The sequence below is a fragment of the Schistocerca cancellata genome, chromosome 7 (assembly GCF_023864275.1).
Source record: "Schistocerca cancellata isolate TAMUIC-IGC-003103 chromosome 7, iqSchCanc2.1, whole genome shotgun sequence".
Lineage (NCBI taxonomy): Eukaryota > Metazoa > Arthropoda > Insecta > Orthoptera > Acrididae > Schistocerca > Schistocerca cancellata.
The window spans coordinates 330712142-330947398 of NC_064632.1; the positions used below are offsets into that span (position 1 = coordinate 330712142).

A 235257-nucleotide genomic window follows, 5' to 3' on the forward strand; every position below is an offset into this window, starting at 1 on the left:
TTTTTGTAAATACTTTTACATTTGGTGACCATGAAGTTTCTGCCCGCATCTCGTGGTCGTGCGGTAGCGTTCTCGCTTCCCACGCCCGGGTTCCCGGGTTCGATTCCCGGCGGGGTCAGGGATTTTCTCTGCCTCGTGATGGCTGGTTGTTGTGTGCTGTCCTTAGGTTAGTTAGGTTTAAGTAGTTCTAAGTTCTAGGGGACTGATGACCATAGCTGATAAGTCCCATAGTGCTCAGAGCCATTTGAACCATGAATTTTCTGGATCAGTTTTGTGTTAATTATTACAGGTAGCTTGTCATCTGCAATAATCTGTAATAATTAACACCGAGACAGGAGCGTCCTCTACACTAAAGCCGTCGGCACACGGACCGTGCTGTTGAACGTTAACGCTGAGCGTGCAAAGTTCAACGTGCTGCTGAACACTCAGGAAAGATGCGACTTGTGCATACGGTACGTGGGGCCCAACGTGGTATACGCGATCGCAACGCACTCCAGCGGCAGTTGAGGGATGTTTCTAGTTCGTAAATCACACTGTTTACTCAACGGGCGGGCGTAAAATTCCCACGTTAGCTCTATTAAAACGCACATTTCCTCCATCGTCCACGAAAAGGGAAATACCATGTCCAATCAATAAGGACACAGGCTTATAAGAGTTCCGTTACAAACAGTGCGGTACAAATTTGGAATACTTCTCCGCATAAGATAAACATTGTTTAATCATTCCCACATTTTAGTAAAACCTCACGGTCAGTCTTACTTGATCATTGTTCCTACCCAGTAGCAGAATCTTTGCGACATGTGAATTACGAAGCGTAAAAGAAAAAGGAGCAAAATATCTTTATACAAGTAGGGCAGCTGTCCTGTAGATTAAGCCTATCAACAAAGTCACCCCTCAAAGAAAGGTGAACTTATATTTACATAACATCAAATATTATAGTATATATTTATGTTAAAGTAATAATAAAGTATCAGAACCTAATAAAAACGCGAATGTTAGGAGAAATGTGACAAGCCGCGAACCACCAACCCGAGAGACATTCCACTGGAGACCAGCGACGCTACTCATTACGCTAAACGAACAACACAGCACTATTATCTAATCATATTATTTTACCCCTTGCTGAAAACCTTTATCGTAGATATGTTACTAATTGACATTTAATTATAACAAATTGACCAAGAACAATGCGTTTTGTGTGGATCTTCAGTGTTTCGCTGCCTTCAAATAGCGTACTCTCATAACACGAAGTACAGTAATTCTTTTGCCACGAATATGATGGTTCTCATTATTTTATTGGAACGAATCACACAGTTAACAACGGGTTTTCCTTTGATTCTCAATTTGCTGGTGCTCAGAAACGGCATATATTCATATAGGCTTGAAATGAACGCCAATATGGCGCCTCGCAACTCTGTACTGAAGGGAGACGACGTGCGTGTGACGTAGGTGGCGTTGTGCCATCTCATTGGTCCACGCTCAGAGGCACGCTCAGAATATCTGACATGCCAGGTATTGCTCTGCACGTTCGGAAAGACTCCCAAACGTGCTATTCCACGCTATGACGTCAGAAACTCGGCACGCTCAACATTCAACGTTCGGATGCACGGTCCGTGTGCCGACAGCTTAAGAGAATATAAGCGCCGCGCAGCCCAGCCGCGGCCCGAGTTGAAGTCGAGCCGACCAACGAGCGCTACAGCAGTGACTTGCAAACTGTATTGATTCACTTGTATTACGAACTGTATATACTGAAGAGCTTGCTTATGTTCGTCTGTCGCCTCTTGCTTGCCACACGTCTATATCTCACAAAGTTAAGTATTGTAATCATTTCCTTTTGTAATAAACTCCATTAACACGATTTGCTTGAATTGTTGTGTAGCAACTCGAGAAAGCAGCTTTCCTAGGCACACTATATTAGACGAGTGGACAGAAGACAACAATAAATCTGTTCATTTTGTCTACGAATTTTCGAGCCGATTCCGCAGTTTGCTGTGGACCGTCAGGTTGACGCTCTATTTCAAATTTCTTTGTCTTTGTCTTTGTTCTGTAGCGTTGTTTGAAGTTATGCAACCATTCACTGCTTCCCTTGAAATCTCTGTATTCTATGTCGCGAGCAATTTGATGTGAATAGCCTTCATACTATCAATAACGTAGTAGGTCACTAAAATGCACGTTCTGTAAAATGAATCGAGCATGCTTGAAACGCGCTGCCACCAATTTTTGTAACAAGTGCGCCTTGTCTTCCTTGAATATCCCTAGTTTTACTTAAGCACTGCATTATCATATCACTGCGGACTCCCGATCGTAATGGTTTTTTTGTTGTTTTTTTTTTTTTTTTTTTTGTTTACTAGACTTCGGATGATCTTCCATGTACATAATTTTGTTTAGTACCCGCTCCTTGGATAACGATTGTCCTTTACTACCTTTCCCTGGAGACATGATTTGTGGCTCCCTGTCCGTAAAATCAGTAAACGCTTAGAATCCCTCTATTTATTCACGCAGTGACCATTATGGCACCGAAATGAAAGATGATAGAGAAAAGGCCAAAATATTTAATTCGGTCTTCCGAAATTATTTCACCACGGAAGATGGTAACACGGTCCACCCTTTAACCCACAGTATGAACGTTGAAATGACAATATATTGAGATTACTGACGTGGAATAGTAAAGTTGTTAAGATCGCTTATTAGAGGAACGGTATGAGAAGTAGATGAAATACCTATAAGATTCTAGAAAGATTATGAGAAAGAATTTGTTCCCCTTCTAGCAGCAGTGTATCAGAGTTCGGTGGATCAACGAGGGGTACATAGCAACTGCAAAAAAGCGAAGATCATTACCGTTTCCAAGAAGAGTCGTACGAGAGAAGCACATAATTATAGGCCCATATCGTTGAGGTTAATAGGTTGTACAATTATGTAATACGTTTTATGCTCAGAAACTGACTTTTGGGAGAACGAAAATCTTCTCTGTAAAAATCAGCATACATACCGCGAACAGAAACATTGCGAAACTCAACTCGATCTCGATCAGATCCACAGCGCCGTAATTCAGGTTGACACCAAGTTCCTTGATTTATGGAATGCTCTGAGCACATCGTCCCGCAGTCTCGTTTAGTGAAAAAAAATGAGGTTACACAGTATCGGGTCAGAATTGCGATTGGATTCAATACTTCGTTGCAGACAGAATTCAACATGTCGCTCTTAAAGGAACACAATCGTCAGACGTGAAGGTAATTTCCGGATTAACATAAGGATATGTAATAGGACCGTTACTGTTTACAATGTATGTAAATGACGTAGTAGAAAGTGTCGGAAGCTCTTTAAGGCTGTTCGCAGAAGATGTGGTCGTCTGTAAGAAAGTAGCAACGCCAGAAGACAGTTTCATTTTGCAGTTTGACTTGCAGATGATTGATGAAAGATGCAGGGTGTGGCACATGACGCAGAACGTAAATAAATGTAAGATATTGTGCATACATAGGAAAAGAAATCCACTATTGGACAACCACACTATTGACCAAAAATTGTTGGAAATACTGTCCACCGTAAAATATCCAGGAGCGAATATCCAGAGCGACTTTTACCATTCAGAGCGACATTAAGTGGAACTCCGTTAAGTGGAATGGCCACAATAAACAAATAGTTGGGAAAGAAGACGCCAGACAGATTCATAGGAAGAATATTATCGAAATGTAACTCATCCACGGAGGACATCGCTTACAGCGCTCTTGTTCGGCCGATTCTTGAGCATTGCTCATCAATCTGGGATCCTTACCAGGTAGCACTGATAGAAGAGGTAGAGAAGATCCAACGAAGAGCGGCGCCTTTCGTCAGCGGTTCGTTTATTCGGAGCGAGAGAGTTACGCAGGTGCTAACAAATTCTAGTGGCAGAGAGCCGTTGTGCATCACGGAGAGTTTGACTGCTGAAATTTCGAGTAAGCGCTTTCCTGAAAGAGTCGAACAACACATTACTTTCTCCCATACAAATCTCACGAAATGACCACTCCGAGAAAATACGAAAAACTTGAGCTAATACATAGGCTTATAGATAATCACTTTTCCCATACACCATTCTCGAATGAAACAGTGAAGAGGCGATCAGTTAGCGGTACCTGAAGTCCAGAATGAGATTTTCACTCTGCAGCGGAGTGTGCGCTGATATGAAACTTCCTGGCAGATTAAAACTGTGTGCCCGACCGAGACTCGAACTCGGGACCTTTGCCTTTCGCGGGCAAGTGCTCTACCAACTGAGCTACCGAAGCACGACTCACGTCCGGTACTCACAGCTTTACTTCTGCCAGTACCTCGTCTCCTACCTTCCAAACTTTACAGAAGCTCTCCTGCGAACCTTGCAGAACTAGCACTCCTGAAAGAAAGGATATTGCGGAGACATGGCTTAGCCACAGCCTGGGGGATGTTTCCAGAATGAGATTTTCACTCTGCAGCGGAGTGTGCGCTGATATGAAACTTCCTGGCAGATTAAAACTGTGTGCCCGACCGAGACACGAACTCGGGACCTTTGCCTTTCGCGGGCAAGTGCTCTACCAACTGAGCTACCGAAGCACGACTCACGTCCGGTACTCACAGCTTTACTTCTGCCAGTACCTCGTCTCCTACCTTCCAAACTTTACAGAAGCTCTCCTGCGAACCTTGCAGAACTAGCACTCCTGAAAGAAAGGATATTGCGGAGACATGGCTTAGCCACAGCCTGGGGGATGTTTCCAGAATGAGATTTTCACTCTGCAGCGGAGTGTGCGCTGATATGAAACTTCCTGGCAGATTAAAACTGTGTGCCTGAAGTACCTTCCGTCACACACCGTGAGGTGGCTTTCGGAGGATGATGCAGACGTAGATGGATAAACGCAAGACTAGAAAAGTAGAGGGGTTAATACGGAAAAGAGACACTAAAAGTAGTAGATGAGTTTAGCCATTTGGGCAGCAAATTAACTGACGATGGTCGAAGTAAGGATACAAAATGTAGGCAGGTAATAGCAAGAAAAGTGTTTCTGGAAAAGAGAAATTTGCTAACATTGAATGAAACTGTAAGTGACAGGAATTATTTTCTTATATGCCAGAAACAAAAACAGTCTTAGAAGTTTTTGGACGGACGTTGTATGTGGAATACAGTTAAATCTTAGGTTCTGCCCTTTCAGATTTTTGCGGCACAGCTTACTCTGGTCGTTTTCAAAACTGTGGTTTTAAAATAATAACACGACACCGTTTCCTGAACAGCTATTAGATAACATTCAAGTTGTAATTATAAGAGCGGAAGTTCTGAACGCTAACCAAATACTTTTTCCAGTTCATTCCGGAGTTGGAACAACAAGTACGTGTCGTATGAAGAAACAAGGACTGCACTCAAGACTACTTGTCTCTTCATACGCTGACCAGACACGGGTTGTACCATACACTTACAAATAGTTACACCGCCGACATTGTGCAGTAGGGAAGAATACAAATTAACAAGATATTTTGGCGCAAGTAACTACAGCCTTTGTAGCAGATTATTGTCTTTCAGAAAATTTGTTTCGATTGTGGACCCCGTTGTGACTAAAATATTGGAAAATTGCACGTAATCGTTTTAAAATGCAGTACAGCCATATGAGACAGACCAGAAGTGAAGAATAAGGGAGAAACAATGCAGTAGATAGTACACAGTTTCTGTGCAAGTGTTTGAGAGAGGGTGTTTTGACGTTCTAATGAGGTTACGTATATGAAAATGATATTTCAGTTATAAACTAAAACTAATATACGAAGGATTCCAAAAGAACAGTACTTATAGATGTGGTTGACTAGCATCCGGAGATACTCAGTTTTGACACCACTGTCTGATTAACTGTAATTACTAAAGGCTAATGTAAACGATCAGACTTGTCAAAATCGTTGTTTCCTGTCTACAGGTTTGTTAAACAAGCGCGCAAATGTACCAACAAATTTTGTCAAGTTAAATCTCATTTTTTAACCAGCTATAATACTGTCGCGAGTATTTTTAAACTCGTGGGAAAAGTAACCACTGCGCATTCCTTGCACTGAATTTTATGCTGTATACAGGGTGATCAAAAAGTCAGTATAAATTTGAAAACTGAATAAATGACGGAATAATGTAGATAGAGAGGTACAAATTGACATACATGCTTGGAATGACATGGGGTTTTATTAGAATCAAACCAATACAAAAGTTCAAAAAATATCCGACAGATGGCGCTTCATCTGATCAGAATACCAATAATTAGCATAACAAAGTAAGACAATGCAAAGATGATGTTGTTTACAGGAAATGCTCAATATGTCCACCATCATTCCTCAACAATAGTTGTAGTCGAGGAATAATGTTGTGAACAGCACTGTAAAGCATGTCCGGAGTTATGGTGAGGCAGTAGCGTCGGATGTTCTCTTTCAGCATCCCTAGAGATGTCGGTCGATCACGATACACTTACGACTTCAGGTAACCCCAAAGCCAATAATCGCACGGACTGCGGTCTGGGGACCTGGGAGGCCAAGCATGACGAAAGTGGCAGCTGAGCACACGATCATCACCAAACGACGAGCGCAAAAGATCTTTCACCCGTCTTGCAATATGGGGTGCAGCGCCATCCTGCATAAACATCGTACGTTCCAGCAGGCGTTTATCAGCCAGGCTCGGGATGATACGATTCTGTAACACATCGGCGTACCTCTCACCCGTCACGGTAGCAGTTACCTGCTGTCCAGCGCCATCTGTCGGACATTTTGTGAACTTTGTTTTTTTTGTTCTAATAAAACCCCATATCATTCCAAGCATATGTGTCTATTTTTACCTCTTTATCTACATTATTCCGTGGTTTACTAAGTTTTCAAATTTATACTGACTTTTTGATCACCCGGTATAAAGAAGAAAATGAAAACAAGTCGCTGTTCCAGGAAATGGTTCAAATTGAGAGATAGGTATATCCATGAAAACCTAATGAAAGGTCATTCAAATACCAGCTTGGTAACTTATACATTGTTCGTTAAAGAATAGGAGAGCTTCGATATTTCTTTGTCATAACACTCCCGCTTATATATTGTACGTAGAATACTGATTTCTTCCCGTCCTTCTGGGTAACATGTGGCTGTGAAAGGCGCAACATCTCTACAGTTTGGGAATTGCCAATACTCTTTTGTTTCTATACATATGTTGTTTTGATCGTAGTTTCCACAACTCACGATACCGTAAGATTTTCTTGTTAAATATGCGCAGGGAAACATAAACTCAAACAGCATCCGACGTCTTGTCGAATCGGCAATCAAAATTTCCTGCAAACACGTCAGACATACTCTATATTTGACAAACACGTCAAGCAAAGCCACACACAGCCAAATACTATGACAAGCTAGTGAAGTTTGACAAATTGTTTGATAGAGCACAGGAACCTTAAGACAAACATTACCTCTCGATCTGTGTCCTTTTCCCGTGTGCTTGTCGGAACGTAACGTCACTGTCTGACACTCTTAAACGCCAATCGACTTGTCTTCTGCTCGCTGTAGTCTCTGTAACATTTTTTTCCGTGGGAAAACGAGACTCTGCTACATGTATCAGTGCTCACTCTACAGACGGCATACATTAAACACAGATGAGGGACAGCAACGATGAGGACGCAACGGTACGAAATCCTTCTCTAGAAATACTAACAATGAGGCATTGAGTTGCATGTCCGACCGCTAATTCTCGTTCGGCGACCTGTCATCTTCTTTGACTGGTGCACTTCAGGCACCGCTTTGCGTAACGTGTGCCTGAAAATGACGCCAGGCAAGAAATCGATATATTCTGAGTAATGAAACACTCTGCTTTGTCAATTTTTCTCGAAGCTTTTTCTGGATTCTTTTCAACTTTATTGTATAATACACATACCTAAGCATTGGACTTCCTATTCTGGCAGCCAGTTTCTGCAGCCTTATGATTTCATTCTCGGTATGACACAAAGGGAAATTAACGAGATTATTGTAATACGAGTCATATAGGTTAACTACCACCTTTTGAGATTGCAATAATGTCTAAGAACAAATGTGATTCACTTTATTCTAAAGCATCTTCAGTGCTCACTGTAACGACATAGTTTTTTACAATTTAGCTTTGCTAGGATCGTGAACAAATCTCATCCTTTAACTTACTACTACAAACAATATTAATTATTTTCGTTACTCACGATTTCTTGTTTCCTACGCCATTCTTCACGTTCTTTAACACATTTGTGGTAGGTTTTAGCACACAGTAATTTCACTAGCACAATATATTATGTTCTGAAGAGCTAGGGTCATCTCGTCATCTTGTGCACTTTCTTTTGATGAATATAATGCGTTAGCCGTTTGTTTAATTTTGGTGGTAGCGAGTGGGCCTGCTATTGCTTTGTGTGTGTGTGTACTTGCGTGTTGTTATTTATTTACTATTTTTTGTTTTATATCTTATTATTTTAATGTATGTGTGTGTGTGTGTGTGTGTGTGTGTGTGTGTGTGTGTGTGTGAGTGTTTGTGTGTCGAGTTTGTAAGGGGTACTAATGTAAAAACTTCTATGGTACAGTTGAGTATGAACAAGGGTGCGGATATTGGCTAGTCTATGTGGCACTATTCTGTTGTGTGTAGTTGGGCTGTTCTTCATCTATTATATGTTCTATTAGTTTGAATAATGTTTGATTGCTGATGTTCCTTTACTTTGCCTTTTCGATTTGGAGTTCTCTTGTAAGGGTTAGGAGCTGTTTCTTATTATTGCATCCAACTAGCTTCATGTCTGTTCCTGTTGTGGTAGGGTTGTGGTTTTCTTATTGGAGATGGTCTGAAAATGTTAAATGGCTGATACTATATTTCCATACCTTATTTCAAAAGTTCTGCTGGTCTGCCCTATGTATAGATTATCAATAATGTTATACTGGAGTTGGTAAATGTCAAATTCTTTGATATATGTCTGTGTCATCTTCATTCTTTAGACATATCTGCATTAATTTATTGCTTTGATGTGCAGAATGCAGAATGATTGTAGATTATCTTTTGTGATGGATATGTCTAAGAAGTTTATTTTGCTTGATCATTCCTTCTCTGAAGTGAACTTAGTTTTTGTGTTGTCGATCAAGAAGAGGATGTCATGTGTCTCCACCAGTACAGTATATTGTACTTTTCTGCTACTATTTTCTGGAATACTCTTTCTTCTGTTTTGTTAATGAAGATATTTGCTAACTTCCTGATATGGGGGATCAAAATGGTTCAAATGGCTCTGAGCACTATGGGACTCAGCATCTTAGGTCATAAGTCCCCTAGAACTTAGAACTACTTAAACCTAACTAACCTAAGGACATCACACACATCCATGCCCGATGCAGGATTCGAACCTGCGACCGTAGCAGTCCTGCGGTTATGGGGGATCGCACTGGTAATCCTTCTCCTTGAAGGTAGAATACTTTATCTAATTTAAAAAAAGTTTTGCTCAGTAATGAGGAGTAGGAGCGTGCTTATCTCTGTCATGAGTTCCTATGGTAATTCATTATAAGTATCTAGATCTTGTTACATTACCATGATTGTTTATATGACGGGGGTTAAGGAGTACATGTTTTCTACACCACATTTAATCAACATAGCTGTATCAGGAACATATAAACTGTTTATGTGGCTTATTAGTTCTCGTGTGTTTCTCATTTTTCTATCATTTTGTGTTTTATTTAGCAGTGTGAGTATGGAGGAGGAGGAGATTGGTGTTTAACGTCCCGTCGACAACGAGGTCATTAGAGACGGAGCGCAAGCTCGGGTGAGGGAAGGATGGGGAAGGAAATCGGCCGTGCCCTTTCAAAGGAACCATCCCGGCATTTGCCTGAAGCGATTTAGGGAAATCACGGAAAACCTAAATGGGGATGGCCGGAGACGGGATTGAACCGTCGTCCTCCCGAATGCGAGTCCAGTGTGCTAACCACTGCGCCACCACGCTCGGTGTGTGAGTATGTTGGTGAGAGTGTATGCATGTGAGTTCGTGTAATTTACTACTGGTCTCATGGGAGTATTTCCTTTATGAAACTTTGGTTGTCTTCAGAGTTTTGGAGTATTAAGTTTCATACATTTTCATACAAACTTTTTGTCTGTCATTAAGTGTGCATGCTATAGTTTTAAGTACATTTTTCAATTTTGTGTGGAACCTGTTTGTTGGGGCTGACTTTAGTTTTGTGATTTTATTCTGTGATGTAAGCTCTTATGTCTCGTTATTGTACTCTTATTCATCTATAAGAACCACAGTGTTACCTTTGTCCACCTTAATTATGTTTATATTGTCACTCTGTAGTTTTTCTCTACAAGTTTTCAGATTTTTAGCTTCTGTAATTCTCTCTCTCGTTTCATTGTGTTTGTGTCCTGAATCTATGATGTTTTTAATTCCTTTGCTTATTAATTCTTCTGTTAGGCCATTTTTCATGGAACCTGTGTTTTTGAGACAGTATGTTCTCAGAGTATGATTAAATTTTCTAGGTAATGTTCATTTACTTTTGTGTTTACATTGTTTTTAAGCTTTTCATTGGTAGCTGTGTTCCTTCATCTCTAAGTTTGGTATCTGTGGGGTTTATGAGATGTGGGTAAAGCTGATGAGTGTGTCTCTGCCAGTTTAGGATGTTTAACTGTATCTGTTTGTCCATAAGTGTCTTTAATTTCTTATTGTATCTTTGCTGTAACTGTTCTGTGGCATTACAAATGTGTTCTTCAAGTTTGCCTAGTATAGCAGAGAAGCGTGATGTTGTTTATAGTGTGCTTCATATAATTTACTTTCCATTTTGCACTTTTGTGTGTAATGTTCTAATTTCACTTCTGAGCCAGCAATATTGATCTTATGACTTTTCTTTCTGGGCTGTTTGTGAATTGTTTCTGATCGTTACATTACATTAGTCAGATAATAGGTTATTAAATTTATAGTGCTTCTTAAAACTGATGTCGTGAATCGCCTGAAGAAGCTCGTGGTGGATACTCTGGTACTTCACATGTAGGCCTCAGAGGAAATGCTTGATTGGGCGTCTTAAAAGTCACACACTATTGTTAGGGAAGCAATAATTTATAAAAATAGAAGTTAGGAAATTAGTTCCCATTACACACGACACACCCTCTTACACACAGCTTATATTAAAATATAAAATAATTTGTTTATTTTAAACAGAAAGTAAAAGAACCAAAAATCAATCAATAAAAATGTAGGGACACACACACCCACACTAGTTCGAAAATATACTCCCAATATTCACACACGCAAAGCAATACCAGACACTCTTGCTACCTCCAGAATTAAACAAAATACGAACGTATTCTGCACATAAAAACAAAATGGAGAGATGTCAGCGAGTCTTCACAAAATAAAAACGTGAATATACTTGGTGTTATTGAAAGTGTTGTATGTTAAAGACAACCACATTTGTGCAGAAGAACGTGAAAATGGCGTCAGAAAATACGGTAAGTTTTTGGAATCTGTGGTAAGTTCCTATGGGACCATACTGCTGAGGTCATGGGTCCCTAAGCATATAAACTATTTGATCTAACTTAAACTAACTTACGCTAAGCACAACACACACACCCATGCCCCCCGAGGAAGGTTCGAACATCCAAAGGAGAGGGGGGGGGGGGGGGGGAGGAGCTGCGCGAACCATGGCAAGGTACCCCAGACTGTGCATGGCTACCCAGCGGGGCTAAAAGTACAGTGAGTAACGATATTAAACGAGTTTGGTCTTAACTAGACTTTATTAGAGTCGCAAAATACCATATTTAACCTACATAACTTGTATAACAGCGGTGAACAGAGTTCGAAAAACATAGAAGACAGCAGATATTGTTGTGATATTGACAGCAAGGCTGTTCACCTTTTGCGTGGTAGGAAACTTGTCTTATTATTTAAATATACGCTCTCAAGAAGAATCTCAGTTAGACAGACAGAAATCGTTGCTTTAGAGTCTCGTACGTTGCAGAAGATTTGCTTTGCTCTAGTGCAGTGCATTTCGATAAGTGGAAGCCTTTTCAGTGTCCACTGTCATCGTGAAATCTTTGGTTTGTTTTCACAGTTTTTTTAGCAAAATATTCTCGAAATGAATTCTTTGCAAACAAAAATAACTATTATTTCAAATATTTATTTGCTTAAAAATATAATAAAAAATTAATTTAAAATTTCTTAAAGTTATTTAAATCTCAAAGAGATGTCGTACTCTTAGTTATTTTCGCAGATTAACGTAATATTAGGTTTTAGCAGTGGAAGTTGAATTCTGACTATTGATTCTGCTACCAAGTCTGTTGTGGTACTAATTTTTTGTCGACACATACACTGGGAACCACTTTTCACATGCACCTGTAGTTCCCTCTGCATCTGGTCTATTGCGGCCAGGTGATAAATGCAGCCTTACTCGCTGTCCGTGTCACATACGTACCGACTATTCAAATTAGTTGGCGAAAGCGAGAGTTTTGTGGCAGTGTTAATTTTTTAAGGCACTTTCTTCAGTGTTGCAAAAAAAAAGAGATGTAAATTTCGCTGAACTCTCGAGTAATCCCCACGGAATTTACCGTTTCAGTAACTCTGCCCTATTGCAACAAGAACCATAATTCTACTATAGTTAAAATTCTTCCAAAGGGCACTTCATGTTCTGATAAAATTCGAAAGTACTCGGGGTAAGGACTGATTTTTCTGGAAGGGAAAAGAAGAGAAATATTTTATTAGCATGCACCACGTGAAATGAGGGATTAGCATCGACACTTCAGATGCAGTAATTCGGTATCACATTTAATACAATAAAACGTTTTAGTCTCGAGCGACAGAATTGTTACAGAAAATGAAAATAAGTAATTTGAAAAATACTCCCAGTAGCATGTCTCGGTGTTTGCTGAGATGAACGGGAAGACAAGTGACCTCTATCTGTTTTATTTCTTTGTTTTCTTTTTCAGTTCAACCCCCCCCCCCCCTCCCATTTAAACTTGTCGATTGAACTGCTTGTTTCTTCCTTATCCCCTCGACATTTCTTCATAGATGCACGCTTTTGTTTCTTGTCATGTTCTAACTGGGCTGATACTGCCAAGTTTGTTTTTTTTTCTTTTTTTTTCAGTCATTGGGATAACGCCAGATCCTCTCACCCGCAGTTTCATTTCTTTTCTCCTCCCGTCCATGACATTTCCCTTTTGTCAGGCAGTTTGGTTCAGTTGGGCAAAGGTGGATGGAACCGTACCGACGATCAGCATTTGGTGAAAACAAGTGAAATTTGTACCAGGATAGACAGCTTAGATGTCTCCTCCATACGAATCCAGTAATTTAATCATAGGACCATCTCTCGTGTGATGAACAATGAGTAACGCCGCAAAGTCGGTTGTACTGATGTGTCACTCGTATGCATGAGTGACTTACTGTTATAAAACTGTGTTTATACTCGTACATACAAAGAGAGAGAGAGAGAGAGAGAGAGAGAGAGAGAGAGAGAGAGTGAGGAGGGGGGGGGGGGAGACGTTGCTTATCGTTCTTAAGCGCGCGGAGTGCTGAGAAGTAGCTAGCAACAGGATGCGTGGTGGGGGCTGCAGATTGGCGGGCCGCTGTGGTACAGGACAGGAAACGTAGGGGTCAGAACGCGCATGCGCTCTCGTGCTTAAGCCTGTTCGCCTCTGGAAACCAACGACTCGCCAACGGCGGGCCGGTGTACATCACTACTTCGAGTGCAGAAACTTTGCTTAACATCGGCCTCACAGGTACGGTATTTAGCGAAAATATTTCGCTTGAGCTTTGCACTATCGTAATTTAGCAGGTGCGGAGGATTAGAGACTTCGTTACGAATGCATTGCCGATTGTTATGCGAGTAAAACCAATAACCCGACGCAACTACAACATTCCACAGGTTAAATATTTTTATTTATTTATTTTTTTCAGAAGGAACATCTTCCTTCTTGTTAAAAAAAACTTGATTGTTGTCTCAATTCAGGAAATAACGAGTTGGGGGAGACATCAAATGCCACAGGAGTACCTTATTTGAAGAAATTTAATTTGAACAGTTTCTCTGAAATAGCCGTCCTTGTCCATCTAACCTAGTACATCGTCTCTTATCAATATGACAGCACCAGGACTTCAGTTTCTAATCTCTACGTCTACATCTACACAATTACTCTGCAAACCGCTGTAAAGTGCTTGGCAGAGTGCTTAGCATCATAATTCCACATGTTGGAGTTTCTTCTTGATCTAATAGCGTATGAAGTGCGGGAATAATGACTGGTTAAATGTTTCTGTGTGTAGTACTTTCTTTTTATTTACTTTCATCGTCCATGGTCAGCGCGATACAGTGTCAATCCTAAGGACCCGGCTTCGATTCCCGGCTGGGTCGAAGATTTTCTCCGTTCAGAGACTGGGTGCTGTGTTGTCCTAATCATCACCATTTCATCCCCATCGGTCGCCGAAGTGACGTCAAATGGAAAGACTTGCACCCGGCGAACGGTCTACCCGACGGAGGCCCTAGTCACACGACATTTACATTTATTTTATTTATTTTCAACGTGCCCGTTACAGATTTGTTATGCTATATGCACGTATTATGTATGCGTTTGTGTGTGTGTATCGAGAGAGGGGAAGGGGTGTAGTGTAGTGTAATGTTTTTCTTGTATGATGATGATGGTGGTGATGAAAGAAAGGAGAATGTGAAATCAGGTGCCAGCACATAGCCTACTTCTCGCAAATAGCGCCAAGCTTAACGTCCCCATGGGTCAGACGGAAATTTTTTTCCACCACCAGTATCTCTGTGCGTAGAGTAATTAGTCTAATTCTGTCTTCGTGCTCCGTACGGGAGCGTTAAGTATTGAGCTGAGAACTGAATGCCTCATAATTTTTAGGGTTCCGTACCTCAATCGGAAAAACGGAACCCTTTCGCCTGTCTGTCTGTCTATCTGTCCGACTGTTAAGAACGCTTTTGCTCGGGAACGGGCAGTCGTATTTAGTTGTAACGGATTGACTGTATTTTCCCAGTATCCTCACAACGAAGCGAAGGCTGCCACCTACCTTCTGTACAACTGAGCTTATGTTATCAGTCCATTTCATATCTTTAGAAATTGTTGCACCCAGGTATTAATATGAGATGACTAGTTCTAACTGAGAATCATTGATACTGCAGTCATTGCATAATACGCTTTTCCATTTCGTGAAATTCTTGATTTTACTTACGGTACGTTTAAATCAAGTGGCCAATCTTTGCATCCCTTCCAAATGTTGAAAAAAAGGTCTGAGTAAATATTTCTGCTTGATTTTTCAAATATTACTTCATCTTCCTACCTTCGTCACGGAGTTCAGTCCAGTACTGCAGCTTTCTTTGTTCCTCAAATTAAGGCCCATGTTTGATATTAGTAGACTTCTCTTGGTCAGGGATGCCCTTTTTACCAGTGCTTGTCTGCAGTAGGTTAATTTAATACTGTGAGAGTATAGAATAGGCCATATCTTTAAACGGTCGCCGGCCGTGGTGGCCGAGCGGTTCTAGGTGCTACAGTCTGAAACCGTGCGACCGCTACGGTCGCAGGTTCGAAACCTGCCTCGGGCATGGATGTGTGTGATGTCCTTAGGTTAGTTAGGTTTAAGTAGTTCTAAGTTCTAGGGGACTGATGACCTCAGAAGTTAAGTCCCATAGTGCTCAGAGCCATTTGAACCATTTTAAACGGTAATAGTAAAATACTAAAGTCTTCCTCATTAAAATCTTGCTGCGTGTGTCCTTCTTAATTTTTCCAATATTAACGTTTACTTTTTCTTCGTGGAGTTCTAAGATAAGCCGAATTCTATTATTATACACCGTTCTACGTATATTCATGGCATACATTTTTCTTCGTGACTTGCCTCCAGCAATCTTTCCAATGACTACTCCCTGTTCTGAAACACTATGAGGTGTTTCGTGTTGTCGGTAGCTTCACTGTTATAGTAAATCTGTTACAGAGCTCCTCAGTAATACATTGTGACGAAACGAAGATAAGTTCTGTCGAATACTCTGCATCTCTGATTTCGACTTTGACGGGAAGTGACTTTCTTTTCCTCCACACCGAGTGTCAGGGTGCAGCGGTTACCATCTTAAGGACGCGTTCAGCAGAACGGGACTCAAACTGTCCTCTGACCACCCAGATTTATCCGTGGTTTCCTTTTATCTATTAATATCAGTATGATACCTTTTGAAACAGACAGGGCCAGTTTCCACTTCACCCTTGCCGTGTACAACTTATGCATCGTTGTCCATGGGATGTTAAATCCTAACCTTCCTTCTTCCGTTTGTATTTGAAAGGAACTGTTCGGTATAATTATCTTTACCACGTGCCACCTTTCATAGAGCACAAAAGAAATAAGTTAGTTGTTACACGTGACTGCTGACTTCAGAGACTGTTTCGTAAGCTGGTGGAACGCTATCTTTTTGTGTCGCTTAATTCCACGAGGAATTCAAACAGTAGCGAAGCGTTAGTGTGCCTCACACGTGCGTTAACGAGGTCAAAGGCATGTCAAGTGTCTTCACAGCAGAAAATCGTTGAGCCAGGAGAAAGAATGTCAGAAAGTCTTGTTGATATGCGTAAAGCACTGTTCCTTGTTTATTTCTCTAATGATGATACAACTTTTTCATACAAGATATTAGTTTGTTCGCTAAAGTAAAATATATAGTGCCAGTAAACGACCTATACCTATACCAATTCCGAACACCCATTAAAATACCCTCATTGTAAGAAAAGTTAATTTTTCACATATCTCAATGTTTATGATATCTCCTGAACGATGGGTCATACAGTGATGTAAACTTGCAGGTACATTCAGTGGCATATGTGAGTACTTACTACAAAATATATTGTGGATAGAGTTAGTAGCAGAGAAGTAACATGTTAAAACACTGATGCTGACCTTTTACCGCATGAGCAGTGAAAATGTGGTTCGCTATAAACTTATTTCTTTTTAATATTTTGTTGGCGGCGGTGTTCACGAGAAAAGATTTCAAATTTTACATAAAGTTTGTGGAAAGTCACAAAGTGCTCTCTTGCACAAATGCTGGATGAATATAATGTGGGTAATTTGCATGCTGTGATATTGATAGTTTCTAATTTGCTTGACTTATTGTGTTAAATCTGTAAAGAAAGATTATACCTCTTCACGAATAGATTAGGACAGCATTTAACATTCTTAAACCCCGTCCATGTTTAAATGAAATACCCAGAATAACATTTTTGTTCTCCCTAGAAGTCGTTAGACAGGCAATCTGCAAATGAGATCGGGTGATTTTTGTAGACTTTTAGATATTCCCAACCGTCAGTGTTAAAAATGTACAGATACGAGGGAGTGCTGAAAACTAAGTCTCTGATTTTTTACGTTAAAACTCTTAAAATATTTTAAATAAACCAAACGTTATTAACATTCTGCGTATTTATTCTTCATGTCTACATGTTTCTTTCTCAACATAGTCAGACTAGTGACGAAAACGTATCTCCCTAGGAGAGACCAGTTTCTTGATTCCGGCCCTGTAGAATGTTTGACTTTGCTGACGGTGTTACAACCTCGCCTTTGATGACAACGCTTCGTAACTATCAAAGTTACGTCCTCCAAGGTATTCCTTAAGTTTTGGAAACAGATGAAAATGGAATGGGGCCAAGTCGGGAATGTATAGAGGACCATTGATGACAGTGAAACCAAGGCGTCGGACTTTTACAGCTGTAGTAGCGTTCATGTGTGGTATGTCACTGTCATGCTGCAGGGCCGGCCGTTGTGGCCGAGCGGTTCTAGGCGCTTCAGTCCGGAATTGCGCGACCGCTACGGTCGCAGGTTCGAATCCTGCTTCGGGCATGGACGTGTGTGATGTCCTTGGATTGGTTAGGTTTAAGTAGTTCTAAGTTCTAGGGGACTAATGACCTCGGATGCTAAGTCCCATAGTGCTCAGAGCCATTTGAACCATTCGAACCATCATGCCCAAGGAGAGAGAGCTCTGTATGTGGAATAAATCTTTGAATTCTAAACTAAGTTACAACACTCCCTTTCTCACGCACCGACATACACTATGTGACCAAAAGTATACGGATACCTGGCTGAAAACGACTTACAAGTTCGTGGCGCCCTCCATCGGTAATGCTGGAATTCAATGTGGTGTTGCCCCACCCTTAGTCTTGATGACAGCTTCCACTCTCGTAGGCATACGTTCAGTCAGGTGCTGGAAGGTTTCTTGGGAATGGCAGACCGTTCTTCACCGAGTGCTGCACTGAGGAGAGGTACCGATGTCGGTCGGAGAGGCCTGGCACGAAGTCGGCGTTCCAAAACATCCCAAAGGTGTTCTTTAGGATTCAGGTCAACTCTGTGCAGGTCAGTCCATTACGGGGATGTTATTGTTCTGTAACCACTCCGCCACAGGCTGTACATTATGAACAGGTGCTCGATCGTGTTGAAAGATGCAACCGCCACACCAGATTGCTCATCAACAGTGGGAAGCAAGAAGGTGCTTAAAACATCAATGTAGGCCTGTGCTGTGATAGTACCATGCAAAACAACAAGGGGAGTGAGGCCCCTCGACGAGAAACACGACCACACCATGACACCACCACCTCCGAATCGTACTGTTGGCACTACAGACACTGGCAGATGTTCACCGGGCATTCGCCATAGGCACACCCTGCCATCGGATCGCCACATTGTGTACCATGATTCGTCACTCCACACAATGTTTTTCCACTGTTCAATCGTCCAATGTTTAAGCTCCTTACACCAAGCGAAGCGACGTTTGGCATTTACCGGCGTGGTGTGGCTCATGGGCAGCCTCTCGACCATGAAATCCAAGTTTTCTCACCTCCCACCTAACTATCATAGTACTTGCAGTGGATCCTGATGCAATATGTAATTCCTGTGTGATAGTCTGGATAGACGTCTGCCTATTACACGTTACGACCAACTGTCGGCGGTCCCTGTCAATCAACAGACGAACTTGGCCTGTACGCTTTTGTGCTGTACGTTTCCCTTCACGTTTCCACTTCACTATCAAATCGGAAACAATGGACCTAGGTGATGTTTAGGAGTGTGGAAATCTCGCGTGCAGACGTATGACACAAGTGACACCCAATCACCTGACTACATTCGAAGTCTGTGAGTTCCGCGGAGCGCCCCATTCTGCTGTCTCACATCAGACTACTGAGGTCGGTGATATGGTGTATCTGGCAGTAGGTGGCAGCAAAATGCACCTAATATGAAACACGTATTTTTTTGGGGGTGTCCGGATACTTTTGATCACATAGTGTAGTTACGGTTGAAACGTCCCCTTAGAAAAATTAATGAATTACTGTGCTGGTAAACCCCTTATGTTATTTGATTTTCAAACAGCTGAGCAAAACTGAACGTACTCGGACATTTCTCTCTTTACTTATTCTGATCATCACTAAACTGACACCGGCAGCAGTGGCCGTGTGGTTCTAGCCGCTTCAGTCCGGAACCACGTGACTGCTACGGTCGCAGGTTCGAATCCTGCCTGTGTGATGTGCTTAGATTAGTTAGGTTTAAGTAGTTCTAAGGTCTAGGGGACTGATGACCTCAGATGTGAAGTCCCATAGTGCTCAGACCCATTTGAACCATTTTTTGAACTAAACTGACACACAATATTTTTAGCGCAATGCAATCAGACTTTCAATAATCCCTACAAAAGAATGGCACTGACTAACAATAAACTATTCCTTTCATGAATCACTTACCTCACAAAAATCTTCGTTACTCAAACTACTGCAATACAGCGAGCGCCTATACTGACAGCTAAATAAAAGATTCTAACTACTGAAGATACTAACTACTGATAGGTATAGTTAGCAAATGAAAGATTTTGATAGAGATCAAACAATGTATTTACCTTAATAACGTTCAAAAGTCATCAGATATATATCAGTTCATGATATCCAGTATTACAAATTTACTCTTCCTGGCGGACACACGTCCAGATCGTCCGCTCTTAAAATTCTGCCATCTCTCCCCCCACATCCACCACTGCTGGCGGTTCACCTCCAACTGCGCAACGCTACGCGCTGTTCACATCCAACTGCCCAACACTACAATAGCGAATATTCCAACAATGCCAACCAGCCACAGACTGCACACAGCACAGCCAGTGATTTTCATACAGAGCGCTACGTGGCATTACCAATATAAAAACCTAAACTGCCTACTTACACGGTACACATCGCTGTTCCGCACGCTACAATTCGGAGACCTCTAGCGGTAGAGGGCTGCAAATACACTCCTGGAAATGGAAAAAAGAACACATTGACACCGGTATGTCAGACCCACCATACTTGCTCCGGACACTGCGAGAGGGCTGTACAAGCAATGATCACACGCACGGCACAGCGGACACACCAGGAACCGCGGTGTTGGCCGTCGAATGGCGCTAGCTGCGCAGCATTTGTGCACCGCCGCCGTCAGTGTCAGCCAGTTTGCCGTGGCATACGGAGCTCCATCGCAGTCTTTAACACTGGTAGCATGCCGCGACAGCGTGGACGTGAACCGTATGTGCAGTTGACGGACTTTGAGCGAGGGCGTATAGTGGGCATGCGGGAGGCCGCGTGGACGTACCGCCGAATTGCTCAACACGTGGGGCGTGAGGTCTCCACAGTACATCGATGTTGTCGCCAGTGGTCGGCGGAAGGTGCACGTGCCCGTCGACCTGGGACCGGACCGCAGCGACGCACGGATGCCAAGACCGTAGGATCCTACGCAGTGCCGTAGGGGACCGCACCGCCACTTCCCAGCAAATTAGGGACACTGTTGCTCCTGGGGTATCGGCGAGGACCATTCGCAACCGTCTCCATGAAGCTGGGCTACGGTCCCGCACACCGTTAGGCCGTCTTCCGCTCACGCCCCAACATCGTGCAGCCCGCCTCCAGTGGTGTCGCGACAGGCGTGAATGGAGGGACGAATGGAGACGTGTCGTCTTCAGCAATGAGAGTCGCTTCTGCCTTGGTGCCAATGATGGTCGTATGCGTGTTTGGCGCCGTGCAGGTGAGCGCCACAATCAGGACTGCATACGACCGAGGCACACAGGGCCAACACCCGGCATCATGGTGTGGGGAGCGATCTCCTACACTGGCCGTACACCACTGGTGATCGTCGAGGGGACACTGAATAGTGCACGGTACATCCAAACCGTCATCGAACCCATCGTTCTACCATGCCTAGACCGGCAAGGGAACTTGCTGTTCCAACAGGACAATGCACGTCCGCATGTATCCCGTGCCACCCAACGTGCTCTAGAAGGTGTAAGTCAACTACCCTGGCCAGCAAGATCTCCGGATCTGTCCCCCATTGAGCATGTTTGGGACTGGATGAAGCGTCGTCTCACGCGGTCTGCACGTCCAGCACGAACGCTGGTCCAGCTGAGGCGCCAGGTGGAAATGGCATGGCAAGCCGTTCCACAGGACTACATCCAGCATCTCTACGATCGTCTCCATGGGAGAATAGCAGCCTGCATTGCTGCGAAAGGTGGATATACACTGTACTAGTGCCGACATTGTGCATGCTCTGTTGCCTGTGTCTATGTGCCTGTGGTTCTGTCAGTGTGATCATGTGATGTATCTGACCCCAGGAATGTGTCAATAAAGTTTCCCCTTCCTGGGACAATGAATTCACGGTGTTCTTATTTCAATTTCCAGGAGTGTATGTAGACACAAAGAGTAGAGAAGTAGAATGTTAATAACTTTTATTTTAAAAATATTAAAAGTATTGATATAAAAAAAAAATTAGGAGCCTTATTTTTCGTCACATCTTCGTAGTAGAGGATCGTAAGCTAAATACTTTAACATTAACAGCTCATACAGAAACTTGAATATTTAGTTTCTGGCCGGCCGCGGTGGTCTAGCGGTTCTGGCGCTGCAGTCCGGAACCACGGGACTGCTACGGTCGCAGGTTCAAATCCTGCCTCGGGCATGGGTGTGTGTGATGTCCTTAGGTTAGTTAGGTTTAAGTAGTTCTAAGTTCTAGGGGACTTATGACCTAAGATGTTGAGTCCCATAGTGCTCAGAGCCATTTGAACCATTTTTTTAGTTTCTGATTGGTATAAATAAGTTACACAGTCTTTGGTCTTAATGATAAGCGTACAGTATTGTTTCTTATTTGTTTCTCACATGAGATATTAGTCTCCTCCCTGAAATGAAATATGGAGTACCAGTAACCCTTCCACACCATAGGGCTACAACTAAGACCCTGAGCAACTGGTCATTGTCACGACTGTCATTTATCAGCGCACACGTTACAATATAATCCATTTGCAGAACTGAATTATGGTTTCAAAAACATTTGCTCGGCCTGGAATCTCACTGATTGCAGTAGAATTGTCTTAAGTGATGAGTCCTGTTTCGAACTGAGCCCGATGACAGCGAAGACGTCTCTGGAGACGCCCTGAACAGCGGTGGGATACTAAGCCGACTGTTGCCCGCCATACTGCCAAAGAACCAGGAATGGTGGCCTGGGGTACCGTTTCTTCTCATAGCAGAACCCCTTTGGTTGTCATCCTCGAGTAGTCATCCTCGACACCCTGTGCACCGTGATTTTTATTATTATTTTCGACCACAATGGCTATGTTTGTGAACCGTGACTGTGTGGGATAATTATTTGTTTCTAATTTCTGCCGATGTAATAAGTATTATATCGGCCAAACAGGTAGGAATTTCAGAACCCGATTCAAAGAACATTTAGAGTGCTACAGGCTTGATAAATGTAACAAATCAGCAGTAAAGACACAGGCCACCCTTTGAAAATCGAAGACAACCTCGGAATTTTACGCAAATTAGGAAAAAGTAAAAGAATGGATATCTTGGAAGAAATGGAAATTTTCGTGCATAATACAAAGCATGGAGGTAACATTCTTAACGAAATAACCGAATTCAAAAACTCAAAATTCTTCATCAGTCTTAAGCCAGTTCTAACTCAATAGATTCAAGATATGTCAGTGTAAATAATTGACTGCAAATCTGTCAGTACCAAGAATATCGATACAAAACCTCGATAATCGATACAGACTCACATGCTACTGTCCGCCATCTTGTGTTGTGTGCATTATGTCGAAGCAATTTGTGCAGTGAATTACGTTGGAAATCAGTGACAAAATACAATGTGCAATAGTGTAATTTCAATCAACAGCTCCGCCATTACACTAGTGATGCAAGTGAAGCAGCAAGATGATGAAATCGTAAGTAATCAACTGTCATATAAAAGCCTTTCACACTATTTTCGTAACACATAACTGATGCATATCTACCTGCATCCTATACAGGCTGTGATATCATACATAGTCAACTACAAGGAAGAAAACCAGCAGAAGACATCACTGATTTCGATTTCTAGCCATACACTGCCCCCACCCCCAAATGCCACACCAGCCGCTACAGTAACAAACAACAGACAAAGAGTTCTAGATTAATCTAGTTTAAGACTGTTTCTTTTTAAGTAACATTTCTTTGTATGTATGTATAAACGCCTGAAGATGAACAGAACATGTTCGAAACGCATTGTATTATGTTATATTAAACATAAAATAAAAAAATGTCTTGGAGCAGAAATTAGAAATCAATAACAGTCATTTTTACCTCTTTTATTTTTTAACTTTCTTTCTTTCTCCTTTTCTTTATCTCATTGTACCACATGCAATATACGTTCACAGTTATTTTCTGCATATATACCAGTCTCCGTCTTCCTCTTCAGCTTTTACCCTCTACAGATCCCTCTAGTACCATGGAAGTTATTCCATGATGTCTTAATACATGTCCTATAATCCTGTCTGTTATTCTGGTCAGTGTTTTCCATATACTGCTTTGCTCGACGATTCTATGGAGAACTTCCTCATTGCTTAACCTTATCAGTCCACGCAATTTTTAACATTATTCTGTAAAACCACATGTCAAATGCTTCTATTTCCTCTGTTTTGATTTTTCCCACACTCCATATAATATTATGCTCCAAACGTATATTCTCAGAAATTTCTTCCTCAAGTTAAGACCCATGTTTAATACGAGGGGACTTCTCCTGGTCAAGAATGACATTTTTGTCAGTGCTACTCTGTTTTTTATATACTCTTTGCAGAGATTTTTTAACTTCGTCATCACCAATTATGATGGTAAGTTTCTCACTGTTCTCATTTCTGCTACTTCTCATTCCTTTAGCCTTTCTTTGATATACTCTCAATTTATATTCTGTATACTCATTAGACTATTCATTCCATTCAACAGATCCTGTAATTCTTTTCCACTTTCCCTGAGGATAGCAATGTTATCAGCGAATCTTAGCACTGATATCTTTTCACTGTGAACCTTTCTTTTATTTCCGTCATTGCTTCTTCGACGTATAGTTTGAACAGCAGGGGTAAAAGACTAGACCCCTGTCTTACACACTTTTAAATCCGTGCACTTCGTTCTTGGTGTTCCACTCTTGTTCTTCCCTCTTGGCTCTTGCTCATATTGTGTATTACATCTTTCCCTATAGTTTGCCTCCTATTTTTCTCAGAATTTCGAACATCTTGCGCCATTTTACATTGTCAAACGCTTTTTCCAAGTTGATAAATCCTATGAATGTGTCTTGTTTTTCTTCAGCCTTGCTTCCATTATAACTGCAACGTCAGAATTGCCTCTCTTGTGCTTTTGCCTTTGCTAAAGCCAAATTGATCGTCATGTAACAGAGCCCCAATTTTCGTTTCCATTCTTCTGTACATTATTCTTGTCAGCAACTTTGGTTCGTGAGCCTTTAAAGCAGCGTATATACGTCAGTTTTTAAGCTAACTGGACGGTAATTCTCGCACTTCCCCCAATGATATTAGAAATGGCAATGGAATGTGTCTATCACTTTGCCTTATTTAATTTTAAGTCTTCCAGCGGTCTTTTAAATTATAACTCCATTACTGGATCCCATATCTACTTCGTACCGACTTCTGTTTGTTATTCTGTCGCATCATCAGACATGTCCCCCTCATAGAAGCACTCAATGCACTCTTTCCAATCCACTCTCTTCTCTGCATTTAACAGTGGAATTACCATTGCGCTCTCAATATTACCGCCATAGCTTTTAATTTCACCGAAGGTTGTTTCGAGTTTTCAATATGCTGAGTCAGTTCTTCCGGCAATCATATCTGTTTCGATTTCTTCTCATTTTTCATGTAGCCATTTCACCTTAGCTCCCCCACAATTGCTTTGTATTTCATTCTTAAGTGACTTGTATTTCTGCATACCTGAACAGCATAATGGAATGCACGGCACTATATCAACGATATTCTACGCCCCGTTTCGTTGCCCTTCAAAGCAAGCCATCCTGGGCTTACGTTTCAGTAAAATAACGCTCTTCTGCACACGTTGAGAATTTCCACTGCTTGTCTTGCTGCTAACCAAACCCTACCCTGGCCAGCAAGGGCGCCGTATCTCTCCCCAGTTGAGAATGTTAGGAACACTGTGGGCAGGGGTTCCCAACCAGGGATTTTTGAAGATCTAACTCGACAATTGGGCGAAATTTGGCACAGTATCCCTCAGGAGGACAACCAACAATTCTATTAGCCAATTCCAAGCCGAGTAACTTTTGTAAGAGTCAGAGGTGGATCAACATTTCATTGAATTGTTCAATTTGTAAAGCTCTTCTCATGAAAAAATCATCGAATTTTTCTGAGATTGTAAAAATTTGTTTGTCTGAACATGTATATCATATCTACAGATTTCCGTTTTACTCAGATAAATTCCTTAGTGGTGAGTCGTTATTTTTGTCTTAGAGCGAACAGAAAATTCCACATCATCAAAACAAAACTTACACACCTATGACCAATTCAAATTATAATCCTCTTTCTTCATTTGTGGATATTTTTGTGTATTTATGGATTTCAAACGATAGTTAAAACACGCTTTCACGGTGAACAGAGAAACTGTAAGAATATATTTTAGTATAACAGGGTTCACAGCCGCCACGAATTGTCTAAATGAAAACATTTTACCATGCCACCTGTCACTGAATGGTTTGAAACGTTTTTTTACTTTGCTTTTATTACTGCAAGTTTCGACTGTGAAACCGCAGTTGAACAGACCTGAGAAAAATTCGGAACTCTCATCAAATCACATAATAGTAAAAATGTAGGGGCTTGCCCGGACTTCTCACTTACGAGTAAATATCTGATATCGTGTGTATCTCGAATAGTAATTTACAGCATACACTAAGAAGTGTAAGAATGTTCTTACCATTGTTGAATTTGATGAGTGCTTTAACTTTAATTCATTTACGTTCAATTTCATGGGTTATTATGCTACACACTCGTTTGAAACTGCGCAGTAATAAAAGCAAAACAAACGATATTTGATTCTATCCAATGGTAGTCCCTTAAGATTTTTTCACGTTATCGTATGAAACAGATAAGTTAGGGATACACAGAAAATACAGTGGTTTCAGTAGCAGTGCTCAATACATGATACATAGTCTTGTCACTGGTCACACAGTGCAGGAAATGAGACATGGGTGAGGAAGCAGTCAGGCTGGTCCTAACGCCACGGGAGCTCTATATCTGCCAGTCAGTGTCATTGTGCCTCCATCATCCAATAGAGCGGCCGCAGTTCTCAAGGACGCTGCAAAGCAAGGCAGCGCGACACCGCGGCGGCAGCTGTCGAGCGCGGACGTTGACGCCTGCCACTGAGCGCGAGTGCAAAGCACGTGTAAACCTGTAAGATAATGTAGCCCCTGATGTCTTAGTTATTTTTTGACTCTTTCTCATTCTGTAAGAACAGAACATAACCAATGGTATCTGTTTTTTCGGACATCTTGCAGCTCTCAAAGAATGAAATTACAATGAAATCCAGACCATTAGCTGCTTACATTGATAAAAATCAATGGGGACAGTTGAAAATGTGTGCCCCGACCGGGACTCGAACCTAGGATCTCCTACTTAAATGGCAGACGCTCTACCCGACTGAGTTCTCGAGGACACAGAGAACATGTGCGAAAGAACAGATACCATCGTCATGTAGATAAGGCTTACCAGCCAATGATCTTCTTCAGTGCGGATGCACTCACGTTACTAAACTCTTACGGGAATCAGTAGATTGACTGCCACGAGTAACGTGTATAATGGGCAGGGGCACCACAAATGTAGTGTGGGGGCTACGGTCGCAGGTTCGAATCCTGCCTCGGGCATAAATGTGTGTGATGTCCTTAGGTTAGTTAGGTTTAAGTAGTTCTAAGTTCTAGGGGACTTATGACCTCAGATGTTAAGTCCCATAGTCCTCAGAGCCATTGTAGTGTGTGGACAGTAAGTTGGAAGTGTGGGTTTCACGGGAGGGGGGGGGGGGGCGGAGTTATGTGTTTTCCTCGATAGTGTTGTTCTGTCTGCCGGGTGAGTCGTAGCGCCTCTGCTCCGTCTTACTGCCTGTTTGTGTTCGTCTACTTGCAACGGCGTCGGCCGCTCCGCTATGGCTACCATGGTTTCCACGTGTATTCAACGAAAAAGCACTGAGAGCTTTACTTTCGATGAAACAATGCGACACGTGCAGCCCGGGTCTCTAGAAATCCGGTTTGTCGATACAATTCACTTGATCTTTGATCAGGTCCACACCACTTACGTTCATGCAGACGAGTAGCCTGCGTGTTTACGTGAAATTTATGGATCCCCTTCACGTTGAAAGATTATTGTCCTGACATGGTTCTCAAGTCCCGTTCAAGCATCGCAATAATTTCGTTAGTATGGTGTCACTCGCACGTGCTGAAATCGAATATACCAATGTTCGAGTGTTCAACCTCCCGCCGGAAGTTGATGACAACTTCCTAAAGGTCATATTGACTCCTTATGGTAACGTGAAAATGTCGTTCGTGAACGCTGATCCACACAGCGCAGATTACAGTGTTACAGTGGAATTCCTTTCATGGAAATGCACGTCATATGCAATATTCCATCACATTTACAATTGTGTGGTTACGTCGTCCGTGTCATTTGTACTGATCAAGGAAACGTGCTTCCTATGTAAAGAAATTGAACACGTTCGGTCTAATTGGCCGCAGAGGCCGTCATTACAGCTGCATCGCAAATTGATGGTTGCTGATCTTGTTCCTTCCAATCCCGCCATCGGACCCTCTTCTGCTTCGGATTATAATGAACAAACAGTCAGTTCTGATGATCGTGTCAATTTCCGCCCTTACCTCTGCGACAGGTTCAGAATCCTATTGGCTCCAGGATAGAACCTGTAACGGCGACAAACAAGCAACGTCGCACCCAGGACGGTCATGGTGAGGATTTGGCTGTGCCTTCTGCGCTAACGTCCTCCGCTTCGATTATGTCCCGTGCTCCTCATGATGCTACGATACCTCCAATCCGTGGTACAGCGAGTGGCGAGGAAGTTATCTCCAGCATCCCTCCTGCTCGCAAAGAGCCTCCTTCTGAGCTGCCTGTGTGTGGAGAGGGAGCGGAGTCCCCCCCCCCCCTCCTTCGTCTTCGTGTCCTCCGTTACTGAGATGACGCAATGTCCTCTTGCTCCTTAGTCTTCAGCCGCCGACGGTTTCCTACATTTTCCGACTATAGCAACTCCTGAGGAGTATAAAATCAGCGACCAAGTATCACCTGTCGCATTGGCAGTTCCACAGAATGCTTCCCCTCTGGTGACTGGAACTGCATTATGACCCTAGTTCTGAGGGGCAGGAAGCTGTGCATATGACCCCTCCCACACCTCCATCTGCAGAGGCCGCCATCCCACGTTGCAGACAGAAGCAGCGTGTGGTGGCACGCAAAAAATCTAAGAAAAAAGGCTGTGATGACGGGAGTTCTGGTTCCCCGATGTCTGCTTCCTCTATGGATTCAGCAGTGAGCTTTGATTCTCAGCTGTCTACCTAATTCAGATGTTCCGTACATCCCTGTATAGCTGTGATCAATGTCCCAAGCCTACACGTTCCTTTCCTTAAACGTTAATCGTGTGGAATCACAATTGCAATTGGCTTCACTGCGTCAGTTCATTTATGATTCATGTGCTGACATAGTCCTCTTACAGGAGGTGCTATTTAGGCATATCTCCTTACCTGGTTTTCGTGTGATCTATAATATAGCACAGAAATATTCTACAGGGACCGCCTTATTCTTTCACGAAGGCATTCCTATTGCTGAGGTGGAAATGTTGAATTCTGGCAGGGAAATATGTTATCAACTTTTTAATCTTGATTCTTTTATATGCTCCTTCTGGCACTGGTTGCACAGTGGATCGTTCGCGTTTTTATAAATAGGATATTGTTTATCTGTTGCATAAGAGTCCTCCGGGTATTCTGTTGGGTGGTGATTTTAACTGTGTATTGCGTCCTGCAGATCAATCTCCAAATTTTAATTTCTGTCGCGAATACAATGAATTGGTCTACTCCTTACACCTGTAAGACGTCAGTAGTAGGCTAGTGGGGTTACGAGCGCAATTTTGATATCAAATTGATATGCAAATTAATTAAACTGATCAATTCATCAGCCCTGCCCTGCCCACCCCCGCCGATCCTCGCCCACACAGGCCCACCCCCGCTCCTGACCACGCCCACCCCCACCCCCAGATGACATGTGTTTTTCTCGGCCTGCACGTGTGCCCCAGACCCTCCCCCTCCCCCTCCCCTCCCCAACCTCCTCCTCCCCACAACCTACCCTAATGGTGGAAATTTTGATTTTTGGCAGGAATTTCGAATTTTAATGGGAATTTCGAATTTTGGCGTGAATTTCTATGTCACAGGGCTGTGCTGACATCCAAACCCACCCAACTCCCCAGCCCCCCTTGGGAATTGATAGGAATTAAAATTGGCAATACCTTTTCTAGGACTCAAACCCCGGTCCTCCTGGGCAGAAGGCCCAACTATAAACCCCTAATACAATTAAACCACCTGAGGTGCTTGGAATTGATGGGAAATTAAAAATGGCTATGCCCTTTCTGGGGCTTGAACCCAGATTCTACTGGATTGAAAGCCCAAGTGCAGCCCCCTAACACATGGAAACTGTCCAGTTGCGGAAGACGAAGGTTAGCTTAGTGCACTTTATTTATTTTAGTTGGGAAACTGACGCAAATATCGATCCTAATTACATAATTAATCACAAAGACTGGGGCTAATAACACAACTGTATTAACTATATACATAGCGCTACACAAGGAAGGCATAAAGCGCAATACAGCTCAAAAACTGACGATACCACACAACTGGTGTTATCCTGCTGGGAAAAAAATTTCACAATGTCACTCGAAATTAGCGACAGACACACTCAAACACTACTCTACACCTACAAGCTGGCGGGAGAAAGGCAGGGGTGTAAGGTACTTACTATCTTTATTCTTTTTGGCAGGAACAATGTTCAACAGATGAGATAATGGTGTTGACTAAGAGGAGTTTAAAAAGTGCATTACCTGTAAGCATACATTATCTATCATTGTCTGAAGTCAGAGTTCGCTACAGATGCTTGCTCAAAAACTACTCACAGCCCAGGTAACAGATTCCAAAACACAATATCACAACTGATGGAAAAACCAGCACTCGTAATGAACAGGTCATAATGCAGCACATGCACTGGGGAAAATAGTCATGCTAAAAGACTACAGAGGCATCGGCAATTGAATATGCATTTCCCTCAATAAGCGTCGGCAAGCTGCCGAAAATCGAGGCCCTTTTCCCCCCCTCCCTCCACCCCTCCCTCCCTTCCAATATCCACCTACAGGGGGACACAGCCTTCTTCAATCAGCCAGCTGCTCCGCGGAGCATCTCGTAGTTCCTCTGCACCCTCGCTGCCGTCCCTTATGGTGCCATCCTCTGCGGTCATGGCCGCACTCGGCTTTCCACCATCTGGCCGCCACCTTGGAGTGACGTTGATACCCCAACACAATAAAGTGCAACTTGTTCGTCTAAAATACAGTGACAGAGCCCCTATGCACCACCCCTTACGCGGAGAGTGGCTATGTCCTGTAACTCTCACAGTAGACGTGGCCATCCACGGCCCATGCACAGTGTTACAGACATACAGAAAAGAGAGCAAACATGCTGCAACTGTAGAATATGCAGTTGGAGGTGACTGCTTGCATTGGAGTGCAGTGCCATCCTATGCCACCCGATCAGAAAAATAGCGTATTTGCGCTAGGTGTAGGCAGCTGTACTACATTTACAAGCAATTTTCTAACACGGAACGATAAGTGATGTCGTGATCACATGGATAGAAGTGCGTAAAATCGATAAAATAACGGAAAATACACGTAATGTGTATCAACAGGACATGTGGCCTGTAATTGAAGAAGTGTCATGATGATCTCTCCATTGGCAAAAGATTCCGGAATAGTCCCCAATTCGGATCTCCGGGAGGGGACTGCCAAGGGGGAGGTTACCATGAGAAAAAGATTCAATAATCTACGAAAGGATAACGTTCTACGAGTCGAAAGGCGTGGATGTCAGAAGCTTGAACGTGGTAGGGAAACTAGAAAATCTGAAAAGGAAAATGCAAAGGCTGAATCTGGATATAGTAGGGGTCAGTGAAGTGAAGTGGAAGGAAGACAAAGATTTCTGGTCAGATGAGTATCGGGTAATATCAACAGCAGCAGAAAATTGTATAACAGGTGTAGGATCGTTATGAATAGGAAGGTAGGGCAGAGGGTGAGTTAGTGTGAACATTCCAGTGACCGGGTTGTTCTAATCAGAATCGACAGCAGACCAACACCGACAACGATAGTTCAGGTATACATGCCGACGTCGCAAGCTGAAGATGAACAGATAGAGAAAGTGTATGAGGATATTGACAGGGTAATGCAGTATGTAAAGGGGGCCAAAATCTAATAGTCATGGGCGACTGGAATGCAGTTTTAGGGGAAGGAGTAGAAGAAAAGGTTACAGGAGAATATGGGCTTGGGACAAGGAATGAAAGAGGAGAAAGACTAACTGAGTTCTGTAACAAGTTTCTGCTAGTAATAACGAATACCCTGTTCAAGAATCACAAGAGGAGGAGGTATACTTGGAAAAGGCCGGGAGATACGGGAAGATTTCAATTAGATTACATCATGGTCAGACAGAGATTCCGAAATCAGATACTCTATTGTAAGGCGTACCCAGGAGCAGATATAGACTCAGATCACTATATAGAAGTGATGAAGAGTAGGCTGAAGTTCAAGACATTAGTCAGGAAGAATCAATACGCAAAGAAGTGGGATACGGAAGTACTAGGGAATGACGAGATACGTTTGAAGTTCTCTAACGCTATAGATACAGCAATAAGGAATAGCGCAGTAGGCAGTACTGTTGAAGAGGAATGGACATCTCTAAAAAGGGCCATCACGGAAGTTGGGAAGGAAAACATAGGTACAAAGAAGGTAGCTGCGAAGAAACCATGGGTAACAGAAGAAATACTTCAGTTGACTGATGAAAGGAGGAAGTACAAACATGTTCCGGGAAAATCAGGAATACAGAAATACAAGTCGCTGAGGAATGAAATAAATAGGAAGTGCAGGGAAGCTAAGACGAAATGGCTGCAGGAAAAATTTGAAGACATCGAAAAAGAGATGATTGTCGGAAGGACAGACTCAGCATACAGGAAAGTCAAAACAACCTTTGGTGACATTAAAAGCAACGGTGGTAACATTAAGAGTGCAACGGGAATTCCACTGTTAAATGCAGAGGAGAGAGCAGATAGGTGGAAAGAATACACTGAAAGCCTCTATGAGGGTGAAGATCTGTCTAATGTGATAGAAGAAGAAACAGGAGTCGATTTAGAAGAGACAGGGGATCCAGTATTAGAATCGGAATTTAAAAGAGCTTTGGAGGACTTACGGTCAAATAAGGCAGAAGGGATAGATAACATTCCATCAGAATTTCTAAAACCATTGGGGGAAGTGGCAACAAAACGACTATTCACGTTGGTGTGTAGAATATATGAGTCTGGCGATATACCATCTGACTTTCGGAAAAGCATCATCCACACAATTCCGAAGACGGCAAGAGCTGACAAGTGCGAGAATTATCGCACAATCAGCTTAACAGCTCGTGCATCGAAGCTGCTTACAAGAATAATATACAGAAGAATGGAAAAGGAAATTGAGAATGCGCTAGGTGACGATCAGTTTTTGCTTTAGGAAAAGTAAAGGGACGAGAGAGGCAATTCTGACGTTACGGCTAATAATGGAAGCAAGGCTAAAGAAAAATCAAGACACTTTCATAGGATTTATCGACCTGGTAAAAGCGTTCGACAATGTAAAATGGTGCAAGCTGTTCGAAATTCTGAAAAAAGTAGGGGTAAGCTATAGGGAGAGACGGGTCATACACAATATGTACAACAACCAAGGGGGAATAATAAGAGTGGACGATCAAGAACGAAGTGCTCGTATTACGAAGGGTGTAAGGCAAGGCTGTAGCCCTTCGCCCCTACTCTTCAATCTGTACATCGAGGAAGCAATGATGGAAATAAAAAAAAGGTACAGGAGTAGAATTAAAATACAAGGTGAAAGGATATCAATGATACGATTCGCTGATGACATTGCTATCCTGAGTGAAGGTGAAGAAGAATTAAATGATCTGCTGAACGGAATGAACAGTCTAATGAGTACACAGTATGATTTGAGAGTAAATCGGAGAAAGACGAAGGTAATGAGAAGTAGTAGAAATGAGAACAGCGAGAAACTTAAAATCAGGATTGAGGGTCACGAAGTCAATGAAGTTAAGGAATTCTGCTACCTAGGCAGTAAAATAACCAATGACGGACGGAGCAAGGAGGACATCAAAAGCAGACTCGCTATGGCAAAAAAGGCATTTCTAGCCAAGAGAAGTCTACTAATATCAAATACTGGCCTTAATTTGAGGAAGAAATTTCTGAGGATGTACGTCTGGAGTACAGCATTGTATGGTAGTGAAACATGGACTGTGGGAAAACCGGAACGGAAGAGAATCGAAGCATTTGAGATGTGGTGCTATAGAAGAATGTTGAAAATTAGGTGGACTGATAAGGTAAGGAATGAGGAGGTTCTACGCAGAATCTGAGAGGGAAGGAATATGTGGAAAACACTGATAAGGAGAAGGGACAGGATTATAGGACATCTGCTAAGACATGAGGGAATGACTTCCATGGTACTAGAGGGAGCTGTAGAGGCAAAAACTGTAGAGGAAGACAGATTGGAATACGTCAAGCAAATAATTGAGGACGTAGGTTGCAAGTGCTACTCTGAGATGAAGAGGTTAGCACAGGAAAGGAGTTTGTGGCTGGCCGCATCAAACAATTGAGGGAGTACTTACATGTCTTCTGACTGGTGCAAAACAGTTCTTGTACATGGGAACGAGTGTACGACAGTAAGAGGAATATGGGAAACGTTGAGATGAAAGCACCAGGAATCAGGGAAACAATCTTTTATTTTTCGTCGAGGGAGCAATCTACTATATGTCTATTGAGGTAATAGTGACACGCGCGAGTTGACTGCTGTCTTTGAAGCTTTCCTGGAATGAAGAGAACCATCTTCCTCTAAACTTACTTGCATATGCGTTAAAGTATGACACAGAGTGGATAGAGTGATAGATTGAGATGAAGCTGTAACGAGGTATGATTTAATGGTAGACTGATGATGCGTTCTAGAGAGAGAGGGACATGTTTCTGTAGGTCATTTGACCATTTTTTCCGTTGCTCTGTCGGGATGCATATGTTGTGTGACATAACCTGCATTCGACTCGCATACAATTGCATGTTCTGTGTGTGACGTAGAGCACTGTCTACTTGCGGTCATTATCTGCAAACCTCTCTGTCATCAGAGGATTCCTATCCTGTTTCGACACACTGCTCTAGACGAACGAAGATTTATGCGACGTATTCCATTCCCCTGCAGAATCTCGGGCGTAAAATCGAGTCTTCAGTTTCATAAATATGATGATTCTAAGTTAGTTACCGGTGTTTGTGAGGTATTACAATCCCCGTGTATACATCTGCTTGACAGATGTCCTGCTTATGGAGTTGGTGGCGGAATGGCGTGTAATTTCACATGTCAAACACCACTGCAATGCGTTTCTCCCTTTTTTTTGTAAGAGGCATTCCCCGTTACTAACGATCATTTTATATAGGACTGATGCGAGGCAGTGTACAAAGTATGTTAGAGAAGAAAAAGCAATGTATCAAACAGCGAAACAGGGACCCTCTCCTGCGACTGATAACATGTGGGGGAAGGTTGTCGTACTGTACAGGCGATGAAAATTTACACCGGTGTGTGCAAGGAATGTCAATCGCTGGCCACCTGCTCCAATGGATAAATATTTAATAGGATCACTCCATATTCTAGATGCCGGCACATAGATGGTATTCGTTTTCGATATATTGGAAGACAGAGATGCAGTAAAAATTTATCAGATGAAAGTAATGGAGCTTTTATAGTTCGTAGCTTTTCTCTGGTGGATGGCACAGAATGACGATGATAGAATGTTTGGGTGATAGACGTGAATGGATCCTGAGGGACGCGGATCTCCTTCGGTGTCGAGTCTTCCAAATTTTCACAATAAGAAACACCACCGTAAATGTTTGTACTGTGTTTTGTACTACATTGTGTTGCAGGAGCAGGCTTCATTTGGCGCTGACCCTACACATTGTAAATGGGTGGCAGAGCTATGAAAACATGTTCCCACTTCCCTCGAGTGGTCAAAACACGCTCCTATAGCATTAACTCAGCTTGCTCTGTTTCTACACAGGTTGCAGAATGTGGTAGATATTGCTCTCTCCGACTTCTGGGTAAAATTGCTGAAATTGATCTCGCTATCAACTGCAGTGTGTATTAAAGTACATCGCTCCATATCAATGGCGTCTTTCCCATCCCGACCATCCACTGGGTACACTGTTGATTACCACATTGACTGACACCACTCCGTTGAGATGGACGGAACCTTGGCGGAACACTGGATATCTGTTATTTGTCACTGTGGAACGTGGGATTAAATGTAGAGGTCATCACCTTAATACAGTTGTTTGGAAGCGTATCTCATTGGTACAGGCCGCGCGGAATTAGCCGAGCGGTCTAAGGCGCTGCAGTCGTGGACTGTGCGGCTGGTCCCGGCGGAGGTTCGAGTCCTCACTCGGGCATGGGTGTGTATGTTGTCCTTAGGACAATTTCGGTGCCGGCTGCGGTGGTCTAGCGGTTCTAGGCGCTCAGTCCGGAACCGCGCGACTGCTATGGTCGCAGGTTCGAATCCTGCCTCGGGCATGGATGTGTGTGATGTCCTTAGGTTAGGTTTAAGTAGTTCTAAGTTCTAGGGGACTGACGACCACAGATGTTAAGTCCCATAGTGCTCAGAGCCATTTGAACCATTTTGAACAATTTCGGTTAAGTAGCGTGTAAGCTTAGGGACTGATGACCTTAGCAGTTAAGTCCCATAAGATTTCACGCACATTTTTTCATTGGTACAGACAAGTCCTATTTCCATATGCTGCGATGCCCTCCACATGTTTTTATTTTTATTTTTCATCAGTAAGATAATAGTACCACTATTTATTTGTACTACTTCATGCATATTGTGAACAGCATCTTCTGGCGATAGTGAACACCATATCAGTAATCATGTATATGACTGCAAAATGAAGGAACAATGCTTTTCGAAACGGAGCACCGAGACATCTACTACCCTCTCGATGATTAGATGAGATTACATGTACGGGTCATCACTTTGGAGTAGCTTTTGGAAGCACTCTACAATACCGCAAACTCTTCCAGTTTCCACGTTCTTGTCAATGAGAAACATCGCCTTTGTGTTTTATTTTTACCAGCCTGTGTTGTGGTAGCTGTACAGATTAAACCATGTGATGTTCAGTGTTCTGTGAGAGCCAGAGGATCGAAACGTGTTAATGTCGTTTAGCAGCAGCTGACACGGATCTAAAAGTCATGGTAGAAAACACAAAGTGTATGGCTGTCTACACTTATTGGGTGAGTTACAACCGAAAAAAAAAAAAACAATGTATTAAACTGCTTATGAAGGAACAGTACAGGAACCCTCTCGTGTGATTGATGGTCTGTTGGATATGGTCATCCATCAGTACAGGTGATGAAACTTTACACCGGTCTGTGGAAGCGACTCCGATCACGAACAACCTGCTCCAATAAATCAATACCTGTATATGTAATAGCATCTCCACATATGTTTGGGTGATTGACACGAATGCACCCTGAGAGACACACATCTCCTTCGGAATGTAGTACCTGTATGTAGTTTTGAGATGTGTAAAAATGCAGTAGCAAACTCTTTGTCCTTACTCCATGCCACGTATGTTGTGTAATCTTCCTAATTTTCCCCACCATAACTGCTCTATCTCTTCTATTACCTCGTGTTGCGGGGGAAGCTTCGTTTGGCGCTGGCCTTACACACTGTACACGGTTGGCGGAGCTATGGCAGTATGTTCCCATTTCCACCGAGTGGTCAAATGCGCTCATGTCGCATTTACTCAGGTCAGCCCATTTCCCCACAGGATGCAGGACGTCAAAAATATAGAGCTCTCTGATTTCCGTACAGGTCAGGCTTAAATTAGGACGATCACGTAGATAAGGCTGTAGGCAGGGCAGGGCAGAGACTTAGGAGCAGTTACAAGATGTAGAGTGACTGTCTAAAAACAGCGCTGGAGTTCTTGGTCTATGGGATCCTTAGCAGATAGGTTCGAAAAAAGGTGACTCGTTTTGAGGTAAGAGAGTGGCAAAAATATTATTCACCAGTGACTATCATTAAAAGACGTCTCTACAGGATCCAAAGCAAATATGTGATTGAATGGATAGACTTGATTCCAAATTGCGGACAGCATTTCTGCCTAAAAGTGTAACACTATCAGACACCGTGTGTGCCTGTAGACGCAAGACCGCTTTTTATGCAGGATGATGGTAACACTGTTTTTAATAGCGCGGTCCTTACACGAAATGTATGTTGTGGGTTGTCGAATCTCTCTTTGGTCAGCTTCAGATGTCATTTCTCAATAGTGTTCCTTGAAAAGAACATCGTGTTCCCGCCATGGATCTCCAATTGTCCTACTTGGAAAGTGTAATCCGACTGCTGAAAGAAAATTACTCACCATACAAAGTGACTCCCATGATCAATTTAATTAATTAGCCTATCAAATTGATATAAAATATGTGCTGCTTGGCAGCAAAGCCGACCGGTGTGGCCGAGAGGTTCTAGAAGATTCAGTTTGGAACGGCGCTACCGCTACGGTCGCAGGTTCGCAACCTTCCTCGAGCATGAATGTGTGTGATGTCCTTAGGTTAGTTAGGTTTAAGTAGTTCTAAGTTATAGGGGACTGATGACCTCCGATGTTAAGTCCCATAGCGCTCAGAGCCATTTCTTTGACAGCAAAGGACGGGCAGCAGAGGTGCTCGGCACAGCAGCCGGCCGTTTCAGGAAGCCTGTGCCCCCCCCCCCCCCCCGCCGCCCCAATAGGTGAATGGAGGGAGGGAGGAGCAGAGGGGGACTGAAGAGGGCCTCAATTTTCGGCAGTTTGTGGACGCCTATCGAGGAGAACGCATGTTCAACTACCGGCCCCTCTGCAGTCTTTCATGACGACGATATTCCCCAGTGCATGTGCTGCATTATGAACCGTTCATAATGAGTGAGGGTTGTTTCACAACAATTTCGACGTGTAATTAAAACTGTGGCGTAATTTTTCCATCAGTTGGTATATAGTGTTTTGGAATCGGTTACCTAGGCTGTAGGTGGTTTTTGAGCAGGCGTCTGTAGCGAACTCTGACATCAAATAACGATAGATACTGTATGCTTACAGGTAATGCACTTTTTAAACTCCTCCCGGTCAAGACCAGCATGTTGTCTGTTGAACATTGTTACTGCCAAAAAGAATAAAGATAGTACCTTACACCCCTGCCTTTCTCCTGCCAGATTGTAGGTGTAGAGTTGTGTAAATAGGCCTGAAGTTTGTGATTAATTACTTAATTAGGACCAATCTTTGCGTCAGTTTCCCGACCAAAATAAATAAAGCACACTAACTTACTCTTCCTCTCCCGCATATGGTTTCCATATGTTATGGGGTACACTTGGGCTTTCCATCCAGTAGAATCAAGGTTCGAGTCCTGGAAATGGCACAGCCATTTTTAATTTCCTGTCAGTTCCAAGTGCCTCTGGTGGTTTTATCGTGTTAGGGGGGTACACTTGTGTCTTCCGCCCAGGAGTACCAGGGTTCGAGTCCCAGAAAGGGTACTGCCAATTTTAATTTCCTGTCAGTTCCCACCAAAATTCGAAATTCATTCTCTCACGAGAAATAATGTACGTATCGTATCGGAGCAAGCTGATATAGTGCGTGTCTTACACCAATAATATGTAGACATCTATCACATCGAAGAGTCCATCGCAATGCCTTACAAACCAATAGTCAGTATCTTCGATACGACAATTACACCTGGACGTAATGAAGTGATCTTAGCTGCATTTCAGCCTGAGGAAGTTTACAAACTTATTATGGGATCGCCTTCCAAAAATCTCTGAGTCTGGATGGACTTCCCAAGGAATTTTCCGTGCGCTTTTGGCCACTGTTTCAAATGAAGTGTTACAGGGTAGAGTAGTGCCGACCTCGTTCAAAGTGTGAAAAATTGTTTTAATCCTGATATGCTCTGGACCAGCTTCCCCTGATAGCTTTCGCCCAGTTACTATGTTAAACTTCGATTATAATACTGTGGCGAGGACAGTTACGTCTCTCGTTATCATCATTGATCGTTGTCCACTCAAAATGGCGACGCTCAACTGGAAGTCTGTTCCGGAAAAAGTTCATGGAACAATACTAGAACATGAAAGGCGTTCTCTTACTCTGCTCCAGAAAGTCCGAATACTGGATACATATGTTTTATGCAAAGCGTATTACGTAGCACAAGTTTATCCGCTTCCCTCGATGATGGCGAATAAACTACGGCAACAGTCTGGTCGTTTCTAATGGAAAAGACATATTCTTCGCTTACGGTATGAGGTGGTTACAAAGAATCGTTCTTTTGGGGGGTTGGGCATGGCGGACATACGAAGGAAGATGCACATGCTTCTTCTGCGACGTACTGTTTGGATGATAACTCAAGAAACTCACAAATACGTTTATTTCTCTGTGTCCGTCCTGCTAGTCTTGATCCCGCTATTGATGTTGGTCAGATAAATTATAACTTAAAACACATTCGTGACTTCCGTGTTGCGGTGAGCTATTTAGGGGCTGACATATTATGGAGACCCGTCCTCACCATGCAGTTCCTACCGAGTCGTTGGAAAGCAGTCCCTTTACCGAACCTTGTTTAAAGAGGACTGCCGCAAACAAACTGGGCGACAGTTTGGTGCAATATGAGTCTTCAGACAGTGCCGATGAGGGTAGCGTCCTCTTGGTATAAGGTAGTAAATAACTTGATTGCAACGAACGAGCGACTTTTCCGTATTTGGCTTAGCGACACGGATTTATGCAATCGCTGGCTGGCTGGCTGGCTCTGAGCACTATGGGACTTAATTTCTAAGGTCATCAGTCCCCTAGAACTTAGAACTACTTAAACCTAACTAACCTAAGGACATCACACACATCCATGCCCGAGGCAGGATTCGAACCTGCGACCGTAGCGGTCGCGCGGTTCCAGACTGTAGCGCCCTTAACCGCTCGGCCACCCCGGCCGGCTGCAATCGCTGTACGTCTACAGATACGATACGACATCTCTTCACTTGTGGAGGTCAAATGGCAAATTCGTCTCGGATTAGGACGCAATTGGCCTTACTTACTCGATCTTCTGTCAGCCCCCGGTAACTGAGTGGTCAGCGCGATAGAATGTCAGTCCTAAGAGCTCGGGTTCGATTCCCGGCTAGGTCGGAGATTTTCTCGCTCAGGGCCTGGGTGCTGTGTTGTCCTAATCACCATCACTTCATCCCTATCGACGCGCAAACCACCGAAGTGGCGTCAAATCGGAAGACTTGCACCCGGCGAACGGTTCAAATTGTGGCTCTGAGCACTATGGGACTTAACATATGAGGTCATCAGGCCCCTAGAAATTAGAACTACTCAAACCTAACTAACCTAAGGATATCACACACATCCATGCCCGAGGCAGGATTCGAACCTGCGACCGTAGCGGTTGCGTGGTTCAAGACTGAATCGCCTAGAACCGCTCGGCCACAGCGGCCGGCCGGCGAACCGTGTACCCCACGGGAGGCTCTAGTAACACGACATTTACATTTACTCGATCTTCTGAGACCTTGAATACTACGGACATCATATTGCGACCGGATTCTTCCTTCTTTCCACGGTCGAAAACCCATACGGTAGTTACTGGGACACTTCGTTCATTATGTTGTAGAAGGCCAAGGGGAAGATCACATGAACTTCACGCAGTAGGCCCCTATATGATCATGGCCAATTGGACATGCTTGCGAATGCATCGATATCGAGACCTCTTCGCCAACATGTTGAATCTTGTTTTTTTGTCGGCAAGGTTTTGGTTAATTTCAGTACTCTAATGATAGGTGTTTTCCATGTTATGTATGTTTCCCATCTTATTTGCTTCGGTTTGTTCTCTCCTAGTTTCCCTGCTCGATTTGTTTAGTGTTTTGACTCAATATCGCTTCAGTTCTATAGTAAAATGTGTATAGATGAAGGTCATACAGGGTGGTCCATTGTACGTGACAGGGCCAAATACCTCACGAAATAAGCGTCAAACGAAAAAACTACAAAGAACGAAACTTGTCTAGCTTGAAGGGGGAGACCAGCTGGCGCTATGGTTGGCCTGCTAGATGGCGCTGCCATAGATCAAACGGATATCAACTGCGTTTTTTTAAAAATAGGAACCCCCATTTTTTTTAAAAAATATTCGTGTAGTACGCAAAGAAATATGAATGTTTTAGTTGGACCACATTTTTCGCTTTGTGATAGATGGCCCTGTAATAGTCACAAACATATGGCTCACAATTTTAGACGAACAGTTAGTAACTGGTAGGTTTTTTAAATTAAAATACATAACGTATGTACGTTTGAACATTTTATTTCGGTTGTTCCAGTGTGATACATGTACCTTTGTGAACTTATCATTTCTGAGAACGCATGCTGTTACAGGGTGATTACCTGTAAATACCACATTAATGCAATAAATGCTCAAAATGATGTCCGTCAATCTCAATGCATTCCTCTCAACAGCGAGTAGTTCGCCTTCCGTAATGTTCGCACATGCATTGACAATGTGCTGATGCATGTTGTCAGGCTTTGTCGGTGGATCACGATAGCAAATATCCTTCAACTTTCCCCATAGGAAGAAATCCGGGGCCGTTAGATCCAGTGAAAATGTGGGCCATGGTATGGTCCACCTGCCATGATATATGCTATTCAATACCGCTTCAACCCCACGCGAACTATGTGCCGGACATCCACCATGTTGGAAGTACATCGCCATTCTGTCATGCAGTGAAACATCTAGTAGTAACATCGGTAGAACATTACGTATGAAATCAACACTCATTGCACCATTTAGATTGCCATCGATAAAATGGGGGCCAATTGTCCTTTCTCCCATAATGCCGCACCATACATTAACCCGCCAAGGTCGCTGATGTTCCATTTGTCGCAGCCATCACGGTTTTTCCGTTGCCCAATAGTGCATATTATGACAGTTTACATTACCGCTGTTGGTTTTTTTGTTATGGTTTTAGGGCGCAAAACTGCTACGGTCATTAGCGCCCGGTCTGTGACTTAGGAAAAGGTAAAAAAAAACGCGAAACTGGAAACCAGCAGCAATGGGAGCGAAACTCAAAAATTGGGGAAACTAAAAACAGAAGGAAAGCTTAAAAAACACTATAGAAGGGGGGTTGTTTGTCCCCAAAAAGAGTTTCAAATGACTGACGTCATCTCACTGGCACTAATGAACTCGAGAACGCGATCGGCTGAGCGCGTATCATCCGCTAAAATGGAAGTTACATCAGGCGACAGCTGTAGACGGGCGCGTAACGGAGTAAAATAGGGGCACTCAAGTAAAGGGTGTCTCACCGTCCACAGTTGAGAGCAGTGGGGACAGAGTGGGGGAGGATCGCCACTTAAAAGACGTCTATGGCTACAATGACAGTGCCCTATCCGGAGTCTAGTTAAAATTACCTCCTCCCGACGAAGAGTTCGGGAGGAAGAGGTCCAAGCACAGGGAAGAGCTTTCACGTCCAGCAACTTATTATTGGGAAGTGTCGACCAATGTGCGTGCCATAAAAGAGCAACACGACGACATAAAACACTCCGCAGATCGGTGAAGGGAATCATGCGAATAGCTGGCTGAAGAAGGGAGACTGCAGCCTTGGCCGCTATATCGGCCGCCTCATTTCCACAGATGCCAAAATGTCCTGGGATCCAGAGGAACGCCACAGAGACGCCCCCCAAGTGGAGCAAGTGGAGGCAGTCCTGAATCCGGTGGACCAGAGGGTGGACAGGGTAGAGAGCTTGGAGACTGAGGAGAGAGCTGAGAGAATCTGAACAGATAACATACTGTAACCGCTGATGGCGACGGATGTATTGGACAGCCTGGAGAACAGCGTCAAGCTCCGCAGTATAAACCGAAATCGATTGGGGGTGTCGTCAACAATATAGGCACTCCCAACACCAAACGATGTTTTTGAGCCATCAGTTTAAATAAATGTGGCGTCCTTCATTAGTGCGCATAGAGCAGCAAACGCCCGACGATAAACAAGAGAAGGAGTACCATCCTTGGGAAACTGACAAAGGTCACGGAGCAGGCAGGTCCGGGGACGGAGCCAAGGCGGTGCTGTACCCCAAGTTATCAAGAAAGTTTTAGGAAAGCGGAAGGAAAGAGAATGGAGCAGTTGACGGAAGCGGACTCCCGGTGGTAGTAGGGAGGAAGAGCGGCCTGCATTCCCTAAATCCAAGGAGGCGCCGAAGAAAATGTCATGGGCCGGATTATCAGGCATGGAAAACAGATGGCTAGCATAACGACTCAGAAGGACAGCTCGCCGATTGGACAGCGGAGCTTCAGCAGTCTCAGCATAAAGGCTTTCCACAGGGCTGGTGTAAAAAGCTCCAGACACTAAACGTAATCCACGGTGGTGGATAGAGTCGAGACGCCAAAGAATAGACGGCCGAGCAGAGGAGTAAACTATGCTTCCATAGTCCAATTTCGAGCGCACTAAAGTGCAATAGAGGTCTAGGGGTAGCCGGCACGGTAGCTCAGCGTGTTCGGTCAGAGGGTTAGCAGCGTTCTGTAACAAAATAACTGAGCTCACCGATCAACAACGAACTTAATGGATGTCTTACGACGTCCGCCACGAGCAGATGCAACGAACAAAAGCGAACTAAATGAGATTAAAAAAAAAAAGATTCATAATCAAAACGTCTTCGGTCCCGGGTTCGATCCCCACCACTGCCTAAATTTTGAAAAATAATCAGCATTGGCGGCCGAAGACTTCCGGCATAAGAAGTCAGCCTCATTCTGCCAACGGCCTTGTCAAAGAGGGCGGAGAAGCGGATCGAGGTTCAGGGCACTCTCTTGTTCTAGGGGTGGGAAACTGCCCCTAAAGGAGGAAGAATCAGCAATGATCAACGACATGAGGATGCAGAAGGCAATGGAAACCACTGCATTAAAGACACGTAACGTGTATCCACAGGACATGTGGCCTGTAATTGAAGAAGTGTCATGATGATCTCTCCATTGGCAAAAGATTCCGGAATAGTCCCCCATTCGGATCTCCGGGAGGGGACTGCCAAGGGGGAGGTTACCATGAGAAAAAGATTGAATAATGAACGAAAGGATAACGTTCTACGAGTCGGGGCGTGGAATGTCAGAAGCTTGAACGTGGTAGGGAAACTAGAAAATCTGAAAAGGGAAATGCAAAGGCTCAATCTAGATATAGTAGGGGTCAGTGGAGTGAAGTGGAAGGAAGACAAGGATTTCTGGTCAGATGAGTACCGGGCAATATCAACAGCAGCAGAAAATGGGATAACAGGTGTAGGATTCGTTATCAATAGGAAGGTAGGGCAGAGGGTGGGTTACTGTGAACAGTTCAGTGACCGGGTTGTTCTAATCAGAATCGACAGCAGACCAACACCGACAACGATAGTTCATGTATAAATGCCGACGTCGCAAGCTGAAGGTGAACAGATAGAGAAAGTGTATGAGGATATTGACAGGGTAATGCAGTATGTAAAGAGGGACGAAAATCTAATAGTCATGGGCGACTGGAATGCAGTTGTAGGGGAAGGAGTAGAAGAAAAGGTTACAGGGGAATATGGGCTTGGGACAAGGAATGAAAGAGGAGAAAGACTAATTGAGTTCTGTAACAAGTTTCAGCTAGTAATAGCGAATACCCTGCTCAAGAATCACAAGAGGAGGAGGTATACTTGGAAAAGGCCGGGAGATACGGGAAGATTTCAATTACACTCCTGGAAATTGAAATAAGATCACCCTGAATTCATTGTCCCAGGAAGGGGAAACTTTATTGATACATTCCTGGGGTCAGATACATCACATGATCACACTGACAGAACCACAGGCACATAGACACAGGCAACAGAGCATGCACAATGTCGGCACTAGTACAGTGTATATCCACCTTTCGCAGCAATGCAGGCTGCTATTCTCCCATGGAGACGATCGTAGAGATGCTGGATGTAGTCCTGTGGAACGGCTTGCCATGCCATTTCCACCTGGCGCCTCAGTTGGACCAGCGTTCGTGCTGGACGTGCAGACCGCGTGAGACGACGCTTCATCCAGTCCCAAACATGCTCAATGGGGGACACATCCGGAGATCTTGCTGGCCAGGGTAGTTGACTTACACCTTCTAGAGCACGTTGGGTGGCACGGGATACATGCGGACGTGCATTGTCCTGTTGGAACAGCAAGTTCCCTTGCCGGTCTAGGAATGGTAGAACGATGGGTTCGATGACGGTTTGGATGTACCGTGCACTATTCAGTGTCCCCTCGACGATCACCAGTGGTGTACGGCCAGTGTAGGAGATCGCTCCCCACACCATGATGCCGGGTGTTGGCCCTGTGTGCCTCGGTCGTATGCAGTCCTGATTGTGGCGCTCACCTGCACGGCGCCAAACACGCATACGACCATCATTGGCACCAAGGCAGAAGCGACTCTCATCGCTGAAGACGACACGTCTCCATTCGTCCCTCCATTCACGCCTGTCGCGACACCACTGGAGGCGGGCTGCACGATGTTGGGGCGTGAGCGGAAGACGGCCTAACGGTGTGCGGGACCGTAGCCCAGCTTCATCGAGACGGTTGCGAATGGTCCTCGCCGATACCCCAGGAGAAACAGTGTCCCTAATTTGCTGGGAAGTGGCGGTGCGGTCCTCTACGCCACTGCGTAGGATCCTACGGTCTTGGCGTGCATCCGTGCGTCGCTGCGGTCCGGTCCCAGGTCGACGGGCACGTGCACCTTCCGCCGACCACTGGTGACAACATCGATGTACTGTGGAGACCTCACGCCCCACGTGTTGAGCAATTCGGCGGTACGTCCACCCGGCCTCCCGCATGCCCACTATACGCCCTCGCCCAAAGTCCGTCAACTGCACATACGGTTCACGTCCACGCTGTCGCGGCATGCTACCAGTGTTAAAGACTGCGATGGAGCTCCGTATGCCACGGCAAACTGGCTGACACTGACGGCGGCGGTGCACAAATGCTGCGCAGCTAGCGCCATTCGACGGCCAACACCGCGGTACCTGGTGTGTCAGCTGTGCCGTGCGTGTGGTCATTGCTTGTACAGCCCTCTCGCAGTGTCCGGAGCAAGTATGGTGGGTCTGACACACCAGTGTCAATGTGTTCTTTTTTCCATTTCCAGGAGTGTAGATTACATCATGGTCAGACAGAGATTCCGAAATCAGATACCGGATTGTAAGGCGTACCCAGGAGCAGATATAGACTCAGATCAGAATGTAGTAGTGATGAAGAGTAGGCTGAAGTTCAAGACATTAGTCAGGAAGAATCAATACGCAAAGAAGTGGGATACGGAAGTACTAAGGAATGACGAGATGCGTTTGAAGTTCTCTAACGCTATAGATACAGCAATAAGGAATAGCGCAGTAGGCAGTACAGTTGAAGAGGAATGTACATCTCTAAAAAGGGCCATCACAGAAGTTGGGAAGGAAAACATAGGTACAAAGAAGGTAGCTGCGAAGAAATCATGGGTAACAGAAGAAATACTTCAGTTCATTAATGAAAGGAGGAAGTACAAACAATGTCCGGGAAAATCAGGAATACAGAAATACAAGTCACTGAGGAATTAAATAAATAGGAAGTGCAGGGAAGCTAAGACGAAATGGCTGCAGGAAAAATTTGAAGACATCGAAAAAGAGATGATTGTCGGAAGGACAGACTCAGCATACAGGAAAGTCAAAACAACCTTTGGTGACATTAAAAGCAACGGTGGTAACATTAAGAGTGCAACGGGAATTCCACTGTTAAATGCAGAGGAGAGAGCAGATAGGTGGAAAGAATACATTGAAAGCCTCTATGAGGGTGAAGATTTGTCTGATGTGATAGAAGAAGAAACAGGAGTCGATTTAGAAGAGATAGGGGACCCAGTATTAGAATCGGAATTTAAAAGAGCTTTGGAGGACTTACGGTCAAATAAGCCAGAAGGGATAGATAACATTCCATCAGAATTTCTAAAATCATTGGGGGAAGTGGCAACAAAACGACTATTCACTATCGTGTGTAGAATATATGAGTCTGGCGATATACCATCTGATTTTCGGAAAAGCATCATCCACACAATTCCGAAGACGGCAAGAGCTGACAAGTTCGAGAATTATCGCACAATCAGCTTAACAGCTCATGCATCGAAGCTGCTTACAAGAATAATATACAGAAAAATGGAAAAGAAAATTGAGAGTGCGCTAGGTGACGATCAGTTTGGCTTTAGGAAAAGTAAAGGGACGAGAGAGGCAATTCTGACGTTACGGCTAATAATGGAAGCAAGGCTAAAGAAAAATCAAGACACTTTCATAGGATTTATCGACCTGGTAAAAGCGTTCGACAATATAAAATGGTGCAAGCTGTTCGAGATTCTGAAAAAAGTAGGGGTAAGCTATAGCGAGAGACGGGTCATATACAATATGTACAACAACCAAGAGGGAATAATAAGAGTGGACGATCAAGAACGAAGTGCTCGTATTAAGAAGGGTGTAAGACAAGGCTGTAGCCTTTCGCCCCTACTCTTCAATCTGTACATCGAGGAAGCAATGATGGAAATAAAAGAAAGGTTCAGGAGTGGAATTAAAATACAAGGTGAAAGGATATCAATGATACGATTCGCTGATGACATTGCTATCCTGAGTGAAAGTGAAGAAGAATTAAATGATCTGCTGAACGGAATGAACAGTCTAATGAGTACACAGTATGGTTTGAGAGTAAATCGGAGAAAGACGAAGGTAATGAGAAGTAGTAGAAATAAGAACAGCGAGAAACTTAACATCAGGATTGATGGTCACGAATTCAATGAAGTTAAGAAATTCTGCTACCTAGGCAGTAGAATAACCAATGATGGACGGAGCAAGGAGGACATCAAAAGCAGACTCGCTCTGGCTCTGAACACTATGGGACTTAACATCTGAGGTCATCAGTCCCCTAGAACTTAGAACTACTTAAACCTAACTAATCTAAAGACGGCACACACATCCACGCCCGAGGCAGGATTCGAACCTGCGACCGTAGCGGTCGCACGGTTCCAGACTGAAGCGCCTAGAACCGCTCGGCCACTTCGGCCGGCTCCTTAATTTGAGGAAGAAATTTCTGAGGATGTACGTCTGGAGTACAGCATTGTATGGTAGTGAAACATGGACTGTGGGAAAACCGGAACAGAAGAGAATCGAAGCATTTGAGATGTGGTGCTACAGACGAATGTTGAAAATTAGGTGGACTGATAAGGTAAGGAATGAGGAGGTTCTACGCAGAATCGGAGAGGAAAGGAATATGTGGAAAACACTGATAAGGAGACGGGACAAGATGATAGGACATCTGCTAAGACATGAGGGAATGACTTCCATGGTACTAGAGGGAGCGGTAGAGGGCAAAAACTGTAGAGGAAGACAGAGATTGGAATACGTCAAGCAAATAATTGAGGACGTAGGTTGCAAGTGCTACTCTGAGATGAAGAGGTTAGCACAGGAAATGAATTCGTGGCGGGCCGCATCAAACCAGTCAGTAGACTGATGACCAAAAAAAAAAAGAGGCAGAGGTGGACCACTCGGTCCGCTCCCCAGGAGGTGCCATTCAGGACACGGAGGGTGTTGAGGGATTGCAGGAAGCGAGCCGAAAGATAGGAAACGTAGGAGGACCAGCACAGTTTTCTGTCAAACATAAGAGCCAAGAATTTAGCGACGTCTGCGAACGGAAGTTTGGCAGGTCCTAGATGTAAGAAAGGTGGAAGAAACTCCGTACGACGCCAAAAATTAACACAAACGTCTTACTAGGAGAAAATCGGAAGCCGGTTGCAATGCTTCAAGAGTGGAGGCGATCGAGACATCCTTGAAGACGTCGTTCAAGAAGGCTGGTCCGTTGAGAGCTGTAGTAGATAGCAAAATCGTCCACAAAGAGAGAGCCCGAGACATCAGGAAGGAGACAATCCATAATAGGCTTTATGGCAATGGCAAACAATACAACACTTAGCACGGAGCCCTGGGGTACCCCGTTTTCTTGGGTGTAAGTACGGGAGAGAGTAGTGTTCAACCGCACTTTAAATGTGCGCTCTGCCATAAATTCAGGAAGAAAAAGGGGCAGCAGACCTCGAAAGCCCCAAGAGAACAGTGTGCGGAGGATGCCCGTCCTCCAACAGGTATCGTATGCTCTCTCCAGATCAAAAAATACTGCTACTGTTTGGCATTTCCGGAGAAAATTGTTCATGATATAAGTGGAGAGAGCAACAAGATGGTCAACTGCAGAACGATGCTTTCGGAAACCGCATTGGGCAGGTGTTAAAAGACTGCGGGATTCAAGCCACCAGGCTAAACGGTAATTCACCATACGCTCAAAAACCTTACATACACTACTCGTGAGAGAAATGGGGCGATAGCAAGAGGGAAGATGTTTGTCTTTTCCAGGTTCCGGAACAGGAACGACGATAGCATCCCGCCAACGTCTGGGAAAAGTACTGTCGGTCCAAAGTCGATTATAAAGGCGAAGGAGGTAACGCAGACTATGGTATGATAAATGCAGTAACATTTGGATGTGGATACCATCCGGTCCTGGGGCGGAAGAGCGAGAAGAAGAGAGTGCATGTTGGAGTTCCCGCATGGAGAAAACAGTATTACAGCTTTCGCGATTTCGAGAGGAGAAAGCAAGAGGTTGCACTTCCACTGCACGTTTCTTCGGGAGAAACGCTGGCGGGTAATTTGAAGAGCTCGAAATCTCAGCAAAGTGTTGACCCAATGAGTTAGAAATTGCGATGGAGTCCACTAATTTATCATACGCGACAGTGGGCCCAGAGACCGGGGAGAAACTAGGCGCGCCAGATAACCGCCGAATCCGACGCCAAACTTCCGAGGAGGGAGTGAAGGTGTTAAATGAGCTAATAAAGAAGTCCCAGCTTGCCTTCTTGCTATCGCAGCACGGAACTGCTTATAACGGATACAGTTGGCCAAAGTAGGATGGTGTCTGAAAACGCGAAGAGCACGTCGCCGCTCATGTATTGCTTCACGGCATGCCTCGTTCCACCAAGGAACTGGGGGCGCCGGGGCAATTCGGAGGTGCGAGGTACTGAACGTTCCACAGCTGTAACAATAACTTCTGTAATATTAGTGACCTCATCGTCGACGCTAGGAAAGTGACGGTCATCGAATGTCGCTAGAGACGAAAAAAGTGTCCAATCGGCTTGGGCAAACTTCCAGCGTCTCGGGCGCATATATGGCAGTTGTGGCTGAAATCGAAGGACACATGGAAAGTGGCCACTCGAGTGTGTATCAGCAAGATCGAACCATTCGAAGGCCGAGCTAGCGGAACAGTACCGACCGAAAGGTCCAAATAAGAGAAATTTGTTGTGGAGGCAGACAAAAATGTAGGGTCCCCAGTGTTGAGGCAAACAAGATCCGCTTGGTGGAAGACGTCTGCCAATACTGAGCCGTGCGAACAAGGATGTGGAGATCCCCAAAGTGGGTGGTGAGCATTGAAGTCCCCACCTAGCAAACAGGGCGGCGGAAGCTGACCAAGAAGATGAAGGAGATCAGCTCGTGCCATTGGTGTGGACGATGGAATGTATACAGTACAAAAAGGTGTATCCAGAAAGGGAAAGACGGACAGTGACAGCTTGGAAGGAAGTGTGTAAGGGGATTGGGTGATAATGGAGAGTATCATGGAGAAGAATCATGAGTCCTCCATGTGCTGGAGTGCCTTCAACAGAGGGAAGATCAAATCGGACTGACTGAAAATGGGGGAAAACCAAGCGATTTTGGGGACGCAGCTTTGTTTCCTGAAGACAGAAGATGACCAGCGAGTAAGATCTTAAGAGGATCGACAATTCATCCCGATTGGCTCGAACGCCGCGGATATTCCAATCGATAATGGACATAGGGTGGACAGAAAATGGAAAAATGTGACCAAGGTTGCCCTCAACTCAGTGACTGCTCAGAGATTGCGACTGACATCGTGGAACGGCATTCAGCCGAAGGCAGAAGATCCTGATCCATAGGTTGTTCGGGAGCAGCTCCTACCACCAGCGATCGGCCGGTCGATCGGCCGCCAGCAGTGCGCCTCGGCGACACAGAAGACGGCCGAGGGCAGTTACCGCCAGATGGTGCTGTAGATGAGACACGCCGTGCCGGAGAAGGAGAGGAACTGGGTTTCTTATTAGCCTTCTTGGAAACAGGATGTTGAGAGGAAGGAGGAATCGATGGTTGTGAGGTCGGGATACATAAAAAATCTTCATGAGTAGGCTCTTTTTTAGGAAGTCCAGGTGTCTGATTTTGGGACTCGAGATTTAGCAGAACCTGATGAAGGGTGAGCCATAGAGTGATCAGGCGAGAGTGGGGAGGTTGAACAGGCGATCTTTGCGCTGGCCGATCTGACAACCGTGGCGCTAAAAGATCACAAGTCTGCGTGGCTGTGTCTCTTGTTGGCCAAGGAGAGGCAAGGACAGTGCTGCATTTACCTGTGTGAGGCACAATGGGCTTTCGACTGGCGAATAACTTTCGAGCAGCAAAGGTCGACACCTTTTCCTTCACTCTGATTTCCTGAATGAGCCGTTCGTCTTTAAAAAATGGGGCAATCTCTAGAGGAAGCAGCGTGGTCACCCATATGATTGATGCAACGAGAGGATGGAGGTGGACAAGCACCCTCATGGGCATCCTTGCCACACGTAAGGCATTTGGCCGGTTTGGAACAGGACTGGCTAGTATGATTGAATTGCTGACACCTATAGCAACATGTAGGGTTTGGGATGTAAGGGCGAACGGAAATTATCTCATAGCCCGCTTTTATGTTCGATGGGAGTTGAACTCTGTCAAATGTCAAGAGGACAGTACGGGTTGGAACGATGTTCGTGTCAACCCTTTTCATGACTCAATGAACAACCGTTACGCCCTGGTCAGACAGGTAGTTTTGAATTTCCTCGTCGGACAATCCGTCTAGGGAGCGTGTATAAACGAACCCACATGATGAATTTCAAGTGCGGTGCTCTTCCACTCGGACAGGGAAGGTGCGTAGCAGTGAAGTATGCAGCAATTTTTGTGCCTGGAGGACACTGACTGTTTCTAGCAACAAGGTGCCATTTTCTAATCGGGAACAAGACTTTACAGGACCTGCAATTGCGTCGACACCTTTGTAAATAATGAAAGGGGTGACCGTGGAGAAGTCTTGACCTTCGTCCGACCGAGAAACAACAAGGAACTGTGGCAACGATGGAAGAACTGTCTGTGGCTGAGACTCATTGAACTTACGCTTGTGAGCAGACATAGTAGATGATGAGGAAACCATTGTGGAAGTATCCTCCATGATTACCGGCGTCTCCTTCCTTGTGGGGGCCCTCTCTGAGGGCACTCTCGCCTTAGGTGATTGTTGACACCTCAGGTCACACCTCACGAGAAACGGACGGAGGGATCAATCGGCACTTTCGGAAGGTATCAGCTCAGGTAATCACCCCTGCCTGGGCCTGGCCGTTACCAGGGGGTACGTACGTGTCCTACCTGTCTACCCGCGGCGGGGAATTACGAGTTACCCAGTCACCGGCTACGCATGCGTGGGTCGGCCTTGAGACACGCACAGGGAGGAAAAAAGAGAAAAGGAGGAACAAAGAAAGGGAAAGGAAAGAAGAGAGGTCTCAAACGCCGCAGCGGAGAACAGGGTAAAGAGAAGAGGTAAGGAAAAGAGATGGACAAAGGAAGGACAAAGATTTGCCAGCATGAAAGCGAAGAAGAGAGACTGTGGTACAGTTTCGAGCGTCCGTCTCCGGACGTAGGCACTAAACATACTCCCAGAGGGGGAGAAAGGGAAGGAAACAGGCGGAGGTGAGGGGGGGGGACGAAGATGGGGGGTGGGGAAGGATGCGGAAAGGAAGGAGGACCGCATTAGCTCGGGGTCCCATGCTCACTACGCACGTATCCACAAGAGAGTTGTGGACCCCCTGGGGGGATCACTGTTGGTGAATGAAGCTTCGTCGCTAAATATAACGCGTGCAAAACATCTGTCTTCATCCTGTAATTTCATTTGTGCGCAGTGGCAGATCTGTACACGAGGTTCAAAGTCGTCGCCATGCAATTCCTTGTGCATAGAAATATGGTACGGGTGCAATCGATTTGATGTAGCAATCTCAACACCGACGTTTTTGAGATTCCCGATTCTTGCGCAATTTGTCTGCTACTGATGTGCGGATTAGCCGCGACAGCAGAGAAAACACCTACTTGGGCATCATCATTTGTTGCAAGTTGTGGTTGACGTTTCACATGTGGCTGAACAGTTCCTGTTTCAAAAATGGTTCAAATGGCTCTGAGCACTATGGGACTTAACTTCTGAGGTCATCAGTCCCATAGAACTTAGAACTACTTAAACCTAACTAACCTAAGGACATCACACACATCCATGCCCGAGGCAGGATTCGAATCTGCGACCGTACCGGTCGCGCGGTTCCAGGCTGTAGCGCATAGAACCGCTCGGCCATCCCAACTGGTCTTCCTGTTTCCTTAAATAACGTAACTATCTGGCGAACGGTCCGGTCACTTGGATGATGTCGGCCAGGATACCGAGCAGCATACATAGCACACGCCCAATGGGAATTTTGATCACAATAGCCATAGATCAACACGATATCGACCTTTTCCGCAGTTGGTAAACGGTCCATTTTAACACCGGTAATGTATCACGAAGCAAATACCGTCCGCACTGGCATATTGTTACGTGATACGACATACTTACACGTTTGTGACTATTACAGCACCATCTATCACAAAGCGGAAAAAGTGGTCCAACTAAAACATTCATATTTCTTTATGTACTACACGAATATGTAATAAAAAATGGCTGTTCTTATTTAAAAAAAACGCAGTTTATATCCGTCTGACCTATTGCAGCGCCATCTAGTGGGCCAACCATAGCGCCGTCTGGTTTCCCCTTCAAGCTAGGCGAGTTTCGTTCTTTGTAGTTTTTTCGTTTGATGCTTATTTCGTGAGATATTTGGCCTGGTCACTATCAATGGATCACCCTGTATATATATGAACGTATACAATCCTTGAAATCGTATTGAAATTTTTTTTAGTTTGCTATTTAGAATATGATTTGTTGTCTTTCTGCTTTTGGATTCTATATAATACAAAATAAATAAAAATTTAAAAACTAAACAAATATAAAAAACCTATGAAATTTGGTTTATTCATATCATGAGTGCTTGGTGGTGGTTTTTTGGCTATGTTATCGTTTTTTTTCCTTTCTCCTTTTATTATTGTTTTGTTATCATAATTAGTTTGTTCTCCCATTTGCAGCTTATATTACATGATTATCTGAGTATGCTCTACTGAACTTTCATGGTAGTACCAAGTCACTGTGATAACAATAAAAAAAAAAAAGAAATGACTCAGTCGGATAGACCGTCTGTCATGTAAGAATGAAATCCCGCGTTCGAGTCCCAGTCGGGGCACACATTTTCAGCTGTCCTCGTTGACATTTATCAACGCCTGTAAGCAGCTATTAGTCTGGACGTCATTGTAATTTCCGTATTCGAGAGATGCACGATCACCAGTGTCCGAAAGAACAGGTACCATCTTCATATACTAGTGCAAATAGTTTGAGGCTTAGCTTTCGAGTATTGCCTTGTCTTCAATTCTCCTTTTATTTAAGAATTATTGTAATACGGTTTAACGTGGAAATGTACAATGGGCTGGAAATTTCTCTCATCCAGTTCAGAAAATTGCGTTAATTCCATACAAATATAGTACTATCCATGGCACTAGGTCCCATATTTCTGGGACATTCCGTTTTTTGAAGAGGATTGATGTAGTTCAGTATATGAACCTGAATATACAGTCTAGAATAAACTAATCAAACTATAATAATAAATATATCGTTAATTGCAGTGTCTGAAATGGAATGCATGTGGATGACGTAAGTCAACAAAAACTCAGAAGCAGCAGAAACATTACGGGCAGACTACCCACAAATGGAATGTATACTCCCAGATAGCAAAGGTTTTAGTTTTCCTCTAATAATGTACAATTTGACTGACATAAATTACTTCAAATTAACTTTTTATGGCGGACGAAATTCTTACGTCTGTGACAGACAGCACGTCTGACAGAAAATGGGGGGACCTGTAGGTACCAAAAATACTGCCGAAACAGGTAGGGCAAAATTGTTTTCCTGGAAAAAACTAGATCAAACAGTAAGTGTGTGCACTTACGTGAACGAATTCCTTTACAAACTATTTACCTTACACTTAAGGCGTTCTGGATAACAATATCAGTTACATACAGTAATGAAAAGAATCACACAATAATTCAGCCAAGGGTGTCCTTTATCACCAACACCATATAGAGGATACACAGAAACATTCTGAAAAATTTCTAAGGGTGTCGCAGGGCAAATTGTCCTGAGAAATAACCGTTAAGAAAAAAATTCGATACCTTGAGCCATTTGGAGTTAACTGGTATTTAAGTTAGCCAATGAAGCTGTTGCACGGGTAAATATCGTTGACAATCTGTTGTAGAAATATAGAACTTTTTTTGCTCAAGAATGATGGCGTTTTTGGATAACGAAAAATCTCTTGTATAAAAATCAACATCGATTCCGTTGATTCCGTGACCCTTGACTTCAGGAAGGTATTAGACACTGCAACTTCCTTGCAGATAGAACTTAACACGTCGCTCTTAACGAACAAAATCAGGTTCATGAATGGTGCAGGCTCTGACAATTGACCCTAAACGTAAATAAATTAACATACTATGAATACATAGGAAAGAAATCCACTACTGCTCAGCTACACTACCGATGAGAGATTGCTGGAACAGTCTCGGAGCAACTATGCGTGGCAGCTTTAAGTGGAATGAGTAATAAAATAAATAGTGGGAAAAGCAGATGCTAAACTGATATTCATAGGAACAATCTTAAGGAAATGTTTCTATGCCAAGCTTATTGGACCGATACTTATTGTTAATTTATCTGGGTTCCTTACCAGATAGAATTGATAGAGGAGATAGAGAAGATCCAACGAAGAGCGGCGTGTTTCGTCACCTGATTTGTCAGTCAGAGATGCTCAAAAACCTCCAGTGGCAAACGTCTCAAAAGAGGCGTTGTTCATAACAGAGAGGTTTACCATACCATTACTTCCTCTGACATACCCACATCTCGCGAAATGACAAAGACGAGAAAATTCGAGAAATTCGAGCTTACACAGAGGCTTACCGACAATCATTCTTGCCACGCGCCATTCGCAAACGGAACAGAGAAAGGTGATGGGGGGGGGGGGGGGGGAGTGATACAGAAGTACTCTCCATCACATACCGTTAGGGGACATGCGGAGTATGATGTAGATATAGATGAATTCAAGCGACTGGCCAGAGACTGTGTCGCTAAATATGTGCTCCGTTTGATTTCCTAAAACTGAAGAAGAGAGCTATACAAAAATTGGACAATGGACGAGAGTGAGGATAGAACGCGAGCCAAAGGCAAAGCAGTCTCGTGCACTGCCATGTTCGTTATGAGAACAACTTCGAATCTGCGCGCACAACGGCCTAACTGGCTAACTTCAATGCCAATTAGCTCTGAAACGGCGCAACGTATGGAATTTTTTCTTAACAATTATTTCTCAACAAAATCTGCCTGCAACACCCTTACAAACTTTTCAGAGTGTTTCTGACCACTCTATACGCACACCTTGCAAAGGAGATAAGATATCACTGACGCCTGCAACTGCAAAAGTCGGCTGCTTAAAGGGATTTCCCAAATAACAGCACCATCCGACTTTGCCTTCATCCTCTCCTTCGTATCTGCAAATGATAAAAGAAGCTCCTTGCTGATTACTCTACAAGTCCTTGAGATAGCAGTAGCACTCGCGTCTTACGAGGACATCTCGCTGGCTTACCTTGCCGTAGCTAATGAATACTCGCGCTGTCTTCATAAATAATTCTATTCGCCAAGATTCTCACGTCATGTAATCGTATTTAGGCCAAAATTGCATATACAAAACGCTACAATCCTTTAGATCATGTATCTACGTTCACTATCTCTCTCATACATATCGGTGAAGTGCACATCGAACATTGATTTGTCCTCATCATCATCGTATTCATCGTCATTACCATTATCCTCGTCACCCACTACATATACGCTGCTGGATGAAAGCCTCCTCTAGATTTGTCCTTCTCCACACATACCGTTCTTCACACAGAATGATCAACTCTCGTCTGTTTTCTTTTCATGTCATCTTCCCACTTTCCATTAGGCCACGTTCTGGGTCTTTCCCTATGTCTAGGAATACAGACGACAACATCCTTGGTCCATGTACCATCCATCCTCCTAGCTATATGCACTATCCACCAACATTTGTTTTGTTTTTGTCACAGATAAACTATTGACCCTAAGCGCTATGACCACTACCAGCCGCGTAATTAAATGTCGCCTGGGGGCATTGTGGGCACGTGATGTGCTAAGCGAAGTATACACTGAGGTGATGAATGCCATGGGGCACCTCTTAATCTTGTGTCAGAGCTCCTTTTGCCTGGCGTAGTGCAGCAAACTTGACGTCGCATGGACTCAACAAGTCGTTGGAAGTCCCCTGCATAAATAATAAGCCATGCTGCCTCTATAGGCGTCTATAATTGCAAAATTATTGCCGGTGCATGTCCCAACACATAGTCAATGTGATTCATGTCGGGCGATCTGAATGGCCAAATCATTCACTCGAATTGTCCAGATTGTTCTTCCGATCAATTGCGAATAGCTGTGACCCGGTGGAACAGCGCACTTGAAATTTGGAAATGTTTGGTAAGGCCTTATGGGACCAAACTGCTGAGCTCATCGGTCCCTAAGCTTACACACTAATGAATCTAACTTGCACTAACTTACGCTAAAGACGACACACACACTCGTGCCCTAGGGAGGACTCGAACCTCCAACGGGGAGTAGCCACGCGAACCGTGACAAGACGCCCCCCTGACAGCGCGGCTACCCCGCGCGGCCCACAGCGCTTATCAGCCATAAAAATTCCATCGTCGTTTGGAAGCATGAAGTCAATGAATTAGCTGAATCTAACCATTCCCAGACAATGATCGTTTCCGTTGGAATAGAGGACCCAGTCCATTCCATGTATACACAGTCCACGCCATTATGGAGCCACCACCAACTTCCGCACTCCTTTGTTCATAACTTGGATCCACGCCTTCGTGAAGTCTGCGCCATACTCGAACCCTACCATCGTCACTTACTAACTGAAATCGGGACTCATCTGACCAGGCTACGGTTTACCAGTCATCTAGGGTCAAACCGGTAGGGTCACGAGCACAGAAAATGGTCTGCTGCCATAGACCATTAATCCCAAATTTCGCCGCACTGTCCTAACGGATACGTTCGTCATACGTCCCGCATTCGTTTCTGCGTTATATCACGCAGTGTTGCTTGTTTGTTAGCGTTGAAACTGTACGCAGACGCCGCTCCTCTCAGTCGTTAAGTGAAGGCCGTCAGCCACTGCATTGTCCGTGATCAGAGGTAATGCCAGAAATTTGGTATTCTTGGTACGCTCTGGACATTGTGGACCTCGGAATATTGAGTTCTCTAACGATTTCCGAAATGGAATGACCCTTGCGTCTAGCTCCAACTGCCATTCCGTGTTCAAAGTGTGTTAATTTCCGTCTTGCGGCTATGATCGCACCAGAATCCTTTTCACGTGAATCACCTGAGGACAAATGACAGCTCCGCCAATGCGCTGCCCTTTTATACCTTGTGTTTGCGATAGTACAGTCATCTGAATGTGTGCGTATCGCTATTCCATGACTTCTGTCACCTCAATGTGTGCTATGGAGGACATTCGTCTTGGCTTCCATTGGGCCTGTGGTAATCGAGAGCACCATGTCAGCTGTAGCCTGCGCGAGTATTATTGCAGACCAGTTGCATCCATTCATGCTTGATGTTCTCCCCGACTGCATTAGCATATTGCAGCAAGACAACTTTTCCGTCACAAGCTAAGGATCACGCTACAGTGGCTTGAGGAGCATGATAAGAACTCAATTTTATGCCTTGGTCACAAATTTCGCCTGATGTGAACCCTGTGGAAGACATCTCGGCGCTGCTGAGAGCCAGCTCTATACCCAAAATGTACGTCAGTCGCGTGGCCTCTGGTACCACACAGCTCCGGAAACCTACCAGGCACTGGAAAGTCGCTATTGCATTGCGTTTCAGTGGTGGACAAGCACGGCACTAAGCAGATGGTCATAATGTTTGGCCCATCAGCGCCTTGTACTCTAGTTTGTACCGTGATCCAGTTTTGTGTTTTCCCGACTGCCTCGGAAATTCCCAAATTCTCCATCTTTTCATAGCTAGGGGAGATTAGTTGTTGGGCAGTTTTTGCACTGAAAGATCGTGCTTTGGTTTCAGACTAATTTTGGTTTGTAATCTCTGTTTAGCTTTTCGATAGCTGACCAGGCCATTTTACTGTAGATCTTTTGTTAATTGTCCATCTCACCATTTCATGAACTAGCATAATACTTGATCAGAGCACAAACTGGAGAGGAAGACCTAATTACGGCTTTAACGGAAACAAATGGACGTCGGCAGGATACTTAGAAAGGCTAAGATGCGGTTGGTAGACCAAGGAAGATCTTTGGTGGATTAAAAAAAAAAAAAAAAAGGAAATATGAACGCGAATAGATGAAGACTGGCGTGCATGGAGAAGTGTTGAGAGGACTGCTGTTTAGCAGTGATTATCGGATGAGTGTAAGCCCGAAGACTAGTACGATGCATCTCCCCTTTCTAGTCTATTCTGTGTAAGTCTCCTCATCTCCGCGTACCTACTGCAAGCTATATCTACTCGAGCTCACTCACTGTACTGAAGCCGAGTCATATTCGCTGCCTCCCTCCTCCCCACACCGTCTCCCCTTCTCGTCAGCGTACTTCATAATTAAACTTATGATTCTTTGATGCATCCTCATGTGTCACAATCAACTGATTTCCTTTTATAGTCAAGTTTTGCCTTGACGCACTTTCCTCCTCTATTCGATAGTGAACCACTTAATTAAATGTGTGATCTTCCTCTCTAGCACCAAGCGTTTTGTAGCACCAAGAGCTCCTTCATTCTCCGAATTAATTCACTGACAGTATTTCTTGACATCAGCTGTTTTAGGTGCAGATCTGCTACCCAATAGTGACATCTGAAAATTCGTGTCGGACCTGGAATCGAACCCAGATTTCCTGTTTATCGCAAGTGGTCGCCTTAACCACTTCGGCTATCCGGGCGCGCTCCCCGACCCGTCCCCGAGGTCACTCTGTCTACATCCTGATATCGTAGTCCACTAAATTCGTCACCTAACGCCCGCAAAATTACTTCGATTCCCGCAACGGAGAGAATTAAACAACTAGGAGTCGAGACCAATGTTGATATCGTCGTGTGCCTGCCCAGATCTCTAAAAAAAATTCGGATCTCACTATTAGACCGTAGATCTGTACCTAATACAGCTGACGTCAAGGAATACTCAATCTGCGAATTATTTTCGAAAATATTTCGTGCATCTGTGTACCGTCAACAGTTCTTTCGGTTATTCACTTTCAAAAGAACCATCTAGGTATTTACCTGGAGCGATTTAGGGAAATCACGGAAAATTTGAATCTTGATGACTGAACTCGGATTTGAACAGTCGGCTCGAATGCAAGTCCAGTCTGCTAACCATTGTGGCACCTCGCTCCGTGATAGTACGGAAGGCGGTACTTGTTTAGTTGGTAATGTTCTCAACTTCCGGGGCGCGGTATATCATTTTTGGTCTCTTTTGAAGTATTTGTTTACTTTCTGAAAAGAAGTGTTGATGAATGAAGTCTCTCACAAACCGAACCAGCATTTTCGGAGATAACTGACTTTACTAAACTACTTCTTACAACACAAAAAATAATCTCAATAAAGATGAGGTCAGAATATTATTTAGTACAACTTACAGTGCAGCACGAAAGAGGTTAATAACTTTCATCTAATAATTTTTACCTCAAAGCCTTCCTCTTCTGATTCCTATGTATCAGACCAGTGAGCGAACTGGTTGACACCTCGTTTGACGGCGAGTAACCGATCAACTTACTACAATTCTTACGGAAAATATTGCGTAAGTTATTGAAGAATTATCGGTTCAATATTTCACAGCAACGCCTTAGTTTCATTTAAAGAAATAAGCAACGAGAGGACGCGACTGACCTTCGATCGTTCGCCGTGCAACAGTTCGTCACCAGCCTCTCATATTTGAAGCCTAAAATAAAACTCTGAAACCACAATGAATAATATCTGCTTGAGAAGGATCTCAATAGATGATAACTCACACGGCACTCTCGTATCACCCATGAACAGTAATTATTCAGCTGAATCAGCATACAGAGCGAACCCTATATGATGCGTACAAAAACATGAGAACAGAGAAACGGGAAGAAAGAAATCCAAAGGCAATAGTAGAACAGTTCTCCCAATTTTCTCCTGCTGTGTCACCAAATTGCATCATATTTCCTTTAGAAAGTGCATAAAGTGTAAACACTAACGTACACTTCATTAACTATTACACATTTTATCTTTTCTCCTCAAGGTGAAAATTTCAAAAAACATAGAATCAGAATACTGGTTCTTTCTTAGACTGTAAAAATTTCAATTACTTAAAAAGTAACATTAAATATTATATTAAGCGAGTTATTGAAACAGCTTTTTTTTTTTCAACTTCCTGACAGATTAAAACTGTGTGCCGGACCGAGACTCGAACTCGGGACCTTTGCCTTTTGCGGGCAAGTGCTCTACCAACTTTTTTTTTTTTTTTGTAGGGCCTTCCATCTCCCCTTCTAGCCCTTCCATTCGCTCTCCTTCATGCGCCTTCTTCGGCGAGCTTCAATGCCACTTTTTTTTGTTTTTTTTTTTTTAATGAGTTATGAAACTGAATTGCATCTTGAAGACAATGTTAGAAAATTGTAATCCGAATGGATTACCGTGAAAATAACTCTCTCTATAATACTTTTGACTGCATTAACGGAACGCAAAATATTCTTCCATTAGAATTGAAACAAAAATGAGAGAGAAGAAAAAGTTAAAATTAAGAGAGGAAATTAGACTTCTTCAGTGATGCACGTCTTATGCATTAGAACAGTTTTTCCCTACTATTCTTGTGCTGTGGCATGACTCCTGTTACTTTTTGGTAAAACTTACTTTCTCGGGGTTCTGTTGAGGCCTTCACGGCTACCGTACCGGCCCCGGGGCACACGAAGTCCCCACCGTACTTCACCCTCAACGGCCATCCCCTACTTTGGCAGTCTATCTTGTTCCGTCGATTTCATATTATTTAGGTATTAACCGATGCCTTGTTTCTGAAACAAAATTTGCATCATATTTCCGAACTTCTTTTTATGGTCTTTGTATCGGTATATTTTGAAGTACTCGTCTTTCATATATTCAAAATATTCTTGTAGATTGTCATTGCCTTTGTTCTTGACAACATAATTGACCAAATTTCCGAATAGCCACAAGATGACATTGTTTTTTTGTGGTGGAAAGGAAACTTCTTCTGGGAAGAGCATATCGTGTAGTGTGATTTCTCTCCAATCGGTCCGTTTGAGAAAAGCGACTTGCAATACAATGTCATTCCAAATATTCTTGTATCCATTACAGATGAAGCGGTGCTTTAAGGAGTCCAAATTGTGATATTTTTGGCACACATTGGTTGCATGTAGTCCTATTGAATACAGTTTTTCGTTGGTGCTAATTATGTTGTTGACAACTCTGTACCATGACGCTTGCACTTCCGTAGTCAGTGTTTTGTTATTTATATTAATCCATATTTTTCTCAGGTTTTGTTGGGATACTTCAGCTCCATTTTATTTTGGTTTTCGCGTGATTGTAACTTCACTAGTATATATTTACTTGTCCTTTTATTTTTGTCAGTTAAAATGCATGTCAAGTAGCTTAATTCTACAAAAAAATCCTTAATATGCTTTAGGTTGTAATTTATGTTGTGAACATCTACTGGCGGCTGCATGCTTCCGGGTTTAAGAAGGTCAAATAGAGCGGCAGTTATGCTGTTCGGCTGCGTCTCTATAAGTTTTAGCGTTCTTTTAATGAAAAGGGCAGTGTTTTTCCTCCGAAGGTCTGTCAGCCCTAGGCCTTCGTTTTCGGGTCTCGATGTAGTCGTTCCTACTGCTACTCTAAAAATATGGCCTTTCCAGACGTATCGACAGATTGTGCTCATTATAGATTTCACTATGTCTGGAGGTGTTGGTAAAATCTGAGAGACATATGCAGTTTTCGAAATAACTGCACAGTTTATTAGTTTAGTTCTTTGCTTGATATTTAAGTCTCTCGTTTCATGCAGTATTAAGCTGCCTCTGATTTTTCCTAACACCTGTTTCCAATTAGCAGCCGTTGTTCTTAATGGGCAACTGTAAAAAGTTATGCCCAAAGCAGTGTGACGGTCCACCTGTTTGCCTACGGTAGCTGCGCATTGTCCAGACCCTGTAAATTTATAAAGGAACTTTTCGTTTCATTTATACTCGCGCCAGTTACCCTGCTATAAAGCAATAACTTTTCCGTTAGCTGGCCACAGTCATAATCGCTCCTTACTAGAACTCCCACATCGTCAGCGTATGCATTTGTAACCGTCTTCAGCCCAGCTATTGTTATGCCTTCTAAGGTTGTCTTCAAAAGCCGTAAAAGGGGTTCAAGAGAAACCACATAAAACAACATGGACAGGGGATTTCCCTGAGGAACTCCACTAGATATCAATACTTCATTAGTATATTGTCATTGATCGAGATTTTGGTTCGTATGCCTCTGACGATGTTCATTAAAACCGCTAAGTTGCCTTCATTGAAACCCATGTGTTTCAAGGTTCGGAACAGATATCCATAGTTGACTCTGTCAAACACTTTAGCAAAATCAATGAAGGCCATGCTTCGATTCGCTGACGATGAGAAAATAGAAATAATGTCTCGATATTCACATACAGTCTTAAAAATGGTACGTCGAGGGAGACACGTCTGGTGGCACCCAATGACTTTTTCTAAAATCGGTCCCATTCGTTCTTTAATTACACGTGCAACTACCTTGTAATCTGAGTTCATTAGACTGATCGGCCTCATTTTAGTAAAATGGAAGTAGTACAGTTATACTTTCCTTGAAAGCAGCAGGAATTTCCACTCCCCTCAAGACGTCATTAACTACTTCCGTGAACTGGGAACCTATTAGGTGCCAAAATGTCCTATAAAACTCCACAGGCAGGCCGTCTGGGTCGGGAGACTTCCGTGAAGGTGAAGATTTGAGTGTATCAAAGGCCTCGTCATTCGTAATTTCTAACGTTAAACCTCTGTTCTCCTCCTCTGTAACAACTGCCTCTATTCCGGAGTTCTGTAAAAACTCTTGTATTGAGTTGTCGTCAGTAGCATTTCCAGTATATAATTGCTGAAAAAATCTATGTGCTTCATTTAAGATATCCCTTTGTTCTGTTAGGACTCTGTTATCTTCCGTTCTGAGGCTGGAAATAAAATTTCTTCTTCTGTTTTTTGTGTGTTGTATCAAGTGGTAGATGGAGGTGTTTTCTGCCTCCACCGTCGTTCTAGTGTGTGATTTGATTTGTAATCTCTCCAAATGTACCCTCTTTATATTTATCATTTTTGGCTTTAACGTTTTTAATATTGATAAAGACGTCTTGATACATTGGTTGGTCGTAAAGGTCTCTTAAGCAAGAGTAGAAAAACTTCATTGTGTGTCTTGACCACATTGCCCTTTCTTTGGCGTAACATATCAGGGCTGCTCTTATCTTTTTCTTAGCGGCCATAGTCCACCATTCAATAGTTGTTCTATATTTAGTTTTTTTTTTGTCATCAGTCTACTGACTGGTTTGATGCGGCCCGCCAGGAATTGCTTTCCTGTGCTAACCTCTTCATCTCATAGTAGCACTTGAAACCTACGTCCTCAATTATTTGCTTGACGTATTCCAATCTCTGTCCTCCTCTACAGTTTTTTCCCTCTACAGTTCCCTCTAGTACCATGGAAGTCATTCCCTCATGTCTTAGCAGATGTCCTATCATCCGGTCCCTTCTCCTTATCAGTGTTTTCCACATATTCCTTTCCTCTCCGATTCTGCCTAGAACCTCCTCATTCCTTACCTTATCAGTCCACCTAATTTTCAACATTCGTCTATAGCACCACATCTCAAATGCTTCGATTCTCTTCTGTTCCGGTTTTCCCACAGTCCATGTTTCACTACCGTACAATGCTGTACTCCAGACGTACATCCTCAGACATTTCTTCCTCAAATTAAGGCCGGTATTTGATATTAGTAGACTTCTCTTGGCCAGAAATGCCTTTTTTGCCACAGCGAGTCTGCTTTTGATGTCCTCCTTGCTCCGTCCGTCATTGGTTATTTTACTGCCTAGGTAGCAGAATTCCTTAACTTCATTGACTTCGTGACCATCAATCCTGATGTTAAGTTTCTCGCTGTTCTCATTTCTACTACTTCTCATTACCTTCGTCTTTCTCCGATTTACTCTCAAACCATATTGTGTACTCATTAGACTGTTCATTCCGTTCAGCAGATCATTTAATTCTTCTTCACTTTCACTCAGGATAGCAATGTCATCATCGAATCGTATCATTGATATCCTTTCTCCTTGTATTTTAATTCCACTCCTGAACCTTTCTTTTATTTCCATCATTGCTTCCTCGATGTACAGATTGAAGAGTAGGGGCGAAAGGCTACAGCCTTGTCTTACACCCTTCTTAATACGAGCACTTCGTTCTTGATCGTCCACTCTTATTATTCCTTCTTGTTCAAAATGTCCAAATGTGTGTGAAATCTTATGGGACTTAACTGCTAAGGTCAGCAGTCCCTAAGCTTACACACTACTTAACCTAAATTATCCTAAGGACTAACACACACACCCATGCCCGAGGGAGGACTCGAACCTCCGCCGGGATCAGCCGCACAGTCCATGACTGCAGCGCCCCAGACCGCTCGGCTAATCCCACGCGGCCATTCCTTCTTGGTTCTTGTACATATTGTATATGACCCGTCTCCGTCTCTCCCTATAGCTTACCCCTACTTTTTTCAGAATCTCGAACAGCTTGCACCATTTTATATTGTCGAACGCTTTTTTCCAGGCCGACAAATATTATGAAAGGTCTTGATTTTTCTTTAGCCTTGCTTCCATTATTAGCCGTAACGTCAGAATTGCCTCTCTCGTCCCTTTACTTTTCCTAAAGCCAAACTGATCGTTAACTAGCGCATTCTCAATTTTCTTTTCCATTCTTCTGTATATTATTCTTGTAAGCAGCTTCGATGCATGAGCTGTTAAGCTGATTGTGCGATAATTCTCGCACTTGTCAGCTCTTGCCGTCTTCGGAATTGTGTGGATGATGCTTTTCCGAAAGTCAAATGGTATATCGCCAGACTCATATATTCTACACACCAACGTGAATAGTCGTTTTGTTGCCACTTCCCCCAATGATTTTAGAAATTCTGATGGAATGTTCTATCCCATCTGCCTTATTTGACCTTAAGTTCTCCAAAGCTCTTTTAAATTCCGATTCTAATACTGGATCCCCTATCTCTTCTAAATCGACTCCTGTTTCTTCTTCTACCACATCAGACAAATCCTCACCCTCATAGAGGCTTTCATTGTATTCTTTCCACCTATCTGCTCTCTTCTCTGCATTTAACAGTGCAATTCCCGTTACACTCTTAATGTTACCACCGTTGCTTTTAATGTTACCAAAGGTTATTTTGACTTTCCTGTATTCTGAGTCTGTCCTTCCGACAATCATATCTTTTTCGATGTCTTCACATTTTTCCTGCAGCCATTTCGTCTTAGCTTCCCTGCACTTCCTATTTATTTCATTCCTCAGCGACTTGTATTTCTGTATTCCTGATTTTCCCGAAACATGTTTGTACTTCCTCCTTTCATCAATCAACTGAAGTATTTCTTCTGTTACCCATGGTTTCTTCGCAGCTACCTTCTTTGTACCTATGTTTTCCTTCCCAACTTCTGTGATGGCCCTTTTTAGAGATGTCCATTTCTCTTCAACTGTACTGCCTATTGCGCTGTTCCTTATTGCTGTATCTATAGCGTTAGAGAACTTCAAACGTATCTCGTCGTTCCTTAGTACTTCCGTATCCCACTTCTTTGCGTATTGATTCTTCCTGACTAATGTCTTGAACTTCAGCCTACTCTTCATCACTACTATATTGTGATCTGAGTCTATATCTGCTCCTGGGTACGCCAAACAATCCAGTATCTGATTTCGGAATCTCTGTCTGACCGTGATGTAATCTAATTGAATTCTTCCCGTATCTCACGGCCTTTTGCAAGTATACCTCCTCCTCTTGTGTTTCTTGAACAGGGTATTCGCTATTACTAGCTGAAACTCAATTAGTCTTTCTCCTCTTTCATTCCTTGTCCCAAGCCCATATTCTCCTGTAACCTTTTCTTCTACTCCTTCCCCTACAACTGCATTCCAGTCGCCCATGACTATTAGATTTTCGTCCCCCTTTACATACTGCATTACCCTTTCAATATCCTCATACACTTTCTCTATCTGTTCATCTTCAGCTTGCGACGTCGGCAAGTATACCTGAACTATCGTTGTCGGTGTTGGTCTGCTGTCGATTCTGATTAGAACAACCCGGTCACTGAACTGTTCACAGTAACACACACGCTGCCCTACCTTCCTATTCATAACGAACCCTACACCTGTTATACCATTTTCTGCTGCTGCTGATATTACCCGATACTCATCTGACCAGAAATCCTTGTCTTCCTTCCACTTCACTTCACTGACCCCTACTATATCTAGATTGAGCCTTTGCATTTCCCTTTTTCAGATTTTCTAGTTTCCCTGCCACTTTCAAGCTTCTGACATTCCATGTCCCGACTCGTAGAACGTTATCCTTTCGTAGATTATTCAATCTTTTTCTCGTGGTAACCTCCCCCTTGGCAATCCCCTCCCGGAGATCCGAATGGGGGACTATTCCGGAATCTTTTGCCAGTGGAGAGATCATCATGACACCTCTTCAAATACAGGCCACATGTCCTGAGGATACACGTTACGTGTCTTTAATGCAGTGGTTTCCATTGCCTTCTGTATCCTCATGTCGTTGATCATTGCTGATTCTTCCGCCTTTAGGGGCAATTTCCCACCCCTAGGACAAGAGAGTGCCCTGAACCTCTATCCTCTCCTCCGCCCTCTTTGACAAGGCCGTTGGCAGAACGAGGCTGACTTCTTATGCCGGAAGTCTTCGGCCGCCAATGCTGATTATTTATCAAAATTTAGGCAGTGGCGGGTATCGAACCCGGGACCGAAGACGTTTTGATTATGAATCAAAGACGCTACCCCTAGACCATGGGTACTTTCTATATTTACTACGCATCCTTAAAACAGACTGCCAAGTTTCTTGCATCTTTAAAGCTGTGATTTATCTTTCCTGCTTCAGTCCGAGAACCGAGGTATTAAATTTGCATGTACGCCGCCTGTCCGTTGCAGTTTGCCTTGAAAATGGCGGGGTGTTCTCCCGCCGAAATATCGGCGGTCGCTGAAAGTGTTACCTGGCTGAATTCCCGGAAGTTATTTGAAAGTTGTATACGCCAGGAGAAACTCAGGCCTCACATGCGTGGCATAGATTGAAAAGGGCTGGTTATGGACGACGTGATCCACCAACCAATCTGCGGGATCTACGCCGAATCGCCGTTGAGGAGTGGGACAATCTGGACCAACAGTACCTTGATGAGCTTGTGGATAGCATGCCACGACGAATTCAGGCTACTGGGTATTAGAGGTACCGGTGTGTAGAGTGTCTGGATCATTTCTGAAGGTCTCGCTGTATGGTGGTACGACATGTAATGTGTGGTTTCCATCAGCAATAAAAAGGGCGGAAATGATGATTATGTTGATCTCTATTCCAGTTTTCTGTACAGGTTCCGTAACTCCTGGAACTACATCTACATCTATATGGTTACTCTGAAATTCACACTTAAGTGCCTGGCAGAGGGTTCATCGAACCATTTTCATACTACCTCTTTACCATTCCACTCTCGAATGGGGCGTGGGAAAAAGGAAAACCTAAATCTTTCCGTTCGAGCTCTGATTTCTCTTATTTTATTATGATCATTCCTCCCTACGTAGATGCGCGTCAAAAAAACATTGTCCCATTCGGAAGAGAAAGTTGGTGATTGAAATTTCGTAAATAGATCTTGCCGCAAAGAAAACCGTCTTTGTTTCAGTGACTGCCACCCCAACTCGCGTATATCAGTGACACTCTCACCCCTATGGCGCGATAACATGAACGAGCTGCCCTTCTTTGCACTTACTTGATGTCTTCCGTCAATCCTACCTGGTTAGGATCCCATATCGCGCAGCAATATTCCAGCAGAGGACGGACAAGTGTAATGTAGACTCTCTCTTTCGTGGGTTTGTCGCATCTTCTAAGTGTTCTGCCAACAAAGCGCAGTCTTTGTTCCGCCTTCCCCACAACATTATCTATGTGGTCTTTCCAGAATTGACAGTCCTTAGATTTGTGCGATTTATCATATAACCAAAATTTATCGGATTTCCTTTAGTACCCATATGGATGACCTCGCACTTTTCTTTGTTTAGTGCTAATTGCCACTTTTCGCACCATACAGAAATTCTCTCTAGATCATTTTGTAATTGGAATTGATCGTCTGATGATTTTACTGGACGGTAAATTACAGCGTCATCTGCAAACAATGTAAGGGCGCTACTCATATTATCACCTAGATCATTTATGGAAATCAGGAACAGCAGAGGGCCTATGAATCTACCTTGCGGAACACCAGATATCACTTCTACTCGATGATTTATCGTCTATCACTTCGAAGTGTGACCTTTCTGAGAGGAAATCTCGAATCCAGTCACACAACTCAGACGATACTCCATATGTATGCAATCTGATTAATAGTCGCTTGTGAGGAACGGTATCAAAAAATTGTTCAAATGGCTCTGAGCACTATGGGACTTAACATCTGCGGTCATCAGTCCCCTAGAACTTAGAACTACTTAAACCTAACTAACCTAAGGACATCACACACATCCATGCCAGAGGCAGGATTCGAACCTGCTACCGTAGAGGTCGCGCGGTTCCAGACTGAAGCGCTTAGAACCGCTCGGCCACTCCGGCCGGCGAACGGTGTGAAAAACCTTCTGCAAATCTAGGAATATGGAATCGATCTGAGATCCCTTGTCGACAGCACTCATTACTTCTGGGAATAAAGAGCTAGCTGTGTTGCACAAGAACGATATTTTCTGAATCCGTGTTGCTTATGAATCAATAAGTCATTTTCTTCGAGGTGATTCGTAATGTTCGAGTACAGTATATGCTCCAAAATCCTACTGCAAATTGAGGTCAGTGATATGGGTCTGTAATTCAGTGGGTTACTCCTATTTCCTTTCTTGAATATTGGTGTGACTTGTGCTACTTACCAGCCTTTAGGAACATACCTTTCGTCAAGTGAACTGTTGTATATGATTGATAAGAAAGGCGCTATTGTGTCTGCATACTCTAAAAAAGTAACCTGATTGGTATACCATCTGGACCGGAAGACTTGCCTTTAAGTGATTTGTTTCGCAACACCTAAGGTATCTACTTTTATGTCACTCATACTAACAGCTGTTCTGGTTTCGAATACTGGAATATTTACTTCATCTTCTTTGGCGAAGGAATTACGAAAAACTGTATTTAGTAACTCCGCTTTAGTGGCACCATCATCAGTATCACTTTCATCGCTATCGCGCATTGACGGTATTGACTGTTTTTTGCCACTGGTGTACTTTACATACGACCAGAATCTCTTTGGTTTTTGTACTATATTTTGAGACAATGTTTCATTGTGGAAACTAAATTTCGAGCTTCCGTGAAACTTAGCTAGTCTTGGGGATTTTGTGTTGTTCTGAATTTTTCATGCGTTTTTTCGTTTCTTCTGCAACAGCGTTTTGACGTGTTTTGTGTACCATGGTGGATCAGTCTCGTCTCTTATTAACTTATCCGGTATGAAACTAACTATTGCTGTCGATACTGTATCTTTGAATTTGAGCCATTTCTGGTCTACACTTAACTGAGGTGATGCAGAACCTTTTTTGATGTGTGTATATGCTAGTTCCCTGTCGTAAGATTGAGGCTTAAAGAAATCTCGAGCGTAACTTTTTTTTTAAATATGTAATATGTTCTTCAAAAAGTCAAACATCAATACATAAGTAACGCCGGTGTGGTGTGAGGAACATTATGTGTTATACACTCCTGGAAATTGAAATAAGAACACCGTGAATTCATTGTCCCAGGAAGGGGAAACTTTATTGACACATTCCTGGGGTCAGATACATCACATGATCACACTGACAGAACCACAGGCACATAGACACAGGCAACAGAGCATGCACAATGTCGGCACTAGTACAGTGTATATCCACCTTTCGCAGCAATGCAGGCTGCTATTCTCCCATGGAGACGATCGTAGAGATGCTGGATGTAGTCCTGTGGAACGGCTTGCCATGCCATTTCCACCTGGCGCCTCAGTTGGACCAGCGTTCGTGCTGGACGTGCAGACCGCGTGAGACGACGCTTCATCCAGTCCCAAACATGCTCAATGGGGGACACATCCGGAGATCTTGCTGGCCAGGGTAGTTGACTTACACCTTCTAGAGCACGTTGGGTGGCACGGGATACATGCGGACGTGCATTGTCCTGTTGGAACAGCAAGTTCCCTTGCCGGTCTAGGAATGGTAGAACGATGGGTTCGATGACGGTTTGGATGTACCGTGCACTATTCAGTGTCCCCTCGACGATCACCAGTGGAGTACGGCCAGTGTAGGAGATCGCTCCCCACACCATGATGCCGGGTGTTGGCCCTGTGTGCCTCGGTCGTATGCAGTCCTGATTGTGGCGCTCACCTGCACGGCGCCAAACACGCATACGACCATCATTGGCACCAAGGCAGAAGCGACTCTCATCGCTGAAGACGACACGTCTCCATTCGTCCCTCCATTCACGCCTGTCGCGACACCACTGGAGGCGGGCTGCACGATGTTGGGGCGTGAGCGGAAGACGGCCTAACGGTGTGCGGGACCGTAGCCCAGCTTCATGGAGACGGTTGCGAATGGTCCTCGCCGATACCCCAGGAGAAACAGTGTCCCTAATTTGCTGGGAAGTGGCGGTGCGGTCCCCTACGGCACTGCGTAGGATCCTACGGTCTTGGCGTGCATCCGTGCGTCGCTGCGGTCCGGTCCCAGGTCGACGGGCACGTGCACCTTCCGCCGACCACTGGCGACATCATCGATGTACTGTGGAGACCTCACGCCCCACGTGTTGAGCAATTCGGCGGTACGTCCACCCGGCCTCCCGCATGCCCACTATACGCCCTCGCTCAAAGTCCGTCAACTGCACATACGGTTCACGTCCACGCTGTCGCGGCATGCTACCAGTGTTAAAGACTGCGATGGAGCTCCGTATGCCACGGCAAACTGGCTGACACTGACGGCGGCCATGCACAAATGCTGCGCAGCTAGCGCCATTCGACGGCCAACACCGCGGTTCCTGGTGTGTCCGCTGTGCCGTGCGTGTGATCATTGCTTGTACAGCCCTCTCGCAGTGTCCGGAGCAAGTATGGTGGGTCTGACACACCGGTGTCAATGCGTTCTGTTTTCCATTTCCAGGAGTGTATTTTAATGTATGACTTGAGCAACTCAACTCTTATATCACTGTACATCATTGACGATACGTTCTTCATGTAATTACCTTACCTTCTGATGAAGTCATTCTTAGAGGTGACGAAACCCGGTCAAGGTATATAGAAAACCTATGCAACCCGTTGGCAGATTTTTATATATTTTTCAAATTAGTGTATACGGTTGCTGCAAACGTCAGCCATGTTCAAAGTTGCACATGCGTAACGTTATTCCCAAGTCCTCCAGGCACCTCAGCCAGTGCGGCCCGTTTTCGACGCCAGCCCACGAATCAGAAGACGGAGCACAGCGGCCCAGGATGGACGCGGCGACGGGTTCGGCGCCGGTGCTGGGCGCGGCGGACTACGCGGTGTTCGGCGGCATGCTGCTGGTGAGCGCCGCCATCGGCGTCTACTACGGCTTCTTCGCCCGCTCCTCCGGCGCCGACGCCTACCTGGTGGGCGGCCGCTCCATGAGCACCGTCCCCGTGTCCCTGTCACTCATCGCCAGGTCAGTCCATTAGACGTCTCGTAGAAGCATTTCTGGTCGTGTATTTTGCCGCGCCACTTCAAAGTAAAGCCTCGAGCTTTCGACGATTACCTCCATCGTCTTCGTCAGAAGCAGTTGACTGTCAACACTGCTGCTGTGGCGGCCTTATGTAGCCCATAGACAGCTTCTCATTGGTTGGAAATTACGTAGTGCTCTCGTAGATGGTGTTGTAAGTAGGCTGTTTAGGTTTTTATATTGGTAACGTCACGTAGCGCTCTGTATGAAAATCACTGGCAGTGCTGTGTGCAGTCTGTGGCAGGTTGGCAATGTTGAAATATTCGCTATAGTAGTGTTGGGCATTTGGATGTGAACAGCGTGTAGCGTTGCGCAGTTGGAGGTGAGCCGCCAGCAGTGGTGGATGTGGGGAGAGAGATGGCGGAGTTTTGAGACCGGATGATCTGGACGTGTGTCCATCAGAGACAGTAAATTTGTAAGACTGGATGTCATGAACTGATATATATATTATGACTTTTGAACGCTATAGGCCGGCCGAAGTGGCGGCGCGGTTCTGGCGCTGCAGTCTGGAACCGCGAGACCGCTACGGTCGCAGGTTCGAATCCTGCCTCGGGCATGGATGTGTGTGATGTCCTTAGGTTAGTTAGGTTTAACTAGTTCTAAGTTCTAGGGGACTAATGACCTCAGCAGTTGAGTCCCATAGTGCTCAGAACCATTTGAACCATTTTTGAACACTATTAAGGTAAATACATTGTTTGTTCCCTATCAAAATCTTTCATTTGCTAACTATGCCTATCAGTAGTTAGTGCCTTCAATAGTTAGAATCTTTTATTTAGCTTATAGTATGTGCGTTCGCTGTATTGCAGTAGTTCGAGTAACGATTTGTGAGGTAAGTGATTCATGAAAGGTATAGGTCATTGTTAGTCAGGGCCATTCTTTTGTAGGGATTATTGAAAGTCAGATTGCGTTGCGTTAGAAATATTGTGTGTCAGTTTAGTGTTGATCAGCATAAGAAAAGAGCAAAATGTCTGAGTACATTCGGTTCTGCTCAGCTGTTTGAACATCAAATAACTTAAGGAGTTTACCAGCACAGTAATTCATTAATTTTCCAAAGGGGATGTTTCAGTGTCAACGTCTGCGGCGACAAGTAATAATGCAAATGTGTTTCACATGTCTGCAAGTCGTGTAATTGAGGCGGGACGTGGGGACCAGCCCAGTATTCACGTAATGGGATGTGGAAAACCACCTAAAAACAACATCCAGGCAGGCTGGCTGGCACACCAACCCTCGTCGCTAATCCGCTGGGCGGATTCGATCTGGGGCCGGCGCACCTACCCGAGTCCAGGAAGCAGCGCATTAGCGCTCTCAGCTACCCTGACAGGTCCTGGCAAGACGAGAATGTGGCAATATGAAAATGTGACGATTTTGTGCATGCGTTTTTATTGAGAACTGAAAGCCTACAATAAACAGGATACTTCAAGTGGTGAATAACGCCGACGACTTCGCCACTTTGAAAACAATCGGCGTCGTAGAAATTGCATTAAGTGAAATTTGAAGTTATACTGTTTGCTTGCTGTACATCGTTTCTAGAAGTCACATAATCAGTGCATACACGACTTCAAATTTCCTAACTGCCTTGATGATAATTTCGTAACAACACAATGCACGAAGTGATTCAGGCTATTCATTTCCTGGTGATTACATAAATGAGACAGCGTTTATACTTACAAAAATTTCTATTTGTCGTCTTTTTAACAAATAATTTGTAATGAAGTTGTAAGTTTTGGTGCACAAGCAGTCAGAGCATAGGATCGCGCCACTGGCGGTACGTCAGTTGGCAAAAAGGCGCCTACCAAATTATGGTAAAGGCCCAAAATTGTGACAGGTACTAGCAGATCCATATAGTCCCGTTGCTTGGTGTAGCCCTCCTAATGACGGGTATTTATACACTGAGAAAGTCATGCGATAGCAACACGCACATATCCTGACGTCAAAGTATTGCGTACACAAAATATGAAAGAACACTGTATTGACGGAGCTGTCATTTGTACTCAGGTGATTCATGTGAAAAGGTTTCCGACGTGATTAAGGGCGCACGACGGGAATTAACAGACTTTGAACGCGGAATGGTAGTTGGAGCTATACGCATGGGTCATAACGTTTCGGAAGTCGTTAGGGAATTCAATATTCCGATATCCATCGTGTCAAGAGTGTGTCGAAAATACGTACCAGGCATTTTCTTTCACCACGGACAACGCAGTGGCCAACGGGTTACACTTAATGACCGAGAGCAGCGGCGTTTGCGTAGTGTTTTCAGTACTAACGTAGAAGCAACACTGCGTGAAATAACCCCACAAATCAGTGTGAGACCAATGTATCCATTAGGACAGTGTGACGAAATTTGGCTTTAATGGGGCTGTGGCAGCAGACGAACTAGCCGAGTGCCATTGCTGACAGCACGACAATGCCTGCAGCGTCTCTCCTGGGCTCGTAACCAAATCGGCCGGACCATTTTTTTTTTTCTTGGTCATCAGTCTACTGACTGGTTTGATGCGGCCCGCCACGAATTCCTTTCCTGTGCTAACCTCTTCATCTCAGAGTAGCACTTGCAACCTACGTCCTCAATTATTTGCTTGACGTATTCCAATCTCTGTCTTCCTCTACAGTTTTTGCCCTCTACAGCTCCCTCTAGTATCATGGAAGTCATTCCCTCATGTCTTAGCAGATGTCCTATCATCCTGTCCCTTCTCCTTATCAGTGTTTTCCACATATTCCTTTCCTCTCCGATTCTGCGTAGAACCTCATTCCTTACCTTATCATTCCACCTAATTTTCAACATTCGTCTATAGCACCACATCTCAAATGCTTCGATTCTCTTCTGTTCCGGTTTTCCCACAGTCCATGTTTCACTACCATACAATGCTGTACTCCAGACGTACATCCTCAGAAATTTCTTCCTCAAATTAAGGCCGGTATTTGATATTAGTACACTTCTCTTGGCCAGAAGTGCCTTTTTTGCCATAGCGAGTATGCTTTGGATGTCCTCCTTGCTCCGTCAGTCACTGGTTATTTTACTGCCTTGGTAGCAGAATTCCTAAACTTCATTGACTTCATGACCATCAATCCTGATGTTAAGTTTCTCGCTGTTCTCATTTCTACTACTTCTCACTACCTTCGTCTTTCTCCGATTTACTCTCAAACCATACTGTGTACTCATTAGACTGTTCATTCCGTTCAGCAGATCATTTAATTGTTCTTCACTTTCACTCAGGATAGCAATGTCATCGGCGAATCGTATCATTGATATCCTTTCACCTTGTATTTTAATTCCACTCCTGAACCTTTCTTTTATTTCCATCATTGTTTTCTCGATGTACAGACTGAAGAGTAGGGGCGAAAGGCTACAGCCTTGTCTTACACCCTTCTTAATACGAACACTTCGTTCTTGATCGTCCACTCTTATTATTGCCTCTCGGTTGTTGTACATATTGTATATGACCCGTCTCTCCCTATAGCTTACCCCTACTTTTTTTCAGAATCTCGAACAGCTTGCACCATTTTATATTGTCGAACGCTTTTTCCAGGTCGACAAATCCTATGAAAGTGTCTCGATTTTTCTTTAGCCTTGCTTCCATTATTAGCCGTAACGTCAGAATTGCCTCTCTCGTCCCTTTACTTTTCCTAAAGCCAAACTGATCGTCACCTAGCGCATTCTCAATTTTCTTTTCCATTCTTCTGTATATTATTCTTGTAAGCAGCCTCGATGCATGAGCTGTTAAGCTGATTGTGCGATAATTCTCGCACTTGTCAGCTCTTGCCGTCTTCGGAATTGTGTGGATGATGCTTTTCCGAAAGTCAGATGGTATGTCGCCAGACTCATATATTCTACACACCAACGTGAATAGTCATTTTGTTGCCACTTCCCCTAATGATTTTAGAAATTCTGATGGAATGTTATCTATCCCTTCTGCCTTATTTGACCGTAAGTCCTCCAAAGCTCTTTTAAATTCCGGACCATAGACGGCTGGAAAACCGTGGCCTGATCAGGTGCGCCCGTACTTTAGTTCATAAAAGCTGATGGCAAGATCAGAGTGCGGCTCTAGCTCCACGAAGCCACGCTCCCAAGTTGTCAACAAAGTACTGTGTGAACTGGTGGCGGACTGGATCCTCCGGTCCAGCTGGGCCGATCATTGACTGCTTGGAGACCATTTGCAGCCGTTTATGGACCTCATCTTCTCAAACAACGATGGAATTATTATCGGTGACAATGCGCCACTTCACCAGGCCACTACTGTTGTTCGCGATTGGTCTGGACAATTCGAGCGAATGATTTAGCCATATGAATCCCATCGAACATTTATGGGACATTATAGAGAGAGACCAGTTCGTGAACAAAATTCTGCGCCGGCAACACTTTCGCAATTATGGACGCTTTTAGAGGCAGCTTCGCTCAGTATTTCTGCAAGGGTTCAAAAATGGTTCAAATGGCTCTGAGTACTACGAGACTCAACTGCTGTGGTCATCAGTCCCCTAGAACTTAGAACTAATTAAACCTAACTAACCTAAGGACATCACACACATCCATGCCCGAGGCAGGATTCGAACCTGCGACCGGAGCAGCAGTGCGGCTCCGGACTGGAGCGCCTAGAACCGCACGACCACCGCGGCCGGCTTTCTGCAAGAAACTTCCAACGATTTGTTGAGTCCATGCCAGATCGAGCTGCTGCACTACGCCTTGCAAAGCATAGGTCCGACACGATATTAGGAGGCATCCCATGACTCCTGTCACCTCAGTGTTTACAGGTGATGTGCTCATTTGTTATGGTGATGTACCGCTTCTAAGCATATATGCTATGGGAATTCCGTCGCTCGGAAGTAATAAAACGGGTCATCCAGTCCCAGAACAGACAAATCGCTGTGCTGCGCCGTTGGTATGGCGATGCTCGACCTGTTTCAGTTCGCGGTGCATAAACAGGTCAGTTTCCGTAACTGCCATGACGGTGTTTCTGCTCCAACCTGCGTAACACTTCTCACAACTGCTGAGGCAGAGCTGTTATTTTCACAGTAGTGCCAAAATAGTGGTGGATGCTCTGCAGGTGGCACACGGAGCCATAATTTCGTAGTCGCCTTTTTGCAACTGACGTACGACCAGCGGAGCGAAGCTATGCTCTGACTGCTTGTGCACCAAAAATTACAACTTCATTACAAATTATTTGTTAAAAAGACGGCAAATAGAAATTTTTGTAAGTATAAACGGTCTCTCATTTATATATTCACCAGGAAATGAACAGCCTAAATCAAAAAATGGTTCAAATGGCTCTGAGCACTATGTGACTTAATATCTGAGGTCATCAGTCCCCTAGAACTTAGAACTACGTAAACCTGACTAACCTAAGGACATCACAAACACCCATGCCCGAGGCATGATTCGAACCTGCGACTGCAGCGGTCGCACGGTTCCAGACTGTAGCGCCTAGAACCGCTCGGCCACTCCGGCCGGCAGCCTAAATCACTTCGTGCATTGTGTTGTTACGAAAGAAGGCTTGCTGAAATTTTCGTGTTGGCAGTTAGGAAATTTCAAGTCGTGTCGGCGTTGATTATGTGACTTGTAAAAACGATGTACACCAAGCGAACAGTATAACTTCAAATTTCACTTAATGCAATTTCTAAGATCACCACTTGAAGAGGGAGGTTATTAGTGTTTAACGTCCCGTCGACAACGAGGTCAATAGAGACGGAGCGTAAGCTCGGGTGAGGGAAGGATGGGGAAGGAAATCGGCCGTGCCCTTTCAAAGGAACCATCCCGGCATTTGCCTGAAGTGATTTAGGGAAATCACGGAAAACCTAAATCAGGATGGCCGGAGACGGGATTGAACCGTCGTCCTCCCGAATGCGAGTCCAGTGTGCTAACCACTGCGCCACCTCGCTCGGTCCCCACTTGAAGAACCCTGTTTATTGCAGGCTTTTAGTTCTGAATAAAAACGCCTGAAACTTAGACGGTACAGCGTCTTGCACAAAACCGTCATATTTTTAGATTGCCACATTCTCGTCTTGCCAGGAAGCGCTAGGGTAGCTGAGAGCGATAACGCGCTGTTTCCTGGACTCGGGTAGGCGCGCTGGCCCCGGATCGAATTCTCCCAGCGGATTAACGACGAGGGCTAGTGTGCTGGCCAGCCTCGATGTGGTTTTTAGGCGGTTTTCCACATCCCACTAGGTGAAGACCGGGCTGGTCCCCACGTCCTGCCTCAGTTACACGACTCACAGACATTTGAAACACATTCGCACTATTACATGATTTACACTAGACGCTTGGGTTCACTGTTTCCGTCCCAGGGGTTATGGGGTGGTGGCATTAAGGGCATCCATGCCAAATCGGTACTTACAAAGCAGAACCCGCAAGTCGTGATAAATGCTTGAAAAGAGATTCTCGTCTTACCAGGACAGTTTAGCTTTGCTCTGTTTTTCTTTGTAAGCACCTAATGCACTCGCCTCTGCTAAAAACACAGCTGTGATTTCTGAAAACTGCTGTATCGGCAGCGACGGATTATTTCTATAAACTTTTGAAGGCACTAAGCAAAATGTGCCGCTCACCTATTTTTAACCTTCAGCGCCTATGATTCACTGCAGAACTCTAAGAACTTCAGATGTTTTCACAGTGCACGCAAATGAAAATACCACAAGAGCACAACTCGCGGGACAGAGAAATCGACTGTCCGTTGAGGCTTGAAACAAGCACTACACGACTTAAACATTTAACATGCTGGCCGAGAAAATACCGAAGACTTCGAATGTCATATTGTGCCTGATTACATCATTCATACTAGAATCATTACCATTAAACCTGTTTATTTCTGCTTATAGGTGTTAAATAACTTTTTTTTTTGTTTATTGCGACTACGGCTTCGAACATTACTTTTTCAGGCAACTGAAAACATACAACAAATTAGTTCATGTGATAGTTCGCAAAAACAAGCGTTTATTGTGTGAGAAATGCAAAAAATTGCACGCCAGCACTACTTGTCTCAACCGCAAATACCCACAACTTCTTACATTCATATATCATAAGATATTCGAATAATCACCAGCGGCAGCATGGATATATGTATTTGAGACTGAAGTATAGCTTACACACAGATTTTGTATTTTATATGTAACAAACGCTAATTTTTGTGAACTGACATATGGGCTGATTTGTGGTATGCTCCCAGTTGCCTAAAGATGAGTATTAATATTCAAAATTGCAAATAAATGAGAAATAATTATGCAGATAAAAATAAATTTTTAATTCGACACGTTTTTAAATCGGACTAAAATGTATATAATATTTGCCCCTGGCCCTATAAAGATTCCAAACCCGAACAGATACTCCAGAGAAACAGACGCGCGAGTAGGTCACATCCTAACTTTATCTATTCCATGTGCACGTCTCACATTATAAATATTAGAAGTATTGTCAGATCTATAAAAAAAATTGCAAGCACAAATTTTCAGTGATATATTTATGGCTTTAGGAACCTGTATGGGGCTAAGAGAAATTTAGTTCATTCCAAAACATTTCATGTTAAAAAAATTATTTATAAATAGTTATTTTCTGCTTTTTAGTCTTATTTATGTCTAATTTCTCAAACGATTTCAAATATTTTAATGAGATTATATTTTTATTTCAATAATTATATACATGAACACTACCTTTTTACGTAGACTTGCGCCTGTGTCCGCGTATTCACATATATTGCTCGCATCTCCTCCTCCCCTTCTCTGCATTCATATCTTCTCTCCCCTCCCCCTGTCTGCTCAGCTGTCTCCATCCACTCACATACTACCTGGAACAAACTCCAGTTCTGTCTGAACAGCCCACTGATCCTGCAGAACAGCTAAGATGTCTGACATTAACGAACTTTCTCTCACCCCTAACCCCTCATAACAGATCGACAAGAAAGCAAGATAATATTCCATTGTCATCTACTTTTGAGCTGTGTTTAAAATTTCAAGTCTCTAGCTCATCAGGAAATTAGTTTAAAATCAACATTTGTGGATTGGAAATTTGCAGTATGTTCCTATCGGACCAAATTGCTGAAGCCATCGGTCTATAGGCTTACAGACTACTTAATCTAACTTACGCTAAGGACCACACATACCCATACCCGAGGGAGGACTCGTACCTCCGAGGGAGCAGCCGCGCGAACCGTGGCACGGCGTCCTAGACCGAGCGGCTCCCCAGCACAGCCTCTACTTTTATACCAAACGGACAAACAAGAGTCAATAGTTAATAAATTAGCCGGCCGGTGTGGCCGAACGGTTAGAGAGGCTTCAGTCTGGAATCGCGCGACGCTACGGTCGCTGGTTCGAATCCTGCCTCGGGCATGGATGTGTGTGATGTCCTTAGGTTAGTTAGGTTTAAGTAGTTCTAAGTTTTAGGGGACTGATGACCTCAGACGTTACGTCCCATAGTGCTCAGAGCCATTTGAACCATTTTGTTAATAAATTATTTGACGTCCATGAGCGGAAAAAAAACAAGTTTATTAATTACATGAAGGCTGTCGACCGATTCGCATCGAATCAACGAAAGAACTGATGCATAACTATGGCCTATCTCTAGTTGCATCACGGCATGTGGAATAGATGTACAATGCCTGACAACCAATGACTGTTCGTGCTGAGCAGGCGGCGTTTGTTTACATTAGGGTTAAACTTAAGATTAATATGTCCTCAGTATCAGGAACACAACTTGGAATAACATCATCAGCTTCAGAAGACTGACATATCTGCTGAAGATATACTAAGGGTTATCATTGTCCCCTGGCGCACTCGTTATGCAGATCTTCCTCCTTCCCCCGTATTCTTAGGTGGTGCTGTCTCTTTGAATTTCCTTTCCCCGGAACTCACTATATCGGAAAACATCTATCTTGTACACCTATAAATTCTTTTTACACCTGATACTGTCAGTATAGTTACTATTGGCTTTGTTATTGTTGTTACTATTAACGCTATTGGTGGCAGCATCTGCAGTAGTACAAGTGCAACCAGCATTAGCTTTATACGAACTACATGAATGCGTGATGTCTGTTCTTCCGGACATCTCAAAATAGCAAGCATAGAGGGCATGGACGGGGACTGTGGATAGTTGGCGCTATGTGGGAACGTGGGTCGGCCGAGACAGTCCGCGCAACTGCGATAAACACTGTGCCTCGATGAAGCAGTGGTTAACTCAGCTAACTATTAAACAGGAGACTAGGCACGAATCTCGATCCGGCACACAATTTTACTCCTCGTCGCTAATTCTGCATATAATCCCGATGCAGCTGATGTCAGCAGTCCCTTCCTTTCTCCCTATCCATCCTCAATTTACACAGCATTAACTTTATTAATACATCGACAGTGTTATTTTCTCTCTTTGCCACTTCAATCACTCAAATGACTTTAATTCTATTTGTCATATTAAACTTGCTATTTCTTCGTAAGTTTGATGTAAAACGGTACTGTATGTGTCAGTCCCTGTACGGTGGGTCGGGCTTTAATTTCTCGTTTCTTTTCGTCGTTGTCACTGTGCAGGCTGAAAATTAAAACTCACCTACCTCAGAACGGCGTCTGCTCAATGTCCCTTCACTCGGCAACGTAGATACTTACAAGTTGATGTAAAAGCCGCGTTGATAAAAACACCACCTAATATCTACAGTTACTGAGGCCACGCAACTCTAGTTATGAAAAAAAGTTCTGTATAAATACTGTCATCCAGTTTTATCGGGGAGTAAGAAAATGGATTGGCTTCTGAAAAATAATGTCCGGAATATCCACACCATAATGTTTATTTTGTCCCTGATAACCAAAGAAAAGGTACTATTCAGTCCACATTTAAACTATTGGCTATTTACTTCTAGTTCACGATTCATACAGTCATATGCACAGCAGTCAGAAATCTGTCCAAACCCGACCCAAAATTAAACAACGCTTTCACAGTCATTAATTTCACCACTAATATGAGTTATTACATTCGGTCCTTCTTGTCGATTTATGAAAACGAAACTACTCGCCAAAAATGCTCAGTAGTTGAATACTGAAACATTGCACGCAGATTCCACGGAGGCCAATATTTCACACGCGAATATCTGTCCAAGTTCAGTTTAGTCAAAACCTCTGAAATTTCGCCAAGCAGTCCTCAACAACAACTGCTATCGACTTAGCTCACCAATAACTCAAACACTCAGTAATTCTTCATCTTACAGATTATTTTTACTGGCACTAGTAACATGACTGTCCGCGTTCAAAGGTAGCGAGCGACATCCTTCTTTCAGCCTCTCTCCCGGTATAATTATCAGGTAACGAGTGGGAACCGTCTCAATTCTGATTGGCTGACCATACTGACTGCCAATCAGAATGCTCGCTCATGATCAAACTCACGCCAAAACTGGCCTGCACCAAGCCTTATACACAGACGGATTTGCGTCAGTCTGACATGCAAATATTATAATAATGTTTAATAAACGAAAACGAAAAGACAATAATGCTGGAAATATTTTTTAGATACAGATTTTACTCCAGCTGGCTTTATGGCTGCTCTGTTAAAATAGCAAACACACCTAGACATACATCATCAGCAAAGTGGGTAAATCCCCTAGGATCATTTTTCCACGACAGGCATGTGTAACTCTTGCACGTTACTTAAGAAGGAGGGACTGATGGCTCTAGTAGTCTGGTCCCTTCAATCCCACAAACCAACCAACCAACTTAAGACGGTACATAATGCAATATTGAAATTTGACGAATGTGCCACATGCACACTCTCATTTACTCACAGGCTCACATAACACATAATAAAATAAATATTGATTTTAATAGTTCCTTCTGAACTTCTTCTAGATTTCATACTTAGAAAATTTAAGGTATTTGAAATTTTTGAATTAAATTTCGGTTAAATAATTTTGTACTATGGTACTTCAGGTGAGTATTTCAATTGACTACCAGAAACAAGTCATAAATGTTTCCGGGTTAATTTCCTTTCTTAAGTGTAGTTTTTCTAACTTTAAATTTTTCCTTATCTCCGAAAATATGCCCAATAAAAAGCTGAGATTTTCACACAACCTTTCTATTAATAAAAAAATGCAGTATACAAATTTTGAAAGTGATTAAACAAAAGCTACTATCCCTTATTTAGAGTCTTATATCTGGTGAATGTACGCGTTAAGTAAGAGACACTGAATAGCTTTCCCATGGCAGGCAGTGACAGATGCACGTGTGTCTCCCGGGTAGGCCGCTAGATGTCAGCCCCCGAAGTTACATACAGCAAGCTATGCTAAAACAAACGTTCGCTCGGAACAACTTGCGACACTACAGCTGGTCTGATGTACGAAAGAACCATATGGCCCTTGTTAGATTAAATAAATTAAATAAATAAATAAAGTTGAATAGGAGTATGTGAGGTTTAGACTAACCTGATTCCCCTTGGTAGCTTCATCTCGGGCATCACGCTGCTGGGGATGGCCACGGAGTCCTACCTGTACGGCGTCCAGTACAGCTACATCTGCCTGGCGGTGCTACTCAGTGGAGTGGTGAGCGCCTTCGCCTTCCTGCCCGTCTTCCACGACCTGGGCATAACTTCCGCCTACGAGGTACGTCACAGGACACCGCAGCTTAAGTCATTTCATGACATTTTTTCTTTGTTCCCATCATTGGTGACACAGTGACACTACAGTTCAAGTCAGCCTCTCAACGTGTCGCGACACGAACGTTACCGCTCGTACGAAGCCAAATAACAAAGAAAGTTGGCCCAAATATTTAAAACAATCCAAGCGTAAGCTTCCGCAGTCGTTTCACAGTTAATAAAATTCTACTTGGCTTCTGACCGCATCGTCAATGTGTAAAATTCTCAGACGTTTCGGCCACTGTTGCAAATGGCCTTCCTCGGTGTGTTTTCGTTAACTGTTGAATGGGAAAATTTTTAGTTCTTACAGGGTGTTTCAAAAATGACCGATATATTTGAAACGGCAATAAAAACTAAACGAGCAGCGATAGAAATACACCGTTTGTTGCAATATGCTTGGGACAACAGTACATTTTCAGGCGGACAAACTTTCGAAATTACAGTAGTTACAATTTTCAACAACAGATGGCGCTGCAAGTGATGTGAAAGATATAGAAGACAACGCAGTCTGTGGGTGCGCCGTTCTGTACGTCGTCTTTCTGCTCTAAGCGTGTGCTGTTCACAACGTGCAAGTGTGCTGTGGACAACATGGTTTATTCCTTAGAACAGAGGATTTTTCTGCTTTAGAACAGATGATTTTTCTGGTGTTGGAATTCCACCGCCTAGAACACAGTGTTGTTGCAACAAGGCGAAGTTTTCAACGGAGGTTTAATGTAACCAAAGGACCGAAAAGCGATACAATAAAGGATCTGTTTGAAAAATTTCAACGGACTGGGAACGTGACGGATGAACGTGCTGGAAAGGTAGGGCGACCGCGTACGGCAACCACAGAGGGAAACGCGCAGCTAGTGCAGCAGGTGATCCAACAGCGGCCTCGGGTTTCCGTTCGCCGTGTTGCAGCTGCGGTCCAAATGACGCCAACGTCCACGTATCGTCTCATGCGCCAGAGTTTACACCTCTATCCACACAAAATTCAAACGCGGCAACCCCTCAGCGCCGCTACAATTGCTGCACGAGAGACATTCGCTAACGATATAATGCACAGGATTGATGACGGCGATATGCATGTGGGCAGCATTTGGTTTACTGACGAAGCTTATTTTTACCTGGACGGCTTCGTCAATAAACAGAACTGGCGCATATGGGGAACCGAAAAGCCCCATGTTGCAGTCCCATCGTCCCTGCATCCTCAAAAAGTACTGGTCTGGGCCGCCATTTCTTCCAAAGGAATCATTGGCCCATTTTTCAGATCCGAAACGATTACTGCATCTCGCTATCTGGACATTCTTCGTGAATTTGTGGTGGTACAAACTGCCTTAGACGACACTGCGAACACCTCGTGGTTTATGCAAGATGGTGCCCGGCCACATCGCACGGCCGACGTCTTTAATTTCCTGAATGAATATTTCGATGATCGTGTGATTGCTTTGGGCTATCCGAAACATACAGGAGGCGGCGTGGATTGGCCCCCCTATTCTCCAGACATGAACCCCTGTGACTTCTTTCTGTGGGGACACGTGAAAGACCAGGTGTACCGCCAGAATCCAGAAACAATTGAACAGCTGAAGCAGTACATCTCATCTGCATGTGAAGCCATTCCGCCAGACACGTTGTCAAAGGTTTCGGGTAATTTCATTCAGAGACTACTCCATATTATTGCTACGCATGGTGGATATGTGGAAAATATCGTACTATAGTTTCCCAGACCGCAGCGCCATCTGTTGTTGACAATTGTAACTACTGTAATTTTGAAAGTTTGTCTGCCTGAAAATGTAATGTTGTCCCAAGCATATTGCAACAAACGGTGTATTTCTATCGTTGCTCGTTTAGTTTGTATTGCCGTTTCAAATATACCGGTCATTTTTGAAACACCCTGTACATACTGGTGGAAGAGGCTGTTATCGTAATGTTATTTTGTTCATTGAAAGGCCACCTGTATAACTTGATGCGGATCCATGTTTGACGCTCCCTCAAGCCAGGATCTTCGTAAGTTCTGGAATGGGGATATGGTATCTTGGATCGTATAATAGTTTACATTTTGATTTTATTTGTGACGGTTCTGCTCTTTTAATTTGGAATCCTTCTCTGCGAGAGACTTTTTGGCAGTCCTAGGAATTGAGAGGATTTCCTGTTTTATGCACTATTTCAACTTAATATAACTTCTGTTATTCGAATTATATGGACTCACATTTTATATACATATAGGGGGTTTGTTCTTTTGAATTTTAGTATAACTTCGGTTTTAGTTTTTTTTTTTTTAATGCTCACTTTATTTACTACTAGCCAACAGCCTCGCCGAAATGGTAACACCGGTTCCCGTCAGATCACCGAAGTTAAGCGCTGTCGGGCTGGGCTAGCACTTGGATGGGTGACCATCCGGTCTGTCCAGTGCTGTGGGCAAGCGGGGTGCACTCAGCCCTTGTGAGGCAAAACTGAGGAACTACTTGACTGAGAAGTAGCGCTTCCGGTCACGAAAACTGACAACGGCCGGGAGAGCGGTGTGCTGACCACATGCCGCTCTGTATCCGCATCCAGTGACGCCTGTGGGCTGAGGTTGACACAGCTGCCGATCGGTAACGTTGGGCCTTCATGGCCTGTTCGGACGGAGTTTTGTTTACTTATAGCTTTGCAGATGTACCTGAAAATGGGACACAAGTCCCGAAACCGGCTTGTGCTTATCCTCTAGTAAATAAAAAGTTTTACAAGTGTAGCACATCTTGTCACTAATGATGACTATGAACAGTTTTGGATGTACCGTCAGGAGAAACATGTGACAAGCGGACATAAATATTACCACATGTAGCCAGTAGCTGGAAGCCCATGTGTCACAAAGTACAGTTTACATCAGGTTATACTTGCACTTGGTTTCTTGCCCCAATTAGCTTTGTATCTGTATTGCACTGAAAATAGTGCACAACGGTACAGATTTCGACGGTATTACTACCTGATTAGTTTACTGATGAATAGTAGGCCGATACACTCTTTGTGTAGGAGGTCACTGAATCCAATGGTAGAGCGGCACACAGACGCTACACTGAGGTGTTACCGCAACGGCGGTAGACATATCGCAGTAATTTTGCATCTCTGAAGAACATTGCATTACTCAGTGTTGTGTGTTTTGGTTATTGAATATTACAGGCTTCTTCACTATTGTGAAGTGGACAATTCCCTCGAGATCCCCGAAACAAATTCCCAGAATCGTAGTGGATCGTCATTTGACTTCTAAAGTTCCTCAATCCCTCGACACCGCAATCAGAATCTCAACGTCTTGTAAACCCTCACTTTCGCTCAGATCTAAGGAATGAGACTTTGCTGTTCCCGTTATTTAACGACATGGGTCGCGGACCGTTCAGATTGTGCCTCGCCTTGGAGAACAAACTGGCCTCTAGACGGTCATTATGTTCGACAATAATACTGTGCAATATTGTCTCCCTAGACTGATCAGTAATATTGTGCAATAACACTGTGGTTCGGAATGTTGGACGAGAAGATGCTGCTGCTGTGATATTTGTTCTACTTTATTGTAAGGGAAAAGAAAAGGTGGCTCAAAAATTGGGACAAGAAGCGTCAGAGATCAATAGTGAAAACGTAATGAGGGAACTAAGGTTGAATGAGAAAAAAATTATCATATCTTTTTTGTACTGATGGTCCAAACTTGGTACATAGCTGTAAATGGGTCCCCTCCATACATTGGCGTCAAAAAATAGTCACTTTGTCGACCTCCACGGGTTCTCTGCGGACCCCAAATCCCCATTACCAAACAACAAAATAATACAATCAGAGACGCAGTTCCATCAAGTCAGCGCTAATCTATTACGCTGCGAAACCTTCCTGCTAGCAGTTCTTTCGAAGACTTAAAATTTACAAATGCATATTCACCTTACAGTATTTGAGACATAGTTATGCAAACGTGTCATGCAATAATACGTGCATTAAAGAATTATGTTCAGTTAAGTAATGTATACACTAAGAAAAACATCTACATACACTTTTATTCATAATTTTGCATCAGTTAAATTTTTTTAAAAACAACTTCCTTCTTGGCCGTTCCTTATATTTTCGGAGCAACAAATCGTGCGATTCATGATACTTAACACTTCTGTTTTTGTACTCATGTACCCTAACAGCCCACAGTGCCGGCAATGACTTATATACCGGTATTTCGATGCACAAACCAACTTAAATACCTTGATCTGCGTAGTATGCAACAGATTGTCAAGAATATTACCAACACTGCCCACAGACGGCACAGTATTTCCAGACAGCACAATATATTTCCAAATATTTAATATTCTTAATATTATTGCGCAGCCTGCGAATCTTACTTCTAGACTGTCAATATTGTAGCGCATCCGGGAAATACAATGATTACATAAAGTCTGGGAACACTTTCAATTATTTATTGCACAAGAACCAAACATTGTACAGATATCGTACATATGTCATTTTGAAGAGAAACCCTGAAAGTTAATTTTCATTTATACCGCCACAGCGTAGTTTGGTAATTTGCCGATAGTCAGCGCTAGTCGCAAACATGGCGAATTCAAGTGCGGAGCGAGCTCTTTGTGTCTTGGATCACCCCGATCACCAGATGTCACTCCGTGTGACTTTTTTCTGTAGGGACACATTAAAGGTCTGGTGTATGTACCGCCTCTACCACGTGATGTAGCAGAGCTCCGGGAGAGAATACGGGAAGCAACTGCTACAGTCGACGATGCCACGCTGGGACGGATATGGCAACAATTCGATTACCGTATTGACGTCTGCCAGGTCACCCATGGTTCGTATATCGAATGTTTGAAAAAAAAAAAACTTTCAGAGTTTCTCTCCAAAATGCAATATGTACGACATCTGTACTATGTTTAATTCTTATGCAATAAATAATTGAAAGTGTTATCAGACTTAATGTACACCTTGTACTGTCGATATACACTCCTGGAAATTGAAATAAGAACACCGTGAATTCATTGTCCCAGGAAGGGGAAACTTTATTGACACATTCCTGGGGTCAGATACATCACATGATCACACTGACAGAACCACAGGCACATAGACACAGGCAACAGAGCATGCACAATGTCGGCACTAGTACAGTGTATATCTACCTTTCGCAGCAATGTAGGCTGCTATTCTCCCATGGAGACGATCGTAGAGATGCTGGATGTAGTCCTGTGGAACGGCTTGCCATGCCATTTCCACCTGGCGCCTCAGTTGGACCAGCGTTCGTGCTGGACGTGCAGACCGCGTGAGACGACGCTTCATCCAGTCCCAAACATGCTCAATGGGGGACACATCCGGAGATCTTGCTGGCCAGGGTAGTTGACTTACACCTTCTAGAGCACGTTGGGTGGCACGGGATACATGCGGACGTGCATTGTCCTGTTGGAACAGCAAGTTCCCTTGCCGGTCTAGAAATGGTAGAACGATGGGTTCGATGACGGTTTGGATGTACCGTGCACTATTCAGTGTCCCCTCGACGATCACCAGTGGTGTACGGCCAGTGTAGGAGATCGCTCCCCACACCATGATGCCGGGTGTTGGCCCTGTGTGCCTCGGTCGTATGCAGTCCTGATTGTGGCGCTCACCTGCACGGCGCCAAACACGCATACGACCATCATTGGCACCAAGGCAGAAGCGACTCTCATCGCTGAAGACGACACGTCTCCATTCGTCCCTCCATTCACGCCTGTCGCGACACCACTGGAGGCGGGCTGCACGATGTTGGGGCGTGAGCGGAAGACGGCCTAACGGTGTGCGGGACCGTAGCCCAGCTTCATGGAGACGGTTGCGAATGGTCCTCGCCGATACCCCAGGAGCAACAGTGTCCCTAATTTGCTGGGAAGTGGCGGTGCGGTCCCCTACGGCACTGCGTAGGATCCTACGGTCTTGGCGTGCATCCGTGCGTCGCTGCGGTCCGGTCCCAGGTCGACGGGCACGTGCACCTTCCGCCGACCACTGGCGACAACATCGATGTACTGTGGAGACCTCACGCCCCACGTGTTGAGCAATTCGGCGGTACGTCCACCCGGCCTCCCGCATGCCCACTATACGCCCTCGCTCGAAGTCCGTCAACTGCTCATACGGTTCACGTCCACGCTGTCGCGGCATGCTACCAGTGTTAAAGACTGCGATGGAGCTCCGTATGCCACGGCAAACTGGCTGACACTGACGGCGGCGGTGCACAAATGCTGCGCAGCTAGCGCCATTCGACGGCCAACACCGCGGTTCCTGGTGTGTCCGCTGTTCCGTGCGTGTGATCATTGCTTGTACAGCCCTCTCGCAGTGTCCGGAGCAAGTATGGTGGGTCTGACACACCGGTGTCAATGTGTTCTCTTTTCCATTTCCAGGAGTGTAATTGACTGTCTATGGGTCGATTTAGGTGGCAGTACAGTTACGCCGAAACACCTCGCTTGATTTTTTGAACATTACAAAGTGATAAAAGTGTAGAATTAAATTTTTTTAGGCCAAACAATGACGTATAGGAAAAGACTTTACAAGTTTATGGCGCATTTCGGACTTTGGTTTTGGAAAGTAGTACAGTGCATTCAGTTTTTCTGTGTGAACTACGCTGAAAAATTTAAACCTTCGTCGGTGTGCTTGACTTCGAATTTTCTACAGGCACATCGAATCGGGATTTTAAATAATTGTGACTGACACCGCATGCGTGCAACTCGCAACACCGAGCGAGGTGGCTCAGTGTGTAAACACTGGACTCGCATTCGGCAGGACGACGGTTCAATCCCGCGTCCGGCCATCCTGATTTAGGTTTTCTATGATTTCCCTGAATCACTCCTGGCCAATGCCGGGATGGTTCCTCTGAAAGGGCACGGCCGACTTCTTTCCCCATCCTTCCCTAATCCGATGAGACCGATGACCACGCTGTCTGGTCTCCTTCCCCAAACCAACCAACCAACCAACTCGCAACATTTCGCATGGATTCCGTTCCGTGCTATAAAAACCGCGTCTCAGTTCCAACAAAATTCGGATACTTACAATCGTTAGCGTTTCACAGCGAACAAACGTCTTAGAAACTTCAGAGATTTTCATTCTTCAACTGATAGGGTGTTAGGATTCTGACAACTGTGTATTGGATTGTTACGAATAAGAATTGGTATTTTGGTTCAAAATTGTTTTTTCGTCATGAATAGGATTTGTAATTACAACCCCACGTCAGTATCCACAGCCTGCTGAACAAAATTTAATAGAAGCGTGGATGTACTGGCAAGGCGTAGTGTTTTCTTATTTCTTTCTATTGCTTTGTTGCAAGTTAGACACAACACATGGCACGCTTGTGGGTAGCCGAAAGATAACTAAAATCGCCACCGTTAATACAGCAAGAAAAATATTAAACCTCACCCGTTGCACCCAACTTGATAATAATCTAAGGACTCCTTACTTATTTGATAAAATTTCTCTCTAATAAATCAATTAACTCAGTATTTCTCTAGCACATTTGTTTTTTTCTTCCTCAGTATTTGGAGATGCGGTTTGGCAAGAGTGTGAGACTGCTGGGCTCTTTCTTCTTTATGGTTGGTGTGGTGAGTACAGATTTCCTTTCTAGTAACATGTGCTGCATAATCTATAAGTACACAATGCAGAAAACTGATAAAATAGTCTTGTTTAAAAAGTATTATGCAAAAATAAAGCTGATTTACTATTATCGATACAAGATACACTGTCCACGATAACAACCTTCACAAGTTCGCTGTTACTATTTTGGAAAGCAATACTTTTCTGTGTATTTAGCTTTTTTTCGCCATCAGAACACTGATACTGTTCATATAGATTTTTAAATATTGCACATAAGCACCCTTGGTATCACTGAAAATGTGTAGACCGTAGACGATTTCATACCACAGGCACCTCATCCGTTCCTCTACACCTAAGTTGCTGTTTATCAAAATCGGTCAGTTAATGTTGCAAAGTGAGAGCGTGTGCTACATAGCTAACGTATCCATACAACGGGAGACTCTTCGGTGTTAAAACAGATGACCGCGGCAATGTGAGCAGCCTCAGTGTTCCTGGCGCGCACCATCGACCTGAATGATAGTTTCCCATTAACGTGTTTCGAGAACATTTCGGTGGAAAAATAAAATATGAAAATGTTACACAAATTTACAAACAAAACGTTTTGTGGGGGTCTATCACCATACAGTAAAGAACACACTAATCCAAACTGGTTTCTTTAGACAAACTCTTCTAAATGTCGTCCTACTTGACCACAGCAGATGGAGTACAGTGACGGATATGGACTGTCTCACATAAACACGAAGAGCAGTACTCCTGATTTTCTCAGTCTCGTTGGTAACAATTTGTCTACACACGAGCTTAGAAGAAACAGCTTAAATGCTGAAAACGCCATTACAGAATTACAAAAAAAAAAAATGGTTCAAATGGCTCTGAGCACTATGCGACTTAACTTCTGAGGTCATCAGTCGCCTAGAACTTAGAACTACTTAAACCTAACTAACCTAAGGACATCACACACATCCATGCCCGAGGCAGGATTCCAACCTGCGACCGCAGCGGTCCCTCGGTTCCAGACTGCAGCGCCTAGAACCGCACGGCCACTCAGGCCGGCACAGAATTACAAAGGGAGCTGAATAACTCAGCGACTAGAAAAACGGTATAACGTGAAATGTAGTTAATATAAATCATTTAATGAACAAAAAATTATAAATCGACTTAGATAGAAAAAATATTTCGGTAACTGCACGAGGGAACACGAAATCAAATACCAAGTAATGGCTTTATACCGCTTAATAAGCTTTTATTACGTAATTGTAGCTGCTCATTAAGAATGAGCCCATCATTTCGAGAAGTTTAAAAATTGCTAATTCTTCTAGAACATCTAATCTATGCCCTTTCTTCTCAGTGTGCAAAATGTTGATATCGTGATCAGCTTCTAGCATCACTCCACAAGCATGCTTCTTCTTGTACTTATATTATAGGCCAGTTTAAATGTTTTATTTCTGATGAAGGCACTCTTAGTAGCGGCCGAAACCTAGGTGAAAAAGACTTCATTTTTCCGACCGAGGGCTGTTATTGCTTTAATTTTATAGATGACGGTTCTAAAATAACGCAAATGAGGCTGCCGAGCTTAATGTCCCATCCGACACGCAGGTTATCCTTAACAATGGCACTTGACTACCCTGTGGAGGTATTTGATACTTAACGCAAGACATAAGTGCGAAATATGGTGATCAATAACAATCTAACACAACATCCTCCCGCCTGCTGTCAATTGCTGGTGACGAAAATGTATTCAGTATCAGGTCTCCAACTGGCTACCTTCAAATCTAGCATCACTCCACAAGCATGCTTCTTCTTCCGTGGCTCAGTAATGGGTGTCAGTGAAGAAAGCCGCCCGCGGTGGTCTAGCGGTTCTAGGCGCTCAGTCCGGAGCCGCGCGACTGCTACGGTTGCAGGTTCGAATCCTGCCTCGGGCATGGATGTGTGTGATGTCCTTAGGTTAGTTAGGTTTAAGTAGTTCTAAGTTCTATGGGACTGATGACCATAGATGTTAAGTCCCATAGTGCTCAGAGCCATTTGAACCATTTTTTTTTTTTTTTTTTTTTTTGAAGAAAGAGTATCTGCTTGCAGAAGAAGAACCAGTCTGGCGATCTATTGTCACAAGCCTTTAAAATAGATGGGGAAGACAGAAGAGAAGGATAGGAATTCTCAACACTTATTATGCGATATACTATCGTCTTGTTGACGGGTAACAAATCTGTTATCAAACGGCTTTACAACACCATGCAGAAAGAATTTAAAAACTTAATTGACGGTGAAAGAGCTAAGAATAACAATGATCCACAGACGGGATTAAGTGTTCTGTACATCGAGAAGCACTTCGTGCTACTTTTAGAGACATGGAGTACGTGATGAAATTGGTGGTACGAATAGCAAATTTTCCGAAGTTTCAGGCATTATTCCACTGTCAGCGCTGACACCACAGTTCTGCGGAACTGAAGAAAGTGCCGAACAAAAGGTGCCGCACCCCTGTGTTAAACGAAATGTTGCGGTGTACCGAGTACTTCAGAGAAAGTCCCCAGGCCGGCCTGTGTGGCCGAGCGGTTCTAGGCGCTTCACTCTGGAACCGTGCGACCGCTACGGTTGCAGGTTCGAATCTTGCCTCGGGCATGGATGTGTGTGATGTCCTTAGGTTAGTTAGGTTTAAGTAGTTCTAAGTTCTAGGGGACTGATGACCTCAGATGTTAAGTCCCATAGTGCTCAGAGCCATTTGAACCATTTAAAAAAAAAAAAAAAGTCCCTAGTAAAACAGAGACAGGCTGACAGGCGGAACATCGGCCTACACGTGGCCCGCAGGTCGCGCTTGCATGATGCCTGGCACGATATGGCCGACACTGCCTGTCCGGAATCGAACCGGGACGCCCCCTCCGCCTTGTGCATACAGCCCAGCCGCTGGACCGGTGAATATCCTTCACACCACAATCTATAAATCCATAAATACAATTCTACTGCTTGCCATCCGCCGTTTTTGTCTCCAGCTAGAAAGCTATTAAGTGTAATGTTGCAAGTTTCTATTACAGTCCTGAAATCTGGTTTCGCAGGACAGAGGGGATCACGTTATATTTGTGGAATGGGGCCAAAATCAGTTACTGTCAGTTGCACAAAACATACAAACTGTATTTTCCTAAAGCACACATGCCCTTAAAAGCATTCAGAAACACAAGGCCCGAAAACAAGTTATTAAAATTGCATTAAGGAATACATACGGCTGAAGGCCTTAGTTACAAAATTTTACATAAAAACTCGGCTAAGGGCCACACACTGGAGCTAGAAGAGCTGAAGGCTTAAGGCCTGGATATCAAGAATGTCAGATAGAGAAAAATATTTTCAATGTTTTAAAAAAGGTGAGTGTTCAAATTTTAATTTAAGACGGCTGAAGGCCTTATCTTAAACTATTTCATGTAAAGTTCGGCTGAAGGCCACATACTGAACATAAAACAACTCAAGGCTTAAGGCCTGGATAAAAATAAGGATTTCCAATGGGTAAAATCCCCTTTAAAAAAAATAGTTTAAGCAAGAATCTTCAAAGTTTTAATTTAAGATATCTGAAGGCCTTATGTTAACATTAAAACAAACTAAATTAATAGACGGCTGAAGGCCTCGCACAGTACCTGAGACTAAAAGAAAATCACAATCCAAAACAACAGACAGTGGTGCTCACAAGTGCTCCAAGGGTCGGCCTGAGAAGATAACTCTAATATAAGTTTAGGTGAGACGGGCAGCCAAGCGTAATACTAAATAATCGGATGGCAACCCGAAACAGCACCGCAACGGAAAAATAACAGCACGGCAACGGAAAAATCAGCGAGGACGAAGATACCAGCAGCACTATGTCTTGAAAATTGGCGTCTAAACACAGTCAAGACACAATAACCACTCAAAAATATGAACAACACCAAAGACTTTCGAACTACTCGCCGTGCCGGACAGCACAACACGGAGAGGAAAACACACTGCCGGAAAACTACGCTAACGACCAGGGCAGGTAACTGGAACGTTAACGACCACTAGGCAGAAGATACCGCTGGTGCATTTCACTAATAAGTATCAACCAATTCAACAGTTAAACACCATACAGGAAGATGGCTGCGAAATTTCGCCGACTACAACACACCATACGTTGCTGCATGTGGGAGCGGCCCAGAAAGCAACAACCGGCAATGAACGAAGAGATGTCACAGTAGTTGAGGTTTCATAACAGGTTAACTGATCACTCAATTTCAGTGTCCAGATTCGGTGGGCGACGAACTTTGTAGCTCTCGCAGCTAGCGCCTCACAAATCCGACCACGCCTGCACGCCGCCAACAGCCTCGGTCAGACCCCGCGCCTCCCAACCAACCGACTACAACACAAACAACATTCAAATAACTGCTCAGTCAAACCACACTAGCCACACACGGTTCCGCGAAAACACTTCCACAAACAACTCAAACAATACTAAAACCAGTCACTGTGGAACAACAAGGACGAATCCCAAGTCGACACACACAGACAACCCAGAAGCGGTCGGCGACCAAATACACGTCGTCCGGTGAGACGTCCGACCAACCAAGGTCGTTCACACTCAAATCATGTGTGTCGGCAACGATCGGGCGAGTCTTCGCTATCCGCACGTCACTGCCGCTCCGTCGAGACTCCCTTCGGACGGACCACGTCCCGGAGACACTGGCTCGGACCCAACCATGCAGAGGGAACACCGGCCCATTGGCCACCCGACATCTCCGCACGAGGAAGGAACCCACCAAAATCCCGCAAGATGATCAATTGAAGGGGCCCAGAAGCGATCGGAAGACCAAATACATGTCGCCCGATGAGACGACCAACCAACGGTCCACCCTACTCAAGTCTCCTTCCGTCGGAGAGTGCATATCTGTCCCCAGCGGTCGGGCAACTATTGGCTGTGCAGATCTTACTGGAGCTCCACCGAGACTGAACTCACAGCACACCACGACCCGGGAATACTCGCGGTCGCCCCAAAGATAGTACGACAGTGCTCTTATCGATAGCGCTGCTGCTGCCACTCATGGGTAGGCAGGCTAGCAACTTAGTGACGCCAGTAAATCGAATAAGAAACCGGACGGCCGTACCGCAAAGACAAGATGTGAAGCAATAAACGGCACGAACACGAGCCGCACATGGCTCAAATCCATTAACAACAAAGTTTCATCTTGGATTAGTTTATCCTTCTTTCCAGTTCCGAATACAAAATGTAGATTACACAAATTGTAAAATGTGGGCAATAAATAATTTCTTTTTTTTGTCATGTTAAGTGTGGCCCGTTGTAAAAAAGTACCAAATGATTGACCAGTGTAGTCGATCATCGCCGAGAGACATATCCGTATATTTTTGGAGTCTTCTAAACATGGATGATGAGGGTCCGATACTAGGCCTGCGTCGATCGCTAGTAATCAGTTTTTCTTTCCTGCAGCGTTTCACACTATGAGAAAACCACGCCAACGCTGTAGGGTTGTGATCGCAGGATTGAATCCTCTCAATAACTCACAATTACTTGTGAACAGAGACAACATTACGTGTTGCTATCTTTTCAAAAACTCTTTTGTATTTTTAGCTATATTTCACTCGCAATGATTTATAGTCTAAAACGTGCCGAACAGTAAGCTACATCCTGTCAGACTTTTTCAATACAAGATTTGTATTTCAAGTGCACATTCTTGACAAATAGCTTGATTTCACAATGACTGTTGAGAATTATGAAAAAGTCATTGGATTAATAAGAAGTTAAGATGATACACTATCGCAAGTACAAAAATCAGATTTTTTAAGAATATAATTTCTTAAGTATCAACTGAGAAGCGTAACGGAACTAAAAAACCACACAGAGTGAGAGGTAGGCTTCGATTTACACTCTACGGCGGGAAGGGCAGGTATGGGATGTACTGGTCTGGTCTTCGCCTAGGCGGCCAAGCTGCCGTCCGGAGCACACTTGGCCGTGACGGAGAAGAGGAGTGAAATACGCTTCTACGATTTTCACATTGTAAAAGCTGTTTACGTTACACAAGACTAAGCCACATCATTTTATGCTTACCTTGAAACTTTACTTTCTTTGTGAAAAAATAAAACGCCTGCTTTTCATTTCGCATGATTGTTTAGTTCTGAAACGTTCCTCAGTCGGTTTTAAAGAATGTGTATGTTTAAAGAAACAGATTTTTGTACACATGGTAGTGTAGCATTTTTGCTTCTTAATAAACCATTGACCTTTTCATAATTCCTAAGTCATTTTGGAATGTCGCTATTTCTCAAGCACGTGCACTCGATATACGAATATAATATGAGAAAGTCTGACTGTATGTAACTTACAGTTCGATACATTACTGGTAATGAAATACAGCTAAAAGTACAAAAGAGTGTTTGAAATGGTAGTAACACTGATACCTGTCTTCCTTCACGAGTAAATGAGAGTTATTGAGTGGCATCAAAGCCCCGATCGCAAGTCTGCGGGGTTTGTGAGAGTTTAACTGTAGTGTGAAACACTGCAGGATGAAAATATGAATTATTAACGATCATTGCCAATCTAGTATTGAACACTCACAAGATTTTAATCACCTATGTTCAGAAAACTAAAAATTTGTACGAATTTTTCTATCAGCGACGACCAGTTGTACTCTACAATCATCTGGTAAGGTTTTATAGTGAGCTGCACTCTATATTTTAAAAGACAAGCAACTAGTTACTGTCCATCCTACAATTATAGAATGTACATTCGAGATTTGAAACGTCGCCTTTTGGTTGTATGATTTCTTTAAGCAGTTTCCATTTCGATTTTTCATTTTTAACAGAAAGGAGGAAGGGAGAAATAGAGATAAGTTTGGTTGTTTTGGGGGAGGAGACCAGACAGCGAATTCATCGGTCTCATCGGATTAGAGACGGACGGGGAAGGAAGTCGACCGTGCCCTTTGAAAGGAACCATCCCTGCATTTACCTGGAGCGATTTAGGGAAATCACGGAAAACCTAAATCCTGAGTGGGCCCGCCAAGTTCCCTTAACTTCCGACAGATAGCGTAGCTGCAGGACAGTTTCAAAATGTCGTCTCTAGGTGATGTACGTTACAAGCAACGTACCGTCATAGAATTTCTCACTGCAGAGAATGAAACTGTGGGGAATATTCATAACCGCTTGTGCAAAATCTATGGAGAATCTGCTGTCGAAAGAATTACAGTTTGCCGGCGATTGTGCCCGAGTGGTTCTAGGCGCTTCAGTCTGGAACCTCGCTACCCCTACGGTCGCAGGTTCTAATCCTGCCTCGGGCTTGGATGTGTGTGATGTCCTTAGGTTAATTAGGTTTGTTGTAAGTTCTAGGAGACTGACGATCTCAGATGTTAAGTCCGATAGTGAACCATTTAGAAGTGCAATTAGTTGCTGAGCACGGAGGGTGAGGTCACCAGAAGGCGGATCAGTGAAGCGGGAGACCATCCGCGGCTGCCATCCTGACATGTTGCAGCGAGCTGACGTTATCATTCGCGAGGACAGACGCATTACAATTCGGCAGTTGGCCCTACATCTGTCAATCAGCAAAGGAAGTGTGGATGCAATTATCTGCACTCCTCGGTATTCAAAAGTGTGTGCAAGATGGGTGCTGCAGTGTCTAACGGTAGATCACAAATCGCACAGATTGTGACAGGTGACGAAACCAGGGTTCAGCATTTTGAGCTGGAAACAAAACGACAGTCGATGAAATGGTGCCATTCCCACTCCCCACAGAAGAAAAAATTCAAAGCAACTGCTTCCGCCAGTAAGGTCACCGTGTTCTGGGACTGCGAAGGTGTGATTATCATTGATGTGGTTCCGATAGGTGGTACCATTAATTCAGAAGGATATATCAACAGATTAACAAAACTCAAGACGCTTCCAGCGACTTCGGTGCCACAGCAACACAGGAGATGTTTCGCTGCAACACGGTAACACTTGGCCCCACACAAGTCTGAGGACTGCTGAGCACATTGCAAAACAGGGTTGGACAGTGTTACTGCACCCATCCTGCAGCCCTGACCTAATCCCCTAGGACTTTCAAGTGTTTGTGCAATTCGTGGAAGACATTTTGAGGACGATGTGGAGGTGATTCACACAATGAAGCTCTGGCTCCGCCACCAAGACAAGGATTGGTACCGACAGGGCATACACGCCCTTATTTCGCGCTGTAAGGAGGTAGGTGTTAGAATGGGATGGAGAATACATGGAAAATAGAGTGTGTGGATAAAACACCATTCTTGTGTTTGTGTTCTTCTCATTATGAAATGTAATGTAATGTATTGCGAATACATAGAAAGAAGGATCCTTTATTGTATGATTACATGATAGCAGAACAAACACTGGTAGCAGTCACTTCTGTAAAATATCTGGGAGTATGCGTGCGGAACGATTTGAAGTGGAATGATCATATAAAATTAATTGTTGGTAAGGCGGGTACCAGGTTGAGATTCATTGGGAGAGTCCTTAGAAAATGTAGTCCATCAACAAAGGAGGTGGCTTACAAAACACTCGTTCGACCTATACTTGAGTATTGCTCATCAGTGTGGGATCCGTACCAGATCGGGTTGACGGAAGAGATAGAGAAGATCCAAAGAAGAGCGGCGCGTTTCATGATAGGGTTATTTGGTAACCGTGATAGCGTTACGGAGATGTTTAACAAACTCGAGTGGCAGACTCTGCAAGAGAGGCGCTCTGCATCGCGGTGTAGCTTGCTCCCCAGGTTTCGAGAGGCTGCGTTTCTGGATGAGGTATCGAATATATTGCTTCCCCATACTTATACCTCCCGAGGAGATCACGAATGTAAAATTAGAGAGATTCGAGCGCGCACGGAGGCTTTCCGGCAGTCGTTCTTCCCGCGAACCATACGCGACTGGAACAGGAAAGGGAGGTAATGACAGTGGCACGTAAAGTGCCCTCCGCCACACACCGTTGGGTGGCTTGCGGAGTATAAATGTAGATGTAGATGTAGATTATGTTCAATAAAGAATTGTTGGAGAAAAAATGCGGTGATTACTTTCTGGGCAACCTTCGTATATCGAATAAGCAATTAAGGACACGGGTTGAAAGCGCTACTGTAAGATGAAAAGGGTGTCACAGGAGAGGAATTCGTGGCGAGCTGCATCAAAGCAGTCGGCCGGTGTGGCCGTGCGGTTCTAGGCGCTTCAGTCTGGAACCGCGTGACCGCTACGGTCGCAGGTTCGAATCCTGCCTCGGGCATTGATGTGTGTGATGTCCTTAGGTTAGTTAGGTTTAAGTAGTTTTAAGTTCTAGGGGACTGATGACCACAGATGTCAAGTCCCATAGTGCTCAGAGCCATTTGAACCAATTTTCATAAAAGCAGTCATGACACTGACACACACTCACGCACGTACGCACACACACATGCCCACACGTTCACAAATAAAGATGTTAATGCATTAGAAGCAACTCCGCCTGTGGGGACAGCCATCCCCCCCCCCCTCCCTCTTCCAGTCATCACAACGAGCCTCCTGAGGGCGCTGATGACCACGCTGTTGAGCACCCCACATCTAACATCATCATCATGAAACGTAAAACTACAGTCTCAACCATTATCCACGTCGTACACTCTTTATTCAGTCAAACGAAGGTACCAAAATTTTTATATCAGACTGCTCTAATGAAAATTCATTATTATTTCGGTTTGTTTTGTGTATTCTGTTTAGTGTAGTAAGAAAAGTTAGTTGACCTGTAATTACAATAACAATTGTCCTTACTATTAAACGTATCTCTGCTATCCATAGAACTGCGTTTAACGAACCTGCTTTGTCTTTCTGGTTCACCTCTATGAGGATCAGACTGTCTGAGTACGTTCTCGGAGGAGTGTTTTTGATACCTGGTATCACCAGAGATTCTTCTTTCCTGCTTAGACTGATACTTCTCCATCCTGTCTCGAAGGATCAACTGAAGGGATTTTATAATGGAGAAACAACCGCCCCAGTTTCGAAAGGTGGCGTTAGTATTTGAGCAAATAGGACGATGATCATGTATCCCTGTAGTAATCCGATCACATTCCAAAATATACACTACTTCATCAACACTTCTATCGTATGTAAGAAATAATTTGCACTAACATTACTCATATAATCACAAATTTTGATAAGCTAAAACAAGTTCTTTCTTTATTTCAGACGTCCTGGATTCCTATAGTCGTCTACGTTCCTGCGATAGCGTTTAACCAAGGTATGGAATAGCTCTATCTATTTATTTCAGAATGAATGTTCTGTGAAAGTAGATAGGGGAGGGATGACATGGATTTCAGTTGAAACGCACAGTTTCTGCTTACATACCATGTACGTAGCGCAAAATTTCGTAATTTCCTAAATTCGATCCCAAAATGTACATATAGACTTTTATAAATCTTTCATCATTTGCAATAGACTTCTGTCTTCTTCTGGCATATCCTTCGCCTCAGAAGACTCAGAGGAAACAGGACGTATAATAGCAACATAACGTGGATAGCTTGTACTTAAATGGTAGTTCCACATAGTTTCCAGTGTCCGTATGTTATATGAGTGCTGCGGTTGATCTTTCCATGGTTTCTGTCAAAATACCTTGTGAAAATGGTGAGATATGCGTCTAAATATTCCTGTTTTATCATAGCCTCATTCTCAAGAAGGACGCCAAATTTAGGTTGCTAACCAACTCAATGAATTCACAAGCAACATTAATACCTCATCCTAATGTCGCCATGTCAGACACGACCTAACGCGGAAAGATGCTTAAAACTAGGTTTAGGATTAGCGCATACAATCTGAGGTTCATTTAGAGTATTCTAAGAAAATATAAATAATTAGCGGAAGATGTGACAAATAAAACATTCGTTAGACCAGTTCATTAGTACTGATTGTTAATGTGGAGCCCTTGATACCTCGTATTATCCGAGAAGGGAAACAAGACCAAAAAAAAGCGGCGCATTTCATCGTGGGTTCGTTTAGAAAGCACAAGAGGGTTTCGAAGATAATCAACAAACTCAGTTCATAATCGCTGCAACACAAACGTAATTCACAGTGGAGTAGATTACTCTTCAAATTTCGAAAGCATACGTTCCAAAAAGAGCACGTCAACATATCGCTTCCTCATACGTCCATCACACGAAATTAACACAACGGAAAAGTGTGATAAATTAGAGCTCATACGGAGACCCACAGTCAGCTGTTCTTTCCAAACACGATGTTTGATGCAACGGAAAAGGAGAGAAATGTTAGTGGTAAGGTACCAGAATTGTCCTCTGCCAGACACTGTAAACGGGCCTTTGGAATACAGACGTAAGTAGTAAGCTGCATTGTTACCACATTTCCGATATCACCCATGGTGTCAAAATGCACAGTTGCCACATTACCCATTCCCCTCCCCTTCTAGAGGGATCAGTACCATTATTGGATTGTTAGGTAACAATGTCATTGTGAAAAGGAGAGTATCATCATCATCAGGGAATCGTAAGTAATTGTAGAAAACCAAGGACAAACAGCATAGTAATGGCTGTAACAAAGCCCAATACAAGATTATAAAAGAAAAACTTGGCGAATTTAAACAAATCTTCAGGGAAGAATGATGATGTACTTCTCGTAATACATGCTGGGTAAAGGGATGTGAAGACACCACCTGCAGGAGCGAGAGATCCAACCGAAACAAAATTGCCATACCCAGTACGTACCCAGTAAATTTACGACTCTTCTTTTGTCCTATGTGCAATGAACGTGTCAGATATGCTTGAAATGCATATAGAGGTTGGTGTCAATGAAAACTCTGGGACAGGAACTACAGACAGTATACAGTGATATATAGAAGATATGTTGAATTTGGCTGGAACATGGGGCAATTTGTTATAGTTCTGTTGTATCATAGAAATGTATGGAGAATTTCGTAACAAATTTTCGTAACATGATAATGTTTGGAGTGAGGAGAGTCATGTAGTCACAATGGTGCTATTACGTAAGTTAGAATTATCAGCAGAATATGACAAATGTTTTGTTCTACAAGATAAAGTTAATACCATAACAAGAAGTCACTATAATGTTTGGGTTACTTTGAAAACGGGTAGCTGAAAACGTAGCAACCCTCATTTATGACAAATACAAGTGTGAATTATTAGCCATCAGCACGCTATTTCATCATAGTTTTGTATAGTTTCCACTATGCTACAGCATGATTCTGTTCTAGTCAAGTACACTTTAACCAGTAAGTTAAATGAATAGTACCACTGTGTGTGTTTTGTAATGATACAGAACAAATACTCGCATTTACACCAATGGATAAATAAAACTCAAAAGTGTTGTGATAAATCTTTGGCCATGAACTGAAAGCTTCAAGAGATAGATTTTCTGGTACACCTTCCCACATTTCCATCCAACAGCTGAACATTGTTGAGTATTCTTCTGTAGCATTCCTGCGGTGTTGGGGAGAGTCTGACACTTTTGATTATAGGATTTTTCCCATATCAATGCTACTTGTCACAATTTCGCTGTAACATGGAGTAATTTGTTACGATTTTACTGAAACAGGGACATTCTATTACAGTTTTGCTGTAACACGGGCAGTTAGTTAGAATTTCGCTGTAACTGTCAATGTATTGGGGAAGGAGGACAACAGTCATGTAGTCATCACTGTGTGTTCGATTAAGTTAGCAAACTCAGCAGACCATCACAAATGTTTTGTGCACCTAGATAAAATGAATACCCTAGCTTGGGGACATTATAACATTCTGGTGACTCTGCAAAGTAGCTGAGTGTGGTTAGTTGAATGTATGACAATACTGATTTCCTACCTATACAAACATGCATTACTAGTGTTCAGCATGCTGTTTCATCATATTGTTACGTAGTTCCCATTGTACGACAGTATATGTTAGTTATCTGCAAGTGCAATCTAACATGTAAACTAGAACTGTGTTTTGCCATTCATGTCTCGTACTGTGATTGAACAAATCTTTAAGAATTTTGATAAAGAACACCCAGAACTGTTGAAGTATATGTATGGTCTTGGTTCAAAAATAGTTCAAATGGCTCTGAGCACTATGGGACTTAAGATCTCAGATCATCAGTCCCCTAGAATTTAGAACTACTTAAACCTAACTAACCTAAGGACGCCACACACATCCATGCCCGAGACAGGATTCGAACCTGTGAACGTAGAGGTCGCGCGGCTCCAGACGGAAGCGCCTAGAACCGCACGGCCACCAAAGGCCGGCGTATGGTCTTGAAACAATAAGTATGACAGATTTTCTGCTACAGCTTCATATATTTCATCCAATATTTGACCATTATAGGACATCTTCTATTGCATACATGCAATGGTCAGAGATGTTCGCAACACATTCGGCTATCAAGAGAGTAGAATATCCAGTGAGGTAGCAAATACATGTTTGAAGTTCTAAGAAAAACAAGCACAGGCTGTAGGGAAATATTGGTAATAAATAACACATAGAAGAACCCAAAGAGAATCATAAGAATGTAAGTCCAAGAGAGAAGTGCTCGGATTAAAACAGGGTAAGATAAAGATGTAATCCTGCTACCAAAAAGTTCACCCTGTACATCAATGAACCAAGAGCTACTGTGATATTCTTGATTGTTGCCCCATCAGAACACCCTTTTCATCAGCAGGTAATTCAACTTTATATGGTATAGTCAGAGCGTTTGTAGATGCTTTCTTGCCGACTTTACCCAGTGTTTATCTTGTTGTCACTTGCCACTCCCATGTATGAGAAATGGTGTTTCTCCCTCCATGGTGTCTCTCACAGAGATGAACTTGGAGAATTTACCACCTAGATAGCTGTTAAATGCACGACATAATTACCTTTTTTAACATGACAGATAGTCCCATCTCTAATTTTTCATGATACTCCAATTGACTACAGATTTTACATAACTGACGTGTCAGCATTTACTGTAAAACACTGATGAAAATTGGACATACATTGGAGTATCAGCGAAAAAAACAATGGATCCAAGGACGATTACTACATTACGAAAATTCTGTTTATGCATCTCCATTTTCCATTGGATCTGCTTAAAAAAAGAATGGTCAAATAGTACCTAAATGTGGTTGTTTCGACATTTTGCAACTAGCAACAGAAAAACCTGTTATCAGTCATAAACCACATGAACATTCTTGTTTTTGATACTGATAACAACCAGCTTCATCAAAAATGATACGATCCTTAGCTCGAATAAAATTAATGTCTTGTTTGATGTCTATTATAGAAATGTTTTTGCGACCTGGAGATGTGCAATGAAGCATTAGAGAGGGGATCATCTGGTACGAGATGATGTGTTCCAGGAGTCGAACTTGAAATTTTTTGTTCCTGGATGTAATACACTCCTGGAAATGGAAAAAAGAACACATTGACACCGGTGTGTCAGACCCACCATACTTGCTCCGGACACTGCGAGAGGGCTGTACAAGCAATGATCACACGCACGGCACAGCGGACACACCAGGAACCGCGGTGTTGGCCGTCGAATGGCGCTAGCTGCGCAGCATTTGTGCACCGCCGCCGTCAGTGTCAGCCAGTTTGCCGTGGCATACGGAGCTCCATCGCAGTCTTTAACACTGGTAGCATGCCGCGACAGCGTGGACGTGAACCGTATGTGCAGTTGACGGACTTTGAGCGAGGGCGTATAGTGGGCATGCGGGAGGCCGGGTGGACGTACCGCCGAATTGCTCAACACGTGGGGCGTGAGGTCTCCACAGTACATCGATGTTGTCGCCAGTGGTCGGCGGAAGGTGCACGTGCCCGTCGACCTGGGACCGGACCGCAGCGACGCACGGATGCACGCCAAGACCGTAGGATCCTACGCAGTGCCGTAGGGGACCGCACCGCCACTTCCCACCAAATTAGGGACACTGTTGCTCCTGGGGTATCGGCGAGGACCATTCGCAACCGTCTCCATGAAGTTGGGCTACGGTCCCGCACACCGTTAGGCCGTCTTCCGCTCACGCCCCAACATCGTGCAGCCCGCCTCCAGTGGTGTCGCGACAGGCGTGAATGGAGGGACGAATGGAGACGTGTCGTCTTCAGCGATGAGAGTCGCTTCTGCCTTGGTGCCAATGATGGTCGTATGCGTGTTTGGCGCCGTGCAGGTGAGCGCCACAATCAGGACTGCATACGACCGAGGCACACAGGGCCAACACCCGGCATCATGGTGTGGGGAGCGATCTCCTACACTGGCCGTACACCACTGGTGATCGTCGAGGGGACACTGAATAGTGCACGGTACATCCAAACCGTCATCGAACCCATCGTTCTACCATTCCTAGACCGGCAAGGGAACTTGCTGTTCCAACAGGACAATGCACGTCCGCATGTATCCCGTGCCACCCAACGTGCTCTAGAAGGTGTAAGTCGACTACCCTGGCCAGCAAGATCTCCGGATCTGTCCCCCATTGAGCATGTTTGGGACTGGATGAAGCGTCGTCTCACGCGGTCTACACTTCCAGCACGAACGCTGGTCCAACTGAGGCGCCAGGTGGAAATGGCATGGCAAGCCGTTCCACAGGACTACATCCAGCATCTCTACGATCGTCTCCATGGGAGAATAGCAGCCTGCCTTGCTGCGAAAGGTGGATATACACTGTACTAGTGCCGACATTGTGCATGCTCTGTTGCCTGTGTCTATGTGCCTGTGGTTCTGTCAGTGTGATCATGTGATGTATCTGACCCCAGGAATGTGTTAATAAAGTTTCCCCTTCCTGGGACAATGAATTCACGGTGTTCTTATTTCAATTTCCAGGAGTGTATATTATACTAGGACTGACATGTGATTATATTTTCACGCAATTTGGGTGCATAGATCCTGAGAAATCAGTACCCAGAACAACCACCTCTGGCCGTAATAACGGCCTTGATACGCCTGGGCATTGAGTGAAACAGAGCTTGAATGGCGTGTACGGGTACAGCTGCCCATGCAGCTTCAACACGATACCACAGTTCATAAAGAGTAGTGACTGGCGTATTGTGACGAGCTAGTTGCTCGGCCACCATTGACCAGACGTTTTCAATTGGTGGGAGATCTGGAGAATATGCTGGCCAGGGCAGCAGTCGAACATTTTCTGTATCCAGAAAGGCCCGTACAGAACCTCCAACATGCGGTCGTGCATTATCCTGCTGAAATGTAGGGTTTCGCAGGGATCGAATGAAGGGTAGAGACATGGGTCGTAACACATCTGAAATGTAACGCCCACTGTTCAAAGTGCCGTCAATGCGAACAAGAGGTGATCGAGACGTGTAACCAATGGCACCCCATACCATCACACCGGGCGATACGCCAGTATGGCGATGACGAATACACGCTTCCAGTGTGCGTTCACCGCGATGTCGCCAAACACGGATGCGACCATCATGATGCTGTAAACAAAACCTCAATTCATCCGAAAAAATGACGTTTTTCCATTCGTGTACCAAGTTCGTCGTTGAGTACATCATCGCAGGCGCTCCTATCTCTGAGCGTCAAGGATAACCGCAGCCATGGTCTCCGAGCTAATATTCCATACTGCTGCAAACGTCGTCGAACTGTTCGCGCAGATGGTTTTCGTCTTGCAAACGTCCCCATCTGTTGACTCAGGGATCGAGACGTGGCTGCACGATCCGTTACAGCCATGCGGATAAGCTGCCTGTCAACTTGACTGCTAGTGGTACGAGACCGTTGGGATCCAGCACGGCGTTCTGTATTACCGTCCTGAACCTACCGATTCCATATTCTGCTAACAGTCATTGGATCTCGACCAACGCGAGCAGCAATGTCGCGATACGATAAACCGCACTCGCAGTAGGCTACAATCCGACCTTTATCAATGTCGGAAACGTGATGGTACGCATTTCTTCTCATTACAAGAGGCATCACAACAACGTTTCACCAGGCAACGCCGGTCAACTGCTGTTTGTGTATGAGAAATCGGTTGGAAACTTTCCTCGTGTCAGCACGTTGTGGGTGTCGCCACCGGCGCCAACATTGTATGAATGCTCTGAAAACCTAATCATTTGCATATCACAGCATCTTCTTCCTGTCGGTTAAATTTCGCGTCTGTAGGACGTCATCTTCGTGGTGTAGCAATTTTAATGGCTCGTAGTGTAAGTACAACCGATAATAGATGTTGACAAATCACAAGTGGTTAAAACTAAGAGTTTGTTCAAAATATGTAAAAACAGTGTAGTTGATATGAACTATTACTAAACAAATGAAATCCTAATATAATTCGCTGCTACTCCTATAAATATTCAGATCCAACACATTTCCTCATTTCTCATCCCACCTACCACAGTCACTGTCTGACATCAGTGTGTCATTTGACTTGACTTGCTATGATGTGACTGGGAGCTATGACATTGCATCTAGTAACAAGCCCATACCAGGTGAACGCTGTGTTAGTGCTGTGGACCGGATGTGGCCCATCCTATAGCTCTTGCGGAAACCTGCAGACTAGATTTGCTTGACGCTCGTTGTAGTGCAGTCTAAATCCTTCTTTGTATTGTTTGTTAAAAATTCTGTTCCGCTACAGATGGTGGTAACTTCAACAAAACATCGTATTCCAGTGGTTTAAAAACGATTAATTAGCGATGGAGTGGCTTTTGGATAGTGTGGGCCTGTATGGCGTGGTTAAATTGTGTGAAGGGCTGCAGGACGGAGCTGTGAGTTTTTGCATGTGTTGTGTACTGTTATTAAATGATCTCTTAGCTTCCAAGCTGTCAGACTCAGAACCGATGTTCGTTGATGTCGTTCCACTGGTTAAAGTGATCCTGAAATGTGATCCATTCTCCTGACTCCTTCACATCTGACTAAGACACTCTTCACGTGATAACTGAATGAAGATCGCAGTCACCTGCCAGAACAATAACTACTACCTTACTCCTGTTCTGCGATCTGTGTTGCTGTCTCTGTAATACATTTCACTGACGGCCACTCTCCAACTCTTTGAGGTTACCATGTGTTTTGTCAGAACCCCTCTTGGTGCTCGAAATTTATGCGAATGTTGATTTGGTACCACATATGTCCAGAAACAAATGAATGGCTTGTCTGGAACATTCCTCGCTATAATGTCGCTGTTTGTGTCCAAAAGAAAAGTCAACATACTACTAAGCAGTTGGTCATAATCTTTTGGATCATCTGTATTGCTGCATGTTAATCAACCACGTCTTCAGATTCCTCCTTTGCTTCCAAGGTCATATGGTTATGGTAAAATGTTGTGTTTGTGAGCATCAGTAGTATATTGATGAGAGTTCTGACTCAAAGAACATTTTCGAATAAAGATTCCAGATTGTAAACCAGGAATCTAATTTGGCAGTTTTCCCCAAACAAATTCCACATAAATACAACAAAAACAAAATGACCAACAAAGCTGAGTTATTTAAGATCTTAAAAAATTATAGTAAAGAAAATTATAATTTAATTAAAAGAAAACTAAATAAAACTCTAAAATTTATTCAAAATCATTAACATGAATTGCATGACCATGACTTGTTTCTTTACCTCGATAAATAAAATGTTTTATCTAATTTACCATCATTTGTAAAGATTTTAGTTTATTGATCTCAAAAAGTAATTTTATATTTATCATCTAAAAGTGATAAAACTTTATCTCCAAATATAGTAGGCAAACATTCAGCTTTTAAAACAACATAAGATTTGAGATTTTTAAGTTTTGATAATTTAATGAATAGTTCTGAAAAACCATTACTATAATTGTCAAGTTCAGTTAAAAAACTGTCGGTGCTAACATTCGTGTCCATTTTCATCTGCATGGAAAAAAGTTTAAAGAATCAAAAGTGTTTGGAAAACGTTTGGAGAACATTTCAGTTTTTGGAAAACTAAAGTTTTCATTTTTTATCTTCTCTAGTTTTCTGGAAGTATTCAAAAGGAAATGAAAACATGAAGGTAAAGGTTCTTTAATTTTTTCTAGTTTTTCATTCATTTATATAATTAGAAGTTTTCAGTTAGCAATCTATGTTATGAATCATTAGTTAATTTCCTTTTTACCATACGTAATAACATTTTCAATTGTATGAATTGAAGATATTTTTATTAAAGAATGCACATAATTTAATTGTTGTTTTTGAGTAGTTAGAAGATTCATTCTTCAAGACATATTAATTACATAAATTGGATAATTTTGAATAAAACTGAATGGACTTACATTTACATCATTATTTAATTGAGTTATTCTTTTAAAATCTCTAGAGAAGCATAAGTTTTAAGAAGTTATTTGGTGGTTTAAGATTCTATATTTTTTGTGGAAAAACATCATTTCTTCCAGTTTTAAAATAGATACTAAAAATTTAACATGATCAAACAAAGAAGAATCAAGTAATTGTTTATTTTTTCGATTGGTTTTGAAAACAGTGACGATAAAGCAAGGCAGATCAAATTCAGCAGAATTATAATAATTAGTAATATCTAGAAATATTTCAAAAGGGATGATCGCTGAAATACTGTGTACTGGATAACCAGTTCCAACAAATTAAAGGTTCCATCCTTGGATCTGTGAAGATATAACATGACAGGTTTGAGGGAGGGCTTACATGAGTTACACTATATACATTACTATTAGTTCAGCACCATATACCTGAATGTAGATTAACATTTATAAACCATTTGGATGTAACGATACATGAGGCAGACCAGCTGATATAAAATCATTGTCACAAAAAATAAAAAACAACTGCTCTCATGGTCATTCTTTTCTATAAGATATGTAAAACCAAAGTCACAAAATAGAACTATTTGGTGCATGACCGCTGCTGAACTAACAACGGTCGGCATCACACTGCTATATTCTGCGCAGGTTTACCTCCTGTGATTCTAGTGGTTTGCAACTGGCCGCTAGATAGCACTGTCCAAACAGTGCACAAACAGTCCCACAGTATAACCACTCATTACTACTACAATTCAACTTTACTATTACTGCTAATCAAATACCCATGCAAAGAACATTTTTACATACACTTTCTGTACATACTATACATGCTATGCATACTATACATACTGTACATACTATACTTACTATAAAGTACATCACTCACAGAGTAAAAACATCTGAAGCACAGGCATTATCCATATTAGCGCCATACATAACTATATATTATAGTTTACCCTTATTCATCTATGGAAGTCCGCAATATACACATAGTACACTGTTCATAACACGACGTAGATACAATGTGACGAGTGATTAAAACCTGTATGCTGGGCTTTACTGTCTGGGCATCTACATTCAGGTATGTGGTACTGTACTAATAGTAATGTATACAGTGTAACTTATATAAGCCCTCCCTCAAACCTGTCATGATATATGTTCACAGATCCGATGATGGCACCTTTAGTGTGTTGAAACTGGTTATCCAGTAAACAGTATTTAAGCGATCTTGGCTTTTGAATTATTTCTACAACAGAGTGATCGCCCCACTACGCCCTATGTGTTCCCTGCAAAATTAGTAATATGTAGTTCAGAATTTCTTTTTCCTTGTAAACCAGCAAATGCAGTTGTTTGGAATTTGAAGAAAAAAATTGGAATTTTTGGTTTTTTTCCCCTTCCTCTTCTAATTCAAGTGAATATTCTGCTTCATGTTTAACAACAGGAACACGAATATCCATACTTTTTACAAAAATTTTAGCTTCTTTTGGAAGTGTAGCATTTCAGTTTCTGTAGTCTGACAAAGAATTGGATCTTCTTGAACTTTTCCTGAGCTGTAGTAAAAATTACAGTTACATCACCTTCAAACATAATATCTTTATAATCTTTAAAAATACTTGTAATGGGTACAGAACTTCAATTTGTTTGGTTTTCATTTTTCCATTGTTAAGAATATGTCCTTCTATATTTAATTCACTCAAAAGTGAAGAAGTTAAATGAATAAGAGCAGAAAAAGTAATAAATAGATTATCTATTCTAGATAAAAAATTATTTTCTTTTTAATTTATAATAACATCATGCAATTTTCAAACATAATTATCAATTACTTCAATAATTGACTTTTCAACACATCCAAAATAATCAATTCCATCTGTGTGAATAACATTGGAAGTCATATAAAGTAGTGATGAATCCAACATCAGTATATTAATATAAATTTCAGTTCCCTTGTTAGGAAGATTTAAATTATTTTTTGTTTTCTCATTAACAGGAAATGAGTAAAATTGGTAAATTTCGACTTGGTTAATGAATTATTAAGGGAAAAATTTATTAATTCATTTTTAAAATTACTGTTACATTAGCACAATTAAAGTAAATTAATTTATCATTTTCATCAGTTATAGTTATTTCTAAATTTCGAGTAGCATCAAAAATTGGAATAATTATAGGGTGATTTGGTTCATAATTTATTGGACCACCAAATTCAGAATTAGGTTTAAATGCAGGAATTAACAATTGTCTCTCAAAGAAGATATCATTAAGTTTTTAGAAACATTTCATCAGCCAAATTAAAATTTATGATAATTATTTTTTTATTTAGTAAAATTGTAGCCAAATAGCCATATATAGAGTTACAGTCCTTAACATATTACATTTTACATTTTTGCATATTCATTCATATATTTCACTTTTTTACTGCACAGTTCTATGTGATATCATTCACAGGCTTCATTACGCAGTTCGGTCGCACATGTTGTGTTTACGTGATGATAATTTTTGTTTTGGCAAATTAGATGATGGAAGAGGAGAATAGACAATCTAGTTATGACATGTTGCAGTTCTCGTTTATCCTTCATGATCTTCAGTTAATTTGTGGAAGCCTTCGTGTGTGGCATCATATATCGAAGTTTGATGTCTCCGGTAATGAATGTCTCTCTCGCTAGCAGGTACACTAGTTTAGATCATGTTGTCTTTGAGAGACCTAGTGCTCTATTTAGATAAGTCGATTTTACCTTTCCTAGTGTTTCTAAATTTTTTCTGTCAGGTGATCCCATGTAACCTCCATCCTGTAGGCCAGGATTGGCAAGATTTCTGCGTTGAATAATTTCACGGCCGTTTCTAGACTCAGTAGTCAGATGTTTTTGAAGTCCCATATTACTATTATTGCTTGGGCTGCAAGTTCTGCTGTATGTTTTGTAAAGCATTTAGCTGTTGTTTGCTATGTCACCCCTAAGACAAAAAGAAAAAAGAAAACGAGACGTACCACCAAGGAATCATCCTAATGGGATGGAATGATGTAAGTGTACAAACAAACAAACAAATTGGATGACTTATTCAAGACAAATAACATCACAAATTGAGCGCAAGTGTTTCAGAGCACACCGCTCAAAGGCCATCGTTGAACAGGAGATCCACACCACATTACCTCTGCATGTTCCTGTGCTATTCAACGACATCATCAGTTATGATTGCAGTAGGCACAGCATCACTGACTTTTCACCGAGTATCAGTAGAAGCATGTCGCATGTCGAGTGAATCTGATTTCTTGTTACTCTAGGTCGATGGTTTGGTCCTTACACGTTGTTATCCCTCTGAACAGCTGCACAAAACATGCACCGCACCACATATGCAGTCCAGTGAGGGCAGAATTATGCTATGGGTGGTAATGGCAGGCATCATGACTGCAGTGAGCTACGTGAATGTTGTTGCGGACCACCTGCATTGCTTCATGCTTGAAGTCTCCCCCTACGGCGGTGTCATCTTCCAGCAGGGTAACTGTGCGTGCTGCAAGATCAGAATCGTGCTACCGTCGTTTGAGGAGGATTATAATGAACTCACATGGATGTCTTTGCCAGCAAACGTGCCTGATCTGTATCCATTGGAACACATATCGGTCGCCAGCTGCATGCTCTTAAACCACTATCCCGTAATTTGCGGGAAATCCCGGGACTTATAAAATCCAATCCAGCAGAATCTATGTTGTACTATGTTTGAAAAGTGGAACAACATACTATTAAACATGCGGTCATAATATTTTGGCTCATTGGTGTACGTCAGAGGAATAGGGATTGAAGACATGCACATGTGAGCCAAAATATTATGACCATCTGTTGAATAGCATGTTGAAAACCTTTGGAATGCAATACAGCAGCGATTTTACGTTGTGTGGATTCGAAAAGCTCTTGGTAAAGTTGCAGAGGTATGTAGCACTGCACAGGTCCCGCAGTTCCCGTAAATTATGGGCCACGGTTTGTCGATCTGACGCCGGCGCTCGACAGCACCCCAGATGTATTCCACAAGATTCAGATGAGTAAAATTTGATAGCCAACACATCCATGAGATTTGCTATCATGCTCCACATAACATCGTGGCAACATGTTGGCCTTCTGATATGGGTTATTATCATGCTGAAAGATGCCATCGCCATTGGGGAAGACATCAGGTATGAAAGGATGCAGATGATTAGCAATGATACCTAGACCACAGCTGCCCTATTGCCCTCGATTACTGTCGCAGGTGCCATGGAAACCCAAATGAACGCCGCATGCATAGTTGTTAAACTACTGTACACTACGGTAGGGTATCGTAAGTGGAGACTACGGTAGTTTCCCTAGTTGCTCTATCAGTTTAGATCGCATCCACTTTACCTGTACATTAGATGTGGTGGATACCTGTCAAGCGCTACCTCTTTTCGATCCCTTTGTTTGTGTATGTGATAGGTGTCTTAATAGATTCCTCTAGAAAACAGATGCAATGAACCGTCTAGAAACTGTGTGAGGATGTATAAAGGATCACGTAACGTATGGAACATTTTTGTTCTACATAGTTATCCTGCTGTCTGTTACTTAAAAATAAACAATGTCTTCAGTAAAACTGAAATTGTTAATGTTTAAATCAGGTTTAATTGGAAAATTGTTGATTTGTAACGTAAAATAGAGGGACGTTGTAGTAAAAATGGAAAAGAAAACAATACAGATTTGTCATATAGCGCCAGAAAACGCAGTTTCCTCAACAAAAGGTAAAGATAGTATCAAACATCACTTCAATACTTCTTCAGCAATAATTCTATACTTTTTTGTGTTTGTGCATATAGACTGTAGTTGCATCAAACGTAATTGTTTTGGTGACATAAAAACGCTGGAAGTAACGCGAGCACATAATTTTTAATACTTATAAAATTCAATTTATGCTTTGTAAGGAAACTGAATGATTTGCGGTTCTAATTATGTGCAAAACAAACAAAGACAAAGAGAAGTGGACGGCTCTCAGTTCCCCTCCCACACATTCGTTTATGTTTCTTTCCCTACCAATGTTATCAATACTGCAAGCAATCCTACCATTCACTACGTCATTCACGCACTCTGCCGATACGTAGTTTCGGTAGAGCGCAACTGTAGTCCCAACTCAGCGTAATACTGCCCCCACTTGCCTGGCATGGCGGGTGCATGTTTCGAGCAGATGTTTGCCTGGATTGCAGATGTTTCGAGCAGATGTTTGCCTGGATTGCAGATGTTTCGAGCAGATGCTGATACGAAAATCGACGTGGAGGAACAAGGAACGTGATTAATTCTACCAGGCAACACTTATCCACTTTACTACCACTAAAGATGCAAAAATGCTATTGCAACATTTGCTCTACCAACTCAACAGCTCCCCTTAGTAAAAGAACAAAAAAAAAAAAAAACCAAAAAAGATGAAGGAGAAAGTGGAGTCATGGATCAGACAATACATATATATACAGACTGTGATTTCGGCATTTATGTTTCGTATTTTCGTGTTTCGTGCGTATACTCGTACATGTAGGTGTAAGTACGTGTGTGTGTGTGTGTGTGTGTGTGTGTGTGTGTGTGTGTGTGTGCATCTGTCGTTCGTGGCAACCCATTTTGTTCCTCATGAACAGGTAGATTTTCTCAGCTGCAACTGTTAATGTCAGCAACTAGACACCTAAATAATCTAAATTATTAGTTCGGAAACTGTTTGATACGGACCTGTATTCACTTACATGATCGATTCCTGTTGGATTTGAAACCGATTGCCTTCAACTCGGGTCTAGTTCCTGTCGTTTAGGATCTCTTTTACGAGCAGCACTCTAACACCACGTTGCATGGTTGCGAATGGTATTCTATTCTCTGTATTGGGATAGAAAGTAAACGACTGCAGAAAATGAAGCGACCTATCTTTCAGCAATGCTTATCGCTGATGTGTAAGCGGTTGTCAAATGAAAACCGAACACCTGCCTCAACGGTTCCATGGAGTGGTTCCATTCAAAAGTAATGAACACACGGATTAAAGTATCCCACCGAGAGAACAGACAATCAGCTCCTGTATCGTAGAAGGCGGTCGACCACTGATGGATTAACAACAGCACAGCGTCTTGCATCTACTCGTACAAGTGAAACCGACGTCCGCGCATGTCTTTCTTCAGGCCACCAACGACGTGAAAATCACATGGTGGAAGATCCGGGTTGTACGGAGGATGTTCTAGTGTTTCGAACCAAATCGCTTAAGTCTAGCTTTCGTCCTACTGGCGGTGCGGGGTCGCGCGTTATCATGCAACAGGAAGATTCCGTCCAACAACATTCCTGGGCGTTTTGACTGTATGGCACGTCGCAGTTTCTGAAAAGTGACTTCATAGGGCTGCGCATTGATTGAGGAACTCCAGTCGAAGGAGGAGGTCATCATGACCTTAGCGGAACGTTTGTGAACAGCTTAGCCATCCGGTGTGGCCGAGCGGTTCTAGGCGCTTCAGTCTGGAACCGCGCGACCGCTACGGTCGCAGGTTCGAATCCTGCCTTGGGCATGGATGTGTGTGATGTCCTTAGGTTAGTTACGTTTAAGTAGTTCAAGTTCTATGGGACTGATGACCTCAGATGTTAAGTCCCATAGTGCTCAGAGCCATTCGAACCATTTTGTGAACAGCTTTGGATCTCTTTGGTGGGGAGACATGGGACGATCCCGCTGCTGACTTTGCCATTTGCCCTTGGACTGTCGGAATGCTGTCGGGCGGAATCATTCTATTGTACGATAACACCCGCTCCCACACCGCCAATCTGACGAAGGCAACATTTCAGCGATTTGGTTGGGAAACACTGCAACATCCTCCACACAGCCCAGGTCTGTCACCGTGTGATTTTCACATTTTTGGCGACCCCAAGAAAGACATGTGTGGACGTCGGTTTCAGTCGGTGTGGATCCTTCAGTGGCCGACCGCTTTCTACGAAACAGGAGTTGATAGTCTCTTCTGCCAGTGGAATACAAGTTTTAAGACGGGTGGTGACCATTCCATTGTCCCGTAGTGACTGGTGTTCGGTTTTTATTTCACTGCCTCTCATAAGCTAGCATTTCAGTAGTTATTACCGGTCAAATTATTTGCCTCAAATCGACTTTCACATATTAATGATCAGAATTGAACTATTTTTATGTAGCACAATATTTTCTATTTTAAGACCGATCCTGTACGAGATACAGCAAAAATGGACATGTGTAGGGTATGTTATATGAATTATACTGTGTGTCATACAGAAGTAAATGTCAGTTTTCATATTTCATGTTGCAGTTACTGGTGTGAACATGCACATCGTGTCCTCTGTGGTCTGCCTCGTATGCATCTTCTACACGTGTGTGGTGAGTGTCAGATGGTAATAATTATATTGGATGGTATGGAGAAGACCTAGTCCTATGTTGTAGCACCGTGACACATACTGGGTCAGCATAACTGGAACATATTGCCTGCGAACGGCAGGGACCGAGTTATAGTTCCGAGCCGTCTCTTAGTGTTAGACACACGAACTCAACGTAGTCCACATTCTGTAAACACTTTCTTACTCCCTTTATTCCGAGAGTAGGGCTACTAATTTGTCTGGTGAGTATATATTGACAGAGGTTACTATTGACGTAGTATGCTACGTAGAGGGTGTAAATAGAAATAGCCAAGAAAATGGAAATTCGAGTTCAAGTCATTCACAAAAAGTTTTTCTAATGCTACTTTAGAGGTAATAAAGTCAATTTATTGATTTTGGTGAACTGTAAAAACTAAAAATGTCAATTAGTATTTCAGCAATGTTATTTTATCATTACATCCAAAACCGTTTTTGCTGGATATCAGGCACTCACGTCTGTGATAAATGATGCTATCAGTACTTTAGTGATGCAAATAAATAAAAAATATAAATTCTGGGTCGGCCGGACTGGCCAAGCGATTCTAGGCGCTACAGTCTGGAACCGCGCAACTGCTATGGTCGCAGTTTCGAATCCTGCATCGGGCATGGATGTGTGTGATGTCCTTAGGTTAGTTAGGTTTAAGTAGTTCTAAGTTCTAGGGGACTGATGACCTCAGAAGTAAAGTCCCATAGTGCTTAGAGCCATTTGAACCATAAATTCTGGGAACATTAGAAGTAAAGATCTTGAGGATTGGGAAAATCAGAGTATACCACAAGCAGAGATAAAGAAACTAAATATCGGATCCAGGAGGAAAGATCTCTGAATGTATATATGTTAAATCTGGACAGCGTAGTAGATAATAATTAATAAAATGATGGGTCGTCCATTTTAGCTGTTTCTGGTAGTTGCAACTAAGTTTTATAGAAACCTGTGGATCTAGAATAACAAATATATTTGGTACAGCTCCAATCTAAGAAACCAAAACATATAAATAAAGTAAAAATTAAGCATTGTTTTAAAAACTAACATTTAATTTCCTATAACGTACATCTTAACAATATAGACTAGTAAAAGTAATTAAATTGGGTGTCCACTGTCTAGAGCATCTACCTTTAACAGTTTCTGAAATAACTGATCACGAATTTTCGTTTTGCAAACTGCCTACATAGGCCATAGCGGAGACCTGGCTCTGGCTCTGAGCACTATGGGACTCAACATCTGTGGTCATCAGTCCCCTAGAACTTAGAACTACTGAAACCTAACTAACCAAAGGAAATCACACACATCCATGCCCGAGGCAGGATTCGAACCTGCGACCGTAGCAGTCGCGCGGTTCCGGACTGAGCGCCTAGAACCGCTAGACCACCGCAAGACCTGGATTTAAGGCAGTTAGTGCATATCAGATTCACTCAGGAATATTGTTCAGACTTACCATCGTTTAATCACCGCATAAGTTCTCATGTGGCTGGCATAGGAATAAGCATTCTTGAAATTAAAAAATAACTGAACCAAACGAGAACAATAAATGGAGTCCTGATGGGATTCCAGGCCGGTTTCACTAAAATAGTACTCTGCGGCATTTTCCCCTTTCTTAGCTCAGATTTGTGGTAAAACTCTTACAATCAGAACATGTTACAAGCAACTGGAAAATGGAAATGAGCGTTTGGCGTCATTGGCCGGGAGGCCCCTCACGCTACAGGTCCGGCCGCAGGTCTTATTACATTCGAAGCCACATGTGGCGGTCGCCGCGCGGAAAGGGGGTGAAATGATGATGAAGACGACACCCAGTCCCTGAGCGGAGAAAATCCCCGACCCAGCCGGGCATCGAACCCGGGACCCTTAGGACGGCAGTCCGTCACTTGACCATACAGCTGTCGGGGCGCACCAAACAAGTGGAAAAAATAATGGAATGCTTCTGTGTATAAGAAGCAAGTAGGAAAGCATTACTTGTGCGAAACACATAGTCCCGTTTCCGCACACGATGTTCTGAGAACCATAGCGCAGACCAACAGGTACATTCCATATTTCTGGAGTCCCAGAACGCTTTAAAGTCATTACGACTCTGTATTGTGTTATGAATAGTCCTTACATACGGAACAGGTTCTCACAAGGAATCCCTTGAGTGAAAGGTCGTAAAAGGCCAGTGGTGTTTACGACATTTCACACCCCACGTATTGTCTACCATGCAGCCACAATACTGGCTACGAATCACTACAGGAGAGGGAAGTGGGGGTATCCAATGGCGAGCAAAACATGAGGCTACGGAGCATAGTTGAACTGCATACCCGGCAGATGTGGCCGAGCGGTTCTAGGCGCTTCAGTCTGGAACCGCGCGAACGCATGGATTGTGTGATGTCCTTAGGTTAGTAAGGTTTAAGTAGTTCTAGGGGACTGATGACCTCAGATGTTAAGTCTCATAGTGCTCAGAGCCATTTGAACCATTTGAACTGCATAGTCGATGAGTACCTCACAGCAACGCTTCAGAGCTAGTGGTGTTGATACAAAGCTGAGCAATGGCAACTGTGAACAAAGTAAACATTGCATTGTATCTACAATAACATGCCGGAGTTGAGGTTTCGTCAGGAAGGAACCCAAGGAATTTCACGCAGAGAGTAAGAAGTGGCAGTTGAAATACTAGCTATTCTGCAAGATGAGACAATCGAATATGTGGCGACGTGTGCAGACAACGTACATTAGTACAATGATGACGATACGTGCTTAACAAGTGAAAGTGGTACTGGAACAGGTATCTAGCCATGTAGCTCACCGTCCTTGTCGGACTGGGAGCCTCAAATCCCGTCTCCAGTTAAACGTACTAGAAGACAATCGTCGTCCAAGGAGCAGATACTAAACATAGTCGCATACACGGAAGATCGTCCGCAGGGTAGTGAAATAATACTTAGGAACAGATTTCGAATAAGTCTGCAGTAATATGACCATGCAGCGCACAAGTAAAACTACGGACATACAAGGGAGGACAAGGAGCACTTGTTACAGAAACTGGTGTTAGCATTTTTCAAGGATGCTCCATACAATTTAGAGCATGTCCGTGATATCGATCTACTACGTCATGCGCATCAAATTGAGCGCGACATGGGTTTCAGTGATTTGAAGGGAAGCAGTGGAAGGTTGCACAACTTCAAACAGTGCTACACAATTGGAAGACGTAAGACAACGAAACTTCAAATAAAGCATTAACTTGACGATGCACAGCAAAGTGTGGAATCGGTCCGAAAATTTGTAGATGAGATAAACAAACTTATCCCATCGTTTAGTAAGGAATTTGTGTTTAACTCCGACAAATCGGGATATGAAGAGCGAATGCACATGAAAGGAATCCTAGAAATTAAAGATACCAAGAGAGTTGTATCAAGACAGACCAACATCAATGCCTTAAGGGGCTCCGGAAAGGCTCAAAATCATGAAAAGTTCAATTTTTACTTTTTTGCGTTTTCTGAATCTGCAGACTATTACCTTTTAATAGATATATAATTTATTCAATTCCGAAGACTACAATTATTTTTAAATTTTTTTTGAAATGTGTTCTACATGGGCGTGACCCACTGTGGCGCTGTTAAACTACTGTCAAATGATGTTATTATTAACGTCCGTGTTCATCAGGTACATTTTAGTGATGTGAGATAAAGTATGTGTTGTGGCTAACCTGTAATGGTTCAATATATATCGCTGGTGTGATTGTCGATTGTTTCATGTTTATTTACTCTGTCGTTACCTCGAAAATATTCGTAATTAATTCTGTTTCTTGAGTCTCTGTTTTGTTGAAGTATAATAATGAGTAAAAGTAAAGTTGCTGTTGCGACTTTCAATGATGGAAACATTGTAAGGTGCAAGGTATTTAGAAATATGGGAATGAAGACAGGTTCTAACATGGTACGAGCGATGCTTGCTTTAGACAAGGAACGCCTTCGGGCTGCAGACAGGGCTGTAAAGAGTCTAGAAATACAAGCAAGAGTAAACAGGAGGAGGAACAAGAGGAAGCTGGAGAAGGAGTTTGCAGAGGATGAAGATAATCCATCCTATGGACCTGGAATGCACTAAAAAGTTAATCCAATCTTTGTCGCTCTATTCCCAAAACTTTTATTTTCTCATACTAATTACATGTTTTCTAAGGATCTTCCAAACATATTTGTTTCAAACTTTCAGTAAATGTTACACAGTACCTTCTGCATAATTTAACACAGCCTTTATCCAAAAAGCTGTATATTTTTTTAATATACACTCCTGGAAATTGAAATAAGAACACCGTGAATTCATTTTCCCAGGAAGGGGAAACTTTATTGACACATTCCTGGGGTCAGATACATCACATGATCACACTGACAGAACCACAGGCACATAGACACAGGCAACAGAGCATGCACAATGTCGGCACTAGTACAGTGTATATCCACCTTTCGCAGCAAGGCAGGCTGCTATTCTCCCATGGAGACGATCGTAGAGATGCTGGATGTAGTCCTGTGGAACGGCTTGCCATGCCATTTCCACCTGGCGCCTCAGTTGGACCAGCGTTCGAGCTGGACGTGCAGACCGCGTGAGACGACGCTTCATCCAGTCCCAAACATGCTCAATGGGGGACAGATCCGGATATCTTGCTGGCCAGGGCAGTTGACTTACACCTTCTAGAGCACGTTGGGTGGCACGGGATACATGCGGACGTGCATGGTCCTGTTGGAACAGCAAGTTCCCTTGCCGGTCTAGGAATGGTAGAACGATGGGTTCGATGACGGTTTGGATGTACCGTGCACTATTCAGTGTCCCCTCGACGATCACCAGTGGTGTACGGCCAGTGTAGGAGATCGCTCCCCACACCATGATGCCGGGTGTTGGCCCTGTGTGCCTCGGTCGTATGCAGTCCTGATTGTGGCGCTCACCTGCACGGCGCCAAACACGCATAAGACCATCATTGGCATCAAGGCAGAAGCGACTCTCATCGCTGAAGACGACACGTCTCCATTCGTCCCTCCATTCACGCCTGTCGCGACACCACTGGAGGCGGGCTGCACGATGTTGGGGCGTGAGCGGAAGACGGCCTAACGGTGTGCGGGACCGTAGCCCAGCTTCATGGAGACGGTTGCGAATGGTCCTCGCCGATACCCCAGGAGCAACAGTGTCCCTAATTTGCTGGGAAGTGGCGGTGCGGTCCCCTACGGCACTGCGTAGGATCCTACTGTCTTGGCGTGCATCCGTGCGTCGCTGCGGTCCGGTCCCAGGTCGACGGGCACGTGCACCTTCCGCCGACCACTGGCGACAACATCGATGTACTGTGGAGACCTCACGCCCCACGTGTTGAGCAATTCGGCGGTACGTCCACCCGGCCTCCCGCATGCCCACTATACGCCCTCGCTCAAAGTCCGTCAACTGCACATACGGTTCACGTCCACGCTGTCGCGGCATGCTACCAGTGTTAAAGACTGCGATGGAGCTCCGTATGCCACGGCAAACTGGCTGACACTGACGGCGGCGGTGCACAAATGCTGCGCAGCTAGCGCCATTCGACGGCCAACACCGCGGTTCCTGGTGTGTCCGCTGTGCCGTGCGTGTGATCATTGCTTGTACAGCTCTCTCGCAGTGTCCGGAGCAAGTATGGTGGGTCTGACACACCGGTGTCAATGTGTTCTTTTTTCCATTTCCAGGAGTGTATAAATAAAAAATTGCAAAAAAATGTTGTGAATCTTCATTACAATTGAAAAAAAATCATCTTTAATAACTGAACTAAATTTTGTAAAATCCCTATGTTAAGTTGTAGCCCATATTCCAATAAATAATCTGTAAAAAGTTCAACTTCCTACCTCAAATACTTTGTGAGGAAAGATGTAATTTATAAGCGTTATTTTAACATTGCAACTATAGGGCGTTCCGGAGCCCCTTAACGCATTCGTAAACAATTATGCCGACTGTTAATTTGGACGGTAAATTGGCCGGAAAGTTATTTCCTGTGCTGCGAGAAGTTGGAGGTGCTCTTCCCACAACGATTCTTTTTCGTGTGCATGATCTCGCAAGTGCAGGAAGGAATAGTTACGTCACAGTAAGCAAGAGTGGGGAAACGGGTGTAAGAGAACTACAACTCTGGCGTGATCACTGTTCTTGGTCAATAGCATGTCAAAATAACTTGCTTTTGCTTGATTACTGGCTTCCGTATAAAAATGATACTTGTTTATAGCAAACTGTCCCTCTTGAAAAGTGTGTGACATTGCAGTTCATATCAACTGAAACCAATGGACAAATTCAGTCTCTTGATGTTCGTTTCTCTCACACCTATAAAACATTTTATCGCACTATCTGCAGCTACACCTTGAGGGATAGCCAGTTTCACGATAATCTCTGCGACAGACTGTTTCTTATTCAGTTGCGAACCATCACATTCCGTCAGTTCCTATCCTCCCGTTTTCAAATATGATTCTATACGTATTCCATAAGAACGGATACCTAGCTGAACGTCCTGCACGGTTTGAAGCTCACAAGGAATTCGCATTCAATCTTGATGGTGCGAACCTTTTTCATCACTGTTTCGTTCCATTTTTCATTCGGCGTTAATGATCTGTTTTGAACATTTCTTAAATGTCGGCGATGTCCATATTATGAAGTGTAATACATAATTACATCGCTTAGAAGGCTGCTCTCTGCACCTCCGGACTCTCATTTTCTGTCACCCTCCTGATGCACATGGTGTGTCATTAGCAATTAATATCCTTCCTGTCATACACTACTGGCCATTAAAATTACTACACCACGAAGATGACGTGCTACAGACGCGAAATTTAACCGACAGGAAAGAGATGTTGTGATATGCATATGATTAGCTTTTCAGAGCATTCACACAAGGTTGGCACCGGTGGCGACACCTACAACGTGCTGACGTGAGGAAAGTTTCCAACCGATTTCTCATACACAAACAGCAGTTGACCGGCGTTGCCTGGTGAAACGTTGTTGTAATGCCTCGTGTAAGGAGGATAAATGCGTACCATCACGTTTTCGACTTTGATAAAGGTCGGATTGTAGCCCATCGCGATTGCGGTTTACCGTATCGCGACATTGCTGCTCGCGTTGGTCGAGATCCATGACTGTTAGTAGAATATGGAATCGGTAGGTTCAGGAGGGTAATACGGAACGCCGTGCTGGATCCCAACGGCCTCGTATCACTAGCAGTCGAGATGACAGGCATCTTATCCGCATGGCTGGAACGGATCGTGCAGCCACGTCTCGATCCCTGACTCAACAGATAGGGACGTTTGCAAGACGAAAACCATCTGCGCGAACAGTTCGACAACGTTTGTAGCAGCATGGTCTATCAGCTCGGAGACCATGGCTGCGGTTACCCTTGACGCTGCATCACAGACAGGACCGCCTGCGATGGTGTACTCAACGACGAACCTGGGTGCACGAATGGCAAAACGTCATTTTTTCGGATGAATCCAGGTTCTGTTTACAGCATCGTGATGGTCGCATACGCGTTTGGCGACATTGCGGTGAACGCACATTGGGAGCGTGTATTCGTCATCGCCAGATTGGTGTATCACCCGGCGTAATGGTATGAGTTGCCATTGGTTACACGTGTCGGTCACCTCTTGTTCGCACTGACGGCATCTTGCACAGTGGACGTTAGATTTCAGATGTGTTACGACCCGTGGCTCTTCCCCTCATTCGATCCCTGCGAAACCCTACATTTCAGCAGGATAATGCACGACCGCATGTTGGAGGTCCTGTACGGGCCTTTCTGGATACAGAAAATGTTCAACTGTTGCCCTGCCCATCACATTCTCCAGATCTCTCACCAATTGAAAACGTCTGGTCAATGGTGGCCGAGCAACTGGCTCGTCACAATACGCCAGTCACTACTCTTGATGAACAGTGGTATCGTGTTGAAGCTGCATGGGCAGCTGTACCTGTACACGCCATCCAAGCTCTGTTTCACTCAATGCCCAGGCGTATCAAGGCCGTTATTACGGCCAGTTGTGGTTGTTCTGCGTACTGATTTCTCAGGATCTATGCACCCAAATTGCGTGAAAATGTAATCACATTCATTTCTAGTATAATATATTTGTCCAATAAATACCCGTTCATCATATGCATTTCTTCTTGGTGTAGCAGTTTTAATGGCCAGTATTGTAATTGTTGACATAACACTTTCATATGAGCCTTACTAAAGATTGATGTCAACGGCCTTGCCGCAGTGGTAACATCGATTCCCGTCAGATTACCAGAGTTAAGCGCTGTCGGGCTGTGCTAGCACTTGGATGGGTGACCATCCGGTCGGGCGAGCGCTGTTGGCAATCGGGATGCACTCAGCTCTTGTGGGGCAAACTGAGGAGCTACTTGACTGTGAAGTAGCGGCTCCGGTCTCCGAAATTCAAATACTGCCGGGAGAGTAGTGTGCTGACCACATGCCCCTCCACATCTGCGTCCAGTGACACCTATGGGCTGAGGATGATACGGCGGCTGGTCAGTACCGTTGGGCTTTCATGGCCTACTCGGAAGATATTTATTCAGAAATTTGAGTTGCTCGAAGACTTTTTCAGTAAGAAATCTAGGTATTTTGTCCTAGACGATGAGTTTTCCTCAGAGACTGTGGTATCTCTAGGGTGTCAGGGAAGTGTGATAAGATCGCTCCCCCTGCACCACGTGCATAAGCATTGTGTAGGATAGTGTGGACAGCTATTTGAGGCCATTTATTCATGGTGCTGTTGTGTACTGCAAAGTTACATCGTTGAGTGACTGTAGATGATGAGGATAACTTGGTATTCTTATATGGCGTGATGAATGACAACTAACTCTAAATGTAGAAGTGTGTAAGATCGTGTGGAGTGGCAGCAGAAGAATTCCCGTATGTGTTCGACTGCAGTATTAATTGTATGCTGACGGGCACAGTCACATCGATTAACCATCAAATCGTAACGTCACGAAAGGACATGTGATGGAACGAGCCCTTAAGATTAGTTACAGAGAACGCGAATGGCAGATGCGATTTATGGGGAAAGATCTGGGAAACTGTAAACAACCCACGTCGGAGATCATGCACAGAAAACTCGTGTGAGCCATTCTTGAGTACTGCAGGAGTTTTTGGCATCCCCAGGAGGTCAGAGTTGTTTCTGGTCGGCTCCATCTGGAAGGAAGGGTAAAGCAAATGTTCCATGATGTCGTCTTCAGAAGAAGACGATCATTCGAAAAACGTTATTGACGAAAATTTTAGAAGCCGCACTTGCCACAGAATACTTAAAGGTTCTGATGCCTCCAAAGTTAATCTGTAAGAACGAAATAAGCGGAATTATGGTTCGTAAATTGGTATTCAAGTAATCATTCCCGCTCACTCCATTTTGGAATCGACCAGGATGAGAAATGACTAGTAGTGGTCTGCAGTGTCCTGTGTTACACACTGTGCATTTGCTTGTGGAATAAGTAGATACACATGTACAGGGGTTGCAAAAAAAGAAATATGAAAACACCGCAAGAAATGCGTGATTGAAGGTAAATGCAGATGATAGCCAAGCCTCCAGGTTGCGTTGTTGTATTTTACAACGAACAGCACCTGTGCAACACCCTCAGCACGACATAAGTACGAAACGTGGTCAGAACAACGTTCTGTGTAGGTGCGAGTGCTTTTTTTCGGAACTAAGTGAACTTAAACGTGAGTGCATCGTTGGTTCTCGTGTGGTGGGTGCTTCTATAACAAAGGGAGCCGAGCTGTTTGGTGTTCCAAGCAGTACCCTCTCGAACATTTAACCACATACAGGGAAAGAAGAAAAACATCATCCGCTAAGTCTCAACGCGGACAGAAATGTGTGTTGAATGACCGTGACTGACGGTGATTGAAGAGGATTGCGAGGAAAAATATGATAAAGAGAACTGAAAAAGTCAGTGCACAAGTGAAAGTAGCACTCGCGACCTTGCCAGCACCAAAACAACATAAAGGGAACCCTGTAAGCACGGAACTGCAGCCCGAGATGGAATTCCAAAACCACTCATCAGTTGGCTCAAATGGCTCTGAGCACTATGGGACTTAACATCTATGGTCATCAGTCCCCTAGAACGTAGAACTATTTAAACCTAACTAACCTAAGGACATCACACACATCCATGCCCGAGGCAGGATTCGAACCTGCGACCGTAGAAGCCACGTGGTTCCGGACTGAAGCGCCTAGAACCGCACGGCCACACCGGCCGGCCCACTCATCAGTGATGCAAATGCTAGTGACAGGGAAACGTTATGCCGCAGCCATAAAGACTGGACTGTGGAGCGATGGAAGAAAGTCATTTGGTCGGATGAACCTTGCTTCGATCTGTTTCCAACGTCTGGCCGAGTTTATATCCCAAGAGTGATACTTGGGGGGGGGGTAGATTGATGGTGATTGTGGCAGTCGTATCGAGGTATTACATGGGCTTCATTACATTACTGCCATGGATTATGCTACCAGTCTGACTGACCAGGTCCATCCCACGGTACAATGTTTATTCCCCAATAATGATGTTGTGTTCCAAGAAAACAGGGCCCCTGTCCACTAGAGATGGGGGATCCGCTCCTGAACTGATTCATAGAGTTGAATCTTTCAAAGGAGTGAACAATCAGTGATTCATAAAAAAAGAACGGTAGCTCCAAACGTTTCCCACGGTAGAGAGAGAGAGAGAGAGAGAGAGAGAGAGAGAGACGGAGCACATCAGCGGCGCCTCTGCTGGTCAGAGCACAGTGCACACCACACAACACAGCCAGCGCCGGCCTCTGCCCTGCTTCTACCTTGGCTGCCTGCATTGTGCAGTGCCCCATTGGATTTTGTGTTTCACATATGCCGTGCCGTCTCTGTGTGTCGTCTGCCGCATGCAGTGTCTGGCGCAGCTTAACTTAGCATCGCACTCTGTCGGTGATCGTTTCAGTCGCACGTCCTGCCCTCTGGGCAGTTGATGCGAGCAACAGGACAGAGAGCTTCCTAGCAGAGAACATAGGAACTACTTGCAACAACCTGCTCGCAAGAGAACGGACGATTTGTCTCGGAGCGGGTGATTGGTGGCCGTTCACCACTCCCCCCACCCTCAGAACTCGCCCACTCAACGCTCACCCCACCGTTCTCGACTCTAGCCAGAGCGTTGAGCAAAGCAACTCAGGTGTCACTCTGGTCTCTGCGGTCTTAGCTCACGCAGTAATACAGCTCGCGGCTCGACTTGCTCGACTCAGTGCTTCTGCATCGGAGTTCGTCCCTACTGGATATTGTTCTTCGTAGTAATACCGCTATGTATATTACATTATTATGTTATTTATACATCATTTGTTTTTATTTTATTTTTATTTGTTTAAACTGATCAGATTAGGTTCCTGACGACTCCTCTTACTATAGGATTTTTATTATGGACACTCGAATTTACGCTTTAATTACGAGCGAACCGATAAACGTATCGCAAAATGTGATACACCAATATTTTCCTTGTTTTATTCTGCGTAAGGCTATATGCAGCACTATCGTCTTACAGTGAAATTTATATTTTTTTTTTCTTATTCTGGCACGGATTTTGCGATTTTAGGCGTCTTCGGAAGGAAACGTTCACTTTAAAAATATATGGCTTGCGATGTATTTGTATGAGGTTAATGAAATTTTAATACATTATAGCCAAATATTTACAACATTTTCCGATCACCCAAAAAACCACGATAGTGTAAAATAAATCAATAATCAAAAACTTTGTCATATCGTGGAAATTTCAATAAACAATACAAAATTCTTACTCATTGTCTGTGTTACTTCAAAATAGGATCAAATAAGATCAAAATACAGGTATAGTACTGGAATAAACCAAGTTTAAAGGGCAATGTGCCTTCCATTTATTTTCTATTGTAAATGAGTGGTGAGTCATGAAAAAGAGCTAATTCATTTCAGGGAGTGAACAGTTCTGATCCGATCTCTGAAAAGAACAGTTTTGCCCATCTCTACTGTCCACCCACATCACATCGTCCAGGACAGGCTTTGTGACCACGAGGACGATTTGTCACCCCTCCCCTGAACACGATGGTCACCAGATGTTAATGAACCTTTGTGGTCTACTTTGGAGAATTTAAATTTGTGTGAAATCCTATGGGACTTAACTGCTAAGGTCATCAGTCCCTAAGCTTACACACTACTTACCCTAAACTATCCTAAGGACAAACACACACACCCATGCCCGAGGGAGGACTCGAACCTCCGCCGGGACTAGCCGTACAGTCCACGACTGCAGCGACAAAGAACGCTCGGCTAATCCCACGTGGCTACTTTGGAGAGAAGGAGGCATGATCGCTATCCACCTCAGCATCGTTACCTGAACTCGGCACTATTTTTCAGGAAGAATGGTATAAGAGACCCTTGAGAACCGTACAGGACCTCTATTTATCCAGTCCGAGACGAATAGAATGGCTTTAAATGCCAACGGTTTTCCTACACTGTATTAGACATAGTAATGTATTGCGTTTTTGGAGTTTCCATATTTTTGTCCAGCCCCTGTAGATGTAGAAGTACATGTAGATATGAGATCCAGTATATGGTATATGGTACACGAGGTGGTGCGGCATTGCAGGGAGGTCTGAGGGCGGTGGTGTGGACGGACGCGGTGCAGACGCTGGTCATGTTCGGCGGGGTGGTGCTGGTGGTCGTCAAGGGCACGCTCGACGTCGGCGGCTTTGGCGTCGTCTGGAGCCGAAACGTGGACTCTGGCCGCATCGAGCCGCCGCTGTGAGTACGTCGACTCCTCTGGCCCACCACGTCTAGTGAACACGACACATATCGCTACCACACTGCCCACACAGTACGCTCTACATATTGCAGATTCCATATTGATTCAATCATGGTTCATTTACTGAGCTTGAATAAACTAATATGAATGCCTACTTATATTGACACTCTTAGCACTGACACAACATATCCAATGTACGTGATAAAAGTAATTAACACACTGACTGCCTGCATGATGTTTCTCGTTTATTGCTGTTAATTCTGTTGTGCCGCAGTTATGTTTGTACAGTCTTAGACTTAAAAACTGGCCGCCGGCCGGCCGCCACTGAGACTAAGACCGAGTCGTTCACTTAACGTGGCCAATAAAACTGACCGCCCCTGACAACTCTTAAGTCCGGCCATCTGCACAATCTGGCAACGCTGTAAGATGGGGAAGTGACAAGAGGAAGTGTTATCTACTTCCGAGGTGTTGTCGGATTGTGTGAGCCCGTAGTCTAGTGGAGCCGGCACGGTAGCTCAGCGTGTTCGGTCAGAGAGCCGGTTGGCCTCTGTAATAAAAAACTGAGTGGAAGGATCAACCACCGAACTTTAACAGGATGTCTTGCGACGTCCGCAACGACCGAACACAACGATCAATAATGAACAAAATGCAAAAAAAAAAGTGGAAACCGTCGTCCATTCTAAACTTATGGTCGCCTGTTCGCGTCCAACAGTTTTTTTTTTTTTTTTTTTTTTACGTTTCGGCCCTCACCTAAAGTTATGAGTCTGATTGAACATCGAACATAATTAGCTTCACATTCTACCCACCAGTAATAACAAGAACTTCTACAAACAATTCCGCAGGACAGCTCATGGCTCCGACGTGATCAGAACAGCTTACACTCGAGCGTTTCCTCGCTGAGCAACGGCTACCGGCCACCGGCCAGACGCCACCCGCCGCCTGAAATCCGGCGCCATTCAGGTGAACGCGGCGCGACGCTGTCAGCGTATGTGTCAACAGTCATTTTCGAATTTGAAGCTCTAGTTATCATCTTACAGTTAAGCATTGCATTTTGCATACCTGAAAATCATGAACTACGGTTAAGCATTGTAAAATTGAGTCGCAAGTGGAAAAAGGTGTAATATCTGCAACACAATACATACTTTTGGTATAACAGAGGGGTGAGTGCAGAGGAGGCAGCTAGAAAGATTTGAACTGTGTGTGGAGCGAGTGCTTTTGGGAAAAATACGCCAAAAAAGATATTCTTGTTCGAGCAAAGATCGTTCTGGCATGAATGATTTTCCACATTAAGGAAGTCTCGACTACTGATATATGTGATGGATTACCACTTAACTATGATGCGACATTTGCATTCAACAGGAAATGTTCAGAAGTCCGGTGTAGGAGTACTGCCTGCTCTAATTCGAAAAAAAAAATCACCGGAGTGACTATTATTGAACGTCATCAGGTCGCTCATTGAGCATTCCTATGCAGTACTGTTACTGGTAACGAGTTATGATGCCTTTACCGTTAACTTTCTAAGCAGAAATGAAAGGCTGAGCCCCACCAAAAGACAAACTCGAGCAAAGGGTAGTGTGAACATAATAGTTTACATCTGATGGCACCAAAAATGTGTTTTGGGCTACGAATTCTGCTCCAAGGAGTGTGTGCATCACAGCAGGAATTTGTTGCCAACAACTGAGACACCTTTCGGTCGCAGTGTAAGAAAATCGACCGACAAAACTACATCACCTGTCCTACTGCACGATAACGCACTCTGTTGATTTGAGAAACAAAACTATCCAGGAGATTGATAGGAAAGTCGTCTTTCAAGCACTTGTATTGATAGGGAAGTCATCTCTCAAGCAGTTGTCCTTCTCGTCATATACTCGTAGAATTTTACGTTTCCCGCTCTTGATCGATCAACCGTCAAGACAATTCATTTCTAGACGAAAATACTCTTCAAACCGCACTGGTTTAATGACATCGTTAGAAGCAGTAGGTTTCCACGGGCGTGGAATTTGTAAACTACTTTAGCATTGTCAGATTGTTTTAGATATCGAGAAAGAAAATTCTGCTGCTGATTAATTTCTCTATGATGATTACTGTTGCGTTCAGTAAACTAATGGAAAACACAATTAAAATATTCACTGTACTAACACAAATTAAATTCAGCTCACTGCAGAAACATCAGGACGTCTGTAAGACGATTGCGCCTATTTTAACACTAATTAGTAGGATATTACCGACTTTTGACTTCAAAAAGGTCTTTATTTACTTCATTTCCCGTACCATTCGCAAGTGTTATGAAAATGTGGCAGTTCATAGATAAAATTATGTATTCACAACAAAAAATATGTCGGCTGAAAACAAAAGTGGCATTATGAAGTTTGCAGTACCATAAGGTTTTCTCTCTGACACTAAGAGGTACTAAAAGTAGCAATACGAATTTTGCTCGAGCGTTGTTTTACGATTCCCTTATTGAGTTTGTATCTGCCTGCTTGTAGCTCTGCTACAAAAGAATTAAAAATCTGGCTTCCAAGCGAGTCTCGAAAGGCGAACGAAAGCAGCTTGCACCTGGTAGCCATGCATGTTACCTGAGAACTGTTTTTTTCCTAAAGTGGGTAGACATCATTTTGGGGTCGAATTGTTGACAAATGTCAGTCAGACATATGCCGTTGGTGTAAGTGTTTCGGTGTGTTGAATTTGTACCAATGATTTGCTATAGGGGTTTTCTGTCCCAAATACAGGCAGCTTACCTAATACGTGAAGTGAAGAATAAGAAGAAGAAGAAAAAGAAGGCATAATTTTGGGTAAAATGATGCGAATACTAACCTAATGTTATGTACTGACATCCGTAGCACACAAAACAGCCAGCATTCTCCTCTAGAAATGAAAATAAACGCTTAACGTTGGTAAACAAGACTTTATACTATTTCTGATAAACATGAGGACGTGTTGGAAAGCAGTGCCCTGAATTTTTTATGTGCAAACCCTTAAAACATTTTAAATAAAACAAACTTGAGTGTTCATATCTACATATTTATTTCTCAACGTAATCTCCCTGGCGGCGAACACATTGCTCCCAACAAGAGTTCAGTATGATGATACCGTCATTGTAGAACGTTTGACTTCGTTGACAGGACCACATCCTGACCTCTCCTTGCACCGATTCATCAGTATCAAATTGAAGTCCTCGAAGAAGTTCTTTAAGTTTTGGATGGACCCAAGTCGGGTCTGTATTGGGGTTGATCTAAGACAGTGAAACCAAGACGTCGGATTCTCGCTGATGTCGCAGTGCTTGTGTATGGTCTGGCGTTTTAGTGCTGAAGGAGAGGATGCACAATGTGTGGATGAACCCTTTGAATTCAAAAATAGATTACAGCACGCTGTTCCCACGCATCGGAGTAATTACGTTACATACCGCCATGTTGCACGGTTGAATGCGGAGTCCTCTAGCAACAAAGGGCTGCAATTATGAGGACATGAAGAATAAAGATGTAAAATGTTAATAACGTTCGTTTTCAGAATGAAGTTTTCACTCTGCAGTGGAGTGTGCGCTGATATGAAACTTCCTGGCAGATTAATGCTGTGTGCCGGATCGAGACTCGAATTCGGGACCTTTGCGATGGTAGAGAACCTGCCCGCGAAGGGCAAAGGTCCCGAGTTCGAGTCTCGGTTCGGCACGCAGCTTTAATCTGCCAGGAAGTTTCATATCAGCGCACACTCCGCTTCAGAGTGAAAATCTTGTTCTGGAAACATATCCCAGGCTGTGGCAAAACCACGTCTCCGCAATATCCTTTCTTCCAGGAGTGTTAGTTCTGCAAATTTCGCAGGAGAACTTATGTGAAGTTTTGAAGGTGGGAGACGAGGTACTGGTGGAAGTGAAGCTGCGAGGACGGGTCGTGACTCGTGCTTGAAGAGCTCTGATGGTAAAACACTTGCCCGCGAAAGACAGAAGCCCCGAGTTCGAGTCTCGGTCCGTCACACAGTTTTAATTTGCCAGAAAGTTTCAACATTTGCTTTCTTTAAGAATTTTCACTTAAAGAAAGGTGGGAGGCATTACTTTTCAGCACGCTTCCGTACTTCGATAAATCACATTTCCTAGAAAAATAAATCAAACTAAACACAATACCCACTGCAGGTGGGGAATTTTTGTTTCATATGCCAAGAATGTTAGACCACAACAATGAGAAAGGGGGGAGGTATGCGATAAAAGCCGATTACTCTTTCGTTTTCTGCTCACTGGATGATCTGTGAGGGTAAGTCAACAAATATATGCACTTTCCCAATATTGAACATGGTACGAACATCAACTGTAAGTAAGCTTCGATTAATAAAGTAAACTGCTAATCAGTTGCTGCAAGTTTAAATAAATAAACTTGACTTAGCTTTTGATAACACTATGAGTATCTTCTTAAGAAGTACGTCGTGCTGCTTGGTCACATTTATTAAAACTTATTACATTAATCACAAACGAACCCCATGAAGTCACATACAGTAATTATAACCAAAATGTCCATTGAAATTGTAAGAGTGAAGTAGCTATTGCTTTTGAATGAAGGAAAACATCGAACACTTTTTAAGTAATGTAATCGAGTAACACAGAAGAGGAAAATACTCCTAGTAGTATCGAAACCTAGGTGAAATTTAAATAAATAAACTTCCGGCAACTGATTGGTTGTTTATTTTATTAACTGACACGTACTTTCGTCCTAATCGCCTTTAGTTTGGCAGTATGGCTTCGTGAGCTGGCCAGCCGCTAAATTGCGCCATTCTCATCACTTGCGACGGGTCTCGGTGTTGTCACATAAGTTTTCTTCACTCTTTTGCGACGTAAAGGTGGCTGAACTACTTTTCGATTTGCGCCAATGAAGAACAGTGTTTAGTAATCCGTATTTTGTAGTCTAAAGTTGACCTGGAGCTGAAATTCACCAAAGACGAGGGTAATGTTTTCTCGCGGCCATGTCCTTAGCAATGAACTGAACAGCTCAAAAGCTACCGAAGAAGCGTAATGACAGAGCTAAGAGAAGGACCTAAAATTACATCCATTATTGATGTCAATATTAACAAGTCGTGATCTGATCTTCAATAACGACGAGTGACAGTTGTTGAAGTGGCATACCGAATGCATTTCAGCTGTGGTTCTGCATATGATGTCATCGAGCTCAACTATCATAAGATCGGTGAAAGACGGATCCGAAAACAACTCGACGAAGAGCACTAGCGCATCTGCCAGCAGCTACTGGGCTGTCATGCTAATGAAGGAGAATTTATTGTAATGGATCATCACTAGAGATGAAACACGATTTTATCACTTTGAACCAGAGTGCTAAATGCAGACCATGGTACGGAAACAACGTGGGTCTCCTGCAGGAAAAGTGACACGTACAGATTTTTTTTGTGTGGCCCCATCGAGGAGGTCCTTATAATGTGGAGATGTCTCTGTGCATCTACCAGGCCCGCAAAGTGTCATCTCTCCTCGAAGAAAAAGGATAGAAAATGAAGGAACTTGTGAATCCACACGACACAGTCACATAATCTGAGGGCAGCCGATGTTCCTGCACAACCCGTGGCAGAGTGGAGCCCCATACACGACAGTTCTGTGCTTTTGCAACACCGTGCAGAGTAAAACGATACTCGTCCATTATTCTCGGGCCACGTTTCATACATTTCCATGCACGCCAGAAAACGAAGGGAAAAGTGAAGGCTTTGTAGCCTATCTTGTGGCTTCATTTGGTGCACATTCTGAATCTTGTAGGGATAGCAGTGTAAAATTCGCTGCAAAATCTTTTGAACTGTTGACGAAGGGAGAGACAATTCCCGTGACATGACTCGAGCACTGGCTGCAGAATTTGCGGAATATCATGCACATTCGGCTGTAACTACAGGAACTTCATTAACAACTGCCTTGGTAATGGGCCGCCTCCCTCTCCCTGATACATCATTTAATTCATGTGTTTCTTCAAATTGTTTGATCATATTCCTTAATCTACTTATTGACATGGGTCCTCTTCGCAGTTGTTTCTACCAGCGACACTCCCGCAATGCAGTGCTACTACTGCTGCCTTTGGGATGAATCCCCTTTACCAGCAGTGCACGGTCTTTCTTCTCAATAGCCATTGCATTTCACACGGAGAACTTCAACCTTCTAAACCCTTTACACCGACACTGACTTTACAAAAGAAATCAACATGAATCGCCAAGCAACAAGCAGCATACTGATGTCGAAACAGGAAACATATCACATTCTTGATGAAGATTTCTAGGGGCTCCAGCCGGGTGCTAGCGTTGATATCCTGCGACGTTTCGGGAAGTGTCATACTACCTATTTTCTGGCGCCAGAAGATGGGTAGTATGACACTTCCCGAAACGTCGCGAGATATCAACGCTACTACCCGGCTGGAGACCCGAGAAATCTTCATCAATAGGTTACGCAGGGAAAGCCTACAGTCACATTTCACATTCTGTTATAGCGCCATTTTTCACCTGGTGGCAGGAAGTGGAACTATTGCTTTTCACCATACACTGACAGCGCACCAATTAATGATCGTACCTATGATGTTTCAGTGTTCTGCGATGCATGTAGCTTGCACTGCAGCGCTCTGAACACTGTCATTTAATTATAATCACGTGGGACCCTAACAATAGAGAAACAGAGATAGGGTGACGCATAGATTCCCCTCACCTGCTCACTAGTTGTGCGAATGTCCAGGTAAAGACTCCAGATCCACGCCAATGCCAGCGAAGTCTTTTCATACAATTTGTTCACAATATTCTGAACGAATTCTAAGGGAGATGCGGGAAGGAGAGGAATCAGAGTTCACCCATTGACTCCCAAAACATTGGCAACTTAGGGGGGGGGGGGCGGTAGGAGAAGGCCGGGTAGATAAAAGCCACACTTCCGCCACCTAGTGCTGTAGGGCAAAGTCGGCTGACTTCCGTTGGCTTCTGCAAGTCCATAGCCGGGACACCCTCGTTCAGGTCGTTATGGTCAAATAGTAGTTTTAGTAACAGTGGCTACATCTATTGTCAGTACAGCTTTTATTACTGCCACTGGTATGTTGTACCAAATTAATGAACTCCTCAAACTAAAATATCACATTGTTATTCTTATATTTTCTAAGTTCATAAAACCGGTATAACGCAACATTAAACACTGTTAAATATTCTTGTCATTGTGACAATGACAGCCGGCCGCTGTGGCCGAGCGGTTTTAGGCGCTTCAGTCTGGAACCGCGCGACCACTACGGTCGCAGGTTCGAATGGTTCAAATGGCTCTGAGCACTGTGGGACTCAACTGCTGAGGTCATTAGTCCCCTAGAACTTAGAACTAGTTAAACCTAACTAACCTAAGGACATCACAAACATCCATGCCCGAGGCAGGATTCGAACCTGCAACCGTAGCGGTCTTGCGGTTCCAGACTGCAGCGCCTTTAACCGCACGGCCACTTCGGCCGGCCAGGTTCGAATCCTGCCTCGGGCATGGATGTGTGTGATGTCCTTAGGTTAGTTAGGTTTAAGTAGTTCTAAGTTCTAGGGGACTGATGATCTCCCATACTGCTCAGAGCCATTTTTTTGACAATGATAAAATACATGATGCAATGCAAGACTTGTCAACGGAATCCAGCGTTGCTTCGATCGGCTGCGACGCTACGTGCGGCTGATGAGGGGTGGCTCTGCCCGCAGGCTGGACTGGGACCCGACGGCGCGGCTGTCTCTGGCCAGCGTGCTGGCGGGCGGCACCGTGCACTTGATGGCCATCGCCAGCGTCGACCAGATGATGATGCAGCGCTACCTGTCGCTGCCCACGCTCACCAGGGCCAGGCTGTGAGTACGCCACGCGTTTCTCCAAGCCAGTTATATCGCTGAGTAGGAAGTTAACAACCTTCCCATTACAGCAGTGTTGCAAACATACCGCATGCACTATGATCCGCTTGCTTCCTCTGTATTGGCGACAACTGTCCATATGTCAGTGGGACGGCAGTTCTTGCTGTGAAACGAGGTAGTCAGAGAGGTTTTCAGTCTACAAGGGGAGGCTAGACGCTGCGACGCACCGATTTCCATTAACTTCATGCTGCCAGTTGGCAGTCACTCGAGAGTAAATAATGTGAAATAGTTATGAACATTCTCTTCCGTTTTCCAAAACAATGGAGGTCAAAGGTCATGACGGAGCGTCCATTTTGGAAAAGATGAATTTGTTAGAATACTCGAAAACAAGATTTTTTTTCTACATGTCACGCCCACATCCAACAAGTTCGCAAAAAATCAAAGAACTGGCGATCTCAATCTCTTACAAATATTGTGTATTGAACCGGGGGACCTAGAAACGGAGAGGCTTCGTCCCTGCCGTAGCCCTCAGTGGTTCACAACCCGACAACAAGCTATAGCAGTCCACTCAACCCACCGCCGCCCCACACCGAACCCAGTGTTACCGTGCAGCTCCCCCCCCCCCCTACCCCCTCCCCCCCTCCATCCCCCCCCGCCCCCCGCCGCCGCCTAGGAACAGGAGGGAACGTCTTATACCAGAGGAGTGTAACCCCAAATGTTTGCGTGGTAGAGTAATTATGGTGTATGCGTACATGAAGACTGGTTGTGCAGCAGTCGTCGACATGGTGTAACTGATGCGGAATAAGGGGAACCATTTCGCATTCGCCGAGACAGATGGAAAACCGCCTTAAAAACCATCCACAGGCTGGCCGGCACACCACACCTCGAAACTAATCCACCAGGCGGATTCCCGCTCGGGAAGCAGCACTTTAGACCTGCGGCTAGCCGGGCGGGCTTGTTACAAATATACTTCAGATTGAAATATCGCGCTAACTGTGGCAGTGGTCAAATGATATAAGATCAGATAACAATCAATTTCTGTACATTGAATGATATCGACCTGCCACACTTGCTGTTCCTGTTAGGATTAAACCATCCCTTTACAGGTCCAGACACATTAATGAGACCACCGCTTTTCTTTGATATTAACGTGCAGTAATATCTCACTGACGGCAGGCGGCAACACTAGCAGTGGAGGGTATATAAAGTGTGTCGGGTGGACACAGAAAACGCTGAAGTCGTTATCATATGTGGAAACATAGCGAGTTACATGACGTACAAAGAGGCACAATCATTGGCTTTCGGGCCGAGGGTGGAAGCATTTCCGAAATGGCTAAGATTGTAAACTGTTCGGATGCTGCCGTGGTTAAAGTATACCGTTCAAGATAAAATGGTTGCCTCTGAACTTCACTGACTCTCTTGCTGCACATCTCACAGCAGTCTTCATTGCAAAAGTTGGTTAATCAGGCTTTTGACAGGCGGTTATAATAATGCGACTGAACGGTATTGCAGAGTTCTATTTTAATGTCGCCGTTATTAACGGAATAGAGCTAGCAACTGCAGTAAAAACAGCCTGCTCTTGTCCAAGGTCTCATGTGCTTTGAGCACCAAGGGTGATATGGAAAAGCAGTTTACGAAAAAGGAGCTCAAAGCTAACTTTATTTTACTGGATGTCCAGGACTCTGCTGCTGCTGCTTACACTAGGCGTAGGTGAGTAAATTTTTCGCTTAAAAGCCATGTGATAGCCTATGGACTTATAGCCGCGCATCTCTCGAATGCTTAGGTTTGCACCATATTTAATAAGTACGGAGATGTTCGTTAACCTGACAGTCATCATTTTCTTAGAGCTTTCATCCCACTTCAATGCGAGGTCCGCCTTGTTAAGAATTTGGCAATGATAGCGTCAGAGGGTGTCCGGATGGCCATTCTGTAACCAACCCGCACCCCCTGGGACGGAAATTAGTGTACCCCTGCTGTTGCATCTAGTGTAAGCCATGAAACAGTGCGAACGTTTTTCAGATATCTGCGAGTCGTGTAACTGAGGCGGGACGCGGGGACCAGCTCGGTATTCACCTAGTGGGATGTGGAAAACCGCCTAAAAACCACATCCAGGTTGCCCGGCACACTGGCCCTCGTCGTTAATCCACCGGGCTGGCACTCCTACCAGAGTTCAGGAAGCAGCGCATTAGCGCTCTTGGCTAATCTGGCGGGCATTCATTAACTTCACATTATTAATTCCAATGAGACACTTAACAGCAATTTATTCATAGTACACAATAAGCATAGAAAGTAACTGATCTGCTGTCTGTATGTACATAAAATGCCTTCATCTGCTCGTTACCCTCAGTCGGTAAAAATGGTGCTCTCAAAGGATTACATTGTCGTGCGTCTGTCTCTCTGTCTGTCTCTCTCTCTCTCTGACTGTAAAGACCCCTTTTTCTCAGGAGCGAGTAGGTGTATAAAGTTGAAAATTATGTCAGATACTAAGGTCTACGGACCCTTGGCGGAGCTAGAAATTTAAGCTTGTAAGTCAATTCAGTCAAAAGATAATTTACATATTTTGATACGCGCAAACTCTCTCATCGAAAGCTATAGGGCACTTTCATCAGAATTATGAAATTTGGCTAGAAGCAAGGTTTGACAGTAAAAGTAAAGGATGAAATTCGAAAATGGTTTATTTATAATTATACAACAAAAAAATCATTTTGACATTTGTTACCCGTCTGTTTGTCTGTCGCCTGTTAAGACCAATTTTTTTTCAGTAACAGGTAGACGTATCAAGTCCAAATTAATGTCACACACTAAGGCCTACGCTCTATTCACGGCGTCAAAAATTTAAGCTACAAAGCCAATGCGACCAAAATATTATGTCACATGTTTTGACATTCGAAAACTCACTCGTTAAAGCCTAGAGGTTACTCCCCGTTGAGGTAGCATCATAAAATTTGGCAAGCAGCAAAGTTTTACAGTTCAAATAACGGAAAAAATACCGAAAATTGTTAAATTTTAACTATATCAAATAAAAAAATCATTTTACATTAGAACATACATTGTATTAATCATCCGTCAAAAGCATAACAGCGAAATATTCCTTCAAGTAAACATAAAATATAAGTTATATCCATGTTTTAGTAAGTAAATAAAATTATTAAATGTTCCCTCTCTACACACAAAACGGTAGTCCCCTGCTCGCTCCTTTTTGAATGTCAGGGCTAGTCTCAATAACTACCGTACAGATCTTGATAAAGGTTTTCTTAATAGTAGACTGTTTACGAGGAAATTTTACGTGTACAATTTATAAATATGTCGTAGCCAATTGGCTGAACTATCAAAAATTACAAAAGCTAATACTAAATTACGCCAAAAAAATTAAACTTAAAACTCGTTTGATGTGTTGGAGTTCATGGGACCGATATCTTGCCAGTATCAGTATCGATATCAGACAAAAATCGTCGAGATTTTCGATTACTGGGACGGATGAACTGCACATATACATAATTAAGTTTGTACGGAACTCTCAGGCCGCGAGTCCAACTCCCAGTTGGCCAGTTTGATCCTGGCATCGTTTATGAAAAGAAAAGGATTAATGAGAAGGCAAATTGACCGTAACGAAAGGCTTTCACGGACAGTGCTCGTTAGCGCAAACAAAATGACGAGTAACCACAGTTATGGACCCATGTAATAGTTCTCACACTAATGGCTAGTATCTGAAAGTAAGGTTTCTAAAATCTAGCTCGATGTCCAGTAGGAAATACAGTGGACGTCAAAGACACACTGGAGGTAAACTCACCGTAATCTGCACCAGATCGTATTGTGTCTCACAAGCACAGCCAGTAAAGGAGCGGTCTTGTGATTGTGACTGGGCCGACACTCGATCAGTTTGTGTCCATTTGGGATGTTAAAATATTTCGTCTCGTGTTACATAATCTTGAATGTCTCATTTAGAGTTTCAGCTACTTTCGTAAGTTGGTTTCCTTTCAGAGCTCTGTCCGTCTTCACTGTGGGCGTCATGAGCTTGGTCCTGCTAAGCACTTACAGTGGCCTCCTCATCTTCGCCAGATACTACGACTGCGACCCACTCACCACCAAGGTATGAGCAACAAATCTGCTTCTGTTTCTTTATTTACGCATTTTTTTCACATGGCAAGCGGGAAATCCGGGTTCGAGTCCCAGTTTGGCACAAATTTTAATATGTCACCAATAAACTGTGCCGCTGAAGTCTAATCGTATTCGCAATTGCTAACACATTTCTTCTGTTTCATAAAGCTGTATATTGTTGAAATCTGGTTTCGCAGGACAAAGCGGGTCAGGTTGTGGAAAGGGGCTAAGGTCAAGAACACACACAACTTTATTCCTCAAACCAATGCACAGTTTTCTCTTTAAAAACAACCAAGATCAGTTCACGACTGAGGGCCCAAGTAACTTCTCCAGAATAAGTTGAAATTGCTTTTAATGCACCAGAGTAACGGCTGAAGCCCTTACTTAAGTAAAATTACAATATCTTCTCGGCTAAACGCCGAAATAATATTTCAGATCAGCTAAGGAAATTTTTTTAAATCCAAGCATTTACAAATTCCGGCTAAAGGCCATATTAAGGAAAATTCAAGTTAATTCTTCAGCTGAAAGGTCAATAAAAAAATTTCTTTACATAATAAAAGAGAGGGTTTAAAATAAGCTTTTACACAATACAATAGAAAAACATCTTAAGAAACTTGAAGTATCTTGTCGGCTGAAGGCCCAAACAATTACTCAAGAATAATTGAAGTTAACCTGAAGACAAACATTTACAGAACACGGCTGAAGGCCATTCCAAGAATTCAAGATAGTTAAAGAAAAACCTTACAGAAAAGGATTTACATATTAAAGGCACGGATTCTGTAACATAAGCGGCCGAAGGCCTAAATACAGAGCAACAAGAATTTTAAATGAAACACGGCTAAAGGCCTAATCTTAAGTTATTATGAAATTCGGCTGAAGGCCATATACTAAACATAAAACAGAGAGTATTAACGCACGGCTGAAGGCCTGGCACAGTACATGCGACCAAATAAAATGACAATCACAAACAATCAACAGTGATGCTCAGAAGTGTCCCAAGGGTCGGACTGGACAGGAAACTTTAACCACAGTTTAGGTGAGACAGGCAGCCAGGCGTAACACTAAACAATCGGGTTGCAACACAACCTAGGGACGGCTGAAGAACCAACCAACAACTTAATCGATTCCCTCTGCCGCAACCGACCAACTGCGGATTTCAGTACGCAGACAGCATTCATCTGCTAAGTGGAAATCACAGAACCTACGTGCAGTTCCACGTAAACACACTTACACAAGAACTTGAACAATCGTAAAAGCAATCACTGTGGAACGACAAGGACGAATCAATTCGACACACGGAGAGTTTCCACAAGCGGTCGGCGACCAAATACACATCGTCTGGTGAGACGACCGACCGAACGACCAACCCAGGTCGTTCCCACTGAATTTACGTGTGTCGGCGACGATCGGGCGAGACTTGGCTGTCCGACTCTGACTGCAGCTCCAGCCCGACTCAACTCGATGTCCGTTCGGAACTCGAAGACACGGCGACCCGGGCACCCTGGCTCGAACCCATCCATGCAGAGGTAACGCTTGCCCATTGGCCACGACATCTCTGCACAAGGAAGGAACCGACCCACGCCCGGCAGGATGAACAAGTGTAGAGGCCCAGAAGCGATCAAAAGACCCAATACACGTCGCCCGATGAGACGACCAACCGAACGACCGACCAACGGTCGTCCCGCTCCAGTCTCCTTCCGTCGGACAGTTCATGTGTGTCGCCAGCGGCCGGCCGCACCTCACTGGCGCTCCGTCCCCGACTTCACTGCTGCTGCGTCCGGACGGAACTCTCACAGACGACGACCCGGAAATACTAGCGGTCGCTACCGGGATGGTACGACAGTGCACATATCGATAAGCGCTGCTGCTGCCACACACGGGCAAGCAAACCAGCAACCTAGTGACGCCAGCAAATCGAATTAAAAGAAAAAACGAGGCGACGGAACCACAAAAACAAGATGACGAGCAATAAACGACATGACCGCGAGCCGCGCACTGCTCAATTGTAGCAGAGTCTGTTCCTTCAAACAATACATGTATCTCTGAAGGACATTGCATAGTACACGGTAAAACACAGACACTTCAAAATAGTATTACATACGGGGATAGGCCGCAACAGTAATATACAAGTCTCTCCCTGTGTGTGCCGGCCGCGGTGGTCTAGCGGTTCTAGGCGCGCAGTCCGGAACCGCGCGACTGCTACGGTCGCAGGTTCGAATCCTGCCTCGGGCATGGATGTGTGTGATGTCCTTAGGTTAGTTAGGTTTAAGTAGTTCTACGTTCTAGGGGACTGATGACCACAGATGTTAAGTCCCATAGTGCTCAGAGCCATTTGAACCATTTTTTCTCTCCCTGTGCGGGAATCGGAGCAACTGTGCGAGTACGGGTCGTAGACACAACGCGACATATGGGCGTTTCAGTCGGTTCGGGAGGCGTGCTCGAATAACCGAAGTTGTTAATGTAACCGCTCGAGTAAAGCAGGATATCCAGTTCCAAGTCCGAGCCGGCACAAATTTTCATATGTTACTGATAAACTGCGCAGCTGAAATCCAATCCTACTTGTTTCACAAAGGTGCAGATCGTAGCAGTGCTTGTTCCAACAGGTCTGCATGCGTGTTTAAGGACATCGCGTAGTACATTGTAAACAGCAACACTGCAAAATAGTATCCTTTTTTGGGGGTGAGGGTGGACTGACAGACTGATTCTCGCACTGTTTCAGAATCTTTCGTATTCGATTCTCTCCTGACACGCTGAAAGACGCCTTACACATCTGGTAAAGCCAAATGGACAGCACTGTGTTCGACCGTTGTTCGGGTTCCCAGCTAAACATGATGTCTCCCGCTGCTACGTGGACTCAAGTCGGTTTAGATTAGACCATGATAGAGGCGGATGTCGAAACAAATAGAAACTCATACGCAGGAAATTTGGTTTTCGTCTTACTATCTAAATATAAGAAATCTAAAAAATCATTATGTTTCGGAACAGATTGCTTTCTGAAAGTCGTTTGGTGCTACACAGTTCTCTGCTTCTTTTCTTAGTTTCCAGATTCTCTGAAGGTTGCACACCATCACAGTGAATGATCATAATAATTTATTCGTAGATCTTTCGATCCTTTAGTGGTATTAACATTAGATATGCGTTTTTCTTTGTGATGACAATATCATAATATGAAATATATAAAAATACAACATAGTCGTGATAAGGGCGGATCACGAATGGTCGAAATTAGTATGTTAGTTAGTTACGTGTTCCATTGATCAATAGCACGGAAAACCGTTATGATGTGGAACATGTCAAATGCACAAGAAATGCGCACAGGAAACAAGGGTTTTTTTCATTATAGTGTTATATCTAAGTATTTCTATTGTTGTTGTTGTTGTGGTCTTCAGTCCTGAGACTGGTTTGATGCAGCTCTCCATGCTAATCTAACCTATGCAAGCACCTTCATCTCCCAGTACCTACTGCAACCTACATCCTTCTGAATCTGCTTAGTGTATTCATCTCTTCGTCACCCTCTACGATTTTTACCCTCCACGGTGCACTCCAATGCTAAATTTGTGATCCCTTGATGCCTCAGGACATGTCCTACCAACCGGTCCCTTCTTCTAGTCAAGTTGTGCCACAAACTCCTCCCCAATCCTATTCAATACCTCCTCATTAGTTACATGATCTACCCACCTAATCTTCAACATTCTTCTGTAGCACCACATTTCGAAAGCTTCAATTCTCTTCTTGTCCAAACTATTTATTGTCCATGTTTCACTTCCATAGATGGCTACACTCCATACAAATACTTTCAAAAACGACTTCCTGACACTTAAATCTATACTCGACGTTAACAAATTTCTCTTATTCAGAAACGCTTTCCTTGCCATTGCCGGTCTGCATTTTACACCCACTCTACTTCGACCATCATCAGTTATTTTGCTCCCCAAGTAGCAAAACTCCTTTACTACTTTAAGTGTCTCATTTCCTAATCTAATTCCCTCAGCATCACCCGACTTAGTTAGACTACATTCCATTATCCCCGTCTTGCTTTTGTTGACGTTCATCTTATATCCTCCTTTCAAGACACTGTCCATTCCGTTCAACTGCTCTTTCAAGTCCTTTGCTGTCTCTGACAGAATTACAATGTCATCGGCGAACCTCAAAGTTTTTATTCCTTCTCCCTGGATTTTAATACCTACTCCAAATTTTTCTTTTGTTTCCTTTACTGCTTGTTCAATATACAGATTGAATAACATCGGGGAGAGGCTACAACCCTGTCTCACTCCCTTCCCAACCACTGCTTCCCTTTCATGCCCTTCCACTCTTATAACTGCCATCTGGTTTCTGTACAAATTGTAAATAGCCTTTCGCTCCCTGTATTTTACCCCTGACAACTTTAGAATTTGAAAGAGAGTATTCCAGTCAAAATTGTCAAAAGCTTTCTCTAAGTCTACAAATGCTAGAAACGTAGGTTTGCCTTCCTTCTAAGATAAGTCGTAAGGTCAGTATTGCCTCACGTGTTCCAACATTTCTACGGAATCCAAACTGATCTTCCCCGAGGTCGACTTCTACCAGTTTTTCCATTCGTCTGTAAAGAATTCGTGTTAGTATTTTGCAGCTGTGACTTATTGAACTGATAGTTCGGTAATTTTCGCATCTGTCAACACCTGCTTTCTTTCGGATTGGAATTACACTCCTGGAAATGGAAAAAAGAACACATTGACACCGGTGTGTCAGACCCACCATACTTGCTCCGGACACTGCGAGAGGGCTCTACAAGCAATGATCACACGCACGGCACAGCGGACACACCAGGAACCGCGGTGCTGGCCGTCGAATGGCGCTAGCTGCGCAGCATTTGTGCACCGCCGCCGTCAGTGTCAGCCAGTTTGCCGTGGCATACGGAGCTCCATCGCAGTCTTTAACACTGGTAGCATGCCGCGACAGCGTGGACGTGAACCGTATGTGCAGTTGACGTACTTTGAGCGAGGGCGTATAGTGGGCATGCGGGAGGCCGGGTGGACGTACCGCCGAATTGCTCAACACGTGGGGCGTGAGGTCTCCACAGTACATCGATGTTGTCGCCAGTGGTCGGCGGAAGGTGCACGTGCCCGTCGACCTGGGACCGGACCGCAGCGACGCACGGATGCACGCCAAGACCGTAGGATCCTACGCAGTGCCGTAGGGGACCGCACCGCCACTTCCCAGCAAATTAGGGACACTGTTGCTCCTGGGGTATCGGCGAGGACCATTTGCAACCGTCTCCATGAAGCTGGGCTACGGTCCCGCACACCGTTAGGCCGTCTTCCTCTCACGCCCCAACATCGTGCAGCCCGCCTCCAGTGGTGTCGCGACAGGCGTGAATGGAGGGACGAATGGAGACGTGTCGTCTTCAGCGATGAGAGTCGCTTCTGCCTTGGTGCCAATGATGGTCGTATGCATGTTTGGCGCCGTGCAGGTGAGCGCCACAATCAGGACTGCATACGCCCGGGGCACACAGGGCCAACACCCGGCATCATGGTGTGGGGAGCGATCTCCTACACTGGCCGTACACCACTGGTGATCGTCGAGGGGACACTGAATAGTGCACGGTACATCCAAACCGTCATCGAACCCATCGTTCTACCATTCCTAGACCGGCAAGGGAACTTGCTGTTCCAACAGGACAATGCACGTCCACATGTATCCCGTGCCACCCAACGTGCTCTAGAAGGTGTAAGTCAACTACCCTGGCCAGCAAGATCTCCGGATCTGTCCCCCATTGAGCATGTTTGGGACTGGATGAAGCGTCGTCTCACGCGGTCTGCACGTCCAGCACGAACGCTGGTCCAACTGAGGCGCCAGGTGGAAATGGCATGGCAAGCCGTTCCACAGGACTACATCCAGCATCTCTACGATCGTCTCCATGGGAGAATAGCAGCCTGCATTGCTGCGAAAGGTGGATATACATTGTACTAGTGCCGACATTGTGCATGCTCCGTTGCCTGTGTCTATGTGCCTGTGGTTCTGTCAGTGTGATCATGTGATGCATCTGACCCCAGGAATGTGTCAATAAAGTTTCCCCTTCCTGGGACAATGAATTCACGGTGTTCTTATTTCAATTTCCAGGAGTGTATTATATTCTTCTTGAAGTCTGACGGTATTTCGCCTGTCTCGTACATCTTGCTCGCCAGATGGTAGAGATTTGTCAGGACTGGCTCTCCCAAGGCCGTCAGTAGTTCTAATGGAATGTTGTCCACTCCCGGGGCCTTGTTTCGACTCAGGTCTTTCAGTGCTCTGTCAAACTCTTCACGCAGTATCGTATCTCCCATTTCATCCTCATCTGCATCCTCTTCCATTCCATAATATTGTCCTCAAGTGCATCGCCCTTGTATAGACCCTCTATATACTCCTTCCACCTTTCTGCTTTCCCCTCTTTGCTTAGAACTGGGTACCATCTGAGCGCTTGATATTAATACAAGTGGCTCTCTTTTCTCCAAAGGTCTCTTTAATTTTCCTGTAGGCTGTATCTATCTTACCTCTAGTGAAATAAGCCTCTACATCCTTACATTTGTCCTCTAGCCATCCCTGCTTAGCCATTTTGCACTTCCTGTCAATCTCATTTTTGAGACGTTTGTATTCCTTTTTGCCTGCTTCATTTACTGCATTTTTATATTTTCTCCTTTCATCAATTAAATTCAATATTTCTTCTGTTACCCAAGGATTTATACTAGCCCTCGTCTTTTTACCTACTTGATCCTCTGCTGCCTTCACTACTTCATCCCTCAGATCTACCCATTCGTCTTCTACTGTATTTCTTTCCCCCATTCCTGTCAATTGTTCCCTTGTGCTCTCCCTGAAACTCTGTACAACCTCTGGTTTAGTCAGTTTATCCAGGTCCCATCTCCTTAAATTCCCACCTTTTTGCAATTTCTTCAGTTTTAATCTACAGTTCATAACCAATAGATTGTGGTCAGAGTCCGCATCTGCCCCTGCAAATGTCCTACAATTTAAAACCTGGTTCCTAAATCTCTGTCTTACCATTATATAATCTATCTGATACCTTCTAGTATCACCAGGATTCTTCCATGTATACAACATTCTTTTATGATTCTTGAACCATGTGTTAGCTATGATTAAGTTATGCTCCGTGCAAAATTCTACCAGACGGCTTCCTCTTTCATTTCTTAGCCCCAATCCATATTCACCTACTATGTTTCCTTCTCTCCTTTTTCCTACTGTCGAATTCCAGTCGCCCTTGACTATTAAATTTTCGTCTCCCTTCACTACCTGAATAATTTCTTTTATCTCATCACACATTTCTTCTATTTCTTCGTCATCTGCAGAGCTAGTTGGCATATAAACTTGTACTACTGTAGTAGGCATGGGCTTCGTGTGTATCTTGGCCACTATAATACGTTCACTATGCTGTTTGTAGTAGATTACCCGCACTCCTATTTTTTTATTCATTATTAAACCTACTCCTGCTTTACCCCTATTTGATTTTGTATTTATAACCCTGTATTCACCTGACCAGAAGTCTTGTTCCTCCTGCCACCGAACTTCACTAATTCCCACTATATCTAACTTTAACCTATCCATTTCCCTTTTTAAATTTTCTAACCTACCTGCCCGATTAAGGGATCTGACATTCCACGCTCCGATTCGTAGAACGCCAGTTTTCTTTCTCCTGATAACAATGTCCTCTTGAGTAGTCCCCGCCCGGAGATCCAAATGGGGGACTATTTTACCTCCGGAATATTTTACCCAAGAGAACGCCATCACCATTTAACCATACAGTAAAGCTGCATGCCCTCGGGAAAAATTACAGCTATAGTTTCCCCTTGCTTTCAGCCGTTCGCAGTACCAGCACAGCAAGGCCGTTTTGGTTAGTGTTGCATGGCCAGATCAGTCAATCATCCAGACTGTTGCCCCTTCAACTACTGAAAAGGCTGCCGCCCCTCTTCAGGAACCACACATTTGTCTTGCCTCTCAACAGATACCCTTCTGTTGTGGTTGCACCTACGGTACAGCTATCTGTATCGTTGAGGCACGCAAGCCTCCCCACCAACGCAAGGTCCATGGTTCATGGGGGGGGGGAGTATTTCTATTATCTATCCCATATTTCTATTATCTATCCCATTCCCTTAAATGGCACAGAATGCATATATTATATCTCCAGATTTATTTACTCATATTCAAGAATTCATCTATGGTATAGAAGGAGTTGTTAATTTGTTTTTGAAACTATTACTGCTGTAAGTCAGACATTTTATTTCATCTGGTAATTTATCAAAAAGTTTTATAGCATCATATTTTACCCCTTTCTGTGCCAAAGATAGGTTAAGTAAAGGATAATGTACGTTTTTCTTTTTTCTGGTATTGTAATCATGAATGTCGCTGTTGATTTTAAACGGGTGCATGTTGTTGAGAACAAATTTCATTACTGAGTAAATATACTGTGAAACAGTTGTAATAATTCTTTACCTTTTAAACAGATGCCTACAAGATGTGCGACTATGAACCCCACACATTATTCTAATTACTTTCTTTTGAGCAGTGAATACCTTTTGCTTAAGTGTTGAGTTGTCCCAGAATATTATTCTGTATGACATCAGAGAGTGGAAGTATGCAAAGTATATTAGCTTACTAATTTCTACATCCTCAAAATTGGCAATTATTCTGACTGCAAAACTTGCTGAACCTAGTCGCTTCACGAGATCCAAAATATGAATTTTCCTATTAAGATTCTCATCTATATGTACACTCAAAAACTTAGTATGCTCTACCCTGGCTACTGACTTATTTTGATGTGTTATGTTTATTGAAGCGATTATACTTTTTGCAGCAGAAAATTGGATGTACTGTGTTTTTTCAAAGTTCAAAGCAAGCCCATCCGCAGAAACCCAATTAATAACTTTTCCAAAGACCTTATTTGTATCATTTTCTATCGGGCTTTCTTTTATTGGATTAATAATTGTGTTTGTATCATCAGCAAACAGTGTCAGTTCAGCATCTTGTTTCACATAAGAAGGGAGGTCATTCACATGTATCAAGAACAGGAGGGGAACCATGATCGAACCTTGCGAAACACCTAATGTAATTTCACCCCAGTTAGATGAAGTGGCAAACTCCTTCGAATCACTTGAAGCATATAAAGAGACTTTTTCCTTCCTGTTCTGTAGATATGACTTAAACCACTCATATGCTGTTCCATTTATACCATAGAATTGTAATTTCTCTAACATAATGTCACGGTTCACACAATCAAATGCTTTGGATAGGTCACAGAATATTCCTACTGGTGACATTTTACTATTTAAAGACTCTATTATGTCGACAGTGAAATTTTATATTGCTCTCTCAGTGGAACAGCATTTCTGAAACTCGAACTGTGATTTACTCAGTATCCCATTACTGTTGAGATGGCTAACCACTCTTGAGTGCATTTATTATCTCGGCTGATCAGAATTAATAAGTAAGCTTGTCTTTCTAGCAGAATTCGGAGCTTCGAACTGATATTTCAAAAAATCTAATATCCAGTACGATATCGCAGGATTATCACCAGTTCTTTCAATAAAATCCCGATTGTGAATGAAGTGAGTGTTGTTGTAAAGGTCACTATCGATTTTCATGATTTTTAGCTGTGGATATTACTGCACGGGAATAGCAAACGAGTGGTGACCTTAAATTTTACACTCTCATTTCAGAAATTATAAAATTCGTTCCTTTGTTATCTGTGATTATAGCCCCGCTTTAATTAAGCTTATAACCACTGTCACCTGCACCCCCAAGTTTCTTTCTGCTTTGGATATTATTAAAACTATTGTTTCCACACTGGTCCACAATGCCCGATAGTATTGAATTAACAATCAATAAATATTATAAAAATGGATGTATGTATTATGCATGTATTCGTGTGGGTGTATATGTTCCACATCTCCTCCTAAACCACTGGACTGATTTCAACCATACTTGGTACACATCTCACTTACTGTCAGCAGAGAGTCCCTGTGAGAGTAAGAACGACCTACCTAGCTAACAAAGTGGCGGAGATCGAAATGCAGTATAGCACACGACGCGCCAATGTCCATACTTTATTTACCCAGTATTTAAGAATAAAAGCTCTTAGGAACTTGCAACATACTTTACACATAATATCAAACCTTGCGAAACTTTTTCTCACTGACAACCCCCACAACATGATGAAAGGAATAAAGTTTATCGCTTACAATATTCTAGTTGATCATGCAGTATAATTGCCGCATGAAACGTGACGTTATAATTTTTTACTTCTTTAGTACCAACTGCATTTCCGACACATTTTACAGACTATTCACGTATACCACTGCACGCACCAGCAAAATTATATCATTGTAAGACACATAATTCAGGAGATAAGAAGTCAAAACTGACAGGCGTGAAAAACTGCCACATTATGTGTGACGTTTCAATTTATTAGTTCTCTACGACAAACTCTATTCACAAAGCATTACGCGTACAGTAGTCACGTGTACCACTGTTTGTACCTCCAAAATTATATCTTTGTACAACACATAGTTCAGGGGATACGACGCCATAAACATTGAACTACATGAACTATGAAAGTGCGGGGGAAAATTCGCTACAGGTTCAGGTGAAAATATGGGTACATATACGTGTGAAATATGTTCAGTCTAAGTGAAGTATATTTGAGATGTGAGCAGATGAGAAAATCGACGAGTAAAAAACTCATCCTAAACCCCTGCAACTATATCAGCCTTATTTGGTACAGATATTAGTTACCATCCAGGAAAGAAATACTGTGAGGGTAAGAACCACCAGCCTCATACTGTGGTTGGGGTGATGACATGGAGAGAGAAGGATGAGGAGGAAATGGATAGACAAAGATGGGGAAAGAGAAGGTGGACGCAGATAGGAGGAGGAGGAGGTGGACAGAGAGAGGGCAGGGGGAAACGGACAGAGAAAGGAAAGAGGAGGTAGTGGACAGAGACAGAGGAGAGGAAGAGATGGACAGAGAGAGGAAAGAGGGAGGAAAAGAGAGAGGACAGTGGGAGGAGGAGGAAGTGGACTAGGTGGGGGAGAAGGAGATTGACAAAGGGGGAAGGAGCAAATGGACAGACAGGGGAGCAGCAGATCAACAGAGGGAGGGGGGGGGGAGCAGATAGAGGGAGGAGTAGGAGTACATAGACAGAGAGAGGAACGGTAGGAGATGGAGACAGGAGCGGTGGAGGAAGTAGACAGAGAGAGGGGAAGGAGATGGACAGAGAGGGGGAGAAAGAAAAGTAGACTAATAGAAGATTGGAATAAACACATAACCAGGAAATACCAGGTACTTGTCTAGTGTACCTATAAAAGAAATGTCATCAGTCACATCATAGCCAGCTTCTATTTGTCTTACATTTAAATTAATATTCTAGCTGCTACGGCTAGTACAAGGCAACGGCCTTTCCGCAGTTGGTACACCGGTTCCCGTCAGATCACCGAAGTTAAGTGCTGTCGGGCGTGGCAGGCACTTGGATGGGTGACCGTCCTAGCCGTCATGTGCTGTTGCCATTTTTGGGGTGCATTCAGCCTCGTGATTCTAATTGAGGAGCTACTCGACCGAATAGTAGCGGCTCCGGTCAAAGAAAACCATCATAGCGACTGGGAGAATTGTGTGCCGACCACTCACTCCTCCTATCCACATCCTCATCTGAGGATGACACGGCGGTCGGATGGTCCCGATGGACCACTTGTGGCCTGAAGACAGAGTGCTTTTACTTCTAGTTCAAGTGTTGAATACTAGTGAGATGACACTCAAACTAAAATTATCAGCGACCCACGACATAAATAGCTGTCACTATCCTAGCTCCTGATACAGCCGGTAGGTTCAAACGGTCAAGCGGCCGGACACGCTCCTGTGAGATATACTGATTCTTAACAGAGGATGTGAAGTAGGATCTTCCGTCCTGCCCACGAAGGGCTGTCTTTAGTGGTCCAGGTGCTTAGCGTTTTCGTTTTATTTAAACACGTGACAGTCAGGAACAAGTGGAAAAACTATGTGGATCTTAGTACGAGTATTAACTATATAAAAGCCTGGTTTGCATACCGATAAAGAAATATGCTAATGGGAATCATATCAGTCTCAGAAGTTATTGTTGTCGGCACCTTAGCGGCCCACCTAATGTCCACCTCCTCACTCTGGTGTGATCAGGGAAACACATACTTAAAATAATAACTAATGTTGGTAGCTTGCTGCACATCAACCAATTCACGGTCATCATTGATTCAGTGTAAACTGGTGTGATATAATGCGTCCGACCAGCAGCATCTCAAGTCATATTGCATTGAAACTGCGATGAGAAGCATGTGTCAGTCACGAAGATCTTATTACGATGTGGGAAAAATAAAATTGTGAATCATACAAAATAACGGGCCTTTAGAAACCTAAATCTTCACTCACACGCTTGATTCAAAGCACCTGTGCAGACTTAGTAATTTCGAGGGAAAAGAAAGCATAGCATATGATAACTCGGTGCGGGGATTATGATGGTCTTTCAGTCGAGCAGTATCAACAGAGGCTGAGTCTCTCTGCCATCAGATGCAAAGACTGTCACAACAGGAGGAAATGTGATATGGCACTAATCTAAATGTGTAGCGGCTTAAAAGAGTGGGAGGCAACAAACAGCAGCACAGAAAATCTAAGGGAACCTGGATGTGAACAGGGAGCATTGTCCCTCATACTTTGTAAGTGTATTGCTCTTGATCCGTGACACACTTTATGCCAAAACTGAATAGTATTTGGTGAATCAATATTAGATAACGTGTTTATTTAGATGAGATAGTTCATCTATTACAACAGTTTAACTACGTGATGAATTATGAAAGCGAGTTTAATTTTCAGTACCGTTATTTGATAGATCGTGCGTGTAATATGACCAAAACTGTGAAAGAGTGCTCTCGACATATATGAACATAGAAATATGCGATGCCTACCTTCTTGTGTTTTGGAATATATTTGAGAAAATAACAAAAAATTGTTTCACATACTTATTATTTAGTTCATGAACGCCCACCAATGAATAATATGTAGTGTACGCACATCAGGATATTACTAGCAAGAACTAGGAATAATACAAATATGCCATCATAGCACTCATGGTGAATACAACTGAAACCATTGTGAAGATATATGTATCTTCACCGAAACTTTTCACAACATACAGCTCTTTCTGTACATTCCTGTTGTGTATTCTTGATCACGAGCCTATTCTCTGTCATCGGCACTCCTTTCCAAGAGATAGTTCCCTACTCTGGACTCCCTGGTAGCGATTTTACGACATCTTTCTACTTCAGTCGTTTGCTGAAAACCCATGGCGATTGAGGTTCTTGTCGAGTTACTCACTGCCTGGCTGGCTAAATTGTCCACTTTTTAGTCCTGCTAATCACACCATCATTCAAACATATTGCATCCATCACTCCAGTTCTCAGAACTTTCCCAATAACGACAGTTTTCGGTTGTCGATGTTACGTCTAGCTGTTGAAACTTTTCTTCAGTTTTGTATTCTGTATTGTAGACTTAAAACAATAAATTTGGAATATGCAAGATTCCCGTCTACTGGCGTTATTGCTTCCATACAAGCAGTAATCTGTACATCGAAGAAACACTCATGGACATAAAAGAAAGATGCAGCGCCAGGATTTACAATCGCCGTGAAATGATACGAATAATAATTTCCACTGATGACATTGCTATCCTCAGTGAAAGTCAGAAGGAATTGCAAGATGGTTAATAGAATGAACAGTCGAATGAGGACAGAATATGGATTGAGGGTAAAACGGAGAAAGCTAAAGTAAGACATGTAGCAGGAATGAAATAATTGATAAACTTAACTTCGAAATTAATGACCACACAGTAGGCGGAGTGAACGAATTCTTCTACCATGGATGCAAAGTAAGATACAATGGAATGAAACAAGGAAGACATAAAAAGAAGACCGTCATGGATAAAGTGGGCTTTACTCGCCAAAATAGATCTACCAGTACCAAATATAGGCCTTAATCTGACGAAGAAATTTATGAGAACATGCGTTTGGAGCATAGCGTTGTCTGGAAGTCAATCGTGGCATGTGGGAAAACTGAAAAGCAAGAGAACTAAAGCGTGTGAGATGTGGTACTAGAGAAGGATGTTGAAAATTTGATGAATCTATAAAGAAATGACGAGGTTCACCGCAGAAAATGTGAGGAGAGGACTATATGGAAAACACTGACAAGATGACGCTGGGATAGGAAACAGGACGTCAGGAAATCTGTTCCATGGTAATTGTGAGAGCTGTAGAAGGTAAAAACTGTAAGGGAAGACAAAAGTTGGAACTCATCCAAAAATAGTAGAGGACATGGGTTGCAAGTGCTACTCTGTGTTGAAGAGTTTGACAAAGGAGCGGAATTCATGGCTTGCCGCTTCAAACCAAATTGCCTGTAGCACCAGTCGTCCACTTGGGTCAGTGGGTCAAGAGGCTACCCTTCTAGGATGCTTGTTCCGGTCTGCAGAATTTTTCGAGCATCAATTTTCACAGACAATTTCTGTCATGTTCTGCAAATCTATAACACCCACATTACTAAACGGCTAAGCGAAGCAGCTACAGTTCCTAGTTGCAGGTTGCCTGTCAAATGCCTTTCACAGACAACAAACATTTGATTTTCAGTATTTCTTACAACTATTGATTAATTTAATAATTAAAGTGCTGTCGTAATCTACTCATTAAGAAGTTTAATTTTCCGTTAAAGATTTAATAAGACAAGTCTTGAAGTATCTGCAAAATTAATCATTGTACGTCATACAGTTCAGGTAAAGCGACGTCATGAAAACTGAGATGCGAGACAAAGAGCTTTTCTTAAGACGAAGCGCAATGTACCCAGACTGTAGACATCCATTATCTAACAATGAGAACACTTAATTTCTTTCAACAAACATTTTTTGGTTTACCTTTTTTGATTCTGACTTTTTCCTTAGTCTACGGCTGAATAATCCTAAACTAATAAAACCAACATCATTAGTGTTTGCGTCTTCAACCATGGATGTTTTACATGCTTAACATCAAATATTTAACACGTTAACTCAGTTATACAGCAATCAGACGTCAGAAATTGATTTAGACATGCGGATTCGATTCTTTAAAGAGTCAGTGTTTGGGGTTACTGGTTTCTTGTAACTGCCTGCCCATATTGATGAGTCAAATAGTTTATTTCATACCATGTAAGATGACCAGCCTTCCTAAATATTTTCCATGTATAATTTTCTTATCACTCAATTCATTCCACAACTTCCTCAAGCTGAGTCCTAATATCTTTTGCAAGTCACTTGAACAATATGCCCCTTTACACTACCGGCCATTAAAATTGCTACACCAAGAAGAAATGCATATTATAAATGGGTATTCATTGGACAAATATATTATACTACAACTGACATGTGATTACATTTTCACGCAATTTGGGTGCATAGATGCTGAGAAATCAGTACCCGGAACAACCACCTCTGATCGTAATAAAGGCCTTGATACGCCTGGGCATTGAGTGAAACAGAACTTGGATGGCGTGTACAGGTACAGCTGCCCATGCAGCTTCAACACGATACCACTGTTCATCAAGAGTAGTGGCTGGCGTATGTGACGAACCAGTTGCTCAGCCACCATTGACCACGCGTTTTCAATTGGTGAGAGATCTGGAGAATGTGCTGGCCAGGGCAGAGGTCGAACATTTTCTGTATCCAGAAAGGCCCGTACAGGACCTGCAACATGCGGTCATGCATTATCCTGCTGAAATGTAGGGTTTCGCAGGGATCGAATGAAGAGCAGAGCCACGGGTCCTAACACATCTGAAATGTAACGTCCACTGTTCAGAGTGCCGTCAATGCGAACAAGAGGTGACCGAGACGTGTAACCAATGGCACACCGTACCATCACGCCGGGTGATACGCCAGTATGGCGATGACGAATACACTCTTCCAATGTGCGTTCACCGCGATGTCGCCAAACACGGATGCGACCATCATAATGCTGTAAACAGAACCTGGATTCATCCCAAAAAATGACGTTTCGCCATTTGTGCACCCAGGTTCGTCGTCGAGAACACCATCGCTGGCGCTACTTTGATGCAGCGTCAAGGGTAACTGCAGCCATGGTCTCCGAGCTGATAGTCCATGCTGCTGCAAATGTCGTCGAACTGTTCGTGCAGATGGTTGTTGTCTTGCAAACGTCCCCATCTGTTTACTCAGGGATCGAGACGTGGCTGCTGATGCGTTACAGCCATGCGGATAAGATGCCTGTCATGTCGACTGCTAGTAATACGAGGCCGTTGAGATCCAGCACGGCGTTCCGTATTACCCTCCTGAACCTATCGATTTCATATTCTGCTAACAGTCATTGGATCTCGAGCAACGCGAGCAGCAATGTCGCGATACGATGAACCGCAATCGCGATAGGCTACAACCCGCCCTTATTAAAGTCGGAAACGTGATGGTACGCATTTCTCCTCCTTACACGAGGCATCACAACAACGTTTCACCAGGCAACGCCGGTGAACTGTGTATGAGAAATCGGTTGGACACTTTCCTCATGTCAGCACGTTGTAGGTATTGCCACCGGTGCCAACCTTGTGTGAATGCTCTGAAAAGCTAATCATTTGCATATCGCAGCATCTTCTTCCTGTCGGTTAAATTTCGCGTCTGTAGCACGTCATCTTCGTGATGTAGCAATTTTAATGCCCAGTAGTGTATTAAGACCATCACATGGTTCCAGTCACACTAATTGACTCTCTGTCAAAATGCCTGAATAACCTCTTTTGGACGGCGGACTGCTTGGAGTCATTCAGAAATAGAGTCTGAGAGGTTCTGGAAGGTACCGACAGGGATGTGAAGTCATGCCGACTTCTGTGCCGCTGCTAGCTGCACTAGGTTTCTCGGTTGAGGACCCGTGGTGCGAAGAGCCCGCTCGAAGTGGTCCCATAGAGTCTAGATCCTGGAAGTTTGGTGGCCAATGGAATATGGCAAATTCACCCTGGTGCCCTTCGAATCACGCACGCACATAGTAATCTGCGTGAGATGTTGCATTGTCCTGCAGGTAGAGGCCATCGTGCTGAGGAAAAACGAATCGCATGTAGGGGTGGACATGGTCCCGAAGGATATATGCATGCTTGTGTTGATCCATTGTCCCTTCCAGAATGACGATATCACCTAGGGAATTCCCTCCAGCATGGACCCTTCCGACGATTGTTGCAAGGTGTCCGTTTTCAGACGTTTGACGCAGTACACGCCAACGGACATCTGTCCAATGGAACATAAAACGTGATTCATCTGAAAGGCGACCTGTTCCCACTCAGTGGACGTCCAGTTGCGGTACTGGCGTCAAAATTTCCGTCTTCGTCGCCGGTGAACAGCAGTCAGCACGAGCACATGAACCAGACGCCTGCTGCAGAGGCCCATTCGCAGCAACGTTCACTGAATGGTCGTTGAGGAGACACTGTTGGTAGCCCCTTAGTTCACTTGGGCGATCAGTTGCTCAACAGTTGTATATCTGTCGGCCGCACACATCTCTGCAGCCATCGTTCACCCCGTTTTGCATCACAGTTACCTCGGCGCCGTTTTTGGCTAGCGTGATTTCGTCATGCAAAGTAGACTTTAACCACAGGAGCAGGGGAACAGTTTACAAACTTAGCCATTTCGGAAATGCTTCCACCCTTGGTCCGAAAGTGAACAATGATGCCTGAGACGACCCGCTATACCCGCGGGAAAGGGGCCAAAATAAGGTGCTGACAGAAATTTAAAAGGCACTTTAATTTAAAAACGGCTGAAGGCCAATATCAGAAATTTAAAAGGCAAGTCATATCTTACAACAGTTGTTTATTTAGGCTGAAGGCCCAAAATAATCTGAAATTTTCAGAGCAAACAATTTGCATTCAAAATCGGCTGAAAGCCCAAGACCTAAGGCTAAACAACATTTAAAAAAATTTCTTAAAAAAACAAGACCTTACGTAAAACTGTCCTTAATTAGGTGCCGGCCGAAGTGGCCGAGCGGTTATAGGCGCTACAGTCTGGAACCGCGCGACCGCTACGGTCGCAGGTTCGAATCCTACCTCGGGCATGGATGTGTGTGATGTCCTTAGGTTAGTTAGGTTTAAGTAGTTCTAAGTTCTAGGGGACTTATGACCTCAGCAGTTGAGTCCCATAGTGCTCAGAGCCATTTGAACCATTTGACCTTAATTAGGTAAAACTTAAGCAAAACAGAAATTTAAAAGGCAAAGCCTTATCTTAAAACAGTTCCTTAGTTAGGCTGAAGGTCCAAAGAATCAGACACTTCAAGAGCAAAATTAAATTCAAATCGCCTGAAGGCCTAACACTTAAAATTCATTAACATTTTTTTTTAAATAGCAAAGGCCTTACGTAAAACAGTTCCTTGAACTAGGCTGAAGGTCTTAAAAGCAAAACTACTCAAACTCAAAATCGGCTGAAGGCCCAACACTTAAAATTCAATAATATTAAAACCTTTAAAATGGCAAAAATGTTACGTGAAACAATTCTTTAAATTAGGCTGAATGCCTAAAGAATCTTACGCCTGAAGAGCAAAACAACCTTCATTTTTTTAAAAAATCGGCTAGAAGCCATAGAAGTACAAACAACAAGCACAAATTTTAAAAAAAGGGCAGTACACCCAACGGCGCTCATATGGTCGAGGGTCGGCCTGGAATTCAAACCCTAACGCTTGCTTAGGAGAGACAGGCAGCCGGGCCGACCATTCTCAATCTGACGGCAACCCAACCGACAAACAGTCAACAGACCAATGATCAAGTTCCGCTCCACACTTGCAACAAAACTCAAACGATGCTTACAACGGAGACTCGAACAACAACAAGAACGGATCACAGACAATCAATAAGCGGTGGACGACCCAAATATACGTCGTCTTATCAGAAGACTGACCAAACGGCCAAGAAAGGTCGTTGCCACTCAAATGTGAGTATCGGCAATCGTCGGGCGAGTGGTGGCTATCCTGTCCTTCCTAGCTACTCCACTCCAACCGCCAATTCAGAGCCAGTACACCGACAACATTTAAATTAACTTGTTAGTCAAAACCACATAAACTACACACAGTTTCACGAACACTCTCACGAAGAACTAGACGATGCCAACGGCAGGGACTGTGCAGTAACAAGAACGAATCATGAGTCGAACACACAGCCAACAAATAAGCGATCGTCAGCCATATACAAGTCGTCCGACAAGATGATCGACCGACGATCAACCAAAGTCGTCCCCAACTCAAATCATGTGTGTCGGTAATCATCGGCGAGTGATAGCTATCCGCGCCTCCCAGGCGCTGCATGCCCCACTGGTGCTACGACGCGACTGCACCACTAGACCAACTGCTACACATCAGCACGGAGACAACACTAAAATAACTGGACAATCGACATCACAGGCTACACACCATTTCACAAACACTTGGACGAAGAATGCGATCAACGCTAAAGCAGTGACTGTGCAAACACAAGGGCGAACCAAGTTGAGACACGCACCGCCGACCCAAAAGCAATCGGCGAGCTCATACACGTCGTCCAGTAAGACGATCAACCGACGATCAACCAAGACCGTCCGCACTGAAGCCATGTGTGCCGGCAATGGTCGGGCGAATCGTGGCTATCCGAACCTCACTGCCGCTCAACGCGACCGAATTTCTGCCGCGTCCCAAATGTCCGACTGCCAGGTCCGAACTCCACTGCTGGCGCGTTCCAACCCCCTTCATTGCCCAGTCCGAACTGCAGAGTTGGCGCCCTACAACCCGTTGGACGACACACGACAACCAGGAAGTAATAGCAGTCCAGCAAAGATAATACCGCAGTGCCTATATGGATAAGCACTGCTGCTGCCGCTCACAGGGAAGGCAAGGTAGCAACTCAGTGACACCAGCAATTGAAAATTGACATAACGAGGCGGCAGTACGGTAGAAACAGGGTGTTAAATAAGAGATGGCACGGACACGAGCAACGCACAGCTCAATGCCCTTTAGAACGCCAGATAAATCACTCCGGTTCCGCATTACGACTCTTCTTATCCTAAGCCCCCGACACGCTTTATACAAGGTGGTCCATTGATAGTGACCGGGCCAAATATCTCACGAAATAGGCATCAAACGAAAAAACTGCAAATCAGGAAACTCTTCTAGCTTGAAGGAGAAAACCAGATGGCGCTGTGGTTGGCCCGCTAGACGGCGCTGTCATAGGTCGAACGGATATCAACTGCGTTTTTTTTTAAATAGGAACCCCCATTTTTTATTACATATTCGTATAGTATGTAAAGAAATATGAATGTTTTAGTTGGAGCGCATTTTTCGCTTTGTGATAGATGGCGCTGTAATAGTCGCAAACGTATAAGTTACGTAACATTCCGCCAGTGCGGACGGTATTTGCTTCGTGATACATTACCCGTGTTAAAATGGATCGTTTACCAATTGCGAAAAGGTCGATATCGTTACTGTATGGCTATTGTGATCAAAATGCCTAACGGGCGTGTGCTATGGATGCTGCTCGTTATCATGGACGACATCATCCAAGCGTTCGCCGGATAGTTACGTTATTTAAGGAAACAGGAAGTGTTCAGCCACATGTGAAACGTCAACCACGACCTGCAAGTAGGTGATTTAGCTGCTGTCGCGGCTAATCCGCACATCAGTAGCAGACAAATTGCGCGAGAATCGGGAATCTCAAAAACGTCGGTGTTGAGAATGCTACATCAACATCGATTGCACCCTTACCATATTTCTGTGCACCAGGAATTGCATGGCAACGACTTTGAACGTCGTGTACAGTTCTGCCACTGGGCACAAGAGAAATTACGGGACGATGACAGATTTTTTGCACACGTTCTATTTAGCGACGAAGCGTCATTCACCAACAGCGGTAACGTAAACCGGCATAATATAACACTATTGGGCAACGGAAAATCCACAATGGCTGCGACAGGTGGAACATCAGCGACCTTGTCGGGTTAATGTATGGTGCTGCATTATGGGAGGAAGGATAATTGGCCCCCATTTTATCGATGGCAATCTAAATGGTGCAATGTTCGCTGCTTTCCTACGTAATGTTCTACCGATGTTACTACATGATGGATGTACGGCACATAGCTCGAGTGCGGTTTAAGCGTTATTGTATAGCATATTTCGTAACAGGTAGATTGGTCGTCGAAGCCAGCACGTTTACCGGATCTGACGTCCCCGGATTTCTTTCTGTGGGGAAAGTTGGAGGATATTTGCTATCGTGATTGTCGTTACACGTATTACCAAATGCATTGAGGTAGACGGACATCATTTTGAGTATTAATTGCATTAATGTGGTAATCGCGCCGTAACAGCCTGCGTTCTCAGAAATGATAAGTTCACAAAGGTACATGTATCACATTGGAACAACCGAAATAAAATGTTCAAATGTACCTACGTTCTGTATTTTAATTTTAAAAAACCTACCTGTTACCAACTGTTCGTCTAAAATTGTGAGCCATATGTTTGTGACTATTACAGCGCCATCTATCACAAAGCGAAAAAAGTGGTCCAACTAAAACATTCATATTTCTTTGCGTACTACACGAATATGCAATAAAAATGGGGTTTCCTATTTTAAAAAAACGCAGTTGATATCCGTTTGACCTATGGCAGCGCCATCTAGCGGGCCAACCATAGCGCCATCTACTTTCCCCCTTCAAGCTAGCCAAGTTTCGTTCTTTGTAGTTTTTTCGTTTGATTCTTTTGACGCTATTTGTCCCGGTCACGAACAATGGTCCACCACTGGTGCTACCAACTATTGACGGTGGTCACATTAATGTGACTGGACTGTATATACTGATCAGCCGGAACACTATGATTACTGACTTACTATCGATACAAGTCCGTCCAGGCGATAGCAGCATCACCTGGCGAGGAATTACTGCTAGTCAGACACATGCACGGTGCATGTACGTAGTATCAGCGAGCGGGCCGTCCGTGTGTAGAATAGGGAAGGCGCGCGATCTATCTAAGGTTTACCGAAGGCAGATTGTGATGGCCCGGAGGCTCGGTATAAGCGTTTCGGAAACTGCACCACTTCTCGGGTATTTGAGGAGTGCTGTGGTGACTGTCTTCAACACGTGGCGAAACCAGGCTGAAACCAGACGTCGTGGAGTTCGACGGCCACCCCTTACAAAGATGCCTGCCGGAATAGTCTTGGCAGACAGGTAGAACAGACAGGCGGCGAACTGTGGAGGAACCAACATCAGCGCAGAGTATAACTGTATCTGAAAACACAGTGCACCGAACACTCATAATGATGGACCTCCCCCCGTGCATGTGCCAGTGTTAACACCACGACATAGGCAACTATGACTGAAATAGGCACGTGACCATCGGCACGGCGCAGTGGCATAGCATTGCATGGTCTGATCAATCCCGATACCTTCATCGTCACGACAATGGGATGGCGCGAATCCGTCGTGTTCCAGGGCAACACCTTCTTGACACCCATACTGCGGAGTGGAGACAAATTGGCGGCGTCTTTATTATACTCTAGGGAACATACACGTGGGCGTCCAACGCTCCAGCGGAACTCGTGCAAGGCACCATGACGACCATGGAGTATCGTACACTGGTTGCAGACCATATAGTTCCCTTCCTGACGATCATGTTTCCGACGACAGTGGCACGCGCGATGTCACAAGGCCATGGAGTAGTGAATGGGACACAGTGGCGAGTTTCAATTTATGTGCCCCCCCTTCCCTCTCCCCCCAACTCGGCATATCTGAACTCGATCGAACACATTTGGGATGTGATTGAACGTGGCGTGACTGCTCATCGCCCCCCTCCCCGGAATTTATGAGAAATAGGGACTTGAGTGTGCAGATGCTGTGCCATCTCCCTCCAGCAACCTACCAAGGCCTCGTTGCTCCCACGTCACGACGCATCGCCGCTGTTATCCATGCCAAAGGTGGACATCCAACTATTAAGTAGGTAGTCATAATTTTCTGGCTGATCAGCGTATACTAGCACGGTCTTAACAATCTTCAAGTGTAAAAATGCTATGTTTGGAAGCACTGCCGGGTGCTTGTGTTGTTCTGAAATAAATCTTCCATTAGGTCCATGGTAAATGATGCAATTTTAAATTGATTCATTTAAGACTCAGGTTCAGCTTTAATAATAATAATTCCGATGTAGTTCAATCGGCTTATTCAAGTCCTCAGTGACTTACGCGCCCTTACCTTCCCCCCCCCCAGTAATTATACCAGATAAAGGGGCCTACAATGGAATCCGTACCACTTGTCATTTCTGGCGAATTTTCACGTTGTTGAGAGGTGAAGACTAGATTAAAGTCAGTCTGTAATGTCATGTGCTCCCAACGAGATTCGAATCCGTAGTCTTTCGGTTTCAATGTACACCCTTTGCCACTGGACCAACAGACCCTTCTTTAATATGAGATATCTTTACTCATTGCAATTTGAACACTACGAACAGAGAAGTAAAACAGGAACAGCGAAGTCGCGCTTGGCCGACGTATGCAAACGAATCTTAACTCATAACATCAAAAAATAAAATAGGACTTATATAAAGTCTATTGCTGGTTATGACTTTAATGACTTCAGCTGTAAATACATTCTGACAATGTGACTGGCAGAAATTAAGACACATCAATTTTTACTCTTTCCATGCGTCATCGCTCAATTGAGATGGCCATGGCCCATGCATAGTCTTTTATTCAGTGCTTCTTCTAGACCAAGTAACCTGTGGAAATTCTAGTATACTATACATTTTTGAAATGTGAAGAAATTGCTTAATCTCATGGAACATAGAATAAAAATTCGATTTTTTAGTCATTTTCACGTCTACATCTTCTCAAAAGAAAATGGAAACTCTCCATTCTTAATACTGCCGAGGAAGACGTGCCCATGAAGCTCCAAAGAGAAACGGTGCTAGAAATGTGGATGTTTATACACCAAAATTATTCTTGCCACGAATCGTGCCGTACATCTTAAATTCTGACAGATCCAGTATGAATCAATAGGTGTCCTGGCTCATTCTTCGAAAATTTTGAAAAAAGTATTGGCTCTGTAAAAGACTTCTTTTCACCCATAATAATCTTTTTTTTCTTATCGTGCTGTGAACGTCAGGGTACATATTGCAGCTGTTGCTGAAAATACACGAGTTGCTGATTTCCTTTTAACACTCATGGACATGGTGGTTTTCTTTATGTGCAGTGCGGGTACACAGGCCAGTCACATCAGTGTTACCACTGCCTGTGTTCGACGTTAAAGTGCAATAATCATAGACGACAGGTGGCAGGACTAGGAGTGGAGGGCATATAAGGCGTGCCGGGGACTCGAATAACAGCGCAGTCATTGTCGTAATGTAGGATCGGAACGATTTATCTGGAATCCAAAAGGGCTTTTTTGCCAAGGAGGAAGCATTTCGGAATCGGCTAAGTTGTTTAACTGTGCGTGCCACTGTGGTTGAAATGGGTCTAAGCACCATGGGACTTAACATCTGAGGTCATCAGTCCCCTAGACATAGAACTACTTAAACCTAACTAACCTAAGGACAACACACACATACATGCCCGAGGCAGGATTCGAACCTGCGACCGTAGCAACAGTGCGGTTCCGGACTGAAGCGCCTAGGTCCGCTCGGCCACAGCGGCCGGTCGTGCCACTGTGGTTAAGGTATATGGTTCATAGCAAACTGGTGCACCGAGGCAACTATGATGCACCATGGGCCATAGATGACAGGAGTGAATGATGACTGGGGGGATGTGTACGGGAGAGGAAGACATCCCACAGATTAACCAACAGCTTACCGACAGCGTCTCCGCAACGATCGTTGAGTGAAAGTTGCTCAGTATGGGCCTCTGCAGCATGCTGACTGCTGTTTATCGGCGACGAAGGCGGGAATTTGCGTCTCCTGTGTGGTGACAGGTGGCCTTTTCACATGAATCACGTTTTATGCGCCAACGGTCACTGAATCTTGTGAAAGCAATATATTCATCTATCTTTAGGGTTCATGTCCACCCCTATATACAGTTTGTCTTCTCCTCGCCACCATGGCATGTACCAGCAAGACAATGTGCCCCACGGTTCACAATGTACGAACTTGGTTTGAAGAGCACCTGGGCGAGTTTACTGCAATCCCCTGGCCATTAAACCCCACGTATATAAACCCAGTCGAGAATCTGTGGGATCTCGATCGAGCTGTTCTCGCAATGGATCCTCAGCCAAGAAACGTATCGCAGCTGGCCATAGCACTGCAGTCGATATGGCTGTGCATCTCTGTCGGTACCTTACAGAACATTACTGACCCTCTTCCTGCACATCTCACAGTGGTGCGCGCTGCAAAAGGTGGTTATACAGGCTTCTCACAGAGGGTCACATTAATATGATAGGGCAGTGTATGTAGAGTGTGGCGTTCCTAAACAAACAATTTGTTCCCATTCTTTATAGCTGGTAGTTGGTGTGGGCTTTAAGCGAACTAAAGAACGTTAACTGTTACATTCTGCTTTAGCGGCAGAGCTAGAGGGGGCAACAAAAGAGAAAGAACCGCAGTTGCAGCGTACAGCTTGGCTGACACAGCTAACGCCAAAGTGTCTGAACATTGGTGATTATTGTTTTGAGTAAACTAGATATTCACCAGTTTCCTCGTGTTGTAGCGTATTTAGCGTTATCATGTGCCATGTGTGCAGATGGCGAGCGCCAAGGACCAGCTGCTGCCGCTGCTGGTGGTGGACTCCTTGGGCGGCCTGCCAGGGTTACCGGGTCTGTTCGTGGCCAGCGTCTTCAGTGCGGCGCTCAGGTAAGTGCACTGCCGCGTGTTCTCCCCTGTGATTGACGGCTCCTGCCACTTCACAGCGTCACAACTCATCGTTACTGGGGAAACCACAGAAACGTTGTAAATATTAACCTAGAGACACTGCTGCGCTGATATTCTGACAGCTAAACTAACAGTTGTCATCTGATCCATTAAAAATAGTAACCAATTTGTAAATTAAAATAGTTCTCTTTATGAAGATACAAATTAAATTTTACTGTAGCCCACATATTTGAATCCAAATTCAGTCTTTAAACATATTCATACTAGCGGAAAAAAGCACAGAGAAGGCGAATATGCTCCTGTTTATTAAAAGACTCAGACTCAAAAAAGTGGTACCCGCTGCCTCTTAATACCTTCCTCACCATCTTTAAAAATTTTCCCAAAATTTTAGCATGCAAGCATATTCATGTACTTTTTAACATGCAATTTACCTCCCACTCCCACAATCTCCCCTAATTGTAACACGCTCATGCCCGCTGGTCCACTGCTGTAAGTCGCTCATGTCCATCCACTCCTACTTGTCCATTCTCACTCACTCACTCACAGCCCAGTGTCTGTTTATCTATCATTGTGTCCTGTCTCACAGCCACCGTCTCCTTCGCTCTTTCCTACTAATACTGTCACCACTCACTGTCATTCTCTCTCTCTCTCTCTCTCTCTCTCTCTCTCTCTCTCTCTCTCTCTCTCTCTCTTATATTGCTACTGTCCCATCACGCCTTCCTGAAAATCATTTATTGCTTCTGATGTACAAGCTGCCATGCAAAGCAGGTCGATAAAGCAAGCTGATATTACTCCAACATAAAACATCTGTCATATATGGCAGCTTACATGTCAGAACCCAGAAAACTGTGTCTTGCCCCTGACGTGTAGGCTTCCCTGCAAAGCTGGTTGATTTTACAGGATGATACTGCTCCAACACAACACGCCTGTCATGCAGGGCAGCCTCAGGGCCAGGGGCTGTAAAGACACCTGCTTGCCCATATGCCTGCTCCTATACTTGAGAGGCATGCTGTTTCGGTACAAAAATTTGGTTGAAATAGATCCAGAGGCTTGGGAAGGTACCCCATACATATACACTCTGAGATATAAGCTGCCACTTTGAGCTGTGACTGAGAGGGACGCCAGATGTGCCACAACAGTGATATTACTATACCGAATGTATCACTTTTACTAGGAGTCACTAGTGGCGCCAATCTAAGAGAGGTGCCAGGGCACTGAAGTGCTACATTTCTATACAGTGCATATTACATTCAGTACCGAAAACTGACATGGTTGGGAGTGTGAAAGGGTTCGGTGGGAGGGAAGGAGGAGAGGGAGAGCCAAATGATAAGTCGCCTGTGTGTCTCGAACTGGCCCTAGAAACAAATTATTTACAGCTTGAAGTCTTCCAGTTTCTCTGAGTTCAGAAGTAAGGCAGCCAGCAGGCAAGTGAATTACAAGCAGTCAGTATAGTTTACAGATTTTAACTTGGTCGATTTTCAATGGGTATGCAGAGTGTGGATGAAGGAGGCGTCATGTGGGGGGAAAGTGTTGCAGAGGGATGTGACCACCCTCGCTGTGCATAGTTAGCTTTGTTTTCTGAGAAGTTGTTGCAGGTAACACTCGCAGTACATTGAGAATTGCTTCGTTTTTCTGTAAAGGAATACTGTTAGAAATAACCAGTACCAAATTTCTCACTGACTCATTAGCTCGTGGGTTACCACACCAACAAAAACAAAATGTCATTTATCTTTAGTCATATTAAAATTTAAAATGTTCTAAGAAAGTTCCTCTTCATTCTAATGTTATGTTAGGCGTTGACGTTGCTGGTGGTGGGGTTACTAGCTAGCGTCTAATTTTTCACAGAAGTGTTGATCTCAGTAAGGTTGGAAACCACAGGAATCTGTTTCGTTAGAGTAGGTTTTCCCCAATTTCATGATTTCTCATTTTTCCGACGTGACGCTTTCTGATATGTTGTCTATTTTCTGTATTGTTTTGCATCTAGGTCAACCTTGGGTATGTTATGGGACTACATCTGCCTGAGGGGAATGCCTCGTAGTGTAGTATGTGGTTATTAACTTTGCATCTGACGGCTGCCTGCCGTATTGGTTTGCCTTACTTTCGGTCTTTCCTCTGCTTTGAGACATTACTGTAACACAAATGACTTGGTGTACCCGCAGTTCCATGTCGACGGCGCTGAATTCCACGTCTGCCGTGGTGCTGGAGGACTTCTTCAAAACTTTCTTCCCGTCCCGCCGGTTGTCGGAGCGGCAGACCGACCTGCTGATGAAGGCGGTGGTCGTCGTGATGGGAGCCGTCTGCACCGGCCTCGTGTTCGCCGTGGAGAGGCTCGGAGCCTCCGTCCTGCAGGTACGCCCTGCTCCTACAAACAGAGGCGTGGTGACAGCAAATCAAGCAAAATTAGGAACCGTCAACTCTCAGATTCGATCAGATATACGTTTTGCGCCATGGATCCATAAGAACATGTCGCTAGACAGGAATACGTTATTCATAAACATTCGAAATAGTTCATGTAGAAAAGCAGCGATCCACAATGAGGAAAAGAGAGCACTCATTCCAAGTCTCCTTCGCCGCCGCATCCTAAAATCAACGTGATTCAATATTTCGGCGATCCATTTCTCCACCATCTTCAGGAGGACGCTGCTGCTGTTCAGTCTCACTGAAAACTGCAAAAGCTTTTGTTTCTAGAGACAAACACAAACAGTGAATTCGGAACGAAACCTATGCACAACAATTTGACTGGCAACTTCATGCAGTGTCATTTTACCAGTGTTCATCCACACTGTAATGTGTATGAACCCGCGATCGTTTTCCGTACTTGCATTAACTATAAACGGAACGTGGCTCTACCTAGTCACGTGACTAAGCTCCTGCTCTGGCAAAGTGTACAGTTCGCTTTGTCGAGTAATAATTCAGAGCTCCGTAGGCGCATGAGAACTGACCGCATATGTGCTCTATTTCCGTATCACTGACCGGCGGGAATTAAAATGGATGTGCTTCAGCATGACTGATGGGCGCGGATACATTTGCCTTTCGTACTGTCGAAAGCCATATCTGAGTGACAAGAACGTACTAAAGGAAAGGTCTTCACTACATGTCAGAGCACGGGGAGAAGTAGAATTGGATGTGTATGGAGAGCACGCTTGCCCGGCTAGCCGCGCGGTCTAACCCGTTGCTTCCCGAGCACGAAGGCATGCCGGTCCCCGGCACGAATCCGCCCAGCGGATTAGTGTCGAGGTCCGGTGTGCCGGCGAGCCTGTGGATGGTTTTTTAAGGAGGTTTTCCATCAGCCTCGGCGAATGCGGGGTGGTTCCCCTTATTCCGACTCAAGTACACTATGTCGGCGATTGCTGCGCAAGCACTGTCTCCACATATGCGTACACCCTAATTACTCTACCACACAAACATTTGGGGTTTCACTCGTCTGGTATGAGACGTTCCGGGGGGAAGGGGGGGGGGGCGGCCCACTGGGGACCGAACCGCACAGTAACCCTGGGTTCGGTGTGGGGCGGCGGTGGGGTGTTTGGACTGCTGTGGCCTGTTGTGGGGTTGTGAACCAGCGAGGGCTACGGCGAGACGAAGCCTCTCTGTTTTTCTAGGTCCCTGGTTTAATACACAATATACGGAGAGCACACAAATAAATAAAATGTATTATGTATAGGTAGTTGAGAAGATCTATTAATTTTCAATTCCAGTGCTTGATAAAAATCACTGGAAGCTGTAACCAAAACATATCTAAGAGCAATCGTATGTACATACATAGCTGTCTACTTACTACCCTTCAGTGTATTGACTACCACCATCCATTGTACCACCAGCTCCACTATCATCATCCTCACAGTCAGACAGTATTTTTTCCCACATCCACGGAAACAGCCATCTTCAAACAACTCGCACTTTGCACCTCTGGATCGACAGTAAATAACAGCTACTCGTTGTACCACAAAGTTGGTACATACATGCCATCAGGTGACCTGCCACTGCCCTTAAATGTCGCATACTTTCTTTAGTTCCTTTCTAAATGAACCCCATAAGCACTGTAATTGTTTCAAACAAAGTCTCGGTTCACTTCGAGGAACACTGTTTTGAAAAACGCAGCCAGTTTATCATAAGCCCCGGATTTTTAATTCTTATTTATATAATTTTTAGATCTCATTTTCAACAAGCACTGTTCTTCTTTGTACAGATATATAAATTCCGTCAAAAGGTCTATGGTCTAGCGACGGGAATCCGTTATGACCGTGTCGCACACTGCAGATTACTGGCAAGACTCCAAGAGTCCACGACAGTCGTGTCGTCGTGTCGCGTACTGTAGGCAGTTGACAGAAGAATCTGCGACAGGGCGCACAGCGGGCGTGTACGTCTAAATGCGCTGGCGGGAAGGCATGGGGGCCATCTGGCCGGAGGCTTCATCAAACACCTGACTCTTTCATAACATTGCGTTCAAAAATGGTTCAAATGGCTCTGAGCACTATGGGACTCAACATCTTAGGTCATAAGTCCCCTAGAAGAACTACTTAAACCTAACTAACCTAAAGACATCACACACACCCATGCCCGAGGCAGGATTCGAACCTGCGACCGTAGCAGTCCCGCGGTTCCGGACTGCAGCGCCAGAACCGCTAGACCACCGCGGCCGGCCATTTCGTTCACACAGACGTTCTTGCGCTCGGAACTGTGTGGCTCGTCCTACATCTCGGGGTTAGGAGAGTCCGTGTGAGGGCTCTTAATGACCAGAGTTTGAATCTCGGACCCCGCACACAGTTATTATCTGCTAGAAAGTTCTCTGTCAGCGCACACTCCGCTGCAGAGTGAAAATTTCAATCTGGAAACATCCACCAGACTGCGGCTAAACCATGAATCCCCAATATCCTTTTTTCCACGAGCACTTGTCTTGCAAGGTTCCAGGAGAATTTCCGTGAAGCATGGAAGATAGGAGATGAGGTACTGGTGGACGTAAAGCTATGAGGGCAGGTCGAGAGTTGTGCATCCGTAACACACTTGCCAGCGAAAGGCAAAGGTCCCAACTTCGATTCTCGGTCCGGCTCACAGATTACCAGAAAGTTTCAGTCAGACAAGTGTCCCCAGAAGCCTTTAAGCCGTCGTAAAAGTGAAGGGTCCACTAACAAGTGTCTGGGATCTTGATCAGATAGTGTGTTATTTCCTCTCAAATACATATCTCAAATTCATCACGGCGGGAAAATCTGGGAACTAATAATCCATACATAGGTAAATCGACAGTTGTTATTCCCACGCGTTATTCCCAAATGGAACAGAAATGGGGGAAATGACTGTGATACCACAAGCACCCTCTCTCATACGCCATAAGGTGGCTTGAGCGGTACAGCTGTAGATGAAAAAGTAACTGACAGTTCATGCTAGGGGAAAACAAATCATACGCAAAATATTTTTGTCCTCGTCTGTTTTTATTTGCTCTGTAATCAGTTACCGTGGATAACAAGTGTCTGTTAGTTGATGGCTCAATCTTATCTGTTTCGCTCATTAAGTCACTGCAGCTAAAATCTTAAAGTATTATGTAAAGCCATCTCACACTATTGTCTTCTGCCTACCGTACCGTAGTATTACAGCAACTTGAACAAACCTTGGCAGATGCTGGTGGAAGGAGAGCAAGTATGCCTACAGTTGTTGTCGAGTATTTTCGCTCTAGGAAAATTTTACACATACGGATACTAATTTTCGAAGGATCTGTCGGTGGATTATTGTGTACTGGTAGGACTTGAAAAGAAATTATAAGATTAACATCAACAAAAGTAAAACAACGGTAACGGAAAATATTCGAATTAAATCAGGCGATGCCGAGGGGATTGCATTAGTAAATGTAAGTAGTATATGAGTCGTTTTATTTGGGCAGAAAAATAACTGACGATGGGAGCAGGGGTGAGGATAAAAGTTGCTGACTGCCAACAGCGAGAAAAGCGTTTCTGAAAAGGAGAAATTTGGTAACGTCGAAGTGTTCAGAAGACTTGTTTGAAGGTGGTATGGAATGCAGCCTTGCACGGTGGCGAAATGCGGACGATAAAATGTTCAGGCAGAAAAAGAATAAGGTTTTAAAATGTTGTGTTGTAGGAGAATTATGAATATTCCATGGGCTCATTGGATAATGAACGTGGAGGTACTGAATCTGGCTGAAAGGAAAAGAAATTCATGGTGCAACTTGACTAAAGGAAGGAGTAGGTAGATAAGACACTTCCTATGGCATAGTGGAATTCACAGTTAGGTTCAGTGGGCAGTCATCACCATCACCATTAGACAGTTTCCTCACTGCTGAGTGCCGTGACCTCGTTACTTCATTCATTTCTTAACTAATTGAATCTTCGGCTAGAAGCCTCCATCCTCAGTGATCTTCATCTCTTCTTATTATAATTTGAAGAGGTAAGCCTGTAATCTTCGTCGTGGTCTTTTGCATTCGGTTTTGGCTTGCAAGATGGTCTTATCCACTTCTCTTTTTAAAATATGCCCAAAGAACTGGAAATATCTTCGTCTGACACACGAAGATCACATTCATGTGCCTATAAGATCTTCTGTAAGGGAAGCATTGATTCTCCATTCTGTCCATGGTACGCATAACACCTTCTGCCTCCGTCTCGAAGGCATCGATTCGGCTCTTGTCACTATTTTCCACGGTCCAGGTTTCGCAGCCGCCGGCTGCGGTGGCCGAGCGGTTCTAGGCGCTTCAATCCGGAACCACGCGACTGCTACGGTCGCAGGTTCGAATCCTGCCTCGGGTATGGATGTGTGTGATGTCCTTAGGTTAGTTACGTTTAAGTAGTTCAAGTTCTAGGGGACTGATGACCTCAGATGTTATGTCCCATAGTGCTCAGCGCGATTTGAACTATTTTTAGCAGCCGTACAAGAATAGAGGCAACGCCAATGATTGTACCAATCGTATCTTCGTTGTTATATTTTCTGCAGATCTTAGTGAGTTCAACCATTGCGGCGTTCCCAAGTAAGATTCGTAGTTCTGTTCCTTCACCGTACTTTTCTGTGTTACTGATCGGAGACCCTAGATATCAGAAATCATCACTGTATCCAGATCCTTCAAGCATCCTGTAAGTTGGATTTGATCCAAACGTTGACGATTAGTAACCATTAATTCGGTTTATCCATGTTTTACTCTAGAACGAAAGTTGAACTGCTACTTTTCATTGGTTCAACTGTGGGGTCTTAGTGGCAACCAGATGTTCTTCCTTACTTCCTTCAATGAGCGTAGTATCACCTGCAAAGCGCAGGTTGTTTCCCGCCGCCAATAGAAATTCCACCATCCCGGCCATCCAGCGAATCCCTGATGATGTGCTCTGCATAAATCTTATAGACCTGGGGTGACAGCATACAAGCTTGCCTGACTCCATTTGCCGGATCGAAAAACTCTCCGAATATTCACTATCCACTTTTATGGATGCAGCATGACTGTTATAAAGACATTTTAGTAGTCATACTAGGAGTTTTGCAACCTCAAACTCATTGAGCACATGCCATAACTTGTCCCACATGACGCAAAGTTCTTTTTATAATCTATGGAACAAATGGAGGCAGAGACACAGAATTCCCTTTTTTTCAAATATCTGTCTTAATTTCATGATTGCCTCTCGGAACCTTTACCTGTGACAATACCTATTTCTTCTACCAAAAATCTAAAACTGAAGGAATTTCTTTAGGTGTTGATTCATTATGTACAGGAGGACTTAGCTGGTATGCGATATTAATGCTATACCCCGATAGGTAGAGCCGTCTCTAACTGTTAGGCTACTTTTTGTGAGGAGGAATTAGAACATTCTTTCGGAAGTTCAGCAGTTTTCCTCACTGTATTACTTGTTATAAGCCTTCCTTTCCCATCACAGTGAGCATTTCTCTCTAAATAACGTCTGCGCTTGTACGCTGCATCAAGCTAGACTTTGGACCAGAGGCCACAAACACATTGGATGTGAGGACTAAGGGGAAAAATCTTGTATTTGTATTCATAACAGCAAAATATACTCCTGGAAATTGAAATAAGAACACCGTGAATTCATTGTCCCAGGAAGGGGAAACTTTATTGACACATTCCTGGGGTCAGATACATCACATATACACAGGCAACAGAGCATGCACAATGTCGGCACTAGTACAGTGTATATCCACCTTTCACAGCAATGCAGGCTGCTATTTTCCCATGGAGACGATCCTAGAGATGCTGGATGTAGTCCTGTGGAACGGCTTGCCATGCCATTTCCACCTGGCGCCTCAGTTGGACCAGCGATCGTGCTGGACGTGCAGACCGCGTGAGACGACGCTTCATCCAGTCCCAAACATGCTCAATGGGGGACAGGTCCGGAGATCTTGCTGGCCAGGGTAGTTGACTTACACCTTCTAGAGCACGTTGGGTGGCACGGGATACATGCGGACGTGCATTGTCCTGTTGGAACAGCAAGTTCCCTTGCCGGTCTAGGAATGGTAGAACGATGGGTTCGATGACGGTTTGGATGTACCGTGCACTATTCAGTGTCCCCTCGACGATCACCAGTGGTGTACGGCCAGTGTAGGAGATCGCTCCCCACACCATGATGCCGGGTGTTGGCCCTGTGTGCCTCGGTCGTATGCAGTCCTGATTGTGGCGCTCACCTGCACGGCGCCAAACACGCATACGACCATCATTGGCACCAAGGCAGAAGCGACTCTCATCGCTGAAGACGACACGTCTCCATTCGTCCCTTCATTCACGCCTGTCGCGACACCACTGGAGGCGGGCTGCACGACGTTGGGGCGTGAGCGGAAGACGGCCTAACGGTGTGCGAGACCGTAGCCCAGCTTCATGGAGACGGTTGCGAATGGTCCTCGCCGATACCCCAGGAGCAACAGTGTCCCTAATTTGCTGGGAAGTGGCGGTGCGGTCCCCTACGGCACTGCGTAGGATCCTACGGTCTTGGCGTGCATCCGTGCGTCGCTGCGGTCCGGTCCCAGGTCGACGGGCACGTGCACCTTCCGCCGACCACTGGCGACAACATCGATGTACTGTGGAGACCTCACGCCCCACGTGTTGAGCAATTCGGCGGTACGTCCACCCGGCATCCCGCATGCCCACTATACGCCCTCGCTCAAAGTCCGTCAACTGCACATACGGTTCACGTCCACGCTGTCGCGGCATGCTACCAGTGTTAAAGACTGCGATGGAGCTCCGTATGCCACGGCAAACTGGCTGACACTGACGGCGGCGGTGCACAAATGCTGCGCAGCTAGCGCCATTCGACGGCCAACACCGCGGTTCCTGGTGTGTCCGCTGTGCCGTGCGTGTGATCATTGCTTGTACAGCCCTCTCGCAGTGTCCGGAGCAAGTATGGTGGGTCTGACACACCGGTGTCAATGTGTTCTTTTTTCCATTTCCAGGAGTGTACATACGAATAAGTCTAGTGTAGCTGAAATTTTTGTGTATTAGCACTTTATTTGCTAGCTGCATTGCTTGAAATTCTCTCTGGGAATGCGATAAATATGTAGACTATGTCCGTCCGAACGTTTATTAGAGTATCGTGTAAAAATTTGAAGTAAACTGGTCAATTACTTTTCTATATTTTTGATAACAACATTAAACAACGACTTGTCTTTGTATGTTAGTAATGATAATTGCGCAGAAAGCATCTTACAGCGATTGTGATAGATACAGTTGTGACAAATAACTTAGACATAAGCGCATACATTACATAAGTCGCAACCCCGGATGATAATTACAGTGTTTCAATTTTCAATAAATGTTGTGTTCATTGGAAATTATGTGTAGCATAGTGTAACAAAAGTACATATTCAGATACGTTGGTACCCTTTGTAAGTTAGCTACTCCGTGCTACCACTGTCTGGTTAGCAATCTCTAATGCTGCTTTTGAATGTGCAATGTCGAACTTAATGTGGAGGAGCTCAGTGAAGGGTTTACATTATGTTTGAGTCATTTGTTTAACAACGCATTTGACTGGATTTTGACACGTAGCTTTAAGTTAATGTCGTGTCTGTTATGATCATTTACTTTCATGCATGTAAGATTAGCAAATGTATTAGCGAACTGTGATCTAAAGATCATTGCTTATCTACTGATTCACTCACCCAATTTCTTTCCAACCACGTCAAACAAGGAAGAGGAGCTTTATTACTAAGGTGCATATGAGCTAAACAGAAACATTTATCCAATATCGCCTTAACCATATAATGCCCTTCCTTAAAAAATAATATTTCACTAACCATTTTAATTTGCTTTTAGTTCTTAGGTTTTTATCTAGTATTCATCGGCGTACATGCATTCACACGGACATACTTCAATGTGACCCCACAGCGCATACGACGTTTGTTAAATTTAAAGTATTAGAAGAAATGTGAAAACATTGCACAGTGGAGTGAACTTCCTGGCGTTGAGAAGCAAGTATGGACAAGCAAGTCGTTAATAACAAGCCGTCAGGTAAGCTCCAGCAAAACCATCATACTTTGCTGGGTGTTATACACAATGTACAAAATAACGAAATTAATAAGGACGAATTATTAAGCAAGAATGACATGCGCGACACATGTGATTACCCATGACACAAAAAAAAAACCACGACTAATATTGCTGGCTGATGTAGCCACATTACTACAAGTGACTCGGGCCTTGCTGCACTGAAGTACTAGTTACTGTAATTTGATGAGCCAATGAAGCATTCGTTGTGTTTTATTTTTACGAAATAATTAGTTATAGCTTAGTAATGTCTGCAAAATATTTTTGTGACTCCTATCTGTAGAAGTGTTATATGATCAGCAAGATGTGTTGAATTTATCCCACTTGAAAGAGAGAGGCGTAAAAGACAAAATGTGCGCCAGAAAAACATGATATTTCGGAACAGTAGAAACCTTGTTAAGGGGAGAGTACAGTAACATAAAAGCAAAAAACCAAAACAAAAAAAAACTGCCTGACAAACTTCATCTTGATAGCTGGGACTTCGATTTGAAATCTGATGAATAATATCAAATTCTACGAGGGATTAGATTAGATTAGATTTACCTTCATTCCAATTGATCCGTAGTGAGGAGGTCCTCCAGGATGTGGAACATGTCAGAAAAACAACAATACATGACAAATATTTACAACTAAAACAAATAAGCTAATGTACCATTCCACAGGTCCCAGGTGGAATGATCGTTATTTTTTAATGAACACTAAGAGTCATTTTACAAATACTAATGCACTGAATTTAAAATAAAAAAGTTTTTTATTTATTTATAAGGTAATAAACATGTAATACAACTACTTTAATACTTATTTACAATGAACACATTACTGCACAGAAATGGTGCAGAAGCTAGATTATACTTAACACACACACACACACACACACACAGACAGACAGACACACAAATTTTCAATGAACACATTACTGCACTGAAATTGTGCGGAAGTTATGTTGTACTTATATACAAATCAGTTGATTTTACTGAGAAATTCATCAATGGAGCAGAAGGAGTTGGCCACCAACAAATCCTTTAGGCTTCTCTTAAACTGAATTTCATTGGTTTTTAAGCTTTTTATGGCTGCTGGCAAGTTATTGAAAATGTGTGTTCCTGAATAATGCACACCTTTTTGTACAAGACTAAGTGACTTTAAATCATTGTGAAGATTATTCTTATTTCTAGTATTGATTCCATGAATTGAGCAGTTGGTTTGAAAAAGTGACATATTTTTAATGACAAATTTCATTAAGGAGTAAATATATTGGGAAGCAGTATCCCTAGTTCCCTAAACAGGCTTCTGCAGGATGTTCTTGAGTTGACACCACATATAACTCTTACTGCACGTTTTTGTGCCCGGAAAACTTTAGCTTGGCTTGATGAATTGCCCCAAATAATAAGGGAATAACGGAAGACAGCTATTGTATGTAAGTGGCTACATAATTATTTCAAATTATAGGTGGTGATATATTAAGATCACATAGCAAGTGACATTTCATAGTTCACCTGCAATAAACATAGAATAACAGTTTGGTCGGCAATACCTCATAGTCAAACCACAAGACACTTTGTTTCAAGATCGTTACTTGTAAATGGTCTTGTCTATCTCTCTTCTTATTCCACAAAATTATGTAACATCGGCTTTATGGTAGTTGGGTGAAATTATGTTTCTCTACTTGTTTCACAGCCAATTGATTGTCATATCAGGTTTAATTCTCCCGACAATTACCTCACGTGTGTGCTTTTTTTCTTGTCTAAGGTCAAATCTCTGCTTGGCATGTTGCGGCGTCCTGATAAAATACATTTTTAATGCATAATACGTCATAAATCTAGTAAACGCCACAACTACAGGAATATCTTGAGCTCAATAGTTACTTGCGATAGTTGCAGTTATAAATATTAGTCTTAGCTTGTGCCAGTTTTGCATAATATAGCACCGAGCGAGGTGGCGCAGTGGTTAGCACCCTGGACTCGCATTCGGGAGGACGACTGTTCAATCCCGCGTCCGGCCATTCTGATTGAGGTTTTCCGTGATTTCCCTAAATATCTTCAGGTAAATGACTGAATAGTTCCTTTGAAAAGGGCACGGCCGACTTCCTTACCTATCCTTCCCTAATCCGATGAGACCGATGACCTAGCTGTTTTGTCTTCTCCCCCAAAACAACCCCAACGTAATATAGCGTTATACGTACACAGCTTACATATTTGACAATTACTTGTCCGATTTGCCCTGTGTTGAAAATAGAGAACTGGAAATATATGTCAATTTGTTTTACAGCTATATCCACATGAGTATATGTATATATTCTGTCTGGCAACATTGAAATCCGTAAATTACCAGTAAAATTAAGATGTCAGTATTGTCTGTTATGAACAATCGAAAATTCCCTCATGTACTATTATATTTTGTTATCAGTTAAAATCATACCAATATGCAATTGTCAGTTATCTATTTTGTGCATAAATTCAATCTTTTATGCATAAAACTCAGCAGATAAACTATATCATTCAAAAAATCTGCTATGTACTAACCAACACAATCACATATACCACTACTCTAACTGGCGCAGACATTTCTACTGCCTACACTGGTCGACAGCAACAAGTCCTTACTAACGAAAGTAAAACGAACCATCTCACCAGTTTCAGTACATCAGTTCGTTGATATCCTTGTTTCTTGACAATGTCTCATACATGCAGAATCGCTTGTTGTTGTTGTGGTCTTCAGTCCTGAGACTGGTTTGCTGCAGCACTCCATGCTACTCCATCCTGTGCAACACTCTTCATCTTCCAGTATCTACTGCAACCTACATGCTTCTGAATCTGCTTGGTGTATTCATCTCTTGGTCTCCCTCTACGATTTTTACCCTCCACGCTACCCTCCAATACTAAATTGGTTACCCCTTGATGCCTAAGAACATCTCCTACCAACCGATTCCTTCTTCTAGTCAAATTGTGCCACAAACTCCTCTTCCCCCCAATTCTATACCTCCTCATTAGTTATGTGATCGACCCATCGATCTTCAGCATTCTTCTGCAGCACCACATTTCGAATGCTTCTATTCTCTTCTTGTCTAAACTATTTATCGTCCATGTTTCACTTCTGTACATAGCTACACTCCATACAAATACTTCCAGAAACGACTTACTGACACTTAAATCTATACTCGATATTAACAAATTTTCTTCTTCAGAAAAGCTTTCCTTGCCATTGCCACTCTACATTTTATATCCTCTCTACTTCGACCATCATCAGTTATTTTGCTCCCCAAATAGCAAAACTCCTTTACTACTTTAAGTGTCTCATTTCCTAATCTAATTCCCTCAGCATCACCCGACTTAATTCGACTACACCCCATTATCCTCGTTTTGCTTTTGTTGATGTTCATCTTATATCCTCCTTTCAAGACACTGTCCATTCCGTTAAACTGCTCTTGCTGCTCAACTGCTCCTTTGCTGTCTCTGACGGAATTACAATGTCATCGGAGAACCTCAAAGTTTTTATTTCTTCATGAATTTTAATTCCTACTCCGAATTTTTCTTTTGATTCCTTTACTGCTTGTTCAATATACAGATTGAATAACATCGGGGAGAGGCTACAACCCTGTCTCACTCCCTTCCCGACCACTGATTCCCTTTCATGCCACGCGACTCTTATAACTGCCATCTGGTTTCTGTACAAATTGTAAATAGCCTTTCGCTCCCTGTATTTTACCCCTGCCACCTTCAGAATTTGAAAGAGAGTATTCCAGTCAACATTGACAAAAGCTTTCTCTAAGTCTACAAATGTTAGAAACGTAGGTTTGCCTTTCATTAATCTATCTTCTAAGATACGTCGTAGGGTCAGTATTGCCTCACGTGTTCCAACATTTCTACGGAATCCAAACTGATCTTCCCCGGGGTCGGCTTCTACCAGTTTTTCCATTCGTCTGTAAAGAATTCCTGTTAGTATTTTGCAGCTGTGGCTTATTAAACGGATAGTTCGGTAATTTTCACATCTGTCAACACCTGCTTTCTTTGGGATTGGAATTATTATATTGTAATTGAAATCTGAGGGTATTTCGCCTGTCTCATACATCTTGCTCACCAGATGGTAGAGATATGTCAGGACTGGCTCTTCCAAGGCTGTCAGTAGTTCTAATTGAATGTTGTCTACTCCTGGGACCTTGTTTCTACTCACCTCTTTCAGTGCTGTGTCAAACTCTTCACGCAGTATCAGATCTCCTATTTCATCTTCATCTACATTCTCTTCCATTTCTACAACATTGTCCTCAAGAACATCGCCCTTGTATAGACCCTCTATATACTCCTTCCGCCTTTCTGCTTTCCCTTCTTTGCTTAGAATTGGATTTCTATCTGAGATCTTGATATTCATACAAGTGGTTCTCTTTTCTCCAAAGGTCTCTTTAATTTTCCTGTAGGTAGTATCTATCTTACCCCTTGTCGGATAATCCTATACATCCTTACATTTGTCTTCTAGCCATCCCTGCTTAGCCATTTTGCACTTCCTGTCGATATCACTTTTGAGACGTTTGTATTCCTTTTTGCCTGCTTCATTTATTGCATTTTTATATTTACTCCTTTCATCAATTAAATTCAATATATCTTCTGTTACCCAGGGATTTCTAGTAGCCGTCGTCTTTTTACCTACTTGATCCTCTGCTGCCCTCACTACTTTATCACTCAAAGCTACTCATTCTTCTTCTACTGTATTTCTTTCCCCCATTCCTGTCAATTGTTCCCTTATGCTCTCCCTGAAATTCTGTACAACCTCTGGTTTAGTCAGTTTACCCAGGTCCCATCTCCTTAAATTCCCACATTTTTGCAGTTTCTTCAGTTTCAATCTACAGTTCATAACCAAGAGATTGTGGTCAGAGTCCACATCTGCCCCTGAAAATGTCTTACAATTTAAAACCTGGTTCCTAAATCTCTGTCTTACAATTATATAATCCATCTGATACCTTCTAGTATCTCCAGGCTTCATACATGTATACAGCCTTCTTTCGTGATTCTTGAACCAAGTGTTAGCTATGACTAAGTTATGATCAGTGCAAAATTCTACCAGGTGGCTTCCTCCGCAATCCATATTCACCTACTATGTTTCCTTCTGTCTCTTTTCCTACTATCGAATTCTAGTCAGCCACGACTTTTAAATTTTCGTCTCCCTTCACTACCTGAATAATTTCCTTTAGCTCATCATACATTTCGTCAATTACTTCGTCATCTGAAGAGCTAGTTGGCATATAAACTTGTACTACTGTAGTAGGCGTGGGCTTCGTGTCTATCTCGGCCACAATAATGCATTCACTATGCTGTTTGTAGTAGCTTACCTGCACTCCTATTTTTTTATTCATTATTAAACCTACTCCTGCATTACCCCTATTTGATTTTGTATTTATAACCCTGTATTCACCTGACCAAAAGTCTTGTTCCTCCTGCCACCGAACTTCACTAATTCCCACTATATCTAACTTTAACCTATCCATTTCCCTTTTTAAATTTTCTAACCTACCTGCCCGATTAAGGGATCTGACATTCCACGCTGCGATCCGTAAAACACCAGTTTTCTTTCTGCTGGTAACGACGTTCTCTTGAGTAGTCCCCGCCCAGAGATCCGAATGGGGACTATTTTACCTCCAGAATATTTTTCCCAAGAGGACGCCATCATCATTTAATCATACAGTAAAGCTGCATGCAGTATCGCTTAGAAAACACATATCTCAAAATATTGCTTTGTTTAATCCATGTATTATTTAATTTTAAATTTAATCGCCTACTTTTTTTATTTCAGATCACCATTTCATTTGCATCTATAACCACTGGTCCAATACTGGCACTATTCACCGCGGGGATGTTCCTGCCATGGGTTAACACGATGGTAAGAAGCAATGAGAAATGTTTATACATGAGAGCAGATAGTAAGCCTTTGTAGTTCACCTGATTCAAGACATACAAATAGTTTTTGTCGTAATACTACATGCAGCTGACTGCTGAAAGCTTGACTCAGTTCGCTTTATTCTGCGTCCTCTGTCTTCTAAGAGCAAACAGACGCAGTCTTTTTAGTCAGATCTGTTCCTGAAATGGTAGTCGTCAACCACTTCGTGTACTGCTTTGAAATTTTCAAACATATGCCGGCCACCTTTAATGTACTACGAGCTGCGTGTGTTGGAACGGTGACTAAACCAGTCAGTACACCGACCATCCGTAAAGATCCGAGATTGACGTCCTCTGGGAGTATAAGCGACGTCAGTGCAGTAACTACGGCGGTAGCTTGAACTAACAGCTGTAAACAAGGTATGATGCATTTGACCAGGCTGTAGTTAGCAGGCTCGAACAATCGCTGGTTAAGAATGTAGTGTCCCATAGTGTCGAGTTTTCATTTACGAGGTGGAAGAAATCCTAGATCCTTCGTAAGACAAAATTTGTGTTATACTTCTAAGTGTTAATTTTTGTTGTAATACCATTATCCATAATAATTATAAAATTATTTTTAGGAAATTTCGTTAAAAAAAAGGAAAGGACTTGCGGCAGTAGTTATTGTGCCAGGAATCGCATTGGAGCGACATCTCTAAATCAAGTGTTCAAGACAAACGTGGTGTGAATGATACGAAATCCACATGAAGGGTCAACCCTTTGACAACATAACCGACATTGAAGCCATTATGACGCGCGAGTTGAACAACATCCCAAAGATGTTCTTTTCTGACAGCTTTACGGGGTCATACCAGCGTTCTGGACGTTGTACCCAAGTGCGAGAGATTATGTAGAACACCTGAACCGTTAAAACCATTTTTTTAGTAATGTACCCCCCAAACTTTTTGGAACAACTAGGTAGGTTGCTCGTTTTTCATACCAGATGTGGAACCTCACATCTATGATTGTACGTTACTACGCCGTTGAGAGGAGAAGCTGTTTCGTCATTGCAAGTGGATCACTTCCGCAATGCTGTGCGGACCATGAGATGCTAACAAATGAAAAAGTATAAACTAGTTTTTGTTTAATGTTACCGGATAGCGCTCAGAGGGGAAAATTATCTATTTTCAACTGAAATTAAGTTTTACAATTATATATTAATACCTTCAGCTGCTGACGGGCCTTGATATATATCAACGGGGACAGGTGAAAATGTGTGCCCGACCGGGACTTGAACCCGGGATCTCCTGCTTACATGGCAGACGCTCTATCCACCTTTTTTTGTTGATCTTATTTTTTGTTCTATATTGTTCGTTGAATTCATTCGTGGCGGATGTCCGATGACACTTGTTGAGGTTGATTGTAGATCTGTTCACTCAGTTTTTTTTATTACGGAGGGTAGCTAAACCCTCTGACCGAACACGCTGAGCTACCGTACCGGCACTCCATCTGAGCCACCGAGGACACAGAGGATAGTGCGACTGCAGGGACTATCTCGCGCACGCCTCCCGCGAGACCCACCTGGTTATAAGGTGAGAACCTTATACATTCATTACTCGTGGAAGACATTCTTACCAATTCCCGTAAGAGTTCAGGTAATACGTGGGCATCCGCACAGAAGAAGAAAGTCTCGCGGAACTTGGTAAGAATGTCTTCCACGAATAATGAGTGTGTTGGGTACGTACACTACGAATGTAGTGTGTTGTCATGTAAGGTGAGAATGTGGGTCTCGCGGGAGGCATGCGCGAGATAGTCCCTGCAGTCTTACTATCCTCTGTGCCCTCCGTGCCTCATTGGATAGAGCGTCTCCCATGTTAGCAGGAGGTCCGTTCGAGTCCCGGTCGGGGAACACATTTTCATCTGTCCCCGTTGATATATATCAACATCCGTCAGCAGCTGTAGTTATTAACATATAATTCTAACTTCGTTTTAGATGGTTGCAGGTCATGTCCGAAAGAACAGACGTCATATCTACACTCCTGGAAATTGAAATAAGAACACCGTGAATTCATTGTCCCAGGAAGGGGAAACTTTATTGACACATTCCTGGGGTCAGATACATCACATGATCACACTGACAGAACCACAGGCACATAGACACAGGCAACAGAGCATGCACAATGTCGGCACTAGTACAGTGTATATCCACCTTTCGCAGCAATGCAGGCTGCTATTCTCCCATGGAGACGATCGTAGAGATGCTGCATGTAGTCCTGTGGAACGGCTTGCCATGTCATTTTCACCTGGCGCCTCAGTTGGACCAGCGTTCGTGCTGGACGTGCAGACCGCGTGAGACGACGCTTCATCCAGTCCCAAACATGCTCAATGGGGGACAGATCCGGAGATCTTGCTGGCCAGGGTAGTTGACTTACACCTTCTAGAGCACGTTGGGTGGCACGGGATACATGCGGACGTGCATTGTCCTGTTGGAACAGCAAGTTCCCTCGCCGGTCTAGGAATGGTGGAACGATGGGTTCGATGACGGTTTGGATGTACCGTGCACTATTCAGTGTCCCCTCGACGATCACCAGTGGTGTACAGCCAGTGTAGGAGATCGCTCCCCACACCATGATGCCGGGTGTTGGCCCTGTGTGCCTCGGTCGTATGCAGTCCTGATTGTGGCGCTCTCCTGCACGGCGCCAAACACGCATACGACCATCATTGGCACCAAGGCAGAAGCGACTCTCATCGCTGAAGACGACACGTCTCCATTCGTCCCTCCATTCACGCCTGTCGCGACACCACTGGAGGCGGGCTGCACGATGTTGGGGCGTGAGCGGAAGACGGCCTAACGGTGTGCGGGACCGTAGCCCAGCTTCATGGAGACGGTTGCGAATGGTCCTCGTCGATACCCCAGGAGCAACAGCGTCCCTAATTTGCTGGGAAGTGGCGGTGCGGTCCCCTACGGCACTGCGTAGGATCCTACGGTCTTGGCGTGCATCCGTGCGTCGCTGCGGTCCGGTCCCAGGTCGACGGGCACGTGCACCTTCCGCCGACCACTGGCGACAACATCGATGTACTGTGGAGACCTCACGCCCCACGTGTTGAGCAATTCGGCGGTACGTCCACCCGGCCTCCCGCATGCCCACTATACGCCCTCGCTCAAAGTCCGTCAACTGCACATACGGTTCACGTCCACGCTGTCGCGGCATGCTACCAGTGTTAAAGACTGCGATGGAGCTCTGTATGCCACGGCAAACTGGCTGACACTGACGGCGGCGGTGCACAAATGCTGCGCAGCTAGCGCCATTCGACGGCCAACACCGCGGTTCCTGGTGTGTCCGCTGTGCCGTGCGTGTGATCATTGCTTGTACAGCCCTCTCGCAGTGTCCGGAGCAAGTATGGTGGGTCTGACACACCGGTGTCAATGTGTTCTTTTTTCCATTTCCAGGAGTGTATATAAGTATATAGAAATTAATTCTTGTTTAAAATTTAAAAAAATTGTCTGACATAGGAAACTTACTTCTTTAAAAACTTGTAGCACTGTTTATTGAATTTGAGGAGGATTGTAAGACAAGCAAGGCATCACTGAAAGCTCTCCTACACGCCCCCGGCAGTTTTCAGACTAGGGAAACTACTTTGTCAGTCACTTATCAAACCTAGCTGGATTTTCATACTTGGAACTAATTTACACGAGCTTAGAAATTCTGTAATTGCACGTTCGAATCACCAAAAAACCTCACTTCTAATGGTTAGCTATATACGTACATATATACATCTCAATGGCAGGGTGCTAGAAATCAGTACGTTAGACTTTTCTACATATTTTGCATCATTATCCTTCCATTGGAAAGTATTCTTGGGTAATTTATAAGTTAGGCAAAAAGTACTCATTACCCAGATGAAACCAATTACAATTATTCATGCAGCTTGCACACAAACATCTTCCAGATATCTATTTAAACAACTGAAAATATTGAAGACACCTTACAGAATATTTATTACCTTATAAATTGCGTTGTCAACAATCCACTGCAATTTAAGAGTAATAGAGATATTCACCAGGAGTACAAATGATCTTCCCTTGCCTCTAATGAATCTAAATTGGGCACAGATACGAGCACAGTACTCAGCTACATTATATTTTTGTAATCTGTCCACAGAAATAAAACGTTTGACAAAGATCGGAGCGTATTTATGTACATGTTGTGATAGGTATAAGTGCAGATATTTCTATTAATGAGTGATGACGGTGTACTGAACATTACATCAGTACTTACTTCATTTGCAGACTAATAACTACAGCTGTTAGGTGTACTATGATTTTAGGTTAGTTAGTACCTCGAAGTATGTGTGGCAAGAGCAAGCCATTAATCTTTATTTTCCCCTAAGTCAGGTGTTGACGTGTGGATGCTAATACGCGTTATGACCGTGCAGGAAACATCAAGTAGTATATTGTGTGAAAACATCACTACTATATTATGTGACATGTTTGCAGGAAGACCGTTCGACGTGGAGAAAAACAACCAACACCCTGATTCTGTACTTATACCCGTTACCCGCTGCAGAATGTCTGAGAAGAAACGTGAAGCACCAGAAGGGGAGCAGGAAAACCAATAAATTTTCTTGGGTTGAGAGGGTACGTGATGTTATTTCAGTGATTGCAAAATCGAGTCAGATTGACGTATCAGCACACTTATCAGTATGACGTTGCAACCCCTCTGGCCTATATTCATGCACTAATTCGGCTGGAAAAGGTACTTCTGCCAGCTGATCCAAGACTTTGATGACTGGTCCTTGATGGATCCTGACACTGGGACGAAGTTGGTGTCCGAGTTGGTTTCAATGTGTTCCACTGGGTACAGATTTGGTGTTCTTGCTATGGGAATACTTCAATAACATGTAGACATTTCATTCATTCATGTCCTGTGTGGACAAGCATTGTCATGTTGGAAAATGGCACCACGATAATATCACTTGAGAGGTAGCACATGTAGGATGTTCATAACACACCGTTGTGTTTCTAACATTCTGCTTGGTGTCTGTTTTTTCTAAGTCGTGTCTCCCTACCACTTTCACGCAACGACGCTCTGAGCATGTTTTTTAGGGAATTGACTAATTTGAACCTGGGACCTGTTGCTGGTAAGGAGACGCCAGACCACACATGACATGTAGAGTTTAGAAGAGTTCAGTGAGACTAGCGATGATATAACCAAATACTTAATGATTTCAGCGTCAGCTCCACTGCACTCCCTGTAAAAGAATCTTAATACTAACTAAATTTAGTGGAAGGGGTTCAAGGCTTTCCTATTTTTAGTTAGCTAGAATCTTAATACTAACTAAATTTAGTGGAAGGGGTTCAAGGCTTTCCTATTTTTAGTTAGCTGGTAAAATAACGTTGATAAAGCAGTTAAGTTTACCATTGGAAATTTTATTCTACTCACAAAACATTGTTTATAAATTGCACTATTGATAAAAGGAAATATTTTGATACAGGACGATAAAAACCAACTGCGTTCAACAAAAGTGTGAACGAATATTCCCTGAGTGGGTTTCCAAGTCCTACAATGGATCGAAGGATGACCTATGGCATATCACATATATTATCTAGGTTTAAATTAAGTTTCACAAAAGAGAAAACTATCAAAATGGTCTACAGTGACCCTCAATTACCTTTAATTACTTATCTAACTTGTCGTAAATTACAGTGGCTGATGTGGCTTCTCAATAATTATATAACAGAAAAATCATCGCGTTTCAGATTTTAACTTACGTAGCAAATGTGAATACCATGAGCTTTAATTGACGATCGACACTAGTATTACGCAAAAACGGGGTGTAACAGATGAGACTTCTGCAGGTCTGAGTGAAGCTTTATGCGCTGTTATGCGGCATCGCGTGCGTTCATTCCCTTGTCGTTGGTTAGGCAGTGTCAGGGAGCGTCGGGCGGCGCAGCTCCATACAGCTCGCCGTCTCGAAAGCAACTCTCTCCTAACTTCTCCTTACTACAATTTACCGAAGTTGGTTTTAAAAAAAAAACTATCTGGCTGTGTTTTCATCTGACCAATCAGGGTCTCAATGTTAACTTTAAGCTCCGCCTACAAAAATTCTGTCTATCCAATGAGAAACGTCATACTTTTCGTGGCGGGGCAATGTTTTTAACGTTTGCAATATAACAGAGACGCGAAAAAGTCTCACGCTAAAACTTGCAGCTGGTGTGGCCCTTTTAGTGTTATCGTAAGATCTATACTGTTCTTCTGGAGGGTTGTATCTTTTAACATGGGCTGGCGGGTGGTCCTGGCGGTTGGCTGGTGACGTGGGTGTGCGTCCCTTATCGTAGGGCCTTCCAGCTTAACACTGTTCTGCTCTCGGCTTCTGTTCTCGTTTCTCCCCTCGGAACTGCGCCTGTCTCACGGTGGGAAGGAATGACTTGCATTTAGGCATTCTTGTGTTAGTCTGTGGTATTCCATTTGCTCACTCGTTACTCGTATTACTTTGGTTAATTTAATGTCACGATTTATTCGGAGCTATGTGACATACTGCTGGATTTGCTTATCATGTCAGGGTTTTCATAGAAGGTGTTGAATTTGCCTGACACCTTACATGTTGTGAAAATTCCCTCAACCATTATCAGCCGTAGCCTGAAGTCATATACGGCGGCTCCTTTCACCATGACGCCAAAGCATTGGAAGAATGGAACCTCTTTCGCCTGAATGCCTAAATACTCGTGATTCATTGCTGAACACAGTGCGACGCTGTTCATCAGCAGTCCATGCTTCCCGTTCATGGCAACACTCTGAAAGCGGCCATTTGTGTTGTCGTGTTAACGACAGCCTGCGTGTGGGACGGTTATTCTCTAGCTAGTGCTGGTCTTCGGTCAATAGTGTGGTATGGCACGAAATGTTGCAAGGAGTCCCATACTTTGTCGAGGATGAAAGGCGCGGATGTAAAGGGGTTCTGATGTGCTTCGTGCATAATACCGCGATCCTTCATTTTGTTGCTCGACGTGATTCGCCGAAAAATTGAAGAAACCTGAGCTCACGTTCTCATGCAGCGCAACAAAGAGCCATTGTCACATCCGAATGCCCCACATATCTGGATATTGCTCGACTCGACCAGCCTGCCAGCTACCCACAATGACGCCTCTCTATCTACGTGAGGTGTTAATAGTGCTGTTCCACACTAGTACGCGGTATTACTGTGTCCTTCATAGTGACCACTGAAAATCCGATGCAGTCCATGGCGCGTATTTATCCTACCAGGCTTGGTAACAATAAAAACACGAATATCACCAATTAACTCTGGTGTCCGTTGAATATGACACAGAGAATTGCAGCACTAATCATTTGCATATTCGTCGATGTGATTAATCACGAAATGAATAACGGGAACATGCCGGCAAGATCTTTAGCTTTTCTTCCTTTCGTGTGCAAAATGTGTAAGTAGGCTGTTTAGCTTTTTATGTTGGTAACGCCACGTAGTGCTCTGTATGAAAATCGCTGACTGCGCTGTGTGCAGTATGTGGCTGGTTGGCCTCATTGTTGGTATATACGCTTGTGCAGTGTTGGGCAGTTGGAGGTGAACAGCGCCTAGAGTCAGGCAGTTGAAGGTGAGCCGCCAGCAGTGGTGAATGTGGGAAGAGAGATGCCAGATTTTTGAGCGAACGATCTGGATGTGTGTCCGCCAGAAAGAGTACATTTGTTTAATTGGATGTCACAAAATTGTATATATAAAATACATTGTTTGTTCTCTATCAAAATCTTCCATTTGCTAACTATGCCTATCAGTAGTTAGTACCTTCAGTAGTTAGGAACTTTTATTTAGCTGCCGGCCGGAGTGGCCGTCCGGTTCTAGGCGCTACAGTCTGGAGCCGAGCGACCACTACGGTAGCAGGTTCGAATCCTGCCTCAGGCATGGATGTGTGTGATGTCCTTAGGTTAGTTAGGTTTAATTAGTTCTAAGTTCTAGGCGACTGATAACCTCAGAAGTTAAGTCGCATAGTGCTCAGAGCCATTTTTTATTTAGGCGGCAATATTGGCGGTCGCTGTATTGCAGTAGTTCGATTATGATGATGATGTTTGGTTTGTGGGGCGCTCAACTGTGCGGTTATCAGCGCTCGTACAAATTCACAACCTTTGCTCAGTCGAAACTCGCCACTTTCATGAATGATGATGAAATGATGAGGACAACACAAACACCCAGTCATCTAGACGCAGGTGAAAATCCCTGACCCCGCCGGGAATCGAACCCGGGACCTTGTGGCTCGGGAATCGAGAACTCGAACGCGAGACCACGAGCTGCGGACCAGTAGTTCGAGTAACGAAGATTTCTGTGAGGTAAGTGATTCATGAAAGGTACAGGTTATTGTTAGGGCCATTCTTTTGTAGAGATTATTGAACGTCAGATTGCGTTGCGCTAAAAAATATTGTGTGTCAGTTTAGTTCAAATGGTTCAAATGGTTCTGAGCACTATGAGACTTAATCTGAGGTCATCAGTGCCCTATAACTTAGAACTACTTAAACCTAACTAAGCTAAGGACATCAGACACATCCATGCCCGAAGCAGTATTCGAACCTGCGACCGTAGCGGTCGCGCGTTTCCAGACTGTAGCGCCCAGAACCGCTCGGCCACTCCGGCGGCCTCAGTTTAGTGATGATCAGAATAAGTAAAGTGAGAACTGTCTGATTACGTTCAGTTTCGCTCAGCTGTTTGAAAATCAAATAACGTAGGAGTTTACCATCACAGTCATTCATAATTTTCAAAGGGGAAGTTTCACGTGTCGTTTAAAGTAGCAAGAATCCTCTGTAAGTTTCAGGCGAAAGTTGTTTTCCGTCCACCATCTGAGATTGTAGAGCTTTTATGATCAGTGAAGGACGACTTGTTATTGCGGAATGCCAGAATTTACGAAATATCTTGTAGTATTGTATGGCTTACAAAGGTCAGACCACATGCTCTGTGAAAAAAGGCCGCACTGTTCATCAACGTTGCACTCGCCTTTGCAACCAAGGAAGTCCGCTATTGCCAAAGACAGCTCTTAAATTGAACATTCGGTGGAGTATGGAGAAATATGCTTATGACCACAGCAGCATCTTTTTGGATCTCCGTTGATAAAGAATCTATGGAAAAACGCCTGGCGGAAAGATTGACGAACCGTGACACTGGCAACCAGTTGGACAATGCAAGGGACCCCATCGTCTCCACGATTTGTTCTGATCGAAGACGACAGAGTGTGCCAGCGGTCGTGGAGAACTGTAATCCAAAAAACAGCTGAGCTCCACGATCGAGCGAGTTGGCGCAGTCCTTAGTACACTGCTCTCCCACGCGAGAGGGCGAGGTTCAAATCTGCGTCCGGGAATCCAGATTTAGGTTCCCCGACATTTCCCTAAATTGCTCCAGGCAAGTGCAGGGATGGTTCCTCTAAAGAGGAACGGCCGATTTCCTTTCCCATCCCTAAAACATTTCGAGCTTGTGCTCCCTCTCTAATGACCCCCATTTCGACGGATCGTTAAACTCAAATCTTCCTTCCTTCCTTAATGCTGCTTAATCGAACGTACATCTGTTCCTTACAAAACAAATGTTCAAATGTGTGTTAAATCTCCTAACGTCATCAATTATCCTAAGGAAAACACACACACACCCATGCCCGAGGGAGGACTCGAACCTCCGCTGGGACCAGAGGTAGAGTCCATGACTGAAGCGCTTCAGACCGCTCGGCTAATCCCGCGTGGCTGTTATTTAGAGTTGTGCAAGTGATTTGGCTCTGACGTCCCTTATACGCCAAGTAAAAAGTCAGTCCCAGAACTTTTTGAACAGACAGTGTAATCCGCCACCCATTCTATTTATTAATTTTAGTTGATTATTACTTGCTGTAATCTGGCTGTTGGGAAAATTGAGCATGGGACAGTCATAAGCAACCAATGTTCGATGACGCACTTACTTCCAAGATACATGCACCGATAATAAGGTCCTCACCGCGAGACTACGACACATACCCTGTCCCTTGTGCCACAGTGTTCTATAACTCATTCCTTTACAAAATATTCCAATAGTAATGAAGAGGTTATAATATGTGAACATTTTCATATGGCACAGTTAATTTATTACGCTTTAAATTCAAGTGTCACGTCCCTACTTGTTCCGAGTGCACTGACATTACAATTACTGTCACTCACCTGTCGCGAGCTTGTATGAGTTTACCATTGCCGATTTTTTACTGTGCGATCGCCACGATACATGATACACGATACGAAGTTAATCCTGGGATTCAAAATTCTCACTTTGTTCTCACACATATGCGTCTACTTGCTTGATGGGTCTGGCGCGACTTTGTACAATCTTTCCTAAAAACACTTCACTTTTATACGCGATCGCGGGAATCGCAAGCACCAGGGATCTGCCTTGCAGCGGTTTGAGTGACTCTCTCCTTCGCAACAGACCATCTCCAGGCACCGTTCTAGAACAATGGGGCATCCCCGTCGGTGATGTAGCTGCGCTGAGGGAAAGGCCGTCGGCACATGAGACGAGTTAGCTAACGCTGACGTGACGCTCTGCGAGTTTTGTGACGTCACTGCCTTCCAGTTCAAGTGGAGAAGCCATTTCGTCACGTGAAACACGAAGTAAGTTCTGCGATATTTCGGCGACATGTCATGCAAAGTAGAACAAGCAGGAAACGAGAACGCTCCCTACGTAACAAGCAGAAAACTTGATGCCCGCAGAAAGCAAGACGCCATATTGTACTTGTCTTGTTCAGTTGGAGCTCATATTCGGTGGCTTCTGTGTCACACGTTAACATCCCCTGTTTCTAAGCACCAGCGCACTAAATGTCTCGAGAACGAATCGCTATTGGTACGACTTGTAACGAGACTACGGGAAATGTGATTAAAAAACTATCGTATTTAGTTATTATCACGTTATAACTCGCGTGTTACCAGAGTAAGCAGTTTTAAGGCAACGGCCGATTAAAGGTTTATGAAAAATGAGTCGTTCTTCTTATGGTTTCTTATGATTCTTATAAATAAATGTAAGTTGATAACAAAACGTCGGTTAAAGCCTATAGAAGACTATAAGTAAACTCCAGAGTCTCTTCTGACAGAGCCTATATTGTAGTGCAGAGATTAGATCGGTATAGGTTCAGGTTATATTACATCTAATTTTTTCTTTTTCATCTTACGTTTTCGAAAAGGTTGTTGGAATTTCTTACTGAATTAATGGAAATCATTTGTGCAATACTTAACATTATGTAAATAATAGACCTGCCTTGCTGGCCGAGCGGTTCTAGGCGCTTAAGTCCGGAACCACGCGGTTCTACGGTCGCAGGTTCGAATCCTACCTCGGGCATGGATGTGTGTGACGTCCTTAGGTTGGTTAGGTTTCAGTAGTTCTAGTTTCTAGGGGACTGATGACCTCAGAAGTTAAGTCCCACAGTGCTCAGAGCCATTTGAATTTTTGTTGAGTTCAAATGGCTCTGAGCACTATTGGACTTAACTTCGGAGGTCATCAGTCCCCTAGAACGTACAACTACTTAGACCTAACTAACCTAAGGACATCACACACATCCATGCCCGAGGCAGGATTCGAACCTGCGACCATAGCGGACGCGTGGTTCCAGACTGTAGCGCCTAGAACCGCTCGGCCGCTCCGGCCGGCCTTTTGTTAAGTCCCATAGTGCTTAGAGCCATTTGAACCACTTGTAAATATTAGTGCGTTCTCTCTCAGCAGTCAGTTTGTTAGATTTGGTGAATTTTTATAAGCTGAAGTCCCCAGTGATCAGGACATGTATCTTTCGTTTTCGTCTTGTTACATGTTCACGATTACTGAAGCTTTTATTTGTGTATACTACACACAGAACAACACGACTAGCATATGGACAAGGGAGGAGACGTGCGTTTTTATAGAGCTAACGTAGGAATTTTGCGGGCGTCCATTTCCGTGAACAAACTGTATTGTTTGAGAGCTGACAGCTCGCCAAGAGAGCGCTGGCAGTGCCAAATCACGTTAGCAAGCTCGTCCCGTGTGCCGGCGGCGTTGTGTCTCGTGACGTTGGACATCCCGTCTGCGTGCACGTCAACGTTAGTGCCTCCTCCCATGTACCGACAGCTTAAGAGTAGACTCGATCCTTTAAGTATTGGATCTGTGCCCTTGCTGCGATGTATATAAGACAGGGACGCATCGTCGTTGTGGGCGCGCAATGAGCTGTTATAGATCTGGATGGATGCCAATATTTTGGGTTTCTCTTTGAGTCTATGCCATTACGCTTCATTGTGGTCCTCAGGGCAAAGGCTGTGTTAGGTGCCTCTTGGTAAGTGTGCATTTCAAATGCCCTCGAATGTAATAAAAAATGGCTCTGAGCACTGTGGGACTTAACATCTATGGTCATCAGTCCCCTAGAACTTAGAACTACTTAAACCTAACTAACCTAAGGACATCACACAACACACAGCCATCACGAGGCAGAGAAAATCCCTGACCCCGCCGGGAATCGAACCCGGGAACCCAGGCGCGGGAAGCGAGAACGCTCGAGTGTAATACGTTGCGTTCGTACTAGTTGGTGGATCACAATTAACAATAAGTTGTAAACTGCTCGTTGTCTCACCATTTATTTACTAGTTTATTGAACGGAATGTGAGTCGAAGTAAGATGACAGAATGTGTGCGCGATGAGTGAAAGGGCATCGTCTGTCACAGGGGGCGCTGGCGGGAGGGTTGGGTGGTGCCGGACTCATGTCGTGGCTGATCCTGGGCGCCCAGGCGTACCAGGCAAGCGGGGACATCCGCTTCGCCACCAAACCCTTCTCCACCGAGGGCTGCCTCTACGAGTTCGACCGGGTCAACAACGGCTCCGTCGCCGTGCCTGCGGATTACCGCAGCAGGTGAGAACATGTCTCCTAACCACTGCGTTTAGAGACTCTTAATCACTTCCCTACCATTGGAACGTGCGTCTCATAGAGCCACAGGGAATTTCGTGCATGTTGTTGCTACGTATCAATTTCTCACTGGCAAAGGAAGGCCGGTTAATGGTTAGACCGCGCCTCTAGATTGTGCTGTCTTCGCGTTTGTTAACTCTCTGCTCCGTGTTCTCGAGTCGAATTACACTACTGGTCATTAAAATTGCTACACCACGAAGATAACGTGCTACAGACGCGAAATTTAACCGACAGGAAGAAGATGCTGTGATATGCAAATGATTAGCTTTTCAGAGCATTCACACAAGGTTGAGCCGGTGGCGACACTTACAACGTGCTGACATGAGGAAAGTTTCCAACCGCTTTCTCATACACAAATAGCAGTTGACCGGCGTTGCCTGGTGAAATGTTGTTGTGATGCCTCGTGTAAGGAGGAGAAATGCGTACCATCACGTTTCCGACTTTGATAAAAGTCGGATTGTAGCCTATCGCGATTGCGGTTTATCGTATTGCGACCTTGCTGCTCGCGTTGGGCGAGATCAGATGACTGTTAGATGAATATGGAATCGGTGGGTTCAGGAGGGTAATACGGAACGCCGTGCTGGATCTCAACAGCCTCGTATCACTAGCAGTCGAGATGACAGGCATCTTATCCGCATGGCTGTAACGGATCGTGCAGCCACGTCTCGATCCCTGAGTCAACAGATCGGGACGTTTGCAAGACACCAACCATCTGCACGAACAGTTCGACGACGTTTGCAGCAGCATGGACTATCAGCAAGGAGACCATGGCTGCGGTTACCCTTGACGCTGCATCACAGGCAGGAGCGATGGTGTATTCAACGACGAACCTGGGTGCACGAATGGCAAAATGTCATTTTTTCGGATGAATCGAGGTTCTGTTTACAGCGTCATGATGGTCGCAGCCTTGTTTGGCGACATCGCGGTGAACGCACATTGGAAGCGTGTATTCGTCATCGCCATACTGGCGTACCACCCTGCGTGATGGTATGGGTGCCATTGGTTACACGTCTCGTTCACCTCTTGTTCGCATTGACGGCACTTTGAACAGTGGACGTTACATTTCAGATGTGTTACGACCCGTGGCTCTACCCTTCATTCGATCCCTGCGAAACCCTACATTTCAGCAGGATAATGCACGACCGCATGTTGCAGGTCCTGTACGGGCCTTTCTGGATACAGAAAATGGCCAGCACATTCTCCAGATACCGCACCAATTGGAAACGTCTGGTCAATGGTGGCCGAGCAACTGGCTCGTCACAATACTCCAGTCACTACTCTTGATGAACTGTGGTATCGTGTTCAAGGTGCATGGGTAGCTGTACCTTACACGCCATCCAAGCTCTGTTTGACTCAATCCCCAGGCGTATCAACGCCGCTATTACGGCCAGAGGTGGTTGTTCTGGGTACTGATTTCTCAGGATCTATGCACCCAAATTGCGTGAAAATGTAATTACGTGTCAGTTCTAGTATAATATATTTGTCCAATGAAGACCCGTTTATCTTCTGCATTTCTTCTTGGTGTAGCAAATTTAATGGCCAGTAGTGTATTTTGCACCTGCGGATAGGCAGCCAAATCAACAAATCTGAAATTGCGCCTTTCCAAATAAATTGTGTCAGTTAGAGTTGAGCTCTACCAAAATTTCAGTTCGGTGGTTTTGGCACTCTACACAAATAACGTAGTAAATGGTATGATTACCGGTAGTAATGATAGCATTGATAGAGGAAACATAAATGTATATGTAAGGGAGAAACTGGGAGCCGACGACTTCCCTTTCTTTTTTTGTTTGTTTGCACGTAATTACAATCGTACATCATTTAGTGTCAATTCATTGTGTATTTTCTATCCTTGCAGAAAAGAAACTGAATTTTATAAGTAATGAAAATCAGTCAATGAGGCAATATGTGTGTGTGTGTGTGTGTGTGTGTGTGTGTGTATGTGTGTGAGCATGTAAACTCTGTACTTGCATCAAAAGTGCAGAGTTTACATGCACACATACACACACACACACACACACACACATATATATATATATATATATATATATATATATATATATATATATATATATATATATACCTTTCACATTTATCAATAATAACAGGAAACTCTTGACACTGATCATAGAGTTCCTGTTATTTATAAACAACAGAAACATGTTTTACATAATTTTGACGAAGTATTGAAGCAGTGTTTGTATATTTTTGTTTCATGGTGTCTTTTTATTTTACATTTTTGCTGAGGGAACAGCATTTTCAAGTCCTATATAGTATGTGTGTGTTGTTTTATTTATTTTTAATATAGCATCCTCTGTTTCACGTTAAAAACTAACAGATTTCGAATAAACTCTGAATTAAACATTTACAGTTCTATTTTGCTACAAATACTAGTTACATTTAAGTAACAAGCAGGAAGATAACTATGTAGAACGAGAATGTTCCTTTGGTTATCTGGCCCTTTATGTATCCGCACTCAGGTTCTAGATGGTCACTGTTTCTGGCTTTTAGGGATATCTAGTAAGACACTGATCGCATATATAAAGAAAGCGATCGTTATGAGATAATGCCTGACAGATATGCAACACACATAACGTACAGGTAACGTGTATGACCTTATCTGACCTAAGCTATTAGTAAAGCTACCGTAGTCTACACATTCTTATGGCAGTCTACAGTAGCCTGTGGTAGTGTTACATCCCTAGCGTCATTGCCTGATTAGGTTAGGCTTTACCGTGACTGTTATTGACATTGAATGAAACAACAAGTTTACTGTTACCAGTCACCGTTTTATTTATTTCCACGACACGTTTCAAAGATTTAAACCCCCATCATCGAGTTGATTTATATTAGTTAGTATGACATTTGTGTGTGTGTTGTGTTACGATTTTTTGGCGGAACTTATGGCACTGTCTAGTGGAGAAACAATACATTATTTCAGAACATGGTTTTGTGTTTCTTCTGGCAAAAAATTAAACTGATATCTAACGGTAAACATGAAATAAGTAAAATAGAGTACCTCAAGTGGTCACAGGTTCCTTTCGCTGTCGTAACACATCACGTGTATATTGTCATATTTGTAAACAAATATGGCGTTTGGAATCTGCTGGGTGCAAGGTTCGTATAGCAGAAGAGAAAACATAATCACAAAGTATAAGGAATATACATCGTAACAACATTATTACAGAATAATTATTTAAAGGGTTTGGAGGTGTTTGTTTTGAGGTGTCGAATACATGTGTGTGTACTCCAGGTGGCATATTAACCCGATTTTTGACAAGTTACAACAGCTTAAACTTCATACTCGTTTATACAATCAGGTGAAATCGTAAAATGGCTTAAACTTCAAACTTGTTAATATCAATCGGGTGAAATGTTACAGACTTTAAGTACAATAATCATATTGGCTACCAGCTACTGCTTCCCAATACATTTATTCTTTAATGAAATTTTTCACTAAAAATATATCACTTTCTCAAACCAACAGCTCAGTTCATGGAATCAATACCAGAAATAAGAATAATCGTCACAAAGATTTAAGGTCACTTAGTCTTGTACAAAGAGGTGTGCATTATTCAGGAACACACATTTTCAATAAATTGCCAGCAGCCAATGAAATTCAGTTTAAGAGAAGCCTAAAGGATTTATTGGTGGCCAACTCCTTCTACTCCATTATCAATTTGTCAGTAGAACCAGTTGATATATATATATATATATATATATATATATATATATATATATATATATATATATATATATAAGTACAATGTAACTTCTGCACTATTTCAGTGCAGTAACGTGTTCATTGTAAATAAGCGAGTGTGTGTGTGTGTGTGTGTGTGTTTGTGTAAGTACAATCTAACTTCTGCACCATTTTAGTGCAGTATTGTTTTCATTGTAAATATTATAGTAGTTGTATTACAAGTTTATTACATTATAAATAAATAAATAAACTATTTTTTTTAATTCAGTGCATTAATATTTGTAAAATGATCCTTTCATATAGTGTTCATTAAAAAAGGACGATCATTCCAGTTGGGACCTGTGGAACGGTACATTAGCTTATTTGTTTGAGTTGTAAATATTTGTCATGTGTTGTTGTTTTTCTGACATGTTCTACATCAAGGAGGACCTCCTCACTACGGATCAATTGGAATGAAAGTAAATCTAATCTAATCTAAAGTAAAATTATACATAATAATTATATTAAGTACTAAAAATCAAATTTTCGTTGCCTCTGAAAGCTGTTAGATATGCAACTTGTATCTGGAGTCTGGTGACCAAGTGATTGTATCAGCCAATTAGTAACGTCGATTGCTTGCGGTTGGGGGGAAGAGGCAGGGTCCTGACTGCGACACCCCCGACCTCCTCCCGGTTCCACATCTGATGTTGCCAGCCACGTGACACCCTCACGCCCTGTTGTCAGTCACTGATCCTGCTGCTTGGCCGCACAGTCACGGAGTCTGGTGCCTCGTGCCCACAGCTGGGTGTGGCCGGTGTTCGCTGTGTCGCACGTGTGGTACACGGCGCTGGGCTGGCTGCTGGCGCTCGCCGTGTCTCTGGCGGTGAGCGGCGCCACCGGGGGCTGGGGCAGCAGCCGCGCCCACTGGCCACAGCCGCGCCTCCTCAGCCCGCTGGTGCGTCGCTGGCTGCCAGCAGGGCCACCGCACCGCGACTACAAGGTGAGCGCAGAACGCCCCTCTAACCTCGCCATTTACTACGTTCCGGATCCTACTAAAGATTTTGTGTGCTGCTATCAAGTAGCAGTGCGGCTTTCCATTCTCTGCATAACCGTGGAGAGCACTTTAAGCCTGGTGCATACTGGAGCCAATGGAAGCAAACACATGCGAAAGAACCTCCATAGACAATTCGCCAGCTTTCACTGCCATTCACTTCCATCTGTGAACAAGCGTTTACACTCAAAAGAATGGAAGAGAACCGAAAGAACGAGCATAGCCTATGAACGCTGTGTTATTGTCCTTTTGGTGCTAATGAAACGTCCCCTTAGAAAAATTTATGAATGACTGTGCTGATTAAACCTCTTACGTTATTTGATTTTCAAACAGCTGAGCAAAACTGAACGTACTCAGACATTACTCTCTTTACTTATTCTGATCAACATTAAAATGACACACAATATTTTTAGCTCAACGCAATCTGACTTTTAATAATCCCTACAAAAGAATGGCCCTGACTAACAATAACCTAAACCTTTCATGAATCACTTACCTAACAAAAATCTTCGTTACTCAAACTAATGCAATACAGCGAGCGCCACTACTGCCAGCTAAATAAACGATTCTAACTACTGAAGGCACTAACTACTGACAGGCACAGTTAACAAATGAGAGATTTTGATAAAGAACAAACCATGTATTTACCTTAATAGTGTTAAAAGTCATAATAAATAAATATATATATATATATATATATATATATATATATATATATATATATATATATCAATTCATGACATCCAGTCTTACAAATTTACTGTCTGTGATGGACACACGTCCAGATCATCCGCTCTCAAAACTCGGCCATCTCACTCCCCACATCGACCATTTCCCCACATCCACCACTGCTGGCGGCTCACCTCCAACTGCGCAACGCTACGCGCTGTTAGCATCCAACTGCCCAACACTACAATAGCGAATATTACAACAATGCTAACCAGTCATAGACTGCACACAGCACAGCCAGTGATTTTCATACAGAGCGCTACGTGACGTTACGAACATAAAAACCTAAACAGTCTACTTACACTAATAATCAGCACATATGATACAACAACATCAGGGTATTAACTAATATGTAGTAAACCTCTGTGGAACGGAGAGATACTTAAAAAGCATCGAAATCGTTCCTATATATACGAGAGGTAAATTTTTTGTACGAGGGTGAGTCAAATGAAAACCTTAAATTTGTAACAACAAATCGAAATTTCGCGCCGTTATCCTGTAAGTTGGTAAGAGTGCTACAAACAGCGTGCAGAATGGCCTGTAGGTGGCAGCATAGTGCAGATGCACACATGCCATCGCAGTATCAGTATAAAGATGGCCGTCCCACTTGCGACTTGCACCATGGAATAACAGCGTTCTGTTATTCTGTTTTTGCGTAGTGAAGGTGTGAAACCTATTGAAATTTGTTGTGTTTCAGAAGAGCCAACACCGTGTTACTAGTAGAGGCCGAAATGCACGCGTTTTAGCTCACGCGGGCTGGCGTGAGGAGGGAAGGACTATACTGACGTGAGGTCTGGCACATGACAAGGAATTATAATTCAGAAAGCGGACGTAATTAGTTTGATACTTAACTTTAATTCATAAATGATGAACGTCGCTCTTGACGGTACATGATTCACAATATTATCTGTTCAGAAGACATATAGTAACTGAATATGGCGCCTTGCTAGGTCGTAGCAAATGACGTAGCTGAAGGCTATGCTAAACTGTCGTCTCGGCAAATGAGAGCGTAAGTAGTCAGTGAACCATCGCTAGCAAAGTCGGCTGTACAACTGGGGCGAGTGCTAGGGAGTCTAGACTAGACCTTCTGTGCGGCGGCGCTCGGTCTGCAATCACTGATAGTGGCGACACGCGGGTCCGACGTATACTAGCGGACCGCGGCCGATTTATAAGCTACCGCCTAGCAAGTGTGGTGTCTGGCGGTTGCACCACAAAATTCATCGACGAATGAAGGTTCAATACGGTGATGCATGTTTGTCACAGCAGCATGTCTACGAATGGAGTAGGAAGTTCGCAAATGACTTCAGTAAAAGATGCTTCTCGTCCAGGTCAGGCACAATGAGTTGTGACTACACAGAACATTGCTGCAGTTGAAGCAATAGTGAAGGAAACCCGACGAGTGACACTGAATGACATTGCAGCATGTTTACAGATTAGTCATGGGTCAGCACACCACATTGTGCGTGATGTGCTCCAGTTTCACAAAGTGTCTGCAAGATGGGTGTCACGGCAGCCGACTCCTGAAATGAGAGAACGATGTGTTATGCTTGTGAAGAACTTCTTCGGCGCTTTGAACGAGAAGGTGATGGCTTCCTTGCAAGAATAGTTACTGGGGACGAAACCTGGGTTCACTTCCACCAACCGGAAACGAAGAAAGCGAGCAAGGAATGGCGCCATTCCTCATCACCAAAACCAAAGAAGTTTCGAACAGAACCATCAGCAGGGAAGGTTGTGCTGACTCTCTTTTGGGGCGAAAAAGGCGTCATTTTGGAGCATTACATGTCTAGAAGGACCACTGTCACCAGTGCATCATACACGGATCTCCTAAAAAATCATCTGCAGCCTGCAATCAAATCAAAGCGACGTGGATTGCTGTGAGCAGGTGTCCTTTTGCAACATGACAATGCAAGGCGCCACACTGCCCTTACAACAGTTGTAACACAGACCTGCATTTTGAGTGTCTTCCTCATCCACCATTCTCACCAGACCTTGCTCCAAGTGATTTCCATATGTTTGGACCACTCAAAGACGCAATGGGAGGAAAGAAGTTCCGTTCTTATGAAGAGGTACGCTACATGGTGCATGAGTGGTTTGCACGGACTACCAAAAGAATTTTTTTCTAAAGGAATTTATGAACTTTGTAAGCGCTGGAGGACTTGCATTGAGCGCGGGGGAGACTATGCTCAAACGTGATACAGCTTTGTACCACTACTGCACAATAAATAATATTTAAAAAATATTTAAGATTTTCATTTGACTCACCATCGTACTTTCTTAGGTACTGACTTTTTGCTGTTACACGTGTACTTAATTTCTGTCTTTCTCTTGTCAGATTTTCAGCTTGGTTCTACAGGTATTTTTCTTTTCGAATGTTGTTGTTTTGTGAAGTGAAAAATCAAGCCTTCTTATGTTTATAGTAGCTGAGTGCCCAGTGCTGCACAGCTATATGTTTATTTCAATCTTCTATTAATCCCTCTCTTCCCCCCCCCCCGTCTCTGTCCCTCTCCTCCTGCCCCCTCTCTATCCACCCCCTCCTCCCCCTTGTCATTGTACACCACCTCCGCCCACCTCTCTCTGTCTGTCTCCTCCTCCCCCTGTTTGTGTCCACCTCTGTCTTTCCATCTCTGTCTTTCAATCTCCTCCTCCCACTCCTCACTGTCCACCACTTCCACCCATCTCTCACTGATGTGTTAATTCAATGCAGGATGGATGTGACTACAGTATTGCAACATACAGACTAATTTCACACATACGTTCTCTGCTGGATTGGATGAAGGATTATAAACTGAAATTAAAATGTGTTTGATTTCAGATTTTTTTATGAATGACTTCCAATACTTTGATACAAATTGATCCACTGTCTGACAGAATGACTTTAGGTCCTACTACATTTTTAAGCATTCTTTTTCAATTGCAGCAATAATCTCCATATTTTTAGCTTTTTTGACAGGATATAATTGGAGACAACATCAACCATAGCAAAAATGTAACAATAACCGTTTTTACATTCTGGTAAACTTGCATAAATATTCTCAGCAACTAAATACATAGGTTTCTCCAGTACTATATTTTGCATTTCACCTTGAGAAGTTCTGTTACATACCTTCAATCTTCGACACTTGTCACAAGTAGACAGTTCTTTCCTAACATTTTAGCCATATTACAGAAATAAATACTTTCTTGTAGCTCTTGTATAAATTTTTGAATAGCACAGTTTCCATAACTTTCAAGTATATACATAGTCTAGTTCCCAGCTACCCCTTCTGGCTAGCGTAACTTCTAGTTATCAGAATCCCCATCTGTTCTCCTGAAAAGTATTTCTTCATATACTTTGTAATATCTGTCCAATTTTTCACAACGCCTTTTGCCTAAACAATTCATTACAAACTTCCAGTTTGAATCATTGTTTTGTTTCCTTGTAATTTTGTTACACATTTCCCTAATAATTTTTTTCAGTATGTATACCCTTCATATATCTTATTTTTAACTCTTTTTTCCTAATTTTGATCAAAATTTTCATTACTCCCATCCAGTGGCATCCTTGACAAATCAGCTGCAACAACATTTTCTGAACATTTAGAATATTAAATTTCATAATCATATTGTTACAAATACATTCCTCATCTGGCAAGTCTATTCTGATAAAGTGTACATTCCTGTAGCTAGCTTAATGCATTGTGGTCTCAATATACAAATATTTTATGTGCCAACAAATAGGTTCTGAATTTAGTAAATGTGCAGTAAACAGCTATAATTATTTTTCTGTAACTGTGTAAGATTTCTAATGTTATAACAGCATTACACTTGTAAAACCAATTGTGCAACGTATGAGTCCTCATTAACTTTTTTCCTGAAATAGTTCTGCTCCCAAACTTTAGTCCCTGCTATCTGTGTGTAAACAAAATGGTAGGCTGGAAGCTGGTTTGTGTAACAAATTTTCATGATTCAGTTCTTTCTTAAAGTTTCCAAATGCCTCCTAACATTTTTGGGTCCAAACCCAAGAAATGTTCTTTTTAAGTAAATTGCTTAAACAGGATGCATTTAAACTTTTTCCACTCACAAATTTTCGATAAAATCCACAGAAACCATAAAATGGTTTCAATTGTTTTCTGATACATGGTGCTGGGAAATCTGAAGTTGCTTTAATTATATCTGAATGTTCTGAGTTTTAATTCAGGTTCATCAAATTCACATTTTTCAAGTCTAAAAGTCATTCTTCCTTGCCTAAGTTTTTCATATACCTGCTTCAGTAATTCAAAATAACCTTCCAAACTTTGTCCAGTTACCAAAACGTCATCTACATAAACAATAAGTTTCCCTACCCGATCTGGACCAAGTACAGAATCTAATGCTCTTATAAATTCAGCTACACATGAGTTCCAATCAATAGGTACTACACAGATTGGTAACGTCTACCATTGTAAAGAAAGCCAGTATTCTTAAGAGATTCAGGATCTAAAAGTACCTGATGAAATCCAGAAGTTAAATCCAAACTAGACATAATCCGAATATTTTTAAATTTGTCTAAAAGTTCATCATTGTTTTCAGAGTGATCTGGTCCTCAGAACAATACTGGTTGAGATAACTAGAAACCAGTACCCATCTAACGCCTTCAACCCCTTTTGAAACAATGACTAATGGGTTATTATATGGGGTAACACTTGTCTCAGTGATGTGTTAAGCAACTCTTTGTCAACTGGAACTCTCTTAGCTATGGGTACGCAATATGGCTTTATGAAAAATAACTGAGGTGGTTTTAGTTGTAAAGTACTCTGATATCCTCTCACTCTGCCTGGAATATGACGAAACGCATCACTATACTCCCACACCAAAGGTTCTAATGCATGTTTCTGGTTACCAGTTAACCCTTTTTCATCTGAAAGCTTAGTGTCTACGAGTCCTTTAAATTCTCCTTCATCTGTGTCTAATTCTGGCATATCTTTATCTACAAATCCACTGTCTTTTAACAGTTGTATACGATTCATTTTCATAAGATACAGTTGACTTCATAAAATTAGTACACATAAAATCTCCATCAGGTACATTGATAATCAATACAATAATCTGCATTCACACCAGCTATCCTTGACATGTCGAGAGTAAGATCCTCACTGAGAACTTGAATTATTAAGCATCCATGTGTAAGAGGTACTTCCTCGATTGTGAAAGTTATTAAACCCTATCTTTAACCTCTTTACTATGTTTCTCAGTTGCACCTTTAATCTATACTTCAATTAAAGGTACTTATACATAGAACTTATTATGTTTTAATTTTTATTTAAGGATCCAGACACTGCTGATGTTTGGCTACCTTCCCATGATCCTAACTTTAAGGAATGGACAACAAACAATACTTTAATGAGTCTTAACATCCTCACATCACATGTCATCTTCTATCCCTTCAAAACTAAAGCCTCCAAATCACTTACCATTTTGACTACCTTGGCACACTTCCATTAAATTAATACAGACATTATCACTGTCACTGAAAATTTCATCAATTCGAGTAGACATACTTGTTTCATATAGAACAGCACTTATCTTTTAGTTGTCTTACAATAAAATATTTAATTGTATGCCACTAGTCAGAAATAAAGTTGAACACAGATTTTTAATCATCTTTCTAAATCTTTCATCTTTCTCAATAGCATCATTATTTAACCATACATTATATAAGAAAGATTCATTTTCATTCATATTATTAAGGAGCCTACTTTCTCTGTCATAACTGGTAACTGAATTAGTATAATCATCTATATATGACTCCTTATCATTTATTAAATCAAGAGTTTCATTATCTGTGTTATTTTCATCAGAGTCCTTGGGTACCTATACAGCATCATTGACACTACTACACATTTCCTCACTAACAGTTTACCTCCAATTCTTCTTTAAAACAAACAAAATACTATTCTTCTTCATTACTATACTCACCATCACTTACTTTCAGTTCATTATATTTACTGTCATCAATATTACCACAAAAATCATCAATATCACAGCATGTATTACCAACATCATTCTCTACTTCATTACTGTTTAAATATCCAGTTTCACTTAATTTGTCAATTAATGCAGTATTCAATTTTTTTCTTACCTTATTCTTCCACTAGGTTCTGAATTCCAAAAGTATCACAAAAATCAGTTACTTCAACATTTCACAAATAACAAGTCACTACCACATGATAGAATTCTTATAAATTAATTTCTTCTGTATCCACTTTCCCAGTTTCTCTGTGATCGCCTACCTTACTTACATGTTTAGCCTTACCTGGTTAACATCGTTCTTTCTCAAGAGATATAATGTTACCAAGACATCCTTAAAATAGCTACTGACCACTTCACTAGAGCATTTTTCTTGTGTGTCAGTATTAATGCCATTTATGGTCCATTTGTTATTTGTTACATAAGTCCCTAACTTGCAGCCTGGCAGTGGGGCCAATGTTAGTTTTCTGTTTTCTGAATTAATACCCCATCCTGTTTCATTGCGTTGTTGTTATTGTTTCTATTCCAATTTCTGTTCCAACTACTACCATGTTGCTCTCCAGGATGAAAATTATTGCCATCTGCTCTATTATGTTCCTTCTGCTGGTAATTGTTAACATTGTGGTTACTATGTTCCCTCCTGTTGTGACTATTACTGTGCCAATTTTGAACACTGCCCCTTTCGAAATTTGTGTGCTTGTTATGGTTGTTTTTCCCTGTTTTTTTTTCAAATTTACCCACATATTTCAAATACCAGTCTATCATGTTTGGCCCATAGACTAGGTCCCGCTGCACCTCAGCTGGTAACTTCCTTTTTAATGCATCAAAAGATTTGCTCAAATGAGATAATTTTGTATGCTGATTTTTGCAAAATTGTTTCTTCCTAAAATTCCCATCTCTGTAATTTGGTCCATTGAGAAATTCACTTTTTATACTAGTTTGTTCAGTCTCTGATCAAAACCTAAATATAAATCCTTTTCAAAATATGTGTAGGTTGTATCATCATTCGAACACTGAATAGTGCAACTTAATGCTTCACTTTCTAGAAATTTCTTAATGAACTTAATTTTCATAATATGAACCATATTAGACACAAAATTATCTCTGCAATGCTGCAGAATATCTACAAGATGTAAACTACCTTCACCTGAAAAGTTTTTCACTGAAATGTTGCAAAACATGGTACCAGTATTGTTAACAAGATTTCTATTAACCACATCACTGGACAATTTTTCACCTTTTTTGTGCAGAACGAGAACCACTTCTTTCTAGGGTGCTGGTTTTGTTCTTACTTATAATTACATAGTCTGTGACTGTATTCTCTATTCTCTTCACCTGTTTGACAAAACTACTTTCAACAAGTGCCAGTTTAATACGAACATTAGTTACCAAAGTCAAAATTCGACTATTTACATTTTTGTCAACAATACTTATTTCCAAATACAATTTTTGAAAGGAGTTTTCTTTTTCCATATCTTCAGGTACTTCATCTTTGATATTCTTAACTTCAGTGTTACATTTAAGCTCGATTTATCTTCTACACATCAGACTCTCCTGGACCATCTAACCTACCAATTTTTTGATTGATATCATTTAGTCGAGCTGTATTTTTAACAATACAATTAAAAAATGCTCCTTTGTAATGACCAATTTCTGTGAATTGGTCCTTACTTTATTGTTTAAATTTTTTGAGCTGACAATTTCGATTTTCTTTTGCAGTTTTGCAAATTGATCTTTATTATCTTTAAGTTTATGATGAATTTGATCGAGCTGGGCTTTCTTATCTGCATTCATTTTTACCAAAAATATCAATGTGGTACTTATGTCAATATTATCATCTTTTTGTTTTAATAGTCTACATAATTCATAAGGGTCTTTTTCTTGTTTCACTGCTTCATCAATAAAGCTTTCCTGTCCTTTTATGACACTACTTAAGTCTGCCATATCTGTGTTATCCCTCACTGTTGTAGATTCCTGTTCAGTAACTGTCATTGTTAATGATTACACAATAAAACACTTGACTAAGAGAAAGAAAACAAAAAAAATATTTCCAGTACTTAATTTTGTGGTTGGAAGTCGACATTCTTAACTGTTCACCTTACTTTTTATTTTTAATCTCTTTTTCTTCTTGATTGTGAACTCCTACTATTATTGTTGCTGTTTTACAGCTGTGGTTCATACTTGGTTCATTGGTCATATAAATTACATACTTAGTATTTTCACAATATATGCACTTTTAGTCTTCAACAAAAAAAATAGTCAAACACAGTATTCACATTTTACTTTCAGAAAATCCTGAACGAGACCCATATTCTAACCATCACCACCCTCTTACAACCCAAAGTTGATTCATTAATTTTGAAGTACGTTTAAATTTGGGCATCTGGCCATGGTTTCAAAACACGTGGTACACAGAAATAGTGACACAATGCAGAGAGAGGTAGCAGTAGTAGAATATAAATAAAAAATTTTCATAATCCATGTCCATATAAGAGTCTGGAATGCAACTTAATGTACTGGTCTAGCAGATGCTCGGATTCATTTTCTTAAATGATATGAACATTGGTTGAGTTCCTGTTGTCAATCAAATATATTTTTAGTCATTTAACTTCACAGTACAATTAAGTTCGAGTCTCGGTCCGGCACACAGTTTTAATCTGCCAGGAAGATTCAAATGATTGGGTGATTTATTCAAGAGAAAGAGCTTCACAAATTGAGCAAGTTAATGAGATGTTGGTTTACAATTGGCTCTTATGCAAGCAGTTATTCAGATTGGCATTGTTTGATAGAGCTGTTGGATGTCCTCTTGAAGGGCGCCATTAGATCCTCAAAATCCCTTGGTGGTTCAAGGCCCTTCCCATAATCCTCCAAACGTTCAGAACTATTGAGAGATGGGACTGAACAAGAAAGCATTTCGCAAGCTCAAAGACCAGTAATAAACACTCTCGCCGTGTGCGGGCGAGCATTATCTTGCCGAAATATAAATCGACGATAGATTGCATGGAAGGTCAACAAAACGTGGCGTAGAATACTAACGGCGTACTGCTGTGCTGTGAGGGTGCCGCGGATGTGTGCTCCCTGCCGCCGTTGGATAAGCAGCTGCCAGCATTAAGTCGTATACTCTTAGCTCACTTATTTGTTACATAGTTTAATTCTTAATTTCTTTGCGTGTTTTTGGTACATGCATTGTTTAATTCATAAATTTCGGGCGCATTATAGTATTTGAGAGTTGTAGCATCGCGTTTTAGTACCTGAATAGCGTAAAATCACGTAGTCTCCTTCCGCCGCCGGGCAGTGTGTCAGCAGTGCGGAAGTAGCAGCATTACTGCATTTACTAGGCAATCTTGTATTTTAATAACCGTTTAAATTTTGTGTCGAATTGTTTGTGCTCTCTGTAGATTAGTTCAGACATTCTTTGCACAACAGTTTTTAGCATGGATAGGGACTGCAACTGCTGTGTCCGGATGCAGCTGAGTTGGCATCCCTTCGCTCCCAGCTTCAGGCAGTGTTGGCTTTGGTCACACAGCTTGAGGCTGTTGCCAATGGGCATCACTGTGGGGGTCCGGATGGGGGTTTGTCGGGGACGACCAGCTCGTCCCACGCATCCCCCGATCGGACTACGACTGTGGCTGCCCGGGATACTGCCCACATTGAGGCTGATCCCTCACCTGTGGTAGAGTGGGAGGTCGTCTCGAGGTGTGGCAGGGGGCGAAAGACATTCCGGAGGCCTGCACGGAAGGCCTCTCCAGTTTGTCTGACGAACCGGTTTCAGGCTTTGTCTCCGGCTGATACTGATCTTCGGCCGGACACGGCTGCTTGTCCTGTTCCAGAGGTTGCCCCTCAGTCTGCGAGATCCGGGCAGTCGCAGACGGTGGGCTTACTGGTAGTTGAGAGCTCCAACGTCAGGCGCGTAATGGGGCCCCTTAGGGAAATGGCAGCAAGAGAGGGGAAGAAAACCAATGTGAACTCCATGTGCATACCGGGGGGAGTCATTCCAGATGTGGAAGGGGTCCTTCCGGATGCCATAAAGGGTACACCCATCGGCAGGTGGTCGCTCATGTCGTCACCAATGATGTGTGTCGCTATGGATCGGAGGAAATCGTCTCTGGCTTCCGGCGGCTACCTGATTTGGTGAAGACTGCCAGTCTCGCTAGCGGGATGAAAGCAGAGCTCACCATCTGCAGCATCGTCGACAGGACTGACTGCGGACCTTTGGTACAGAGCCGAGTGGAGGGTCTGAATCGGAGGCTGAGACGGTTCTGCGACCTTGTGGGCTGCAGATTCCTCGACTTGCGCCATGGGGTGGTGGGGTTTCGGATTCCGCTGGATAGGTCAGGAGTCCACTACACGCAGCAATCGGCTACACGGGTAGCAGGGGTTGTGTGGCGTGGACTGGGCGGTTTTTTAGGTTAGATGGCCTCGGGCAAGTACAGAAAGGGCAACAGCCTCAGAGTGCGGGGCAAAGTCAGGACACGCGGGGACCAAGCAGCAGTCGGTATTGTAATTGTAAACTGTCGAAGCTGCATTGGTAAGTACCGGAACTTCAAGCGCTGATAGAAAGCACCGAAGCTGAAATCGTTATAGGTACAGAAAGCTGGCTGAAGCCAGAGATAAATTCTGCCGAAATTTTTACAAAGGCACAGACGGTGTTTAGAAAGGATAGATTGCATGCAACCGGTGGTGGCGTGTTTGTCGCTGTTAATATTAGTTTATCCTGTAGTGAAGTAGAAGTGGATAGTTCCTGTGAATTATTATGGGTGGAGGTTACACTCAACAACCGAGCTAGGTTAATAATTGGCTCCTTTTACCGACCTCCCGACTCAGCAGCATTAGTGGCAGAACAACTGAGAGAAAATTTGGAATACATTTCACATAATATTTCTCAGCATGTTATAGTCGTAGGTGGAGATTTCAATTTACCAGATATAGACTGGGACACTCAGATGTTTAGCACGGGTGGTAGGGACAGAGCATCGAGTGACATTATACTGAGTGCACTATCCGAAAATTACCTCGAACAATTAAACAGAGAACCGATTCGTGGAGATAACATCTTGGACCTACTGATAACAAACAGACCCGAACTTTTCGACTCTGTATGTGCAGAACAGGAAATCAGTGATCATAAGGCCGTTGCAGCATCCCTGAATATGGAAGTAAATAGGAATATAAAAAAAGGGAGGAAAGTTTATCTGTTTAGCAAGAGTAATAGGGGGCAGATTTCAGACTACCTAACAGATCAAAACGAAAATTTCTGTTCCGACACTGACAATGTTGAGTGTTTATGGAAAAAGTTCAAGGCAATCGTAAAATGCGTTTTAGACAGGTACGTGCCGAGTAAAACTGTGAGGGACGGGAAAAACCCACCGTGGTTCAACAACCAAGTTAGGAAACTACTGCGAAAGCAAAGAGAGCTGCACTCCAAGTTTAAACGCAGCCAAAACCTCTCAGACAAACAGAAGCTAATCGATGTCAAAGTTAGCGTAAGGAGGGCTATGCATGAAGCTTTCAGTGAATTAGAAAGTAAAATTCTATGTACCGACTTGACAGAAAATCCTAGGAAGTTCTGGTCTTACGTTAAATCAGTAAGTGGCTCGAAACAGTATATCCAGACACTCCGGGATGATGATGGCATTGAAACAGAGGATGACACGCGTAAAGCTGAAATACTAAACACCTTTTTCCAAAGCTGTCTCACAGAGGAAGACCGCACTGCAGTTCCTTCTCTAAATCCTCGCACAAACGAAAAAATGACTGACATCGAAATAAGTGTCCAAGGAATAGAAAAGCAACTGCAATAACTCAACAGAGGAAAGTCCACTGGACCTGACGGGATACCAATTTGATTCTACACAGAGTACGCGAAAGAACTTGCCCCCCTTCTAACAGCCGTGTACCGCAAGTCTCTAGAGGAACGGAAGATTCCAAATGATTGGAAAAGAGCACAGGTAGTCCCAGTCTTCAAGAAGTGTCGTCGAGCAGATGCGCAAAACTATAGACCTATATCTCTGACGTCGATCTGTTGTAGAATTTTAGAACATGTTTTTTGCTCGAGTGTCATGTCGTTTTTGGAAACCCAGAATCTACTCTGTAGGAATCAACATGGATTCCGGAAACAGCGATCGTGTGAGACCCAACTCACTTTATTTGTTCATGAGACCCAGAAAATATTAGATACAGGCTCCCAGGTAGATGCTATTTCCTTCACTTCCGGAAGGCGTTCGATACAGTTCCGCACTGTCGCCTGATAAACGAAGTAAGAACCTACGGAATATCAGACCAGCTGTGTGGCTGGATTGAAGAGTTTTTAGCCAACAGAACACAGCATGTTGTTATCAATGGAGAGACGTCTAAAGACGTTAAAGTAACCTCTGGCGTGCCACAGGGGAGTGTTATGGGACCATTGCTTTTCACAATATATATAAATGACCTAGTAGATATTGTCGGAAGTTCCATGCGGCTTTTCGCGGATGATGCTGTAGTATACAGAGAAGTTGCAGCATTAGAAAATTGTAGCGAAATGCAGGAAGATCTGCAGCGGATAGGCACTTGGTGCAGGGAGTGGCAACTGACCCTTAACATAGACAAATATAATGTATTGCGAATACATAGAAAGAAGGATCCTTTATTGTATGATTATATGATAGCGGAACAAACACTGGTAGCAGTTACTTCTGTAAAATATCTGGGAGTATGCGTGCGGAACGATTTGAAGTGGAATGATCATATAAAATTAATTGTTGGTAAGGCGGGTGCAACGTTGCGATTGATTGGGAGAGTCCTTAGAAAATGTAGTCTATCAACAAAGGAGGTGGCTTACAAAACACTCGTTCGACCTATACTTGAGTATTGCTCATCAGTGTGGGATTCGTACCATATCGAGTTGACGGAGGAGACAGAGAAGATCCAAAGAAGAGCGGCGCGTTTCGTCACAGGGTTATTTGGTAACCGTGATAGCGTTACGGAGATGTTTAGCAAACTCAAGTGGCAGACTCTGCAAGAGAGGCGCTCTGCATCGCGGTGTAGCTTGCTCGCCAGGTTTCGAGAGGGTGCGTTTCTGGATGAGGTATCGAATATATTGATTCCCCCTACTTATACCTCCCGAGGAGATCACGAATGTAAAATTAGAGAGATTCGAGCGCGCGCGGAGGCTTTCAGACAGTCGTTCTTCCCGCGAACCATACGCGATTGGAACAGAAAAGGGAGGTAATGACAGTGGCACGTAAAGTGCCCTCCGCCACACACCGTTGGGTGGCTTGCGGAGTATAAGTGTAGATGTAGATATAGATGACAACCATAGGGTCCGGCTATGAAGGAAATGGCGCCCCAGACCAACACTGCTGGTTGTCGAGCCGTATAGCGGGTGACAGTCAGTCTGGTACCCCAACCGCTGTCCTGGGGGTCCCCAGACACCTCTTCGGTCTGGAATCTCATTAGTAGTGAACTGTTTTCAGAGATGAGTACCACTTCGAACTGTAACCGATAGCTAGAAAAGCTTTTTGTACTTGTTTACGGGTCATGTATACTCAAGATCACAATTTTCTGACTACTGTGGTATCCACTGATGATGCAAAATTTACGAGGCCTGTAGGCAAATCACTCATGCATATGCAGGTGAGAATTCTTTTGCAACTACGAAAACACATTAATAATGTTGAGTTTAGCATTAATGTATGGCACCCTGCATAATTGGAGGCTGCTCAATTGGACCTCTCATTTACCAGAGAACACTGACTGGAGCATTATACAGTGAATTTTTAATGGAACATTTAAATGTTCTGCTGGAAGACCTCCCACTACACTTACGTCAGAACATGTGGCTCATGCACAATGGGGCACTACATCATTTTTCTCTGCAAGCAAAAACAATTTTAAATAATCGTTTCCCAAATAAATGGATGCTACTACCTTCCACGGTCCAGTTCTCATAGCCGTACAAGAACACAGGAAACTCCAACGACTCCACCATGTACATCTTCGTTGTTTTCGATATTGCCCGGCTTTACCAGACATTAGCGAGTTAAACCGTTGTAGATCGACCAAATGCGATTCTTCATTTTACTTCTTCATCACACTTTCTTGGGTCATTGATCGGAGACCCTAGACATACACAATCATTCACTACCACCACATCCTTTAAGCATCCTGTAAGTTGAATTTGGGGATTAATAACCATTACTTTGGATTTTTTCATTTTTATCTCTCGAGCGAAACTTAAACTAATAGTTTCTACTGTGTGGCGGAAACATCTAGGCCTGCTCGCTCTCCTGTTCTCAATGCACTGAACTTTTATTTTTGGGAGCATTTAAAAGCACATAATATATTCAAGACCTATTGCGAATGTTGCCATTATTCGTCAACTTATTCGAGAAGCATCGCAGCAGATACAGCAGATACCTGGAATATGGGAGCCAGAAACACAATCAGTCCATGCTGCGGCGTTTAGATAAAGCTATTGGTCGACTTATTGAGCTTTTCGTTTAGCCATCAGAAAAAATATTTGAAAAGAAAGAAGATCTGTAGAATACACTTGGAAATTTGAAAACAAAATGGCAGAAACGTACCTAAAATGTAACAACAACAAAAGATTCTGTAACTATGAAAGTAAAAAGAATTTACCATATGCACAGCTGATTTTTTTTTTTTTTTGCTTCTTTTTAAGTCCTCTATCCATTCCCCAGAGGTTTCCCACGTATTAGTTAATACCTTGTATGTTAGATGCACAATGCAGAAAGGAATATTTCGGGTTCTTTTTAACGAAGTAAGCAAAATAGGATACGAAAGTAGAATTTATGTGTCTGAATTTGTACGTAATGTGAAATGCGTAGAGTTAGTTCACATAACACTGAATTGCAGCTACAGCTGTCTTCTGCACATACGTCGACCGAAGCTTTTCGCTAGCTTCTTATTACAGTTGACAAAGAAATTTAAAATCACAGCTTTTGGTACCAACAACCAACTCAACTTGACAATAGGCTACTATTTACACTACCGCTTTTAGTAACCGGAGACGTTTACGTCAGTGATGATTTCGCACTTCAATAGCTGCTGTCTCAGATATTTAGTGATGTCACCAGTGACATGTGCGAAACACATCAAGCATTTCACTAAAATAAGTCTAAGCAGCGTAATGTCAACAAAATGAAATGTGAAATATATTACAAACGAGCTCTCACATCGCCTACTTAATAGTTTGCTAGAAGGTAGGGTAAGTCTTATTTAGCATTAAAAATCTCTGCTACAACTGTGAGACATCAACCGTAATTTTAGTTACTATGAACTAAAGCAACGAAAGTCATCAGGTGTGTCCTATGTTTTCATATTTAATTATTGAAATACATACATATTTTTCCATATTTATTTTCCTTCGAAATTTGTGGTGTGGATCTCTTGGGTACCAGAAGCACCTATGATATATAGGTTGGTCTGAAATGGTGCGAAAAGTATGTAAGGGTGTTGTAGGGTAGGTTGTGCTAAGAAATAATTGTTAAGAAAAAATTAGATACCTTGCGCGGTTTCCAATTTAATTATCATCGACGTTATCCAATCAGGTGGCTTCGGGCTCAAATTCAAGTACTTGCTCGCACTAAAATGTAGTAATGCACAGACATCTGTGGTTCCGTAAGTTGCTGTTTGTCCAAATGCTCATCACCAGTTAAAATGTGCCATTACCTGTAGTCATAAAATGAAGCTAGGTGCGCAGAAGCTATAATTATTCGGTTTTAGGAAAGCAAACGAAGAACAAAAATGGTTCAAATGGCTCTGAGCACTATGCGACTTAACTTCTGAGGTCATCAGTCGCCTAGAACTTAGAACTAATTAAACCTATCTAACCTAAGGACATCACACACATCCATGCCCGAGGCAGGATTCGAACGTGCGACCGTAGCGGTCGCACGGTTCCAGACTGTAGCGCCTAGACCCGCACGGCCACTACGGCCGGCAAACGAAGAACACATTTGGCGGTAATGTATCTAGCAGGCTGCTCGAATTTGAGTGCACAGCGACCTGATTGGCTAACTTCAATGTTAAGTAAGTCGGAAACGGCGCAACTATGAATCTTTTCCTGAAATAATATTTCCCGGCACAACCTACCGTGCAACTCCCTCACAAGGTTTCAGGTCGGTTTTGGCCACCTGTAGTGGGCGGTCCAGCCACATTCATGTAAACACCACCTATGTTCAAAATCGATGTGCGATAACCGCTCACAGGCGGCAGTTGGCGGCACTAGCAGTGGGGAGTATATAAAGCGTGTCGGGAGGGGGGGAGGGGGCCGGACACAGCAAACAGTGCAGTCGTTCTCATAATGCGGAAACGGAGTAATTTATCTACCGTCCGAAAGGACAGGTTCATTGTCTTTCTGGCCAAGGGTGGAAGCGTTTCTGGAACGGCTTAGTTTTTAAACTGGCCGCGTACCGCCGTGGTAAAAGTATACCGTGCATGGCAAAATCGTGCAATCCAACCGGCACTGAGGCAACTGTGGTGCACCACGGGCCATAGATGAGGAGGATGGATGATGACAGCAGAGATGTGTACGGGAGATTAGACATATACGTAGCTGTTGAGCACCTGACTGCACAGATGAACCAACGGACACCTACAGTGTCTCTTCAACGACCGTTCAGTGAACACTGCTGCTAATGGGCCTCTACAGCAGGCGTCTGGTTCATCGGACAGATTGCCATTGGCGTGTACAGTGTGAAACGTCTGAAAACAAACAGGAGCGTTATGCTCTGAGGATGTTGTCATTAGAAACGCACAGTGTATCAATACAAGTATGCATCTCTTCTCGGGGACCGCGTCCAAACCTGCATGCAGGTTGTGTTTCCTCTGCACGATGGCATCTGCCAGCAGGACAATGCAATGTGTCCCATAGTTCACAGTGAATGTGCTTGGTTCGAAAAGCACCAAGATGAGTTTACCGTGCTCCCCTGGCCACCAAACTCACCGAATTTAAGCTGAATCAAGAATCTGTGGGACTCCCTCGACATGACTGTTCGCAGTCACCGAAAAGCCTAGCGGAGTTGGGCACTGCCCCACATCGCTCTACAACCTCATTGGCTCTCTTCCTGTACGTCTGGTAGCGGTCCGCGCAGTAAAATGTGGTTAATCGAGGTTTTGACAGATGGTCACATTAATGCAACTACGCAGTGTATATTGTACTACCAGCAACGTTGAATTCTCTTCACACCATTCCATCGCTCACCCAACTCATGTGAACAAAAGTAGACAAGATATCTGACCGGCGAATTCTGTACCGCTAACGCCGAAGCGGTGAGGTCGCGAACTTCCTTTGATGTTTCACTAGAAGACTGATCGCCATCGCAATACAAACGGACACTGGCGAATGCGGATCGAACACTACCAAATGCATTCCGCTCGCACTGGCCTACCATTTACACCAGAGAGAACTCTCAATCTTTACTGGTTCGCTTGTTTTCGGAACTGTGTAAAGGGGGCATAACTGTCTCCTTTTACACTGGGGTAGCAGAACGTGTAAGGAGCCCTGTTGTATCTTGCCGCATTTGAACGACATAGTAATGTTATAATAGTTCAACCAACCTGTTTTCTTCATGCAATGTCTTTGTACCAGCACAGAAGTATGCTTTTTCAGTTCGTTGCTTTTGCTGAGCAGTTTTACGGAACTACAATGAAATTTAGGATGTTATCTCATGTACACAATGAATTCGGTAGTTTATAGGGAAGTCAGCTATTTTTAATCATATATTCCATCAAAAGCAAATAGCAAACTTGTTGGACCGAAGGGAGCACACGCTTTAATTGACATTCTCAGGCAGCAAGGAACAACAATACTTTTATAAGTCACCGAAAGTATAGTCGAACACAAACAACAGTTAAGTGTAAGCCAGTAATAAGGAATTATTCAAGGTACAAAATTATTCTCGAACTGTGATCAACAGTGGAAATGAAATGGTAAGTGTTTTGACAGTCTCCACAGAATAGTTAACTATCACTAACCGATTAAGTCCAAAACCACTAAAGCTAACGAATAGGGAGTTCTACATAGAGTCCAAATCCCATTTCGGATAGGCCGGCCGATGTGGCCGAGCGGTTCTAGGCGCTTCAGTCTGGAACTGCGCGATCGTTACGGTCGCAGGTTCGAATCCTGCCTCTGGCATGGATGTGTGTGATGTCCTTAGGTTATTTATGTTTAAGTAGTTCTAAGTTATAGGGGACTGATAACCTCAGATGTTAAGTCCCATAGTGCTCAGAGCGATTTGAACCATTTTGAACCACTTCGGATAAATTACAACGCGTATAAGTTAAGGTTTATCTGCTTTGAACACTCTGTCGGGAAGTCCTTCCACCACCGACTACAAACGGGTGCTGCAGTGGGCGATGGCCATTTCTAACGCTTGATGATATAAATGGAATTTATGATCATATTCTTTCATGATTTATTTTTTATTGCTGTTGTTGTTATACTTTTGCAAATGTGTATCTTGACATTGACCTTGAAATGAGGCTGCTTTTCACCTGGTTTCATTGGCACATTAACGTGACTCTCCCCAGCACTGTCCAAAGAGCTATGCACGTGTACAAGCATCTTTCGACGGTGCACTTTATTGCACAGCTCTAGCAAACAGCTGGAAGCGTGACATGTCTCACGAGAGGCTTACTGATTGTGGCGGACAATCATGTGCTTGGCCGCAAGAGTTCGCTTTTAGAACAGTTGAACACCAACGTTTTGTGACTCTTGTTCTTTTTATTCTTTCTTAGTTCTCGTCGGCCTCGTGGTCGTCGGTTGCTGGCCGTAGTGCTATGCTCACTTTATTTTGCTGCTACAAGCTTCTGCGCATAACAAGGAAACAAATATCAAACTACGAGAGTATTCGTAAAGTAAGATACGATCGGCCGCGAAATGAAAACAATAGGTGAAAATCAAAAGTATTTTATTTGGAATAGTTTGTCACACTTTCCAGCTACTTCTCTACAGAGTCGCCACTCCGATTTAGACATTTGTTTTAGCGCTCAATTTTTCAACACCTTCGTCGTAGGAGGCACCTGCCTATGCCTCTCGTTACTTCTCTACGCTGGTCTGTGCCAAAATGCCTTCGTAGTCAGCGGTTCATGTGATCAACAATGAACATCAGAGGGAGCGGCTCTGAGCACTATGGGACTTAACATCTGAGGTCATCAGTCCCCTAAAACTTAGAAGTACTGAAACCTAACTAACCTAAGGACATCACACACATCCATGCCCGAGGCAGGATTCGAACCTGCGACCATAGCGGTTGCGCGGTTCCAGACTGAGCGCCTAGAACCGTTGGCCACAGGGGTCGGCCATCAGAGGGAGCCAAGTCTGTGCAGTGTCGTGGGTGATCAAACACTTCCCACCGAAAACGCTGCATGGACATGCTTATTGCCTCTGCAGTATGCCTCTGAGAATTGTGATGAAGAAGGAACTGCATGAGATCAGGCACAACCTCACAGCAGGCACTCATATCTGGCGCGACGCACTATTGTTCTTGTCATCTTTGCGAGCTCACTGTGTGCTGAGAACTAAAAAGAGTGGCGTGACACAATCAACAGTTGTATTAGATACATCTGTGCAAAGCTTAACCAGATTTTTAATTTCGTTCCCATTTCGCGACCATTCGGACCTTACTTTCCGAATAGCCCTCGTACATACAGCCACCACAGGACAAACTAAACAGAAACGAATAGTGCACAGATATAGCTGGCAATGCTAAGTACAATAAACGCACACAATCAACACACAGATGAAAGTGAAGTGTTCAGTTCTGGTGTGTTCATTGTAATGTTGAGTCATACGAGCCAGTGGTCGGTGGTGAGCGGTGCTCGGCGACGGCTTGGCTGCTCGGATGACAGAGGCAGCTTTGGCTGAAAGGGTTCGGCTAGGTGCTTGGTGGCTGCTTAACTACCTCCCAGGCGGAAGGTGACTCGATCAGTTTCCAAATGGCATGTGATCAGTGTAGGAAACTAGTTCTGTGGTCATGTTGCCTCCTAGGACGCTTTTGGTGCCATCATATCGTGCTGAACTTTCTGTAAGCCTACCGATAAATATGTTTACGTTACCGGTGGTGGACGCGACAAAATCATCTGTCAGCAATTCCGTGTTTATTTTTCGGGGCTGGCTTGTAGCAAGGCGGTCGCCGCCAGTCTTAGCAGTGTTGCAGTACAGCTGAGATCCGAGGGAGAGCTTTATAATGCTACCACACGCCTTGCTACTCAGGATCCTGAGTGCATTGGTTCATGGAGCTGACATCTACCGTTTTGACTGTAACCATATTGGCTTGATTGCGAATTGTTACTACAGAGAAAAATAAACATCAGACTCGGAATGTATAGGGGACAACTGACAGATATAATAGTGATTAAAAATAACAATACCATTTTTCTGTCTCCTAGAAGAAACTTAATTTGTACTATCATTGTTTTAGATGAAAATTTCATATAAAGGTGTGTGTACCTAGGAGAATCGTTAAATTCGCAATCCTTACTCGGTTTTCTTGGTACAGTGTCTAGCCACGTTAAGATGAACACCTATGAAACACCTGAATAACCACCTTCTACAGTGCGGACCTCTGCAAGACATGAAGGAAGAGAGTCAGTGGAGTTCTGGAAAGCACCAACAGGGTTGTGGAGCCATTCTGTGGCCAGCTGCGCTAGGTTTCTCGGTTGAGGATCCATGGCGCGAACAATGCAGTCGAGAAGGTCCCGAAGTTTCTCGACTGGCTTTAAATCCGGGAAGTCTGACGACTGGGGGTGTATGGCAACTTCACACTGGTGCTCTCTGAATCACTCGTGTACATTGCGAGCTGTCTGCTAGGTTGCATTGTCCTGCTGGTTGATGCCATCACGCAGAGGAAAAGCAGATGGCATGTAGGGATGGACATGGTCCTCATGGATACATGCATACCTGTGTTTATAAATTATTCGCTTTGGAATGAGGAGATCACACAGGAAATGTCTTCCAGCTTGGATCCTTCCTACAGTTTCTTTCAAACATTTCATACCATACATGCCAATGGCCATCTGTTTAATGGAGCATAAAACTTGATTCATCTTGAAAGGACACTTGTCGTCACTCAGTGGACCTCCATTTGCGGTAATGGCGTGCAAATCCCAGCCTCCATCACTGATGAACAGCAGTCACAATAAGAGCATGAACCACGTACCCCTGCCGAGGCCCACATGCACCACTGTTCACTGAAAAGCTATTTAGGAGACACTGTAGGTATCCGTTTGGTTCATCTGGACCAACAGTTGCCCAACAGTTGCATGTCTACTCGCCCGTACACTTCTCCACAGCCGTCGTTCACCCTTGTCATCTATGTCGCATGGTGCACCAATTCCCTCGGCGCCGGTTTTGGATAGCAGCATTTTGCCCTCCACAGTGTACTTTAACTACGGCGGCACGTGAACAGTTTACTAAGTTAGCCCTTCCGGAAATGTTTCTATCCTTGGCCCAAAAGACAATGAACGTGTCAAATAAATTGCTCTGTTTCTGCGTTACAACAACGACTGCGCTGTTTTCTGCATCCCCCCGACGTGCTTTAAGCACTCTCCATGGCTACTGCTCCCACCTGCTTTGTATAAGTTATTACTGAACGTTGATGTTGAATATGGGTGTGTTCGCATTACTGTAACTTGACAATCTAAAAGTTTGAGATGGAACAACCCTTTGGATATTCTTATCCAGTTTCCCATGTCTTTTCATTGTGGATTTAAAGCGGTCCTTCTTTTTTCCAGGTGGTTGAGCTGCGGATAGTACAATCGAAAGAAGACAAAGGAACATCGAATCATGTCGAATGATGTTATGGGCTACATCCCCTCAGAAATGCACTGTGTTTATATTTGTTGTCCCAAACGAGAACATCACCATCACCCTCCTGTGTCCTTATGTAGAGTATATGCCACATCAAACTTTTATTTTTTTTCTAACTCAGGGAATAAATTAAACTTTCTGTGTGTCTGATCGCGGCATATGCTTTACAACATGTGTCTTATGTGCATCGCTTCTTTTCGTTCCTACATGTTCTCATGAGGTAGCATAATCTGTTTGAAGTAAGCTGATCATTGCCGTGTCAGCATGTGTTCAAGAAATAAAGGTAATTTCTGATGGTATTTAGTAGTTTTAAGCCAGTTTGTGTTTATAATATGGTGATATACCCTATACTATGAAATATGTGTGTTCATCTCATCACAGCAACATAACATTTTTTTTCTTTTTTTTTTCAATGCAGCACTAGGTTTGGCAACGACCTAGACTTCCACATTCCAGTGGCATTGTTTTCAAACATTTTACGTATTTAATACTAAATTTTCTGAACATTGCACTTTATTCAGTTATTCTTAACACAAATAGTATTCACTTTCGACATGTTCTAAAATTTTGGTGCACCACACCAATTTTGAAATGTGGTATATTAGTCTTATCTTGTCCCAGAACAGTGAACTGACTACAGTACAAACTTTTCATTCCTAAAATCTAAGCTCAGGACTGAGGAAGTTATACAAAACGCAATTTAATGTAAAAGTTTGATATCGCCAGACAAGGCTTTTGCGGCTGTCATTGAGCTTCTATCAACAGAATATCAGAAATAAAACAATGGGCAATGTCCGGGAAGTAAACGTAGCACTTACGTATGACGTAGCTCCAAGAGACTTTTCACATGTATTAAATGTAGGGCACGAAGGTATCTAGAGCTACATCTCAGCTACTTATGCGACATCTTGGAGCAACAATATCCCGGAGATGCAATGTATTTCTATTAACTGCCTAAAAAACCTAACAACTTTAACGTAAGTCTGTGTGTATGATTTCTGTTGGTTCGAAATATTAAAGGACTGGACGTAAGATCATAGAAATCTCGGTTTCAGTAGTTGATATGCTGCAGAACGAACAAATAATCACATTATACACGCAGAATCATAGGATGAGATGGTGTCCAGTAGCATACCTGTAAACAACTGCGACAGGCAGCTAAAGTAATTGGTTGCTAAACAGAATATAGGACGAAAATATTATGAGTGAGAGATATCGCTATACCATCATCTACATCTAGAAATACCGTGCTGTCCATTAAAACTCCAGCTCCAGGAAGTATAGCAGATAACGAACTTGAAGTTACTGCGCGTACACAGTACAGTAGAAAGAATGTATAATTAAACTGTTAGATGATTGTGGGAAATACAGGGTGTAAAATCTGGCAGCAACTATGGCTCTAAAGTAGTTGGTCGACGCGTCAGACTGAGCTTGGCTGACATATGGGTGTGACATTTCGCGCTCCTTCAACTCTCTGCAAGAATTCATGAATCTAAACGGTGGGTGGTAGCGCTTGAGACTCTCAGGAGCCAGACATTTTCAGCGGGTGAGAAACGTGGAGAACATGCTGGCCAGAGCAACAGACGAACAGCCTCTGTATCAAGGTAGATCAGGACAAGACAGGTATCACATGGTTTCCCATTACCTTATTGAAAGATAACGTGATGGAGACCTCGAACACAGGGAGCAGCAATCTGGTAGTGCAGGAGGGACAACATCAAATATGTCATCACACAACAATGACATATTCCTGCTCCCCTTCTTTGACATCGTAGCCCAACTGTTCTATGTGCAAATTCGTGGTAAATTCAGCCGGCCGGTGTGGCCTAGCGGTTCTAGGCGCTTCAGTCTGGAACCGCGCGACCGCTACGGTCGCAGGTTCGAATCCTGCCTCGGGCATGGATGTGTGTGATGTCCTTAGGTTAGTTAGGTTTAAGTAGTTCTAAGTTCTAGGGGACTGATGACCTCAGATGTTAAGTCCCATAGTGCTCAAAGCCATTTGAACCATTTTTTTGGTAAATTCAAAAAATACAGGAAAATTTCAGAATCCATGGTTTTCCATGATGTTGTGTTATGAGCCCAGTTTTCCTAAGTGTAAAATAGTGGGAAATTGAAAGAAAGCCAACATTGACAATTGTCCTAGTGTTGGAAAATAATGGCAGACCTGTGGATATGGGCCAAGGCTGCATTGTTTCCAGCTCACATGTCCTACGTATAGAAACCAAGATGGTCACAAGGCTTTCCTGAGCCCTCTGGCGTCACAATCCAAGATGAGCGACCTTTGGGCAGCAGGTTCAGCCTGCATGATTGGCAGTTCGCATGTTCTAAGTATATAATCTAAGATGGTGGGCGTGGGGATATGGAGCAAGCCTATGTGGCTGCCTTATCACTTGAACAAGTTCAGAACGCAACATTTTTCTCCCTATGTCACAGAGGAACAAGGTCACTTATCAAATCCAAGAGCCCAGTTTACAATGCTGGCAGCCTTGTTCCACAAATTTCAAATATTTCCTCCATCTACGTGATGATACGATTCGCTGACACAGCTTGCATGTTTAAATAATCTTCCCCTACCCAACATGCCTATGGTAAGAGCCCAGTTGCCTTAAGTTTAAAATGGTGTGCTGCTTAAACATTTCCAGTAGGCAGAGAGTGGAACAACAGTTTTTTTAAACAAATGTGGGGAGTCCCCATGCCACCTGGCCACCTTTGTGGCTCACACACACTGTCACTGCCCCTGCACACCATCGTAAAATTCTCAGCTACCATCACATATTCATAACCACCAGGACTGAGTCACAAGCTTAGAATCCAAGAGTTTACTTGTGCTGATTATAAATTAGCAGGAAATTCTAGTTCAAAATGTAAGTGGGCTATCCACTTGCCACTTTTTGGAGGCCAAGCCACGCAGTTCCCCCCCCCCCCTCCATTCCCCCTCTCTCCCCAAGCCCGCCGAACCCACTTGCCGTAAGTTAAAAATTGTGGGAATTTCAAAAATCCAAGTTAGGAGTTCAAATTTTTGCTGTCACTGGGCTATTTTTGATGGCGCTGCTGTCTCCTGCATAGCCCCTCTGGCATCGTAGAAGGTTAAGATTATGTCAATTGCACGTTGGCCACATAAACGTCCTTCAAGGAAATTGAAAAATTCAAGCACCCCTGTCCTCTGGGACAAGTTCCGGTGCTGAATGTCAGCAGGAATTAAAGTATGGAATGGCTTAACAGCTACTAAACAAGCAACAACCGATATAGTCAGTAGTCTGCCACAAGATCTTCAAAATACGCGAGAGTTATATGCGCCAGGTATGTACCTCATCCATTTGAGAAAAAAAGTTTATATAAGGTGGACAGACAAGTCATGACCATCAAATAAGTTTCAAATAGAGACGACGAAAAAATAATGTCTTACTATGAGAATAGTGGTCTGTAACCTAGCTTTCTGCAGCTTTCTAAGATTAAAATATAGCAGTCACAAATCCAGGAATACAGCATATCCGAGCACCCGATACCCAGACGCTGCCACCGGGAGAGCCACAGGCCATAGACTAACACTCAGAGGTATTCACAGAGTTGAGTATTTGCCATCTCACAGCAGACGTTACAGATTGTGCAGACCAATAGACAGCTGGCCACTGGCACAACCGAGCATGCCGCCGTAGACGCATTCCTCTGCATTCTTCCTCACACACCCAAATGTTCTATACCTCTTCATAGTTAAATTCAACTAGCCGTACTGCAACGAACAACTCTTTCTGTTATATGACAATGTGTTTCTATAATTAACGCTGTTTTTTTTCTATAGGAAGGCTCTGGTGCGATAGAAATTTCTCAGTAGCCATATCAAAGGAGAGGTTTATGTTCTACTCCTCTATCGGCAAAAGATTTTAGAGCTCGTAATCGATCAGCGTGGAGTACGGTTCTATTTGCTGGCAACTTCTCTTTTTGGTGAAATGGAGACGTCCCGCGACTAATAAGAATATCGTGAAGTAAGCACTGAAACATGTGATACACTAGGAGCATACTGAGAAAGTGTGATGCATCTGTAAATACTGTATAAGCCAATATCACCAATTCTAGAACACGCTCCTGCCGCCATTATCAAAAATGTATCAAAGCATTTATCGAACGAATTTACAGACTGGCTACTGGAATTACAACGGGTCAGTATGTCTATATAAAAGTGTATGATCTCAGAATTCAAATTTATACTTTCAAGGAAAGTACACCAGCTCGAACGTTTACACCGGATTTCTAAATCATTTAAGACGAATGCTGGTGTGGTTCCCTCAACGAGATCACTACTGATTTATACACTCATCAGTGTCACCTAGCATTTTGTCTCGAATGATCTTGATGTAGATTATGTTAAACTCTGAATCTCAATCCTCCAAACAGAAAGCAATCTAGTGTTCGGCATAAATTTTAAGCGATTCCTACCATAAATTGTAACGAAAGACTTGGCTTCTGTCTAAGCTGCTTGCAGTTATAGAAGATGTCACAAAGAAATGTTGTAGTTCACTTCATCCTCTGACAGAATCTCTCAATAGAATAATGGGCTGGTACAACTTGATTCCTTTTTTTTCAATTTTTAAATTAAATCATTGACTTAAGAATAGAAATCGGTTAAGTCAGTTTTACCTCGCTTTGAAAACATTTGTTATGAAAATGAACGAATTTTATATCGAAAACAGGAAATTTCGTGGTGAAATCAAAGAATTCTGCATAGAAATCACTCAATTTTGTGTCGAAATCAGTAAATTTTTCGTTGAAATCAGTAAATATTGTGCTGAAATAATTCAGTTTTGTTTCGCTGCAAATATTTTCATTCATACATAACTGCTGCACCCTATATACGATGGCACCCATTAACGTAGTGGGCTGCAGGATTGTCATAGCTGTAGTCCTTAGTATGCCATTAGTGAACTATGTACTTCCTCAAACCAATGTAGTAAGGCTTGGGCCTTGTAATACAGCCACCCACCCTGCCAGAAGTATGGTCGATACGTACAGTGAATTTTTATTTTTTTTTCCTGTGCACGTTAATGATATTATATAACTTCACATAAAGAAATTTTTAAAATAAGCATTTTAATACGTATCTCACTGGCACACAATGAAAGAAACAGACATACAGAGAGCAGCATCATCTGAGGTCTGAATTTATGTTTGGTTCAGATATTCTATTAAAGTCATGAGCAAGATCAGAAAAGGACATTACCTCATCCTGAAACTTCCTGACAGATTAAAACTGCCTTTCGCGGGCAAGTGCTCTACCAACTGAGATACCCAAGCACGACTCAAGCCCCGTCCTCACAGCTTTACTTCCGCCAGTACCTCGTCTGCTACCTTCCAAACTTTACAGAAGCTCTCCTGCGAACCTTTCAGGACTAACACTCTTGAAAGAAAGGATATTTCGGAGATATGGCTTAGCCACAGCCTGGGGGATGTTTCCACAGTGAGACTTTCACTCTGCAGCGGATTGTGCACTGATATGAAACTTCCTGGCAGATTAAAACTGTGTGCTGGACCGAGACTCGAACTCGGGACCTTTACCTTTCGCGGGCAAGTGCTCTACCTCATCCTGTTCTCTCTATCACAATAACACACAAGTGGCTAGCGAAATGTGTACATAGCGCTGACGGAGATGCATGTCATGACATTTTATAAAATCAGTAAGATGCTACAGAAGTGATGTATTTCGCACCATCCATCACTTCTCCGTTTGAGAAACTCCAAGATCAGTATGGAGTACAACTTGGTTTTTCAGTTTCGTGCCGAAACCAAGGAAATTTCCATTGAAATAGGCTTCGGTGTTACAAATTTTTCTTCTTTAAAAACGCATTTCTTGCGATTGTCGATCTACATTTTATATCCTCTCTCCTTGGGCTATCATCAGTTATTTTGCTGCGCAAATAGTAAAACTTCACTACTACTTTTAGTGTTCCGTTTCCTAATCTAATTCCCTCATAATTATCTGCCTTAATTCGACTACATTCCATTAGCCTTTTTTAGCTTTTGTTGATGTTCATCTTATATCCTCCTGCCAAAGGGCTGTCCATTCCGTTTAACTTCTCTTCCAAGCCTTTGCTATCTCTGACAAAATTATAACGACATCGGCAAACCTCAGTGCTTTTATTTCCTCTCCGTGAACTTTAATTCCTAATCCCAATTTATCTTTCGTTCCATTTAATGCTTGCTTAGTGTGCAGATTGAATAACATCGGCAGTAGGCTACAACCTTGTCTCACTCCCTTTCCTACCACTGCTTCCTCTTCGTGCTCCTCGAGTCTTGCAGTTGGCGTCTAGTTTCTGAAAAAGTTGTAAATAGCTTATCGGCCACTATATTTTACTTTATTTTTCAGTTTCGTGACGAAATCAAAGAATTTTGCATTGAAGTAGGCTGCGACGTTAGCAAATTTCTCTACTTCAGAAATGCTTTTCTTGCCATTGTCAGTCTACATTTTATATCCTCTCGACTTCGGCCATCATCAGTTATTTTTCTGCTGCCTTGAGAATTTCACACATTGTATCCCAGTCAACATTGTCAAAAACTTTCTGCTAGCGTACATAAGCTATAGATGTGGTTTTGCCTATCCTTAACCCACTTTCTAAGAGAAGCTGTAACATCGGTATTGCCTATCGTGTTCCTACACTTCTCACGAATCCAGACTGACCTTCCGCGACTTTTCCATTCTTCTGTAACATATTGGTGTTAGTACTTTGCAACCATGACTTATTAAAGTGATAGTTCACTAATATTCACACCTGCCAGCACCTGCTTTCTTTACAACTGGAATTATTACATTTTTCTTGAAGTTTGAAGGTATTTCACCTGTTTGATACATATTCCGAACCAGGTGGAATAGTTTTGTCACTGCTGGCTCTCCCAAATCTATCAGTAGTTCTAATGGAATGTCGTTTACTCCAGAGGGCTTGTTTCGATTTAGTTCTTTCAATGCTCTGTAAAATTCTTTTCATAGTATCATATCTCCTATGTCATTTTCATCTAAATCATAATATCATTCCGTAATACTGCCTTCATCTCCCCCCTGTGTACTCCTTCCACCTTTCAGCTTTCTCTCTGTGATAGCGCTGTAGATAGCCGAAGGGAACGCACCAGTTAGAAACTCAAACTTACTCGTCAGTTGACTTCATCCAGTGACCAGCTGTACTGCAGTTTACTGACCGCTTCCTCCATTTCTTCTAGCTGACATTCGCTATACTCATCGTCTCCTACGATAGTAGATGACATAAACAGAAGGAGTTGCCTAGTCACAAATTCTTTCTTGTGTCACCTAGATGCGTTGACTTCCTTTCGGTCCTCAAGAGAAAGAGTTCGGACTGAAGGGGTTCAGTTCAAACGGTCTTGACTTCTGTTGTGTACGTAGAAAAAGCAAGAACCGTAAGAATTTCATAGAATAATGCTGGAAGTTTTGAATATTTGACAGGATAGAGCGAATGACATTTTTTTTAACCAGGTGGTCTTGTACCCAGCGCAGGTAACGGCGACTCGTACGCTGATTGCGAAATGACGGAAGTTCACAAGATTTCCGGCATAAAGCGTCCAGTCAGAGGTAATTACTGCAGTGGAACACTTATTGATACAACGGAAAAATAGGTGTGTCATGGCACAACCAGACGGAGCTCTATTCTTGGTTCAAATGGCTCTGAGCACTATGGGACTCAACATCTTAGGTCATAAGTCCCCTAGAACTTAGAACTACTTAAACCTAACTAACCTAAGGACATCACACACACCCATGCCCGAGGCAGGATTCGAACCTGCGACCGTAGCAGTCCCGAGGTTCCGGACTGCAGCGCCAGAACCGCTAGACCACCGCGGCCGGCAAGCTCTATTCTTATCTCGTGGTAAAGGAAACATTGTACATCTACATCTACATACATACTCCGCAATCCACCATACGGTGCGTGGTGGAGGGTACCTCGTACCACAACTAGCATCTTCTCTCCCTGTTCCACTCCCAAACAGACCGAGGGAAAAATGACTGCCTATATGCCTCTGTACGAGCCCTAATCTCTCTTATCTTATTTTATCTTTGTGGTCTTTCCGCGAAATGTAAATTGGTGGCAGTCTCTAAATTTCCTCAGTAGCGATTCACGAAAAGAACGCCTCCTTTCCTCTAGAGACTCCCACCCGAGTTCCTGAAGCATTTCCGTAACACTCGCGTGATGATCAAACCTACCAGTAACAAATCTAGCAGCCCGCCTCTGAACTGCTTCTATGTCCTCCCTCAATCCGACGCTGACGCAAGCTGAACCGCCTCATGGAACTGCAGTTTCCGGTTTATCAGAAGTTTCAGTAACTTCAATTAGAGAGCTCCTAGGACCCTGGAATGCTGTGACAGCGTACGAGTGTTGGACTCTGAATCGGTCTCTCTCTACCTACGGCCGGCCGGAGTGGCCGAGCGGTTAAAGGCGCTACAGTCTGGAACCGCACGACCACTACGGTCGCAGGTTCGAATCCTGCCTCGGGCATGGATGTGTGTGATGCTCTTAGGTTAGTTAGGTTTAAGTAGTTCTAAGTTTTAGGGGACTTATGACCACAGCAGTTGAGTCCCATAGTGCTCAGAGCCATTTGAACCATTTTTTTTCTCTACCTACGCACTGTAGACTAACGTGGCTTGTAGACTTAAGTGGAAACCTCTCGGACCGCGTTTTATGCTAGGATAAACCTATCAGGCCACTCTGCTGATTGCAGTCGTTTGTATGTGTGAACTATTCTTGTTCTGTGTCAATGACGGCAACGTCCAGAAGGAAAATCAACAGTTTTACCAATGGCAAAGACAGCAAGTGATATTACTTGGGATGAAATTTATAAGTTTCATGTCATATGATGTTAATTAGTACTTATATTATGTAACTACATCGCTGAAAGAATACAAAATTTGACAAGAATAAGCAGACTACGCCTTGCTTTTTCCAG

The 235257-nt window shown here is 43.4% G+C and overlaps 1 protein-coding gene and 2 pseudogenes across 3 annotated transcripts; all 3 read left to right on the plus strand.

Annotated features, from left to right (window-relative positions):
- Positions 1–13563: 13563 nt before the first annotated feature.
- On the plus strand, positions 13564–226531 carry LOC126092163 (sodium-coupled monocarboxylate transporter 1-like). 3 transcript variants are annotated; one of them, XM_049907634.1, is made up of 15 exons: positions 13564–13684; positions 73444–73712; positions 85153–85312; positions 92817–92882; positions 103014–103065; positions 119285–119352; positions 131941–132095; positions 139765–139905; positions 143887–143995; positions 169699–169808; positions 171986–172175; positions 186076–186162; positions 198821–199005; positions 203540–203738; positions 226242–226531. In XM_049907634.1, exons 2-15 carry the CDS (start codon positions 73522–73524, stop codon positions 226302–226304), a joined length of 1776 nt encoding a protein of 591 aa, XP_049763591.1. In that variant the 5' UTR covers positions 13564–13684; positions 73444–73521; the 3' UTR covers positions 226305–226531. The 3 variants fall into 3 exon arrangements, with proteins under 3 accessions (XP_049763591.1, XP_049763593.1, XP_049763594.1); XM_049907636.1 differs by having other exon boundaries at positions 13577–13684; positions 73487–73712; XM_049907637.1 differs by lacking the exon at positions 73444–73712 and having other exon boundaries at positions 13593–13684.
- LOC126093853 (5S ribosomal RNA) lies at positions 87627–87744 on the plus strand (annotated as a pseudogene).
- Positions 155409–155526, plus strand: LOC126093182 (5S ribosomal RNA; annotated as a pseudogene).
- Positions 226532–235257: the final 8726 nt, after the last annotated feature.

Coding starts and splice junctions, on each gene's coding strand:
- LOC126092163 (XM_049907634.1), top strand. CDS start 73,522: ATGGACGCGGCGACGGGTTCGGCGCCGGTGCTGGGCGCGGCGGACTAC. Junction 119,353..131,940: donor GCATCTTCTACACGTGTGTG/GTGAGTGTCAGA, acceptor GCGGCATTGCAG/GGAGGTCTGAGGGCGGTGGT. Junction 169,809..171,985: donor GTCTTCAGTGCGGCGCTCAG/GTAAGTGCACTG, acceptor GTGTACCCGCAG/TTCCATGTCGACGGCGCTGA.